The sequence below is a fragment of the Paralichthys olivaceus genome, chromosome 6 (genome assembly GCF_024713975.1).
Source record: "Paralichthys olivaceus isolate ysfri-2021 chromosome 6, ASM2471397v2, whole genome shotgun sequence".
Taxonomy (NCBI): domain Eukaryota; kingdom Metazoa; phylum Chordata; class Actinopteri; order Pleuronectiformes; family Paralichthyidae; genus Paralichthys; species Paralichthys olivaceus.
The window spans coordinates 959,252-1,197,606 of record NC_091098.1 but is presented as its reverse complement, the minus strand read 5'-3'; the positions used below and the strand labels follow the sequence as shown (position 1 = coordinate 1,197,606).

The 238,355-nt window shown below is 40.4% G+C and overlaps 6 protein-coding genes, 3 long non-coding RNA genes and 1 pseudogene across 10 annotated transcripts; 4 read left to right on the top strand and 6 right to left on the bottom strand.

The window, feature by feature from the left end:
* Positions 1 to 1,140: 1,140 nt before the first annotated feature.
* Positions 1,141 to 2,215, top strand: LOC138410454 (uncharacterized). The gene is made up of 3 exons (XR_011243163.1): positions 1,141 to 1,240; positions 1,541 to 1,633; positions 2,077 to 2,215. It is a non-coding gene; the product is annotated as an uncharacterized lncRNA (long non-coding RNA).
* Positions 2,216 to 15,983: 13,768 nt separating this feature from the next.
* nppa (natriuretic peptide A) lies at positions 15,984 to 18,129 on the bottom strand. Its single transcript, XM_069527401.1, has 3 exons — positions 17,954 to 18,129; positions 16,381 to 16,684; positions 15,984 to 16,137 (listed from the first exon to the last, which is right to left on the bottom strand). The coding sequence occupies exons 1-3, from the start codon at positions 18,059 to 18,061 to the stop codon at positions 16,133 to 16,135; spliced, it is 417 nt and encodes a 138-aa protein (XP_069383502.1). The 5' UTR covers positions 18,062 to 18,129; the 3' UTR covers positions 15,984 to 16,132.
* A 12,611-nt stretch (positions 18,130 to 30,740) lies between these two features.
* LOC138410453 (uncharacterized) lies at positions 30,741 to 31,733 on the top strand (annotated as a pseudogene).
* A 7,449-nt stretch (positions 31,734 to 39,182) lies between these two features.
* nppb (natriuretic peptide B) lies at positions 39,183 to 40,657 on the bottom strand. Its single transcript, XM_020107813.2, has 3 exons — positions 40,473 to 40,657; positions 39,753 to 40,038; positions 39,183 to 39,481 (listed from the first exon to the last, which is right to left on the bottom strand). Exons 1-3 carry the CDS (start codon positions 40,575 to 40,577, stop codon positions 39,471 to 39,473), a joined length of 402 nt encoding a protein of 133 aa, XP_019963372.1. The 5' UTR covers positions 40,578 to 40,657; the 3' UTR covers positions 39,183 to 39,470.
* A 3,452-nt stretch (positions 40,658 to 44,109) lies between these two features.
* LOC138410552 (uncharacterized) lies at positions 44,110 to 46,531 on the bottom strand. Its single transcript, XM_069527174.1, has one exon. The coding sequence runs from the start codon at positions 46,529 to 46,531 to the stop codon at positions 45,623 to 45,625; it is 909 nt and encodes a 302-aa protein (XP_069383275.1). The 3' UTR covers positions 44,110 to 45,622.
* A 10,311-nt stretch (positions 46,532 to 56,842) lies between these two features.
* On the bottom strand, positions 56,843 to 58,151 carry nppal (natriuretic peptide A-like). Its single transcript, XM_020089021.2, has 3 exons — positions 58,017 to 58,151; positions 57,579 to 57,880; positions 56,843 to 57,101 (listed from the first exon to the last, which is right to left on the bottom strand). The coding sequence occupies exons 1-2, from the start codon at positions 58,110 to 58,112 to the stop codon at positions 57,581 to 57,583; spliced, it is 396 nt and encodes a 131-aa protein (XP_019944580.2). The 5' UTR covers positions 58,113 to 58,151; the 3' UTR covers positions 56,843 to 57,101; positions 57,579 to 57,580.
* Positions 58,152 to 84,997: 26,846 nt separating this feature from the next.
* On the bottom strand, positions 84,998 to 86,407 carry LOC138410481 (uncharacterized). Its single transcript, XR_011243189.1, has 3 exons — positions 86,267 to 86,407; positions 85,697 to 85,752; positions 84,998 to 85,515 (listed from the first exon to the last, which is right to left on the bottom strand). It is a non-coding gene; the product is annotated as an uncharacterized lncRNA (long non-coding RNA).
* Positions 86,408 to 86,765: 358 nt separating this feature from the next.
* On the top strand, positions 86,766 to 175,805 carry clcn6 (chloride channel 6). 2 transcript variants are annotated; one of them, XM_069526671.1, is made up of 24 exons: positions 86,766 to 86,922; positions 140,729 to 140,788; positions 140,928 to 140,993; positions 142,708 to 142,773; positions 142,865 to 142,931; positions 143,344 to 143,450; positions 144,277 to 144,403; positions 145,796 to 145,863; positions 146,659 to 146,717; positions 146,824 to 146,956; positions 148,964 to 149,077; positions 154,311 to 154,477; positions 157,706 to 157,817; positions 158,019 to 158,148; positions 162,316 to 162,469; positions 162,684 to 162,840; positions 164,174 to 164,280; positions 168,683 to 168,869; positions 170,746 to 170,906; positions 172,419 to 172,481; positions 172,591 to 172,747; positions 173,631 to 173,738; positions 173,884 to 174,009; positions 174,161 to 175,805. In XM_069526671.1, exons 1-24 carry the CDS (start codon positions 86,851 to 86,853, stop codon positions 174,239 to 174,241), a joined length of 2,649 nt encoding a protein of 882 aa, XP_069382772.1. In that variant the 5' UTR covers positions 86,766 to 86,850; the 3' UTR covers positions 174,242 to 175,805. The 2 variants fall into 2 exon arrangements, with proteins under 2 accessions (XP_069382772.1, XP_069382773.1); XM_069526672.1 differs by lacking the exon at positions 172,419 to 172,481 and having other exon boundaries at positions 86,767 to 86,922.
* Positions 175,806 to 191,256: 15,451 nt separating this feature from the next.
* Positions 191,257 to 193,182, top strand: LOC138410550 (uncharacterized). Its single transcript, XR_011243258.1, has 3 exons — positions 191,257 to 191,688; positions 192,050 to 192,203; positions 193,065 to 193,182. It is a non-coding gene; the product is annotated as an uncharacterized lncRNA (long non-coding RNA).
* Positions 193,183 to 207,344: 14,162 nt separating this feature from the next.
* On the bottom strand, positions 207,345 to 210,253 carry LOC138410551 (zinc finger BED domain-containing protein 4-like). Its single transcript, XM_069527163.1, has 3 exons — positions 209,200 to 210,253; positions 208,662 to 209,080; positions 207,345 to 208,342 (listed from the first exon to the last, which is right to left on the bottom strand). Exons 1-3 carry the CDS (start codon positions 210,251 to 210,253, stop codon positions 208,088 to 208,090), a joined length of 1,728 nt encoding a protein of 575 aa, XP_069383264.1. The 3' UTR covers positions 207,345 to 208,087.
* Positions 210,254 to 238,355: the final 28,102 nt, after the last annotated feature.

The following is a 238,355-nucleotide window of genomic DNA, read 5'->3' as shown; positions in this document are numbered from 1 at the left end:
GGGAGAGCCACAGAGGAGGGATCCCTCTCCCAGGACGGACAGACGTGCCATGGATGGCACATGTAGAGAACAACGCAACAGAAACATATTGTACTATTACAATGAAAAACAATGATTACAGTAGCAGTGGTGGTAATATGTAACAATGCTACAATAATAAACAAGTTAATATTAATCTCATGGAATTATGACTAAGTAATAACAAGAGTGGATGTCAGGCAGGGCCATGGCAGTAGTGGGAACCACGATCCAATACAGGGAGCAGCCATGATCCATGAGAACCTTCTGGATGAGAGAGCACAGAAACTCAAGGGAAGAAGTTTAGTTAGTAACAAGCATTAATGAGACATGTATGTTTAGAGATGGGGATGATAATAGAGGGGGGGGGGCAGTCTTATCCTATAGCAGCATAAGTAAGGGCTGACCTGAGCCAGCCCTAACTATAATGATGAACTGTATTTACATATACACACATATACTAATCGATATTTCAAAAAATCTATACATATTGTGGCATGACAAGGGGTCATGTAGTAGAGGGGTGCTATACATCCCCATACAGGATCGGCTGCAACATCACAAAATGGCCAACAATCCACATACTAAATCTCCCCAAAGGCCTCACCACTCACCCAAGTGTACACTGTAACGAATTGCTGTATATTTACGGTGGATTTTCAACAGTATCCTACTGTATTTTATAATAATTGTAAAATACTGTTAAATATTCATCCTTCACATGTAAATTAACAGTTAAATCAGTAATTTAACAATACCAGTAGATAACTGTAATTTAACAGCATAAAACAGTATTTGTAATGAATTGCTGTAAATTTACGGTGGATTACAACAGTATCTTACTGTATTTTAAAATAACTGTAAAATACTGTTAAATATTCATGCTTACATGTAAATTAACAGTTAATGCTCAGTTAAATGACAGTTACAGTTAAACTACAGTTACAATTTCAGTTAAACTGTAATTTAACAGCATATTACAGTATTTTCTGTCAAGCAGTGGAAACATCCCTTCTTAAGTCCAGTCATTATCCATCAGCATCTTACTGATGATTGCAGTCTTATGTTCCTATTTTCATGATAGCACTTCTTTACTGATCAAACTCCTCAAACTCCTCATTTTTGAGTGACAATATACTAACTGGCTATTCCCGAACTCGACTTTGGAGAGCACAGCTCCGTCATATCATTCGAGAAGTCCATGTGGAGTTCATCAGAGCAGGTAAAGTAAAGTAATCTCCTGAAATTGGTAGTGTACAGTGTTGCTTTGTCTGCATGAGTATTGAACTGTTGACATTTCAGATGTTTTATTAGGTCTGTATTAGTTCAGGTTGCCTGGCTAAGTGTAAGCTAGCTCTGTAGCTAGCTTGAGCTCAATTAGCTGTAGGTGTTGCTGACCTTCATAAAGTTTTTTTTATCATAAAATGTATGTCATTAAGATCTCAGAGATTGTTACGTTATTAAAGTTAATCACCAATTCTGTGAAGATATAACTAACTTGTGTTAACTTGTGCTTTTATAGAGCTGACTGTGCAAACACAAACAGGAAGGGACGGAGGATTTTCCAAAGGGAGTGAGTTAGGACCTACAGTCTCTCACCAAGTGGAGAAGTAAGGTGTGTCAGTGTGTTCCTGCCAGGAGCAACATTCAAAACATCACACACGTTTTATTATGTACTCCATTGTAGTAATGTCTGTCTTTCTCAATCAGTGAAATTGAAGAGGGAAAAAAATCCGCTTCCTTAACTTTGCTTAATCATTTCATCATATAGGCAAGTCTGCACATTTAAACTGCATGATATTGTCATATTAGCCAAGTATTGCTGTGTTATGCGAACATACAGTAGCCTACTTTGTTTTTCTTAAATGCCAGAAGTTATCATTTTTGTTGTCAAACAAAAATGATAACTTCTTTGTTGTCAAAGACAGACATTTAACTAAAGCAATATATATATATATATAGGACAAATATGTCTGATATTTTGCCTCTCTCTCTCTATCTGGTCTTTTCTGCAAGAAGTTGTGTTGGTAATTCTATTTTATTTTATTTTTTTTACAGGCACTTGTCATTGGTGACTGAGGAGACCAGCCAAACGCTGCAGTACTCACTCTTTCTTTCTCCCCCTTTTCTTTCTCCACTCCCACTGTTATAGTTCACATGCAAAAGATTTGTTTTCAAGCTAGACTGTTCAGTTACACTGTTCTAGATGGTACTTTAATGCAGTGTTACACTGTTCTAGATGGTACTTTAATGCAGTGTTACACTGTTCTAGATGGTACTTTAATGCACTGTTACACTGTTCTAGATGGTACTTTAATGCACTGTTACACTGTTCTAGATGGTACTTTAATGCACTGTTACACTGTTCTAGAGTGTAGGGCTGGGTATTTAAAAGGCCCTGCATACTTTGGTTTTAAATGGGTGAGGATTTATAATATGCAAAAATAGCAGATTTTATAACACACTGGCATCTACTGTAAAATGACTGTAGCTGATGTTCATAATTTATCATTGATTATGTAATTATTGTCAATTGGTGCACATTTCAGGTGTTCTTGTTGTTTGAGAGGGCTGTCAACCTTTATTTTGAAAGTATGACTTTTATTTTGACATGCTGTGTTCGCTGCGCTGCTCCGGAGAGTGAGAAGTAAACCTACGAAGGTGAAGAAGTGCTTTAGCTAATACAATAAAATTAAGAACCAGTCTAACGAGGTAACGAGGTAATTAATGTGTTTGTCTGTATTTTACTTTGCACGTGTTTCATTTTGGTTTTGTAATGCTATCGCTAACACTTTGTGTATATGTATGTTATAGTTTTCACGGTGGATTTGGAGGAAGCTTCAAATAAATCAGTCCCAAGAAAGCCACTTGTGTTGTCCGTGCCTTGAGGGAATTACAATTACCATAACCCACAGTTCTCCTACTGTCATGTACTGTAATCCAAAAAACGGTAATATACTGTTAAATAAATTACACTATATGCGCTGTAAAATTACTAAAACACAGTTATCCTACCATCATGTACTGTAATCCAAAAAAACGGTAATATACTGTTAAATAAATTACGGTAGATGTGCTGTAAAATAACCACCAAACACCCACCGTTATTCTACGGTCATATACTGTAATCCAAAATACGGTAATATACTGTTAAAATAAATAACGGTAGTTGCACTGTAAAATAACAGTAAAATACTGGCGTCCCTGCTGCCAGTATTTTACTGTTATTTCACAGTGAAATTCTTTACAGTGTAGGTGTTAACACCACCTAATCGAAGCAGTACTAGAGAGCTTCACAGAGGAGAGGGGCAAAGGGACAGAGAGCAGACGGCTGCAAGGAGCTAGGCAAACAGACTTTGAACGAACTAAATTCACGACATTTAGATGAAGAATGATTAAGAGGAAGAAGACCGTTGTCTGTTTACGGAAGAATAAAACTTCACCTTCTTTTGAACCTTAGATTTTTTTTCAGTTATATTACTCTGCCCTGCCCTAGCCTGCCCTAGTGAACTCTCATGACATTACAATATACAACATAAACAAATGGCTTCTATGGCTTTTATTTATATTTAGACATAAAAAACCTGGTGCATCACGCATTAGAAGCCTAAATAAATAAACATAAGGCCTGCACAGCGAACATATCAGTCTGCCACAGCAGTACTGATTGTTATATTTGCAATTGGCAAGCTTTGTAGGCTGTTTATTCAATCATTAGCAGCAAAATGATGATAGCACATAATTAGCATCCAGGGCGGAGTCCACAGAAGCTAATTAACAGACTCAATTTATAAAATAGAATGTGGAACAATCAATTATATTGGTAAATTTGTATTGTTTTTTAATGGTCAGATTGTAGGTTTGTCAAATTACACAAACGGTGTGTGAAAGAAAGCCATACTGGGGTAAATCATGCAAATGTGCATTTTCAGAAGCATTTGTTTTATGGATATTTTTGATATGAGGCGATAGACACACATGTCATATTTGGCAAAAAAAAGTTGATCCATTATTACCATGTGTACATGTGATGGCTAGTAGTGGTGCCCTGCTGTCGAAGCATGATCTATTGCCCTGACTGCACGTCAGAGTGGGTGATCAATTCACATGATTGTCAACAATTAAGTATTTCAAGAGAGGCATTTTAATTTTCATTGGAATGGAGGACAACATAGATATCACACATTGTGTCATTAAATCTTTTACTGTTAACTTAATGGCAAGGTTTAAGAGAAAGATAGATTCTTACAAATGAACATAAGGCATATAGTTTCTTTTAGTTCTGCTAAGCCCTGTTGGAGCATTAGAGGTAGCTTTGTCAATTTTAAGCATTTCACTCACTCCTTCATACATCACTTGTACAGGCACTTTCATTCTTACCAGGGTGGATACTCCTATCCAGAACTTTCGGGGAGTGTAATACAGTATGTCACCACCACACATCCAATAACTGTCTTCTAAAGCAGTCGATTGCACACCTAGGAATTGCATGCTGGGCACGGTCATAGTTATGTTACGGCATGTTTGATCTATTGGCCCTGGGTTTTCATACCACACAGGGATCATAAGAAACATAGGATTCACTTTTGCATATGGGAACCAAGACAACACCCAGGTTGATTTAAAATTAAAGGTACAGTGTGTAGAACTTTGTGATATCTAGTGTTGAAATTGCATTATGCAGCTGAACACCCCTCACCTCACCCTCTCCTTCCAAACATGAAAAAGAACCTGTGGTAGCTTTTAATTGTCATAAAAACTCAAGAGGTGTTTAGTTTGTCCAGTCTGGACTAATGTAAAAAACACGGCGGCCTCCGTAGAGAGGGTCCCCTCAATGTAAATATAAAGGGCCTTTTGTGGGGTAAAGAAAACTACAATTCATACAATTTAGATCAAATGAACTAGTGAAAACATCATGATAATTATTCTACATTAAATTTCTGCCAATAGTTCCCTTTCACCTAAATCTTACACACTGGACCTTTAAGGTTAAACTAAAAACATTCCTTTTTGATAAAGCCTATAGTTAGGGCTGGTTTAGGTGAGTCCTGCACCACCCCTTAGTTATGCTGCTATAGGTCTAGACTGCTGGGAACTTCCATCATCCATTGAGCACTTCTCCTCTTCTCTTTTCTCTCTTCTCCCACATCCATTTATTTATTTTAATACATGCAAATAACTATGATTCTTTTTCCTCCCATAGTCCCTCTCTGTCTTTCTCTCTCTCATTGCAGGTATCTCTGACTGCAGGATAACAACTGTTATTATTGTTAACAACAATACTTATTAGTAATCACCTCAACCAGTTGATATAATAAGAATACGATTTTAAGGTCTTGACCTTCTATGTAAAGTTCTTTGAGGTAATGTATATTATGATTTGGCACTATACAAATTGAAAAGAGCACACACTCATACCAAAATACAGACACGGAAATCATTTAAACAAAACACAATACGACCAGGGCCGTAACGTCCCCCCCCCCTCCTAAAAATCAAACATTTCCCCCAAAATGTTTGATAACTAGGAACAGGAATGTACATGGAAAGTGCATCGGCCAACACATTTTCTGTCCCTTTCTTATGTCAAATCTCTAAATTAAAATCTTGCAAAGACCACCTCATGAGTCTCGGGGGATATGATCCGTATATACAGCAATGGGCAGCGAACTTGAGCCAACATAAACTTCGAAATGCTGCAGCACAAGCAGCAGAGAGAGTGCTTCTTTTTCAATGGTGCTGTATTTCAGTTTTAGTAATTTCAGGTTTAGTGAACTTTTTGGAGAAGTAGCAAATTGTGTGATCAATACCAAAGTCATCCTCAGCGAAGCTCACATCTGGTCTGAGGCACAAGGAAATCTAGGATGGCATGGAGTGGCGCACCTGACCCTGACCCACCAGTTTTCCTAAATTGGTCACAGTGGCTCTGCTGAATTAATATTTTAAGTGAGGGAAGTTGCTTTAACTTAGCAAATATAACTCCTAGGGTTCTAAAGTGCTCGAGTATGCAACTATGTCATCAAAATATACTTCACAGTTGCTTACGTCAGCAAGAATGATGTGCATGAGGCACTGGAATGTGACAGGTGAGTTCCTGAGGCCAAGTGGCATGGCGGTGTACTTTAAAAAGTTATCGGGAGTGCCGAAAGCAGAAATCTCAGACACACCAGGAGTTAGAGGGACTTGCCTTCAACCCTTTATCAGATCAAGCTTGGTGAGGAATTTAGTGGAACCAACTCTGTCCACACAGTCCTCCATTCAGGGCAGAGGATATGAGTCACCCTGTTAACTTTCCAGTACAACATAAAAACAACATGTAATAAACCAAGACAATAAATAAAATATATACAATAAAGGTGACCAAAGTGCATGATTGCAGTGTCTGTAGTAATTTTAAGTCTCCCATCTCTGTAAGTGGGAGTGCTTGTGTGTGGCTGCAGGGGGGGAATGTGTGTGCGGCTGCAGGGGAAGGGGTGTATGTGAATGCCTGTTAAAAGTTCGCGAGCAGCCAAGAGGCAAGTCCAGCCCGCTTCAGCTTCCTGAGGAAGAAGAGCCTTTGTTGTGCCTTCTTCACCAGGCGGAAGGTGTTCATGGACCAGGAGAGATCGGATGTGATGTGGAAGCCCAGAAACTTGATGTTGTCCACACGCTCCACCGCTTCTCTGTCTATGAGGAGGGTGTGATCCGTCTTTCTTGACCTCCTGACCTCCTGTGTTGAGGGGAGGGGGGGACAATGTGGAGTCACCTATTCTCACCGCCTTGACAGCTTGTCTGGAATGACGGTGTTAAAAGCTGAGCTGAAGTCTACAAATAGCATCCTAACGTAGGGGTTGGGATGCTGCAGGTGGGTCATGGCTGTGTGCAAAGTGATGGAGACAGCATCCTCTGTTGAGCGGTTCCCTCTGTAGGCGAACTGAAGGCTGTCCAGGTCCGCAGGGATGAAGTCCCTGATGTGCCTCAGAAGAATCTGCTCGAAGCACTTCATGATCACCGAGGTCAGAGCAACAGGCCGGTAATCATTCAAGCAGGTGATGGACGTCTTCTTTGGTATCAGTATGATGATAGAGGACTTGAGGCACTCAGGAACCATAGCCAGCCGCAGGGACAGATTTAAAATGTCTAAGAACACTCATGCTAGTTGGTCAGCGCATGTTCTCAGAGTCTGGCCTAACACCTTATCTGGTCCTGTAGCTTTGCGGGTGTTGATCCTCCTCAGGGTGGACGTCACCTGGTACTGCTGGGGCTGGTGCTGAGGGGCTGGTGCTGCTCCTCCAGCCGGGGTAGATGTGCAGCCTCTCTGCTGCTTGACGTGTAAAAGCAGGCAAAGAAGCTGTTGGTGTCAGGCAGGGTGGGGTCGTGGCTGGCCAGCTGATTGCTGCACTTGTCCTCTCCACATATTCCAGGGGTTTTTGTTATTGAAGTGTTCTTCGATGCACTGTTTGTACTGGAGCTTGGCCTGCTTAATTCCTCTCCTCAGTTCTGATCGAGCCCTGCTATAAGATAGCCTATCTCCAGACCTGTAGGCAGCATCCCAGGCTTTCAGCAGGGACCATAATGTGCTGTCCTACCATGGTTTCTGGTTGGGAAACTCCTTGATGGTCTTAACAGGGAGGACAGCATCAGCCCAGAACTGAACGTAGGTCAGTACAGATGACGTATACTCCTCCAGGTCTGGCCCTTCCCTGAACACACTCCAGTCTGTGTGCTCAAAGCACCTGAAGTGCAGAGGAGGCCTCTTCAGTCCAAACCTGTACTGTCCTGATGGTTGGCTTTGTTCTGCAGGCCAGAGGCTTGTAGGCAGGAATCAGCTCCAGTGATCAGACATGCCCAGGTGTGGAGCTGCTGCAGCCTTGTAAGCTCCAGGGATGTTACAGTATACTTTATCCAAAGTGTTATTGTCTCCGGTGGGAATGTTTATGGACTTGTGGAATTTAGGAAACAGCGCCTTCAATTCGACGTGGTTAAAGTCTCCAGCCACAATCACAGCCGCCTCCGGGTTGGTGTTCATCTGCCCGCTGATCAGGCAACTCCTCTAATGCTAACTTAGAGGGGGGGGGGGTCATGGATTCTGGAATCCGTTGCAGTTCCGGTGGAATTAAGACCAATTTAGGGGATGTGTGCAGTCCAAACTGTACCCTAATGTTCCACAGTTCGAACCTACAGTACTGTATCAGTATCTCCAGTAGCGTGGTGAATGTAGACATAGGTAAAAACAAATAAACAAAAACGTAAACACAGGAGCTACGAGCTGCTGCGTCTGCACACGCATCTTTTTTTTTTGCCTTGGGATAACGAATGGTGGCACACATCAAGTTCAAAAGGTACTGATGTCCTGATTTTGTTTTAGGAAATGGACCGACACAATCAATGAGGATGTGTTTGAAAGGTTCTCCTAATACCAGGATAATTTGCAGCGGAGCAGGGCAAATAACCTAGTTCGGTTTACCACTAACCTGACAGATATGGTAAGAATGGCTTTCAAACCTGGCCACAACAAATACAGCAAAATGAGGTGTTGAGTCTCTGTTATTCCAAAATGTCCAGCAGAACTCTCATGTGCGAGGCTAAGAATTTGAGGGCAAATTTTCAGAGGAACCAATTCTTGTTGAAATGCATTCCAACCTAGATCACCAGAAGAGGGAGGGTACCAATTGCGCATTAACACACCATTATGAATGCTGTACACACAGGGAAACTCACTGCTCAAATTGGCACTCGATCAACCTCAAAATACAGGTTGGCTTCAGCAGGCAACACATTATCAATCACACATTTTTTAGATTTTCCTACCAATGATTCTGTTTTTTCAGGACCTTCTTCGGAACATATGTATGACTTAGAAAAATCAATCACATCACCAAATTTACACATTTGTGCATGCTTAACAGCACAGCTAAAGAACACAGAAGACGAGTTGACAGCAGTGAGAGCAAAAGCACTGAAAACTTGGAAAAAAGCAATACTGAAGAAGCAGGAGTGAACAACACGGCCAGAGCTGTAACATTTGGAGTGGTAAGCTAATGAGGCTATAAATGACTATGATAACATATGATAACATAGTCATTTATAGCCACATTAGCCTGCCACTACAACTGGCAGATAAGGAAGGCCTATAGCTCGTATCAGGCTGCAGTTATGATTGCAGTTGTACACTCTCACATGAAAGCACTATATATCAAGCATAAAAGTAATATAATCATGAAAGAAGCATGTAAACATGTGTGGAACAGTTTCTTTGAAAATCCTATATTTAGCATAGGAAATGTAACTAAGAATCGATCAAGTCTAATGGAGAAAGAAGTCATACCGATTGTACACTCAGTTCAAAGTCCTCCAATGACTAATTTATAATGGTATATGAAGTCATACTGATTAAAGGCTCAGATCTAAGGCCTCCGATGACTAGGATTTATAATGGTTTCTGATTCTGATTCTGTACAAGTTGAAATGATAACCAGTGATTTAATACACCACTAAAAAACAGTGATTTAATGCCAAAATTCACTAAAGGAAATATTACACCATTACATTTGGTACGAATCAGAAGTTTTGAATTTGAAAGGAGGTGTGGAAAGGCACCTCCTGATTGGTTGAACAGGCAACAGCAGAGACAGGAATGAGCATATAAGCAGAAGGTTTGAAGCACAGTCTTCAGTAGGGTTCTGTAGCCGGCTTGGGTGTATCGCTTGTAAAATAATAAATCTAATGCATTGAACTCTGACCATCTCCAGTGAATTCATTTGACCAAAGATTGACGACTCAAATAGCACTAGAGTATATGTGTTGGATAGCAGTCTAGTCTTAGTATCTGGCCCAGAATTAGACTTTTTTTCATCCACTGCCTGCCCTAAATTAATTAAATCCACAGCGCTGCTCCCCTTTATGTGAACAGTAAGAACATTCAAGGGGGGGCAAAAGAGGGAGCAGGGACTCATGAGACTCATGTTTCTCTTGGGATTGTTTAATGTATATTTGAAGCCATTTAACATAATCAGCAAGTATCTGTGATCACTTTTTCATGATTTTAAGAAATTAAATTTAACTTGAAGCTGTGCCTATGCAGTGTTGCATGGTTTTAATTTTTGAGTTTGCATGACACGATAGCTAGTTAGCCTTCCTAATTTAGTTTGAATGCTGCTGAAGCATAATTTCACCTCATGTCTGCTCTGTGTGTGTGGCTCAGCCCCACTCATGGCCATCATGATTGACCCGAAATTGGAAGCATTAGATTACAGCATGAGCAGAAGTCAAAAAAGCATTTGGATGCACTTCCCTATAAAAGCCCTGACAAAGCAGTATGCTTAATATTGTTGAGGGTTAAGGATGCTGGGGATGCTGCACCTTGTTAAGCATAATTACCAAATGGCGATTTATGAATATCAATCAATCAATCAAATGTATTTATATAGCACGGTATCACAACAAACAGTTGTCTCAGGGTGCTGCACCAAAGTCCAAGATCTTAAGAAACACAAAATCCAACTTCCGAGCAAGCATGAGCAGCAGCGGGGAGGAAAAACTCCCAGGTGGAAGAAACCTCCGGCAGAACAGGGCTCGGTGTGGACGGCCTCTGCCAGGACCAGTTGGGGTGATGGAGAAATAACAAGTAATATAGGGGAACAAAAGAAAATAAAGGGGGGGGGGTTGGGTCACAGTATCAGGTCATGGGCTTGAATCCATCCCGGGAATCTCCACATGGACGTTCGCATGGTCTTCCAAGGGTGCGGTGGTCCCCCCGGGCACTCCTGCCTCCCTCATGGTATGGACCAAGGCGGGGAGGAGAAGACCCAAGGAGTTAGAGATATGTAATAAGATATTACAAAATAAACCAGGCAGAGAGTGAAGAAGAGAGAAGAAGAGAGAAGGTGCTGGTTTCTTGTGCCTGATGGGTGATCCCCCAGCAGTGTAGGCCTATAGCAGCATAGCTATGGATGACTATGGTTCAGGGTTGAGCTAAAAGCTTTATTAAAAAGGAAAGTTTTAAGTCTAGTCTTAAATGTAGAGACCGTGTCTGCCTCCCTCACTGAGAGTGGGAGCTGGTTCCAAAGGAGAGGAGCTTGGTAACTAAAGGTTCTACCACCCATTCTACTCTTAGTAACTCTAGGCACAACAAAGAGTCCAGAGTTTAGGGAGCGAAGTGGTCTGTGGGGGCAGTAAGGGGTTACGAGCTCTTTAATATAGGATGGGGCCTGATTGTTGAGGGCCTTATAAGTTAGTAGGAGGATTTTGAAATCTATCCTCTGTTGAACAGGGAGCCAGTGAAGTGAAGCTAAGACAGGAGTAATGTGATCCCATCTTCTGGTTCCTGTCAGTACTCGTGCAGCAGCATTCTGCACTAGCTGAAGGGTTCTTAAGGATCTGCTGGGACATCCTGATAATAGGGAGTTGCAGTGGTCTAGCCTAGACGTAATAAAGGCATGAATCAGTTTTTCAGAATCCTGTCTTGACAGGAAGTGTCTGATTCTCTTTATATTATGCAGATGAAAGAAAGCTATTCTGGAGGTTTGACTAATTTGTTGGGTAAATGACAGATCTTCATCAATGATAACTCCTAGGTTCTTCACAGTGGAGTTCGGAACCAGACAGATGTCATCTAGGTTAATCGACTGGTTAGACAGAGTTTCTCTGAGATGCCTAGGATTATGACCTCAGTTTTGTTGGTGTTTAACAATAAGAAATTCTGGGTCATCCAGGCCTTGATGTCTTTAAGACAGTTTTTCTTTTTTACAGAATATCATTTGAAAACTTTTAAAAGTGCTGACTCTGTACTATGGTGCATTATAAATCCAGACTGATAGGCCTCCTGCAGGTCATTTCTCTGGAGGTGATCGAGCAGCTGATTTACAACGGCTCTTTTTAAAAGTTTACAAGTAAATGGGAGGTTTGATATATGTCTGTAATTGCCAAGATACCTGCATCTAAGCTAGGCTTCTTTAGCAGAGGCTTAATTACTGCTAGTTTAAAAGCCTGTGATACATAGCCAGTTAATAAAGAGCTATTGATAAGATTCAATACAGTGCTGCCGACTTCTAAGAAAGCCTCTTTGAAGAGCTGAGTAGGGATTGGGTGCAGCAAGCCGGTTGAAGTTTTAGAGGATGAGACTAAAGAAGATAGCTGTGAAAGGGTTATCTGGGAGAACTGATCTAACCATGAGTCTTGGTCTATACTTTTTTCATAGTTGACAGTTTGTGACTGAGTTTTTGGGGAGTAAAGGTGAATTTTCTCTCTGATAGTTTCAATTTTATCAGTGAAGAAGTGAATAAAATCATTGACGCATTAATTTGCTTCATCAACATGAATGTTAAAGTCACCCATGATGATGATTTTATCTGCACTAAGGACTACTTCTGACAGAAATTCTACAAATTCATTTAGAAACTCTGTATAAGCAGTGAGTTGGGCTATACAAATAAAATGTGATTGATTTATGATGAATGCATATTATTTAAAGCAGGATCAACAACAATATTCACCATGCAAGTTGGTGAGGTGAGACAACAAAGTTCCAATGTTGATGATGCTGACCAAGATAACGGTGGGATTAGTGCCTTTACTGAAATGACTGCCACATCAAGTCGGTCATCCACTGTCACTCACAGTGACACCCCTGTGACCTCTCAAGTTAACACTAGGCCTACATCATTGCCAAGCCAGATAAGCTCTCATACAGGCACAAGACCTAAAACCAAACAGACTTCTTTCCACAACACCTGTCATACCCCCATTCAGACAAGGGGAGATAGATAATGCGCTTGCTAAAATGATTGCCACTGACTTCCAGCGATTAAAAATTGTAGAAGAAAAATGATTCAGATGATAAAGTAATGCTCTCCACTCTACCTACTCTCTTCCATCAAGGAAGACGGTATCACATGAAACGTCATGTATCAGAGAGAAGCAGCATCACTGAAGGAAAGGGTGTTTAAAGTGTCTGCAGTTTGCTTAACCACAGATTGGTGGACACCAAGGAATAAAACATCCTTTATGTAACTTGCCACTTCTCTGAAGGTTACAAAATGTACTCCTACCTATAAAAAGAGAAAGACAAAAGCTTCTAGATGTGTTTTGCTGCTTAACTGACAATGCTGCTGATATTACGAAGGCTATACAGATAAGAATATGGACTCACCTTCCATGCCTGGTGCAAACAATCAATTTGACTGCCAGAGAAACCTATTCTGGATAAAGTGAAAGAAGCAGTAGAATTGAGCACACTAGGTGCAGAAAAACTGAAGGCCACTCAGATCCAAATGGTAATATTGCTGGCGAAGTGATGGCAGAGAGTCACAGCCAACTACCAGAGAAGTAAAACAACACAACAAGCATCAGATCTGGTGAACTCTGTATATGCAAACATGGCGGGTAGTTTGCACAGCAAACCCAGCCAGCAACCAGGTCAATAGGAAGGAGCAGGGTGGGTGTAGCTGGTGCAGTGTCAATAAGAAATCCCACTGCAAATGCTATCATGGAGGTGCGGTCTTACCTAGAGGAGCCCCTCTATTTCAAAATCTGCAGAACCTCTCAACTGGTGGTAAAGTCGGGCTGCCCTGTACCCCAGTCTGACGAAGCTCATGGCAGAAATGCTGTTCATTGTGGCAACGTCAGTTCATTCAGAGAGAATATTCTTTAAGACTGGATAAATCATATCCAAGAGGTGAAATCGCATTAAGCCCTCAAAAGTGAGGGAACTTGCTTTCTTAAATTCAAATTTGCTGTAGATGATGGAATAAAGTATGCTGTTTGAGTTGTAGTGTGTCATGGTCTGCTCTGTGGTTGCACCTCTGTTTTGTTGCTTGGTTCTAACGCAACTGCAGTGCATCTCCACTAGTTACCGCTCACAGTATAAGAACCCTGGTCATCTCTTCACTCATTGCCAGATTATTCCATCCGACTACGTGGTATTCTGATTGTACTTGTTATTACTGTTAGTCATGGTCTAAGTTGTGCATTTGGGTCCAAATCCTGATCTGCTCATAACAGTAGTGTAATAAACCTTAGATTTGAATCAAGTTGCTTAGTTTACACAAATACAGAAAACATCAGTAGGTGATGGATAAATAATTTGTAAATGAACTAGGTGTTGGATAAACGTGTGGATGACGTAGGATATTTGCTTTAAAATGTTGACTGAATAAAAGCATTAAGATGACATACTGTATGTTTGAAAGGTCTCATCAATACATATTACTTACTTGGCTTCTTCCCAGGAGTCCTTGTGCTTCCAGGATAACGGCTGCAGCCACATTGTGGATCATGGTGGTGGATCCTAGTGGTAGTGATCGTGGATTATGATTCCAATTAAATATATAGATATACAATAATCTTACTGACATATTACCATTATTTGCAATACTGCTATTGTTGCAATTGTCATTGTTGCTCCCTTTATCTTTATCTGTTTGTGTAAATTCTTTAAACATTGATACATTTATTTACCATGTCAAGCCCTATGAGGCTTATTGTGATAAATTATGATTTTTGAAAATGAGCTATGAATAGATGATACTTTTTTATTTCATTTGATTGATTGATTTTTGACAGTTACAGGCTCATTCCAGATAGTGTTTGCTTCACGTATATGCATGTTAATGCTACTTATCTACTTTAAAAGATCTCGCAAGCCAACCTTTCCACATTTGTCTGGACAGGGAACGTTGCTCTTGTTGATAAGTGGTGCATTGAGCAATTAGGTCAGTCTGGTCCACAGTGGAAACAAAAACCTGAGCCTTTCCTTATCAACAGGATCAGACCATGAACACCAGTTTCTGTAGCCACTCTAAACTCCCTGTTCTGCCTTGCTATTTGTGACAGACATAAAACATTGTGTGGAAATGGATTCAGGTCTGATCCACCAGGCATGAGGTGGGTTCTCATGCAAACTGCTGCCATCAGGATAGAATAGTGTGACAATGTAAACCCACACTGACATCTCCTTCTTGGTGCCTGTCAAATGCATTTAGACAACAGTAGTTAATCAGTGAATCAACCATATTTCCTGCATGACTCACTTCCTTTATCAACAATTTAATTTAATTTGACAGCAAATGGAAAGCAATGGTTGAAATCCATTTCCATCCATTTTCTATACCTGGTTATCCTGTTTAGGGTTCAGGCAGGGAAACTGTCCCAGCTTACTTTGAATCAGAGGTGGAGGGTGAAGTTGTTCACACTATGAAAATAAAAGATGACTGTAGTGACCCCATGGCTTTTTCTCTAATGTCACCTTTTTGGAGAGTGCAATTTCTAAAACATCATTGTGGTACTTTTTAATGACATGACACAAATTCATGTCGCAAGTCAGGGTAAATTGTAATAATTTAATTGTAATGTTAATTGTCATGATAATGCAAGTTGAATGTATTCTTACTCAGAATTACAAAGAGTATCATCTTCAAAGCAATTGAACAAGTGCTCGCCTGACTGGCCCATCTGGCCAGTCTGATATTCAGTCAATTACGTGTTAGCAGTGCATTTTAGGGAAGAAAATTATGATTTCAGTGGTATTGACTATAGCATGATGAGTAATTCAGAATGTGCTAAAAAAAATCTGTTATATATGGCAGCTATCAATGAAAACAACTTGTGAGAAAAGTCGAAAGATAAACAGCACATTGATTGGAGCTGACAGAAAGGCTTTGGTAAAAATAACCTATGGTAATTAGTTTCCACTCTTGTCAGCCATGAATATAAATGTGAGGCTGCAGTAGACACAGACACACCAACACTTGACATAGCCTGGTCTGATGATGGATTTTGGCAACAACAGCACTGATTCATGGACTCAATGTGCCTAATGTTAGCATTTTGCTTGTTTATTGATGATGATAAATCTTTTTGGGACATTTGGCCCCTTTATACCACAAAATCATGATTTCAATACCTGACTGATGATTGTTGATGACCGTTTGCATCACTTTAGGGCTTAATTAGTCTTAATTCTCTTTTTTTTAGAAAACTGCATGCTGTTGTGTGACAGTTTATTTATTGAGTTCATGTAACAGAAAAACACACAAACAACTGAATGGTCAATCATGTAAAATCATCAATTGTTTTGGCTGCATCTTCATTTGAAGATAGAAACATAATCCAACATGTATCCAGGGTAAATGGCAGTCTACCCTACAAAGACAAAAAGGAACAGCATTATAAATAATAAGTTGGCATTAACATTAGAGAGTTTATATAAAACTACAGCTAATCACCTCCAGTACCAGCTATTGTCATCCCAATCTCAGAAGGAGAAAATAACATTAAATAACTATATAGCATTATATAATTACATAATATCATCATAATATTATTATTAACATTTCCTTTATTTAAATTCTGATTCTCTTTTGCCATTATCAGCTGCAATTTTACCTTTTCCCCCATTGCATCCCAGACCACTGGCATTTCCTATTCGGTCCATTCGGGCTCCAAAGCAACTCGAGGCCCGTTTCCTCGTGGTCATCAGAAGGTCCTGCAGATGCCTCCTCTGACTTATGGGCTTGCTGTGGCCCTCTGCTGGTGTTTTTTCTGACAGAGATTGTTGTTCCTCCTCCTGGCTCCATTCTCGACTAACCTGGCTGTGTTCAGACTCTTGGTTTGTCTCTTCAAAATCACCTTCAGAATCCTCCTCCTGGGCTGCTTCAGCCAGTGCCTCCTCAAAGTGCTCCAGTAAAGACTGGTGTGGAGAGATGAAGAGAGGTCTACACTCAAAACCCAAACATTCAACCAATTGGTTGTAGACATAGAAAGCCTTCTTGTGAATCTGGTACTGCAGGGAAAACTGTGGGGAATTGTGTTTGTTGAAGGCTACTCTAGCAATAACAAATTAAACTATGCTAGTAAAGTTGGAAGCAAGCAAGTATAAAAGAGTCAAACTTGGCTGTTACCAAACCAAAAGATGAGTGATGAAGTGTCTGTTATTAAATAGGTAAAAACACAATGAATGTAAAATATATGAATGTGTGCAATGTATAAAATATGTGATGTAACTACACTTAAATCACACATTGTATGCTTTTCGAACCTTCATTTTAAGTAGCTTTTGAATTGCAGTTTAAAGATATGAATGTATTGCCATATACCTGGTTTTGCACAATAGCTAATATTGAGTAAACCACTAAACATGGGGTTTCAGTCGATTGCATTATTACAAATATTAATGGAATCTAAAAAGGGTTCTAGTTTTGGAAAAAATTGTGATATTCCAATTGCATATCGGCTCATTATTATGTTGTAATGAGCTGAGGTGGAAAAGTTTGTGTATTGTGAAAAGCAAAAGGATTTAAAAAAGTGCAAGGGAAAAGGGCTTTGTCGATGAACAAGGATGTGCATGAAGCATGTGACATTATGTGAGTTTATTTCTTTATTAATTGGCATTAAAAATAGGTTTTTAAGGAATTATTAGGTGCATAAATGAGACTATAACCATTTTCTAAATACATGAAAAAAAAGAAATTCCATATTTGCAGGAGTGAGTGATAAGTTTATGGTTAGAAAATCATTTAATCTCTGCCCATCTATAACAAAAGGACTGGGCTGTCAGATTTCATTAATGCATTTGAGGAGAAACTATTTGAATAACTCATAGTGTTTCACTACAGCAAGCTTTTCCCCCTTTTATTTGTGTGGACATGAACATTGTTTGTGACACAACATATACAACCTGAGCCAACAGCATGTACTTTACTACATTTTACACACTTTTTAAATGACTTTTCTGCTTTATAGTTTCCCAGGAGTGACAATTAAACAGTAAATGTAATGTTCATCTTTATCTGTAATTAGTATTATTATTATAATTAGTAAATTGATGGGCACACTACAACTACTATTAAATGCTACTCATCATTGACAATTGGATACAAAAACTTACTATAACAGAAATCTACCTGATCTTTCCAAGGACAGTGTTCAAACAAACAGAAGTGTTAATGTGATTTCTTACCTTTAGCTGAGCAAGGTCACTGGTTGAAGTCCTTCCCAGTATGTGGCAGCTAACCAATGTGTGCTGACACAGAAGAGCCAGCAGGCCCCATAGGGCAGCAGTCCTCATGTTAGCCTATTGCTACTACTGATACTACAGCCTGTACAGCAAGAATTTATATATGTACATAGAACACACATACACACACATGCACCATGCAACAGACAGCCAGTGTCAGTGTCATCATTTTGTAGACTGCTTCGAGAGCATTCTGACACCTCTACATGATAAGGCAGCGAGTCAGATGTCCCTTAAAGTGGTGCTTGGTGGTAAGTGATGTGTGCTTGTGTGTGTGTGTGTGTTTAAACTCATTTTTGTTACCTCTTTAGGACCTTTTCCAGTATAAACACTTATCTTGTCAGAACCAGTGGACCTTAGGAAGATCAAAGCTTGGTCCTACTGAGGCAAAACCTATTTTTGAAGTGCTGGTAAATGTCAGGGTTATGATGTGAATTGTGGTTAGGTGAAGGTAAGGGTTAGGCATGAATTTGTCATAGCTAAGGTTTTGGTTAGGCTGTCCACAATGGATGAACTCAATGTGAAGTCCTAATAAGGATGGCTGTGCAAACCTCTGTGTGTGTGTGTGTGTGTGTGTGTGTGTGTGTGTGAGATCGGCAAGTGATGGCATGACTTGAAGCTGTGAATGCAGACATGGCAGGAATGCATTATTCATCATGCAAATACTTGACACTGTCTACACTCCTGAGCCTGAAAAACACCATAGTAGGTTGAAACTGCTGGGGGACAGGAGTGTTTTATGGAAGCCTGGAGTGATCATAGACTCATAACAGTAAAAATATATCTTAAGGCCTTGGAAATCTTTATTATATAGATATATATATAAATATAGAGATACATACGCACACACACAATGGCCCTCATACAAGAATCATTCATAAAAACTACCCAAAAAAATCATTTTAACAGTGGAAGAAAACAGAATCCTCAGAGAGAGCCACATGATCCCTCTCCCAGGATGGACAAATTTGCAATAGATGCCATGTGCAATTGAGAACATCAGTAATATAATCATATTTAAAACATTGATCAGAAGAAACAGTTTGTAAGATAATGGAAAAAAGTGTCAATGTTTAAAGTATTTGTACATGAGAAAATGTCCGATAGAGATGAAGGGAGCAGCAATGACAAATTAATTGAGGAGTTTAAATCAATCATTCAAATTTATTTATATATCACGGTATCACAACAAACAGTTGTCTTAGGGTGCTGCACAAAAGTCCAAGATCTTAAGAAAGACAAAATCCAATTTGTTCCACACCGAGCAAGCATGAGCAACAGCGGGGAGGAAAAACTCCCAGGTGAAAGAAACCTCCATCAGAACTGGGCTCAGTGTGGACAGCCTCTGCCAGGACCGGTTGGGGTGAGTAGAAAAAAACAAATAATATAGGGGAACAAAAGGAAATAAAGGGGGGGTTGGAGTCACAGTCTAAGGTCATGGGCTTGAATCCAGCCCGGGAATGTCCACGTGGACGTTCACATGGTCTTCCAATGGTGCGTTGGTCCCCCCCCGGGCACTCCTGCCTCCCTCATGGTCCAACATGCACAGTAGGTGGACCCATGGTGCCAAAGGTGAGAGGTCCTCAGGTGAGAGTGCTGGTTTCTGGTGCCTGATGGGTGATCCCCCAGCAGTGTAGGCCTATAGAAGCATAGCTATGGATGACTATTGCTCAGGGTTGAGCTTTATCAAAAAGGAAGGTTTTAAGTCTAGCCTTAAATGTAGAGACCGTCTCTGCCTCACTCACTGGAAGTAGGAGCTGGTTCCAAAGGAGAGGAGCTTGGTGACTAAAAGTTCTACCACCCATTCTACTCTTAGTAACTCTAGGCACTACAAGGAGTCCAGAGTTTAGGGGGCGAAGTGGTCTGTTGGGGCAGTAAGGGGTTACGAGCTCTTTAATGTAGGATGGGGCCTGATTGTTGAGGGCCTTATAAGTCATTAGGAGGATTTGAAATCTATCCTCTGTTGAACAGGGAGCCAGTGAAGGGAAGCTAAGACAGGAGTAATGTGATCCCGTCTTCTGGTTCCTGTCAGTACTCGTGCAGCAGCGTTCTGCACTGGCTAAAGGGTTCTTGAGGATCTGCTGGGACATCCTGATAATAGGGAGTTGCAGTAGTCTACCCTAGATGAAATAAAGGCACGAATCAGTTTTCAGAACCCTGTTTTGACAGGAAGTGTCTGATTCTCTTTATATTATGCAGATGAAAGAAAGCTATTCTGGAGGTTTGACTAATTTGTTGGTTAAATTACAGATCTTCATCAATGATAACTCCTAGGTTCTTCACAGTGGAGTTTGGAACCAGGCAGATGTCATCTAGGTTCACCGACTGGTTAGACAGAGTTTCTTTGAGATGCCTAAGACCCAGGATTATGACCTCAGTTTTGTTTGTGTTTGACAAAAATAAATTCTGGGTCATCCAGGCCTTGATCTCCTTGAGACAGTTTTGAAATCAAATTAAATGGTTCAGTTCGTCTGGCTTCATAGATGAATATAATTGGGTGTCATCTGCATAGCAGTGAAAAAGAATGTTATGTTTTCTAAAAATATTTCCTAATGGTAACATGTATAAATTAAACAGTATTGGATAGAGAACTGAACCTTGTGGGACTCCATGATTAACTTTAGTGTATGATGACTATTCATCATTAACACTAACAAAGTGGAATCTATTTGATAAATAAAAACTAAACCAGCTTAATGCTGTCCCTCCAATCCCAACCTCTTGCTCTAATCTTTGAAGGAGAATGTTATGGTCAATGGTGTAATGTCTGTAGCTATGTAACTAACAGGCATAAGACCATGCGTGAGTTCTCAGTGTTTGGTTTATTTCCGAACTTCTCTTCAGTACAACACGATGTCATTCCTCCTCATGTGTAACACTTCTTCTTCTTCTTGGCATAGAACAATGCCCTCGGTTTATGACCCTGACCTCTTCAGGTCACTACCTGTCATTACATCTCCCCCCTAAAGATGTTACCCTGATCATCTCACATGAACTGTTATTGTCTAGTAAACATTAAACACTTCTGTATGTTAACAATATTCCTCATTGAAACATAACTGTATATAACTGTCGGACCTTAATGGTGTCTAATGAAAATGACCATTATCTGTTAATACTGTTACAAAAAATAAACATTCACTCCGACTTGTTTTTTCTCTAAACTAGTGCATTTCCTGTTAATGTAAATCAGAAATAATGAAAGTGCATTTTCTGCAACCGAAAAACATTCATCAATCAAACATTTCCCCTCTTTTTTTTTTCAAAACTCCCTCCCCCAAAGGCCATACTGCAAAGTCTTGACCCTGAGTTTTCTCCAAGACAGCCCTGCAGTCCCTATTCACAAGTTCAGTTTGACTGGGGGCTTGCTCACTCTGCCAGAACGAGTGACGATCACAGTCCCTTGTGGTCCCGTGGGAGTGTATTGTGTTTGTGTCCCCGCACCCTGTGTGTCCCCACTATCAGTGTCAGTGACCTCTGGAGTCACCTGGTCAGAACTTTCTTTGACAGGCGTAGACTGCAGATGGCGCCTGTTCCTTCTGTAGCGCTCACCTTGTGCTGTCTCAACGACATAGGACCTTGGAGTGGAGCTAGAGCTATGAACAACAGCAGGCGTTGTCCACTGTTTCTGTCCATCCAGTTTCATTAGCGTGGAGTCCCCCGGACTCAGGGGTGGTAGAATTTTAACTCCATTTCTGCGATTGTAAAAATAGGCCTGCCTCTTCTTGGCTGCAGCGTCAGCCTGCCTGATCTCATCCTCATCGGGCCAGCTAGGTCTCAGATTGTCCTGCAAGATGGGCAAGGTGGTCCTAATTTTCCTGCCCATCAGCAGTTCCGCTGGGCTGACTCCTGTCGATGAGGTGGGTGTGGCTCTGTAAGTCATTAGGGCTAGGAGGGGGTCTTTCTGTCTCAATATGGATTTAGCTATCTGAACTGCCCTCTCTGCCTGCCCGTTACTCCGGGGGTAGTGAGGGCTGGATGTGACATGGACAAAATCATAATCCTCACTAAATTCCCTCATCTCTGCTGAAGCTAGCTGGGGCCCATTATCACTCACTATCACTTCGGGGATACCGAAACGTGCAAATGTGTCTTTCAGCTTAGCTACAACCTGGTGGGTTGTAGTTGTAGGCAGATTCAAAATTTCAAGATATCTGGAGTAATAATCTGACACTACTAAGTAGTTGTGCTTCTTATACTCACACAGATCTATAGCAGTTTTCTGCCATGGCCTGGATGGGAGCTCACTAGGCATTAATGGCTCCTTTGTCTGAGTGTTTTTATTCTCCCTACAGAATGTACACTGCTGTACTGTTCTAGTTATTTCATCAGGTATTCCAGGCCACCGTACTGATTGGTAAGCTCTTTCCCTGCACTTCACTAGGCCTTGGTGACCATCGTGAATTCTTTTTAGCATTTCCTCTCTCATTTCAGTGGGAATGACGATGCGTTGACCTCTAGTGACTAAACCTTCTACCTCTGATAGCTCTCCTCTCACTTTGTAGAAGTCTTTAACTGCCTCCGGCACCTTGTTTTCAAACTCAGGCCACCCACTCCTAATGAAACCTATGGCTGTCTGGAGCTGGCTATCATTTGCAGTGTTCCGTCTTAGCTCTACCATTCTGTGTGGTGTGGCTGGGACCTGGTCCATAACAGCCTCAATGTGTGCTGCTACATCTTCGTTACAAACCCCATCCCCCTGACACTGCTCTGGGCCCCTAGACAGTGCATCTGCTACTGCTAATGTCTTACCAGGTGCATGCTCTGCGGTGGCTTTGAAACGCATGAGTCTCATCAGCAGCCTCTGGCACCTGATTGGGACACAGTCCAGATCTTTGCTGTTCATGAGGGGTACCAGTGGTTTGTGATCAGTCACCAGTCTAAAACTGTCCAGTCCATACAGGTACTTGTCGAACCGTTCACAGGCCCACACGCTGGCAAGGCACTCCTTCTCAATCTGTGCGTACCGTTTCTCCGCATCGCTTAATCGTCTGGAGCAGTAGGCCACAGGTTTCCAGCTCTCCCCATGCTGCTGGAGTAGGACACCCCCCAGCCCATAGCTGCTGGCGTCTGCTGACACGATGGTGGGCTTGTTGGCATCATAGAAGGTAAGTACCGGAGCTGTGGCTAATGCAGTCTTTAGATTTCTGAATGCTTCACACTGTGCGGGACCCCACGTCCACTCTGTGTCTCCCTTCAGTAACTCATACAGTGGATAGGCCACTGTTGATAGCTCTGGGATGAACTTGGCTAAATAATTCACCATGCCTAAGAACCGCTTGAGTTCTGTCACGTTCTGTGGTTGTGGGAAGTTCTCTATTCCCGTCACTTTGCTTGGGTCAACACTGACCCCTGTCTCATCGATTACGTGACCCAGGAAACGAACCTGTCGCTGTTTGAATTTGCACTTGGCTTTGTTGAGCTTGAGTCCAGCCGCCTCGATGACCTTTAACACCTCTGCTAAGCGTTGGTCGTGTTGCTCCTCAGTCTCACCATGGATCAAGACGTCGTCCATGAAGATCTCTGTTCCTTCAAGGCCGGCCAAAGTCTCTGCCATCTTCCTCTGAAAAATTTCAGGCGCTGATGTTATTCCGAAAGGGAGACGGCGGAAGGCATATCTCCCAAACGGAGTAATGAACATAGTGAGCATCCTGCTCTCTTCATGCAGAGGAATCTGATAGAATCCACTTGCTGCATCTAATGATGTGAACACTTTTGAACCAGCGAGCCTGGGCATTATCTCCTCCATTGAAGGTAGGACAAACCTCTCTCGCCTCACAGCTTTATTCAGTTTCCTGAGGTCGACGCAGAGACGGACCTCTCTCTTGTTTGGTTTGAGGACCGGCACCATGGCGGCGCACCATTCAGTTGGCTGTGTCACCTTTTCGATTATGTCGTCATCCTCCATGCACTGTAGTTCCCTCTTCACCAGCGGTACCAGTGGCGGGGGTATTCGTCTGGCTGTTGGCACTGCATACGGCTGGGCATCATCATGCAGGGCTATTCTGACTGGCTCTGTTTTCAATAGCCCGCTCGATCCAAACACACCGCTGACCTCGTCCATCCTCTTCACTAGGCCCATTTTCACTGCTTCCTCACGGCCTAATAAGCAGCTTGTTCCCTCCATCACATACACTTTGAAAGAAAACCTTTTCTCTCTGTAGCTGGTGGTGCCTTGGAACATGCCTGCACATTTGAGGTCGCCCCCTGGACTTACAAAACGTGTGTCTGGAGGCCCTAACTGTATTTTAGGACTCATCTTCTTGAATGTGTCTTGATCGATAATGGTAGCGTCAGCTCCTGTGTCGATCTTGAAAGCTACTATCACATTGTTTATGGTTAAGCTTACAGTCCATTTATTTTCTTCATTCGTACGGTCAACAGCACCAATGAAATATGTCTGTTCAGGCTGTTCACTTGTGACTTCCCTGACTGCTTTAGACTGACATTTACGTGCCCAGTGTCCATTTTTGTGACATTTATTGCACTTACTTTTGAATGCAAGGCAACGTTTTTCATCAGAATGTTGTGGCTTACCACATCTCCCACACTCCTCCTTTGTGTAGGCTCCCTGGCTGCTGTTCCCGCTTCTCCTGTTGTCATGGCCTTTCTTTCCATACTCTCCACCTTTCCATTTCACCGCGTTAATGTTGGCTAGCTGATGTTCCGGTCTGTTGGCTTGAAGACTGATGTGTTTAGTCACCACCTCTGCATGGTGCACACGTTCAATAACCTGCGCGAGAGTCAGGTCTGCTTTGAGCTGGAATTGGCGCGAAAGTTCTTTGTCTGCTATTCCTACTACAAGACGGTCCCTTATATGTTCATCTCTCTTAGCTCCGAATTGACGTTCCGCCATTGACATTGCGTCTGGGAATAAAGTATTCGTCAAACCTTGTCATGACCTCATCAAAGTCCTCCTTATGATCTTCATCCTCGAACTCGAATGAGCTGAATATCTTTTCAGCCTCACTTCCCATCGCGTAGATAAGTGCACTCACTTGTATCTCGCCATCTTCTAGGTTGAGCTTCGTGGCTAGCCGGTAGCGGCAAAATCTCCGTTTCCACTCTGGCCATTCTGTTGGACTCTCCAACTTGAATTCGTTCGGTGCTCTAAACTTTGCCATAATAACGTATTACCAACACACTGTCTGACTATATCTGACACCATGTAATGTCTGTAGCTATGTAACTAACAGGCATAAGACCACGCGTGAGTTCTCAGTGTTTGGTTTATTTCCGAACTTCTCTTCAGTACAACACGATGTCATTCCTCCTCATGTGTAACGCTTCTTCTTCTTCTTGGCATAGAACAATGCCCTCGGTTTATGACCCTGACCTCTTCAGGTCACTACCTGTCATTACAAATGGTGTCTGTGCTGACTACTGATTGTGGTAAAATTAAACGAATACGTTAGTTAAAAAGTGTGTGAAGTTTAAAGAAAAGTCAGTGTTCTGTTTTCTGTTTGAGCATGAAAAGCGCATCCGAGTGAGTACTCTTTATTCTTTTTAGTCTTCAGAAATAGCATCAGAGTGATCGCTCTCACCGCTCTATCCCAGTGCGCATCTTCTCTGTTCCTTCAGTTAGCTCCCTACTTTTTCAAGTTACGCTCAGAGAAAATTAACGGCAATAATTCATGGTGTTCCTGAAATGTTTTCTGCTACGCTTCTGCCTTGGAGACTATTTGTCTATAAGTAGTGTGTATAAGCAATCTTATGTTAACTTTCTGATTGAGCTGGTCATCAGCATTGCTCTGTTAGCAATTAGCACAATATTAGCATAGTAGCTAGCTCTTTTTGCTAATTCATTGTGACTGCAGTTTTTGACCGTTAGGCTGTGTTTTCATACAGAAAAGGACATTTATATTTTCTAGTGACAGTATGTGTATAGTACTTACCTGTAATGCAAATGGGGTCATGTTTTATATGAATTTAACTATGTTCTTTTCTTCTTTTCTCTGTAATGTTTCAGTTTTACAACACAAATCAAACCCAGTAAATAACAAGAAAAGTCAAGCCTTGTGTGTTTATTGGAAGATTTGGATGACATCTGGCTGTCTAGCTTTGCTAAAGATTTCGCGCTGCAAGGGCAGTACAGTAAAAAGACGAGCACAGCGGGCCCAAGCACCAGAAAACATTATTCAGCAAACATGGGTCTTAAAGAAGACACCACTATGCAACAAAATGAAGCTAGTGGAGAACAAGAAGATGTTGCAGAATCAACAACCATGAGGCAAACGCCTCCTCAAGCAGTTGATGCTAAGTCACAGTCATCTAAAGCATCCACTGGACTTCCTCAGCGATCATCATCAACAACCTCTTCAGCCATAAAAGCCTATGCTAAGGCAAAAGCTGCCCGGGCTCAACTAGCTTATGCTGAAAGAGAAGCTGACATGATGAAACAGAAAACAGAACACTGACTTTTCTTTAAACTTCACACACTTTTTAACTAACTTATTGGTTTAATTTTACCACAATCAGTAGTCAGCACACTCCCCGCTTGATATAATGACTTTATATCACTACAGATACAACAATCTTAAAAGGAAATGTGCTCTGACAACAACATACTTAGAGTCCTGTCACTAAGTCTCTGAAAGAAGGACTACAATCTCTGAGACGGGCCTTAGGAACACCTTGTCTGTCCCATCCTTCACAATCCGCACCTCCACCTTGCAGACCTTCTTGTCATTGCTTGACAAAGCCTTAACAACCAGTCCCATTGGCCATTCGTTTCTGTGGGCCTGGTTGTCTTTCAGTAGGACAACATCTCCTTCTTTGACATTCTGCTTGGCATTTGTCCACTTCCTGCGGCTCTGTAGAGTAGACAGGTACTCCCCTCTCCATCTCTTCCAAAATGTGTCAGCAAGACACTGAACTTGTTTCCACTGCTTTCTATACAACTGAGCCGTGTCAAAGTTTCCAGAAGGGGCTACAACAGCACTCATTTTTTGAGTAAGGAGCATCGCTGGAGTCAGTATTGCAGGATTGTCTGGGTCAGCGGACATGGACACAAGAGGTCATGCATTTATGATAGCCATCACCTCTGCCATGAAGTTGCTCAAGACTTCATGTGTGAGATGTTTTGGTCCTGTCTGAAGCAGCATTGCGTCTAGAATGCGTCTGGCGACTCCAATGAGCCTCTCCCAGGAGCCACCCATGTGGGAAGCATGATGAGGATTGAACACCCAAGAGCATCCCTTCTCCTGGAGATACGTCCTGACTGTCATGTCATCTGTGTTTATATCCAACTCCTTACAGGCACCCACAAAGTTTGTCCCTCTGTCTGACCGCAGAAGTTTTGCTGGACCACGAATAGAAAAAAGCCTCCTCAGAGCATTGATAAAACTGTCAGTTGACATGGTTTCGATAAGTTCAATATGCACAGCTCTAGTTGACATGCATGTAAAGAGTACGGCCCAGCGTTTGCTCTCCGCACTTCCAACTCTTGTCCGATGTGTCATTATAGACCATGGTCCAAAGACGTCAAGGCCAACGTTAGTAAACGGAGGTTCAGGAGTAAGTCTGTCTGCGGGAAGATCTGCCATTTTCTGATCCTCCAACTTTCCTCGCAGTTTGCGGCAAGTGACACATTTGTGAATGACAGAAGACATCAGACGCTTACTCCAAATTATCCAGTACCCAGCGGCTCGAATAGCTCCTTCTGTAATGTGTCGTCCTTGGTGAGCCACTTGTTCATGGAAGTATCTGACAAGTAGGCTTCTGACAGGTCAGCATTAGAAAGACGACCACCGATACGTAGCAGACCATCTTTATCCACAACTGGATTGAGCTTCTTAAGAGTGTTTTGCTTCATACATATCTGTCTACCTTCTTGAAGACATTTAAATTCCTCCTTGAAGGCTTGGTGTTGGACAGAATGAATGATCTTGACTCTGGCTTGTGAAAGCTCACTTATGGTGGGCGTTTCTTTGAAACATTTCCATCCTTTCTTTTCTCCACTGTCTTTCTTTTGAAGGATGCTGCAACATGAATGAGTCTGGCTACGGTTCGATAAAGTGTTTTCCAGCTCGAGCATCGCTCAAAGTGTTGTGGGCCCAGCTGGGACTCTAATGCTTTGGTTGCTAGAGTAGTAACCTCAGGACGAATCTCATCATCAGCTTCAGGATGCATGAGGGTGAAGAGATTGGATGCAGGAGTCTCTGCTGCTTTGTCACAATACAGGAAAGCTGGGCCCGAGAACCAGTTGCTGTGTTGAAGTTCAGCTGCTGATAAAAACCTGGTTGCATGATCCGCAGGGTTCAGGTCTGTCGGCACATAGTACCACTGGTCGGGGTATGTGGATCCTCTAATCCGAATTACCCGGTTGGAAACGTACATGTAGAACCTTCTTGTGGAGTTGTGTATATACCCAAGCACGATCCTACTGTCTGTGTAAAACTTCACAGTGTCCACCTCAATGTCGATCTCATCTCTGATCAGTTCATATAGTTCAACAGCCATCACAGCTGCACAGAGCTCCACACGTGGAATGGTGTTGGCAGGACAAGGGGCCAATTTTGACTTCCCCATGACAAATCCAACATGATACCTTCCCTCAGTGTCAATAGCTCTCTAGTAGGCCACAGCCCCTATAGCTACTGTAGAGGCATCTTTTCTTTGTGTTAGAGACAGTGAGACTAGAATGTAGCATCTCCGTATGTGCAGGTCTTCAAGAGCATTTAAAGAGTCCTTCCCTCACCCCACGAGCTGTATCCAAGGGCAGTACAGTGTCGAATGCAGCACTAGGAGAATATCATTTGAGACTTTTAAAAGTCCTGACTCTGTACTATGGTGCATTCTAAATCCAGACTGATAGGCCTCCTACAGGTCATTTCTCTGGAGGTGATCGAGCAGCTGATTTATATCGGCTCTTTCTAAAAGTTTAGAAGTAAAGGGGAGGTTTGATATATGTCTGTAATTTGCTAAGATACCTGCATCTAAACTAGGCTTCTTTAGCAGAGGCTTAATTACTGCTAGTTTAAAAGCCTGTGGTACATAGCCAGTTGATAAAGAGCTATTGATAAGATTCAATACAGTGCTGCCGACTTCTAAGAAAGCCTCTTTAAAGAGCTGAGTAGGGATGGGGTCCAGCAAGCAGGTTGAAATTTGAGAGGATGAGACTATTGAAAATAACTCTGAAAGGGTTATTTGGGAGAACTGATCTAACGTGAGTCTAGGTCTACACTTTTTTCATAGTTGACAGTTTTTGAGTGTTTGGGGAGTAAAGGTGAGTTTTCTCTCTGATGGTTTAAATTTTATCAGTGAAGAAGTGAATAAAATCATTGCTGCTCAATGAGAATGGGATTGTTGGTTCAAGAGAGCTGTGGCTCTTGGTCAGCCTGGCTACAGTGCTGAAGAGAAACCTGGGGTTATTCTTATTGTCCTCTATTAGTCTAGAGTAATATGAGGTTCTGGCACGTTGAAGAGCTTTTTTATACACTTCAAAGACACTCCTTCAGGAAGTAAAATTAACTTCAAAACGGGCAGAGTGCCACTTCCTCTCTAACCTCCGTGTTGCCTGTTTTAGGGTCCAAGTTTCAGAAGTAAACCACGGAGTGAGCTTCCTCTGTTATTGTCAGTAATGGTATGCAAGTAGTAAATAACCCAGTCTCCAAGAGATTGTGAGTGCACCTTGTAGGAAGATATCAATGGATATGGATGGAAAAATCCTCCATTTATACTCTACTCCCGGGCCAGTCGCGTACAGCTATTACAGCTGTCCACACTTTCAAGAAGAGGATCTGATTTATGTTCCCCTGTCACTCCTTCCTCCGGCCATAACAAACCTATATCAATGAAGAAGCACTGTGCCGCAGTCTCCAGAAAAGCTGGTGCAGCTGCTCAGGCTAGTGCTAGCATCCCAGCTAAGCAAGCTCGACTTCAACTGCAGGATGAACACCCGGTCCTCGCTGTGCTGATCAACATCCAGCTCTCCCTCAGCGAGACGGACGCCTGCCTCCACGTCTGGGGGAACCAAGACAACTCTCCATAAACTTCAGCACAGCATCTGTTTCTCAGTCTGTTTGTGCAAGATCTTATTGTCCTGTACCTTCTCCCCGATGGCAGGGGGACAAACAGACTGTGGCCTGGGTGGGTTGGGTCCTTGCTGATGTTGCTAGCCTTCTTATGTTAGCATATACCTTGTCCAGAGTCGGGAGCTTGGTTCCAACAATCCTCTGTGCTGTCTTGACTACTTGGGCCAAGTCTCTCCGGTTCTCTGCTGTGCAGCTGGTGTACCACACAGTGGCGCTTTGGTAGAGAATTGTCTCTATGGTGCTCCTGTAGAAGTTGACAAGGAGCTTGGGGGGGAATTGTGCTTTTTTGAGTTTCCTCAAAAAGAAGAGCCTCTGTTGAGCTTTTTTTCACCAGGTGGGAGGTGTTAAGGGCCATGTCAGATCCTCTGTAATGTGGATTCCCAGGAACTTGATGTCATTCATACACTGTACTTCCTCACCATTTATGTGAAGAGGGGGAGGTGTGGTCTTCCTGGTTCTCCTGAAATCCACGATTATCTCTTTGGTTTTTGAGGTGTTGAGGACCAGGTTATTGTCAGTGCGCCACTAAACCAGATGTTGTACTTCCTCTCTGTAGGGCAACCCCGTCATTGTCTGAGATTAGTCCTACTATAGTGGTGTCATCAGCAAACTTCACTATTGTGTTCAAGGAGTTAATGGGTGTCTCTCTTCCCTATTATATTTCTATTATTCTGAAAACGTTTCCATATTGACTCTCTATCTATCCACAATCACAACCTTAATCCCCTGCTGCGTGCCTGCCACTCTCACGCTAAACATTGGTGAAGCGTCATTTCTTTGCCGGTTAGCAAACTTAGCTCCTAGCTTTAGTGGCAGCCATGGCTTCCCCCTCTTCCTCTCCCTCTCCTGCCCTCTCTTGCTCGGTGTGTCTGATGATTAGCCACTCCTCTGCCTCCTAGTGGTAAAGATATGTGTATTAAATGTAGTTTATTCAGTAAGTTGGAGGTGAGGCTTAGTCAGCTAGAGGCATGGCTCCGCACCATTGTGGCACAACCTTTAGCGGCTAGTATTAGCTTGTCCTCAGTAGATGGTGCGAGCCCAGTAGCTTCAGCTTCCTCAGCTTCCTCAGCTTCCTCAGCGGTTCCCGAGCAGCCGGGAAGTCAGGGTGATTGGGTGACTATTCGAGGAAAGAAGCATACTGCTAAAGCAAAGCCCCCGGCACACCACCATCACATTCGTGTTTCCAATACATTTTTCCCTCTCAGCAACGCACCGGCTCAGGACACGACTCTGGTCATTGGAGACTCCGTAGTACGACGAGAAGTTTACGTCACCAGTTACCATAGTTAAGTGTATCCCCGGGGCCAGAGCTGGAGACATAGAGTCAAATCTTAAACTGCTGGCTAAACGTAACAGGAAATGTAATAAGATTATCATCCACGTCAGCAGTAATGACACCTTCCTGCATCAGTCGGATGTCACTAAAATTAATGTTAAATCGGTGTGTACATATGCCAGAACTATGTCCGACACCGTAATCTTCTCTGGCCCCCTGCCAAATATAAGTAGTGATGCCATGTTTAGTCGCATAATGTGGGCTATATAGAAAATTGGCCAAAATCCCTGGGAAAGCCTGGTCTTATGAGGAGAGATGGCATCCACCCCACGTTGGATGGAGCCTCTCTTATGGCTAGAAATATTATAACTTATTTAACTTGACAATTCAGAGTCGAGACCAGGCAGCAGAGTTGCAGTCCTACACACTTCTCTGCGCTTCTGGATCAGTCACCTACATCTATGATAAAGGCTGTGTCTGCCCCCAAAACTCATAATGTCCCCATTAGGGGGAGGATAGGAAGGAGAGGAGCAGTCCACATTAACCTAGTAAAAATCAAGACAACCCATGCCACACAATCTAAACATAGGAAAATTAAATGTGGCTTACTAAACGTCAGATCACTCAGGTCCAAATCTCTACTGATCAACGACCTGATTAGTGATCACAAATTTGATTTATTCTGTATAACAGAATCCTGGCTCCAACAGGACGAATTTGTGATCCTAAATGAAGCTACACCTCCAACCCCTGGTGATACACATATTCCCAGAAGTACAGGTAGAGGTGGAGGGGTAGCAGCAATATATAACTCTTACCTTACAATCACCCCTCGAGTTGAAGAACATTTTACATTGTTTGAAAACCTCACCCTTTATCTGTCACGATTTCCCCTTCCTATTAATGTTTTCACTATCAGTTTTCCATATACTAATCCCTGTGTCGTTTCAGAGTTCAGCCACTCCCCTCCTGCTCTGCACGTCCACACCGGCTCCACCCACATACGCACCTATCTCCAATCCGCTCATTAGTCACCTCCAGTATATCTGCCTGCCAGTTTCCTTTGTCCTCTGCCAGATCGTTAGTGTTTTCATGCCTTACCTTCCAGCGTTACCTTCCCTACCTATCGCCTGCCTGACCTCCGTGTTACCTACCTGCCTGTTCTCTGGACCCTTCTCTCGCCTACTCCCTGTCGGACATTGTTTGCTGTGGACTGATCACCTGGCTCCTGACCTCTGCTCTGTTACCTGGATTCCCCTTTCGCCTACTCCCTGCTGGTTCTGTTTGCCTCGGACTGTCTGCCTGGAAATTGACCTCTGCTTTGAAATAAACCCAGAACTTTGCCTAATCCTTGTCTGCTTCCGTGTCGTGCATTTGGGTCCACGCCTGCCACTTCTGCCATCCCCCTGACATTATCTTTCCCACCCAACCCTCAAACAACATAAACCTGTTTATTTAACCATCCTATATCACCCACCTGCTGCTTATACAGAGTTTCTAAATTAATTTGCAGAATTTCTGTCAGAATTAGTCCTTAGTGCAGATAAAATCATCATCATGGGTGACTTTAACATTCATGTTGATGAAGCAAATGATAGCCTTAGAGGTGCGTTTAACTCTCTGATAAATTAATTTGGTTTCAGTCAGCACGTAGATAAACCAACTCCTAACCACACCTTAGACCTTAAACTGACACATGGCATTGATGTTGAGAATCTAGTAGTGTGTGATTCCACCCTTTATTATCAGATCATTTCCTTCTCTCATTTGAATTTATGACTAGCAACTGTACTCAGGCGAGTCAAAAATTCTCCCATAGTCAGTTACTGTCCGATAACAAAATTGATAAATTCAAGGAGATAATCCCCTCTATTCTGCAGCCATGCGTAAAATGAAATGAGTGATAATCTTTTCAACCTCGCTCCTGCTGAACTCGATAACTTAGAGGATAGTACAACCTCAGGACTTCAAACTGTCCTTGATGGTATTGCTCCTCTGAAAAAGAAGTTAATTCATCAGAGGAGGTTCACTCCGTGGTTTACTTCTGAAACTCAGACCCTAAAACAGGCAACATGGAGGTTAGAGAGGAAGTTAATTTTACTTCCTGGAGAAGTAGCCTTGAAGTGTATAAAAAAACTCTTCAACGTGCCAGAACCTCATATTACTCTAGACTAATAGAGGACAATAAGAACAAACCCAGGTTTCTCTTCAGCACTGTAGCCAGGCTAGGATACAGGTATCTTAGCAAATTACAGACCTATATCAAACCTCCGCTTTACTTCAAAACTTTTAGAAAGAGCTGTTGTAAATCAGATTAGAGTAAGAGGTTGGGATTGGAGGGACAGCATTAAGCTGGTTTGGTTCTTATTTATCAAATAGATTCCACTTTGTTAGTGTTAATGATGAATAGTCATCATACACTAAAGTTAATCATGGAGTCCCACAAGGTTCGGTTCTTGGTCCAATACTCTTCAATTTATACATGTTACCATTAGGAAATATTATTAGAAAATATAACATTCTTTTTCACTGCTATGCAGATGACACCCAATTATATTTATCTATGAAGCCAGACGAACTGAACCATTTAATTCCATTTCAAAACTGTCTTAAAGACATCAAGGCCTGGATGACCCAGAATTTCTTATTGTTAAACACAGACAAAACTGAGGTCATAATCCTTGGTCCTAGGCATCTCAGAGAAACTCTGTCTAACCAGTCGGTGAACCTAGATGATATCAGCCTGGTTCCGAACTCCACTGTGAAGAACCTAGGAGTTATCATTGATGAAGATCTTTCATTTACCCAATAAATTAGTCAAACCTCCAGAATAGCTTTCTTTCATCTGCGTAATATAAAGAGAATCAGACACATCCTGTCAAAACAGGATTCTGAAAAACTGATTTGTGCCTTTATTACATCTAGGGTAGACTACTGCAACTCCCTATTATCAGGATGTCCCAGCTGATCCTTAAGAACCCTTCAGCCAGTGCAGAATGCTGCTGCACGAGTACTGACAGGAACCAGAAGACGGGATCACATTACTCCTGTCTTAGCTTCACTTCACGGGCTTCCTGTTCAACTGGAGGACAGATTTCAGAATCCTCTTACTGACTTATAAGGCCCTCAACAATCAGGCCCCATCCTACATTAAAGAACTCACAACCCCTTACTGCCCCCACAGACCACTTCACTCCCTAAACTCTGGACTCCTTGTAGTGCCTAGAGTTACTAAGAGTAGAATGGGTGGCAGAACTTTTAGTCACCCAGCTCTACTTTGGAACCAGCTCCCACTCTCAGTGAGGGAGGCAGACACGGACTCTACATTTAAGGCTAGACTTAATACCTTCCTTTTTGATAAAGCTTTTTGGCTCAACCCTGAACCTTAGTCATCCATAGCTATGCTGTTATAGGCCTATACTGCTGGGGGATCACCCATCAGGCACCACAAACCAGCACCTGCTCTCTTCTTCACTCTCTGCCTGGTGTATTTTGCTATATCTTATTACATATCTCTAATTCCTTGGGTCTTCTCCTCCCCTCCTTGGTCCGTACTGTGCGGCTCTCCGGAGCCCGTCCTGATGAGGGATGGATCTAGTGAGGTCGCTGGTCTGTCGTAGTGCTGACAGGGAGGGTCACGCAACCACTAGCACTCTCACCTGAGGACCTCTCACCTTTGGAGCCATGGGTCATACTACTACGCATGTTGGACCATGAGGGAGTCAGGAGGGCCCGTGTGTTTCTTAGGATCTTGGACTTTTGTGCAGCACCCTGAGACAATTGTTTGTTGTGATATCGTGCTATATAAATAAATTTGATTGATTGATTGATTGATACAGTCATGAGTGAACTGTACACCCATCAGTTCACTCATGCAGGACTGAGCACACAGCCCTGTGGTGCTCCTGTATTCAGGACGATCATGGAGGATGTGTGGTTGCCCATCCTAACGGTTTGTGGTCTATTTTTTGAGGAAGTCAATAATCCATGAGAAGAATGTGGTGGATAGTCTGAGGTTTTTGAGTTTGTTTACCAGTTTGTGGGGGACTATTGTGTTGAATGCGGAGCTGAAATCAACAATTATCATCCTGGCATATGTATTGAAGTGCTCCAGGTGGGTGAGGTATGTATTAAGTGCTATAGAGACAGCGTCCTCTGTAGATCTGCTCCTGCTCCCACCTGCCGCACTGAGCTGAAGGATGCAGCGACGTGGCTCTGATTTGGCGTCCGATTCCCCATCTCCGTGTAGCGCTGAAGTTGGTGGGGGGCACAGCTCCGGCAGCGCATACTCCAGTCTCCACAAATGGTCTGGTCTCCACACTGCCATCTGCTCTAAGGTTGGTGGTGAAGCTGAAGCGTCATGCTCCTGTTCTAACTCCAAGGTCGGCGGTGAAGCCAACACCTCCTGCTCCTGTTCCGCCTCCTGTTGCCGTTCCTTTCTGAAGACTGAAAATTAGTCTCTCAATGGGCATTTCACCAGGCACTGTCTTGCTGGTGTCTGACTTTCCTAGGTCCTGGCTAACCCATAAATGGGCAAAAAGGAGAAGCGCAAGTGGAGCTGAGGTCGCTGAGTGAAGAATGACAACTAAGTCATGCCCACAGAGGTCAATGTTACCTGATTAGTTCAGGCTAAGGAGCTAGGTTAAATGCTAGCTGCTGATGCTAAACAGGTAGCGCTGCGATGTTGTTGCTCCGGGATTGCTGCTGTCGTCAAAACAAACTTAATAAGAGGTAAGTTACCCTCCAGGGAACATCCAAAGAGTGGAGCCATCCACTCAAGCACAACTGTATTCCCATTTGTGCATTAAATGGTTAAATTGTAGACTAGAGTTATTGTTCCTGGCTGAATTGAACTTACTTGATTCTTGTTCTGGGTTTGTAACCTAATGGGTGAATGTACTGATTTTAAGTCGCTTTGAACAAATGTGTCAGCTAGATGAAATGTAATGACATGTTTTATTACATAATTATTAGTCTTAACACTATTGTTTACATTTTAGCTAGTCAGATCTGATACCTGATGGTGCTAAAGTGTTCCCGGTCTCTCTCATCTCTCTCTCTCCCCCTCCTCCCCCTCCCCACTATCATTCCCTCTTCTCTCCCCTCTTTTCCACCCATCTCTCCTCTCCTCCCCTTTTCTTTGTTCACCCCAACCGGTCGAGGCAGATGACCGCCCACATTGAGCCTGGTTCTGCTAGAGGTTTTTCCCTGTTAATGAGGGAGTTTTTCCTCCACAGCTGCCAAAGTGCTGCTCATTGTGGGAACTGTTGGGTTTCTCTATATTAATAGGATTTTAAGGTCTTGACCTTCTATGTAAAGTGCCTTGAGATAATGTGTATTATGATTTGGCGCTATAAAAATATATCTTATTTGAATTGAACTGAAACATTTCAGAATTTTATCTCAAATACAATTTATTATGTTTTGGAATGTATCATCATGTCACCTATTTAGGAAATACATCATACATCAGTTTCTCACTCAAGGAGCAATCTACATTTGTGAAAATAAATTATACTGATGAAGTACAAAATTATCAAAATCTTATCTTAATAACTGAATTGTTTACTGTAATAATAGTCAGCAGCCCTGCAGACTGCATGTCGTTATAGTGTCCTGTTACATCAGTCAAGTGATGTCACCTGCCAGGTAGCTCATCAAGATCATGACCTGACTTCAGTGTCTGAGATGTGAGTTCAAACAATGGTTGAAGCATAATAATTCAGTTTATGTCTATTCAAGCAAAATACATCATGAAAAGCTAATTTACCTCTTCCACCTCTCTTTTTCCTCCTATACTTCCTCAAATGCCTGGCCCCAACCCATTGCTCCTTATAGCAGCTATAATTGATATTATATCTCATACACAGTTGTTGAGTACACAAGTTCTAAACTCCATATACTCAAAGAACTCAAATTTACTCTACTGGATGTGTGTTGGCAGTGTTGTATATCATACACAACTAACTACAACAATAGTCAATAGACATTTAGTTATTTTGATGCCCTCTACATTGCTTTATTCAATTTAGTTTTTTGGATGTACAGTGGCGAAGACTTCTACGCCTAGTACAATCCTGGTAGGCCGCCAGGAAGTGTCCCTTGAGGGAGGAGTACTGTGATGATTCTATGTTTTTTATGTGTTCTCTCTCCCGCCCCCCTTTTGTTGTGGTGAAAACTAAGTTTCACTCGTGGTCCAAAAGTCCAAAAATTCAGTCGAATAAAAAGCAGGAGAAGTCAACTTTAAAGCAGCGGAGTTTTATTGTCGACAAGAAAACCAGAGAGCATTCAGTAGCGAGCCAGAGCCACACCAGAGAAAAACTCTGACAAACAGTGGTGTTGCTCCGCTTTATCTACCCTTAAGGGCCACGGCTGTTACTAATCTGACTGGTCTATCATTACATCTATCATTTATGGTCTGACATCGTGATCTAATCTTATTGGTTATTGGGGATGGTCTAACATTGCGACCTTCCCCCTGGAAAGTCTCCAAGCATCGGGGTTACTTTGGTACGTTGGACTTGAGTTTACACCTTGAAAGCCTCATATACACACATATACTAACATGGTATATGACAATGACGTAACCCCAGAGTTTTTATTCAGTTCATGGTTTGAGTTTCTAAGGACTTTCTCCACCTGGCCCACAAGTATAAAATCGATAAATCTGATGTGAGAACCCAGCAAAGGATCCTTTGCAGGACTCACTGCAAATGAGGGGTCGATGATGAAATAATGTGTTACATCCTACCTCTCCCTGCTGCATAACAACACGCCTGAATCCAGCAGAGAATTTGTTGCTGTTGTGAAGACGTCTAAGTGGAGTCTCTCCCGCTGCATTGTTGACTGAAAAAGTCTGCCTAATACTCTGCAGAACATGTCTGAGATTGGCTTAAGGGATAGTAAGAAATTGTATTCACTCATTGTCTACTCACCACTATGCCAATGCAGGGGTGGGTGTTTGAGTCGACAAAACACTTTGGAGTTTCAGGTATAAGCAGAAGTAGATGGTGACCACTTCTTCAAAAGTAAAAAACTACTGAAAAAAAATGCCTCCATCCTGCTAATGTGGTGTCATCAAAGTGTCCATAAGCCCCGACATTCAAATTTGATTGAAAACACCATAATTAACACCATGTTTTAGCATCCTCTAATATTCCTCCCATAGAGCTGCGTTTGCACATGGATCACAGTGGGCATCTCGGCTAAAAACATGGTGTTAATACACGTTTTTAGCACATACACATAATGGTGAGTAGTTAGGTAATGAGTGAATTTTCATTTTTGGGTGAACTATCCCTTTAAAACAGAGTAGTTGTGGTCGAGCAGGTCCCTACATACAGCAGATCATGTGTGGATGATCAATGAGCCACAGTTGTGTAAATGAGTTGGCAGGAGATGGTTGGGTGGGTCTGTCTGAGGTATGAAATTTAAAAAGCAGTGTAACAGTAATTACAATTATAACAATCCAGTCTTTAATTTCTTTGAAGATCAAAGACTGGATTGTTTTTTTATGTAATATTATGTAATGTGTAATGTAATATGCTCAAACTATTAAAACAGAAATCAATTCCCCAGGTACAGACCTTTCAGTTTTCTGTCCTGTAGACAGAAATTATGTTTGTTCACCTTCAGGAAGTGTATATGTGTACAGATGTGCAAAAATTAAGTAAAGACTGTTTATGTATACATGCACAACATGTGGAAATTGTACGGGCTCTCCTGTGCTGTGCCATCCTCTGTTGTGAAACAGGTTTCAACAACCTCTCAGCCCACTAGTTGGAGAGGGGGTCAACAACTTATATGTTTAACGTAACAACTCTCATGAACTCCTGCAGATACCACAACCTGGATGACTGAGAATCTTTACAGATATATTTTTATTTACTTATAGAGCAGGTAAATTAGATACAATCACAAATTGCCACTGGAGATCACTCCAGATAGATATTAAACAGGTCTGCTTTACTTTAAGAAGTGGAAATATATTAAAACATTCATAATACAGAGCAATCTTACAATCAATTCAAGTCAATATACCCCAAGCCACAAACAATGTCAATAAATATTAGTAAATAAATAGCAATCAGATAAAAATCTTTTGGTAGATGCATTGCAGTTCCAGAACGTAGATGGTAAGACTTCATCTTTACTTTGAACCTGCAAGAAAAAAAGATAAAGATTATTTTTGAAATATATATTTTAGTATTAATTTAATTAATGGCACAAATATGTGTGGACACTATACTACACCATATAATACTGAACACATTTAAAGACAATGCAAATTGAGCTATTCTGGTGCTTTCAGTGGAGGTGGATCATGACTGTTTTATTTTTTATTAGGTTAATCGATCCACAAAAGTTACACCAGTTTGGCCTGGAGCTGCAGGGTTGCTGTGCTTGTTAAAGTAGAGTTATTGTAACTTACTGTATCTGCCAACAGTGTTACACCCCAGAGAACTCATCGAGCCTATTCTGTCCATCCGTCGACCAAAGCAACCCGAGGATCTCCTTGATGAATCGTTGCGGAGGATCTTCAGGTTCTTAGCTGAGAAAAATTCCCTGATTGCTGCCTCATCCAGTCCAGTTTGGGGCTGCTGTCCATCTGCTCCCTTCTCTGTATACAGGCTATCCAGGCCATCTTGCTCTGCAGGGACTCTCTGGTCCACTTCTGTCTGCAGTGAAAATGACTCTTGTAGTCTGTGAAGTAGCAGCTGCAACACCAAGGCACAAGTTGGTTAAGATTTTAAGAATAAAGAAGCATTTGTAATATTTTCATACAGTTTAGACAACAAATATTCTGTCAGGTAAATGTCCCTGAAGTTAATATTTGTGGGTTATACAGTTGCAGCCGTAGTTATCATACAGTTATTAATTGCTTAGAGCACCAATTAAATTTCACATGGCACATAAAAAAGATCACCAAGCCACATTAAATCGCATGTGGTTGCAAAGACCTCATTGAAAGCTGCTGTCAAACAATAAAAGGAATCTTACTGTATTGCAATTTTTTTATCTCTTGAAGTTCGATATTTCACATGACATTATGATGTTGTCCCTTCTTTATTTCCTTAAATTCACATGGCAGAGCCCCAAAAACTCCAACTTTACAAAAGCAGGTTTCGTAATCACTCATTTGGAGACTCACGTTTAAGATGTCCATGTCAGTGTCAGTCAAACCGGTGCTAATGGGATACGTCCTGAGCAGCTGCAGGTTTAAAATGATGCAGAGTGAAATAAGAGACAAATGCATATTTCTCTGTCTGTTCTTCTTGATGGTATCAAATGATGGATGGATGGATGATCTTGGGATTGGTAGCTTTGGATGCTGGAACCCACAGCAACACCCTTATATACTTAAGCCTGACATACATAGGTATGCCAGGAATTGTACTGGCATTCCTGACACCTCATTCTGATAACAGGAGCTGTCGGAAATGGCTCCTTTTAAAGGGTTGTCTCTTAGATATAGAACATTCATATGACATGTCTGCTTCCATTTGGTACTTTGTTTCCCCCCCCCCCGGGGCAGTGTTGTCACTGAGCTATGGGAAGTAGTAAACTCATAAACACCATGACAGTGTTACTAAGAGTAGTGTACGTGATTGTGGCAGGGTATCCTGCTGGTTTGAAAGATCAGCCACTCTGCTAAAGGGTCCATGAGATTGTCACTACTCTCATACCAACTAGAGAAAACACTATGAAACATCACATGGATATTTCTGACTTATATAAATAATTTTTTATATTATCAATGTGTCAAATGCAGAATTACTTGTCAACAATTTTAATATCTTTTCAGATCAGTTTTGGTTTTACTGTGTTGTTGTTTTGATTTAGAGTCTTGTTTAGAGTGCGGCTCAGGCTGGTTTTCTGTCTGAACCTGACCTGGTGTTTTCCCCGATTACAGGCATGTGGTGTGTTAAACATTTAAGTGGATAACCCACCTAAATTGATCAAATGTTTGTCTGAACCCAGCCTGACTCAGGCTCAGATTGGGTATCCACTTTTCTTTCCTCAGATTTCTTTCAGTTAAAAGGCTGCGATAAACCACTGGTGTAATCCAGGGTATACACGGGTATACAGCATATTTTTCGCTTATTTTTCAGTAAGCATTGCGTATACCTACTTCTAAATCCCCCCTGATGCGCACCATTCAGTGGTATCTGGGAGCCAAATTACCGATTTTTTTCCTTGGATGGTGAAACCATGACCCACGCTACTCTGCCTCTAATGTTTGTTTTTTTTTTAACTCGCTTACTATCGCACCTTCGACTTACTATCATACATGCGAGATACAGTAAATCGTGCACGCGAGATACATATAGAATCTATATGTCATTCACGCCCCAACCTGCTGACAACTGGCCAATGGGGAAACCAGCCATGCCATCCCACCCCTACCATTGGTCCAAACGGCCATGTGCCCATCTGTAACACGTTCATTGATGTGGGAAAACACAGTGCTTCAGCAACAACAACACTTTACAGCTGAACACAACACAATCACAGATAACAGTGACAGAGTATATCACTGTTAATTAAATTTTCAATTCAATTCAATTTTATTTATATAGCGCCAATTCATAATTTACATTATCTCAAGGCACTTTACATTTAAAGGTCAAGACCTTAAAAAAATAGTAACATAGAGAAACCCAACAGTTCCCACAATGAGCAAGCACAGGCGACTGTGGAGAGGAAAAACTCCCTCAATAACAGGGAGAAACCTCTGGCAGAACCAGGCTCAATGTGGGCGGAGATCTGCCTCGACCGGTTGGGGTGAGGAAAGAAAAGTAAGGGGGGAGGAAAGGAGAGATGGGTGGAAAGCGGGGGAGAGAAGAGAGAGATGAGGTGGAGAGAGAGAGACCGGGAACAATTTGGCACCATCAGTATCAAGGCTGACTATAACAATAACTAAATAAATAATGATGACAATGGTGATGGTAGTCGTTGTTGTCCTGCAGTCCCGGTGCCGGAGTTATCTGAAACGAGATAGAGAGAAGAGCCAGAGGGACTATGGGAGGACAAAGTGACACTTTGACATGATGACATGTTAAAACTAATAAATAAATAAATAAACAGGTGTGGGGGGGCAGAGAGACAGAGAGACAGAGGGAAGTGAAGAAGTGCTCAGTGCATGATGGGAGTTCCCCCAGCAGTCTAGACCTATAGCAGCACAACTAAGGGATGGTTCAGGACTCAGCTGATCCAGAACTAACTATAGGCTTTGTCAAAGAGGAAGGTTTTTAGTTTTACTTTAAATGCTGGGACAGTGTCTGCCTCCTGAACCCAGAGTGGGAGCTGGTTCCATGGGAGAGGAGCCTGATAGCTAAATGTTCTACCTCCTGCTCTACTCTTACAGACTCTTGGAACCACTAGAGAGCCTGTGTTTTGGGAACGAAGTGATCTACTTGGATAATAAGGTGTTATCAGCTCTTTGATATATGAGGGGGCGTGATTGTTGAGGGCTTTAAAAGTGAGGAGCAGGATCTTGAATTCTATTCTAAATTTTACCGGGAGCCAATGTAAGGAAGCTAAGACAGGAGTGATATGATCTCTCCTTCTAGTTCCTGTCAGCACTCGTGCTGCAGCATTTTGGACCAACTGGAGACTTTTAACAGTCTTCATGGAGCATCCTGCTAATAGAGTTGCAGTAATCTAATCTAGAGGTTACAAACGCGTGGACTCGTTTTTCAGCATCCTGCTTAGACAGGATGTTTCTAATTTTGGTAATATTGCGCAGATGGAAGAAAGCCGTCCTAGACACTAGTTTAATATGGGGGTCAAATGACATGTCTTGGTCGAACAACACTCCAAGGTTCCTCACAGTGGAGCTGGAAGCCAGACTGACACCATCCAAAGTGACTATCTGGTCAGACAGTGTTTCTCTGAGATGTTTAGGGCCAATTACAACAACCTCAGTTTTGTCTGAGTTCAAAAGTAGAAAATTTTGGGTCATCCAGGCCTTGATATCTTTGAGACATTCCTGAAGTTGAACTAGGCGATTAGATTCATCATGCTTAATGGAAATATACAATTGGGTGTTGCTGCATAGCAGTGGAATTGTATGTGGTGCTATCTGATAATGTTGCCTAAGGGGAGCATATATAAGGTGAAGAGTATTGGTCCAAGGACAGAACCTTGTGGAACCCCATGATTAACTTGCATGTGCATGGAGGAGTCATTGTTAACATTAACAAATTGGAATCTATCTGATAAATATGATTTAAACCAGTGTAGTGCTGTTCCTTTAATTCCTATATGTTGTTCTAATCTCTGTAGCAGAATCTTATGATCTATTGTGTCAAAGGCTGCACTAAGGTCCAACAAGACGAGGACAGAGACAAGTCCATCATCTGATGCCATAAGAAGGTCATTAGTGACTTTCAATAGTGCTGTTTCTGTGCTGTGATAGGTTCTAAATCCTGACTAAAATTTTTCCAATAAACCGTTACTATCTAAGTAACCACACAGCTGGTTAGCAACGGCTTTTTCTAGGATTTTGGAAATGAAGGGCAGGTTGGATATGGGTCTATAGTTAGCTAAAACCTCTGGATCAAGCGTAGGCTTTTTAAGCAGAGGTTTAATAACGGCTACCTTAAAAGCCTGTGGTACGTAGACGGTTAGCAAAGACATATTAATCTGATTTAAAATGGAACTGTCAATTAGGGGGAGGACTTCTTTAAAAAGTCTAGTTGGAACAGAGTCCAGCTGACAAGTAGTTGGTTTAGATGATGAAACTAACGAGGTCAGTTCAGGAAGATCAATAGAGTAAAATTTGTTTAGACATAAATCTGGAGCTATGGTTCCAGGACCAGACAATGTATCAGTGTTATTCACTGGGAGGAGGTGGTGGATTTTATCCCTGATGGTTTTAATTTTATTAGTGAAGAAGCTCATGAAGTCATTGCTTCTCAGATCTAGAGGAATAGATGGGTCAGTAGAGGTGTGACTTTCTGTCAGCCTGGCTACAGTGCTGAAGAGGAACCTGGGGTTGTTCCTATTTTCTTCTATTAGTAATGAATAATAAGAGGTTTGGGCATTTCTAAGTGCTTTTTTGTAATTTATAAGGCTATTCTTCCAGGCTAGGTGGAAGTCTTGGCGATTGGTGGAACGCCACTTCCTTTCTAGCTTCCGCGATGTCTGTTTTAGAACGCGCATTTGGGAATTATACCACGGAGCTAATCTCCTCTGACTTACTTTCTTCTTTTTTAATGGGGCGACAGCTTCAAGTGCTGTTTTTAGTGAGGCTGCAGTACTATTTACAAAGTTATCAACTAGTGTGGGAGTAAGGTTTTGATAATCTTCTTGTATTGTACTGAGACATGGCTGAGAGGGAAGTGAGGAGGGGAGCAGTTCTTTGTGAACAGTTTTGTCGGATAAACATCGACTGTAATAGAATTTCCGTCCAGAATTGACGTAATTAACAATTCTGAATTCAAATGTAAGTAAAAAATGGTCAGACAGAAGAGGGTTCTGTTGGAATATTCTTATATTTTCTATGTCAACGCCATATGTCAGGACAAGATCAAGAGTGTGATTCAGGCAGTGGGTCGGTTGATTCACATGTTGAGTGAAACCAATCGAGTCTATTATTGATTTAAATGCTGAACTAAGGCTGTCATTGGCAACATCTACATGAATATTGAAATCACCGGCTATAATGATCTGATCTGTTTTAAGAACTAGTTCTGATAAAAATTCAGAGAATTCAGATAGGAATTCAGAGTAAGGGGCAGGTGGACAATATATGATGACTATATTAATTGGTTTATGTGACGTCAGGCTTGGGTGGATGAGGCTTGTTCTAAGATTTTCGAAAGAGTTATAACTCTCTTTTGGTCGGGGGTTGATAGATAGATCAGATTTAAAGATTGCTGCAACCCCTCCACCTCTGCCTGTGTTCCGAGGAATGTGAGTATTAGAGTGGGTTGGGGGCATCGCTTCATTTAAACCTACATATTCTCCGTCTTGTAGCCAAGTTTCGGTTAGGCATAATAAATCTATTTGATGATCAGTAATGAGATCATTTATAAGTAAAGATTTTGAATTTAGTGACCTGATATTTAATAAAGCGCATTTTATAGTTATGTTTTTAGCTGATGTTTTGGCTGTGTTAATTTTGACTAGGTTTGAATGTATCACCCCTCTCCTGTGTACTTTTGATTTAAAGAAATTAGGTGGTCGGGTGGCAGACACAGTTTCTATAGGACATTGTGATGGTGACTGTTTGAATAGAAGCGCAGAGAAGCGTGTAGGACTGCGACTCTGCCTCCTGGTCTCAACTCTGGATTGTCAGGGTGTGGACTTTCTAACAAACGTTGTCATGTTTCTAGATATGAGAGCTGCTCCATCCCAAGTGGGATGAATACAGTCTCTCCTAATCAGACCAGGTTTCCCCCAAAAAGTTCTCCAATTGTTAACGAAGCCGATGTTGTTATCTGGACACCACCATGACAGCCAGCGGTGAAAGGATGACGTGCGGCTAAACGTGTCATCACTGGAAACATTAGGCAGGGGTCCAGAGAAAATGACGGAGTCCGACATTGTCTTTGCATATGTACACACCGAATCAATATTGATTTTTGTGATCTCCGACTGACGTAGTCGGAGGTCATTACTGCCGACGTGAATAATAATCTTACTGTACTTACGCTTACCCTTAGCCAGCAGTTTTAAATAGGACTCTACGTCGCCCGCTCTGGCCCCGGGAATACATTTAACTGTGGTCACTGGTGTCGCTAACTTCACGTTCCTTAGAATAGAGTCGCCAATAACCAGAGTTTGTTGATCAGCGGGTGTGTCGCTGAGTGGGGAAAATGTATTAGACACGTGAACGGGTTGGTGGTGAACCTGGGGCTTCGGTTTAGGGCTACGCTTCTTGTTTCGCACAGTCACCCAGCCGACCTGTCTTCCCGGCTGCTCGGGAGCTGCTGGGGGGGCTGGAGAAGCTACAGCTATGTGGCTCGCACCGGCTACTGGGGACTGGCTCACTACATCGCTACACGATCTACTCTCCATGGTGCAGAGCCGCGACTCTAAAAGGCTCATCCTCGCCTCCATCCTGGCAAATAAGCTACATTTAACACATGTATCGTTATCGCTAAAGGAGGCAGAGGAGTGACTGAACATCAAGCACACTGAGCAGGAGAGAGCAGGGGAGTGAGAGGGAGAAGAAGGTTCAGAACAGCGTTGTAAATGCATTTTTCATTGTTAACTAAATAGTGTTGTTTTGTTACATATTGTTCTGTTGAATAATTTGAATGAAGATGTTCAATCATCATATGATATTCATATATATAATGAGTTATGCTAAAATTGTGTTTATTTAAATTTTATGACAGTGCACTTTTGAGTTTATCTGATTGGTTTTGATGTGTGGCAGAGAATGATTAGCATTTTTTTAAATCTAAGGTGAAATGTTTGTGTGACCAGTAATACCTACAAACTGCTCCTGATCAAGTCATGTTAATTTTATAATAGTGGCACACACTGGCCCATGCTATCTGTTGCAAATCAGCTATTCAAAGAGGCCGTTTACAAAATAAACTACTGACTTGCCAAGTGAGAGAATAGGTGTTATTCCTTAGTCCATCCACAGTGTAGATGGACTAAGGAATAAGGAATAGTTCAAAATGCATAGTTGTCTCTCACTAGTCTGTGGACCAGTATTGGTTTAGTAATTTCATAATCCTTCCTCCCTGAGATCAAGCAGCAGAAATTATGTGACAATGAGCAAATATTACTGATGGATTTTAGGGTAAACTAAATAGAGTAGTCTTACATGTCACTGTTTCTAAAACAGGTCATTTTTCTGGGCTGCGTTAAAAAAGGGCAAAAATTTAGAGTATATCCACTTCTCTAGGGACCACTACACCACTGCGATAAACCCATCTGATCAACTTGTTGGCACATCAGAGTTTTCCAGAAACTGGAACTCCATGTCAATTCCTGTCAGTTCCTGTTAGTTTTCTACGGAGCCCGTCTGGTGACATGGGTGGAAAAAAAAAAATTCTGTGGGAACGAGATCCTATTCCATGGCCACGACTTGCTTAATGCGTGGGAACGGGATGATTATTAGGTGGCCACAATTAATTAGACGCATGATGAAATCTATAACTTCCCCGAGGTCAGCATATTGTTTTACGTTCGAGCCTGTGCTTTTTGAGCAGCCGAATTAAGTGTCTCTTGCTCAGAATTACTCCGTGTCTAACCACAAGTGATATCAGGATATTGTTAGTAATGAGGAGATAGGGCACGATGTCTTCAGTACATTTATTTTCGTTCTTTTTACCACGAACAAACTTTGTGAACTGCCGCACACAGAGACGTATCTCAACGGTCCTTTCGCCCTCGGTTCCACACACACACACCGGCCCTGCCACACCCACCAATCAACAACATGCGTACTCAGCATTTTCAACATGCACTTCCCTGATTGGCCGAGAGACAGACAGCCAGGCCAGCTGGAAACAGGAATTCATCCCTAGATTAAAGTAAAACGAAATCAGATCAAACTTCCATGTCCATGTTTGCGGCTGAAGGTACTGATGCCAGAAAGTCAACAGTGGCCATGTCTTATTAATTCATGGCCACCTAATAATCATCTTGTTCCCACGCATTAAGCAAGTCGTGGCCACAGGATAGGATCTCGTTCCCGCGCGTTATTAATTCGTGGCCACGGAATTTTTTTTTTCCCACCCATGTCACCAGATGGGCTCCATAGCTTTCTGTGCTGCCTGCAGATTCCTGTGAACAGTCGTGAACCTGAACTTCCACAGCAATTTACAGAGTGGTTATTTTACATGCAGTGGTGGGTCCCCATGTCTGCATCCGTCAGCTCCCTGTGCTGCTCCACACTCATGTCCTGTGTGTGTCTGAAAACATAAACAAAGAAGAAACTAAGTTAAGGCTTTACTATAAGCACTATATGTTGTGTCTCGTCAACTATATTAATTTTATTCATGTTCATGTTTAGAGTTATGCCATGCCTTAGTTTAGTATGTTAAATTAAACTTCACTCATGTCTAGTCTCGTCGTGCACTTCCTGTTTTATTTTGTACTCACCTTTTCCCTCTCGTTTCAAACCCTGACTTCCTCCCTTTGTGTGATTTTCCCACCTTTGTGATCCTCTTCCCCGCCCCTGGTTGGTTTCACCTGTTTTCCCTTACCTCATGTACAAATAAAATGGTAAATTGTGGTATTTATATAGCGCTTTTCTAGTCTTGATTACCACTCAAAGCGCTTTACACTACAGTTTGCCATTCACTCATTCACACACACATTCATACATAAAGTGCATCTATGAGCAGCACTTTTTGTTGTTCTATGGGGCAATTTGTTTAAGTCTTTCGGGTGAGGGATCTTTGGTACTGGAACCACACAGAAGGTTTTCCATAGCAGTGGCACTTTTCCCAGCTTCAGGCTCATGTTGAAGATGTACTCCACAATCCTGCACAGCTGGTCTGCACAGGTCTTGAGGAGCCTGGAGCTGATCACATCTGGACCCGTAGCATTCTTCACCTTCATATTCCTCATCTCATTTCTCACCTGGAGAGATGAGAGGGACAGAGTGGAGCAGGGGGGCTGAGTTTCGGATGGGGGGGATGGAGTGTTGCAGACTCCAGTGGAGGGAGTCTGCAACATGAAAGCAGTGGAGAGGGAGGTAAAGGTGAGAATGGGGCTGGAAACGGGCGGGATGGAAGAGGTGGTGGTGGGCAGCAGAGATGAGTGGGCTGGGGGAGGGGTGGGTGTCTGGTCAAACCTGTTGAAGAATAGGTTCAGGTCGTTCACCCACGACTGATCCCCCGCAGCCTGGGAGTCTGGTTTCCTCTGCCCTGAGATTGTTTTAAGGCTTTTCCAGACTCCACTGATGTTTCTCTGCTTTGCTGTTGGAAAAACACCGTACAGTCTTGGTGGGTACAGTGTTATCAACACAGAAGTTTATGTAGTCCGTTATGCAGCCTGTTAAACTGTCGATGTCCTCCCCATGAGAAACAAACAGTTCTTCCCACACAGTTGAGTCAAAGCAGTCCCTCAGAGCCTCTTCAGACTCCTCAGTCCATGTCTTAACTGTGCGGGTTTCCACTGGTTGCCTGTTAACAAGGGGCTTGTAAACAGGCAGGAGATGCACCAGGTTGTGATCAGATCTTCCCAGGGAAGAGAGGGGGTATGAGTTGTATGCCTCCTTGCTGTTGGCATAGAATAAGTCCGTGTTTTATTGTCTCTGGTGTTGCAGGTGACGTATTGTTTGAATGTGGGCTGGGTGGAGGACAGAGAGGCATGATTGAAGTCTCCAGAGATGAGGAAGAGGGCCTGTGGGTGCCGTGTCTGCAGTGAGCTTGTGACTGAGTGGAGAACATCACAAGCTGATTTAAGCCATGTTTCTGTAAAAGCCAGAAGACAGGCACTTCTGTACTCGTCAAGGAACTTCACAGTTGCTTGAAGTGACTGAACATTGGCTAGGATGACAGTGGGAAGGGGTATCTGATGATGGCCTTGTCTTTTTAGCCTCTGGAGAACGCCACCATGTCCTCCCCTCTTCCTTGCACCCGTCGGCTTAGATGTCCAGTTGCGGTTCCTCAGGGAAGAGTCCGGACGGATGATCTCTGCAGGGAAAACTCTTGAGGCATCCACGGTGCCCCAGACGGAGTTGCCCATAAACAGGAGGAAATCATGGCTATACTGGTAGGCTCCTCCTGGTGCTCACAAAGCCCGCACAAAAAATGGCAAAAATAAATAGATAAAAGGAATAATATGGTGAACCATTGTTGCTTCCTTCCACGCAGATAGTATTAAAAACAGATTAGTGATGACGATAACAACAGGTTAAAACACATCACAAACCACACTGCACCACTCAACTGCTGCTGCATGTCGCCATTACCAGCGCCAACTAAGGCTGTTTGTCTGAGCCAGTTCAGACTAGTTCTATAGGCACAGTTTGAGACAGTTTTTAGGACACAGGAAACTTATTTACATACATTTCCTTTGAATATAGAGCATAATTCCTTGGACAGTCAAAAATTAATAGAAAGGTCATTAAGGTAATAAATAGAAAGGACATACAGGTTTCAGGTCACAAACAGTTCAGGTCATAAAAAGTTACTTTTCAAACACTAACACCTACTGGTTAGAATAAAAAAGTGCATGGAGTAGGGTAACTACAGAGAAACTGTCATGGAGATGCGATGCGGGGAGAGGGTAAGGGAGCAGGTGGACCAAAAAATGCAGAACCAAAAGTATTCAACCAAAAGTGTCCTTTAATTTCAGGCAGGGTGAAAGTAACAAAAGGAAATCTACAAGAACACAAACATGCGCTCAGGCAAAACAGGGGAGCAACACAGGAAAAGACTTGAAACACTGACACTTACGGGGAACATGGCAAGAGGTGACACAACACATGGACAAGGGCATCCAACAACGACGAACTGACAAATACAAATACATGGGGGAGCAAAACGATTTAAATACACACTGAACTGATGAGTAACTAGAGACAGGTGGCACAGGACAAACAGGTGAGCCTGACGAGGGCAGGAAGTCTAGGGGGGAAAACACACCAGGAGCAGGGACTACAAAATAAAAAAGGAAACAGTGGAACACTAATAGGAAGACGGGCTGGAGCACAGGGTGGAACATAGAAAGAGGAACAAAGAGATGAACACAGCGAGGAACACAGGAGAAGCACAGGGTGGAACACAGAGAGAACACAGGGTGGAACACAGAAGGGAACACGAGAGGAACACAGGGTGGAACACTTCTGGTTGGAGGACGACCACTCTACCCATCCGCCACAGGCGCCCATCAATCACTCCCCCGATATGATTACACAGATATGACGGGAGTGACAAGCAAATACATGTAACCCCCCCAGAGGCTACAGGTGGCTGCTGGGATGCCGGCGAGCACATGGCAACAAATAAATCAAAATCCAAACTGAACATTTCAAACCCAGCAAACCACCTGAAGGGGGAAAATGGAGAAACCTCAGAGAGAGCCACATGCGAGGGATCCCTCCTCCAGGACGGACAGGAGTGCGATATGACACACGTGTAACGCGGACAGCTCAGAGATAGTAGTTTGTCCCCCGGCAGCAGCATCTAGCTCATGCGGGGCCCGACGGGAGGAGCAAGCGTAAGTGTGAGGAGGTGGGGAGAAAGACCCACACAAGAACATGAGTTTCACAAAAGCGTCTGCACTTAAGGGGACAAAGGCGCTGAAGCATGCCTGTGACTGCACCAGCCGCAGAGATGCAGGGGTCTCCAAGATATGGCATGCAACAATGGAATTAGGCAGCAGAGAGTACATTTTAGAGCAGCAACTGCAACAATATTCCTTCTTGTGGTGTCTGACATAGCATAGTTAGCATGGATGATGGAGAGCTGCAGTTGTAGCTGTGCCACTTAGAGAGTGTGGGGAATAGTGTTCAGGTATCAGGCCGCAGCTCTGGCAGGGATGCGAAGCTTTGAGTAGATCTCGTCATGGGTTTCCAAACATTGTTGGTGAGCAAGGGTGTTTCCAGATGGATTGGAGAGCTACTATTATTTCATAGAGGAGAAAGAACAAAAGCAGTATTATTTTTAGCCATGATAATTCAGAAGTCTTGACAGTTATATCAATGTACTGTGAGTACTGTGCCATGCCTACTACCAGTGGGTGTTAGCTTATGTAAGTGAACACCAGCTTATGGACATTTCTTCAGTTGGGTACCTCAGTGTCATCACATTTTTCAGCCTCTAAATGACAAGACACCCTTTTCTAAGACAGGCACATCACAGACTGATCAGACTTGGGTGCATGTCCATAGCATCTTGGGGCCCAGTTGGGATCTTACCTCCTAAACCAGTGCCATTGGCTGCAGCGTTTTGCAGTGTGTGATGTTTCTTTTATGGTCTGGTGCAGGGCTTGTCCATGGATCCCCAGGTCTTTGATCAACCTGATGATGGATGTTGCAAGGAAACCCCTGCAGCCAAAGTCCTGTTTTAGCTGTAAAGCTGTTTCTTTAGTGTCCACTTCTGTCCTATTGTCAGTGATGGTGCAATTCTATTATAGTCTGTGTTTATCTGATAAAACTTTGAATACATTTAAAGAGCTGCTTCCTTCTAGACTTACCTCTCAGCCATGTGTCAGTACAATACAGGAAAGTTATCAAAACCTTACTCCCACACCAGATGATAACTTTGTTAATAGTACAGCAGCTTCAATAAAAACAACCCTTGACACTGTTGCCCCCTCTAAAAAAGAATGCAAATCAGAGGAGATCAGCTCCGTGGTGTAATTTTCAAACACGTGTTCTAAAACACGCGGAAACTAGAGAGGAAGTGGCGTTCCACCAATAAACATGACTGTCACCTAGCCTGGAAGGATAGCTTGATATATTACAAGAAACCACTAAGAAATGCCAGAACCTCTTATTATTTATTATTAATAGAAGAAAATAATAACAACCCCAGGTCCTCTTCAGCACTGTAGCCAGGCTGAAAGAAAGTCATACCTTTACTGACCCATCCATACCTTTAAACCTGAGAAGCAATGATTTCATGAGCTTCTTTACAAATGAAATTATAACCATCAGGGATAAAATCCACCACCTCCTCCCAATGAATAGCACATACATAGATACATTGTCTGGTCCTGAAACCATAGAACTAGATTTATGTTTGAACCAATTTTATTCTATCAATCTTCCTGAACTGACCTTATTAGTTTCATCATGTAAACCAACAACTTGTCAATTAGACTCTGTCCCAACTGGACCTTTTAAGTTTTCCCCCTGATTGACAGTTCCATATTAAATCAGATTAACGTCTTTGTTAACCGGCTATGTACCATAAGCTTTTAAGGTAGCTGTTATTAAACCTCTGCTTACAAAGCCCACTCCTGATCCAGAGGTTTTAGCTCATTATAGACCCATATCAAATGCCCTTCATTTCAAAAATCCTAGAAAAAGCAGTTGCTAACCAGCTGTGTGATTTCTTAGATAGTAACGGTTTGCTGGACAAATTCCAGTCAGGATTTAGAATCCATCACAGCACAGAAACAGCACTATTGAAAGTCACAAATTACCTTTTTAAGGCATCAAATGATGGACTTGTCTCTCTACTCATCCTGTTGGATCTTAGTGCATTATTCAACACCATAGATCATAGAATCTTGTTACAGAGACTAGAACAATATATAGGGATCAGAGGAACTGCAATAGACTGATTTAAATCATATTTATCAGATAGATTTCAATTTGTTAACGTCAACAATGACCCCTCCATGCACAAGTTAGTCATAGAGTTCCACAAGGTTCTGTCCTTGGACCGATACTCTTCACCTTATATATGCTCCCCTTAGGCAACATCATGAGAAAGCACCACATACACTACCATTGTTATGCAGATTCATGCTTCATTTCTATGAAGTATGATAGATCTAATCACTTAGTTACTATTCAGGAATGTCTCATCAAGGCCTGGATGACCCAAAACTTCAGAGGTCATTGTAATTAGCCGTAAACATCTCAGAGAAACACTGTCTGAAAAGATAGTTACCTTGGATGGTGTCAGTTTGGCCTCCAGCTCAACTGTGAGGAACCTTGGAGTTATGTTTGACCAGGACTTGTCATTTGACCAACATATAAAACAAGTCTCTAGGACAGCTTTCTTCCACCTGCGCAATATTAAGAAAATTAGAAACATTCTGTCTCAGAAGGATGCTGAAAAACTAGTCCACGCATTTGTTACCTCTAGAAGGAGAGACATATTACTCCTGTCTTAGCTTCTCTACAATGGCTCCCTGTAAAATTCAGAATAGATTTCAAAATCCTGCTCTTCACATTTAAAGCCCTCGACAATCAAGCCCCTTCATATATCAAAGACCTGATAACACCATATTATCCAAATAGATCACTTCGTTCACAAAACACAGGCTCTCTTGTGGTTCCAAGAGTCTGTAAGAGTAGAACAGGAGGTAGAGCATTCAGCTACCAGGCTCCTCTCCCGTGGAACCAGCTCCCACTCTGGGTTCGGGAGGCAGACACCATCTCAGCATTTAAAGTTGAACTTAAAACGTTCCTTTTTGATAAACCCTATATTAAGCACTGGATCAGGTAAGTCCTGAACCATCACTTAGTTATGCTGCTATAGGTCTAGACTGCTAGGGGAACTCCCGTCATGCACTGAGCACCTCTCCACTTCTCTCTGTCTCTCTGCACCCCCACATTCATTAATTTATTTATTTTAATACATGTCAATGACTATTTCACTTTGTCCTCCCATAGTCTCTCTTTCTCTTTTTCTCTCTCATTTCAGATATCTCTGACCCCAGAACCTCAGGACAACAACTTTACCATTATCACTATCATTAATTACAATATCTCACTAATTAATTATTATATGAATTGTGCATGTTATCAATAATAATTAATAGTCTTTACACTGTTGTTTACATTTTAACTAGTCAGATCTGATACCTGATGGCGCTCAAGTGTTCCTGGTCTTTCTCGCCCCCCTCTCCCCTACTTCCCCCTCCCCACTATCTCTCTCTTTTCTCTCCCCTCTTTTCCACCCATCTCTCCTCTTCTTCCCCTGTTTCCTTTGCTCACCCCAACCGGTCGAGGCAGATGACTGCCCACATTGAGCCTGGTTCTGCTATAGGTTTCTACCTGTTAATGAGAGAGTTTTTCCTCTCCACAGTCGCCAAAGTGCTTGCTCATTGTGGGAACTGTTGGATTTCTCTATATGTTGATTTTAAGGTCCTAACCTTCGATTGTCATCCATGAAGGCCCTGATTGGTGTTAATCTGACCCCCATCTTTTGTTGCTTACCACCTACTACCCATTTTTCACCTTCATGATGCTGCCATATGGTGGTAAAATCTGGTGTTCTGAAGCAGAATTGTAGATTTTTGTAGATCTCTTTCTCTACTCTTGGCTGATTGGTGCCAGATCATGCTAATGTGTTCTAAACATCCAGAGAACCATGGAATTCCAGGTTTTTGGACTGATGTATCCACCAAGCTTTTGGTATAATTTTCTTCACCAATGCCACTCATATTAATTTCCACAAGAAGTGTAGAACATCAGGAGCATTCTTATATACCCTATACGGGACACCATTCGGGCCTAGTGCTGCTACACGCTCCCACCTTACTGTTCTTCCTCCCCTTTATTCTTTGCTTTGCTCTCCTCTCCTCACAGGTGTTGCGGATCTGATCATTGTGGCTCTGCCCCAGTATTTAAATGAGGGAGCAGGGGCGGCTCACTCTCTTCCAGCAGCAGCAGCAGCAGTAGTAGCAGCTTATTTCTAGTTTAGGTTTACTTTCAGGTTTATTAATTTAGAGGAAGAGGCTCTGGGCTCCACAGCACCTGTGGCCTGGCCCAGACTTCCGCATCTTTTGATATTTTTTTAGTTTGATAAATTATAGATAGTTAGTTTCTTTTTTGTCATTTGTAAGTTGTCTTCTATTTTTAAACTTTTACTCGGTTGGCGTTCTTCTATTTGTGGCCATAATGGGGGCTGATGACGCTCTTGCCCACCTTCTCCACTTCTTTCCATTGCAGAGGTTTCACACCCGTTTTGTGTGCTGGCTGCTCAATGGGTGGGAAATCAGATGGAATAGCTATCCTGATGTCATCAGGGTTCCTCCCTTCTTTTGAGAGAGATTTCATGAACAAACAGTATATTCTAAATTGACTTTAACGTGTATTTCATTACAGAACGTATGATATTTTATGTTTTGTCTGGCCAACGTAATTTTATCGGTAAATATACATCCATTCCTGCCATTCAGGCCTTCAACACATTCCAAAAACAATTGGGATGGGGTGCAGTTTGGGGCTAGTAATAAGGTAGAATGATTTTTTTTCACTTTTATTATTTAACTGAATTGTATTTGTATTCTTCCACATCAGAGAGTATATTATCTCAAGGCACTTAAATGAGTAAGGTCAGAATTTACAAAATTACAGAAAAACTCTAAAGTTCCCACAACAAACAAGTTGGATGACTGGGGAGGGAAAAAACTCCTCTTTACCATTTAATAAATATCTAGCAGAACCAGACTCTGTTTTTTTTTTATTTGGTGAAAATAAAGAGACATTCCCTTGAGGGGCCACAGTAACCATGTATCCAAAGTAACAGTATGCATTTCCAGGTTAGTTATAACATGTTTATAATGGATCCAATCTTCACTGTTGCATCAGATATTTTTTTTATGATGCTCAAATCAGTGTCAGTTTTAAACTTCCATTTTCTAATACTCCAATCCAAATTATAGGCAAATGTTTTCGTTGATTGATTTTCACCACTTTTGTTTGTTTATTTAAATTGAAGCCAAAATGTGGCTGTGAAAGTGAAAATGAATTATACACTGTCATTTTTTCCACCCAAAATATCTCAGACTGAATATGCATCTATTGACAGCTGCTGATTATTATAAAAATTTAATAATAACAACTATATGTTTGAATTAAGGGATTTCCCAATCATATTTACCCTGTTCATTTGTTTTCCTCTGAAAAAAAACACTTTTAGTAGTGCCCTAAAAAGAAATTCAAAAAGACTCAGCTATTATGCAAAATTTATTTTACTAGAATAATATCAGGCAAATCTATTTTGTCCAACAAGAAAATAACAAAAATAAAATACATTTACAATAATACGTTCCATGGAGAGAAGAGGCTGGATTACTGCCCTTTAAAGAGTCAGTCACAGCAGTAGAGTAGCTCCGGTGATAGTTATGGGCATACAGATTTGCGGATGCTTGAACCCAGAGCGATCCACATCTGTTGACAGAACAAAAACATATTACTACACTAGAGGCAAAAGCAGTTTGTTACTTTTTAATGTCTAAAATTGGTATTTTTGACCCGCAGTCACACTGAAACCATAAGTGTAAAGGAGCTGTTGTATAATAAATATGTTATTTACGAATATACTGTTTTGTTTTAATTCCCCTGAAAAACACCACAGACAGAACATTCATGGTGGATTTGGACATTAAAAAACATTTGCTTAATATGTGAAGTTCAATACTGCTAAGGACTTTAAAATCCTAGGGTATTTTATTGCTATGGGCACATATGTGCTCCATTATGCTTACTCTGAAAATATGTGCTAAAATATTTTAATAAATCTATACAATCAAAAGTACAAAAATCTATATATGTGATTTTAGTTATGTAAGGTATTATTTTAACAAATAAACTAGGGTTTCATTCTTTCAAAGAATCATACAATTGCCTCGAGTTCCCCAAGCCTACTTTTAGCATCCCAGTCCGCTGAAAGAGCCGATCCTCTCTAACCGCACACCAAAACAGCTTCTTAGTCCTCCCTTTTTGTAGCGGCTCGATGAACGTTTGGAGGTCCTCATGAGGTCTTTAAAGAGATCAGCCAGGACACTTTGTTCAGCTGCAGGTGTCGAGGTGTAAGGCTTTGAGGACTCCCGAGGATGCTTCTCTGGAGCGCTTCCTCTGATCTCCGACTTGTTTCCATCTGTCTCCATCTCCTCAGAGTAGTAATACGGCACCGCGTTGAGCTTCTCTTCTAATAGCTGCTTCAAACTCTGGAACATTTAAACAAACAGTCTAAGTTATATTAACAAACAGTAATATACAGACAAGCCATTGCATATTTCATCTTCAGTGTCGTATGTTACACTCATCCACATCATTATCATCAGTCAAGGACAGGTCATTCACCTGTAGACCAAAAACGGATTTGGCTCCAGTGAAATTAATAAATAGAAGCAGAGACAAACAGTAAACGGAGACACTTGGGTTCATTTTCTTCTGCATGTTTTATCTTGCTATAGTTTTCAGATCAGCTCAGTCAGTCCTGCTCCACTGACTCTGCTGTGGTGAGCAGGGGCTGCATTTATAGGTTCCACGACCTGATTCCGTCACAGGGTCTGAGAAAATTAATGAGGCATGATTAATGCTTCACCACGTGGGAGTACAGGCTAGCCTGACTGTTGAAAATTGGGACCGGAAGTGTTCACAGGTTAATACTTCTCTGAAGCTGTCAGGCGACATGACTGATGTGCTTGACATTTTGCTTGGTAGCCTGTAATTATCACAGGCTACTTTCAGCACTCAGGTCTCTTTGCAAGATTTACAAAGATTTTTTTCAGAGGGGAATATAAGTAAAAAAATAATATTTATTCTTCTTTTTGCTTCATAAACTAAGTGAAACTAAGCACCAAACTGTCATTAAACATTTACAAGCTTGTCACTAGACAGAATCTTGATATTCAACAATTCTACAACCCACATTATATTCAATAACAAGGTTTTTAAAACAAAATTACATCTACAATGAACAGTTAAATGAAAGTCACACACTTACTTATTGTATACATTGAAAATTAAGATTTATTTGAAAATGTATGTGTGTGTGTTTCTGCACATGCACAAATCTATGTGCTTGTCTTGTATTAGTATGCTTTCCCATCATGTCCTATCCCGTACTCCTCCCACAATTCAATCGCCCTGCTACCATCCAGACAGTACAAAGGACAAATGATGAGCCATTAGCCCTTAACCCTGCAAAACTGACAGCACAGTGTGTACATGGATGACAGCTTCTACCATCTTATCAATTGGAGGGTTCTTATGTGAAATTAGCTCAGACCTCAGGGGCAGCACTGAAGATTGCACAGGTTTGCTGAGGAAAGGATCACAGCCTTCCTACTGTCATCTATTGTTATATTTCAAAGAGACAGATGTACTGCTGATGATGAGTGGTGGGAAGTATTTAGATCCATTACAATTCCCTTTAAAGTCAAATATGGTCCATTGTGTGTGTGTGTAAGTCACATAATTAATGAACAAAATATTTATTTGTTGGACATTTCAGCCTGGTTTGATATGACATATACTTTTAAAAAAATAAAAATAAACATCAAATGTTGCTCAAATATCTTTGCCTGACTTACTTGCTGATGTTTTGTCTGCAGTGTAGGTCTAGAAGCTGAACTATGCAGTATGCTGATTTTCATGGCTGACATTTATAAACCTCTTAACTGTCATTGAGATGATGAACGTTGAATCCACCCTCACAATAGTTCCCCTCCATTAAAGGCCTTAATTAGAGCATAAGAGCCCCATCATGTCAATGATGGAGCTGGCTGAACTGAGACAAAGAACTCTGAAATGAGAGGCACACTTACCGAGCAGCACTGTTTGTCAGACAACAAAGCAGAGGGTCCAGATGCCTGTTCTTCAAGAGGAACTTCCTGATAAATTGACTGCTAGTTTGATTGAACTATAACCCATTTTTCTACATATATGCATTAACAGAAGGCATTAATTATCTGGTGTGTTGATAATTAAATGAGATTGGTCATGATCTGATCTCAGCTCAGTGTGACCAGTCCCTAATGATTACAGTAATTTAATCATCAGCCACTGGATATATGATTTTTGAACACTATATCTTTATGTTTTTGATTGTTTGATGTTGATGATTTGTGATGGTACAGAATGCCTCATTAAGAGATCTATGTCAGACATGTTAAACTCAAGGCCCAGCTAGATGCACACGGAGCGAGCCATCCTCTCCACTCACTAACCAAGTATTTGATTATATTAAATGATTTTTACAGCGTCCAGAGATCCCAGTGCCTGCCACATTAAGTTCACCATGTCTCTCAAGCTTATCTATCTCTCTTTTTACTTCTGTCTTTCTCTCTCCATCTCAGTTTTTGTCCAGAGAGCCATGTTGCACAATGCCAGGCTAGATGCACACAGAGCGAGTGCCCCTCCTCACCTGTCGAGTATTTGATGATTGTAAATTATTTTTCCAGTCTTCCAGAGATCCCAGTGCCTGCCTCATCAAGTCCACCCACATGCTTTTCTCTGTGATGAAGATGAAAAAAACCAAACACACAGGAGTCGTCTCACTGATGTAATAATAATAATAATAATAATAATAATGCATTGTATTTCAAAGGTGCCTTTCTGTCACTCAAGGACACCGTACATAGTTAAAAGCAAAAAAGCGAAACATTAAAATAAGAAACATTAAAAGAGAGTCATTAAAAGTATACATCCTTAAAACATTAAAACCAGTTAAAATTTCACAGTGGCATGAGGTTGGTTTAGACGGAGAAGGCAATTTTAAACAGATGGGTTTTTAGTGATGACTTAAATTGTGAGAGTGAGTTTTGAATGACGGGTGGTAGAGAATTCCAGAGCTGGGGAGTAGAGTGGCTGAAAGCTCTGCTCCCCTTGGTGGTGAGACGGGCAGAGGGGACAGACAGGTGAATAGAAGGAGATGATCTGAGGGACAGAGAGGGAGTGACAACATGAAGGAGATTGGAAATGTTGGAGCAAGATTATGGATGGCCTTGAAGGTAAGCAGAAGGATTTTGTAGTTGATGCGTGATTTGACAGGGAGCTGTTGTAGGACAGGAGTGATGTGGTGGATGGAGGGGGTTCTGGTGATGATGCGGACAGCTGAATTCTGGACCAGTTGGAGCTTGTGGAGGGATTTGTGAGTGAGACCGAGAAGGAGAGAGTTGCAATAATCCAGGCAGGATGTGACGAGACTGTGAACGAGGATGGCAGTGGTATGGGAAGTGAGGGAGGGGCGGAGGTGAATTATGTTGCGCAGGTGGAAGTAGGCAGACCGGGTGATGTTATTGATGCAGGATTGAAAAGAGAGAGTGCTATCGAGGATGACACCTAGACTCTTAACCTGTGGGAAGGGGCAAATGGAGCAATTGTCAATGTTGAGAGAGAAACTCTCGGTTTTGGATAATGTGGTTTTGGTGCCAATGAGGAGAACCTCAGTTTTGTTACTGTTTAATTTAAGAAGATTAGAGGTGAACCAATATATATTTCTGCCAAGCAGTCAGTAAGGGAGGTGGGTGGGAGGTTGGAGGTGGGTTTGCTGGTGAGGTAGAGCTGGTGTCATCCACGTAGCAGTGGAAATTGATGTTGTATTTATGAAAGATATTACCGAGGGGAAAAAGATAAATGATGAAGAGGAGGGGCCACAGGACAGAGCCCTGGGGCACACCTGAGGTTAGAGAGACAGGTTGGGATATGAAAGTTTTAAGTCGGATGAACTGAGTGTGGCAGGAGAGGTATGATTTAAACCACTTGAGGGGTGATGCCAATGGAGGAGAGTCTATTGAGGAGGGTAGTGTGACAGATGTTATCAAATGCTGCACTCAGGTCAGGGAGGATGAGGATAGAAGGTAGTCCAGAATCAGCTGCCATGAGGGTGTCATTGGTGATTTTTGTGAGGACCGTTTCTGTGCTGTGGAGTGGGCGGAAACCAGACTGGAACTGTTCATACAGGTTATTGTCAGATAAATGAGAATGGAGTTGTGTGGCTACTGTTTACTCAAGGATTCTGGAAATGAAGGGGATATTAGAAATTGGGCGAAGGTTATTGAAATTGGTGGGATCAGCACCAGGCTTTTTCAGAGTTGGGGTTATTGCAGCGGTTTTGAAAGATATAAGAACAGTTCCAGTGGTGAGAGAGGAGTGGATGATGGCAGTGATGATAGGGACCAGGGAAGGGAGGCAGGCTTTCCCCAAGACTGTGGGGAGAGGGTCCAGCTGACAGGTGGATGGCTTGGACTTACGGATGAGATCAGAGATTTCTGAGGTGGTGAGGAGCTGGAAGGAGGAAAAAGAGTGCGTTGGAGGAGAGAGATCAGAAGTGATGTTGGGGGTGGGTTGTGAGCTAAGATCCTGGTGGATCTTCTGGATTTTATCAGTAACGAAAGACATGAGGGAGTTGCAGAAATCAGTAGAGTAGAGGTAAGATGGGAAAGAGTCCAGGGCTTGGGTGATATTTTTGAGTGATTTTGAGTTGCCTTCATTAGAACAGATGATGTCTGTGTAATAGTTAGATTTGGTGTGGTTGATGCATTCCTTGTAGTGAGGTATGTGGTTTTTGTACGTCTTTGTGGATTGTTAGTCCAGTTTTCCAGAGCAGCTGCTCAAGTTGCCGTCCTTTGGCTTTCAAGAGCCGAAGTTGGGGTCTGAACCAGGGGGCAGAACGGGAGAAAGAAACAGACCTGGTTTTTAGTGGGGCAAGGGAGTTGAGTATATTGTGAAGTCCAGTGTTATAATGTGAGACCAGCTCATCAAGGCTGGTTAGATTGTGAGTGTTCATGGGGGAGAGAGTACTGGAGGAGAGAGATTCTAGGTTGATGTCCTTGATATTGCGAAAAGAAATGAGACGGGGAATTTTAGTGATGGAGAGAGGGAGTCTGACATTGAATGAGAGGAAGAAATTATCAGTAATAGGGAGTTCATCTGCTGTGTGGTCAGAAGGGGAGATACTTGAGCAGCAAATTAAGTCCAGGATGTGACCCTTGGAATGAGTGGGAACATCATTCTACTGCTGAAATCCAAAACTCTCAAGGCAGGATGTGAAGTCTTTGGTAAGAGGGTTATTGATATTGTCCATATGAATGTTAAAATCTCCCAGCACCCAGTTTTTGTGGAGTGAAATTGAAGAAAATGTGTTGCCCTCCATTCCTTGACAACAATGAAGTAATTATTTAGAGAAGCTGATTCAGATAGTTTTCAAGACAAAATACAGCTTTTCGATGCTCCCCCAGATTGATAACTATGGATTGACAGCAGGGGCAGAAGGTGCAGCCCCCCACCCTACTGAGGGACCTTATGGCTGGACTGTAGAATTAGCAATTCGTATATGTCCCTGACTGGGTGGCACTGATTTAGGGTTTGGTCAGTGTAACTTAATTTTGTTACCAAGCGACCAAATAACAGTTACTGTAACATAAACTGATGTATTTTTAAAGCCAGGCAGCAAAGTGGAGCAAATGGAGAAATGCGTGCATTAAAATGCAAATGTGAATGCTAATGCATCCTGGGCCACATTGAAGGACCACCTACTCAGCTGATCTCTGAACCAATGCAGTTTCATAATGAACCCAGAGTATTTTTACACTCTCATTGTCCAAACATTGATTTGTTTAAGGTTAACTCCAATCTGACTTGTCCACTGGAATGGCCTTTCATACTATGACGTGAGTCAATATTCAGACTTCAGTTATGTCAATATGTTGTTTAGGGTTAGTATGAGAGAAGGGTAACACAAAGTTAAATGTAATGTTTTATTAATAGTAATCATTGGAGACAGACATGTCATTACACATTGCCAACATGTTACTGGCAACACAAAGGATGGCTTCATTCGTGGCTATATATTTTCTGACAGTGTAAAGTGTGTGGTTTAAGCAAGGAAGGTGTCACCTGATAAATGATGTGACAGAGAGACAGTCAATGAGTCAGTCATTTATGCTCAATTGTGGCAGACAGATTAGTTTATAGACAACTTACTGCAGGAAGAATCCTGAGCTGTGCAACAAAAAAGCACTTTGCATCTGTATTGTATTTGTATTTATTGCACTTTTGTCAAGGTTGTGGTTTTTTTTGGTCACGTTTTGGTGTATTTTGTCACGGTTGTATATTTTCTGTGTTCCTCTCGTGTTCCCTCCTGTGTTCCTCTCAATTTCCCTTCTGCCTTCCTCTGTGCTCCCCCCTGTGATTCTCCTGTGTTGTTCTCTGTGTCCCTCTCCTGTGTTCCCCTCCTTGTCCCTCGCTATGTTTCACCCTGTGCCTCTCCAGTGTTCATCCCTGTCTTGGTTATTGTATTTGTGTTCTCGTTGATACGTTTGTTCAGTGTTTCCTGTTTTATTTTGTAGTCCTTGCTCCTTGTGTGTTTTCACCCTTTGACTTCCTGCCCTCATCAGGTTCACCTGTTTGTCTTGTGCCACCTGTCCCCAGTTACTAATTAGTTCAAGTGTGTATTTAAGTCTTTGTGTTCCCCCCATGTGGTTGTTGGTTCGTCGTTTCTGGTCAGGTACTGTTCGTCATCTCGATTCTGGTCATGTTCTGTTCATGTGTCCCGTCAGCTCTCGTCACGTTTCCCCGTAAGTTTGTTTCCTGTCCTTCCTGTGTTCCACTCCTGTTTTTGAGTGCGACTTTTGTTTCTTGAAGATTTCTTTTGTTACGTTTACCCCTTTTAAATAAAATACACTTTTTGTTAAACCATATTAAGTTTCTGCGTTTTGGTCCTTCCCTTCCCTTTTTTCCTACCACGTCCGTTCCCTCCCCACGCACCCCCAAAACTTGACAACTTTATTGCAAAATATGTCAACGATACACATAAATAACAGCACTTCGCATTTTAATAACTGTATTAGCAGTTTATTCGTAGGATTTGCACAGAACATTTTGCACATTTTTCTAGCAAGTCATTATTTATCGTTGTGTGTTTGAGAAATAGTTTGACCAGTGATTGAACTGACGTCTTGTGGCTGCGGCATGTATTCGGCTTTGTCTGAAAGAGGAAGGAGTTAGATTAAGAAGCCGACAACGTCAGTTATAACAGAGAGTCATAATTGATGAACCAAAGTTAAATGTGTGTGCATCTGTGTAAATTTGTGCTGTATATATATTGTTATGGTTTCGATTAAGTGAAATAGTTGTTTGTTGAAGTGTGCATAAAAACTCACTGTTCTTTCCTCTGTCCACTCCAGGGTGTCCCATCTAAAACAGTCCCCCGAGAAACGAACCACAGATAAACATTCCGGGGGGGACCAAGTGGAAGGATAGCATGGGGTGCTCTATAGTTGGTGTATATTTATATTTATTGTATTTGAAGGTGGGGATATAGTTTTTGGGATGACTTAACTGCAGTAGTGTGTATTCATTGTAAATATAAAGTTAACATTCATTTATAATGTGTCCACTACGTTAGCAAGGATCTTAGAATGAAAGAACACCTGTTAATGGTAAATCCCAATTAGGTTAACCAGTGACGCAGTATTTAAGGTGCCAGTTGTCCATTATGTTGGGCTGCTAGGATCACCTTTTGAAGGCTGTCTCTAACGACCTCAGGCATGAAAACTGGTGGACTCAAATGCACGACTCAGACAAGACGTGGATATAACAAAAAGAGGTTTTATTCCCAGTCACAAAAGATGCATAACAAAAATCTCTCACGAAGAGGATAAGAAAGTAGCAAAAGCAAAACGCTAACAAAACTAAGATAAACAAGAATACTAAACATGAAAGAAGCTAAATCCTGGCTTGACTAAATCTCATACATGGGGACAGAACAAGACGAACTGGCACAGGACAAAGGGAGAGGAGGACTATTTGTAATGGGTGTGGTTTGGACCCAATAGCAGCACAAAGACAGGCGGGTATCGTTGGTAACAAACTTTATTGTCAGAGCCACAGAATTGCAGGATGCCACAGAGGAGACGAGAGTGACACTCTCTATGCAGAGCTGAATCAGGTAATCACCGGATAGCCACGGGAGCAGACAGGCAGAATCCTGAAAGGGACAGGCGAGGATCGTGGTCGGGGACAGAAGGCTGAGTTGATTACCAGGAGATTGGTCAGGCAGGATGGTCGGAGATAAGCAGGGTCGAAACCGGGAGATCAGGCAGAGAAACTCTGGAGAGTCTGGTGCAAGCATCGAGAACAATCTTAAAAAACTGGGGCTTAAATGCAGCCAGAGCAGAGAGCACAGGTGAGTGGAATTGGCTTGATGAGAGGGGTGTGTCTGATTGGCAGATTGAAGCAGGCTGGTGCAGAGTGGTGAGGCAGTGATGAAGTGTGACACTATTTATACAAGAGGAAGTAGGAAACAGGTGAAACCAATCAGGGGCGGTGAAGATGATCACGAAGGCGGGAAATCGCACAAAGGGAGGAAGTCAGGGTCTGAAATGAGAGGGAGAAGGTCAGTACCAAAATAAAACAGGAAGTGCACGACGAGACTAGACATGACTGAAGTTTAACTTAACACCTAGTGCTCCCAAACACACAAGACTAGACATGAACTAACACAAACATGGTTTACTTAAAACATGAACATGAATAAACTTAACATAACTGACGAGACATAACACTGTCATTTTGTCCTTGCTGCTAAACAAAGGAATATAACATCATGCTTATGGGTGTACCTGAATGGTTCTTGCTCATTATGACTGCATCACCCAGCCACTAAGTTTCATTCTAACAGGGAGGTAGGATATTGGTCTGTAGTTGTCTAAAACCTTGGGGTACAGGGTTGTTTTTTTGAGGGGGGTTTGATAACAGCTAGCTTAAAGGACTGTGGTACATGTCCTGATGATAATGATTGATTGATTATATTCAGTAAAGTAATATTAATTAGTGGTGAAATTACTTTAAGTAATTTTGGAGGAATGGGATCTAAACCAATTGACGTTGTGGGTTTAGAAAATTAGATTATTGTGGTCAGGTGATCAAGGGTGATCAGAGAGCTCTGCATCATGGAGAGTAAATCTTTAGCTGATGTAGTCCCCGGTAGCTGGTGCGAGCCAAGTAGCTGTAACAACCGGAAACTGTCACTCATGTACTGATAGAATGTATCAAATATAATGAATTCCATGTTGAATTCATATCAGGACTAAAAGACAAAAAGCTTAATATCATGTTAAAAAATGTATGTAAAGTATACATCTGCTCATCAACTATTTAAGAGAAACAGGAATAAAGGAAATAATTGAATTTTAGGTTTTTGTTTTGTACTACCAATCTACTGCTCCACGCTCCAGTCCAGAAGGTGGTGGTAATGCCAACCGCCAACAAACAGCACAAGAAGAAGGTTAGCTGTAGGGTAATGGCGGCTTTTCACTCATCTCGAGTGGAGGGGTGGGACCAAGCGGCAGCAACTTGGGCTGAGGGATGAGACCAATGCGGAAGTGCAAAAAACTGCAGTTCACTGGGTGGCCACTTGAGGCTGACTCCAAGAGTTTAAACTCGCTCGTTTAGATAATATAGAGCAGGGGTATTCAACTAAAATTTAAAGAGGTCCAGTTGGAGAAAATTTCCTCAAGTGAAGGTCCAGAACATCATAATATATATATATATATATTGAAGTAGCCTCATAGTTGTATCAACATCTGCATCTGACTGTAAAAATATTTATTGTCACTTAACATTGTAGTATACATGTGTACATTGAACTACACATATAATAATAATTATTATAATAATGTTTTTCTCTTTTTGGGTTAAAGGACTGCAATTAAAAATAAAATAGAGAAAACAAATAAAATAGCATTTGAAAAATTGTGCATCTTAAAATAAAGTGATTAATTTTGGAAAAATAAAATAAAGTGTACCTGCTTGAGTTTCCCTTTTTCTTTGTTAACTGTCTCAATGCATTTTTACAATAAATTTAATACAAATATTTTTTTCAATTTTTGAATAGAATTCAAGATACTGCTCCTCACATTGGGGGCTACCTGGTGCCTGTGAGCACTGTGTTGGTGACCCCTGATCTAGAGCAAAAAAAGTAATGTGAAGGTGCTCATTGGTGAGCCTGGGACAATATTTAGTTTTAATTATGTTCATTGTAGAGAAAGCTGCCTCACAGCTGTATGTGGACCCAAACATGGTCAAGTTGAACAGGGCTACTTTCCTCAAACCTGGGAAAGCTGTCTCAGAGACCATTTGGAGCCAGAAAGTTGGCAGGGTCAGTTCTGCTAAACTGCTCTTTCAGGGCCATATCTGCTTGCAGATCAATCAATTGCAGCTGGAGAGGCCCAGCATTTACCCAAATTAAGTGCTGTGTGACTTCTTTTGAGAACATGGTGAGCTGCTGTCCAAAGTGAAGCTGTCAAAACGTTTGCTGAAATTTACAATTAGCTGATCAAAAAAGTCAACAAAGTGAGACACATCTCTCTGTCCCTGAACCTGTCCCTGCACTACTGGGAAGTGTGCACAGTCTCCCTGCAGGTCTTCCTTGAACACCTCAAGTTTCCTCTGGAAGGAGCAGACAGCTGTCATCAGTTCACAGACTGAATTGTCCTTGCCCTGTAGCTTTAGATTCAGTTAATTCAGATGTGATGTGATATCAACCACATTATCCATCTTTTTCTCATCTTTTAAAAAGAGAGAAAACTGTGTTGCCTTCTGACTTCTCAGCTCTGCTAAGAAAGTTGCTACTTCCTTTCTGATGGACCAAAAGCGCTCCAACACCCTGCCTTTGCTGAGCCATCTCACATTGTTGTGAAATAAAAGATCATCAGCGTTTGCCTCAACTTCTCTCAGGAATTCCCTGAGCAAGCGATGCTGATAGGAAGAGGAGCATTTTAATCACTGTGTTCATCACCTCAGCGTGCTCATCAGACAGGGTGGAGCACAGGACAGATGGATGAATTATGCAGTGATAAGAGATGAGGTCGGGATTGTCCTCTTTCATCCTTGCTACAGCTCCTTTCTCTCTTCCTATCATGGCAGGGGCTCCATCTGTGGTTATTGAAACTACTTGTTATGGCTCTATTCCTCGCTTTGTTAACATCTCCTTAATTGCCATGTAGATGTCCTCTCCTCTTGTGCTAGTCTGAAGGGGCGTAACACCTAAAAGGTCTTCAAAGAACACATTCTTGTCTTTGCTGAAGAACCTTAAATAAACTAATAGCTGAGCATTGTCAGACACATCAGTGGACTCATCTACAGCTAAGCCTACACATGATGCCTTATGGATAGTTTCATCCAGCTGGGTTAACACATCCTGGGCTAAGATTTCTGCTTTCTTTGTGGTTGATGATGACGACATAGGGATTTTTTCTAATTTTGTCACAGGGCTCTTCTTTTTGTTTTCCCTCAAGTAAGGTCTCTGCTACTGCACTCATGCACTCCTTGACAACCCCTCCATCAGTAAAGGGCTTTTTGTGTTGACCCAAAATCCAAGCAACTCTGAGGGAACATTCATTAGCACGTTGTTGGAAAGTGAATGAATGGGTCAGGATCCTGGTTGATTGCTCATATTGGGATCTGAGAATGTTTATTTTCTGTGACCTCAGTTCAAGCTTTAGTGGATATGTTTGATGAAAAACTTTGTGTTTTGTCTCATAGTGGTGTTTCACATTGGCACTTTTAATGAGCGCCACGGTCTCTGAACATATGAGACACACTGGTTTTGTGCTCCCAGTGGGAAGAATGAAGATGATGTATTTTATTTACGTGTCAGTATGAGCAGGTATCATTGTCTCTGTACCTGGCTGGTTAGCCTAGCTTCGCTAACCTCCGGGCAAGATACCAGCAGTAACGGCGATGCTAACAGGAGCGACGAGAGTTATTAAACTGACATGAAGCGGTCCACACGGCAGAGAGAGAAGCGTTAAGAGTTTATGGTGATAAATCTTTTTTTTTTTTTACAACTTTATTTATCATTTTTCCATATCGAAAACATTGACATCATTAATTAAGCATTTCTTACAAAAGTTATGAACCCAACCCCCACCCCATCCAGGTGACATCCCCACAAACACATCCAGAAAAACACTAATGTATCAAACAGGCAAACAAAGCACCAAAAGAAGAAAACAAATATAAACAAATACAAAAAACACCAACATTCTGGACCTCTAACATGAAAAAAGAAGAAGGTGCCAACAGTAACAATATGGGCATTGAGAGGCTAGGACGGCAGTCACTGAGAAGGAAAGAAGGAAAAATAAATATATAATAAATAAAAACAAGGAGTTCTTGATATGAGTTATGAACTGTGACCAGGTTCTGTCATATTTATCCTCCAACCCGTGTACTGTATACCTATTTTTTTCCAAAGCCAATCCCAACATTATCTCTCTAATCCAATGAACATAGGCAGGAGGAATCTTCCCCTTCCAATTCAGCAGTATCAGACGACGGGCATGCAACGATGCATAGGCAATTGCATTTTTGTGGAGACGGGACAACTTTAGCTCATCCCTAACTACACCGAAGATAGCTATCAAAGGGTCAGGCTGCAGTGTTTTGCCAGATATTGCTGAGAGAAATTGGAAAACTGAAGACCAGAAGCCATACAATGATGGACATGACCAAAACATGTGTCCCAAAGAAACAGGAGAATATTGACATCTAGGACAGTTTGGTGAAACATTAGGGTATAATTTAGACAGTCTGTCATTATAATAAAGCAACCTGTAGACAACCTTAAACTGAATCTAGCCATGTCTGATACAGAAAGAAGAGGTGTATGCGCTGTATGGTATTTTTCCAGGTATCTTCTGGTATCATTTCTCCAACCTCTCCTTCCCCTGCTGCCTTGATTTTGTCCCACGTATAAGGGCAGCTATCCAGAATTAATGCATATATTTTTGATATTGCTCTTTTATTGAGTGGATTTACATTAAGGACTGAATACAGTAAATCTTTAACTGGTGGAGATGGATACCCTGGGAAAAATTTAGAGGCAAAACTTCGAGCCTGAAGATATCTGAAATAATGAGACTTTGGTAAATTATGATCTTCAAATAGAAATTTAAAAGATGCAAAGCCATCATCGGTGAAGAGATCTTGATAGTAGACCAAGCCACATGGCAAATGCCTGATCTATTTGAGATGGTGCAAAAAGATAATTAAACATTATTGGGGAGAAGCTACATATACTGTACTTGTCAAATTAAAATGTTTTCTGAACTGACGCCAGATCTTAATCGAATTTTGGACCACCAAATTTGAGTTCAGTTCAGGCACTTTGATATTTAGTGGGAGAGGGGCAGTAAGGATTGAAATCGGGGAAACTGGGAGTGTAGCTCTCAGTTCCATATCAGCCCAGACCGGACTCTGCGAACATGGTGATCCAATATGTCAGCTTGACAATATTAGCTGCCCAATAGTAAAATAAAAAGTTTGGTAAAAGCCAAACCACCATCAGATTTCACTCTTTCCAGGCTTGCCTTCTTTATACGTGCAGGTTTTTAATTCCATATGAACAAAGAGATAAAGCAATCCAGCTGAGCAAAATAGGATTTTGGGAGAAAAATGGGAATCATTTGGAATAAATAAAGAAACCTGGGCATTACAGTCATCTTCACTACATTTATCCGTCCTGCCAGTGAGAGTGGAAGTTTTGACCACCTATCCAAATCGATTTTGGTACGGTCTAAAATCGACCTATAGTTATACTGAAAAATAGTTTTAATTGAACCTGCTATTTCTATTCCCAAATAAGTAAATTTGTCATTTTCAATTTTAAAAGGCAAATTTTCGTAAGTGATCTGTTTTTCCAGATTATTCAATGGAAATAACAAAGATTTTGACAAATTAACTTTATAACCTTATATGCTACTACATTTTTGCAGCCAATGGAGAAAGTAGGGCATGCTCTCAGTTGGATCTGATATTTGCAAAAGCAGATCATCAGCATAAAGCAAAGTTTTATGGTTTGTATCACCCCTGGATATACTCTTTATCCTGTCATCTGATCTAATAGCAATCGCGAGTGGTTCGATCGCAATGTCAAACAGGAAGGGCAACAGACAGCAACCCGTTCTTATACCTCTGTGAAGTGAAAAATATTCCGAGATCAGGCCATTTGTCCTGACTGCAGCCATAGGTGTTGAATATAGGAGTTTGATCCACTTACAAAAAGTGGTTCCCATTCCAAATTTTTCTAAAGCTGCGAAGACATAGGTCCATTTGATTCTTTCAAATTCTATCAGCGTCAAGACTTGTATAACTTCAGGTTGTACTGTTGAATGGAATGAAGCCTGAGAGAGATATACTTAACACCTTTCGTCAAAAAGTGACAGTTTTACGACTTTGAACTTTTACCTAGTGAGGTCACGAGAAGGGGGGGGGGGGGGGGGGGGGTGAGAAGAGGGGGGTGAGAAGAGGGGGAGGAGGGGGGTTTAGGAAGTGGGGGGTCATTAAAAAAAAATAGATAAAGTGAGGGGGAATAAAAACCAGATACGGGGTGAGATCAGAGAGCGCGCTTTGCTGCACGAGAACTCAATATGTAAACATCCAAAGAATAACAACAGGCGTGATTGTATGGCTCTTCTCTCTCTCTCTCACAGACAGAGGCCCAAATGATGCAGAAAAATAAAAAACTAAATGGGTAAAACAGGAACAAGGATCCAAGTTGACTTTCTATGGCTTTGACTGTCTCAGATTTGATCAAGCTTGTCAGGGTGTGTTATCACAGATCAAAAATGTTATGACTTTTTATTTTAAGGCTGGAGGTTCCCTATCTATCTATCTATCTATCACAAACTGAACTAAATTCTCAAACACTTCCTGTGTGCTCAAAAGTCCTGTTCGTTTAATAGAGTCTAGAGCTCTAACTACTACCACAAACTAAATCCTCCAGGCTGCTCGTTTACCAGCCAGCTCACAGTATGTAATGTGTAAATCAGACAGTGTTAGAGTTTAAAAAAAAAAAAATATTTACACTATGTAGCTAGGCATGCAGTTCCAGTCTTTATGGTATCAAAGCTTATCATATCCTAGACCTGACACTGTTTGATGCACAGAGCTACAGTATCTTCTCATGTGAGTGACGTTGCTGCAAACTAGTACTTTTCCAAAGCTGTCCGTGATAATGTGGGGTGCAGTGTCATACTGTGCACTTCGAGTATTCTCAAAATAAATCCACTCAATTTACCAAAAAAATCTGATGAGCCATCAAATGCACTCATCAAACAGAATCAGAACAAGAGATTGATGTATACACAATGTATTTGTATCAGACAAACTGAAAGGACATTTTGTTACTTTCTAAATATTAAACTCTAAAACATTACACAGCCTTTTATCACTATACTTTGCTCTTGATTTCATATTGTTTCAAATAATTGTATATTTTATTTTCAGATATGTTGAACTGTTTTCTATTATTATTATTAACAACATTTTTTTTTTGTGCTAATTAAACTCATGGATCTTGTGAAAGATCATGCTGATTACAGATAGCCCCCTTCTGATGTATGTAGCAAAGGGCCAGGAGTGATTAGGCAGCCAACTAGTGTGGGAAAAGCGGTGACTCACAGGTTATGCAACTGAAAATCACCTGAAGTAGTGGTTTGAATATGATTATATATCTTATCTAAATGAATGGGACCTTTAGTCTGAGTTATTCTTTGACCCTAAATAATAATAAACCAAGGGCATGGGAGTGCCTAATCAATGATTAACTTATTTTAATTTTACTTTTACTTTAAAATTGATCCTTGAACACAACTTTTGTTCCAGGTGAAGACTCAGGTACAGTTTAAGCTAATTAATTGATTTTTATAAGGACATAGATTTTTGTCTGTGAGCACTGGATGTGTGCTAATTGTTATCTCGGGTTTTCAATGAAACCTTATTAAACAATTGGACAAATGAAGTCTTATATTTATGTAACCCAGATCTCCTGGGCCTGAGTTCGTAAACACAAAAAAAAAAATGAATATGATCTCAGAAGAATATTTGAAACGAATCTTATCTTTTGTTTAAATTCCTCTAATTAATATTAAAGACCACCACAACTGTATTTTAAAAGTCAAAACCTTCACAGGTGTTTATTTACAATAGGAAATAAATGAAAAGGCTGTGAATTCCTCTCAGGAAGTAAAATATTTACAAAACAAAATAAAGGCACAAAATAAAATACAGGGTCTCTTTAAATTGTTTAAACTGTTCCTTTGACTTCTCAATTTACCCTTTAATTCACTGGTTAAATAAAATCTTTACCTTTCACAGGTCTCTGAATAAAAACAAACACAATTCCTATCAACTGTAAATTAACTCACAAACATCACATGTGGGCCCACTTCAGAAATGATCAACTTGAAACTTAGTTGCAGGCCTGTAGTGATGCTCGGGTGCGGTGAGGCCTGAAAACTGAGTGGCCACTTCACTCAATCAAGAGCATAAAATAAAAGCATGTGCATTGTCATATCAGTTCGATACTCACAGGTCCAAAACGAGGAGCAATGGGGCAACGACAGTCACAGAAAGGGGTGATGGCAGTCACAATCCCAACACAGGCAGCACACACAGTGGCGTAAATCCAGGGAAGAATAAAACAGCAGGGTCCATCCACCAGCAACCATCTCAGTTTCTCTCTCTCTTCACAGACGTCCGTCTCCTTTAATTACATGAACTCTTTTGAGCCATAATATCATCAGGCTAAATCGTACTGACTTAACGTTAGCCCGTTTTAGCATTGAAAACAACAGTGCTAAAGCTAAGATATACAGACACATTTCAACCTTTAGAATTGGCTCTCCTACAACTGAACCAGAACCCCTCCCCTCCCACTCCTCCCTCCCCTCCCACTCCTCCCCCTCCTGCATTCTGGAAGGTCCCAGCAGCTGCTTTGGTAAATTTCACTGTTGACTTAATAACATACTTTCAGTAAAAATGGAAATGTGCCTTGATTTGTTCATGTAAGTGCATTTAGCAATTAAAAATTCAGAAAGTTAGCAAACACATGCACATGCAGAATATAAATGTCCATTAGAAATGTAAAATAACGTGGGATCTGTCACATGTGTAATGTCACATTTAAAGTAAATGGCGGTAAGTTGTCCTGATCATGGGAAGCTATGGTGGAGGGGTAGAGCGGTTACCAGAAGGGTAGCAGTTCAATCCCCAGTTTGCCTCATCTGCATGCTGAAGTGTCCTTGAATAGAAAAAAAAAGTTCTGCTAATAGACGCACTGTATGAATGTGTGTGAACGACAATGAATGGCAAACTGTAGTGTAAAGCGCTCTGAGTGGTCATCAAGATTAGAAAAGCTCTATATGAATACAAACCATTTACCATCACTTGTCATCCTCTCCCTGTCAGAGGCCGGAGAGAAGTGAGGAAAGGCATGGGCACAATAAAGATAGGCATGCTGCAGATCATTGCAACCAACCTCCACCACCATGGTAGTCAATAATTACCATCTCTCCTGAAGTACTGTGGTTTCATTTCTGTCCGGGTGTATTTGTCAACCTAAATGAGCTGAAACCAACACCAAGGTTACTGGCAGCATTGCTTGCACACAGCAACACAGCCATTCACCCAATCAAGTTTACCTGGGTTTTAGTCAAGGTATATATGCTTCAGTGGGATACAGCTGACAGGCCTAATGGTCAATTCCTTTTGAATTGACCAATTGACCTTAGGAACAAATCATTTAACCAGTACTTCACATACTGCGAAGTAACACTATGAACTGAAAAACATTAGATGCACAAGTTACCATGTAAAATAAACACTATATAACAAGAAAACAATGGTAGCCTTGTCATAGCACCACATTACACCGCTTACACATATATAAAGTTTTACCTTAAACAGACCATTAGTTTTAGCCATTCATTTTCAACAATATTTTATAGTATTAAACAGTATAGTAGATTACATACAAATCATTTAAAAAAACAGTAATACAAAATCTGTCTGCAGGCGGAGCATTAATCATTAATCATTGAGGAATGATAAAAGAAATGTAAATGTTTTCTTTCCAGTCACTGTGACCTTTGGCCACTGAAATCTAACATATTCATCTTTGAATCAAAGTGGATCAAATAAATTAACTCTTGAGTCCAACTAAATGTGAAATGATTCCCTCAAGGTGTTCCGGAGATACTGTGTCATGTTCACAAAATAATTTGCTTGTGAGGCTACAGTGACATTGACCGTTGACCACCAAAATCTAATCAGGTCACATTTAAGTCCAAGTGAATGATCTGTGCCAAATTTGTAGAAATTCTCTCAAGACGTTCTCGACATATATGACAAGAATGGGAAAAAAATACCTAAAACATATGGACATTGGCTGTCAGGACAGGAAAATAGAAATCTGAAGCTGTGAGATGGTCATTATTTATGAATCATCAAATGGCATTAAAATGACATTAATTATCCCTTCTATGTAGTCTTATGTTTTGCTTTATATGTGGGTTTTAAGATGGGAGATGTTTGTACATAAATTTGCAGAGATAATAGTGTAACTTAAAAGATTACATGAGCTAGTCCATTCATGTGATAGATAATAAACTCTACAGAAACTCAGTCAATTCTCTTGAGTTTCAGTTCGTCTTCAACTCGGCTGAGGTAATCAGGATCTGGGTATCCATTGCTGCAAAGACAATGACAGAAAATAAATGACTTTATATGGACAGTTTCCTATCAATGAAAATCTGTACGCATGATTGGTGGTCATTAGCCCTGTAGCATGCTGCCAGCAAAAACACAAGACTTGTGTACAGATGATTACATTTAGGTCACATGAATAAGTTTCTCTTTTCACAAATACACAGATTATATACATTTTATTATATACATATTTTATATGTGATTTGCGGCTGTGGCTGCAGGGGGGTAGAGAGGTGGACCTCTAACCAGTAGGTCGGTGGTTCTATCTGCATGCCATACTGTCCTTGGGCAAGATACTGAACCCAGAATTACACACTCATAGAAAAAGTGCTGCCCATAGATGCAGTGTATGAATGTGTGAATGGGTGAATGGCAATAAATTGTACTGTAAAGCTCTTTGAGTGGTCATCAAGACTAGAAAAGCTCTATATAAATACAGACCAATTACCATTTCTGTCACAGCCCTCTTACTTAGGCTCCGGCCATAATGAACTGATTACAGGGAAGGCCGTTTTGTTCTTGTGAATGTGTCTGAGCAGAGAATCTCCTGCTACGTTGTTTATATGTGGAAAACAAACTGGGGAATGTCTTTGCACATTCAAAGTGACAGTCTTGTGAAAACACCTCCTACTTTTCACCATCGCTGTTGGTCGTTCGTAGTATTATAAGCAACCAAGTGCGGAGTAGACAATCTACTTCCTGTTCACACTGACCTGGTGTCATGATAAACGTTTATGTACCAGTCAGATACAGGCTACTTAACTGTTGTTAAATGTTTAAGATAAAAGTACTTGTTTGACCTATTATTCTATCATTTTATTCATCTACAATATGTCATTAGACCATTTATACTGAAGTAGCTGAGTAAGCAGCAAGTGAAGCTACAGTAAAATACATTATAAACTGTTTTATAAACAGAAATGTTAGATATATTGTGGGAGCTTGTTTCTCTTTGATTTGTGGTGAGTTACTGGATCATTTAAGCTTCTGAGAACTTCAGATGGAAAAAAAAAGCTTTAAACGACGAGAATTATTTTTCAGAAACAAAAAATGTTCAAAACCACTCGTAAAGTCTTTAACAACGTGTTTAACAGCTTGTTATATTATGTATTGTTTGAAATCTTCATTTTAAAGTAAGCTGTCAAATAAATGCAATGCAGTATAACATACAATATTTCTCTCTGAAATGAACAAGAGTAGAATTTTGAAGTAGTGTTAAGTGCTTTTATGTTGTGAAATAAAAAAGAAATATTGATATTTACAGTATTTGTATTTGTGAGTATTTTATGTGTAGTGTAAACTGTCCAGCCTGCAGAAGAGGAGTTATGTACATCTTGGGGAGCATATTCTTCTCTTAAGTGGAGAACAAAATATGCTTATTTAGTGTATAAGTATGTTTATTACTACACTAACAAACAACTAAGGCCAAAATATTGAAATCTACATTTTCTCTGTCTATTGCTACAATTTGAAGTAAAGAGGTGAGATCTTGAATCTGTCAATGAGTAGCGTGTCTCACACTGCTGAGCTGCGCTGATCACTCAGGCAGTGGACACTCCAAAATATGTTAACATGGGTGCCAAAATTATTCATAATGATCACAATATTGACTGAAATAATCATGATCATGTGACTGTATTATTCCTGCCAGTGTTAGTGGAGCGACCCACGGTGAAGATGAGTCTCTAATCAAAGGCACGTATCAACAGCTTCAGGATCCTCCTGCCCTCTGAGGAGTCTAGGAGATAGGCCATGCACGATACACCTTCATATGTCTGACCAGGATTAGGATGCTCCGCATGCAGACAGACAGTAGATGTTTCTCCACCTAATTATGTTCTTCCAAGATGTCCATTATTATGTGGCTAAGAGTGACTCTGAGTCCACATTTTTATGGTTAATCGTTTATTTATTAGAAATATTAATTGAAAATAAGAAATTTCCAGCAACATACTGATGCTGATAAATCACTATAATAAGCATAGATAATGTCTGAGTACAAAAAGGAAAGAAAGAGGAGAATTAAATAAGAGTGTAAAAGACAAAACACAGATATTCAATTTTTTTCAAAAAATAATAATATCAGACAGACAGCTAATTAGCCTTATAAATTGTATCGGTATATTTCCACCAACAGATGATTGATTTCTTTTCCAGTGGGATGATTTAAGAGAACTCATAATTCATGAGAAGAACAGGGTGAGAATAAAGAATGTTTATGTAGAGTACTGCTGGTTAATGCTACACCACCGACAACTGGGAATGATCTTCACCACAAAACCTCAACACACGGGGGGCCAACTTGGTGAGGACACTTTTTATGGATGTAGATCACACACCTGTGCCACAGATTTGGATTGCTCGATTATGGCAAAAAACATGATCATGATTATTTCAGTCAATATTGTGATCATTATGAATAATTTTGGCACCCATGTTAACATATTTTGGAGTGTCCACTGCCTGAGTGATCAGCGCAGCTCAGCAGTGTGAGACACGCTACTCATTGACAGATTCAAGATCTCACCTCTTTACTTCAAATTGTAGCAATAGACAGAGAAAATGTAGATTTCAATATTTTGGCCTTAGTTGTTTGTTAGTGTAGTAATAAACATACTTATACACTAAATAAGCATATTTTGTTCTCCACTTAAGAGAAGAATATGCTCCCCAAGATGTACATAACTCCTCTTCTGCAGGCTGGACAGTTTACACTACACATAAAATACTCACAAATACAAATACTGTAAATATCAATATTTCTTTTTTATTTCACAACATAAAAGCACTTAACACTACTTCAAAATTCTACTCTTGTTCATTTCAGAGAGAAATATTGTATGTTATACTGCATTGCATTTATTTGACAGCTTACTTTAAAATGAAGATTTCAAACAATACATAATATAACAAGCTGTTAAACACGTTGTTAAAGACTTTACGAGTGGTTTTGAACATTTTTTGTTTCTGAAAAATAATTCTCGTCGTTTAAAGCTTTTTTTTTCCATCTGAAGTTCTCAGAAGCTTAAATGATCCAGTAACTCACCACAAATCAAAGAGAAACAAGCTCCCACAATATATCTAACATTTCTGTTTATAAAACAGTTTATAATGTATTTTACTGTAGCTTCACTTGCTGCTTACTCAGCTACTTCAGTATAAATGGTCTAATGACATATTGTAGATGAATAAAATGATAGAATAATAGGTCAAACAAGTACTTTTATCTTAAACATTTAACAACAGTTAAGTAGCCTGTATCTGACTGGTACATAAACGTTTATCATGACACCAGGTCAGTGTGAACAGGAAGTAGATTGTCTACTCCGCACTTGGTTGCTTATAATACTACGAACGACCAACAGCGATGGTGAAAAGTAGGAGGTGTTTTCACAAGACTGTCACTTTGAATGTGCAAAGACATTCCCCAGTTTGTTTTCCACATATAAACAACGTAGCAGGAGATTCTCTGCTCAGACACATTCACAAGAACAAAACGGCCTTCCCTGTAATCAGTTCATTATGGCCGGAGCCTAAGTAAGAGGGCTGTGACAGAAATGGTAATTGGTCTGTATTTATATAGAGCTTTTCTAGTCTTGATGACCACTCAAAGAGCTTTACAGTACAATTTATTGCCATTCACCCATTCACACATTCATACACTGCATCTATGGGCAGCACTTTTTCTATGAGTGTGTAATTCTGGGTTCAGTATCTTGCCCAAGGACAGTATGGCATGCAGATAGAACCACCGACCTACTGGTTAGAGGTCCACCTCTCTACCCCCCTGCAGCCACAGCCGCAAATCACATATAAAATATGTATATAATAAAATGTATATAATCTGTGTATTTGTGAAAAGAGAAACTTATTCATGTGACCTAAATGTAATCATCTGTACACAAGTCTTGTGTTTTTGCTGGCAGCATGCTACAGGGCTAATGACCACCAATCATGCGTACAGATTTTCATTGATAGGAAACTGTCCATATAAAGTCATTTATTTTCTGTCATTGTCTTTGCAGCAATGGATACCCAGATCCTGATTACCTCAGCCGAGTTGAAGACGAACTGAAACTCAAGAGAATTGACTGAGTTTCTGTAGAGTTTATTATCTATCACATGAATGGACTAGCTCATGTAATCTTTTAAGTTACACTATTATCTCTGCAAATTTATGTACAAACATCTCCCATCTTAAAACCCACATATAAAGCAAAACATAAGACTACATAGAAGGGATAATTAATGTCATTTTAATGCCATTTGATGATTCATAAATAATGACCATCTCACAGCTTCAGATTTCTATTTTCCTGTCCTGACAGCCAATGTCCATATGTTTTAGGTATTTTTTTCCCATTCTTGTCATATATGTCGAGAACGTCTTGAGAGAATTTCTACAAATTTGGCACAGATCATTCACTTGGACTTAAATGTGACCTGATTAGATTTTGGTGGTCAACGGTCAATGTCACTGTAGCCTCACAAGCAAATTATTTTGTGAACATGACACAGTATCTCCGGAACACCTTGAGGGAATCATTTCACATTTAGTTGGACTCAAGAGTTAATTTATTTGATCCACTTTGATTCAAAGATGAATATGTTAGATTTCAGTGGCCAAAGGTCACAGTGACTGGAAAGAAAACATTTACATTTCTTTTATCATTCCTCAATGATTAATGATTAATGCTCCGCCTGCAGACAGATTTTGTATTACTGTTTTTTTAAATGATTTGTATGTAATCTACTATACTGTTTAATACTATAAAATATTGTTGAAAATGAATGGCTAAAACTAATGGTCTGTTTAAGGTAAAACTTTATATATGTGTAAGCGGTGTAATGTGGTGCTATGACAAGGCTACCATTGTTTTCTTGTTATATAGTGTTTATTTTACATGGTAACTTGTGCATCTAATGTTTTTCAGTTCATAGTGTTACTTCGCAGTATGTGAAGTACTGGTTAAATGATTTGTTCCTAAGGTCAATTGGTCAATTCAAAAGGAATTGACCATTAGGCCTGTCAGCTGTATCCCACTGAAGCATATATACCTTGACTAAAACCCAGGTAAACTTGATTGGGTGAATGGCTGTGTTGCTGTGTGCAAGCAATGCTGCCAGTAACCTTGGTGTTGGTTTCAGCTCATTTAGGTTGACAAATACACCCGGACAGAAATGAAACCACAGTACTTCAGGAGAGATGGTAATTATTGACTACCATGGTGGTGGAGGTTGGTTGCAATGATCTGCAGCATGCCTATCTTTATTGTGCCCATGCCTTTCCTCACTTCTCTCCGGCCTCTGACAGGGAGAGGATGACAAGTGATGGTAAATGGTTTGTATTCATATAGAGCTTTTCTAATCTTGATGACCACTCAGAGCGCTTTACACTACAGTTTGCCATTCATTGTCGTTCACACACATTCATACAGTGCGTCTATTAGCAGAACTTTTTTTTTCTATTCAAGGACACTTCAGCATGCAGATGAGGCAAACTGGGGATTGAACTGCTACCCTTCTGGTAACCGCTCTACCCCTCCACCATAGCTTCCCATGATCAGGACAACTTACCGCCATTTACTTTAAATGTGACATTACACATGTGACAGATCCCACGTTATTTTACATTTCTAATGGACATTTATATTCTGCATGTGCATGTGTTTGCTAACTTTCTGAATTTTTAATTGCTAAATGCACTTACATGAACAAATCAAGGCACATTTCCATTTTTACTGAAAGTATGTTATTAAGTCAACAGTGAAATTTACCAAAGCAGCTGCTGGGACCTTCCAGAATGCAGGAGGGGGAGGAGTGGGAGGGGAGGGAGGAGTGGGAGGGGAGGGGTTCTGGTTCAGTTGTAGGAGAGCCAATTCTAAAGGTTGAAATGTGTCTGTATATCTTAGCTTTAGCACTGTTGTTTTCAATGCTAAAACGGGCTAACGTTAAGTCAGTACGATTTAGCCTGATGATATTATGGCTCAAAAGAGTTCATGTAATTAAAGGAGACGGACGTCTGTGAAGAGAGAGAGAAACTGAGATGGTTGCTGGTGGATGGACCCTGCTGTTTTATTCTTCCCTGGATTTACGCCACTGTGTGTGCTGCCTGTGTTGGGATTGTGACTGCCATCACCCCTTTCTGTGACTGTCGTTGCCCCATTGCTCCTCGTTTTGGACCTGTGAGTATCGAACTGATATGACAATGCACATGCTTTTATTTTATGCTCTTGATTGAGTGAAGTGGCCACTCAGTTTTCAGGCCTCACCGCACCCGAGCATCACTACAGGCCTGCAACTAAGTTTCAAGTTGATCATTTCTGAAGTGGGCCCACATGTGATGTTTGTGAGTTAATTTACAGTTGATAGGAATTGTGTTTGTTTTTATTCAGAGACCTGTGAAAGGTAAAGATTTTATTTAACCAGTGAATTAAAGGGTAAATTGAGAAGTCAAAGGAACAGTTTAAACAATTTAAAGAGACCCTGTATTTTATTTTGTGCCTTTATTTTGTTTTGTAAATATTTTACTTCCTGAGAGGAATTCACAGCCTTTTCATTTATTTCCTATTGTAAATAAACACCTGTGAAGGTTTTGACTTTTAAAATACAGTTGTGGTGGTCTTTAATATTAATTTGAGGAATTTAAACAAAAGATAAGATTCGTTTCAAATATTCTTCTGAGATCATATTCATTTTTTTTTTTGTGTTTACGAACTCAGGCCCAGGAGATCTGGGTTACATAAATATAAGACTTCATTTGTCCAATTGTTTAATAAGGTTTCATTGAAAACCCGAGATAACAATTAGCACACATCCAGTGCTCACAGACAAAAATCTATGTCCTTATAAAAATCAATTAATTAGCTTAAACTGTACCTGAGTCTTCACCTGGAACAAAAGTTGTGTTCAAGGATCAATTTTAAAGTAAAAGTAAAATTAAAATAAGTTAATCATTGATTAGGCACTCCCATGCCCTTGGTTTATTATTATTTAGGGTCAAAGAATAACTCAGACTAAAGGTCCCATTCATTTAGATAACATATATAATCATATTCAAACCACTACTTCAGGTGATTTTCAGTTGCATAACCTGTGAGTCACCGCTTTTCCCACACTAGTTGGCTGCCTAATCACTCCTGGCCCTTTGCTACATACATCAGAAGGGGGCTATCTGTAATCAGCATGATCTTTCACAAGATCCATGAGTTTAATTAGCACAAAAAAAAAATGTTGTTAATAATAATAATAGAAAACAGTTCAACATATCTGAAAATAAAATATACAATTATTTGAAACAATATGAAATCAAGAGCAAAGTATAGTGATAAAAGGCTGTGTAATGTTTTAGAGTTTAATATTTAGAAAGTAACAAAATGTCCTTTCAGTTTGTCTGATACAAATACATTGTGTATACATCAATCTCTTGTTCTGATTCTGTTTGATGAGTGCATTTGATGGCTCATCAGATTTTTTTGGTAAATTGAGTGGATTTATTTTGAGAATACTCGAAGTGCACAGTATGACACTGCACCCCACATTATCACGGACAGCTTTGGAAAAGTACTAGTTTGCAGCAACGTCACTCACATGAGAAGATACTGTAGCTCTGTGCATCAAACAGTGTCAGGTCTAGGATATGATAAGCTTTGATACCATAAAGACTGGAACTGCATGCCTAGCTACATAGTGTAAATATTTTTTTTTTTTTAAACTCTAACACTGTCTGATTTACACATTACATACTGTGAGCTGGCTGGTAAACGAGCAGCCTGGAGGATTTAGTTTGTGGTAGTAGTTAGAGCTCTAGACTCTATTAAACGAACAGGACTTTTGAGCACACAGGAAGTGTTTGAGAATTTAGTTCAGTTTGTGATAGATAGATAGATAGATTGATAGATAGATAGGGAACCTCCAGCCTTAAAATAAAAAGTCATAACATTTTTGATCTGTGATAACACACCCTGACAAGCTTGACCAAATCTGAGACAGTCAAAGCCATAGAAAGTCAACTTGGATCCTTGTTCCTGTTTTACCCATTTAGTTTTTTATTTTTCTGCATCATTTGGGCCTCTGTCTGTGAGAGAGAGAGAGAGAAGAGCCATACAATCACGCCTGTTGTTATTCTTTGGATGTTTACATACTGAGTTCTCGTGCAGCAAAGCGCGCTCTCTGATCTCACCCCGTATCTGGTTTTTATTCCCCCTCACTTTATCTTTTTTTTATTTTTTTTTATGCTCAGCTGCGCCCCTCGATAAATCTTTTAAACTGAAGGTGACTGTGTGTTTAGTGAATGAGCTCCACCAAGTTAGATATCTAACGTTATTTTAAGTTGTTCAGCTCGCCAACCTATTTGGCTTGACTACGTTACTGTGAGTAACTTCAGTAATAATGTTTTATGAGATTATTGTTTCAGAAATAACGTTAGTGCAGCTGCTGCAGTGTGAAACTTGTTGAGCTGGACTTTATTTATTACCACATTCATTAATATTACCACAAACCTAGATTATCATACTGCAGGAACAGATTTATTGTGACGGAATGAAACGTGAACTTGTGACTCAGATATCCTGCACCCATGGATGTCCAACATAAGGAGACAGAACTAGACTCCAACAAGACTGAACACTGAGTCATCACTTCAGCACTGACTTCAGGTATAGAGTATAGACCTGTTTTCACAACTTACTAACAATTAAAGCAAAATATTGCACGAAATGCATGATGCATTACATTAAATATGCAATACTTTTAATGTGGAAGAACTCCATACTGCACATTCATTGTCTTGGTAGTACACTGTTTAATCCAAAACCATATTCAAATACATAGTTGAATATCCACAGAATATAAGGACACAGACTTTGTTTGAAAGTAGCATTTATCTCTGCAATAATGCCATACTTTTATGTTTCCTGTCATTTTATTAGGGATGGACGAACCTGAAGGACACAGCTGTGCTGACCGTGTTCTGTCTCTTATGGCAAAAAAGAAAAGAAAACACTGTTTTTATCTAAAGTTTATCAAATCAGAAAGTAAAAGATGAACATTGTTGTGATAACAGTGTTAATTTTACCAACGATAATGGATATAGAAATTGACTCAATATTATCCATGACACTTTGCAATGACTGCCAACTGTAGGCAGTTGCAGGTCATCTTTAGTTGAGGGAGGAACACATGAAGTGTTGTGCAGATGAAGCTTGTGCAGGTCGTCCTCATGTTGACCAGCCTGAAGCTGCCGATATCCACCATGTTGCTGCTGCCACAGTGGATTCTGAGGACATCAGGTGTTGCGGTGCTTCAAGGAATGAAAAAAGTCAGGTTAAACGATATTTTAGGCTGAAATCATTGCCACATCTGTAGATATTAAGGAACAGAGGAGAAACATGATTATTTACAGATATTGTACAATACAATAATTACAATACTTTTGAAACATGTAATATCAGCTGTGTTAAGCAACCAAGACTGGTACTTACAGTTTATTCTTTGTTCAGCAAGTGGAAGCACCACAGATTTCAGCCAAACTGATGTACTAAAAGAAATAAACATTGTACAAATATATAAAATGTCTTTCTACCACATCTGTAATATTCAAGGGTGATAATCTCTCACAGTGCTGTTGATAACAGTCCACTTCAAGTCCCTCAACTTCTCGCAGTGTTAAAACAGATACATATATAATAAATATGAGCACTGTTTACAACAGTGGTGTGTGGAGATTATAATCACATCTGCACTGAGTCTAATTCACTGTGAATTCCATAACAGGCTAAAAAAAAGAGGCTGTAATAGTAATGGCGGTTATACAAGTCTGTATCACATGCAGCTTATCAATATTAACTTATTAAAATTGCAATCAAATGACAAAACACAACTCTTCACTAAAGCTAGTTAACTTGCTTCAAACTTCATTAGACGTGTTAAATAAACGGCGAATTACCACAATAACATCAAAAACCACTTGAGGAATGTAAGTATATGTAGTATGATTATAATAATAAATAAATCAATAGGTTTTGTTGTTGTAAAGTTTCAGGGTAACTTACCTCTGTTCGGTTCGATGTTACGACCGCGACCATCCCGGAGCAACAACACCGCAACGCTAGCCGGTTAGCAGTCGCGGGTAGCATTTAGCCTAGCTCCTTAGTCTGAGCTAACCAGGTAACGATAAGCTCTGTGGGCGTGGCTCAGTTGTCATTCTTCACTCAGCCCACCAAGCATCCACTCGCGCGCCTCCTCTTTGCCCATTTATGGGTTAGCCAGGAACTAGGAGGAGTCAGGGCCCGGCAAGATGGCGCTGGGTGAAACGCCCACTGCGAGCCTCATTTTCACTCTTCAGAAACCAACGGGTGACGTCACGGACACTACCTCCATCTTTATATACAGTCTATGGGTGGGACGGACGAGGAGAGGTTGCGTTCAAATGTCATGGGAAATATGTCATTTTTAAAACATGACTTCAATGTTGTTGAATTGAATTATATTTTACACTCTAAGATTGGACTGATCAACAATTTGGATACATTTTCTTTAAAACTTGATGTACGACCTACCAATCTATACATTCCGTTTCTTCTAGAGGCTCTGATTATGACTTCATGCCCTGAACGCACCATGCACAACAACCAAGATGGCGTGTTGTGGAAACAGCGTTTTCCAATGTTGCTGCAGAGGAGGAGATACACGGACATCAGAAGAACTGGTAAGGAAACGTGTCGAAAATGATGGTTACTTTAAAATTATCCCTAAGAATATCTGCTGTGTTCTCCTCAGGTCCACATATTCTGTATTACATGCTCCACCCTGCTACTCAATGTGCTCTGTAATCTTGTAGCTGCAAACAGCAATTGTCATAAGTCCATTCACAAACTAATCAGAAATAAACCCTTCTTTCACCAACTTCCCCGCAGAACTACATTTTTCAATGTTTCGTTAACAAATAACTTAATAGACCAAACACCAATTGCAAACGGAGAAAATTGGAGATTAATTTATCTTCGAATAAGCTGCCACCCTCCTGAACACATCACTCCGATAATCATGTTGCTTATAATGTTGCTCATCAGTTTTTCAGCATATCGGAACAAATTCCTAGTGCTCAAAATCATCCTATCCATGAAGAGTGTGGTCGTCAAATCGTACGTATATATATATTTAGACAAAATAATCTGTTACCATTAAATGAAGAGGAAAATTAAAAAACAATTGTGTTGAAAAGTGCCATAAACTTGCCTTATCCATTACACATAAGTGTCATGTCACCAAAGCCTGGAACATTATTTTTGTAAAAAGCATTACAATTGGGTTAACATTTTTAGTCAATATCTGACTGTCAAATCACAGAAACCGAAATGTCATTTTTTTAAACCACATTTATTTTCAGTTTTCATCAGCGATCATAAATAATACCCTATTTGGAAAAAAAAATGCTAATTTCTCATGTCAAGTAAAATTAAGTAATTGCAAGTCCATCTTAAAGCAAGTGTTAAAAAGAAAATTTTGAAAAAAGTTTTGACAATTCTCAATGGTTTTTTGGTTAAAGGTCGGGGTCCAGACAAGAAGGTTTCTGGGTCTGGATGTAGACAGTCACCACTCCCCCTCTGCATGCACTTAAACATGAATGTCATATAAAGGCAGAGGGATTCATTTGACAACACATTACTGTCCGATTCAATGCTTTTTGTCACGTATATTCTAAAATATTAATTTGTAATATGATTGACATGCATATTATACCTTGAGTGAATTATATTAATTAATAACTTTAATTGATTAAAGCTACCTCAGGGCACCACCCTTCAAAGGAATGGAAAAGATAGCCAATTTATTGATTAAGTCTCATGAAATTACTTAGTCTTAGTCTAATAATAATGCCCAGTTTTTTTACCCGTCCATGAAAAAGGGGTAAAGGTCCTTTTTGATGTGCTGTTCAAAGTCCAGTGAAGTGGTCTTGTTGATTTGTTGTCCCCTGCTGTGCATCTGCTGGTCAGACCTTGTGTAGTGGCCAATTGCTTGTGCTGAAGTTCGGCAAGCTCTCAAGGTCGCTGCCTTTGGAAGGTTTTAGCAGTCTCCTTCAGGCAGGCATGCTTGAAGTTGGAGAGCTTGGGTAGGGAGGAAGTTTCCCTGGCTGGGTGGGCAGGAGAGGTACCTACTCCTCCGAGAGAGGTCAGTAGGAAAGGGATAGAGGAGAGGAGAGGGAAAGCTCGCCTTTTATTAGCCTCATGACCTCATGGGTCATGGGGCACACAGTGACCAATAGTGGTTGAGAGTTGTGTCCAAGAGCAGTTTTAACACCTATGTGTGAAGATGAAGCACCCTGGGAGACTGAGTTCTGGAAGCTCTCCTTTGTTTCCAGAACAAAGGAGACATTTGATCAGGCTTTTGGCTACACATATAGGCCCAACTATGGTTCACAAATACTATGTCCCGACACATCAATCATATACGTTGTCTTCACAGCTATCATTCAGTTCAGTATCTTGCTAAAGGACACTTCTGCACATGGAATGGGGGAGACAGGGATCAAACGACCAACTTTCTGGTGTGTGAGCGATCCCCTTTTACTCCTGAGCTACAAAAGGCTCCCGATAGCACATAGGCACTGTATGATCTTGTTGTGCTAAGTATGTACTTAATTCTAACAATAATTTCAGTTGCAACCACAATGGAAAGTTCACCTGCAGCAATCAGGATGAAATATAAAAACCTCAAGTGAGGTTTATTACAGTTTGCATCATTACAGTTTTTCTCAACAATTACACACACAGTTAATGAAACTTGATCCACTTGATCTTCATCATCACCTTCTTTGCACAACTAATTTTTTTCATCTGACATAATTTTTTAAACCCTCTTTCAAAATAAATTTCTTGCAAGTATCAATCTCTAATCTCTGTTAAGGTCCTCTGCCTATAAAAAGAATGCAACTCTTTGTACAATGTACAAAAGCTTAATAATTGACTGAAATATATACAGTATATTAATATGATCACAAGTGTTGGTGTTTGAGAGATATATTTAATTTTGCTGCATGTGTTTAACATTTTGTGTAGCATTTATCTTACAGATATTTTGGACAGTGTAATCTGTCATATTGAGTACAGATGTGGTATGTTGTCTAAATTTACAAAAGCCTGATTCATTTTGTTTCGAATAATTACAGTATAAGTGAGTTGGATGAACACTAGGTTCAACAGAGCTATGACTCTCTGTCAGTCTGGCTACAGTGCTGAAGAGAAACCTGGGGTTGTTTTTATTTCCCTCTATTATTACAGAGCAGTTTGAAGCTCTGGCATTATATATTTCGAGACTTTCCAGGCTAAGTGAATTTTAGCATACTTGTTGCAGCGCCACTTCCATTCTAGTTTTTTGAAGCTTTTTGAGCTAATTTCCTATGCTTTACAAGGTTCTTTTTTTAAAGCACTACGGAGTCTAGTGTTACTCGTGGTAAGTCTGCAGTGCTATTAACAAGATGATTGAGCTCAGTGGGACAAAAGTTTTTCAAAGACACCTCTGTTATATTGAGGCATGGTATTGAGTTAAATTTCAATGGAATTATTTCCATTGACTTTAGCTACAGTACAGAGATTTTAATTTGTATAATTAGTTAATCATTTAAGGATCTTTATTCTGTAGTATTTCTATACAAACGTCATATAGATTAAAACTCTTGTTAATGGTCTTGGTGGCTGTCCTGCTTTTGATTCTGGAGTAGGGAGATAAAGTCCTCGGGCCTTGAACCTTATTTTCTCTCCATTATTCCCACGATCCTGATACTGTTCTTTCTCTAACATAGCTCACAGCTCTTTACAGTGTGATGAAATCTCCGTTCGTGAGTCACATTTTGTGTGCAAGCCACCTAACTGAAATGATACTTGGGAAGAAGGAACTGACATAACAGCCTTATTTCCACCAACGCTGACCAAAAAAATCAATTGCAGGAGTTAACAGCAAGAGAAAAAAATCCTTGTTTACTTTTGGTTAATGACCAGCTCTGAAGGAGCAAGATGTTAATAATCTACTACAAGTGATATGTAAATGTATATATCTTATAGTTTTCTAGTCACCACTGGGTATGGCTGGTCATTCAAAATTGGTTTACAAAGGAGCTTTGTAGATGAACTGAATTTTAAAGATTGTAACTATATAAGAATGGATATGTCCTGTCCACATTGTTTTTAGCTGCGACTAGTGTGTGTGTGTCGCTGTGAGAGGTTGAAAGAGAGAGGCAAGCCAGAAGGGGTTGAGCGAATTGCCTCTGCTCAAGGAAATAAGATTTTACCTTTTTGTAAAAAAACAACAAAAAAATATTTTTGAACTTAGTATGTGAGGGCCACAAATAAATCAATATATGGGCACTGAGGAGTCACGTGATGCAGGCAGTGAAGATGGCGGCTTAGTCGAGAAGCTCTGCAGTCAAGGCAGCTTATTCATTTAAACTGAGGGCTACACAGTGTGTTATTTTTATGTCGAAGTGAGGCTCTGGATGAGGGCAGCCGGCCTCCTACACTGTGGGAGGCACTTATTTTATACAAAGATAAGGATCCATTAGACTGCAGAAGCTATAGACCGATTAACTTGATCGGCTGCGACAGTAAAATTCTTGCTAAGTATTGCCATCCTGTTTCCCCCATCGTTGACTGATTTGATCCAGGTTAATATTGAGCCCCTCCTAGAAGAATTTAAGACTGATATAGAACTGCTATTCCTTTCCCTCTGGGGCAAGGTCAATGTGATAAAAATTAATTGCACCCCCAAATTTAATTACCTATTACAGGCACTCCCGATGAATGTTCCCTCCAAAGATTTCAAGCAGTTCGATAGGCTATGCAACAAATTCCTATGGAATGATAAATGACCCAGGTTAAATCTGAAAAAGTTGCAGAGGCCAGTAGATCAAGGTGGACTGGGGGCCCCAAATTTGCTGTTTTATCATTATGCTTTTAGCCCTTAGACACATGGTGCACTGGGCACTACCTCCTGAGAGAGCCCCCCCATGGTTTGGTCTTGAGAGTCCTTAGTATAACCCACTCCATCTGATGCATTACACCACCACTACACTCACCTCCACACTGCAGCCTCCATATGGCTCAATCCTAAACTTTGCATAGAGAAATCACCATTTCTCTGGAGGTCATGGGTAGACAGGGGAATCTTGGTCCTTGGTGACCTGTATGAGGGGGGTACATCCTTTAATGATCTGAAGGCACAATTTCATCTACCCCAGCATTAGTTCTAGAAGTATTAGCAACTCGGACACCTACTGCTCCATACCTTTCGATCTTTCTCAACACCTCCCCCCACTGCAAGCTTCCTTACAGAAATAATGGAAGTTTTTGGTAAGGGTCACAAGCCTCAGTGTATTATTCAATGCTTCTAAAATGCTCGGACAAGGGCACATCTGCCATTAAATTGACTTGGGAGGCAGACCTCAATGTATCATTCACAGAGAGGGAATGGTGCAGGATCTTACTAAACTTGAAAAAGATGTCCAGAGAACTCAAAACGAGACTTATCCAATTCAAGATTCTGATTAGAGTCTACTGGACCCCAGGATGCTGGAGATGCCAGAACGGGGAGGGTACATTGATTCATATGTTGTGGAGCTGCCATAAAATCCAAGACTTCTGGTCTGAGATTCACAAGAATGTGATACAAATCATAGGGTGTGATGTAGGGCTGCACGATTATGGCCAAAATGATAATCACGATTATTAATGACGATTATTCATCATGTTAGGGAAAACATCTATATTTTTATTGCACTACTTTTAAACAAACAATATGTGAACAGTTTTCAGTGCAAAAGGAAACTTTAAATAAGAACTAGAAAATCTCTCCTGCCGAGACATTTTGAATGGGTGCCTTGTGCTCGTCGATGCCGGCGTTGCTTCGAACACAGAGACGCATATTATCCAGGTTTATGTGAAATCCAATTTCAGAGAGACATTACGTTTTGGTGGGAGAGAGAGAGAGAGAGAGATGGTGAGAGCGAAAGACATTTCTAAAAGCTGCTTGATTTCATGAACATGCATGATCCAGGTCGGTGAGAGACTTGACCAATTTCGGAGAGACAGAGAGAAACCATGTTGTAAGGTCTTATCACCATCCATGGCATTTAAATTTTAAAATTCAGCCTCCTTCAGTCTTCCTGTGAACATCCTGTAACTATTTGGGGGTATTATTTTGAAAATCTAGCATCTTTCAGGCTTCCTGAGAACATTTTGTAAATAATTGGGGTTTTTATTTTGAAAATCCAGACTCCTTCGGGCTTCCTGGTAAGGTCTTGTCATCATCCAGGACTTTTATTTTGAAATACCAGCATCTTTTAGGCTTCCTGGAAACATTCAGTAACTATTTGGGCGTTTTATTTTGAAAATCCAGCATCTTTCAGGCTTCCTGGAAACATTCTGTAACTATTTGGGCATTTTATTTTGAAAATCCACTCTCTTTCCGACTCCCTGGGAACATCCTGTAACCATCTGGGGGTTTTATTTTGAAAATCCATCATCTTTCAGGCTTGCTTGGAACATTCTGTAACTATTTGGGAGTTTTATTTTGAAAATCCAGCATCTCTTAGGCTTCCTGGGAACATTCTGTAATTATTTGGGGTTTTTATTTTGAAAATCCAGCATCTTTCAGGCTTCTTGGGAACATTCTGTTACTATTTGGGAGTTTTATTTTGAAAGTCCACTCTTTTTCCGGCTCCCTGGGACCATCCTGTAACCATCTGGGGGGTTTATTTTGAAAGTCCAGCTTTTTTTAGGCTTCTTAGAAACATTCCTTAACAATCTGGGGATTTAATTTTGAAATTCTAGCTTTTTTTACTCTTCCTGGGAACATTCTGTAACTATTTGGGAGTTTTATTTTGAAAGTCCACTCTTTTTCCGGCTCCCTGGGAACATCCTGTAACCATCTGGTGGTTTTATTTCGAAAATCCAGTGTCTTTCAGGCTTCCTGGAAACATTCTGTAACTATTTGGGGGTTTTATTTTGAAAATCCAGCATCTTTTAGGCTTCTTCTGAACATTCTGTAACTATTTGGGAGTTTTATTTTGAAAGTCCACTCTTTTTCCGGCTCCCTGGGACCATCCTGTAACCATCTGGGGGGTTTATTTTGAAAGTCCAGCTTTTTTTAGGCTTCTTAGAAACATTCCTTAAAAATCTGGGGATTTAATTTTGAAATTCTAGCTTTTTTTACTCTTCCTAGGAACATCCTGTAACTATTTGGGAGTTTTATTTTGAAAATCCACTATTTTTCCAGCTCCCTGGGAACATCCTGTAACCATCTGGGGGTTTTATTTTGAAAAACCAGGCTCATTACATGTTTCCTAGTAACATTCTATTACTATGGGGGGGGCTTATTTTCAAAATAAAGGCTCTGTACAGACTTCCTGGTAACATTCTATTACAATGGGGGGGGCTATTTTCAAAATAAAGGCTCATTACATGTTTCCTGGTAATATCCAGTTACTATTGGGGGGATGGGGGGGCTTATTTATACACTCAAACATAAGCTCTGTACATGTTTCATTGTAATATGGGGGGGTGGGGGGGGCTTATTTTCAAAATAAAGGCTTTGTACAGTCTTCCTTGTGACATTCTATTACAATGGGGGAGGGTTGTTTATTTTTATATTCAAAATAAAGGCTCATTACATGTTTGCTGGTAACATTCTATTATAATGGGGGGGGGGCTTATTTTCAAAATAAAGGCCCATTACATGTTCCTGGTAATATCCAGTTACTATGGGGGTGTGGGGGGGCTTATTTTTACTTTTATTTATATGCTCCAAAATTTAGCAAAAACCACCACCCTCACCCGGATTCGAACCCAGACTCACGTCACATGATCCAAGTGCCTTAACCACTGGGCCAAAGCGGATGGTGGCAAAAACTTTGAATCTAGTAAATTTATAGAGGAGACTTGACCTCTGACAGTCTATGGGGTTGCTATGGTTACTCACTGATTAGATGAGGAACACCTGCTGCGCGCACACTTTGGAGACAAAAACTGGTTTCAGACCAACCCTCAAACAAAAGCTTCTAACTCAAAATCTATAAGTCGTATCTGAGAAATGAACACATTGTGAGAATCACAAGACTTTCGCCGACGTCCACATATGTTTTTATTTCATAAGAGTTAAGAAATGAGACCGTAAGAGCGATTTAGAAATTTAGTTTTCTCATCAGGAATCTTTTTTGGTGATCTCCATTGAAGTCAATGAAAACGGTAGAGGGCGCTGCTCTAGCGCCACTCTTCAAACAAAAGCTTGTAACTCAAAAACTATAAGTCCTATCTAAGAAATGAAAACATTTTGAGAATCCCAAGACTTCCACAAACGTACAGATATGTTTTGGCGAGAAAGGGTTCAGAAATGAGACCGTGGGAGCGAGTTAGAAATTTTTCTTCGTATTTCTCCTTTTCTGACTTTTTTCCAAAAATTTACATGGGAGTCAATGGAGAGGTGAGACCGGAAAAGATTTCTCGGTAAATTGACTCAGCCTAAACTACTGAACCGACAGATGTCAGAGTGGCATGTGTGCGTAGGAAACAATCTCTATTTTCACCTGATGTGAAAATCATGTCTGTCGGACTCCGTTTGTGGCTAGGAGAAGTGTTTAAAGACAAAAAAAGTGGCTGAAAAACGCCCGTTTTGGCCGATTCTCTCTTTAGGGCGAGAGACCTTGAGTCCCATTCGTCGGTTTTGGCCGCGTTTTCGCGATTTTTGAGCGAATTATTGGACGAAATTCTTAGAAAAGTCATAGCACAGGATTCGACGTATTTCCGCATGTATTTTTATAGGTCTCGAGTATGTGCGACGAAATCTGTGGGAGGAGTAGCGGGACGAAAATTTACGGAAGAAGAACTAAGAAAAATAAACGCAAAATGTTCGAGGAATAATAATATAAGTGCCAATGCATTGCATGGGGCTTCGCCCCATGCAATGCATTGCCAGCTGGGGGCTCCGCCCCCAGCTGGCAAGGCACCCATAACTAGAAAATCTCTCCTGCCGAGACATTTTGAATGGGTGCCTTGTGCTCGTCGATGCCGGCGTTTGCTTCGAACACAGAGACATTTCCTTTAAGACGAAGGACAGAGACCCTGAGAGTTGACCAATTTCAGAGACAGAAAGAGAGAGAGAGAGACTGTAATAGTTCGAGAGGAAGGAGAGAGACCCTGGGAGAGAGAGTGAGACAGTGATACAGTGAGAGAGCGAAAGACATGTATAAAAGCTGCATTTTGATCACATGATCCAGAGTCGTGACTGACAGACTTTACCAATTTCAGAGACACAGAGAAACCATGTTATAAGGTCTAATCACCATCCATGGGATTTTATTAAAAAAATTCAGCCTCCTTCAGGCTTCCTGAGAACATCCTGTAACTATTTGGGGGTTTTATTTCGAAAATCTAGCATCTTTTAGGCTTCCTCGAAATATTCTGTAACTATTTGGACATTTTATTTTGAAGGTCCAGCATTTTTTAGACTTCCTAGGGACATCCTGTAACTATTTGGGGGTTTTATTTTGAAAATCCAGTGTCTTTTAGGCTTCCTCGGAATATTCTGTAACTATTTGGGGGGTTTATTTTGAAAATCCAGCGTCTTTCAGGCTTCCTGGGAACATTCTGTAACTATTTGGGAGTTTTATTTTGAAAGTCCACTCTTTTTTCCGGCTCCCTGGGAACATCCTGTAACCATCTGGGGGTTTTATTTTGAAAATCCAGTGTCTTTCAGGCTTCCTGGAAACATTCTGTAACTATTTTGGGCTTTTATTTTGAAAATCCAGCATCTTTCAGGCTTCCCGGGAACATTCTGTAACTATTTGGGAGTTTTATTTTGAAAGTCCACTCTTTTTCCGGCTCCCTGGGAACATCCTGTAACCATCTGGGGGTTTTATTTTGAAAATCCAGCATGTTTTAGGCTTCCTCAAAATATTCTGTAACTATTTGGGGGTTGTATTTTGAAAATCTAGCTTTTTTTTACGCTTCCTAGGAACATCCTGTAACTATTTGGGATTTTTATTTTGAAAAACCAGGCTCATTACATGTTTCCAAGTAACATTCTATTACTATGGGGGGGCTTATTTTCAAAATAAAGGCTTTGTACAGACTTCCTGGTAACATCCAGTTACTATTGGGGGGCTTATTTTCAAAATAAAGGCTCTGTACAGACTTCCTGGTAATATCCAGTTACTATGGGGGGGCTTATTTTCAAAATAAAGGCTCATTAGATGTTTCCTGGTAACATTCTATTACAATGGGGGGGGCTATTTTCAAAATAAAGGCTCATTACATGTTTCCTAGTAATATCCAGTTACTATGGGGGGGGATGGGGGGGCTTATTTATACACTCAAACATAGGCTCTGTACATGTTTCCTTGTAATATGGGGGGGTGGGGGGGCTTATTTTCAAAATAAAGGCTTTGTACAGTCTTCCTTGTGAAATTCTATTACAATGGGGGAGGGTTGTTTATTTTTATATTCAAAATAAAGGCTCATTACATGTTTGCTGGTAACATTCTATTATAATGGGGGGGGGGGGGGGGGCTTATTTTCAAAATAAAGGCCCATTACATGTTCCTGGTAACATCCAGTTACTATGGGGGGGTGGGGGGGCTTATTTTTACTTTTATTTAAATGCTCCAAAATTTAGCAAAAACCACCACCCTCACCCGGATTCGAACCCAGACTCACGTCACATGATCCGAGTGCCTTAACCACTGGGCCAAAGCGGATGGTGGCAAAAACTTTGAATCTAGTAAATTTATAGAGGAGACTTGACCTCTGACAGTCTATGGGGTTGCTATGGTTACTCACTGATTAGATGAGGAACACCTGCTGCGCGCACACTTTGGAGACAAAAACTGGTTTCAGACCAACCCTCAAACAAAAGCTTCTAACTCAAAATCTATAAGTCGTATCTGAGAAATGAACACATTGTGAGAATCCCAAGACTTTGGCCGACGTCCACATATGTTTTTATTTCATAAGAGTTAAGAAATGAGACCGTAAGAGCGATTTAGAAATTTAGTTTTCTCATCAGGAATCTTTTTTGGTGATCTCCATTGAAGTCAATGAAAACGTTAGAGGGCGCTGCTCTAGCGCCACTCTTCAAACAAATGCTTGTAACTCAAAAACTATAGGTCCTATCTAAGAAATGAAAACATTGTGAGAATCCCAAGACTTCCACGAACGTACAGATATGTTTTGGCGAGAAAGGGTTCAGAAATGAGACCGTGGGAGCGAGTTAGAAATTTTTCTTCGTATTTCTCCTTTTCTGACTTTTTTCCAAAAATTAACATGGGAGTCAATGGAGAGGTGAGACCGGAAAAGATTTCTCGGTAAATTGACTCAGCCTAAACTACTGGACCGAGAGATGTCAGAGAGGCATGTGTGCGTAGGAAACAAACTCTACTTTCACCAGATGTAAAAATCATGTCTGTCGGACTCCGTTTGTGGCTAGGAGAAGTGTTTAAACAGAGAAAAAGTGGCTGAAAAACGCCCGTTTTTGCCGATTCTCTCTTTAGGGCGAGAGACCTTGAGTCCCATTCGTCGGTTTTGGCCGCGTTTCCGCGATTTTTGAGCGAATTATTGGACGAAATTCTTAGAAAAGTCATAGCACAGGATTCGACGTATTTCCGCATGTATTTTTATAGGTCTCGAGTATGTGCGACGAAATCTGTGGGAGGAGTAGCGGGACGAAAATTTACGGAAGAAGAACTAAGAAAAACTAGAAAATCTCTCCTGCCGAGACATTTTGAATGGGTGCCTTGTGCTCGTCGATGCCGGCGTTGCTTCGAACACAGAGACATTTCCTTTAAGACGAAGGACAGAGAGACTCATATTATCCAGGTTTTCATGAAATCCGATTTCAGAGAGACATTACGTTTAAGAGAGAGAGAGAGAGAGACGGTGAGAGTGAAAGACATTGCCAAAAGCTGCTTGATTTTATAATCATGCATGATCAGATCCATGACAGAGAGACTTGACCAATTTCAGAGACAGAGAGAAACCATGTTATAAGGTCTAATCACCATCCATGGGATGTCATTTTAAAAATTTAGCCTCCATCAGGCTTCCTGGGACCATCCCGTAACTATCTGGGGTTTTTGGTTTGAAAATCCAGACTCCTTCGGGCTTCCTGATAAGGTCTTGTCATCATCCAGGACTTTTATTTTGAAAAACCAGCACCTTCCTGGCTTCCTGGATAAATTCTGTAACTATTTGGGGATTTTATTTTGAAAATCCAGCGTCTTTCAGGCTTCCTGGGAACATTCTGTTACTATTTGGGAGTTTTATTTTGAAAGTCCACTCTTTTTCAGGCTTCCTGGAAACATTCTATAGCTATTTGGGGGTTTTATTTTGAAAATCCAGCATCTCACAGGCGTCCTGGGAACATTCTGTTACTATTTGGGGGTTTTATTTTGAAAATCCACTCTTTTTCCGGCTCCCTGGGAGCATTCTATAACTATTTGGGCATTTTATTTTGAAAGTCCAGCTTTTTTTAGGCGTCTTAGAAGCATTCCTTAACAATCTGGGGATTTTATTTTGAAATTCTAGCTTTTTTTACTCTTCCTAGGAACATCCTGTAACTATTTGGGAGTTTTATTTTGAAAATCTACTATTTTTCCAGCTCCCTGGGAACATCCTGTAACCATCTGGGGGTTTTATTTTGAAAAACCAGGCTCTGTACAGCTTTCCTGGTAGCATTCTATTACTATGGGGGGGCTTATTTCAAAATAAAGGCTCTTTACAGACTTCCTGGTAACATTCTATTACAATGGGGGGGGCTATTTTCAAAATAAAGGCTCATTACATGTGTCCTGGTAATATCCAGTTACTATGGGGGGGGGGAATAGGGGGGTTATTTATACACTCAAACATAGGCTCTGTACATGTTTCCTTGTAATATGGGGGGGTGGGGGGGCTTATTTTCAAAATAAAGGCTTTGTAAAGTCTTCCTTGTGACATTCTATTACAATGGGGGAGGGTTGTTTATTTTTATATTCAAAATAAAGGCTCATTACAAGTTTGCTGGTAACATTCTATTATAATGGGGGGGGGGGGCTTATTTTCAAAATAAAGGCCCATTACATGTTCCTGGTAATATCCAGTTACTATGGGGGGGTGGGGGGGCTTATTTTTACTTTTATTCATATGCTCCAAAAATTAGCAAAAACCACCACCCTCACCCGGATTCGAACCCAGACTTACGTCACATGATCCGAGTGCCTTAACCACTGGGCCAAAGCGGATGGCGGCAAAAACTTTGAATCTAGTAAATTTATAGAGGAGACTTGACCTCTGACAGTCTATGGGGTTGCTATGGTTACTCACTGATTAGATGAGGAACACCTGCTGCGCGCACACTTTGGAGACAAAAACTGGTTTCAGACCACCCCTCAAACAAAAGCTTCTAACTCAAAATCTATAAGTCGTATCTGAGAAATAAACACATTGTGAGAATCACAAGACTTTGGCCGACGTCCACATATGTTTATATTTCATAAGAGTTAAGAAATGAGACCGTAAGAGCAATTTAGAAATTTAGTTTTCTCATCAGGAATCTTTTTTGGTGATCTCCATTGAAGTCCATTCAAAAGTTAGAGGGCGCTGCTCTAGCGCCACTCTTCAAACAAATGCTTGTAACTCAAAAACTATAGGTCCTATCTAAGAAATGAAAACATTTTGAGAATCCCAAGACTTCCACGAACGTACAGATATGTTTTGGCGAGAAAGGGTTCAGAAATGAGACCGTGGGAGCGAGTTAGAAATATTTTCCCGTATTTCTCCTTTTCGGACTTTTTTCCAAAAATTAACATGGGAGTCAATGGAGAGGTGAGACCGGAAAAGATTTCTCGGTAAATTGACTCAGCCTAAACTACTGGACCGAGAGATGTCAGAGTGGCATGTGTGCGTAGGAAACAAACTCTACTTTCACCAGATGTAAAAATCATGTCTGTCGGACTCCGTTTGTGGCTAGGAGAAGTGTTTAAAGACAAAAAAAGTGGCTGAAAAACGCCTGTTTTTGGAAACTCGCTCTTTTGATAAAGCGAGCTTGAGTCCCATTCATCGATTTCGGCCACGTTTTCGCGATTTTTGAGCGAATTATTGGACGAAATTCTTAGAAAAGTCATAGCACACGATTCGACGTAATTCCGCATCGTATTTTATAGGTCTCGAGTATGTGTGACGAAATCTGTGGGAGGAGTAGCGGGACAAAGTTTTAGGAAGAAGAAATAAGAAAAATAAACGCAGAAAGTCTCGAGGAATAATAATATAAGTGCCAATGCATTGCATGGGGCTTTGCCCCATGCAATGCATTGCCAGCTGGGGGCAGAGCCCCCAGCTGGCAAGGCACCCATAACTAGAAAATCTCTCCTGCCGAGACATTTTGAATGGGTGCCTTGTGCTCGTCCATGCCGGCGTTGCTTCGAACACAGAGACGCATATTATCCAGGTTTACGTGAAATCCAATTTCAGAGAGACATTACGTTTTGGTGGGAAAGAGAGAGAGAGAGAGATGGTGAGAGCGAAAGACATTTCCAAAAGCTGCTTGATTTTATGAACATGCATGATCCAGGTCGGTGAGACACTTGACCAATTTCGGAGAGACAGAGAGAAACCATGTTTTAAGGTCTTATCACCATCCTTGGCATTTAAATTTTAAAATTCAGCCTCCTTCAGTCTTCCTGTGAACATCCTGTAACTATTTGGGGGTATTATTTTGAAAATCTAGCATCTTTCAGGCTTCGTGGGAACATTTTGTAAATAATTGGGGTTTTTATTTTGAAAATCCAGACTCCTTCGGGCTTCCTGGTAAGGTCTTGTCATCATCCAGGACTTTTATTTTGAAATACCAGCATCTTTTAGGCTTCCTGGAAACATTCAGTAACTATTTGGGCGTTTTATTTTGAAAATCCAGCATCTTTCAGGCTTCCTGGAAACATTCTGTAACTATTTGGGCATTTTATTTTGAAAATCAAGCATCTCTTAGGCTTTCTGGGAACATTCTGTAATTATTTGGGGGTTTTATTTTGAAGGTACAGCATCTTTTAGACTTCCTGGGAATATTTTGTAACTATTTGGGGTTTATATTGTGAAAATCCAGCATCTCACAGGCGTCCTGGGAACATTCTGTTACTATTCGGGGGTTTTATTTTGAAAATCCACTCTTTTTCCGGCTCCCTGGGAGCATTCTATAACTATTTGGGCATTTTATTTTGAAAGTCCAGCTTTTTTTAGGCGTCTTAGAAGCATTCCTTAACAATCTGGGGATTTTATTTTGAAATTCTAGCTTTTTTTACTCTTCCTAGGAACATCCTGTAACTATTTGGGAGTTTTATTTTGAAAATCTACTATTTTTCCAGCTCCCTGGGAACATCCTGTAACCATCTGGGGGTTTTATTTTGAAAAACCAGGCTCTGTACAGCTTTCCTGGTAGCATTCTATTACTATGGGGGGGCTTATTTCAAAATAAAGGCTATGTACAGACTTCCTGGTAACATTCTATTACAATGGGGGGGGGGCTATTTTCAAAATAAAGGCTCATTACATGTTTCCTGGTAATATCCAGTTACTATGGGGGGGGTTTGGGGGCTTATTTATACACTCAAACATAGGCTCTGTACATGTTTCCTTGTAATATGGGGGGGTGGGGGGGCTTATTTTCAAAATAAAGGCTTTGTACAGTCTTCCTTGTGACATTCTATTACAATGGGGGAGGGTTGTTTATTTTTATATTCAAAATAAAGGCTCTGTATAGACTTCCTAGTAACATTCTATTATAATGGGGGGGGGGGCTTATTTTCAAAATAAAGGCCCATTACATGTTCCTGGTAATATCCAGTTACTATGGGGGGGGGTGGGGGGGCTTATTTTTACTTTTATTTATATGCTCCAAAAATTAGCAAAAACCACCACCCTCACCCGGATTCGAACCCAGACTTACGTCACATGATCCGAGTGCCTTAACCACTGGGCCAAAGCGGATGGTGGCAAAAACTTTGAATCTAGTAAATTTATAGAGGAGACTTGACCTCTGACAGTCTATGGGGTTGCTATGGTTACTCACTGATTAGATGAGGAACACCTGCTGCGCGCACACTTTGGAGCCAAAAACTGGTTTCAGACCAACCCTCAAACAAAAGCTTCTAACTCAAAATCTATAAGTCGTATCTGAGAAATGAACACATTGTGAGAATCACAAGACTTTGGCCGACGTCCACATATGTTTATATTTCATAAGAGTTAAGAAATGAGACCGTAAGAGCGATTTAGAAATTTAGTTTTCTCATCAGGAATCTTTTTTGGTGATCTCCATTGAAGTCCATTCAAAAGGTAGAGGGTGCTGCTCTAGCACCACTCTCCAAACAAATGCTTGTAACTCAAAAACTATAGGTCCTATCTAAGAAATGAAAACATTTTGAGAATCCCAAGACTTCCACGAACGTACAGATATGTTTTGGCGGGAGAGAGTTCAGAAATGAGGCCGTGGGAGCGAGTTAGAAATTTTTTTCTGTATTTCTCCTTTCTGACTTTTTTTCCCAAAATTAACATGGGAGTCAATGGAGAGGTGAGACCGGAAAAGATTTCTCGGTAAATTGACTCAGCCTAAACTACTGGACCGAGAGATGTCAGAGTGGCATGTGTGCGTAGGAAACAAACTCTACTTTCACCAGATGTAAAAATCATGTCTGTCGGACTCCGTTTGTGGCTAGGAGAAGTGTTTAAAGACAAAAAAAGTGGCTGAAAAACGCCCGTTTTTGCCGATTCTCTCTTTAGGGCGAGAGACCTTGAGTCCCATTCGTCGGTTTTGGCCGCGTTTTCGTGATTTTTGAGCGAATTATTGGACGAAATTCTTAGAAAAGTCATAGCACAGGATTCGACGTATTTCCGCATGTTTTTTTATAGGTCTCGAGTATGTGCGACGAAATCTGTGGGAGGAGTAGCGGGACGAAAATTTACGGAAGAAGAAATAAGAATAATAAACCTGGAATGTTCGAGGAATAATAATATAAGTGCCAATGCATTGCATGGGGCTTCGCCCCATGCAATGCATTGCCAGCTGGGGGCTCCGCCCCCAGCTGGCAAGGCACCCATAACTAGAAAATCTCTCCTGCCGAGACATTTTGAATGGGTGCCTTGTGCTCGTCGATGCCGGCGTTGCTTCGAACACAGAGACATTTCCTTTAAGACGAAGGACAGAGACCCTGAGAGGGACAGACATGTATAAAAGCTGCATTTTGATCACACGATCCAGGTTGGCAACGGAGAGACTGTACCAATTTCAAAGAGAGAGAGAAACCATGTTGTAAGGTTGTAAGGTCTTATCACCATCCATGGCATTTAATCTTAAAAATCCAGCCACTTTCAGGCTTCCTGGCAACATTCTGTAACTATTTGTGGATTTTTATTTTGAAAGTCCAGACTTTTTTAGGCTTCTTAGGAACATCCCTTAACCATCTGGGGATTTTATTTTGAAAATCCAGCATCTCTTAGGCTTCCTGGGAACATTCTGTAACTATTTGTGGATTTTATTTTGAAAATCCAGACTCCTTCAAGCATCCTGACAACATCCCGCAACTATCTGGGGTTTTTATTTTGAAAATCCAGCATCTCTTAGGCTTCCTGGAAACATTCTGTAACTATTTGGGGGTTTTATTTTGAAAGTCCAGTGTCTTCCAGGCTTCCTGGAAACATTCTGTAACCATCTGGGGTTTTTATTTTGAAAATCCAGTGTCTTTCAGGCTTCCTGGGAACATTCTGTATCTATTTGGGAGTTTTATTTTGAAAGTCCACTCTTTTTCCGGCTCCCTGGGAGCATCCTGTAACCATCTGGGGGTTTTATTTTGAAAATCCAGTGTCTTTCAGGCTTCCTGGAAACATTCTGTAACTATTTGGGAGTTTTATTTTGAAAGTCCACTCTTTTTCCGGCTCCCTCGGAACATCCTGTAACTATTTGGGAGTTTTATTTTGAAAGTCCACTCTTTTTCCGGCTCCCTGGGACCATCCTGTAACCATCAAGGGGTTTTACAGAGAGACATTTCCTTTAAGACTTAGGACAGAGACCCTGAGAGTTGACCAATTTCAGAGAGAGAGAGAGACTGTAACAGTTCGAGAGGAAGGAGAGAGACCCTGGGAGAGAGAGTGAGACAGTGAGAGAGAAAGACATGTATAAAAGCTGCATTTTGATCACCTGATCCAGAGTGGTGACTGAGAGACTTTATCAATTTCAGAGACAGAGAGAAACCATGTTATAAGGTCTAATCACCATCCATGGGATTTCATTTTAAAAATTCAGCCCCCTTCAGGCTTCCTGGGAACATTTTGTAACTATATGGGGGTTTTATTTTGAAAATCCAGTGTCTTTTAGGCTTCCTCGGAATATTCTGTAACTATTTGGGCATTTTATTTTGAAGGTACAGCATCTTTTATACTTCCTGGGAATATTTTGTAACTATTTTGGGGTTTTATTTTGAAAATCCAGCATCTCTCAGGCGTCCTGGGAACATTCTGTAACTATTTGGGAGTTTTATTTTGAAAGCCCACTCTTTTTCCGGCTCCCTCGGAACATCCTGTAACTATTTGGGCATTTTATTTTGAAAGTCCAGCTTTTTTTAGGGTTCTCAGAAACATTCCTTAACAATCTGGGGATTTTATTTTGAAATTCTAGCTTTTTTTACTCTTCCTAGGAACATCCTGTAACTATTTGGGAGTTTTATTTTGAAAATCCACTATTTTTCCAGCTCCCTGGGAACATCCTGTAACCATCTGGGGGTTTTATTTTGAAAATCCAGTGTCTTTTAGGCTTCCTCGGAATATTCTGTAACTATTTGGGGGTTTTATTTTGAAAATCCAGTGTCTTTCAGGCTTCCTGGAAACATTCCTTAACTATTTGGGGGTTTTATTTTGAAAATCCAGCGTCTTTCAGGCTTCCTGGGAACATTCTGTAACTATTTGGGAGTTTTATTTTGAAAAACCAGGCTCTGTACAGCTTTCCTGGTAGCATTCTATTACTATGGGGGGGCTTATTTCAAAATAAAGGCTATGTACAGACTTCCTGGTAACATTCTATTACAATGGGGGGGGGCTATTTTCAAAATAAAGGCTCATTACATGTTTCCTGGTAATATCCAGTTACTATGGGGGGGGTGTGGGGGCTTGTTTATACGCTTAAACATAGGCTCTGTACATGTTTCCTTGTAATATGGGGGGGTGGGGGGGCTTATTTTCAAAATAAAGGCTTTGTACAGACTTCCTGATAACATTCTATTACAATGGGGGAGGGTTGTTTATTTTTATATTCAAAATAAAGGCTCTGTATAGACTTCCTAGTAACATTCTGTTATAATGGGGGGGAGGCTTATTTTCAAAATAAAGGCCCATTACATGTTCCTGGTAATATCTAGTTACTATGGGGGGGGTGGGGGGGCTTATTTTTACTTTTATTTAAATGTTAAAAAATTTAGCAAAAACCACCACCCTCACCCGGATTCGAACCCAGACTTACGTCACATGATCCGAGTGCCTTAACCACTGGGCCAAAGCGGATGGTGGCAAAAACTTTGAATCTAGTAAATTTATAGAGGAGACTTGACCTCTGACAGTCTATGGGGTTGCTATGGTTACTCACTGATTAGATGAGGAACACCTGCTGCGCGCACACTTTGGAGACAAAAACTGGTTTCAGACCAACCCTCAAACAAAAGCTTCTAACTCAAAATCTATAAGTCGTATCTGAAAAATAAACACATTGTGAGAATCACAAGACTTTGGCCGACGTCCACATATGTTTATATTTCATAAGAGTTAAGAAATGAGACCGTAAGAGCGATTTAGAAATTTAGTTTTCTCATCAGGAATCTTTTTTAGAGATCTCCATTGAAGTCCATTCAAAAGTTAGAGTGTGCTGCTCTAGCGCCACTCTTCAAACAAATGCTTGTAACTCAAAAACTATAGGTCCTATCTAAGAAATGAAAACATTTTGAGAATCCCAAGACTTCCACGAACGTACAGATATGTTTTGGCGGGAGAGAGTTCAGAAATGAGACCGTGGGAGCGAGTTAGAAATTTTTCTTCGTATTTCTCCTTTTCTGACTTTTTTTCCCAAAATTAACATGGGAGTCAATGGAGAGGTGAGACCGGAAAAGATTTTTCAAAAAAATGTTCAAGCCTAAACTACTGAACCGACAGATGTCAGAGTGACATGTGTGCGTAGGAAACAATCTCTATTTTCACCTGATGTGAAAATCATGTCTGTCGGACTCTGTTTGTGGCTAGGAGAAGTGTTTAAAGACAAAAAAAGTGGCTGAAAAACGCCCGTTTTTGGCCACTCGCTCTTTTGAGAAAGCGAGCTTGAGTCCCATTCATCGATTTTGGCCACGTTTTCGCGATTTTTGAGCGAACTACTGGACGAAATTCTTAGAAAAGTCATAGCACAGGATTCGACGTAATTCCGCATCGTATTTTATAGGTCTCGAGTATGTGCGATGAAATCTGCGGGAGGAGTAGCGGGACGAAATTTTGGGAAGAAGAAATAAGAATAACTAGAAAATCTCTCCTGCCGAGACATTTTGAATGGGTGCCTTGTGCTCGTCGATGCCGGCGTTTGCTTCGAACACAAAGACATTTCCTTTAAGACGAAGGACAGAGAGACATTTCCTTTAAGACGAAGGACAGAGACCCTGAGAGTTGACCAATTTCAGAGACAGAAAGAGAGAGAGAGAGACTGTAATAGTTCGAGAGGAAGGAGAGAGACCCTGGGAGAGAGAGTGAGACAGTGATACAGTGAGAGAGCGAAAGACATGTATAAAAGCTGCATTTTGATCACATGATCCAGAGTGGTGACTGACAGACTTTACCAATTTCAGAGACAGAGAGAAACCATGTTATAAGGTCTAATCACCATCCATGGGATTTCATTAAAAAAATTCAGCCTCCTTCAGCCTTCCTGAGAACATCCTGTAACTATTTGGGGGTTTTATTTTGAAAATCTAGCATCTTTTAGGCTTCCTCGAAATATTCTGTAACTATTTGGACATTTTATTTTGAAGGTCCAGCGTTTTTTAGACTTCCTAGGGACATCCTGTAACTATTTGGGGGTTTTATTTTGAAAATCCAGTGTCTTTTAGGCTTCCTCGGAATATTCTGTAACTATTTGGGGGTTTTATTTTTAAAATCCAGTGTCTTTCAGGCTTCCTGGAAACATTCCTTAACTATTTGGGGGGTTTATTTTGAAAATCCAGCGTCTTTCAGGCTTCCTGGGAACATTCTGTAACTATTTGGGAGTTTTATTTTGAAAGTCCACTCTTTTTTCCGGCTCCCTGGGAACATCCTGTAACCATCTGGGGGTTTTATTTTGAAAATCCAGTGTCTTTCAGGCTTCCTGGAAACATTCTGTAACTATTTTGGGCTTTTATTTTGAAAATCCAGCATCTTTCAGGCTTCCCGGGAACATTCTGTAACTATTTGGGAGTTTTATTTTGAAAGTCCACTCTTTTTCCGGCTCCCTGGGAACATCCTGTAACCATCTGGGGGTTTTATTTTGAAAATCCAGCGTCTTTCAGGCTTCCTGGAAACATTCTGTAACTATTTGGGGGTTTTATTTTGAAAATCTAGGTTTTTTTTACGCTTCCTAGGAACATCCTGTAACTATTGGGGAGTTTTATTTTGAAAGTCCACTCTTTTTCCGGCTCCCTGGGAACATCCTGTAACTATTTGGGCATTTTATTTTGAAAGTCCAGCTTTTTTTAGGCTTCTTAGAAACATTCCTTAACAATCTGGGGATTTTATTTTGAAATTCTAGCTTTTTTTTACTCTTTCTAGGAACATCCTGTAACTATTTGGGAGTTTTATTTTGAAAATACACTATTTTTCCAGCTCCCTGGGAACATCCTGTAACCATCTGGGGGTTTTATTTTGAAAAACCAGGCTCTGTACAGCTTTCCTGGTAGCATTCTATTACTATGGGGGGGCTTATTTCAAAATAAAGGCTCTGTACAGACTTCCTGGTAACATTCTATTACAATGGGGGGGGGCTATTTTCAAAATAAAGGCTCATTACCTGTTTTCTGGTAATATCCAGTTACTATGGGGGGGGATGGGGGGGCTTATTTATACACTCAAACATAGGCTCTGTTCATGTTTCCTTGTAATATGGGGGGTGGGGGGGCTTATTTTCAAAATAAAGGCTTTGTACAGACTTCCTGATAACATTCTATTACAATGGGGGAGGGTTGTTTATTTTTATATTCAAAATAAAGGCTTTGTACAGACTTCCTGGTAACATCCAGTTACTATTGGGGGGCTTATTTTCAAAATAAAGGCTCTGTACAGACTTCCTGGTAATATCCAGTTACTATTGGGGGGGCTTATTTTCAAAATAAAGGCTCATTAGATGTTTTCTGGTAATATCCAGTTACTATGGAGGGGGATGGGGGGGCTTATTTATACGCTTAAACATAAGCTCTGTACATGTTTCCTTGTAATATGGGGGGGCTTATTTTCAAAATAAAGGCTCTGTACAGACTTCCTGGTAACATCCAGTTACTATTGGGGGGGCTTATTTTCAAAATAAAGGCTCTGTAAAGACTTCCTGGTAACATCCAGTTACTATTGGGGGGGCTTATTTTCAAAATAAAGGCTCATTATATGTTTCCTGGTAACATTCTATTACAATGGGGGGGGGGGCTTATTTTCAAAATAAAGGCTCATTACATGTTCTTGGTAATATCCAGTTACTATGGGGGGGGTGGGGGGGCTTATTTATACGCTTAAACATAGGCTCTGGACATGTTTCCTTGTAATATGGGGGGGTGGGGGGGGGTTTATTTTCAAAATAAAGGCTTTGTACAGACTTCCTGATAACATTCTATTACAATGGGGGAGGGTTGTTTATTTTTATATTCAAAATAAAGGCTCTGTATAGACTTCCTAGTAACATTCTATTATAACGGGGGGGGGGGCTTATTTTCAAAATAAAGGCCCATTACATGTTCCTGGTAATATCCAGTTACTATGGGGGGGGTTATTTTTACTTTTATTTATATGCTCCAAAAATTAGCAAAAACCACCACCCTCACCCGGATTCGAACCCAGACTTACGTCACATGATCCAAGTGCCTTAACCACTGGGCCAAAGCGGATGGTGGCAAAAACTTTGAATCTAGTAAATTTATAGAGGAGACTTGACCTCTGACAGTCTATGGGGTTGCTATGGTTACTTACTGATTAGATGAGGAACACCTGCTGCGCGCACACTTTGGAGACAAAAACTGGTTTCAGACCAACCCTCAAACAAAAGCTTCTAACTCAAAATCTATAAGTCGTATCTGAGAAATGAACACATTGTGAGAATCACAAGACTTTGGCCGACGTCCACATATGTTTATATTTCATAAGAGTTAATAAATGAGACCGTAAGAGCGATTTAGAAATTTAGTTTTCTCATCAGGAATCTTTTTTGGTGATCTCCATTGAAGTCCATTCAAAAGTTAGAGGGTGCTGCTCTAGCGCCACTCTTCAAACAAATGCTTGTAACTCAAAAACTATAGGTCCTATCTAAGAAATGAAAACATTGTGAGAATCCCAAGACTTCTCCGAACGTACAGATATGTTTTGGCGGGAGAGAGTTCAGAAATGAGACCGTGGGAGCGAGTTAGAAATTTTTCTTCGTATTTCTCCTTTTCAGACTTTTTTTCCCAAACTTAACATGGGAGTCAATGGAGAGGTGAGACCGGAAAAGATTTCTCGGTAAATTGACTCAGCCTAAACTACTGGACCGAGAGATGTCAGAGTGGCATGTGTGCTTAGGAAACAAACTCTACTTTCACCAGATGTAAAAATCATGTCTGTCGGACTCCGTTTGTGGCTAGGAGAAGTGTTTAAAGACAAAAAAAGTGGCTGAAAAACGCCCGTTTTTGGCCTCTCGCTCTTTTGGGTGATCGGCATTGACTCCCATTCGTCGATTTTGGCCGCGTTTTCGCGATTTTTGAGCGAACTACTGGACGAAATTCTTAGAAAAGTCATAGCACACCATTCGACGTAATTCCGCATGTTTATTTATGGGTCTCGAGTATGTGCGACAAAATCTGCGGGAGGAGTAGCGGGACGAAAAGTTTGGAAGAAAAGGTAAGAATAACTAGAAAATCTCTCCTGCCGAGACATTTTGAATGGGTGCCTTGCGCTCGTCGCTCCTCCGCACAGAGAGACACATATTATCCAGGTTTACATGAAATCCAATTTCAGAGAGACATTACGTTTAAGAGAGAGCGAGAGAGAGAGAGAGACGGTGAGAGCGAAAGACATTTCCAAAAGCTGCTTGATTTTATAAACATGCATGATCCAGGTCGGTGACAGAGAGAATTGACCAATTTCATAGAGACAGAGAGAAACTATGTTGTAAGGTCTTATCACCATCTATGGCAATTAATCTCAAAAATTCAGCCTCTTTCAGGCTTCCTGGGAACATCCTGTTACTATTTGTGGATTTTATTTTGAAAATCCAGAATCCTTCGGGCTTCCTGGTTAGGTCTTGTCATCATCCAGGACTTTTATTTTGAAATACCAGCATCTTTTAGGCTTCCTGGAAACATTCAGGAACTATTTGGGCGTTTTATTTTGAAAATCCAGCATCTTTCAGGCTTCCTGGAAACATTCTGTAACTATTTGGGAGTTTTATTTTGAAAGTCCACTCTTTTTCCGGCTCCCTGGGAACATCCTGTAACTATTTGGGCATTTTATTTTGAAATTCAAGCTTTTTTTAGGCTTCTTAGAAACATTCCTTAACAATCTGGGGATTTTATTTTGAAATTCTAGCTTTTTTTTACTCTTCCTAGGAACATCCTGTAACTATTTGGGAGTTTTATTTTGAAAATCCACTATTTTTCCAGCTCCCTGGGAACATCCTGTAACCATCTGGGTGTTTTATTTTGAAAAACCAGGCTCTGTACAGCTTTCCTGGTAGCATTCTATTACTACGGAGGGGCTTATTTCAAAATAAAGGCTCTGTACAGACTTCCTGGTAACATTCTATTACAATGGGGGGGGGCTATTTTCAAAATAAAGGCTCATTACATGTTTTCAGGTAATATCCAGTTACTATGGGGGGGGGATGGGGGGGCTTATTTATACGCTTAAACATAGGCTCTGTACATGTTTCCTTGTAATATGGGGGGTGGGGGGGCTTATTTTCAAAATAAAGGCTTTGTACAGTCTTCCTTGTGACATTCTATTACAATGGGGGAGGGTTGTTTATTTTTATATTCAAAATAAAGACTCTGTATAGACTTCCTAGTAACATTCTATTATAATGGGGGGGGGGGGGGTTATCTTCAAAATAAAGGCCCATTACATGTTCCTGGTAATATCCAGTTACTATGGGGGGGATGGGGGGGCTTATTTATACACTCAAACATAGGCTCTGTACATGTTTCCTTGTAATATGGGGGGTGGGGGGGCTTATTTTCAAAATAAAGGCTTTGTACAGTCTTCCTTGTGACATTCTATTACAATGGGGGAGGGTTGTTTATTTTTATATTCAAAATAAAGGCTCATTACATGTTTGCTGGTAACATTCTATTATAATGGGGGGGGGGCTTATTTTCAAAATAAAGGCCCATTACATGTTCCTGGTAACATCCAGTTACTATGGGGGGGGTGGGGGGGCTTATTTTTACTTTTATTCATATGCTCCAAAATTTAGCAAAAACCACCACCCTCACCCGGATTCGAACCCAGACTTACGTCACATGATCCGAGTGCCTTAACCACTGGGCCAAAGCGGATGGTGGCAAAAACTTTGAATCTAGTAAATTTATAGAGGAGACTTGACCTCTGACAGTCTATGGGGTTGCTATGGTTACTCACTGATTAGATGAGGAACACCTGCTGCGCGCACACTTTGGAGCCAAAAACTGGTTTCAGACCAACCCTCAAACAAAAGCTTCTAACTCAAAATCTATAAGTCGTATCTGAGAAATGAACACATTGTGAGAATCACAAGACTTTGGCCGACGTCCACATATGTTTATATTTCATAAGAGTTAAGAAATGAGACCGTAAGAGCGATTTAGAAATTTAGTTTTCTCATCAGGAATCTTTTTTGGCCCTTGCCATTGAAGTCCATTCAAAAGTTAGAGGGTGCTGCTCTAGCGCCACTCTTCAAACAAATGCTTGTAACTCAAAAACTATAGGTCCTATCTAAGAAATGAAAACATTGGGAGAATCCCAAGACTTCCACGAACGTACAGATATGTTTTGGCGGGAGAGAGTTCAGAAATGAGACCGTGGGAGCGAGTTAGAAATTTTTCTTCGTATTTCTCCTTTTCAGACTTTTTTTCCCAAAATTAACATGGGAGTCAATGGAGAGGTGAGACCGGAAAAGATTTCTCGGTAAATTGACTCAGCCTAAACTACTGGACCGAGAGATGTCAGAGTGGCATGTGTGCGTAGGAAACAAACTCTACTTTCACCAGATGTAAAAATCATGTCTGTCGGACTCCGTTTGTGGCTAGGAGAAGTGTTTAAAGACCAAAAAAGTGGCTGAAAAACGCCCGTTTTCAGCCATTTTTCCCCCACTCGCTCTAATTGGGCGAGAGACCTTGACTGCTCGCTCTAAATGGGCGAGAGACCTTGACTCCCATGCATTTGGTTTTCGGTATTTTTGCGATTTACGAACGAACCGTTTGACGAATGTCTTAGAAAAGTCATAGCACACCGATCGAGAAAAATGCGCACGGTTTGATGTACTTTGTGTGAATGTGCGTCAAACTTTGTGGGAGGAGTAGCGGGACGAAAATTTACGGAAGCGGAAGAATAATAAGCCCGAGCAATAATAATATAAGTGCCAATGCATTGCATGGGGCTTCGCCCCATGCAATGCATTGCCAGCTGGGGGCGGAGCCCCCAGCTGGCAAGGCACCCATAATAAAAATAAGTTGGAATGTTCGAGCAATAATAATATAAGTGCCAATGCATTGCATGGGGCTTCGCCCCATGCAATGCATTGCCAGCTGGGGGCGGAGCCCCCAGCTGGCAAGGCACCCATAATAAACGCAAAATGTTCGAGGAATAATAATATAAGTGCCAATGCATTGCCAGCTGGGGGCTGGGCCCCCAGCTGGCAAGGCACCCATAACTAGAAAATCTCTCCTGCCGAGACATTTTGAATGGGTGCCTTGCGCTCGTCGATGCCGGCGTTGCTTTGAACACAGAGACATTTCCTTTAAGACGAAGGACAGAGAGACACATATTATCCAGGTTTTCATGAAATCCAATTTCAGAGAGACATTACGTTTAAGAGAGAGAGAGAGACGGTGAGAGTGAAAGACATTTCCAAAAGCTGCTTTATTTTACAATCATGCATGATCAGATCCATGACAGAGAGACTTGACCAATTTCAGAGACAGAGAGAAACCATGTAATAAGGTCTAATCACCATCCATGGGATGTCATTTTAAAATGTTTGCCTCCTTCAGGCTTCCTGGGACCATCCCGTAACTATCTGGGGTTTTTGGTTTGAAAATCCAGACTCCCTCGGGCTTCCTGATAAGGTCTTGTCATCATCCAGGACTTTTATTTTGAAAAACCAGCACCTTCCTGGCTTCCTGGATACATTCTGTAACTATTTGGGGATTTTATTTTGAAAATCCAGCATCTTTCAGGCTTCCTGGGAACATTCTGTTACTATTTGGGAGTTTTATTTTGAAAGTCCACTCTTTTTCAGGCTTCCTGGAAACATTCTATAACTATTTGGGGGTTTTATTTTGAAAATCCAGTGTCTTTCAGGATTTCTGGGAACATTCTGTAACTATTTGGGAGTTTTATTTTGAAAGTCCACTCTTTTTCCGGCTCCCTGGGAACATCCTGTAACCATCCGGGGGTTTTATTTTGAAAGTCCAATCTTTTTCCGGCTCCCTGGGAACATCCTGTAACCATCTGGGGGTTTTATTTTGAAAATCCAGCATCATTCAGGCTTCCTGGGAACATTCTGTAACAATTCGGGAGTTTTATTTTGAAAGTTCACTCTTTTTCTGGCTCCCTGGGAACATCCTGTAACCATCTGGGGGTTTTATTTTGAAAATCCAGCATCTTTTAGGCTTCCTCAGAATATTCTGTAACTATTTGGGGGTTGTATTTTGAAAATCTAGCTTTTTTTTACGCTTCCTAGGAACATCCTGTAACTATTTGGGAGTTTTATTTTGAAAATCCACTCTTTTTCCGTCTCACTGGGAACATCCTGTAACCATCTTGGGGTTTTATTTTGAAAAACCAGGCTCATTTCATGTTTCCTAGTAACATTCTATTACTATGGGGGGGCTTATTTTCAAAATAAAGGCTTTGTACAGACTTCCTGGTAACATCCAGTTACTATTGGGGGGGCTTATTTTCAAAATAAAGGCTCTGTATAGACTTCCTGGTAATATCCAGTTACTATTGGGGGGGCTTATTTTCAAAATAAAGGCTCATTAGATGTTTCCTGGTAAAATTCTATTACAATGGGGGGAGGCTTATTTTCAAAATAAAGGCTCATTACATGTTTGCTGGTAACATTCTATTACTATGGGGGAGTGTTGTTTATTTTTATATTCAAAATAAAGGCTCTGTATAGATTTCCTAGTAACATTCTATTACAATGGGCGGGGGGCTATTTCAAAATAAAGGCCCATTACATGTTCCTGGTAATATCCAGTTACTATGGGGGGGATGGGGGGGCTTATTTATACGCTTAAACATAGGCTCTGTACATGTTTCCTTGTAATATGGGGGGTGGGGGGGCTTATTTTCAAAATAAAGGCTCTGTACAGACGTCCTGGTAACATTCTATTACAAGGGGGGGGCTATTTTCAAAATAAAGGCTCATTACATGTTTCCTGGTAATATCCAGTTACTATGGGGGGGGATGGGGGGGCTCATTTATACACTCAAACATAAGCTCTGTACATGTTTCCTTGTAATATGGGGGGGTGGGGGGGGCTTATTTTCAAAATAAAGGCTTTGTACAGTCTTCCTTGTGACATTCTATTACAATGGGGGAGGGTTGTTTATTTTTATATTCAAAATAAAGACTCTGTATAGACTTCCTAGTAACATTCTGTTATAATGGGGGGGGGCTTATTTTCAAAATAAAGGCCCCTTACATGTTCCTGGTAATATCCAGTTACTATGGGGGGGGTGGGGGGGCTTATTTTTACCTTTATTCATATGCTCCAAAATTTAGCAAAAACCACCACCCTCACCCGGATTCGAACCCAGACTTACGTCACATGATCCGAGTGCCTTAACCACTGGGCCAAAGCGGATGGTGGCAAAAACTTTGAATCTAGTAAATTTATAGAGGAGACTTGACCTCTGACAGTCTATGGGGTTGCTATGGTTACTCACTGATTAGATGAGGAACACCTGCTGCGCGCACACTTTGGAGACAAAAACTGGTTTCAGACCAACCCTCAAACAAAAGCTTCTAACTCAAAATCTATAAGTCGTATCTGAGAAATGAACACATTGTGAGAATCACAAGACTTTGGCCGACGTCCACATATGTTTATATTTAACAAGAGTTAAGAAATGAGACCGTAAAAGCGATTTAGAAATTAAGTTTTCTCATCAGGAATCTTTTTTGGTGATCTCCATTGAAGTCCATTCAAAAGTTAGAGGGTGCTGCTCTAGCGCCACTCTTCAAACAAATGCTTGTAACTCAAAAACTATAAGTCCTATCTGAGAAATGAAAACATTTTGAGAATCCCAAGACTTCCACGAACGTACAGATATGTTTTGGTGCGAGAGGGTTCCGAAATGAGACCGTGGGAGCGAGTTAGAAATTTTTTTCTGTATTTCTCCTTTCTCTGACTTTTTTCCAGAAATTAACATGGGAGTCAATGGAGAGGTGAGACCGGAAAAGATTTTTCAAAAAAATGTTCAAGCCTAAACTACTGAACCGACAGATGTCAGAGTGACATGTGTGCGTAGGAAACAATCTCTATTTTCACCTGATGTGAAAATCATGTATGTCGGACTCCGTTTGTGGCTAGGAGAAGTGTTTAAAGACAAAAAAAGTGGCTGAAAAACGCCCATTTTTGGAAACTCGCTCTTTAGGACGAGAGACCTTGAGTCCCATTCGTCGGTTTTGGCCGCGTTTCCGCGATTTTTGAGCGAATTATTGGACGAAATTCTTAGAAAAGTCATAGCACACGATTCGACGTATTTCCGCATGTATTTTTATAGGTCTCGAGTATGTGCGATGAAATCTGTGGGAGGAGTAGCGGGACGAAAATTTACGGAAGAAGAACTAAGAACTAGAAAATCTCTCCTGCCGAGACATTTTGAATGGGTGCCTTGTGCTCGTCGATGCCGGCGTTGCTTCGAACACAGAGACATTTCCTTTAAGACGAAGGACAGAGACCCTGAGAGTTGACCAATTTCAGAGAGAGAGAGACTGTAATAGTTCGAGAGGAAGGAGAGAGACCCTGGGAGAGAGAGTGAGACAGTGAGAGATAAAGACATGTATAAAAGCTGCATTTTGATCACATGATCCAGAGTGGTGACTGAGAGACTTTACCAATTTCAGAGACAGAGAGAAACCATGTTATAAGGTCTGATCACCATCCATGGCATTTAATCTTAAAAATTCAGCCACTTTCAGGCTTCCTGGGAACATTCTGTAACTATTTGTGGATTTTATTTCGAAAATCCAGACTCCTTCAAGCATCCTGACAACATCCCGCAACTATCTGGGGTTTTTATTTTGAAAGTCCAGACTTTTTTGGGCTTCTTAGGAACATCCCTTGACCATCTGGGGATTTTATTTTGAAAATCTAGCATCTTTTAGGCTTCCTCGGAATATTCTGTAACTATTTGGACATTTTATTTTGAACGTCCAGCGTTTTTTAGACTTCCTAGGGACATCCTGTAACTATTTGGGGGTTTTATTTTGAAAATCCAGTGTCTTTTAGGCTTCCTCGGAATATTCTGTAACTATTTGGGCGTTTTATTTTGAAGGTACAGCATCTTTTAGACTTCCTGGGAATATTTAGTAACTATTTGGGGTTTTTATTTTGAAAATCCAGCATCTCACAGGCGTCCTGGGAACATTCTGTTACTATTCGGGGGTTTTATTTTGAAAATCCACTCTTTTTCCGGCTCCCTGGGAGCATTCTATAACTATTTGGGCATTTTATTTTGAAAGTCCAGCTTTTTTTAGGCCTCTTAGAAGCATTCCTTAACAATCTGGGGATTTTATATTGAAATTCTAGCTTTTTTTACTCTTCCTAGGAACATCCTGTAACTATTTGGGAGTTTTATTTTGAAAATCTACTATTTTTCCAGCTCCCTGGGAACATCCTGTAACCATCTGGGGGGTTTATTTTGAAAAACCAGGCTCTGTACAGCTTTCCTGGTAGCATTCTATTACTATGGGGGGGCTTATTTCAAAATAAAGGCTCTGTACAGACTTCCTGGTAACATTCTATTACAATGGGGGAGGATTGTTTACTTTTATATTCAAAATAAAGGCTCATTACATGTTTGCTGGTAACATTCTATTATAATGGGGGGGGGGCTTATTTTCAAAATAAAGGCCCATTACATGTTCCTGGTAATATCCAGTTACTATGGGGGGGGTGGGGGGGCTTATTTTTACTTTTATTTATATGCTCCAAAATTTAGCAAAAACCGCCACCCTCACCCGGATTCGAACCCAGACTTACGTCACATGATCCGAGTGCCTTAACCACTGGGCCAAAGCGGATGGTGGCAAAAACTTTGAATCTAGTAAATTTATAGAGGAGACTTGACCTCTGACAGTCTATGGGGTTGCTATGGTTACTCACTGATTAGATGAGGAACACCTGCTGCGCGCACACTTTGGAGCCAAAAACTGGTTTCAGACCAACCCTCAAACAAAAGCTTCTAACTCAAAATCTATAAGTCGTATCTGAGAAATGAACACATTGTGAGAATCACAAGACTTTGGCCGACGTCCACATATGTTTATATTTAATAAGAGTTAAGAAATGAAACCGTAAGAGCGATTTAGAAATTTAGTTTTCTCATCAGGAATCTTTTTTGGTGATCTCCATTGAAGTCCATTCAAAAGTTAGAGGGTGCTGCTCTAGCGCCACTCTTCAAACAAATGCTTGTAACTCAAAAACTATAGGTCCTATCTAAGAAATGAAAACATTGTGAGAATCCCAAGACTTCCACGAACGTACAGATATGTTTTGGCGGGAGAGAGTTCAGAAATGAGACCGTGGGAGCGAGTTAGAAATTTTTCTTCGTATTTCTCCTTTTCGGACTTTTTTCCAAAAATTAACATGGGAGTCAATGGAGAGGTGAGACCGGAAAAGATTTCTCGGTAAATTGACTCAGCCTAAACTACTGGACCGAGAGATGTCAGAGTGGCATGTGTGCGTAGGAAACAAACTCTACTTTCACCAGATGTAAAAATCATGTCTGTCGGACTCCGTTTGTGGCTAGGAGAAGTGTTTAAACAGAGAAAAAGTGGCTGAAAAACGCCCGTTTTGGCCGATTCTCTCTTTAGGGCGAGAGACCTTGAGTCCCATTCATCGATTTCGGCCACGTTTTCGCGATTTTTGAGCGAATTATTGGACGAAATTCTTAGAAAAGTCATAGCACACGATTCGACGTAATTCCGCATGTTTTTTTATAGGTCTCGAGTATGTGCGACGAAATCTGTGGGAGGAGTAGCAGGACAAAAAAACGGCGGAAGAAGAACGAAGAATAACTAGAAAATCTCTCCTGCCGAGACATTTTGAATGGGTGCCTTGTGCTCGTCGATGCCGGCGTTGCTTCGAACACAGAGACATTTCCTTTAAGACGAAGGACAGAGAGACTCATATTATCCAGGTTTTCATGAAATCCGATTTCAGAGAGACATTACGTTTAAGAGAGAGAGAGAGAGAGACGGTGAGAGTGAAAGACATTGCCAAAAGCTGCTTGATTTTATAATCATGCATGATCAGATCCATGACAGAGAGACTTGACCAATTTCAGAGACAGAGAGAAACCATGTTATAAGGTCTAATCACCATCCATGGGATGTCATTTTAAAAATTTAGCCTCCATCAGGCTTCCTGGGACCATCCCGTAACTATCTGGGGTTTTTGGTTTGAAAATCCAGACTCCTTCGGGCTTCCTGATAAGGTCTTGTCATCATCCAGGACTTTTATTTTGAAAAACCAGCACCTTCCTGGCTTCCTGGATAAATTCTGTAACTATTTGGGGATTTTATTTTGAAAATCCAGCGTCTTTCAGGCTTCCTGGGAACATTCTGTTACTATTTGGGAGTTTTATTTTGAAAGTCCACTCTTTTTCAGGCTTCCTGGAAACATTCTATAGCTATTTGGGGGTTTTATTTTGAAAATCCAGCATCTCACAGGCGTCCTGGGAACATTCTGTTACTATTTGGGGGTTTTATTTTGAAAATCCACTCTTTTTCCGGCTCCCTGGGAGCATTCTATAACTATTTGGGCATTTTATTTTGAAAGTCCAGCTTTTTTTAGGCGTCTTAGAAGCATTCCTTAACAATCTGGGGATTTTATTTTGAAATTCTAGCTTTTTTTACTCTTCCTAGGAACATCCTGTAACTATTTGGGAGTTTTATTTTGAAAATCTACTATTTTTCCAGCTCCCTGGGAACATCCTGTAACCATCTGGGGGTTTTATTTTGAAAAACCAGGCTCTGTACAGCTTTCCTGGTAGCATTCTATTACTATGGGGGGGCTTATTTCAAAATAAAGGCTCTTTACAGACTTCCTGGTAACATTCTATTACAATGGGGGGGGCTATTTTCAAAATAAAGGCTCATTACATGTGTCCTGGTAATATCCAGTTACTATGGGGGGGGGGAATAGGGGGGTTATTTATACACTCAAACATAGGCTCTGTACATGTTTCCTTGTAATATGGGGGGGTGGGGGGGCTTATTTTCAAAATAAAGGCTTTGTAAAGTCTTCCTTGTGACATTCTATTACAATGGGGGAGGGTTGTTTATTTTTATATTCAAAATAAAGGCTCATTACAAGTTTGCTGGTAACATTCTATTATAATGGGGGGGGGGGGCTTATTTTCAAAATAAAGGCCCATTACATGTTCCTGGTAATATCCAGTTACTATGGGGGGGTGGGGGGGCTTATTTTTACTTTTATTCATATGCTCCAAAAATTAGCAAAAACCACCACCCTCACCCGGATTCGAACCCAGACTTACGTCACATGATCCGAGTGCCTTAACCACTGGGCCAAAGCGGATGGCGGCAAAAACTTTGAATCTAGTAAATTTATAGAGGAGACTTGACCTCTGACAGTCTATGGGGTTGCTATGGTTACTCACTGATTAGATGAGGAACACCTGCTGCGCGCACACTTTGGAGACAAAAACTGGTTTCAGACCACCCCTCAAACAAAAGCTTCTAACTCAAAATCTATAAGTCGTATCTGAGAAATAAACACATTGTGAGAATCACAAGACTTTGGCCGACGTCCACATATGTTTATATTTCATAAGAGTTAAGAAATGAGACCGTAAGAGCAATTTAGAAATTTAGTTTTCTCATCAGGAATCTTTTTTGGTGATCTCCATTGAAGTCCATTCAAAAGTTAGAGGGCGCTGCTCTAGCGCCACTCTTCAAACAAATGCTTGTAACTCAAAAACTATAGGTCCTATCTAAGAAATGAAAACATTTTGAGAATCCCAAGACTTCCACGAACGTACAGATATGTTTTGGCGAGAAAGGGTTCAGAAATGAGACCGTGGGAGCGAGTTAGAAATATTTTCCCGTATTTCTCCTTTTCGGACTTTTTTCCAAAAATTAACATGGGAGTCAATGGAGAGGTGAGACCGGAAAAGATTTCTCGGTAAATTGACTCAGCCTAAACTACTGGACCGAGAGATGTCAGAGTGGCATGTGTGCGTAGGAAACAAACTCTACTTTCACCAGATGTAAAAATCATGTCTGTCGGACTCCGTTTGTGGCTAGGAGAAGTGTTTAAAGACAAAAAAAGTGGCTGAAAAACGCCTGTTTTTGGAAACTCGCTCTTTTGATAAAGCGAGCTTGAGTCCCATTCATCGATTTCGGCCACGTTTTCGCGATTTTTGAGCGAATTATTGGACGAAATTCTTAGAAAAGTCATAGCACACGATTCGACGTAATTCCGCATCGTATTTTATAGGTCTCGAGTATGTGTGACGAAATCTGTGGGAGGAGTAGCGGGACAAAGTTTTAGGAAGAAGAAATAAGAAAAACTAGAAAATCTCTCCTGCCGAGACATTTTGAATGGGTGCCTTGCGCTCGTCGATGCCGGCGTTGCTTCGAACACAGAGACATTTCCTTTAAGACGAAGGACAGAGACCCTGAGAGTCGACCAATTTCAGAGAGAGAGAGAGACTGTAACAGTTCGAGAGGAAGGAGAGAGACCCTGGGAGAGAGAGTGAGACAGTGAGAGATAAAGACATGTATAAAAGCTGCATTTTGATCACATGATCCAGAGTGGTGACTGAGAGACTTTACCAATTTCAGAGACAGAGAGAAACCATGTTATAAGGTCTGATCACCATCCATGGCATTTAATCTTAAAAATTCAGCCACTTTCAGGCTTCCTGGGAACATTCTGTAACTATTTGTGGATTTTATTTCGAAAATCCAGACTCCTTCAAGCATCCTGACAACATCCCGCAACTATCTGGGGTTTTTATTTTGAATGTCCAGACTTTTTTGGGCTTCTTAGGAACATCCCTTGACCATCTGGGGATTTTATTTTGAAAATCTAGCATCTTTTAGGCTTCCTCTGAATATTCTGTAACTATTTGGACATTTTATTTTGAAGGTCCAGCGTTTTTTAGACTTCCTAGGGACATCCTGTAACTATTTGGGGGTTTTATTTTGAAAATCCAGTGTCTTTTAGGCTTCCTCGGAATATTCTGTAACTATTTGGGCGTTTTATTTTGAAGGTACAGCATCTTTTAGACTTCCTGGGAATATTTTGTAACTATTTGGGGTTTTTATTTTGAAAATCCAGCATCTCACAGGCGTCCTGGGAACATTCTGTTACTATTTGGGGGTTTTATTTTGAAAATCCACTCTTTTTCCGGCTCCCTGGGAGCATTCTGTAATTATTTGGGCATTTTATTTTGAAAGTCTAGCTTTTTTTAGGCTTCTTAGAAACATTCCTTAACAATCTGGGGATTGTATTTTGAAATTCTAGCTTGTTTTACTCTTCCTAGGAACATCCTGTAACTATTTGGGAGTTTTATTTTGAAAATCTACTATTTTTCCAGCTCCCTGGGGACATCCTGTAACCATCTGGGGGTTTTATTTTGAAAAACCAGGCTCTGTACAGCTTTCCTGGTAGCATTCTATTACTATGGGGGGGCTTATTTTCAAAATAAAGGCTCTGTACAGACTTCCTGGTAACATCCAGTTACTGTTGGGGGGGCTTATTTTCAAAATAAAGGATTGGTACATGTTCCTGGTAATATCCAGTTACTATGGGGGGGGATGGGGGGGCTTATTTATACACTCAAACATAAGCTCTGTACATGTTTCTTTGTAATATGGGGGGTGGGGGGGCTTATTTTCAAAATAAAGGCTTTGTACAGACTTCCTGATAACATTCTATTACAATGGGGGAGGGTTGTTTATTTTTATATTCAAAATAAAGGTTCTGTATAGACTTCCTAGTAACATTCTGTTATAATGGGGGGGGGGCTTATTTTCAAAATAAAGGCCCATTACATGTTCCTGGTAATATCCAGTTACTATGGGGGGGGTGGGGGGGCTTATTTTTACTTTTATTTAAATGCTCCAAAAATTAGCAAAAACCACCACCCTCACCCGGATTCGAACCCAGACTTACGTCACATGATCCGAGTGCCTTAACCACTGGGCCAAAGCGGATGGTGGCAAAAACTTTGAATCTAGTAAATTTATAGAGGAGACTTGACCTCTGACAGTCTATGGGGTTGCTATGGTTACTCACTGATTAGATGAGGAACACCTGCTGCGCGCACACTTTGGAGACAAAAACTGGTTTCAGACCAACCCTCAAACAAAAGCTTCTAACTCAAAATCTATAAGTCGTATCTGAGAAATGAACACATTGTGAGAATCACAAGACTTTGGCCGACGTCCACATATGTTTTTATTTCATAAGAGTTAAGAAATGAGACCGTAAGAGCGATTTCGAAATTTAGTTTTCTCATCAGGAATCTTTTTTGGAGATCTCCATTGAAGTCAATGAAAACGGTAGAGGGCGCTGCTCTAGCGCCACTCTTCAAACAAATGCTTGTAACTCAAAAACTATAGGACCTATCTAAGAAATGAAAACATTGTGAGAATCCCAAGACTTCCACGAACGTACAGATATGTTTTGGCGAGAAAGGGTTCAGAAATGAGACCGTGGGAGCGAGTTAGAAATTTTTCTTCGTATTTCTCCTTTTCTGACTTTTTCCCAAAAATTAACATGGGAGTCAATGGAGAGGTGAGACCGGAAAAGATTTCTCGGTAAATTGACTCAGCCTAAACTACTGAACCGAGAGATGTCAGAGTGGCATGTGTGCGTAGGAAACAAACTCTACTTTCACCAGATGTAAAAATCATGTCTGTCGGACTCCGTTTGTGGCTAGGAGAAGTGTTTAAAGACAAAAAAAGCGGCTGAAAAACGCCCGTTTTTGGAAACTCGCTCTTTTGATAAAGCGAGCTTGAGTCCCATTCATCGATTTCGGCCACGTTTTCGCGATTTTTGAGCGAATTATTGGACGAAATTCTTAGAAAAGTCATAGCACACGATTCGACGTAAATCCGCATCGTATTTTATAGGTCTCGAGTATGTGCGACGAAATCTGTGGGAGGAGTAGCGGGACAAAGTTTTAGGAAGAAGAAATAAGAAAAATAAACGCAGAAAGTCTCGAGGAATAATAATATAAGTGCCAATGCATTGCATGGGGCTTCGCCCCATGCAATGCATTGCCAGCTGGGGGCGGAGCCCCCAGCTGGCAAGGCACCCATAATAAACGCAGAAAGTCTCGAGGAATAATAATATAAGTGCCAATGCATTGCATGGGGCTTTGCCCCATGCAATGCATTGCCAGCTGGGGGCAGAGCCCCCAGCTGGCAAGGCACCCATAACTAGAAAATCTCTCCTGCCGAGACATTTTGAATGGGTGCCTTGTGCTCGTCGATGCCGGCGTTGCTTCGAACACAGAGACGCATATTATCCAGGTTTACATGAGAGACGGTGAGAGCGAAAGACATTTCCAAATGTTGCTTGGTTTTATAATCATGCATGAATCCAGGTCAGTGACAGAGAGACTGTACCAATTTCAGAGACAGAGAGAAACCATGTTATAAGGTCTGATCACCATCCATGGCATTTAATCTTAAAAATTCAGCCACTTTCAGGCTTCCTGGGAACATTCTGTAACTATTTGTGGATTTTATTTTGAAAATCCAGACTCCTTCAAGCATCCTGACAACATCCCGCAACTATCTGGGGTTTTTATTTTGAAAATCCAGCATCTCTTAGGCTTCCTGGAAACATTCTGTAACTATTTGGGGGTTTTATTTTGAAAGTCCAGTGTCTTCCAGGCTTCCTGGAAACATTCTGTAACCATCTGGGGTTTTTATTTTGAAAATCCAGTGTCTTTCAGGCTTCCTGGGAACATTCTGTATCTATTTGGGAGTTTTATTTTGAAAGTCCACTCTTTTTCCGGCTCCCTGGGAGCATCCTGTAACCATCTGGGGGTTTTATTTTGAAAATCCAGTGTCTTTCAGGCTTCCTGGAAACATTCTGTAACTATTTGGGAGTTTTATTTTGAAAGTCCACTCTTTTTCCGGCTCCCTCGGAACATCCTGTAACTATTTGGGAGTTTTATTTTGAAAGTCCACTCTTTTTCCGGCTCCCTGGGACCATCCTGTAACCATCAAGGGGTTTTATTTTGAAAGTCCAGCTTTTTTTAGGCTTCTTAGAAACATTCCTTAACAATCTGGGGATTTTATTTGGAAATTCTAGCTTTTTTTACTCTTCCTAGGAACATCCTGTAACTATTTGAGAGTTTTATTTTGAAAATCCACTATTTTTCCAGCTCCCTGGGAACATCCTGTAACCATCTGGGGGTTTTATTTTGAAAAACCAGGCTCATTACATGTTTCCTAGTAACATTCTATTACTATGGGGGGGCTTATTTTCAAAATAAAGGCTCATTACATGTTTTCTGGTAATATCCAGTTACTATGGGGGGGGGGATGGGGGGGCTTATTTATACACTCAAACATAGGCTCTGTACATGTTTCCTTGTAATATGGGGGGTGGGGGGGCTTATTTTCAAAATAAAGGCTTTGTACAGACTTCCTGATAACATTCTATTACAATGGGTGGGGCTATTTTCAAAATAAAGGCTCATTACATGTTTCCTGGTAATATCCAGTTACTATGGGGGGGATGGGGGGGCTTATTTATACACTCAAACATAGGCTCTGTACATGTTTCCTTGTAATATGGGGGGTGGGGGGGCTTATTTTCAAAATAAAGGCTTTGTACAGTCTTCCTTGTGACATTCTATTACAATGGGGGAGGGTTGTTTATTTTTATATTCAAAATATAGGCTCTGTGTAGACTTCCTAGTAACATTCTGTTATAATGGGGGGGGGGCTTATTTTCAAAATAAAGGCCCCTTACATGTTCCTGGTAACATCCAGTTACTATGGGGGGGGTGGGGGGGCTTATTTTTACTTTTATTTATATGCTCCAAAATTTAGCAAAAACCACCACCCTCACCCGGATTCGAACCCAGACTCACGTCACATGATCCGAGTGCCTTAACCACTGGGCCAAAGCGGATGGTGGCAAAAACTTTGAATCTAGTAAATTTATAGAGGAGACTTGACCTCTGACAGTCTATGGGGTTGCTATGGTTACTCACTGATTAGATGAGGAACACCTGCTGCGCGCACACTTTGGAGACAAAAACTGGTTTCACACCAACCCTCAAACAAAAGCTTCTAACTCAAAATCTATAAGTCGTATCTGAGAAATGAACACATTGTGAGAATCCCAAGACTTTGGCCGACGTCCACATATGTTTATATTTAATAAGAGTTAAGAAATGAGACCGTAAGAGCGATTTAGAAATTTAGTTTTCTCATCAGGAATCTTTTTTGGTGATCTCCATTGAAGTCAATGAAAACGGTAGAGGGTGCTGCTCTAGCGCCACTCTTCAAACAAAAGCTTGCAACTCAAAAACTATAGGTCCTATCTAAGAAATGAAAACATTGTGAGAATCCCAAGACTTCCACGAACGTACAGATATGTTTTGGTGCGAGAGAGTTCAGAAATGAGACCGTGGGAGCGAGTTAGAAATTTTTCTTCGTATTTCTCCTTTTCTGACTTTTTTCCAGAAATTAACATGGGAGTCAATGGAGAGGTGAGACCGGAAAAGATTTTTCAAAAAAATGTTCAAGCCTAAACTACTGAACCGACAGATGTCAGAGTGGCATGTGTGCGTAGGAAACAAACTCTACTTTCACCAGATGTAAAAATCATGTCTGTCGGACTCCGTTTGTGGCTAGGAGAAGTGTTTAAAGACAAAAAAAGTGGCTGAAAAACGCCCGTTTTTGGCCACTCGCTCTTTTGAGAAAGCGAGCTTTAGTCCCATTCGTCGATTTTGGCCACGTTTTCGCGATTTTTGAGCGAACTACTGGACGAAATTCTTAGAAAAGTCATAGCACAGCATTCGACGTAATTCCGCATCGTATTTTATAGGTCTCGAGTATGTGCGATGAAATCTGTGGGAGGAGTAGCGGGACGAAATTTTGGGAAGAAGAAATAAGAATAATAAACCCGAGGAATAATAATATAAGTGCCAATGCATTGCATGGGGCTTCGCCCCATGCAATGCATTGCCAGCTGGGGGCGGAGCCCCCAGCTGGCAAGGCACCCATAATAAACCCGAGGAATAATAATATAAGTGCCAATGCATTGCATGGGGCTTCGCCCCATGCAATGCATTGCCAGCTGGGGGCGGAGCCCCCAGCTGGCAAGGCACCCATAACTAGAAAATCTCTCCTGCCGAGACATTTTGAATGGGTGCCTTGCGCTCGTCGCCGATGCTCGCGTACAGAGAGACATTTCCTTGAAGACGAAGGACAGAGACCCTGAGAGTTGACCAATTTCAGAGAGAGAGAGAGAGAGAGAGAGACTGTAACAGTTCGAGAGGAAGGAGAGAGACCCTGGGAGAGAGAGTGAGACAGTGAGAGAGAAAGACATGTATAAAAGCTGCATTTTGATCACATGATCCAGAGTGGTGACTGAGAGACTTTACCAATTTCAGAGACAGAGAGAAACCATGTTATAAGGTCTAATCACCATCCATGGGATTTCATTTTAAAAATTCAGCCACTTTCAGGCTTCCTGGGAACATCCTGTAACTATTTGTGGATTTTATTTTGAAAATCCAGACTCCTTCAAGCATCCTCACAACATCCCGCAACTATCTGGGGTTTTTATTTGGAAAGTCCAGACTTTTTTTGGCTTCTTAGGAACATCCCTTAACCATCTGGGGATTTTATTTTGAAAATCCAGCATATCTTAGGCTTCCTGGGAACATTCTGTAACTATTTGGGAGTTTTATTTTGAAAATCCAGTGTCTTTCAGGCTTCCTGGAAACATTCTGTAACTATTTGGGGTTTTTATTTTGAAAATCCAGCGTCTTTCAGGCTTCCTGGGAACATTCTGTAACTATTTGGGAGTTTTATTTTGAAAGTCCACTCTTTTTCCGGCTCCCTGGGAACATCCTGTAACTATTTGGGCATTTTATTTTGAAAGTCCAGCTTTTTTTAGGCTTCTTAGAAACATTCCTTAACAATCTGGGGATTTTATTTTGAAATTCTAGCTTTTTTTACTCTTCCTAGGAACATCCTGTAACTATTTGGGAGTTTTATTTTGAAAATCTACTATTTTTCCAGCTCCCTGGCAACATCCTGTAACCATCTGGGGGTTTTATTTTGAAAAACCAGGCTCTGTACAGCTTTCCTGTTAGCATTCTATTACTATGGGGGGGCTTATTTTCAAAATAAAGGCTCATTACATGTTTCCTGGTAACATCCAGTTACTATTGGGGGGGCTTATTTTCAAAATAAAGGCTTTGTACAGACTTCCTGATAACATTCTATTACAATGGGGGAGGGTTGTTTATTTTTATATTCAAAATAAAGGCTTTGTACAGACTTCCTGGTAACATCCAGTTACTATTGGGGGGCTTATTTTCAAAATAAAGGCTCTGTACAGACTTCCTGGTAATATCCAGTTACTATTGGGGGGGCTTATTTTCAAAATAAAGGCTCATTAGATGTTTCTGGTAATATCCAGTTACTATGGGGGGGCTTATTTATACGCTTAAACATAAGCTCTCTACATGTTTCCTTGTAATATGGGGGGATGGGGGGGCTTATTTTCAAAATAAAGGCTTTGTACAGACTTCCTGATAACATTCTATTACAATGGGGGAGGGTTGTTTATTTTTATATTCAAAATAAAGGCTCATTACATGTTTACTGGTAACATTCTATTATAATGGGGGGGGGTTATTTTCAAAATAAAGGCCCATTACATGTTCCTGGTAACATCTAGTTACTATGGGGGGGTGGGGGGGCTTATTTTTACTTTTATTTATATGCTCCAAAAATTAGCAAAAACCACCACCCTCACCCGGATTCGAACCCAGACTTACGTCACATGATCCGAGTGCCTTAACCACTGGGCCAAAGCGGATGGTGGCAAAAACTTTGAATCTAGTAAATTTATAGAGGAGACTTGACCTCTGACAGTCTATGGGGTTGCTATGGTTACTCACTGATTAGATGAGGAACACCTGCTGCGCGCACACTTTGGAGACAAAAACTGGTTTCAGACCAACCCTCAAACAAAAGCTTCTAACTCAAAATCTATAAGTCGTATCTGAGAAATGAACACATTGTGAGAATCACAAGACTTTGGCCGACGTCCACATATGTTTATATTTCATAAGAGTTAAGAAATGAGACCGTAAGAGCGATTTAGAAATTTAGTTTTCTCATCAGAAATCATTTTTGGTGATCTCCATTGAAGTCAATGAAAACGGTAGAGGGCGCTGCTCTAGCGCCACTCTTCAAACAAATGCTTGTAACTCAAAAACTATAGGTCCTATCTAAGAAATGAAAACATTTTGAGAATCCCAAGACTTCCACGAACGTACAGATATGTTTTGGCGAGAAAGGGTTCAGAAATGAGACCGTGGGAGCGAGTTAGAAATTTTTCTTCGTATTTCTCCTTTTCTGACTTTTTTCCAAAAATTAACATTGGAGTCAATGGAGAGGTGAGACCGGAAAAGATTTCTCGGTAAATTGACTCAGCCTAAACTACTGGACCGAGAGATGTCAGAGTGGCATGTGTGCGTAGGAAACAAACTCTACTTTCACCAGATGTAAAAATCATGTCTGTCGGACTCCGTTTGTGGCTAGGAGAAGTGTTTAAAGACAAAAAAAGTGGCTGAAAAACGCCCGTTTTGGCCGATTCTCTCTTTAGGGCGAGAGACCTTGAGTCCCATTCGTCGATTTTGGCCGCGTTTTCGCGATTTTTGAGCGAATTATTGGACGAAATTCTTAGAAAAGTCATAGCACACGATTCGACGTAATTCCGCATGTATTTTTATAGGTCTCGAGTATGTGCGATGAAATCTGTGGGAGGAGTAGCGGGACAAAAAAAACATTTATTATTTTTGAAAATAAGCTCCCCCCCATGATAATAGAATGTTACTAGGAAGTCTATACAGAGTCTTTATTTTGAATATAAAAATAAACAACCCTCCCCCATTGCAATAGAATGTTATCAGGAAGTCTGTACAAAGCCTTTATTTTGAAAATAAGCCCCCCCATCCCCCCATATTACAAGGAAACATGTACAGAGCCTATGTTTGAGTGTATAAATAAGCCCCCCCACCCCCCCAATAGTAACTGGATATTACCAGCAAACATGTAATGAGCCTTTATTTTGAATATAAAAATAAACAACCCTCGCCCATTTTAATAGAATGTTGTATGTCTGTATAAAGCCTTTATTTTGAAAATAAGCCCCCCCATCCCCCCATATTACAAGGAAACATGTACAGAGCTTATGTTTGATGGTACAAATAAGCCCCCCCATCCCCCCCCATAGTAACTGGTTATTACCAGGAAACATGTAATGAGCCTTTATTTTGAAAATAGCCCCACCCATTGTAATAGAATGTTACCAGGAAGTCTGTGCAGAGCCTATATTTTGAATATAAAAATAAACAACCCTCCCCCATTGTAATAGAATGTTATCAGGAAGTCTGTAATGGGCCTTTATTTTGAAATAAGCCCCCCCATAGTAATAGAATGCTACCAGGAAAGCTGTACAGAGCCTGGTTTTTCAAAATAAAACCCCCAGATCGTTAAAGGATGTTCCAAGGGAGCTGGAAAAATAGTGGATTTTCAAAATAAAACTCCCAAATAGTTACAGGATGTTCCTAGGAAGAGTAAAAAAAAGCTAGAATTTCAAAATAAAATCCCCAGATTGTTAAGGAATGTTTCTAAGAAGCCTAAAAAAAGCTGGACTTTCAAAATAAAATGCCCAAATAGTTACAGGATGTTCCCAGGGAGCCGGAAAAAGAGTGGACTTTCAAAATAAAACTCCCAAATAGTTACAGAATGTTCAGAGGAAGGCCCATTACATGTTCCTGGTAATATCTAGTTACTATGGGGGGGGTGGGGGGGCTTATTTTTACTTTTATTTATATGCTCCAAAAATTAGCAAAAACCACCACCCTCACCCGGATTCGAACCCAGACTTACGTCACATGATCCGAGTGCCTTAACCACTGGGCCAAAGCGGATGGTGGCAAAAACTTTGAATCTAGTAAATTTATAGAGGAGACTTGACCTCTGACAGTCTATGGGGTTGCTATGGTTACTCACTGATTAGATGAGGAACACCTGCTGCGCGCACACTTTGGAGACAAAAACTGGTTTCAGACCAACCCTCAAACAAAAGCTTCTAACTCAAAATCTATAAGTCGTATCTGAGAAATGAACACATTGTGAGAATCACAAGACTTTGGCCGACGTCCACATATGTTTATATTTCATAAGAGTTAAGAAATGAGACCGTAAGAGCGATTTAGAAATTTAGTTTTCTCATCAGGAATCTTTTTTGGAGATCTCCATTGAAGTCCATTCAAAAGTTAGAGTGTGCTGCTCTAGCGCCACTCTTCAAACAAATGCTTGTAACTCAAAAACTATAGGTCCTATCTAAGAAATGAAAACATTTTGAGAATCCCAAGACTTCCACGAACGTACAAATATGTTTTGGCGGGAGAGAGTTCAGAAATGAGACCGTGGGAGCGAGTTAGAAATTTTTCTTCGTATTTCTCCTTTTCTGACTTTTTTTCCCAAAATTAACATGGGAGTCAATGGAGAGGTGAGACCGGAAAAGATTTTTCAAAAAAATGTTCAAGCCTAAACTACTGAACCGACAGATGTCAGAGTGGCATGTGTGCGTAGGAAACAATCTCTATTTTCACCTGATGTGAAAATCATGTCTGTCGGACTCCGTTTGTGGCTAGGAGAAGTGTTTAAAGACAAAAAAAGTGGCTGAAAAACGCCCGTTTTTGGCCACTCGCTCTTTTGAGAAAGCGAGCTTTAGTCCCATTCGTCGATTTTGGCCACGTTTTCGCGATTTTTGAGCGAACTACTGGACGAAATTCTTAGAAAAGTCATAGCACAGGATTCGACGTAATTCCGCATCGTATTTTATAGGTCTCGAGTATGTGCGATGAAATCTGCGGGAGGAGTAGCGGGACGAAATTTTGGGAAGAAGAAATAACCATAATAAGCCCGAGCAATAATAATATAAGTGCCAATGCATTGCATGGGGCTTCGCCCCATGCAATGCATTGCCAGCTGGGGGCGGAGCCCCCAGCTGGCAAGGCACCCATAATAAACCCGAGGAATAATAATATAAGTGCCAATGCATTGCATGGGGCTTCGCCCCATGCAATGCATACCTTTGTATGAATTGGAGTCTAAAAGTGGCAGTCCGGCTGGCCAGGTGGACAAGGCCCTGTCCCCCCTCCTCTCTGTCTAAAAACAGCATCCCCTGTGGCACCCAGTGCAGACCACCCCAGAGGAAGTCAACCACCTTCCTCTGAATTTCTGCGAGTAAGCCCTTGTAGCCAGCTCCCATGATAAAAACCTTCCCAGTTCGCCCCATGCAATGCATTGGCTCCGCCCCCAGCTGGCAATGCACCCATAATAATAAACCCGAGGAATAATAATATAAGTGCCAATGCATTGCATGGGGCAAAGCCTGCCCCCAGCTGGCAAGGCACCCATAATAAATAATACAATTTTACCAAGGGCTAACTGAATAAATATGCTATAAAAGAGAGAGAGAGAGAGAGAGAGATTTTTACAAAAACACTTTATTTACATATTTTCATTTGTACAGGTTTTTAAAATAAAGTGCTCATGTAATTAGAATAATTTAAAAATACATCAAACAGTTAAAAAGTGTGGAAAAGACAGCTCATCATCACTTACGGTGCAGATTATGTTTTTAAAACACCAGCGTTTTTTAAAAGACTCGAGATCAGAGATATGTTTATAAAAATTGAACTCGAGTCTGAGTCTTGCTCGGAGGTTTGTCACCCACACTGCCATTGCTTCCTGCCCTTCCTTGTTCTCCACCCAGTGTTTACGGCTGATATAAATTGCCAGTTTGGCTTCACCTCATAGGAAGTTTAGGAGCTGCCACTTCTCTTTATTAAATTTCTTGTAGCCAGCTCCCATGATAAAAACCTTCTCAGTGAAAATTACGTTAAAAAGACTAAAAACCGTGGTTAAACGAGAGAAGAGACTTGTGAGTCTCTTGCACTCTGTAAAAACGTGATAGACAGTCTCACGCAGATCGCAAAATGGGCACTTGTTAAGAACAGTGGGATTAATAAAAGCGTTGGAAGCAATGGCACCGTGTAAAATTCTCCACTGGAGGTCGCCGGTCCTTTTTTTTAGGGGAGGTTTATATAAAATCCTCCACTGTGGGCTGGGTCCATTTTCACCCCACCTCTGTGTCCACACAGTGGGGGGCCTGTTGCTCAGTCCGGACTGGTGGATGCTCTTTACACAGTTCCTGTAGAGGGTTTTTTTGTCACCTCTGTGTATGGTTAGTTTTTGTTCATTTACTACAGTGAGTAGGGGGCCGGTCTTCTCCCCCAGCCCTGGGCTCAGGATGATATCAGGGTAGGGGTCTGCAGCATCAGGTTTGATTTCTTTGCTTTGGTGGCCCCTCAGGAGGCTCTTCTACGGAGAGCCTCTGGGTCCAGAGTTCCAGGATCCTCTGGGCCACCCAGAGAGACTGCAGCCCCAGCAGAGAGCCCAGGGCCTGGGTGTTGGTCAGTTTCGGCCCCACTGCATCCATCAGCTGCTGTAGGGTCAGGGTTCCAGACCGGGTCAGCGCCGCCATCAGCGCAATGTGTTGTTTTGTCAATGACGTCCAGTCTGGCTCCATTGACGAGGGGTTCTCTCAACAACCAGTGCAGAGAGTTGGCTTCTGGGCACCTTTTATGGTTAAAAAGGGCCCATGACTTAAAAACACCTTTATAAAAAGGAGGTAACATAGTAAAAATTTAGGATCAGTTAAAAACAGAGCATCATCCAACCCCAGCTTATTGGCACGCCTCAGGATGCTGCTGGCCACATCTCTCCACACCAGATCTGCCGGACCTGTGAGGTACCTTTGTATGAATTGGAGTCTAAAAGTGGCAGTCCGGCTGGCCAGGTGGACAAGGCCCTGTCCCCCCTCCTCTCTGTCTAAAAACAGCATCCCCTGTGGCACCCAGTGCAGACCACCCCAGAGGAAGTCAACCACCTTCCTCTGAATTTCTGCGAGTAAGCCCGGGGGGGGGGGGGGGGTCTACACAGGTTAGTCGGTGCCACAGCTGGGATGCTACTAAGTTGTTTAAAACCAGAACTCTACCTCTAAGAGACATCTGGGGGAGCAGCCATTTCCAATTGTTGAGTTTGTTTTGAATTTTTTCTGTGACGGTCTCCCAGTTCTTCTTCATTATGTGGTCTGCTCCTAAAAACAAGATATTTAAAACCTAGATATTTTAAACCTCCTTTCTTCCACTCCAGGTTTTGGGGGAGAACCGGGAGACCGCTGCGCCACTCACCGACAGCGAGGGCTTCGCTTTTTTTCCAGTTGACCCTCGCTGCCGATGCCGAGCTAAAATCCTTGATAATGTCTGCTAAAATGTCAACCTCCATTTGGTTCTTAATAAAAACTATAAGATCGTCTGCGTAGGCAGATAAAATCATGTTTCTACTAAAACCAGGATAAAACAACCCTTGAAGGTTGGAACGTATTTTGTGGAGGAGAGGTTCCAGGGAGAGAGCGTAGAGCATCCCTGACAGAGCACAGCCCTGCCTGACACCTCTACACACTCTAAAAGGAGCACTCAGACTGCCGTTGACCTTCAGCACACTCTCAACATCACTGTACAGCACCTTGATCTTAGCTATGAAGCCAGCGCTGAACCCAAACTTCTCCATCACTTTCCACAGGAAGCTGTGTTCAACACGGTTAAAAGCCTTTTCTTGGTCTATGGAAATGAAACCAGTGTTTGCACCTAATGAACTAGAGACATCCAAAACATCTCGAATCAGGTGGACATTGTCCACCATGGACCTGCCGGGGACGCAGTAGGTCTGGTCCCGATGGATGACCTGCTCCATAGCCTTTCCCAGCCTGGAGTCCAATACTTTGGACAGGAGTTTGTAATCCACACAGAGCAGTGACACAGGGCGCCAGTTTCTGATGTCCTGCAGGTTCCCCTTTTTGGGCAGTAGTGTGAGGACTGCCCTCCTGCAGGACACTGGCATGGAACCAGAGGCCAGACACTCATTAAAAACCTCTGAGACATCCTTTGCGAGGATGTCCCAGTAGGCCTTATAAAATTCTACTGTGAGGCCATCAATGCCAGGAGCTCGCCGTGCCTGCATGCCCTGCAGGGCGGTCAGTAGCTCCTGCATCTGGAGGGGGCCCTCGAGCTGTGCGTTGGTCTCTGCAGAGACCTGGGGTAGTCCCCCGCAGAAACCTTCCAGGAGCGCCGGCTCCTCCTTGTACTCAGGGAGTATAAAAGTTGATAAAAGCTTACAGCCCGCCCTCGTATCTGGCTTGGTTCCGTCAGTTCTTGCCCCGTGTCAGACAGCAGTGCGTGGATTACTTTCCCCTGCCCGTTCTTTTTCTCCAGGCTGAAGAAATAGCTAGAGGGAGCATCCATCTCTGTGATGTTCTGGAACCGGGACCTGACCAAGGCGCCCTGTACTTTACTGTCCAGCAGGTCGGCTAAACTCACTTAAATGTTCTAGTTCCACTATGTCGGTCTCTAGATCCTTCATAGATCTGGTGCTATCTCGTGTGACGTTTAGTGTGTGCTGTTGACACAATAGTCTTATTTGTGTCTTACCATGATCCCACCACTGCCTAAGATTGTTAAACTGGCCCTTCCTCTGTCTAAAAACACCTCAGAAATAAATAAAGACCTCTCTAAAACTCCTATCAAATGTTAAAACAGAATTAAAATGCCAATAAGCACTTTTGGGTAAAATGTTCCTGATAAAAACATGAGATAAAATGAGAGAATGATCAGTAAAACCAGCAGGCATAATAACACAACTCTTAAAAATGTTAAAATTATGTTTAAAACAATAAATACGGTCTAGTCTGGCTAAGGAGACCCTGCTCTCTCTGAAGTGGGTGTACTGTCTGGAGTCTGGGTGCATCCTCCTCCACACATCCACCAGGCCGTGAGAGCGGACCAGCTGCTTCAAGGCGTGTTGAGAGGCTGCATGAGGCTCTGTGTGGTTCTAATCTAAAATCGCATCTTCAGTGCAGTTAAAACCCCCCCCCCAAGAATAAAAAATCCTCCGTAGAGCAACCATTTAAAACGTCATTTACTTTGACTAAAAACTGCTTCCTCTCTGCACCAGATGTTGGAGCATAAATGTTGATAAAAACAGCAGCAAAATGGTCGAACTGAGCTTTGACTAAAAGAAGCCTCCCCTCGATAAAATGTTGGACCTCCAGTGCCTTGGGTTTAAAAGCCCGTGAGAAGAGGAAGCCCACTCCTCCACTGAGGGAGGTGTTGTGACTTAAAATGGCTTCCCCTTCCCACTCCCTCCTCCAGTCAGACTCATTATTAAAATCACTATGTGTTTCTTGTAAAAAGAAGACATCTATTTTCTTCATTTTCGCTGATTCATAAATAAAATGTCTTTTCTTTTGGTCTCTTGCACCGTTTACGTTTAAAACACCTATTTTAAAAACATCCATAGTGGTAGAGATGTTAAAAACTATAATAGAAAATAATAAGTTAATTAAAACACACATTGCTGCCTTTTCCATCACTGCTCAGTTGTTTTTTTGCTTTGAGCACAAGTTTCTTTAATCTAAAAACCTGATCTGTGAGGCCAGACTCTTCCCTCTGGCTCATGTGGAGTCTAGCCGAGGAAATAAAAAGACCTAAGTCTGGGAAGTGTTCTTCCACCTTCACCCCGTGTTGGTTTTTGGTTTGATGTAGGAAATGTTTTAATTTTTCTCCAGTGAACATTTTCTTTTTTTGACTGCTGTTAAAACTTGGGACATCGCTGCTGTCAGACACACACTCATTCTCACTTTCATCACTGTTTATCTGATTTTCCTCCACTTTGCTGTTTTTTTGCTTCGTTGGTTGCATCTCTGGTTGATCGCCTGCGTTTTATTGTTTGCTTTGGTTTTACTGCTTTTTCTGTCTCTTCCTCCATCTCAGCCTCCTCCACCTGTTCACTCCATGACACACTACTCTCTCCAGTTTTATTTCCTTTATTTACATTGATTTCTCCACCCTTCCCTTGCTGCTCACTCTTTTCTTCACCCCCTTTCCTTTCCTCCTCACCTGTCTTCTCCTCCACCTGTTTCATACACACCCCACTCCCACCACTTTCTTCTTTCCCTTCACCTCCCACCTCCCTTTCCTCTACCTCACCCAAAACACCCTCCTCACCCAAAATACCCTCCACCCTCATACCCTGTGCATTAACAGAACTCACCCTGTGTGTCGGGTCGGCCACAGCGGCGGGTCTCCGCGGAGAGGTCCGTGGAGCGGTGAGCGGCCGCTCGGCCTGGGCCGCCGGGCAGAAGGTCCGCCGCCGCGGGACTGGCGCCCCAGGCGGGAGCTCCAGCGTCCGCAGCCGCCCCCGGGCCGGGCGGAGCCAAGTCACTCCGTCTCGGACAGGCTCTCACCGTGTGTCCCTCCTCTCCACAACCGAAGCACTTCATCACCGATGAAGTGGCGAAAATCACGTAGTCGTAATCATCTACTTTAACGTGGAAGATAAGGTTGAGCTCCTCGCTCCGGTTGTTAAGTATCATATACAGTTGTCTCCGGTGAGACACCACGTGTTTCAGTAATGGAGACTTACATCCAGACAACATCTTGCGGATCGGGGACGCCACCTTCCCGTGTCTGGACAGCTCTCTGCTGAGGAACTCATCGGTTATGAAGGGGGGGACGTTGGACAGGACTACCTTGGTGGCGGGTTGGGACAGAGGTAGCACCTGTACGAAGACGCCGTTCACGGTAATTCCTGTCTCGATGACCAAGTTCACCTTCTCCACTCGGTCCAGGAAAACAACCACGGCACTGTTCATTCGAGCGGCCGACGCGACGCCGCTGTGGCCGACCTTCTCCCCCACAGCGAGGCCGATGTCCTCCACGCTGCAGGGGAAGGTGGCAGAGATCTTAACACCGTGTTTGCGGGTGAGATGTTTAAAACTCCCGTTAGACATGGCGCCTGCCACACTACCGGCAAGACGCCGGTGAGGGGAAACACACAAATACACCAAACATTAAACTACAAACTACTGTGAGATAACGTGATTATTAAACTATGTGAGACATATAACATTAAATAGTGAGAAAATGAGGCAAATGAAACGATTTAACGCTCAGACACCACCACCAGCTCTCAGCTCCAAACACACTCACTCCGCCATGACACAGAGAGAGAGAGAGAGAGAGAGAGAGAGAGAGAGAGAGACCTTCATGCATTCCTCGTATTTGTGTTCATGAGGTTTTTTCTGATTGATGATGAACGGATTAGGAGGGTTACCCTGCGGGGCAGACACAACTCCGCTGCACTCTTTACATCTGACTTCTTCTTGTTTAACGTCACTTGCCCTGAATCCGAAACAAATCCAGACAATGGATGTTGATCCCTGTGGAGGTGAAGGGGCAGAGAGAGCCCCTTCACCTGCACCACAGAGGATCAATCAGCACAGGTGAGAGCTGTTAGCTGATTGATCCTCAGACTTTAAAAGGAGGCAGCAGAGCTGCCTCGGGAGGAAAGAACGCTCTGAAACACACACTGGAGAAGGACACTGGGAGAGAGACTTGAGGAAGCCAGAGGTCCAGCAGATAGTGCTGGACCGTTTAAGTTAATGTTTTGTGTAAGTTTCAGTTTGACCTTAATAAAAAGATGTTGCTAAACCAGAAATGGTTGGACTGGTTTGTCTCTGGCTGTCGTGAGGGGAACCCCGTGGCATGGTCGAATGCCACACTGGCACCTGAACAGGGACTTCACACAGCCAGAGACATGGAGTGGGCCAAGACGATGGAGATCCTGAGGCAGACGCAGAGGCAGACGGAGGTGCTCCTGAGGCAGACGGAGAGGATGAGGCTTGAGCGTCTCACCTGCGACACCGAGCTGGAGAGGGCGGGAGCGCTGGTCCCCGATCGGCGGTGAAGCCGATGGGTCCGGCTCCAGGGTCAGCGGGGAAGCTGACGCCTCCGGTTCCAGCGCTGAGGTCGGCGGGGAAGCCGAGACCTCCGGTTCCGGTGCCTAGGTCGGCGGTGAAGCCGACACCTCCCGGGCCGACTCCTCTTCCTGCTCCCGTGTCCGCGGAGGAGTTGAAGCCTCCGGTCCCGGTGCCTAGGTCGGCGGGGAAGCCGACACCTCCGGGTCCTGCTCCTCTTCCTGCGCCCAGGTCGGCGGGGAAGCCGAGACCTCCGGTTCCGGTGCCTCGGTCGGCGGGGAAGCTGACACCGGCGGACCCGGCTTCGATGGGTGGGTCTCCCGGACGGCAGCGCACCACTGTTCCGGGGTCCAAGGTGCCTGTGCGGCGGCGCCCACCTTCCAGGCCGCCTGAGAGATGCCGCGTCCCGCGACGCCCACCTGCTCGACCCCCGGAGCGCCTCAGTCAGTGGGCTGGGTTCCTCCCCTGGCCGGATGGGAGGGGGGGGAGTAGTTCAGGCCGGATAGCTCCCGGACCTGAATTTGACGGTGGGGGTATGTGGAGGTGAAGGGGCGGAGAGAGCACCTTCACCTGCACCACAGAGGATCAATCAGCACAGGTGAGAGCTGTTAGCTGATTGATCCTCAGACTTTAAAAGGAGGCAGCAGAGCTGCCTCGGGAGGAACGCACTAGAGACTCAAAGGAAGAACACTCGGGGAAAGAACGCTCTGAAACACACACTGGAGAAGGACACTGGGAGAGAGACTTGAGGAAGCCAGAGGTCCAGCAGATAGTGCTGGACCGTTTAAGTTAATGTTTTGTGTAAGTTTCAGTTTGACCTTAATAAAAAGATGTTGCTAAACCAGAAATGGTTGGACTGGTTTGTCTCTGGCTGTCGTTAGGGGAACCCCGTGGCATGGTCGAATGCCACAATCCCTTTGGAGGCACTAGCTCCTCACCATGATGCTCCTCATCTCTGATTGCTGCTGTACCTTCTTCTCACATGACTTGCTCTCAACAGTCCACCGAGTGACCTGAAGCTTCTGCCGCAGGGTGCACTCGCTTGTTAATTATTTAGGCAGCTTAATGAAGCCTTAACCATGCGTCCTGGTGGTTGGCTGACTCCTGGTTGAGAAAGTGCTTGATTAGATATGCAGCAGGGCCTGCATTTTAAATGGCAATATTGCAGACAATAGTGTGATGTGCCTTTCTATCAGAGGCTGTATGTTGTGGGGGACCCATCTCTGCTTGAGGACCTCTCATCCTATGATGCAGAATGGGTATAGACTGCACTGATGCTGGGGCGTAAGCTTATTATTTTAGAATGGAAGACACCCTCGTCCCCCTCTGTCAATCTTTGGCACAATCACTTAGGTAGATTAGCTGCACTGGAAGGCCTGTCATACAGACTCATAAACGGAGTGGAAAGGTTCAATTTGAAATGGGAGCATTAGCATTTGCATTTATAATACTAAAAGAATGTCGCCACATACACCATCACCCAAGACCAATGTTGATACAATGCCACAATTTGCTTATTGGGTAAACAATTGTCAGAGTGGTACTGTACCAGAACTCAGAAAACCTGCTTTATTGATTTCCAATACATTGTGCTAGATGACACTGTGATAATACTGTATTTTTGTATTTTACTATTTTCCCACAGACAATCCTTGGAGAATTTCGAGATGAAGAAGATGAGATTCTACCAAGGAAAGACTATGAGGTGAAAAACATGTCAAAAGCCATCCTTAAGGGAAATATTTTCAGATATTTTTAATCTGTTCATATTGTCCCTGGTACAAAGGGGGAATGGATCCATTACCAAGGTGATGGTTTCACAGTATTTGTTTATGCTTTCACAGAGCTTGGATTATGATCGATGCCTTAATGAGTCCTATGTGGAGGTTCTGGAGGGGATGGACAACATGGTAAGACAAGTTTTATTCTGTCGAGTAACTGTGGATAACATCCATGGAGAATGCACATGTAATTTGTTTTTGCATTTTTCCCTCATAATTTTACATATATAACACTGATGAAGGGCTATTGATGAAAATATTCCGTATCATATGTTACGAACAACTGGGTTAGCAAACACATAGCAAAATATTTTTGGCCCAGATTAGGCCCATATATCCCACATTTGGCTCACATAGTACTGCATTGAATGATGGCAATGGGACAGTCTGCTCCTGATTGCCTGATCTGGGCTACAAGTAAGCCAGAGCAACACATGTCAACGAAAGGTGGCCCGAAAATGTTTTGTGCTATTAAAGGGGAAGTTTTTTTTCAACCTGGTCCTTATTTCCAGCATATGGTATGTAGATCTACTCACCCATAAAGGTTTGGAGTAACTTGGAGTGCTTCGGACGCTTTTAGATCCACACGCGATCGGCGTATATCCATACAACGCAAGGGTTCGGGGCTTACACAATACAGCCTCTAAATAACGCATTATCTGCCACGAAACTCTTTATTTACTATGAATTGCCAGCACTAGTCCCCTGTGAGTCTCGCCAGCCTCGGAGCTAGCGTTAGCTTGGCGAACCGAGAGCGAGTTGTCTTCCTGTTTAATCAACAAATCGGTTCACTAAGCTAACACTAGCTCAGAGGCTGCTCGTTAGCCCGCTGAAGTTAGCTAGCACCAGGACACAGCTGCTTTAAAATAATACTGTACAGCACCTGATAATTATTCTGCCATGCAAAACTAGCAGCAGCAAACTCTGTGTAAACAAAAACAGCTGATCGTCAGCTGAGCTGCGGCTGCGCGCCTCTGTGACGTCACCCCAGTGAAAGCCCAGGATGTAAACAAAGCAACTCGCTAAGCTAACGCTAGCTCCGAGGCTGGCGAGACTCACAGGGGACTAGTGCCGGAGATTCATAGTAAATAAAGAGTTTCGCGGCAGATAATGCGTTATTTAGAGGCTGTATTGTGTGTGCCCCAGTCACTTGCGTTGTACGTATATATGCCGATTGCGTGTGGATCTAAAAGCGTCCGAAGGACTCCAAGTTTCACCAAACTTTTATAGGTGAGTAGATCTACATACCATATGTTGGAAATAAAGACAAGGTTGAGAAAAAAAACGAATTTCTCCTTTAAGAAAATACATGCAAATAGACAAAACACATGCAAGTGGAGATAATATTTTCATCAATTTCATATGTGCATTGTAAAACGCGCTGCAATACTGATAACACACAAAATGTGACCAAATACTCTTGCCACACATCACAGGGCCACCTTTCAAATATTCCTTAAAGGGATTGTGCACTGAAAAATGAAAATTCACTCATCATCTACTCACCACTATAATGGTTGAGTCTACAAAACATACAATGTCTCTTTAAAATATCCCTTTAATTGCAACCAGAGACACATACAATTTCAGTTCCATCGGTTTCTTATATGATCAAATCAGAATGTCAAATTTTATAACTGTGAAATTAATTGTTATCATTTGACAAAGAATGAGACTTTTATGAAGGGATTTTGGAACTTCTTTTCACACAAGTGAGAGCTCACACTTAGTATGTATGTATTTTTTTAAACCCACAATTTTCATTGTGGGCATTATTTGCATGGTTTTAATTCTCAGTTTTAAATATTTTATGTCAATTACAATTTTTTCTATCCATCAATAGAAAGCAAAAAAGTATGAAGCAGTACGATGGATGATGGTGTTCACTATTGGAGTCACAGTGGGTCTGGTAGGTGTACTACCTATAATTTTGTGTTTTATTATTTTTTTTAGTCCAACATGTTGCAAATGAGTGAAAATTACTGCCATGTCGCTTTCAGGTGGGCCTATTTGTGGATTTCTTTGTTCGTCTCTTCACTAAAATCAAATTTACCCTGGTTGGTGATTGTATCCTTCAACACAGAAACATTAATAGACTAAGCTGCTGGATGTCAGATGTGTATTTATGTTACAGAATGCAGGTTACTGCTGCTGTACTGCTCTCTCTTGCTCCATGTGTCTTTTGTTCATTTACTCCTTTGCCTTCAGAAATTACTTTATTCACTGTGATGGAGAGGTGGCTTACTGATTTGGAACCTTGGCTATTCACCAGGGAATCCAAAGCATTTGCAGGTTGAACCAGTGTAGCTCCTTTAGCTCCCAAGATATCAGGGCAGCATGGTGACTGTACATGACAAGACGTATAGCCCTGAGCAACATTTTCACCAACAATCAGTTGACGTATCATACATATTGTTCCCACTCAGTGACATACACATTTAGAAACCAACTTAGTTAAACCTTAACTGAGCACATCCAGCTATAGAGAAGTGTAGTGACAAAGGCTGTCTTCCTCTGTCTCTGGTGGAACTCCTGGCATTTAACTTGACCTTTGTCTTCATTGCTAGTGTGCTCATCCTCATTGAGGTAAGAAATCCCAAATTATTATTATTTTTTTTTTTTTACCAATCCATTATATATGTAACTTGAAGCTGTTGATTCAGGTTTCTACAACTTAAACTATAGTATGTGCAGTTTATTGTAAAGACTCATCAAGTTTTTAAGCCTTGAGAGTTTTTGTGGTCTGTTGTTTCACTTGGCCTCATACAAGAACATTTTTGTGTCCTTGTCTTGAATTTCTATTACATTTGTTGACAAGGTGGGTTGGTACAAACATAACCAAGAAAAGCAAACACTTTTAACTTCAGAGATATGTGTCTGACCAGTTTAAAAATGACTAATCCCACCGTATTTGAGCAAACGTACATAAGGATAGCAGATTGTCTGCTGGTTAACCAGAATGAGCCAGTGATGAGCTAATTAACCAATTAGCAAGCTATTGCTATGTGCAGGGACATCTAGATAGATAAGATTAGATTAATGAATTTAGAAAATATTATGATTTGAAATGCAGAGTTGAAAATAATTATGAGGTGTCATTTATGAAAATTTATTACATTTATTAAATTTTTTAATTACTTGAAAAAATAAAAATCAAGACACATTTTTTAGACTAATTTCACGTGATTTCTACGGCAGGTCTGCACCACTCGTGAATTGTGTTTGTTCCTGAAATATGAAATATTTATGATAAAAAAATGAATAACCCAAATAAATAAATTAAACCTCTTGTGCACATTATTTAGGACCAACTGTGTTTTTAGGAATTGTTCAGAGAAACTGTGTTTGTGATACTAGAGAACACACTGACTAAGAATGCTAACATGCTATGTTTTGGTGCCCCATCATGCAGCCAGTAGCTACTGGTTCTGGGATACCAGAAATTAAAAGTTACTTGAATGGCGTGAAAATTCCTGGAATTGTCCGGCTGCGAACTTTTCTGTGCAAGGCAACTGGAGTTCTGTTCAGTGTGGCTGGAGGTAAAGTATGAATGCATGATTCTCCGGCAAATACAAACTTATTTTACACTGAATTTTCAGATCACATGGCAAAGGGAGAAAATGCCCCACTATTACAATATTTATCAAGATAAAGTGAAAATATATTCATAAATTGCAAGCTCATCAAAGATGAGCAGTGTTTTTTGGTCATTTAATTGATATATTAAAGTTCCTGAAACTTTAACATCAACATTCTTTCAACATGTTTTTATATAGTTTTTGTGCTGTATTTACATACTTTTTTGCACACTTTAATTGATGTGATTTTTACACAGTGTCATTCTCCTAGTAGGTTAACTATACTCAGCTCAGGACCTTGATAACCTTTGACATCATACTGAATTTCAATCCTTTGCCATGGCATTTTAAAGAATTGTAACTAGATTACAGAAATTCAGATCTTTATCTCACTCTGAGAACATCTACAGACAAATTTTGAATGACAGCCATATCCCTACCCACTGGTGACTAGAAAATTATAATATATATACACATTTACATATCACTTGTAGTAGATTATTCACATCCTGCTCAAATTTAGTCAGTAAACTGTTAAGACCTGGCTGGAATGTTGTGAAGCTTTTTTATCAAACGGTGCAGTTCCCATACTGCTGCTAATTTTCATACACATCATCAACAGTTAAACTGTAGCTCAACCCTGCTGCATCATCAGATATTTCTAAATATTTATCATGTTTGCTGAGACAAGGCTTAAAATTCTACAGGCTAAATTTCAGTCTTGTTCATAGCACTCCCTACTGTGAGCAGAAAATGTTTATTTGTTACTTTGATATTTTCTCTTTGCTGGTTCAGCAAACCGTGACCTCAGATGTGGTTAGAATTGTTATAAGAGTTTGATTTTGCTCCAGAGTGAAGAGTTAGATTTTTCAACAAACCCGACCTGATTTCCTCAAAAACTAACTTTATTTGGGTGAGCCAACCCTATTCCACACACATAAGAAGGAATCAAATGGGTAATCTGATGGGGTCATGGGGCCTGAGTATGCTAGATGCCACACTAGCACTGCCAGAATTGGTAGCTCTTACTGTAGATGTTACTTTGCCTTATGAGATTTTGTAGGCAATCAGACCAAGACTTAAGAAATAAGAGTTTTTTACAATTTTGTGTGAAATGTCTTTGAAATTATTGGGTCAAATCTTTAAAAAAGTCCTCTAGAAATGTGGCTACATTTCTGTCAGCATAACCACATTGCTAAATTGATTTTTAAGCTTTGGAGTTTTTGTTTAGTTTCAGCTTAAGATATTGTGACTCATCAAACAAGGCCATCATTTATGTCCTGTACTGGTGATGACTGAGGGTCAATGAAGTGGTGGGTGAACAGTGCCTCTGAATCATCTATGTCTACTCAGGTCTGTTTGTGGGGAAAGAGGGTCCAATGATACACAGTGGAGCCATTGTTGGAGCTGGCCTTCCCCAGGTAAACTGCACAACATCTTGAACACAACATCAACAGTGGAAAAAAAACATAAACATCCTAAAACCTCAGCTGAAGCTAATATATGGCATTAGCAGTCTTCTGCATTTACAGCCTTTTGAGTATAGAACCCTAACTGTTTTTTTTACCGTTTCATTATTTCAGCTCTGCACAGAAAACTAAAAGGAAGGAATTAGTTTTTAACTAAGTTACTGCTGGATCCTCATATTGGCTTCACTCTTTGTTGTATCATTGTTGTCACCATACAACTTGCACTGTGTTGTCTGAAAGTAGTCCAGAGTTTCGATAAAAAAGGAAAAAATGTATTAAATATTTTATCTCCCCACACTCTAGTCTCTTAATTTGATTTGATACAATAATTTAACTTAGTGGAGCGGATTTTCCTGTAACCAGAAGGTAGGTGGTTTGAGTGTCCTTTGGCAAGATAATGAACCTCATACTGCCTTAGATGGCTGTGCTGTTATCATAGAGAAAGTGCTGCCCATAGATGCACTCTATGAATGTGTGTGTGAAAGGCAAAAATACCATACTGTAAGGCACTTTGAGTGGTCATCTAGACCAGAAAAGCTCTCTATATAGGCTATTTACTATTTACCAACTCAACTGAACCTGACTCAACTCAGATTGACTAAAATTAGTTTTGCATCATTTAGAATTTAATCAGATTTTACTGGTTACAGTTTGATTAAGTTGCAAAAACCACAGTTGATAAGGTCCAGGCACTAATGCATTTAAAAATGGTTCAAGTGTGCTAATCAGATCTTTTCTCCCTTTCAGTTTCAGAGCATCACCTTCAAAAGGATCAAATTTGATTTTCCCTATTTCCGTAGCGACAGGTATGGCAATGGTAGAGTCTTATTAAAAAAAATACTGCACACTGTTCAGGACTTCCCTGGAGGTCAAAATGTGGTACAAATATTGTATTTTCTTTTATTTGTTCAGGGACAAGCGTGACTTTGTGTCAGCGGGTGCCGCTGCTGGAGTTGCTGCTGCTTTTGGTGCGCCTATAGGTGGTACCCTTTTCAGTTTGGAAGAGGGCTCTTCTTTTTGGAACCAGGGCCTCACTTGGAAAGTGGTATGTAACAGTTCTCACTGAACACAGATTTAAACATTTTGCTGATTCTATAGTTTTCGGCCATGCTGGCTTAAGGGATGGCTGGATTGGTCCACAAGACTGAAATATCTCAACAAATAGGTGGATTGGCACAAGATTTTGCATAGAAATGTGTGGTTCTCAAGTAATGTATCCTTGGTGTTCCCCTGAAGATTGACAGTGTTGGTTCAGCGTGACATACTAAATAAGGTGTATGTTGTCTCTATTCTTATTTGTTGCAAATTAATGGATTACTAAACTGTCATTTTCTGACTTCATTAACATGATGATTAAATTCCTACCATATGAACATTTTTTTTCGATCTATAAAAGCTTTAGGTCATGTCTAGAGATACTTGAAAATGCATCCTTGATGTCATTTTCTGACTTAATGAATAACTTAACACGTCATGAAATTATTTGAAGGTCCGGTGTGATTTAGGTGAAAGGGATCTATTGGCAGAAATTTAATATTAAATAATCCTAGTGATGTTTTCACTAGTGTTTCATCTAAATTGTACAAAGAATGTGCCTTTTATGTTTAAATATGTTATATTTATATCAGGGTCCTCTACGGAGGCCGCCATGTGTTTTTACAGTAGCCCAGACTCGACAAACTAAACACCTTTTGAATTTTTTTGATAACTGAAGGCTACTATCTTTCATGTTTGGAGGGGAAAGGTGAGGTAAGGGGCATTCGGCTGCAATATGCAACTTCACCACTAAATGTCACTAAATTGTACACACTGAACCTTTAAGTGTGGTGGGAGCACTAAATGGATGAATTTGCTTTGCACAACAACACCACCTGGATTGGCACCCCAGGATCAACTGTTTTAAGTTCCTTATCTGGACACCAATCAATTGCACAAGTTCTTATCATCAATTTATTAACAATAAATATTTTATTGAAATAACTCAAAATAATAGAAGGGTTTGGAACTGAAAAGGATAAACAGGTTAATGGACAAAAATATACCAGCTGCCGGCAGGATTTTTTTTTTTTAACTACATTAATCTAAAATTACCTTTTTAAAACTATAAAAGTCAGCACAACTTAAATGAAGGAAAAGAAAATGGGGGATGGGAGCTTTGGTCACATGTGGAGAGGCAGTCTAACCAATGGGGTGCCCAGGGGATGTCGTCTTGAAGGCAGCATATGCTGCTCCAAAACCTTGATGTACTTTTCGGCATTAATGGTGCCATCACAGAAGTGTAAATTACCTATGCCAAGGACACTGACACAACACCATTCCATGCCAGACCCTAGCTTTTGGACTTATTGCTGGTAACAGTTTGAATGATCCTTTTCATCTTTAGTTCAGAGAACACGGCGTCCATCTTCCAAAAATGACATCAAATACTGACTTGTCTGACCACAATACACGTTTCCACCGTCTTATGCTCCGTCCCAGATGCCTTTGAGTCCAGAGATGTTGACTGCGCTACTTAACACGGTTAATATAAGGCTTCCTTTTGGCAAAGTAAACACTGCCAAAAAGGAATAAAACCAATATTAACATAAATAAAACAAAACAGCAACTCACCAGTGTGGTACCTTAGCATGTGTCACTCACAGCCAGGACAACAGGGCACATGCAGGCTGTGATGGAGGCAGTACATTTAGAGCGCATGCCACAGAATATGACTTTGGCAGGTTAGAGTAGTCACTTCAGACACATACTGTACCTGTATTACCAGCAACCACCAGGCAGAACAAGAGCAGAGAGACAGAGGCTCACAGGTGCCTTATATAGCCTGGCTCTGATTGGAGGTTTGGCTGGAGGAAGAGTCAAAGCTGGTGCTCGTTCGACATTACTGCACAATATGTTGGACACACAAAAACTGGTAGATTTCTGGAAATTTTTAAACAAAACTTTTTGGGAAGGCCAAGAAGTCATTAGAGGACATTTATAACATAACAGTCACATGCAAGTAGTAGCATGAAGTACTAACCATTGAGTATATTAAACCATTTTCCTTTCACAGCTCTTCTGCTCTATGTCGGCCACTTTCACCCTCAACTTCTTCCGTTCAGGGATTGATTTCAACAAGTGGGGTTGTCTCCAGCTCCCTGGTCTTCTCAACTTCGGAGAGTTCAAGGTAAAGAATCACTCACTGAATTCTTCTCAACATTTCATGTCACTACTCATTTCATAACTATATGTCTAACTGTATGTTTTGTATTCACGTTCTAAAATTCATTATAGAAAAAAATATTAATCACTAATTAAATGTGTATTGGATACAGAATGTCACATTTTTTAATGGAGCAAAAGGCCATAAACAACCAAACTGTAGACACCTTTTTGTTCAGAAATATCGGAATATATTGTAACTGCCTTAAAAAATCACAATAACTTTCTTAAACTTTTCTAGCTCTGATAATGTCAACCTTTTCCTCCTTCTCCTCGACAGTCAGTTTTCAACAAATCAACCTCACCCTTCTTTTTTAACATCTTACATCTTCCCTCAGTATTACTGATCCTGCCCTCTCCTGCCTGAAGTCAGATCTCACAGCAGACAGTAAATCAGTGTCAAAAATAGCTCCTTTGTGCCAACGTGTTCCCATGTGTTCAGTACTTTATCCATTACATTACTGCTCATTCTCTACATGCTCTGCCTTGGTAACATTATCTTTTATTTCCACCTCCACTATTACACAGTGATGTACAGCTGTTTGGGCTCTTCTCCATTAAATACATTGTTATAGCAACTTCAGCTGCTTTCAGACAAGCACTGAACTGCAGAAAGTGCGCGTCCATTTCTTCCAAAAATGACATCAAATTCTGACTTCTGACCAAAATACACGTTTCCACTGTGTTATGGTCCATCCCTGATGCCTTTGAGTCCAGAGAAATTGACTGCACTTACTTAACACAGTTGGCACAGTAAAGTTTTAACTGGAATTTGTGGATGTAGCTACGTATTGTAGTGCTTGACATATGTTTGCCAAAGTAATCCTGAGCCCATGCGGTTATATTGCTTATGGCTAGCAAAGTTATCTAATGCAGTGGCAACTTTGGTTAAATTCCTAAACAAACAATGGCTTCACATACAACCCCAAATCAGAAAAAGTTGGGACTGTTACATTTAAAATTAAAACCGAGAACAGTGATTTATAAATGATCTTTGCAAGCACATCATTTGATGTTTGACCACCTCATGAAATGTATTGAATTTTCAAAATAAACACTTCAATTTTGATTCTTGCAACATATTTCAAAAAAAGTTGGGACAGTAAAGCATTTACCACTTTGTAATGTTGCCATTCCTTTTCACAAAATGTTTTAAAGGTGATAAAGCGTTTCAGGTGTCATTTTGCCCCATTCTTTCTGCAAACAAGTCTCAAGGTGTGCAACAGTATAGGATCTCTATTGTCGCATTTGAGTTTCAAAATGTGCCACACATTCTCTATTGTGGCCATGTCGGGACTGCATGTCCAGCACCTGCACCCTCTTCTTCCGCAGCCATGCCTTTCATAATGTGTGCAGAATGGGGTTTTGCATTGTATTGTTGAAATATGCTTGGATGTCTCTGGAAAAGATGTTGTCTTGAAGGCAGCATATGCCGCTCCAAAATCTCTATGTACTTTTCGGCATAAATGTGCCATCACGGAGGTGTAAGTTACCTTTGCACTGACATAACACCATACCATGACAGACCCTGGCTTTTGGACATGTTGCCGGTCTGGATGGTCCTTTTCATCGTTAGTCCAGAGCACATGACGTCCATTTCTTCCAAAAATGACATCAAATACTGACTTGTCTGACCAAAATATACATTTCCACTGTGTTATGGTCCATCCCTGATGCCTTTGAGTTCAGAGAAGTTGACTGCGCTACTTAACACAGTTAATATAAGGTTTCCCCTTTGGCACAGTAAGGTAAAACAGTCCTCTGTTGCCATCACCAGAGTGATGAGAGTGCACATGCGCGAAGTCGTTTGCTGCCTGTTACGAGTGGTCCTGATACCCAACCACTTTTTCGAGACTTAACTTTCTTTTTAATTTCTTTCTTCGAGTGTGGGGATCACTTATACTTCACATCAAATCATCATGTAGTTTGCTAGAGTTTCGGTGTTTTTGTTAGCTTCTACACAACTCTACACCTGCACAGCGGTGCAGAACTCCATGCTGCCAGCATTGTTTACATCAGGGATCAGTTGATCGACCTGAAGCCGACGCCTTCGGTGACCACAGACTACAATATTCTGTCTGAAATCTTGAGACGGAAACACAGGGGATGCAGAGGAAGTAAAAAACTACGGAGGAAAAGGGAGGCTGTGAAACAATGGAGACTTATCGAGAAGAGTTATAAGCCGAGTCTTCCCTCCGTTGTCATGGGAAACGTGAGATGGCTGGGGAATAAGACGGACGAGCTGACTGCACTGGCCCAAAGTCAGAAGGAGTATCGTGAGTGTAGTGCAATGTGCTTTACGGAGACATGGCTGCACCAGGATGTTCCCGACGACAATACCACCATCAAGGGCTTCCACGCAGTGTGTGCGGACAGATACAGTGTCCAGAGCAGTAAGCGCAAAGGAGGGGGGCTTGCCGTTCTTGTAAACAGCCAGTTGTGTAACCCATCGCACATCACCGTAAAGGAGCGCATCTGCAGCCCGGATGCTGAACTTTTTGCTGTTGGACAACATCCATATTATCTGCCAAGGGAGTTTTCTCACGTTATCATGGTGGCTGTTTATGTTCCTCCCTCTTCAAACCCGAACACTGCCTGTGAAACAATTAAATCTGCAATAGCCCGGATCAGACTCATCAGCCAAGTGCATTCAATGCTATCTCGGGTGACTTCAACCATGTCAACCTGGACTCTATACTTCCCACTTTCACCCAATTTGTGAGCTGTCCCACCAGAGAGGGAAGAACAACAGACCTGATTTATGCTAATGTTAAATAGGCATACAGCTCTTCCCCCCACCGGGCAGCTCAGATCACAACCTTGTTCATCTTACCCCTGCTATGTGCCTATTGTCAAGAGACTGCCAGCAACAACAAAGACAGTCAGGAGATGGACAGATGAGGACAATCAGACACTGCAGGGCTGCTTCCAGGTGACAGACTGGTAGGCACTTTGTGAGCCCCATGGAGATGACATCGACGGGCTGACAGAGTGCATCACCGGTTATATCAACTTCTGTGTGGACACCATTGTCCCAACCAGGAACATCAGTTGTTACCCCAACAACAAGCCGTGGGTAACTAAGGAAATAAAAGCCAGCCTGAATGAAAAAAAGAGTGCCTTCAGAGCTGGCAACAGAGAGGAGGTGAGAGAAATTCAGCGGAAGCTGAGATCGGAGATCAAAGAGGCAAAGGAGAAGTACAGGAGGAAGTTGGAGCGCAGGCTCCAACAGAACAACATGCGAGAGGTCTGGAGTGGCATGAGGACCAACTCTCTACACCACAGACTTCAGCTACTGCACAGAGACCTGCCACCTTCAGAAGTTTTCTGATGACTCTGCAGTAGTAGGATGTATCACTGATGGTAATGAGAGTGAGTACCGGACTGTGGTGGACTTTGTCACATGGAGCTGTAAAAACCACCTACAGCTCAACGTGTCAAAGACAAAGGAACTGGTGGTGGACTTTAGGAGGTGGAAGGGGAGAGTGACCCTGTTACCATCCAAGGGGCCTGCGTGGACATGGTGGAGAACTACAAGTACTTGGGGGTGTACTTAGATAATAAACTGGACTGGTCAAAAAATGTGGATATGATTTACAAAAGAGTCCAGAGCCTGCTCTATTTTCAGAGACGGCTCAGGTCCTTCGACATAGACAGGACAATGCTGCGGATGTTATATGAGTCTGTTGTGTCCAGTGCCATCATGTTTGTTTGTCTTGTCTGCTGGGCAAGAAAAAGGATATTAATATACTCAACAAGCTAATCAGGAAAGCCAGCCTGTGGCTGTCAAAATTGTAAAATGACAACCTGTTTTTTTTATTGCTATGTTTATACCTGCTTTTGGTCTTTCACCTCTTTCTCAGGGGCTCTGTCACGTTTGAATTTCCCTACGGGGATAAATAAAGTACTTCTGATTCTGATATTTCAAATCTTTTTCAAATCTTTTAATCATTGTACCTCATTACTAGCCCAAAATTTTCCCCGTCCAAACTTTTTTTGGAATGTGTTGCAGGAATGGATGTATATTTACAAAAAAAGTTGAACAGACTATGTGCACAATGTCTGCAATGAACTACAAGTCAAATTAAATTTAGAAATCACTGCTGTATTTTTTAATTTACATTTTCCATACCATCCCATCCTTTTCTGAGTCGGGGTTGTAGAAAAATCTAACCAAATAATATTCCACTCTGAACATTGATGCAATATAAACCTGAGTGTTTTCCACTTTTTAGAAGATAACAATATTATCTAACAATATTTATTTTTACAACTCCCTTTTTCCCTTTAATTAAAATTGTAATATTATACATATAATAATAACCGGAGGGTGGCCGGTTCAAATCCAGCATGGACGGAAGTTCGAGAGATGCTAGTTCACCTCCTGGGCACTGCCGAGGTGCCCTTGAGCAAGGCACCGAATCCCCCAATTGCTCCCCGGGCGCCTTCATGGCTGCCCACTGTTCTGTGTGTGGTCACTGTGTGGATTGTGTTCCGTGTCTTCCGTGTGTGCTCCGTTCACACGGATGGGTTAAATACAGAGGTCAAATTTCCCCATGTTTGCTTGTTGCATGCTGTGTGTGGGACCAAAAATAGGAATCTTAATCTTAATATAATCGTGGACCAGTATGATGTTGTGGCTATGGATGTTGCCACCAGGATCTCCCAACAGCAGCCAGAGACAAACCACTCAGGTTTTAACATGAGGACAGCAAACATAAATTGTCCTTCTGATGCGTTTCTCTACCTTGTGACAGCTCTCCTGCTGCCTTTCAATCCATGGAGTGTAATTAGCCAACTAACCTAAGCTGTGCCAATAAACCCTTCCTGGTTGGCGAAAGCAGTGGCGAAAGCTGTACCTATCTGGAGGCAGAACAGGAGGCAGCAGTTGAAGGCTGCAATCCTGATTTAAGTCACCGGCATTATGCATCTCCTGAACATGCACACCAAGTATCATTACCATCCGATACCATTCATTGCATACATTGTAATGTTGAAACGTGTGTGATTGGTCCTACTCTGTCTTTTAACAGAACTTAAGCAACTGAAGTAACTATTCAGCTTATGCAATTAGGAAATTGGCTTGTTGTTGCTCAAGACATTAATCTCTTCATTCTTTTGAGTGCAACTTAGTTAGATCCCACAAAATGTTATTCACTGTTAACCGCATCACCATTGTAAAATCCCTTGCTCATCAGTGTCCAGATGGAGATGAGAATTGCCACCTGTGGACAGCTGTGGACCTGGCCTTCTTTGTCCTGATGGGGGTGGTAGGTGGCTTGCTGGGGGCACTCTTCAACTGCATGAACAAGTGCATTTCGAAGTATCGCATCAGACATATCCACCCGAAGGCCAAGTTTATCAGGTGATTGTAACATCACATGTTCACAGAAGAAGCAGTCCATCTTGAAATAGTACATTACATTGTTCAATCAAAAATTGTAACTGTTTTAATAACAGTTGTGCTTTGGAAAGCAAATATTTTTGTCATTTAAATATTTCATTTTTTTAACATTAACTGAATACCGAAATACAACAAGATTACAGATAGTAATGATTTTGACAGTTGAACAGAAATTGAACAAAAAACAAGATAACAGTTAACAACAGCTAGAACTTCCCCAGCACCCCATTAATTATCTCATATATATACCCCATAAACATATACAGTACCAGTCAAACATTTGGACACACCTTCTCATTCAGCGGTTTTTTCTTTATTTTTATTTTAGTCTACATTGCAGATTAATATCTTAAGAAGGCAAGAAATTCCACAAATTAACTCTTGACAAGGCACACCTGTTAATTGAAAACCATTCCAGGTGACTACCTCATGAAGCTGATTGAAAGAATGCCAAAGAGTGTGCAAAGCTGTCATCAAAGCAAAAGATGGCTACTTTGAAGAATCTAAAATATAAAACATATTCTTGTTTGTTTGACAGTTTTTTGTTTACCACATAATTTGATATGTGTTCCTTCATAGTTTTGATGTATTCAATATTAAACTACATTGTAGACAAAAAAAAAAAAAAAAAAAACTTTAATTCACATATTAGTACACCCAAATCCTTTCCACCTAGTACACTCAATCCTAAGATATTGCTCCTGCAATAATGCGATTTTGCCATGCCTGGCCAGTTTTGCTTTTAATGTTTTTTTACCTTGGCAATAATTTTTTTCAGAGGTAGCCATCTCTGTCATGAGTTTAAGCCATTCTGTGAGCTTGGGTGTATGTGGGCTCTTCCATTTTTGTAGAATAAGCCTGGCTGACAAAATAAAACCTTATAATGTCTACCTGAGCCCTGCTTGTGGCATAAGTGATTTGTTCCCTAGTAGAAATAGGATTCTAGTAAGAATAGTTTGAGCCACGCTCCTACAGACTCAGACTTTCACACAATCTTGTTTGCATGTTTTACATCTTCCTATGAAATATTAAGGAGTGGAAGGAATGAGATGCATTTTGAAACATCCTTTTTCTTCTCTTTTTGTCGAAAACATAACTTATGTTGTACACTTAAGCTGTAAATACTTATACTGCAAAAAATCCCTTTCTCAGTTCTTTAAGGTCCACAAAATGACCTAAATGAGCTATCTCTATTGAGATCATTCATAATATGTAGCTCTTTTACCAGCCCACTGAAAATGCTTTAGAAATAGGTTACCTTTTTCTCCTTATTTTGCTGTGGTGTTTTTTTGTGATAACAGATATGTTACACCAGTGTCACTTCTTTCTTTACCCATCCAGAGTTAGATTTATAATTTGCATACTAGCTCATTCATTTTAAAACAAGAAGTATTTTTTTCATTCCATTTCCTTAATTAGATGATTATACTGTTTAATGATTTCCTCAGAGATGTTTTTTAGTATAATAATGGAGATGTTATTTAATTGTTAATTTAATGATATAAAATGTCCCCCCTAAGGTAAGATTTCTGAATTTCAATTTGTTTTAATTTGCCTTAATTGTATTTATTAATGGAGCCATAAAATTAGATACTATGTTTTCTTAATCTGAGCAGAGTGTAATGCCTAAATACTTAATTCCCTCTGGGATCCATTTAAAACTGGAATTTACCAAATATTGATAGATTCCAGATGACTTGTTGCATCCTCTTGATATTGGTATATACTTTCAGATTTTTGCTTATTTATTTTATGGCCTGATATTTTTGAAAAAGATTCAATTGTAGATTGAACATTAGAAATTTACATCGTGGAGTCCTTTATCAATAATAAAATATCATAAGCAGACACAAACATTTTATCTTCTTCTCCCCTGACCATTTAAAACTAGTTTCTGCCTTCATTGCAATAGCCAGGGTTCCAGGAATAGTGTGAAGATTAGGGCTGAGAAGGTCTCCCTGTTTGGTCCATTGCAATACGTTAAAGAAGGGCTATATGATCCCATTTGTTATTTGTATATTTCAGCTCTTTGATCTGAATGAATTATGTTCACTCATTTAATTAAAACTTCACCAAACAAATATTCTTAGGCCATTCTGCAAGAAAGCCGACCCCACCTGATGAAATGTCTAATGAGCATCCAAAGAGAAGTCAGCTATTGAAGTGTTTTCACTACCATTGCCATTAGATGACCTTCTGGTATAGCATTACTAGTCTCCTATTGATGTAATTGCCTGGCCAATAATTTCCCAGATTCTTCTCAACAAATAACTGAAAGATACAGTGTATATAATTTAGTGACATCTAGTGGTGAAGTTGCATGTTGTAGCCGAATATCCCTCATCTCATCCTCTCCTTCCAAACATGAAAGAGAAACTGTGGTAGCCTTCAGTTGCAATAAAAAGGTGAAGGTGTTTAGTTTGTCCAGTCTGGGCTACTGTAAAAACATGACGGCCTCCCTAGAGAGGATCCGCTCCTGATGTAAATATAAAGGGCCCATTCTTGAGTAAAGAAAACATTTCTCTCAAAAGATCCATTTCACCTAAATCTCACACACTGAATCTTGTAGATTTCAGGTCACAGATCCGAGTGTCCTGAAACAAGAGATATGTTCAACCTCCATCTGTTTTTATTTATCCTGTCTGGCTCTAGTACTAACCCTAGTTGCACTGCTGCATGGTCAGTCAGTTAAATGCAATATATATCTAATTATGCAATCTGAGAACTCCACCAGATCCCTGCAAAAATAATCTATCCTGGAGTGAAATTTGGGACTATGGTAATAGAATGTGTATTCCCTCTCTTTTGTATTAACAAAGCTCCAAATATCCATCAAACCAAGGTCCTTCATAAGTAATTTGTTAAGCATCTTATGTGCTAAAATAACAACTCAGTCTTTTTTTAAATTTGGCCATCTGATCAACCACGTGAGTTTCTTGTACAAAAGACATACAGTAAGCATTTTCTTCATTTTATGGGATTTTTTTAGCCCATTTTCATTATAGGCCACTATTCTTGCACATCTAGCCCTAGCTTAACAGATGATTTGCACTCATACTGAGGTGATAACTGGCATAAGAGTGGATGCCGTGAACAGAAAAAAAATTAATAAAGAGATGCTGAATGTGATGCTAATTTGCTTTTAAGAATGTAATTACATATATTGATATATTCTCTCCATTTTTCCAGAGTTCTAGAGAGTCTGCTGGTTGCCATGGTGACCACTGTGGTGATATTTGCAGCTTCCATACTGTTAGGTGAATGTCGTGACCTGCCCCCCCCCACATCTCATAACATCACAGTAAGTATCAATACAGTTTTTTCTTCTCCACTGAATTAGTCAATTAGTATTTTGAGTGCAGTGTACATTTGACAGAATTTTGAAATACCAAGGCATAACTGAGGCCAGAAAACGAACTATACAGTCTTCTCACCAGACTCCTCACTTTCAGCGTCATGTATTTAAATACTCATATTTGTTTTTTGTTTTTTTCTGTTTTAGCTGTCTGGCAGTGAGGACATCAATTCAACCATCCGTCAGTTCTTCTGTACCAATAAGACCTACAATGACATGGCCACTTTGTTCTTCAATCCACAGGAAGCTGCCATCCACCAGCTCCTCCACCAAGATGGTGAGAGCTACAACAAAACACAATAGCTCTTTTAGCTTAACCACATTATTCTGAAATTACCCCTTGGTACAACCCAGGAGAGGTCTAGGGATACAGGAAGTAACACAAGTGCCAGATTTAAACAGGCAATCACAGCCATTTTATTGTTGAGACCGAGTGAACGATTCAGTAAAAGAAACCCGGTGAGGAGAAACAAGGGGAATAGGGCTGGGGTTGGCGTCAAATCATCAAATTCAAAAAAACAAAATCAACCTTCCTAGCCCTAAACGAATAGTCAAAAACAATAGGAATAAAATATTAATTAACAAAACACATCGGTGCGCCCATTAAGTAGGGGCGGCTTGGGCTGATGAGATGAAACGGTTTTCCTCTATAATTAGAAGGTCGGCGGTTCGATCCCAATCTTCCACCTCTGCATGCAGAAGTGTCCTTGGGCTAGATACTGAACTACAAATTGCCCCTCATAGAAAAAGGTGCACTGAAGATGCACTGTATAAATGTGTGGGTGAATGGGTGAAAAAAACTACTTTAAAGAGCTTTCAGTGGTCATCAAGACTAGAAAAGCGTTATATAAATTTACCATTTAACAACAAAAATCTATGTGCATGTATGTAGTTGAATGTGAATGAATGTGAATGAAACATACAATATTGAGTTAAGCCTACATCCCACTATCTGAGGACACAATTGCCTCAAAACTAGTTAACAACAAAATACTCAAATAGGTAACAATCACAATTTAACATGATACACAACCACTGGTTAACAATCACGAGTTACCATAATAAACAAGAGGCTCATAGGCAGACTGCTCACACAAAATCACCCCTGGCTTGCCAAATGCTGACATTGTAATACTATTGTAATTATATCATTGTCTGACCCTCTCTTATGCTTAAAGGTCTAGTGTGTGATTCAGGTGAAAGAGATCTATTAGCAGAAATTTAATGTAGAATAATCCTCATGATGTTTTCACTAGTTTGTTTCATCTAAATTGCATGAATTGTAGTTTTCTTTACACCAGAAAAGGCCCTTTATATTTAAATACTTTATATTTACATTGAGGGGGTCCTCTCTACGGAGGCTGCCATGTTTTTTACATTTGTCCAGACTGGAAAAACTAAACACCTTTTGAGTTTTTATGACAACTGAAGGCTACCACAGTTTCTTCTTCATGTGTAAAAGGGGAGGGTGAGGTTAGGGGTATTAGCTGCAACATGAAATTTCAATACTAGATATCACAAAATTCTACGCACTGTACCTTTAATAGATAGATTGTACTCCTGAACCAACAAAGCCCAGCATATTCATCTTTGCGTATGATTATGGCTAAAACTGAGGAGTTGCGGTTGACTGTTTCTACACTGATATGTTAATGATAATTTAAATTGGAGATCAGTAAATCTGTACATCAGAACTCAAGTCACTTCATTTTCACATCAACTAATTTTCATCAAGCAGGATACACACTATAATACAGGTTAATACATTGTAGAGTATAAAGAGAATGAACAGTATGAACTCCTTTTAAAGTAAGAAGTTCTTAATTCTAAATGAGTTGTTAGTGCAAGCCCTGCCAGCGGGAGCTCATAATTTAGTAGAGTTGCTAAGAAGCCAGTACCTCCTGAGTACCTTCCAGTGAAGGTTTTCTGTGCATGTCCAACTGATAGGAGATCCCTATGCCAGACGCACAACACTCTGAAAAGATATCTCATTCCCACTGGTCTGGGAATGGCAAATAGAACTTGACCTTCAAATCGGTATTAATGGCACCCCATAAGAGCATGTCCCTGCGTCCATCAGGTTCAGCTTCAATTCAGGTTCAGTCCTCATGATTCAGCTACAATGTCTGGAGTCAGTTTTGAACATTTCAGGTAAATCCTATGATATTTGAACCAGAAGGACTACTTCATGTTTCCAGTAGGTGGCGCAATGTCCCTGGATGAATATTGTTCGTTGGATCTTTTCAGGCCAGTGATTTCACAACCACTTGCTGTTTGTTGGTGTTCCATCAAAGGTCACGTCATCGCCATTAAACGTAAGGGCTTAAGTGTCACAACATGGCGTCACCAATGTCTCAAGGCTTCCTTGGCCAATTTTGAGGTGGATAAAATGAAAAAGCTAGGTGTAGAATGTCAAAGTATAAAACATGGCACTACCTGTCACAGTTGTGACTATTATACTATAGTATATTGGCATAAAGTTTTGTTCAGAGTGGGACTCTTATCACACATATAAAGTTTGATTGGATTGCAGGGATTGTAGCAAAAACATGGAAGTTACAGCTACTTTAAGTTGCAGGGTGAGACATCGTCGCCAAGCCACAAGTTTTCATTGTATTTCCTGTTACAGCTAGGGGGCACTATGCCTGTTAATAATTATTATATGGATCTCTTCTTGGTGTGAACTCTGTTGTACATGTGTGTACAATGTACATCGATGTTATAAGTAGTTCCTGTTTACTCGCGAATCATCGAAATTCATCGTCACGCCATGGCCACACCCCCTGATGAAAACTCATTCAAAATGATAGCTAACATAAATAAGTCGACATAAACCAGATTTGAAGTCAGGAAATCTGTTGCAGTAGGATTTTTATAGCATGTGTGAAAACGCCAAAAATCATGCCAAATTTGCATTTTCAATCCAAAATGACCAACATCCTTTTGGGTGAGGCAAATTTTATGTGTAACTAGAAATGATACATGTGTGCCAAATTTCATTTCTCTAGGCGAAAGTTAATAAATATAAAAGACCTAATAGAATATGAGACGCCTTTTGTGATATATACAGTAGTATTCCTGTAACGGATTTAAGATTTCTTACCAACCAATTGATGGGCGCAGACTTGTTAACACTTCTAGGACACTCTACTTCCCCCTGCTTCCAATCTAAAACTTCTATTGTGGATGCTTACTCCTAAAGTCACATTCTTGTGACTTCAGCTTTTGTCCAGGAGATGTCATCAGGTGGCTTTAAACCTTCGTTGAGCGTTTCTGCGCTAAACTACAGCATCCTCTTGTTGGAGGGTCAGCAGTGATAGCCAGTCACTGCTCATCTTCTCTAAGTTTTCAGTTTAACTACTCCCTCTTGTTCCAGAGCCAAAGTGGCTCTCTGCTGCTTCCCCCAACCTGCAAACAGTTCCCCTCCTCTCCTTCCAAGCCACTCCAGAACTGTGAGTGGGTTCCACTCAGACTGCGCAAGAAAATATCTGGAGTCGACCAACAGAGTAGCCAGGCCTTCCCCTTGGTACTTGGCAGCTTTCCCTCCCAGGCCTCATCACAGCCATCTTTCCAAAGGACCATCAGTTCCATCAGGATGATTTTCTTCCTCCTGAGGATGAGGTCTGGCCTCACGGATGTTTGGACAACCTGGGGGAAGTGTGGTTTCTTCCATCCGCATCTCCCCTGAGATTGGGCTGGCATAATTTAATAATTTGTTTGCTTGGTAACTTTGATCAGATTTTACAAAAAGTACTTAAACCCACCAATGCAGACCCCAAATTAAATACACTTGGTATGTTTTTAATATTTTTTTTTCAGTTTTTTGTCTTTATTGTATCTTTCTTTTGAATTCTATGCAAAGTGTCTTTGAGTCCTAAATCAAAATCATAAGACAAATACAATGTAGTATTATTAAAGGTTTCCAGCAAAAGTGGATTGTTTTTTAATATTTGTTTTTACAAGAATACAAAAAAATGTGTCCTCTGAGTGGCAATACTTCTTCATTCCAGATGCAGATGTCTCTTTTTAAGTGCTGTGACAGGCTGGCCAGACCAGGACTAGCTGGTGAAGATACTACCTTCAGTAGTAGTACAGAAGAAATACCTAGACGCAAAGCATAAATTAACGTAAACATTGCTTTTCACTGGAGACAGCTCTTGGCAAGTAATGAAATTTGTTGCTGAACTTGCTGTTTCTACAAGATCAGTAAATAAAAAGCTGTTAATGCTGGTTATGTATTAAAATTTACAGTTACTACTTACTTATTTTGTGTGCCACATAACTTAGGTGTTCATGGTATTATTGGAAATCCCATCCTATGGACTATTTAAGTGCTCTCTTTCTCTCTCTTTGAGTGCAGGTTTTAAAATGTCAGTAAAATTGCTCTGTTTCAGGTGGTATATATATTTTTGCTGACTGGTTATTGCCTTCCTTATTGCCACAGGTACCTTCAGCCCTGTGACTCTGTCAGTGTTCTTCGTGCTGTACTTCTTGTTGGCCTGTTGGACCTATGGTGTGTCTGTACCCAGTGGTCTCTTTGTACCCTCACTGCTCTGTGGGGCGGCTTTTGGACGTCTGGTTGCCAACATCCTCAAAGTGTAAGAACAATGTGCTCCTCGTGTTGTAATGACTGCATGCCTGCTCCCCATCCCCAATATCTATAAACCATCAAAAGTAACAAAAACAAGTAGAATTATGTGGCTTTGAGGGCACTTTACCCTCCACCCCACTCACCTTACGCATTACATCAAACTTAGCTTTTCCACCTAATGGACTGATCCTGGTTCTTATTGTGTGTTTGTGCTGTGGTAGGAAACTAGGAATGGACATCTATTCAGGGACCTTTGCTCTCATCGGAGCCGCTGCCTTTCTCGGAGGCGTGGTCAGAATGACCATCAGTCTGACTGTCATCCTCATTGAATCCACCAATGAAATCACATACGGGCTGCCTATCATGATCACTCTAATGGTACTGTCATGCTTTGTATTTTAGCATTTCCTGCAATTAGCCACTCGAGACTGTCTGTGGAGATTCTTCATCCATGTCAAAGTATATCCAAGTTCTAATAAACAGGTCAACTGGACTTGGTTGAGTTTCTTTAAGCAGTTCACCTCTAATCAAAGATGCTTTTTCAGTTCACTCCTGACCTGAAGAGCTGGCTCTCCACAGCTGTGCCATGCATTGAGAGGGGTTCACAGTGTTGTTCCATTGATCCTACCGAAACAACGTTGTGATCCCTTATCTTGCTGGACTATCTGAAAAAGTCCATAAGGGATTTTCAACAAACACCACATCCCAGTACATTCCAAGCCCACCAACACACTGAGACAGAAACTGGTCCATCCCAAAAACAAAACACCCAGACATGAGCAGAGCAATGTAGTATATGCAGTTGAATGTAGTGAGGAATGCACAGATCTCTACATTGGTGAAACCAAACATTTCCACATTTTGGCCAAGGAAGACAGATGGTTTGAAAGAGAAGTGAAGGAAGCCATCTTTGTCAAACTAGAGAAATCTTCTCTAAACAGAGGAGGAGGAGGTTTAAGACCCTACCCATTTGACATATACAACACAGTCTTGACTTCCATCCCCTGGAAGTTTCACTACAATTTACACCTTAGGACACGTGAGTCACAGGGTCAACAACCTGCAAATGACTCCCAACAAAACCAACAGCAAATTACTCCTAACAACCCTCTAAATGAAATACTTGGGACTCATAGCAGCCAGTTAGTACTGAAGAAGCAGCTTGGGTGAGAGTTGACCTGTTTTTTAGCTCTTGGTTACAGCCACTCTACTGTTAATCAATACAGTTTCAAGCACCTACAACAGTCGAGAGAAAAGAGAAATATCCATCATTAATTTTAAAATGTATGTTTTATGAATTGAATTGAGGTACATCCCTTTGATGGTGTCAGATGACATCAACCAAGGTCGTACTCCAGCTTGACACTGAAGTAGTCTATAGATAAATTGAGGAATCTGTCTGTGTTTTGATATTCTCAATAAATGTTAAGTCGATTGATTTCCTACTTTGGCAAGTGTTTAGTGAAGAACCCAAGGAAGTGCATTATCCCCTGAATTGTCAAGTTGTCCAGATAACTGACAGATTACTCCATTTATAAACAAAAGAAGAATACTTGACTATAAAATGCTGTGTTTAACACATTCAAGTATTTCCTGTTGGGTTCATGTGGTAAATGATGTTGTAAATGGTAAATGGTTGTATTTATATAGCGCTTTTCTAGTCTTGATGACCACTCAAAGTGCTTTACACTACGGTTGTGTTTATAAACAGGTTGCCAAATGGACTGGAGATTTCTTCAACAAGGGCATCTATGATATCCACATTCAACTAAGAGGAGTGCCACTGCTGGAGTGGGAGACTGAGGTTGAGATGGACAAGTAAGAGTTATCATCTAATATGCAAGGCTACGGTTTGGGTTTTTCTTGGGCACACAGATATTTTGTCATTTATCCTTTGCTTATAAGGTGTTGTGATTATACTACATTAAACGTGGCACCATTAACTCGTGTGCTTTTGGGCATTCAATAAATTTGGCTATCAGAAAAAAAATTTAATATTAATATTAAATAATACTTTTAATTGATAAAAGATAAATCGGGGCACCACCCTTCAAATGAAGGGAAAATATAGCCAATTTTTTGAATCAGTCTAATGAAATTACTGACTACAAATTTGGAACTCTTATAATTAAATAAATAACTATAACCAAAATTACCACATCAATAGGTAGCAAAGTTGAGGGATATGGAGTTCTTGACAGTGTAGAGGTCTGCAAAATTCACACTTATGCAACATAAATAAAGATGTGTTTTAAAGAGAAACATTTATTATGAAAATAATAAAACAATAAACACACAAACTAACAAAAGATGTACTTACTATATATAGATGTGCAGTGAAGTGGTCTTGTTGGTTTGTGGCTCCTTTTGTGCATCTGTTGGTCAGACCTTGTGTCATGGCCAGTTGAAGCCAGCTGAACTTCTTAGGTAGGCTCTGGTGTCGCTGCCTTTTGAAGGTTTTAGCAGTCTTCTCCAGACAGGCCTGCTTGAAGTTGAGGAGCTTGTGTAGGGAGGAAGTCTCCCTGGCTGAGCAGGAGCAGTACCTACTCCTCCAGGAGCAGTCAGTAGGAAAACAAAGAAGAGGAGATAGAGGAGAGAGGAAACTCGGCTTTTATTGGCCTTATGAACTCATGGGTCATGGGGCACACAGTGACCAATAGTGGTTGAAAGTTGTCTCCAGGAGCCATTTTACCATCAATATGTGAAGATGACGCACCCTGGGGGACTGAGTTCTGGAAGCTCTCCTTTGTCTTCAGAGCAAAGGAGACATGTGGTCAGGCTTTTGACTACACATCTAGGCCCAACAATGGTTCACAGATACCAGGCCCCAACAATGGTGTATTAGTGTCATCTGAGGGCAGGAGATTGTAGATTTTATTTCCAATAGTTACAATTGTATAATTAAAGAAGGTCATAAAGATATTGCTATTCAGGGATGGAGGAAGGTGTGACTCTCTGTCAGCCTGGCTACAGTGCTGAAGAGAAACCACGGGTTGCTTTTATTTATTCTATTAATGTGGATTAGTAGGCAGCTTTTGTTTTGTGGAGGGCCTTCTTATATGGTGGTGGCGCGTGTAGACATAGCGGCCCGGTACCCCCCTTTCGAGCAGTTACACATTAAGAAGGACTTTTATCCGAACTGAATTTATCAGCCTGAGACAACACAGGACCAGCTTGATCCCCCCAGAAGGGTTTGACTCGTTCTCGGGGCAGATACGGATGGAAAGGCGCTGCGAAAGATGCCGGAAGTGAGGCAAACGAGCCGGCATCAGAACTAGGCTAACCGCATAAACCAGCGGTTCCAAGCATTTTTCTCGCCAACGTTCGCTCCTTGGTTAACAAGATGGATGAGATTAAACTACGGGATGTTAACAACCGGATAGACAGCTGTGTCATGGTGAAAACAGAGACCTGGCTGCATCAAAACATCCCGGACCTAGCCGTGGAGCTAGCAGGTCGTACAATCTTCCGGGCGGACCGCACATCAGATTCCGGTAAGAGGAGAGGAGGGGGTGTGTCTATATTAACAACAGTTGGTGCGGACGCTGCCATCATTGAGAAACACTGCTGTCCAGACCTGGAGTTTCTGTTGTTGAAGTGCAGACCTTTTTACTTGCCCAGGGAGATAACCCAAGAGTTTGTAGCTGCTGTGTATATCCACCCAAGAGCTAAGGCTAACGTAGCCATGAGCAGGCTGCATGACAGGGTCACCAGGCAACAGATCAAACACCCAGAGGGCTTTTTCATCGTTGCTGGAGACTTTAACCACACCAATCTAAAGACTGTGCTCCCGGGATTTTACAAGAATGTTGACATTCCCGCAAGGAAGGGCAGAACACTAGACCAGGTCTACACCAACATCTCTGGAGCCTACAGAGCCCGTCCCTCTTCTCACCTCGGACACTCAGACCATCTTTCCCTGTTCCTGACACCAGCTTACAAGTCCCTCATCTGCAGGTCTAAGCCACAGTACAAGGTAGTGCAGTGCTGGACTGAGGAGGCCACACTGTCCTTGAAGGACTGTTTTGAGGACACCACATGGGAGCTCTTTGAGGACCCAGACATTGAGCTCCACACCTCCTCTGTACTGTCATACATCAGTTTCTGCATGGACAATGTAACATCAAGGAAACAGGTGAAAATATTCCCCAACCAGAAACCCTGGTTTAACGCCAATATCAGAGCACTACTCCAAGCCAGGGATTCAGCACTGAGGTCAAAGGACAGGGAAGCCTACAGGAAGGCTAGAGCGGACCTGAACAGAGGCACCAAGGCTGCTAAAACAAAGTATAGAGAGCAGATAGAGGCCAACTTCAGGGAGAACAACCCCCGCTCCATGTGGAAAGGCATCCAGAATATTACGGACTACAAACAATGGCACAACACTACCTCCCCCACCGACACTTCTCTCCCAGACCAGCTTAACACCTTTTTCTCCCGCTTTGAAGAGGACAGCAGACAGGCAGAGGACACACAGCTGACAACATCAGAGCAAGACCAGCCCCCCACCATCCAACAACACCAGGTACTGCGAGTCCTACGTGGCATCGACACCAGGAAAGCACCAGGACCGGATGGAGTACCAGGGAGGGTGCTGCTCATCAGCTTGCTGTATTCACTAACATCTTTAACCATTCACTGCAGCAAGCCACAGTTCCCACCTGCCTGAAAACTGCCACCATAATCCCTGTGCCCAAATCCTCTGCCATCCCAGGATTGAATGATTACCGGCCTGTGCCCCTTACACCGGTAATCATGAAATGTATGGAGAGACTGGTATTACAGCATGTCAAGGCCCACATCCCACCTGGCTTTGACCAACATCAGTTTGCCTACAGGTCCAACAGATTCACAGATGAAGCCATCTCCATCGCCCTCCACACCACTCTTAGCCACATTGAAAGCCACAACACATATGTCAGGATGCTGTTTGTTGACTTCAGCTCGGCATTTAACTCCATCAGCCCCAGCCGACTCATCAACAAACTGCAGACACTACAACTTGGAACTTCCCTCTGTCTGTGGATCAAGGACTTCCTGACTAACAGACCCCAGCATGTCAGAATGGGCACCTCCACCATCGTCCTCAATACTGGTGTTCCTCAGGGCTGTGTGCTGAGTCCAGTCTTGTACACACTGTACACCTATGACTGCGTCAACACTCATGGCTCCAACACTCATCAAATTTGCAGACGATACAACCGTCGTGGGGCTGATTAACAACAATGATGAGGCACCATACAGAGAGGAGGTCCAAGCACTGGTGCACCTGGTGCAGTGACAACCACCTCAACCTCAACACCAAGAAGACAAAAAAAAGGGAGGAAGTGGAACGGATCAATAGCTTCAAGTTTCTTGGCCTGCACATCTCAGAGGACCTGGGCTGGACTGTAAAAACCACCCACATCATAAAAAGCCCAATCTTCTTTTGGAGAACACTGAGGAGGAACAAACTCCCCCGACCTCTGCTGAAAAACTTCTACCACTGCACAATAAAGAGTATCCTCACATATGGATTTACAGTCTGGTACGCCAGCTGCACTGCATCTGAAAAGAAACAACTGCAGCGGTCATCAAGACGGCTCAGAGGATAATCGGCTCACCCCTTCCACACCTAGAGGAGATCTACTCCAGCTGTCTCCTCCGACGGGCCACAAAGATCTGGGATGACCCCGCCCACCCAGGATTTAGCTACAGCACTATCAATTAGACATCTAGAAAAGGGGGTTTTAATTAATGGCATGTAATCTGATAATAGGCAATTGAAGGTTATTAAAATATCGTCTGATAGAATCGGATTATGTGGAGCGACACCACAGGAGCAGTATTGAAGCATTTTAAGAAGTGTTTTCACTGTACTAACATTTCTGTATCGGTACCAGTACCAACATGTATTTCGATACTTTTCTGTACTATTCCAAATAAAAAGAGACCTCAAAAAATGTCATTATTTACTTTATTTTAATAGAGAGATTGTTATCCATATTTATGCATTTGTTGATCATACACATAATTCCGATATTGTATAATGTGCAAATTACTGCGGTACACAAAATGATTAAACAGAATAGCAGTCTGTCAGTACTTATTTCTTACTCTTGGAGTTCTAACCCTTTTATGCATTTGATTGTAGATATCAACTATCACACAACATTGGTGAATTCTATCACTGCTTATCTTTTGTCTTCATGTTATCTTTGTGCAACATCATTTTTCCAAGACTGACAGCGAGTGATATCATGGAGCCCAACTTGACTTATGTGTACCCCCACACCCGAGTCCAGTCTCTTGTCAGCATACTGCGTACCACTATCTACCATGCCTTCCCAGTAGTCACTGAAAACCGGCAGAATGAGCGGGAATTTGTGAAGGGCAACATCCTGGTCAGCAACAACATTCGCTTCAAGGTATGTACCACTCAACAATTAAGCTCTAAGGACCTGATCTACTAAGATCCCAAATAAAGAGTGCTAAATTGCATGTGCATTATAACATATTGCATGTTTGGTTTGTGGGCCTTTTGCGGTTTGTATTTTAAAAATAATTGCTCAAATGATAACAGGTGCAAACATGGTAGAGGCAGTAGTATTTAAATTAGTGTATTGCATGTGTTGCTGGTTTGCCGCTAGGGAGCATTACAGAGAGCAGAGTGACTGCAAGTGCATAGGATCATTGGAAGAGGCAAACAACCGTGTTGAGCTACAGCAAAAAATATTAATATAACTCAAAGAAACACGATATAGGAGAGTACCTGCGAGAAAGTAAATGCTGTGGGTAAAACAAAAACTGATGAAATAAAGAGAAGATGGTAGACAGGAAGAAGAAAAGAAGAAAAAAAGAAAAATTGGCTCATAATAAAACCTCTGCAAATAAAACAGGTGGGGGGCCAGTGGAAGAGATGCCTCTGACCAATATTGTGCAGGAGGTGAGAGCTGTGTGTGCTGGTCAGCGCTGTATCTGGTGTGACAATGGCCATCAGTGCAATGGCAAGAGAGCAGAAAAAAAACATTCTCTCTGTCTTCTCTCATGCCATCTCGTCCTCACCACAATAACTGCAGTCATCTGTGTCGATTAGCACTTACCTTTCAAACTTACTAAATATAGACACAGTCACAACCACCGCAATTTTTTTCAGGTGTGCTAAATTAAAGTATTTGCATCTACTCCTCCCAATATTTTGCACACTCGGGTAGAAACAGCCCATATTGCATATTCATTAAGGCGAACGTACTAAATGAACAGCGCGTGTTATATACTGCACGCAATCCTGTGCACTGTTAGTAGATCAGCTGGCATTTTTTTTGCAGGTGAAATCATACAGAGTTGGAAAGAGAAATGGGGTTCAGTATCTACATTTCAGGTTCAGAAACACATCTTTAATGATGGTGCCAACAATGTACAATGTGCTAGTAAGGCATAAAAATAAATTATGTCTATCAAGATTTATGCCGATGCGCTTTTCTTGTCTGGTAGTTGTCCGATGAAGCCATTAGTCAATTAGACATTGCACTTTTATGATATTGTAGTGTTGGAACAGACCAACTGAAGGCAGGATGGCAGTTTATAAGTAACTGTTCTAATAAGATGAATCAAACAGTACACACAAAGTTCAGCCACATATTAACAACATTAACTGTGCTGCCTTCAAAAAATCCCAGATCTCGCCAAAACTCCCTTCAACTCCACCAAACAGCAGCATATACACTGACTGCCTTAACATGTACTCTCCTGATTGGCTAAGAGACAGGAGATTGTTTGTGCAACTGGACAGGGGTCACCAAAATATTAATTAAATTATTTACATATATATTTTTTGGGCATGAAAATATGTTGAGTTCCAAGGGGAAACACTGAAAACATTAAAATACATGAGATGTCCAAATGAACAAAGGGAAAATAAAATATCAGTTTGTACCTGCTAATTGGTTCATATATTATCTATTGCTAAACTAATGCTGAGTTACATGCTATTTGTGACGTCACAAAATTTGTTTTAGCCATTACAGAATAATTCAGAATTTTACAAAATTTAACACAAATGTCTAATTGATAAAGCAATGAAGTGATGGTGACCATACGGTAAAAGGTCAAGTTCACTGATATTTAAATGTTCTGTAGAGACACAATTATTCAACACGATGACTCAAGAAGCAAAAGTTGCTGCAACTTTATAAGATTACCGTGGATGTTTCTTGCTGCTGAAAAGTGTGTATAGGTGTTAGAAGATACGTGTGCACCACCACAGCAAGCTTTTATATCAGTGTTAACTTCTGTCACATGCAGAAATCCAGTGTCATGTCCCGTGCGGGGGAACAGCGGCGACGCTGTCAGTCAATGAAGTCATACCCATCCAGCGAGCTGAGGAATGTTTGTGATGAACAGAATGCTGTGGTAGAGCCTGCAGAAGAGGGAGAGGACCTGCTGCAGCAGATGTTAGAGAGGAGGTAGGACACAAACATAGGTACACCAGTACACAGTTCCATCCATACACATAGAGTTTAACTTAAAACCAGACTTGATTAAAATAATGAAAAGGGATATTTTATAGATTATTAATCTGTTGATATAACATGTAAGGTTTAAAGTATTTAATGGAAGACAAAGCAAACAAAGAAATGTACTGTATTTCTTGTTTATGTATGCATTTCCTGAGTAGCTAAAAGCTCTACCTCCCATTCTATGGGGTGCTGTTTGTAAAGCAGCTCACGATGAAAATAACAGCAACATTTTGTCACATTTAGCTTCAAACCATGTTTAAAAAACTGGTGTGAATTTTTGAGAGTCAATTTTTTGCACATTTACAACAATATTTGTCAACTTAGAGATATTTTAAATATTTAAATCCAAATGTTAAATGTTACACTTAAATGTTCAATGTTAAATCTAAATGCCAAATCTAAATCTAAATGTTAAATTTAAATCTAAATCTAAATGTGCAATCTAAATGTTAAATCTGAATCTAAATCTAAATGTAAAATCTAAACCTAAATGTTAAATCTAAATCAAAATGTTAAATCTGAATCTAAATCTAAATGTTAAATCTAAATGTTAAATCTAAATCTAAATGTTAAATCTAAACCTAAATGTTAAATCTAAATCAAAATGTTAAATCTGAATCTAAATCTAAATGTTAAATTTAAATGTTAAATCTAAATCTAAATGTTAAATCTGAATCTAAATCTAAATGTTAAATCTAAATGTTTTGGGTGAAACTAAATATTTAACTAATATGCAAATTCAAATGCCGGTAACAGGAAGTTCCAAAATAAAAGCTCGAGGAGGTCAGAGTGTGTTTATAGTGGCAAATAACTAATAAAACCCATCCTATCCGGGGAAATGGACTCCTGGACATGGAATATTGTGATAATAACTACATAAAATAACAAACACGTTTGGAGAAACTTTATTTGAAGAGTACTTTGAGTTTTTAGTGTCACTTTTATGAAGAATGCAGAACTTATGACCTGTAGTCACTATAGCCAGCCACAAGCTTTTATTTTGTTTCTCCCTGTTACATGCATTTGAATTTGCATATTAGTTAAATATTTAGTTTCACCCAAAACATTTAGATTTAACATTTAGATTTAGATTTAGATTTAACATTTATATTTAGATTCAGATTTAACATTTAGATTTAGATTTAGATTCAGATTTAACATTTAGATTTAATATTTAGATTTAGATTTAACATTTAGATTTAGATTCAGATTCAACATTTAGATTTAGATTTAACATTTAGATTGCACATTTAGATTTAGATTTAAATTTAACATTTAGATTTAGCATTTAGATTTAACATTTAAGTGTAACATTTAACATTTGGATTTAAATATTTAAAATATCTCTAAGTTGACAAATATTGTTGTAAATGTGCAAAAAAGTGACTCAAAAATTCACACCAGTTTTTTAAACATGGTTTGAAGCTAAATGTGACAAAATGTTGCTGTTATTTTCAGCGTGAGCTGCTTTACAAACGGCACCCCATACCATTCTACTCTTACACACTCCAGGAACCAAAAGTGAGTCTGTATTTAGATAGAAGTGATCTATTGGGATAACATGGTTCTATAAGCTCTTGATTATATATGAAACATCTCTAATTATTGTACTGTTTCTGTTCACATACAGGCATGCTCCCTACCCCAACTTGTACCCAGATCAGTCTCCCAGTGAGGAATGGACCATGGAGGAGCGCTTCAGACCACTCACCTTCCACGGCCTCATACTGCGCTCGCAGCTAGTCAACCTGCTAATCAGAGGGGTTTGCTATGCTGAGAACCAATCCGTTAGTCAACCACACACTACATTGAATTACACTAATTTTGTGGAGACTTGAGCTGCTGTTGTGCTTGATGTTTTGGTCATTCTGCACGCCAGCTGACAAAGACACAACAGCTTCCCTTTTATACTCACGCTTAAGCAGCACTGTCTCGCAGCAGTCCTGCTCATAAATGCTAATTATTGCCACTGACAAATTGACAAAACAACTCCACCAGAAAAAAGGTGAAGAAGATGAAAAGGAAACACAGTTTTGCTCCCAGGAGCTCTGCTTCAGAGTTTGTTCCAAAGTTTCCTGCAGAATGCCTTGCCTTTACCAAAAGTTAATGAGGGAGCATACACGTATCGCAAAAGAAGGCAATAAACTGCTATAAATGATGTTTCATGTGCCATGCATTCACACTCTGCATGTCAATAAATTTATCCAATCAGATGAAGCCTTCCACCCTAAATAAAACTTTTCACGGCCCAGACATGTATGAAAAGACTCAAAATCAACATTGTAAGTATACTTAGTGGAGCTGTGCATGGCTCCCTCAGTGTCTGCCCCTGAGTTGGTGGCACTGCAGCTGTGCACCTCGGGTGTGGAGCTGTCTGTGCTCTCTGAGTCTGTAGCCAGGGACTGCTTATGTTTATTTATCACAAGTCATATTGACATTGCAATATTTATCAAGGTTATCACATATTTTCCTAATATTGTGCAGCCCTACCCCCAATCATACTAGTATGTAATATGTAGTGAGATAGATCTTTTTGATTGTCTGTATGTTTGGGCTCATCGCCCTGCCACAAAAAATATCTGGAAATGTTCATTAATGATAGCTGTGAATCTAGACATCCTGAAACTCTTACACATCCAGTTGAATGTCTCTTCATACCCATCATTACAGAGTGCCACTCAGCCCAGGTTGTCCTATTCAGAATTGACTGAAGATTACCCACGTTACCCTGACATCCATGATTTGGACCTAACCCTGCTCAACCCCCGCATGATAGTGGTAAGATTGATTTAAATGCTGAGTCACAAAAGTACTTTTGTGGATGAAAAAAATAGAGACATTTTAAATGCAACATTTTCAATATTCAAAAGTTATTCTGAGTTGATAAGGCTGAAAAAACCCCAGATGTTTCCTGTGTTTCCAGGATGTCGCCCCCTACATGAACCCTTGTCCATACACAGTGTCACCCAACACCCGCATCTCCCAGGTATTCAACCTGTTCAGGACCATGGGCCTGCGACACTTACCAGTGGTCAATGCTGTTGGAGAAGTAAGTAGTCATTGAACAGAGGTTTTAGAGTTGCTCCATTATGAATCTAATTCAGTGCGTCATGGGGTTTACACTTCACAAATCTTTAAGTTTCACATGCGCTTGCAGATAATGCTATGTCTGACAAAACTGTTGTTTTGATCTCTTTCAGATTGTTGGAATTATCACAAGACATAATCTAACCCACGAGTTCCTTGTGGCCAAACTGCGACAGCACTATATCACTTTTTAACCCGACTCAGATTATCCTACTGTTCTTTCCAAACTCTATTGAGACTGGTTCTCAGCTTTTGTCTCTGTCCATTCTTTAAAACATTTAGACAATCCCAAACATGTGCAAGGATTTACACCCAGTTTACCATCATACACACATTATTTATAGTGCAGTGGAGAACACTGTTCTAAAGGTACAGTGTGTAGAATTTAGTGATATCGAGTGTTTAAGTTGTGTGTTGCAACTGAACACCCCTCACCTCACCCTACCCTTCCAAACATGAAAAAGAACCTGTGGTAGCTTCAGTTGTCATAAAAACTCAGGTGTTTAGTTTCAGTCTGGACTAATATAAAAAACATGGTGGCCTCCTCAGAGAGGACCCCCTCAACTTAAATATAAAGTATTTTTATATAAATTGCCTTTTTTAGGGTAAAGAAAACTACAATTCATACAATTTAGATGAAACAAACTAGTGAAAACATCATGAGGATTATTCTACATTAAAGTTCTGCCAATAGATCCCTTTCACCTAAATCTTACACACTGGACCTTTAAGACTTACCTTTTTATATTTGAGGCATTGTCAGTCTTCAAAGAGCCTAGTCTCACATACACCAGCTTCAGTAATGGGACTGGGCCCAAACATTTTTGAATCATATTCCCATAATCTTCACCCTAAAATAACAGCCACTATGATAGAAGAACAGAGGTGATGCACTAAACTATAAAAGTAGGACCTGAGAATAATATATCATTGAATATAGGTTTCCAGATAAAACAAGAAAAATGTTCAGTGATTTAGATCTGGTGTTGAGCAAACTGACACCTATACAACAAACTACAAAAATGTAATACTATACCTACCTTACGTAATACCTTACTATCCTAAGAATTTTACTTTTGACCTTTTGATGATATTTTGTCAGTTTTGCACTTTTATTTTTGATTGTTGTTTGTAACTTTACTTTTGATTAAGTAACTGGAATATATGCACTAAAAGCAGGCCAACATTGTCTCACAGCCTGCAACTAAACTAAACTTGAGTAACTCATTACATTGTAAGTAGGACATTCAGTAACATATTTAACTACTTCAACATTTATAAATACAGTACAATTGTTTTGCATTCATGAAATATAGTACTATTTTTACTGTCATTCAGTAAATGTTATGTTTAACTGTGCCAGGACTAAGAAGAGGACTGTCAGTACTGTATTTGACCGTTTTAGATTATGATTTTGGTTTGGTATGAAATGGGCAATTTAAAGGACAGGATTTCTGGAGGATAAACTGCAAAATACTAAAACTCTGCTACTAATTTCAGCAATGTTGTATCTTTCTGGTCCATAATTCTAGTATATAATGTTATTGTTGTTCTTAAAGGAACTAAAATATAACTTATGACAAAGAAAGTAAAAGTAAACAGAGTTGTACTTTGTTTTGATGGTCCACTGTATTTCAGTTTGATTGATTATTGCAAAAATGAGGGCACATATCTACATCAAACATCCTGTCTTTGTTTCTTATCTCTGCTTTATATTTTATTCAAGAGAGTATATTTTATAAAATTTTATTTTTATGATTTGCTGCCTGTGCTGTAAATGATTCAGTGTCACAGAGTTGCATTGTTACTTTCATGGTCTAAGCATAGAATTAGAAATATCTTTATGTTACCCATTTTAACTACTTCATAGGTCTGGGAGGTGTTGTGCCAAACATAAGATAAAGTCACACAAAGGATATTTGCCGAATACTCATAGAACTCACATGGAGATATAGACAGTTCAAATTTAGATAACTGTAACACCACAGAAAGTCTGCAGCAATTAGAGAGAATTCGGTCCTGTGCCTTTATTATTGTTAATGTAAAGGTCCTTTTTTTTATCAATCAGTGTCTGTGTGTACTTTCTATAAACAAGATTTAGATGGATGTAGAGGATATACATACTAATTCTGATCTAATTAAAGCATTGAATGTGTTCCTTAGAGCTACAACGATTATTCGAATGATGTGTAGATTTATCGAAAAATAATCAACTACCTGGAAAATTATTCAATTCAAAGAGAATGTTTATATAGCTCCTATCACAGTAGATATTATCTCAAGGCACTTAATACAGTAAGGTTGGAATTACAAATTAAAATTATAGAGAAACCCAAAAGTTCCCACAACGTGCAGCACTGACGTCTGTGGTGAGAAAAACTCCCTTATAAACTGGAAGAAACCTCTGGCAGAACGAGACTTTATGTTTAGGTAAGTGGGGAAAAATAGGATCTCATCTCAGAACAGAAATAAACTCGGTTTTCAGAAAAAAAGAAAAGCTGTCTCTGTAAAAGTATGGAACACATGAAAAATTTAATATTTAAACACCGATGTGGAAAACCTAAAGGTGGGTGATTCTTTTTTTGACTAAATATTCTCCTCTTCAACATGTTTGAAAAAAGTGTTTAAGAAGTGTTATCAGTAGCATGTTTCTTCGAGCGTGTGTATCAGTGAGACCATGATACTATGGCTCCCCTCCACAATAATGATCAGAGGTGGCAAAAGTACTCATGTACTTACTAAGTAGAAGTACAGATACATGTGTACAAAAATACTCTGGTAAAAGTAGAAGTACTCATTCAACTCCTTTACTCAAGTAAAAGTAAGAAAGTGCAGGCTCTGAAATGTACTTTCAAAGTAAAAGTAAAAATAAATTTTTGCTGTTAATGAAACACAATACATCCTTTGATAATTTTGTTAAACTAAAAAAGTTCTGACAGAATAATCAAGATAGAACTGACCAGAGGTACTGCATGAGCATCTGGATAACTGTTGACAACTTTGGTACTCTGAATACTATAGGTTGTTTTCTTTTTCCACTGCAGCACAGCCAAACTGTAATCAGTAATAGTTATGACCAGTATGCCATATTGGATGTTTACACTCATAATAACAAAAGACCAATGTTATTTTCTACCTTTTTATTTTTTTCTGTACTGAAAACTTACTGAACCGTGACCCCAAAACACACATGTAATGGGATCAAGCATTACACACAAAAGGCAATGAATGCATCCAAAGTGGATTTTGACTTTAAAGTCAACAATATTTTTAGTTTAACATGTTACAGATTAATCAGGTTCTCCTGTTCTGCTCTGTTGTTCACAATAAAACAAATCAACTGCTTCTGTGACATATCTCTACAACAGATGTAACCATGGCATGAATGTGAACCCATGGAACTCATTACACTGTTATCGCACTGTGAAATTATGTCAGCCGAATATAAACACAAGTGTAACAGGTACATACTGAACCATGAAAAACTTTTAACAGAATGTGTATCTTTTACTATAAATCGAAAAACTAGCAGTTTGATGCCTTACTTTACAGCAATATGCAAACCCAGATTTCCATTTCAGAAAAAGAACTTGAAACATTATGATCATGGAAACTTCAAGTCCAATCAAGTCTTTTTTTTTTTTGTGCAATTCACTCACCTCTACAAGACTACCAAAATCTTTTATTCAGCCTCAGCAGAAGCTGGTTCTCAAAGTTCTTTGAATCAAGGCCCTTTTGGGTCTGAAAATCAGCCCTGCAGTGCTAAAAAGCCTCTCGCATGCTGCTGAGGCAGGAAGGGGTGTGTTGAGTTTCAGTGATAAGTTGCAGACTGCTGGGAAAGACTTCAGGACATCCATGGTATCATCTGGGCATGCCAGGTAGGAATCTAGCTGCTTGGAGTTTTCTTGTACATTTCCCTGCTTGATGGGGGAAAGATGTCATCCTCCTCTGAAGAATGGAAGCTTCTCCTCCCGTGTGTGTGTGTGTGTGTGTGTGTGTCAGCCGGCGCTGTCCCAGCACGCTACTGCTGATAAAAGGGGGGGGGGGGGGTCATTAGCAAACACAGTACACCTATACACAATCAGACTCTCTCCCTGGCACCAATCACTGAGCCACCTGCCCACTCTCTCCCTCCTGCCACCGACACTAACCACCCCCCACTACCACACAAATGTTTCATTACATACCAAGTTTTAGGGTGTAGTCATCATTTGTCCAGCATGTCCTGAATCTGGGGATGAGTGTGGCCGCAGCAATCAGCTCTGGATCAGCAAGCATCTGCCCAAATCACCTTTCAAGTCCAGCTTGAAGAGCATCCACTAAAGGCACACAGAACTTGGAAGAAAGTCGAAGGTTCCGTAGCTTAGTCTTGAGAAGTGTTAATGTGGGCACCAGCCATCCCATCTGCACGCTGGCCTCTCCCTGAAGAAGATCAACTGCCTTTTCAAATGGGCTCATTGTCTTGACATATTCTGCGAGAAAAGCAATCTCAGCAGGAGTGAACCTATCAGGAAACAAAATTTAAAACACATCTATGGTTACAAAAAATCAAAAATTTAACACATGACTTTTGCATAATGCACACATGTAATGGAATTAATATTAACTAATTAATAATAATAATAATAATAACAGTGTGAAAGTGTAAGCTACTCACATTGGAATTTTTAGTACACTACACACAGCTGTAACGGCTCGTTCTCCTTGTTCTCTCATGATCCTCACAATCCTCTCCACAGCCAGTAAAATAGATTTCCACCATGTCTCATTTGGCCTCAAGAGCTGGAGTTTTCATTTTTCTTCAATTATCTCAGCAGCTGTAGTGGATCTTCCACTTTTGTTCCATAGACTCCAGCACTTTGAAAATGCTGAACAAGAGATTCGCTTGTAGACGGAGTTGGAATTTGCCCCTGAAACATCAACTGTTGACACCAGGTTCAGAAGGTGGCAGGCACACCGATGGTGCTTTGGCAGTTGGTATTCCAGGCCATCATCTTCTTTCAACAAGGTTCCTGCTTCGACAAACTCAAGATGGTTAATGTTTTCCTCCTCTTCCTCTCCTTCACTGTTCTCTCTTTCTGCCGTTTCACTCGGCCTTGGCTCCGCAGGTGGAATCTGGTTATTATTTTCATCTGGCTCTCCGTACACTCGAAAAGCTTTGATAAAATTAGAGCCATTATCAGTGGTTGTACACACAATCTTGTCACGGATGTTGTACTCTGTGTGGATGTCATTCAGGGCACCAGCAAGTGCAGAAAATGTGTGTGACCCTTTGAGCTGTTTACATGCTAATGCAGCAGAGCATCTGTCCATTGTTTCAGGCTCTATCCAGTGTGCTGTGACTCTGAGGAAACTCCGTCTGTGTGCAGTCCAGCAATCAGAAGTGGTAGCAATGAATTCAACCTCACTCATAGCAGCCTTCAGATTCTTCTTCATTTCCAGTGTTACTTTCTCAACTTTGTTTTTCATGGTACCTCGGGACATTACAACCACATCCGTTTGCAGGTGATGCACTAGAGTTTTAAAACCCTGCTGTTGGACAATACTGAGAGGGTGCAGACCTTGAATGACAAAGTTCAGGATGGCTTCATCCACACTTTTCTGTGACACTCTTTTGGTTTCCCACAGCTTAAGCTGCTTGGATGGGCCTTCATCTGAGGTGGACTTCCTCTTTAAAGTAGGTGCAGTGAGATTTTTGTATCACACCTCTGGCTACGACCGGTGAGCTGAAGCAGGAACGTTTAACAAGAGGAAAATGACTGAAGGAAAGTGTGAAAGACATTCACAGATTCAGACTTTTCGGATCAACAACAACTTTATTACAGTTTCCCTTTTTCCAAATTAACAACTGAGACGATCCCTCATGCGATTAGTTTATCATTAATACCACGGCCATTTTGTACTCTACTTCAACTCTTCTTTAGCCATCTTTCACACTTTACTGCGGTCAAGTGAGCCGCCTTTCGTTTTCGCGTGGTCAAGCCAGCCGCACCAACATTTTAAATGCATCCATAATATCATGAAAGTCTGCGCTACTACTTCAACACCGAGCAAGCTAACTTCCGGTTTTCAAAATAAGACGCTGGTAATTCAAAGGCAATCGAGCTGATTAAAACTGAATAAGAATGAACATCGTTTGCCTAACTTTGATGTGGTATAAAACCTGTTTCTTCTATAAGTAGTTCATGAAACCTATATTGCTGGACTAAATACATCATGAACTACTACCATGTGTACTATCAAGTACCTTTACTGTATACTTGGAGAGTAATAAGTCCCTTAAACTGAACAAGAATGAACATCGTTTGTCTAACTTTGATGCGGTATAAAACCTGTTTCTTCTATAAGTAGTTCATGAAACCTATACTGCCGGACTAAGTACATCATGGACTACTACCATGAGTATTATCAAGTACTTTTACTGTATACTTTGAGAGTAATCCATTGACAAAGTCCCTTAAACTGAACAAGAATGAACATTGTTTGTCTAACTTTGATGTGGTATAAAACCTGTTTCTTCCATAAGTAGTTCATGAAACCTATACTGCCGGACTAAGTACATCATGGAATACTACTATGAGTACTATCAGGTACTTTTACTGTATACTTTGAGAGTAATCCATAGACAAACCCCTGTGTGCCTGCCTTTTGATTAAAAATACAAAGCTTCACAGTTTGGGCACCTGACCAGCCAGAGTTCTGCAATTTTGCACACTGCCTCTCCTCTCACACCAGAAGGCTCCCTTTGTGATAAAAGCTCTGGGTGTTGCAGGTCAAAAGATCAAATTTTTCCACCTGCCTCAGTTCGAGCCCCAAACCTTCCAGGGGCCCCAAATTTTCACTAGAGGTTCCCCCGGGGACCCAAGCAGCGCAACTACGTACTAGTCGCCGTAGCTGGAAGTTGTTTTTCTTCATCTCAGGATTTGAAATACCTGAAAAAGGGAATATTTGAGTGAACGATAAATGGACACAAACTTTTCTCAGATCATGTGTATTATGACTCATTATCAGGGAAACCACGTACTGTAAATACAAATGCCACAATGTGTACAATTACTGCTGAATATCTACAGAACTGAAATATTACATACATCAATAGACTATTACAGAATCTATTTTGGATGCTGGCGTACACAGTCTGGCCTTAGTTTTCTGTTAGAAAAACTGCAGCTACTCCAGAGGGTTTGTTATCTTTCTTTAATGGTTCCACACATGAACAAGATTCAGGATGTGTTGAGTTGTGGTTTCCTGAAGTATAGAAATAAGTAAACAATAAATGTATTATATGTCACAGAATTGAAGTAATATGACCGTGAGCTAAACACACATATCGCACTACACAAAGAATGCAGTGAGATAACAACTGAGGTCAAATAATACTCTCTAATGGCCACACAGGGGCGCTTCAGACCATTACAATTTGACACACAGCAACTGTTATAAATGTAAATATCGTCAGATATAAAACCCATCCATGGTATGTAACACTCAATCAGAACAGAATCATATGTTTAGCACACATATATGAAGGAAACAGACATAATACTAGCCCGCAGCAACATATGTCACATAAAAGAAAAGACTGTGTGCGTGAGCACGCATCAGAAAATAGCGGCTGGTCCGGATCCACCATGCACGTTAGCAAAATATAATAAACAACCGATGCAACGTACTTTGTACTCATGCACAACCGACACAGAACGACGACGTATACAGCCACGACCCGGCTCTGCTTAACACTCTCACAACTGAAGAGGATGTGCGCAGCACGCTACAGGTAACTTAGCTGCCTTCTGGACTGTTCTGTCATCCTTCGACCTTCCGGTGACGTTCAGTGATGTGACGGCGACGTCCCAAACACGGCAGAGCAGGGAAGTTTGCAAAGCTATACTGAAATATTACTATAGACAATGTACATCCAGACAGACATTTAACATGTCTTATCTGTCACTTAGCACTTGCATTCATCAAACAACTTTGGATACCAGTAATAAAGTAAACATAAGCATGTAAGATAAACAAATACAGCATTTCACAAAATATTCTTTAACTCGGCTTACTTCTAATATACTGATAATATATTGCAACTCAGAATTTAGAACAGTACACTCACTCAGTAACGCAAATATTTCAGCAAATATAAATATAGAATAGCCTGCTTGCAACAACACTAGTCACATAGTTTTTCCACAGCCACGATGTACTATTCCACAGATGACACACAGTTTGCATTGCAGGAGATTAATGTGGCTAATGCAAGCTTAATCGTCGTCATGTAATTAACAACATTACTTCACGCTACACGAACATACTGTATTGCAAATAGTTTCCTGAGCACATATACACATTCACCTAATACACTGGTAAATATTAAACATTATTCTGAGGAACTCATACCTGAAAAAGGGAGTATTTGAGTGAACGATACATGGACACAAACTTTTTTCAGATTATGTGTATTATGACTGAAGGGAGGAAGCGTAGTGTCTCTTAACGTTACTCAAAAGTTCTATTTTCCCTCTGCTGGATCCCTCAGGTAACTACTCCTGCTCTTACTGCTGCTGGTTTGAGAATAACTTGTTGAACATAAAACGTAATAATACACAAAAATACTGTTCTCTAACTACTGCAACTGACAGTAAACATTATAACCATAACATGAATATGCTCAAGTATTAGAATATGAGAAATGAAATATTACTCTGCTACTTCAGCTAACTTGCTGGTAAAGCACAATATTATATAATTTATGAGAGGGGAATATAAAAGTTAGGGTAAATCCCATTACAAATGCCTAGAATATGCTGGCCCTTCATTTCAGCCAAAATAGCTTCAAACTATTTGAAAGTTACACCTTCTGATCACATAGGCCCCCCGATCAACATTCTACCCTGTCATACCCATATGTCCTCTGTACTGTTATCAAAATGGAACCTCGGAAATGGGCTTAACTGATACCAAAGGTCACCTGGGCCCCTGTGTGGTTTGGGTGAAAATCGGTAATGCAGGCTCAAAGAGCCCCTCATGACCAGTGGGTCAAATTTGGGGCTCTTGGGAAGGCCCTGAAAGGGATTGTAATTTTCCCAAAAAGCTCCAGAACCAAGAGGCTCCAAACCCAGTCACACTACCCAATTTGGAAGCACCTTGTGAGGAATGCCTGCTGGACAATTGGTGGCACTTTTCCCCTATGTAAAATGCCTACAAGTTTCTGAGTCTTGTCTTTTTGGCCCCTGTTTAGGCCCTTGACCAACTAGAGAGCTCAAATCCAAGTTGAAGTTAATGTTTTTACCAAGTTTGATGAAATTCCCATCTTTAGATATCATTTTCAGGAAAAATAGTAACATACTTTGTGAGAACACTGTGACATTTGGCTACCAAAATGAAATCCAAATTCATGTGAATGTTTGTGCTAAATGTGAAAGAATTCCCTGAAGGCATTTTGGATATATCGCATTTACAAGGCAAGAAGTGTGCTTTGTGAGGTCCTAGTGACCTTGCCATTTGATCTTTGACAACTGAATTCTATTCAAGTCATCATTGAGGCTAGGTGAATGTTTGTGCCACATGTAATGATATTTCCTTTGTATTCAAAACAATGCAAAGTCAAGTGAGCTTGACCTTTCGACCTTTGACTAACATGACGTAGTTGTTCATGAGATATCGCATTCACATGAATGGGACAGACAGATAGATGGACAAGCTGAAAACATAATGCCTCTGGCCACACTGAATGTGAAAATGGTAAAGAAATAAATATAGCAATACATGATAAATAATTAGTTCCATGTTCTTTTAATTTACATGGATGATTTCTTGACAAAACAAGCCAACTCTATAAATGTGAACTGAGTGTCAGAAATTAACACGACATTCATAGCATCTGCAAACAATTTTTCCCCACAAATTTCTGAAACATCCTGAGAATCTACATTGTAGTATATTGTAAAATATCATGTGTTTCAATACTCACATTATTGATGGAACCTCAGTGATGTCTACTGTCCCTGGCTCAGACACTCTCTCAAGCATCTACAGTACATGTCAAGACAGGTAATGGTAGGATTAAAATAACATTAGATATCTACAATTCAGTTGAACTATTATAGTTTCAGATATTAACCATTTAATTCCGAGTTCAGTTAGCCGAGCAGGGTGCTAAGATGAAACAGGGAACATATGCAGAGCCCCCAGTGAGCGTAGCAGGCAAGGTACTTTTGTTTAAGATGAATTACCACAACCGTGTTTGGACTCGGTGCTGTGGTGGCAATTTCTGTGAAACAAGCACAAAGTCAAACACTTCTTTCTGTAAGTTTAATTCAGCATCTGCAGATGGACTCATTAGTACACATCACCTGATTGACATGCACAAATGAGCAAAGAACATAGGAGAATCTGTGTTCTTATAACTCACAGCCCCCTCCCACTAAGCATGCAAAGGTATTTATTACCCTCCTGTAGTCTCACTCAGTGGAGGAGACATCCTGTCCTTTTGTTTACATGTTCTGTGGATGACCCCGCTGTGAGATCCCAGTTGTTTGATCCCAATCAGAGATACAAAAAGATACCATAAAGTTGTGGTTTCTCTAGGCTATAAAACTCAAGTCTCTTAAGCCACCATCGTAAACCTTAAAGTTGATTAAATGTGATGCTCTCCCAAAAATTTTTTTAATGGTTTGTGAATGTAGGGATAGTTTGAATGGATTTTTCATGTGAATGTTCAATTTGCACTGCTCAGTTTTGCACAATCCTCACCTTATTCACCTCATTCGCCTTGTTTTTGCCTTACTTAAAAACCTTGGTTGTAATCTCCTGTATAAGTTCCATGTTTAAAAACTAAATAATAATAATAAGAATTAAAAATATATATATAAATATAAAAAAATATACAAATAAAAATAATTAATTTCTATGAAAAAAAAATTTAATTTTAAAATTTTTTAAAAAGGGGATGAAAACGATGACAAACATAGGACTAATGCTCAAGGCCGTAAGCCAAAGAATGGAACCAACAGGTTCTGTTCATGACTGTGGCCAGAACAAACCTGGAGCAGATTCTCCCCTTTAAACAAATAAAACAAAAATAGTTATGAAACAAGATGGAATAAATAAACATATTATTTTATATATGTGTGTGTGTGTATATATGTACATATATAGTTGTATGTGTGTATACATGTACGCATACATTATTATTTTTTATTATTATTATCATTATCATTATCATTATCATTATTATTATTATTACTATTACTATTCATATTATGTATCCAATTTAATTTAAATCAATTGAAACAATACCTAAAAAAGTTAGACATTTAAACAAATTACTTTCCTCACCTCTCTTCCCTCATGAAAGTGAGGGAGTAGGGGGAGGCAGAGTTCACAGCCCGAACAGGCGGGGGAGGGCTTAGCCCGGACAGGCTTCTCTCCCTGACTCTGCTACCCTTATTATATGAATGGTATAAAAAAATATGAAAAGGAGGATTCCAAACCAAATCACTTTTATGATTTTTTTTTTTTAAATATACGAATTAATTAATAAGGAGATATTTTAAATTTTATTCCTTATTCTATTTTACAACTCAAACTAGATTATAAACAATATTTTACATACAACAACAAGTTTTAAACTTGATAAAAATAACGTTTTCCTCTGATTGGCTCCACTACTCCCAAAGGATCATGGGAGTTGATTAAATAATGAATTTTTCTCCATTCATTTCCCTTATATCAACCACCAATCCTAAAAAAAAGTTGGAATCATAAACAAATTACTATCCCAATAAGGATTTCCCTAAAATTAAAAAAAATATTAAAATATATACATACACAGAAATTTCAATTACTTATGAATTTTTTACAACTTTAAAATAATTTTTTCTCCTTAAAATACACATCCCACTCTCAAACAATGAGAATTAAACTTTACAAATATATTTTATCCACTAATTAACCAAAAAATGGTAAATACACTAAGATTCTCAGACGTTTTGTTTTAACCACGATAAATAGGAACACGTGTGAGCAAGACTTCCCCCCAAAATACATTACAAAACACAATAGAATGAAATACAACAATAAAATGAAATACTTGTACTACTTAATGGTGAGTATACTGATGACATGATGCTTTTGTGATTGTTAACAACAGTATGTAACAATAATACTATATAATGATAATATTTATAATAATATATTAGAAATATGTGTTGTGCTTCTGCTGCTGCTTCATTGGAAAAAAAAACATTCAGCCACTCGGCCCTGTCCAAGATGAAACACTAAAGCACTTGACTTCGGCTAACAATAGTCTTTGGCTTCCAGGGACTGCATTTCCATTGGATTTGCACTCAAAATCACTGCTTTTTAATGCTTTGTGAGTGTGGGAATCATGGGGATTGTGACTTGATCAGGTGGGTGCAATGGTTTTTTTCGTCCACCAGATAAGAGTCATTGACCACTGATCACAACAGTTTTTTCAAGCTTCAACATCTTGAATCAACTTTATCAGTCTTCAAGTCAAGTCAACTTGTCACTTATCAATAATGCCATGTGTGCAGGACATACAGAGAATTGAAATAGTGTTTCCCTCTTATCCCCGGTGCAAACAACATTCAACATGAAATATCAAATATCAAAAATACAAGTCATTCAAAGATAGAAACAGGCAGTGGCAAATCTAGATGATATCAAGAGTATAAATATTGCAGATATGGTGGTATGAACAGAATGAACGGTATGAATAGAAACAGAATTATCAGTGGAATATCAATAGAAATATGGAAATATGAACAGAATTACAGTAGAAATAGAAATGGGATGCTCTCCAAAAAAAATCCACCACCACCACGACTACAAATGACCTGAAACGTGCTCCTAACACTATTCTGGAGGAACGATTCGTGTGATTGTTAACAACAGTATGTAATAATGTAATAATAGTAACACACTTTGAATCTGTCTGTGTGTATGTAATAATAATAACACTATATAATGATCACATTTATAATAATATGGTAGTAATATGTGTCTGTTGTGCTGCTGGGAACGTGGGTTTCATCTTTCTACGAGCTTCCTATCAAAAGTGGTTCACTTTGGATCTCTCTGTGCAAAGCCGCTACAGTCTGCACCACATGTGATGCTCGGTCTCAGGGAGGGCCGTGCCCGCCCTCCGGTGGCCGCTCAGGGACCCGCACCAGGCACACTTTGGATCTGTCTGTGCAAATCCGCTACAGTCTGCAGCACATGCGATGCTCGGGCTCAGGGAGGGCCGTGCCTGCCCTCCGGTGGCCGCTCAGAGACCCACACCCGAGCTTTTTTTTTTTAAATCAAGCCTCTCAAGCCCTTTAAGGCCTTATCTGTAACGTAGTTACACTAACTCTTAGTTTGTTTTTGTTTTTGATGTTTGGTTCCATGTCACGTCACTAACTCTCCTGTCATTTCAGGGCCTGCCTTTCTTCCCTGCCTTGCAATCATCTCATTTCCCTCACTTGGTTTTCCCCGCCCACCTCCTCACCTGCAGTCCATTTGCTCATTAGTTCCTCAGTATAAATACCAGTCATTTTCACTCACTCCCTGCCAGATTGTCTAGTGTGTTCTTGCCTAGCTATCCCGCGTTGTACTCTGTTTTCTTGCCTGCCTGTTCCTGACCTGACTGCTACCCCGCTTGGATTTTGGATTCCCTTCTTGCCTGCCCCTTCGGATTTGTTTGCTGTACGGACTGATATCCTGGTTTTGACCTCTGCCTGTCTTTTCTCTGCCTGTCGGTGAATAAACCACGTTGCCCAAACTAAGACTGTCTGTCGGCGTGCTTTTGGGTTCTCCCTTGCCAGCACCAGTGTGCGTGACACTTATCTCTGATAACTCATGGAGGCTTCGGGCAGGGGATCTGAAAAATGAGTATGCTTGTAAGGGGGACGGTGTCTGACCGCTGTGCCGAGTTTCAGACCCGTACGACCTCCGCAAAGGTCAGACACACCCCTCTTTTTGTTCTATAAAGCCTCTCAGGCCCTTTAAGGCCTTATCTCTGATAACTCATCGAGGCTTTGGGCCGGGGATCTGAAATCTCCGTATGCTTGTCAGGGGACAGGGTCTGACCGCTGTGCCAAGTTTCGGACCCGTGCGACCTCCGCAAAGGTCAGACACACCCCTCTTTTTGTTCTATAAAGCCTCTCAGGCCCTTTAAGGCCCTTATCTCTGATAACTCATGGAGGCTTTGGGCAGGGGATCTGAAAAATGAGTATGCTTGTCAGGGGACGGGGTCTGACCGCTGTGTCAAGTTTCAGACCCGTGCGACCTCTGCAAAGGTCAGACACACCCCTCTTTTTGTTCTATACAGCCTCTCAGGCCCTTTAAGGCCTTATCTCTGATAACTCATCGAGGCTTTGGACCGGGGATCTGAAATCTCCATATGCTTGTCAGGGGGCGGGGTCTGACCGCTGTGCCGAGTTTCAGACCCGTGCGACCTCCGCAAAGGTCAAAGGTCACATGATGGATGGCTTATCTCAGTGTTTGTGCCGTCTTCGTACCCCCTCTCGCCCCTATACCCTGACCCCCTAACCCTTATGACCTGAAACGTGCTCCTAACACTATTCTGGAGGAGCGATTTGGGCCTCCACACTGTTTCACTCCTGACCGTCCCATTCGCTTATCACGGGGAGTCGTTTTTCGCCCATATCTCCACAACCGTAGGTCGTAGCTGCCGGCCACTGCCACCAACGGAAAGAGCACCCCTGAAAATGGGGGGGGTAGCCAAAGTCCAGAGTCTCTGGCACCCCGGGAAATAGCGTGTCCACGGAGCCGGACGCGGACACGCTTGGCTATTATCCCCTTACCTAACCCTAACCCCTAACCCTAACCCACACACACTCATTTATTTATTTTAATAAATATCAATAACTATGTTATTGACGTGTCTTTTTTCTCCCATGTCCCTCTCTCTCTCTCTCTCTCTCATTGCAGGCATCTCTGACTCCAGAACTGAAGGAGAACAACTATTATTATTATCATCATTATTATTATTATTATTATTAACAACAATACTTAATTAATTATTATATTAATTGTTGCTGCTATCATTAATAATCAGTAACTTCTTTACACTGTTATTGTTTAAATTTTAACTAGTCAGAGCTGATACCTGATGTTGCTCAAGTGTTCCGGTCTCTCTCGCCTCCCCCTCACCACATTTTCTCTGCTCACCCCAACCAGTAGAGGCAGACGACCGTCCACACTGAGCCTGGTTCTGCTAGAGGTTTCTCCCTGTAAGTGAGGTAGTTTTTACTCAGTTGCCAAAGTGCTTGCTCATGGTGGGAACTGTTAGGTTTCTCTATATTAAGCAAGATTTGAAGGTCTTGACCTTCTATGTAAAGTTCCTTGAGATAATATATATTATCATTTGGCGCTATACAAATAAAATTGAATTGAATTGAATAGGTGATGGGATAATAATAACAATAATTAATTCAGTAGTAGTATCACAATATATTCAGTAAACTGTACAAAAATAATATGTTTTTTCTTCTTTCATGAACATATTTTCCATTTCATATTATGCACACACATTAACAACACATTCATAGCATCTGCAAACAATACTATATAACAACACTCAAGCATACTATCTATATAACAGATCATAACTGTTTGTTCTCAAGTGGGTTGTTTTATACATTTTTAATAACATTATACGGATCACATTATAGCGTGACATGTTTCTGGTTGATATGGTGAAATGTCTTCAAGCAGAGGACAGGAGGAAATTATTGCAGTAAAGTGTGAAAGATGGCTAAAGAAGAGTTGAAGAAGAGTACAAAATGGCCGTGGTATTAATTATTAAACTAATTGCATGAGGGATCATCTCAGTTGTTAATTTGGAAAAAGGGAAATTGTAATAAAGTTATTACATTACCTGAAAGGTTTCACAATGTAATTTGATAATGTGCTATTGATCAAAAAAGTCTGAATCTGTGAATGTCTTTCACACTTTCTTTCAGTCATTTTCCTCTTGTTAACCATTCCTGCTTCAGCTCACCGTCGTAGCCAGAGGTGTGTTCCATCTAGGGCCAAAGGTGATGTTGCTCACTTCGGGGTTAACCCCCTTCACTTTCACCAGCAACTGGAAAACAACACACGGGAGCTCCGCTTGATCTTGAGACGCTGCAGCCTTTATTATTATTATTATTTTATGTGGAGGACTTACCAAATGGTTCACCAAATTGTTTATCTGAAAGGGCAACCTTAAGGTTTACGATGGTGGCTTAAGAGACTTGAGTTTTATGGCTTCTCATGGTATCTCTGATTGGGGTCAAATAACTGGGGTCTCACAGAGGGGTCATCCACAGAACATGTAAACAAAAGGACAGGATGTCTCCTCCACTGAGTGAAACTACAGGAGGGTAATAAATACCTTTGCATGCTTAGTGGGAGGGGGCTGTGAGTTATAAGAACACAGATTCTCCTATGTTCTTTGCTCATTTGTGTATGTCATTCAGGTGATGTGTACTAATGAGTCCATCTGCAGATGCTGAATTAAACTTTCAGAAAGAAGTGTTTGACTTTGTGCTTGTTTCACAGAAATTGCCACCACAACCTGTTCCTCTGCTCCTGCTGCCTTCACCGTCTCTCATCCTTCCAGTGCTCGCTCTCTCTTGCTCACTCTCTCCCATTCCATATGGCGTGTATATGTGTGGCATACACATATTTTCCTCATTTCATCAAATCAACTCGTCACGCTATAATGTGATCCGTATAACGTTATTAAAGTTTCCCTTTTTCCAAATTAACAACTGAGACGATCCCTCATGCAATTAGTTTATCATTAATACCATTGCCATTTTGTACGCTGCTTCAACTCTTCTTTAGCCATCTTTCACACGTTACTGCAGTAATTTACTCCTGTCCTCTGCTTGAAGACAATTCCTCATCTCATCATATCAACCAGAAACATGTCACGCTATAATGTGATCCGTATAACGTTATTTAAAATGTATAAAACAACCCACTTGAGAACAAACACAGTTAAGATCTGTTGTTATATAGAAAGTATGCTTGAGTGTTGTTATATTTGCAGATGCTATGAATGTGACACTCAGCCCACATTTATAGGTTGGTGTGTGCATAATATGAAGTGGAAAATATGTTCATGAAAGAAAAAAAAACCCATATTATTATTTTTGTACAGTTTACTGAATATATTGCGATACTACTGCTCAATTTATTACTATTATTATCCCATCACCTATTCAATTTGTAACCCATGTCAAGATATGATATAAATAAGAATAAATAGTTTAAAAGCTGCGTAAATAAGTTTAAAATGAGTGATCCATTTTATGTAAGTTAATTCATCAAAGTTAATTAGAAATATTCATACAACAATAATTGAATGTCTATTTAAGATTAAAAGTATGCTGACAGAAATTTCATGCCTGCCCCTTTAAGGGACTAGTGACACTACACGCAATGCCTGCGTGATGCTGCAGCAGAGACCTGAGGGAGAGAACAGAGGAGAAAACGGAGAAAAACGAGCTGCGATAAATAAGCAGAAAAAGAGTGAAAAAAGTTGATTTAGCAGTTGAAAAATATAAATTACCTGGTCGGGAACTGACGGGGATTTTATGAGAACTAAGTCACACCGGTTTTGGTGAGTTTTGTGGTTATCTTCTTGCAATTCTGCTGCGTTGTACCTTTTTAGCGGAAAGCTAATGCTAAAAGCGTAGCTATTCACAAGGAAATGCTCCGTCATAACCTGTTTATCAGTAAATTTTTTGGTTTTATGAAGACTGTGAATGTTACAAAAGTGTCTGTAAGCTGTATAAATGAAAGGTATGCGCTGTAGTTTGTGTGGGAGACGGAGCCGTGAGTTGAAAGAGACCGCTCCGCTGCCATTTTGAGACGAAAAAACACCGTAGCAGTAACGTTACAACTCAGAAACTGTGAAACATTTAATTGTGTGATTTGAGGATTTAAAAAGAGATTATTTGTGTTTATGACATGTTACACAGGTCAGGTTTTTTGCTCGGTTTGAAGCTGGGTCGGAGCAAGGACTGTGCACACACAGACGGGATTCAAGATGGCGAGCCAGACCCAGACCTTCACCTTCAACTCATCTACTCCTTCGCGCCAGTGAGGAAATCTTCGGCGTATGGTGACTCAGTGGTAGGAGTATCAGGAACTAGTTTGAACTGAACTGATTGATTTGTTATTTTTTTCGGACTAAATTGAACTGAGGAGAAAAAAGACTGGTCTAACTTAACTTAGATTAGCTACGAAAGGAAAAAGTGAAATACTCTTTTCAATTATACTTGCCTTAGTATTAGGAACCTGCAGGGTATTTGTTTTGTTTTGTGTACTGTATTTTATATGTGTGTTTTGCATTCAGTAAATTGCCGGCCTTTTGTACTTAGAGCAACGGTCTCTGGTGTGATTAGTCTTGCTTCCCACTCCTTAGAACCTAGAACTGGTCCAGTGGCGCAGTAAGTGGTGTGATACCGGTGCTACAAATTCAATTAAATTTTATTTGTATAGCACCAAATGATAATATACATTATCTCAAGGAGCTTTACATAGAAGGTCAAGACATTAAAATATTGTTTAATATAGAGAAACCTAACAGTTCCCACAATGAGCAAGCACTTTGGTGACTGTGAAGAGTAAAAACTCCCTCACTTACAGGGAGAAACCTCTAGCAGAACCAGGTTCAATGTGGACGGTCATCTGCCTCTACTGGTTGGGGTGAGCAGAGAAAAATGGGGAGAGAAGAGAAACAGTGGGGAGGGGGAGGCGAGAGACCGGAACACTTGAGCAACATCAGGTAGCAGCTCTGACTAGGTAAAATGTAAACGATAACAGTGTAAAGAAGTTATTGATTATTAATGATAGCAGCAACAATGCGGCGGTTCAGGACTCACCTGATCCAGCCAGGCTTTATCAAAAAGGAATGTTTTAAGTTTAACCTTAAATGCACAGAAGGTGTCTGCCTGGTAGCTGAATGCTCTACCTCATGTTCTACTCTTACAGACTCTTGAAACCACAAGAGAGACTGTGTTTTGGGAACGAAAACACCTACTGTAGATGCTTGAGAGAGAGTCTGAGCCAGGGACAGTAAATATGGTTGAGGTTCCATCAATAAGGTGAGTAATAAAAAATGTGATACCTTACTGTGATGTAAACTGTGTTCTGAGAATGTTTTGTAAATCTGTGGGGATTTATGTAGGTAACATTCATTTGACAACCTTTACCATTTCTATTGGGGAGCCAATTTCACGGCTATGCTCAGTATCAAATTCTAAATCCACATTAAAAAATTGGGGAGTAAAAACATATGAAAAGATGAGGAGGGCAGTTGATTTTCATGTGATTTTTACTATGTTGTAGACTGGTTTGTTTTAAATGTCCCCATGCAAAATGGAATGTGCATAACTTGTAGGTACTACAGTACCAGTATAGTGCCTGGAAAAGATAATATTGGATACATGCATGATGCCTCGAGCTGCAACTGACAAGTAACACAGAAAGTGAGGGTAAACAAATGCACGTAAGAGGCATTGTCATCATCCACAGGGTCTTCTCCTGTGTCTTTTCACTCTGTAATGTGTATACTGATGACTGCCGCAGCTGGCATGACAACAGATTACTTTTCAAACTTGCTGATGACTCTGTGACAGTCAGTCTCCTCCATGCGGATGAGAACAGCCATGGTCCCATTGTGGATTGTGAATCTGTATTGCTGTGACTGCATTTTTACTACTAAATGTGACAAAAACCAAGGACATGAGTTTTAGGCATCAGCCCTCAAACTCTGAGTACTATCATCAAGGGGCAGGTGATATACTTTGTAAAGAACTACAAGTACCTTGGGATGAACATTAACTATGATCTCTCTGATGACTATGTCCCTGATGATGGCTGTTTGTATTACGGATAGCATGTGGCTGATCCCTTATTCAGTAGAACATGTAGTAACATGTCCATGTTCCATGCTGTTTATTTAAAAATAATTGTCTTGTTGTACAATGCTCAATGATATAGATATCCATTCCAGATTTCTGCAACATACCTTGGAATTGTATCCATAATTAATTATGAAAATAAATCCAGTTTATGATTTGTGATATATGACAATTTGATTCTGACCGATCATAATTCAAGGTCAGCTTTAATTTGCCTCAATTCAAGATACCTTAAATGAAGTTTAAAGTTAGAATGTCATTGTGGAAAACTAGAATTGTGATTAATGAAGCATTGTGTTAGTTCATGCAGGACACGGAGTCATGTGCTCAGCTATACCGATAGGTTTATGGGTGCTTGTCAGTCACCCACCAATCACAGCCCATTCTCTCACCAAAGCGGTCCCTTTAAATACAACCTCATCCTCACTGATCCCTGCTAAGCTATAACACTTTTAGCACTGTAATGGAAATTTTACATTTGTGTGTGTATAAATGCATAAACAGACATGTATGTGGAGGACTGACCAAATGGTTGACCAAATTGTTCATCTAAAAGGGCAACTTTAAGGTTTACGGTGATGGCTTAAGAAACTTGAGTTTTATGGCCTTGAGAAACCACAACTTTATGGTATCTCGTATCTCTGATTGGGATCAAACAACTGGGATCTCACAGGGGGGGGGAGTCATCCACAGAACATGTAAACAAAAGGACAGGATGTCTCCTCCACTGAGTGAAAATACAGAAGGGTAATATATACCTTTACATGCTTAGTGGGAGGGGGCTGTGAGTTATAAGAACACAGATTCTCCTATGTTCTTTGCTTATTTGTGCATGTCATTCAGGTGATGTGTACCAATGAGTCCATCTGCAGATGCTGAATTAAACTTAAAGAAAGAAGTGTTTGACTTTGTGCTTGTTTCACAGAAACTGCCACCACAGCACCGAGTCCAAACACGGTTGTGGTAAATCATCTTAAACAAAGGTACCTTGCCTGCTACGCCCACTGGGGGCTCTGCATATGTTCCCTGTTTTATCTCAGCACGCTGCTTGGCTAACCAGGGAACATCCAAAGAATGGAGCCTTCAGCACCAATCATAACTGTGTCCCCATTTGCAACAAATGGGTAAATCATGACAAAGAGTTCCTGACTGAACTCGGAATAAAATGAATTTCTGAAACTATAATAGTTCAACTGAATTGTAGATATCTAATGTTATTTTAATTCTACCATTACCTGTCTTGACATGTACCGTAGATGCTTGAGAGAGTGTCTGAGCCAGGGACAGTAGACATCACTGAGGTTCCATCAATAATGTGAGTATTGAAACGCATGATATTTAGCAATATACTGTGAAGTAGATTCTCAGAAAGTTACAGAAATTTGTGGGGAAAAATTGTTTGCAGATGCTATGAATGTCGTGTTAATTTCTGACACTCAGTTCACATTTATAGAGTTGGCTTGTTTTGTCAAGAAATCATCCATGTAAATTAAAAGAACAGGGAACAAATTATTTATCATGTATTGCTATATTTATTTCTTTACCATTTTCACTTTCAGTGTGGCCAGAGGTATTATGTTTTCAGCTTGTCCATCCATCTGTCTGTCCCATTCATGTGAAAGCGATATCTCATGAACAACTACATTATGTTAGTCAAAGGTCGAAAGGTCAAGCTCACTTGACTTTGCATTGTTTTGACTACAAAGGAAATATCATTACATGTGGCACAAACATTCACTTGGACTCAATGATGACTTGAATAGAATTCAGTTGTCAAAGATCAAATGGCAAGGTCACTAGGACCTCACAAAGCACACTTCTTGCCTTGTAAATGCGATATATCTGAAATGCCTTGAGGGAATTCTTTCACATTTGGCACCAACATTCGCATGACATTGGATTTAATTTTGGTGGCCAAATGTCACAGTGTTCTCACAAAGTATGTTAATATTTTTCCTGAAAATGATATCTAAAGATCAGCTCATGGGAATCTCGTCAAACTTGGTAAAAACAGTAACTTCAACTCAAAGATGAACGATTTTATTCCCTTCGAAGTTAAAGGTCAGAGTAACCTCAAGTCACTGTAAATGTGATATGTTAGGACTGTCAGTAGGGAATTTCATTATATCTGGTAACTTGGAGTCACTGCTTGAGTGAATTTCTTATCAATGTTACATGAGTTGTCTCTTGGATTTTAGCCCTCTACCTGGTCAGGGGCCTAAACAGGGGCCAAAAAGACACGACTCAGAAACTTGTAGGCATTTTACATCTAGGAAAAGTGCCACCAATTGTCCAGCAGGCATGCCTCACAAGGTGCTTCCAACTTGGGTAGTGTGACTGGGTTTGCAGCCTCTTGGTTCTGGAGCTTTTGAGAAAATTAGGATCCCTTTCGGGGCCTTCCCAAGGGCCTAGGAGCCCCATATTTGACCCACTGGTCACGAGAGGCTCTTTGAGCCTGCATTACCCATTTTCACCAAAACCGCAGAGGGGCCCAGGTGACCTTTGTGACCTTTGGTATCAATTAAGCCAATTTTTGAAGTTCCATTTTGACAGCAGTACCTCAAAGTAATGGTTAATATTTACCAGTGTGTTAGGTGAATATGTATATGTGCTCAGGAAACTATTTGTAATACGGTCTGTTCGTGTAGCGTGAAGTAATATTGATAATTACATGACGACGATTAAGTTAACATAAGGCACATTAATCTCCTGCAATGCTAACTGTGCGCCGCCTGTGGAATAGTAGTACACCGTGGCTGTGGAAAAACTATGTGACTAGTGTTGTTGCAAGCAGGCTATTTTAAATTTATTTTTTCAGAAATATTTGCGTTACTGAGTGAGTGTACTGTTCTAAATTGTGAGTTGCAATATATTATCAGTATATTAGAAGTAAGCCGAGTTAAAGAATATTTTGTGAAATGCTGTATTTGTTTATCTTACATGCTTATGTTTACTTTATTACTGGTATCCAAAGTTGTTTGATGAATGCAAGTGCTAGGTGACAGATAAGACATGTTAAATGTCTGTCTGGATGTACATTGTCTATAGTAATATTTCAGTATAGTCTATTGACGTATGTAATATTTCAGTTCGGTAGATATTCAGCAGTAATTGTACACATTGTGGCATTTGTATTTACAGTAGGTGGTTACCCTGATAATGAGTCATAATACACATGATCTGAGAAAGGTTTGTGTCTATTTATCGTTCACTCAAATACTCCCTTTTTCAGGTATTTTACACTATAAAAACAACTTCCGGCTACGGCGACCCGAATGTAGTTGTGCTTCCTGGGTCCCCGGGGGAACCTCTACTGAAAACTTGGGGCCCCTGGGTGGTTTTGGCTCGAACTGAGGTAGGAGGTAGGTGGAAAAAATTAGATCTCTTGACCTGCAACACCCAGAGCTTTAATAACACATATGGAGCCTTCTGGGGTGAGAGAAGATCCAGTGTGCAAAATGTCAGAGCTCTAGCTGGTCAGGGGTCCAAACTGCGAATCTTTGATATCATCTAGATTTGCCACTGCCTGTTTATATCTTTGAATGACTTCTATTTTTGATATTTTATATTTCAAGTTGAATGCTGTTTGCACCGGGGATAAGAGGGAAACACTATTTCAATTCTCTATATGTTCTGCACATATGTCATTATTGATCATAAAGTTGACTTGACTTGAACACTGATAAAGTTGATTCAAGATGTTGAATCTTGGAAAAACTGTTGTGATCCGTGTTCAATGACCTCCATCTAGTGGACGGAAAAAACCATTGCTCCCACCTAATCAAGTCACAATCCCCATTATTCCTACACTCACAAACCATTAAAAATCAGTGATTTTGAGTGCAAATCCAATGGAAATGCAGTCAGTGGAAACCAAAGACTATTGTTAGCAGAAGTCAAGTGTTTTAGTGTTTCATCTTGGACACTGCCTTTGTTATTTGTCTGTAGCCATGTCCAAACTATTCCATAAAGGGCTGAGTGGCTGAATGTTTTCTTGCCAATTCAAGATTCAACAATTTTTACTGTCCAATACACACGAGAACACACATTCCCCTGTGAATTGAAATTCTTGTGCTGTCCTTTCTGGAAAACCAGCTGACCAAAATTGACATTCAAATACAATATTGACATCAAATACAATAAGAATATGAAACATGTTTAAGAGTAAGGTGAAAACAAGGGTAATGAGGTGAATAGGGTGAGGATTTTGCAAAACTGAGCAGTGCAAATGTATGCAATGTAAATGTAAACTGTAAAAGTGGAAATAGTTTAATAATGGAGGCAGCTCTCCTGTGAACCCTGCCTGCGGTGGTAAATGTGAGTGAGTTCTTGAAGATTTTTTCTGCTGTCTTCACCACTCTCTGCAGGCGTTTGCGGTCCATAGTAAATGTGCTGTCGTACCACACGGTGATGCAGCTGGTCAATATGCTCTCAATGATGCAGCTGTAGAAGTTGCTGAGGATCTTAGGAGTCATCCCAAACTTCCTCAGCCTCCTCAAGAAGTACAGCCGCTGTTGAGCCTTCATGACTAGCTGTGTGGCGTTTAATGTCCAGGTGAGGTCGTCACTGAAGTGGACCCCGAGGTATTTAAAGCTGAAATGATTGAAGCAGCAGCAGCACAACAGACACATATTACTACTATACTGTTATTACTTTGGCTACCCCCACCCCATTTTCAGGGGTGCTCTTTCTGTTGGTGGCAGTGCCTGGCAGCTATGACCTTCGGTCCCTGAGATATTCAGGGAAAAACACTCCCTATTATAAGCGAATGGGATGGTCAGTAGTGAAAGTTTCACCAAGTGTGGAGGCCCAAATCGTTCCTCCAGAATAGTGTTAGGAGCACGTTTCAGGTTATTTGTAGTCGTGGTGGTGGTGGTTTGTAGTGCTAGATTTTTTTGGGAGAGCATCACATTTATATTAGTACTGTAATTCTGTACATACTGCCATATTTATATTCCACTGATAATTCTGTTTATATTTATACCATTCATTCTGTTCATCCCGCCATATCTGCCATATTTATACTCTTGATATGGTCTAGATTTGCCACTGCCTGTTTATATCTTTGAATGACTTCTATTTTTGATATTTTATATTTCATGTTGAATGCTGTTTGCACCGGGAATAAGAGGGAAAAGCTATTTCAATTCTCTGTATGTCCTGCACATATGGCATTATTGATCATAAAGTTGACTTGACTTGAACACTGATAAAGTTGATTCAAGATGTTGAATCTTGGAAAAACTGTTGTGATCCGTGGTCAATGACCTCCATCTAGTGGACGGAAAAAACCATTGCACCCACCTAATCAAGTCACAATCCCCATTATTCCTACACTCACAAACCATTAAAAATCAATGATTTTGAGTGCAAATCCAATGGAAATGCAGTCAGTGGAAACCAAAGACTATCGTTAGCAGAAGTCAAGTGTTTTAGTGTTTCATCTTGGACACTGCCTTTGTTATTTGTCTGTAGCCATGTCCAAACTATTCCATAAAGGGCTGAGTGGCTGAATGTTTTCTTGCCAATTCAAGATTCAACAATTTTTACTGTCCAATACACACGAGAACACACGTTCCCCTGTGAATTGAAATTCTTGTGCTGTCCTTTCTGGAAAACCAGCCGACCAAAATTGACATTCAAATACAATATTGACATCAAATACAATAAGAATATGAAACGTGTTTAAGAGTAAGGTGAAAAAAAGGGTAATGAGGTGAATAGGGTGAGGATTTTGCAAAACTGAGCAGTGCAAATGTATGCAATGTAAATGTAAACTGCAAGTGGAGATAGTTTAATAATGGAGGCAGCTCTCCTGTGAACCCTGCCTGCGGTGGTAAATGTGAACGAGTTCTTGATGATTTTTTCTGCTGTCTTCACCACTCTCTGCAGGCGTTTGCGGTCCATAGTAAATGTGCTGTCGTACCACACGGTGATGCAGCTGGTCAATATGCTCTCAATGATGCAGCTGTAGAAGTTGCTGAGGATCTTAGGAGTCATCCCAAACTTCCTCAGCCTCCTCAGGAAGTACAGCCGCTGTTGAGCCTTCATGACTAGCTGTGTGGCGTTTAATGTCCAGGTGAGGTCGTCACTGAAGTGGACCTCGAGGTATTTAAAGCTGAAATGATTGAAGCAGCATCAGCAGCAGCAGCACAACTGACACATATTACTACTATCTCACCAGTTACAGTTAAAGCTGTAAAGTTACCCAGATTAACTTCATTATTTTCATTTAGTCAATCCAAACAGTAAAGTGGACAGAATGCATTTTGTTGATTCTACAAATTTTAGCAGGGAGATAACACAATTTCTATGCCAAGATAGAAACAATAAGTTTTCACAACTAATATTCAGCAATGAGATGGTCATGATCACCCATGGGCATCATGTAAGAAAACCAAAATACAAATACAAAGTAGAAAAGATAAACCATAGTCTTTTACAAATTTGGGTAAATAACCAAGAATTAAGAATAGCCTTGTCCATGCCTACAATATGAAGAGCCACAGTGAAGGTAGAGGTAATGAGGTAGGATAGTAATCAAAGGAAATATCGTGTTTCAGGGCCATTCTGCACCCATCAATTAAACCTCAAATGAAACCATTTGTTACATTCACAGACTGACATTTCTACAGATAATTACATCTTGATGCCATACAATATAATATGGTTTACGGCAAACAAAAGAGAAGTACTTAAATGTCTCAGAGAAACATTGTCTGAACCATAGACTGTATATAAAGAGGTCTGAACCCAGTTATCTTGCATGGCTTAAGCCTGGCCCCCAGCTTTACTGTGGGGAACCTTGGAGTTACATGAAAACAAGCCTCTGGGACAGCCTTCTTCCACCTACAAAATATGAAAATGAGAAAGATCTCATCTCAAAGAATGCTGAAAAAGTAGTCCATGCATTTGTTACCTGTCGACCGCTTGGGGAATTCTGTGAAAGAATAAAAATGTTGTGGCTTGTTCAGATGTGTTTTACTCACTGCAGAGTGGGGAGAGACATCACACAAGGCGGTACAATTCTTTCTAATGGACAACATTCAGAGTTTAGGTTTTTGTATCATCACTTAAATGGATAGTTCAACGCAAAAAGAAAATTCACTCATTATCTACTCATCTCTTTGCCGATGGAGGGGTCTCTGTGAAAATAAATGTGAATACAACTCCAGGAACTCCTGGACAGGCTAATTTATTATACAATTATGCTCCAATCATTCACTAAGTCATGTGATAAACACCTTCACCACCCCTGCTGATGTGGCATATCTGTATGCATTGGGGGTTCAAGTAAATTGAATTCACACTGTGATGTGAGAGCTTGTGAATGGTTTGTATTTATATAGCACCTTTCTAGTCTTGATGATCACTCAAAGCACTTTACAATACAGTTTGCTATTCACCCATTCACACACATATTCATACAGTTTTTTTTTTCAATGAAGGGCAATTTGGGGTTCAGCATCTTGCCTAGGTATACTTGCTTGTGTGTCTTGTGTTGCAAGATCCTGCTTTGGCTGGAGCTGGGGGCCATCAGTGAAGTAGAGGTAGCTGGCCACTGCCTCATATAATAATAGCCATGCTCATATTAATTTGATCTTGTTTTGGTCTGGAATTCAGTTCCTGTCAGCCTTATCAGTTGAATTTCTTTTTTGTTTTAGTTCTTTGAAAATTACTTTTTGTTAGAAAAATCTGATCCATCATGTGTCTTCCCTTATTTAGTGCCAGATGACTCTGATGCGCCAAACCAAGTTATAAATTGCCTGTGAAAATAAAACTGAAAATCTTGTAATGTTCAAGGACAAAAGATTATCGGCAAAGTTGGAGCAGCAAAACAAATCAAAAATAAAGAACCTGGGTGTTACTCAGGACTAGATTTTAATCCACACATAAACAATGTCACAAAGATTGCCTTTTATCATTTAAGAAACATTGCAAGAGTAAGACTGTACCTCACTTTGGAAACTGCCAAAAAGTTGATTCATGCTTTTATACTTTCTCGCCTGGACTACTGTAATGCACTATATTCAGGATTACCGAAAAAATCAATCGATCGCCTACAGCTTTTGCAAAATTCAGCAGCCATGGTTTTAATGAGAAATAGGAAAATATTCCATATTACTCTTATTTTAGTGTCTTTACACTGGATTCTAGCATCACTGAGGATTGATTTTAAAATTATTTTGCTTGTTTTTAATTCTCTTAATGGTACAGCACCGTCATACATCTCTGACTGTTTATCGGAATATGTTACGAATCATTCCCTCAGGTCGTCTACAGCGGGCTTGCTCAATGTCCCCAAAACAAACTATAAAAGGTTTGGGGAAGCAGCTTTCTCTTGCTTCTCTTTCCTATGCTATGCTATCCAAAGGTTTGGAACAAACTCCCACCACACATCAGACATGCTTCTTCTGTTGATAGTTTTAAGAAACAACTCAAGACTTGTTGCTATGATAATACATTTTAGCTGCATTTTATGTATAAATACATTTATTATTATTATTGTTATGGTCTCAGCCAGCCAGGCCATAACAACAGGTAATCAGGAAAGCTGTCTCAAAAGCCATCCTCCTGGGAAAGTAGATACAGTAAACACAAAGATCGATGTCATGAAGAAAAGCAGGAACTTGAAAGGTGCATAAAAATATCAAAAGAAATAGAGAAAACAACAATTTTCTTCTACAACTCCCAACATGCACTGAACTGTGCCTGTGGCCCCATATTTTTCTCATATTACTTCATGTAACTAAAGTCCATTGTTTGTGCTTCCATCTATCTATCTCTCTCCCTCTCTCTCCAAATTTCACTACTAATACTACCACCATATTATGATGATGATGATAAACTGTTATTATTAATAATATAATTGCATCTCAATGTATCACTATTCATTATATTTATATTTTTATGACAACAACAGTCTCTCTCTCTCTCTCTTCTCTCCCCTCTTATCCACTCATCTCTCCTCTCCTCCATTATTCTCCTCTAGTCAAGGCAGATGGGCGCCCACACTGATTCCAGAAACTTGTTGTAGTCACTCACTCATAGTAAACTCACTTGAATACTATAATAATAATAATAATATTGATACTACTAATACTACTAATACACTTTATTCATATAGCACTTACGGAAGTGCTTTGACTGAAAAGCAAGCAAAGTAAATACAAACTTGAACAAATAAAAGCAGTAATATGACAATCAAATATTAATTTGGTCCAATTTTGAGTGAAAATGGCAGAGCAGATGTTTTGGTTGCAAACCTAACAATGCTCTACTTGGCTCTACTATTGCTCTACTACTTACTTGTATGCAAGTAGAGCTATATTTTATCCTGCACATTGAGGCCTCCATCATGAAATACAATGCACAACAAAAGACATAAAACAGTTTGTATTTTGTTACATGTGTCAAACATTACATACAGTACAAAATACTATGAATATACACATTTCACTTAATAGTAACATGCCATCGCCCAAAGATATCAGTAATCATATCTTCAGTTTTAGAGCATGCCATTACTTCTGACTATACGTGTTGGGAGCTCTGTGCGGTAAACACATTTCCCGTTAGTCTGCATGAAGGTGACTGTCATCTTATGCTCAGTGACCTGGAAGTAAGCCACGCCTCCTATTGTGTGATTGACAGGACTGGAGTAGAGCTGCCAGGACTGAGGAACACTGTCCTTGTGAGTGGTGTCAGGATCGCTGACCACCCCACTCCCACTGACTACATATGAGCTCCCATCATCCTCTCTGATGAACTGTTAAAAATACAGAGACAGACAGCATTAAAGGCATCAATGTTGTGCTCAATTAGACCAAGATACAGCGACAAAATTCATTAAAGGTTCAGTGTGTAAGATTTAGGTGAAAGGGAGCAGAAAGTGAATACAAAGCAATCCTAGTGATGTTTTCACTAGTGTGTTTTATCTAAATTGTACGATTGTTGTTTTCTTAGAATGAGCCATCTATATTTAAATACTTTATATTTACATGGGGAGCAGGTCCTCTCTACAGAGGCCACCATGTTTTTACAGTAGTAAAAACTGGACAAACTAAACGCCTCTTGAGTTTTTATGACAAGTGAAGGCTGCCACAGGTTCTCTTTCATGTTTGGAAGAGGAGGGTAAGATGAGGGGTATTCAGCTGCAACATGAAGCTGCACAGTATAAGTAGGAAGTATAATTCAGGAAGACTTTCTCATAAACCGTTCCTGGCAGAGGCCGTCCACACAGAGCCCAGTTCTGCCGGAGGTTTCTTACACCTGGGAGTTTTTCCTCCCCGCTGTTGCTCATGCTTGCTCGGTGTGGAACAAGTTGGATTTTGTGTTTCTTCTTGGACTTGGACTTGGACTTTTGTGCAGCACCCTTAGACAACTGCTTGTTGTGATACCGTGCTATATAAATTTGAAATTTGAAATATTCAATTACTCACAAATCTATCTCTCTATATATATTTCTTCTTATTAATCAGCTGATTGTGGGCATTTTGAATGGCCATTCAGATATTGCCACAATCTCATCCAGCCAGTCGTGCGGTTGTGATTAAATTTGAAATCCTTTCTCCTCTCTCCGGCAGTCAGCTGTCATTAGTGATCCGCTGTAACTCCCCTTCAACCCAATCTCCTCCGGTTTAATCCGAAGCCATGGTCCAGTCCAGCAGAGTCATTCATAATTATTTCTCCATCAACCCCTCTGATGCCGATGACATCACATAGGGGTCAAAATGCCAAAAGTCTTAATTGCATAGAAATAAAAAAAATATTCAACTGTCAAGTTAAAGTCTCTCCTGATTTAACTGTTCTCATATCAACCACTTGTTTCCAATCTTATTTCATTGTAGGGCTTTATGCAGCACATTGATTCCCTCTTACACTGACACACACATATTGACAATCAACACATCTGTATGCTTAGACTGCAACACTCACATTGCACAGTAGATTCCGCTTGCTCCAACGTGTTTTACAGAGACACAGATAACTTCATAATGTTGAGGTAATTATAAAATTAAATATAAAACCATATCATACAAGTGGTAGATGAAGTTACCAGATATTCCATCACAGTGTATCATTCTATGTTATTGTTTCCATCTTTTCAATCCCCCCTCCCTTTCTGCTTCTGTTGTGCAGTGACTTTAGTTTTTTTACGGTCATTTTGTGCCATACAGACTTGCATAGTGAAGATAAGGCTTACAGTGTACCATTCTTAAGGCTGTCTTTACTCAGTAGCCATCACATTGTGCAATCATTTACTTCATTGAGATAAGTTGAAGCCAATTGTTGGACTGTAAGTTATACTACTTCAGGAAAAACAAATGCTCATCTTCCTGGAACAATATGTCAACACTGTGCTCATATAAAATAAATAAGATTTCATCTTTATGACTAATTATATTGACCGGTAATATCCGTTGAAACAAAGTATCATTTAACCCAATAACTATCTGGATGGTTTCTAATTTTTGGAAATGTATAAAACCTGTGATTGTGTAATGTGGGCACATGCCAGTCTTGGTGCCAGAAAATGATGCAAACTAGCTTTGAACTATCAACAAGTACAGTCTTTGTAGCACCCACTAGTGAATGCCACCTCCTGTACAGAGAGGGGCAATCTTGCACATGCTCTTCTCAAACACAGTGTGATAAGTGGGATATGAAAAAGAATAAATAACTGTCAAAGAGACAGACAGACAAATAACAACACACTGAGATACACTTCCTTGATGTGTATCATTTACACATGATATTTTTTATGATTGAGCGTGCACTCACTTACATACCTGCAGATTGTGGTCATGGCCAGACAAGTACACAGTGACTCTGTATTTCTTCAGCAGGGGCCTCAGTCTGTTGACCAGACAGGATGTTGGTCCGTGATGGCCGATGGACCAGACAGGATAATGACCAGCCACCACAACATAGGCTGATCTGACACATGTCATACATACTGGCACTTCAGTTAAAAGGCAACAACAGAACAAAATGTAACTGTATCACATCTTAGAGAACAACCACAGTTCTGTCTCATTTGCTTCTGTTTCTGTATGTTAATTGAAAGTGGCATGATGATGCAGAAATCGTTTGTATTTAGTGCCGTGCAAAAATATTATAATTAATAACATGCATAATACAATCATGCACATAGCAATGACTCCAAACATATAGCCTTATAAAGATTTATCAAGAACTATCTTCACAGATAAGAGAAACAAGTAGCTCTTCACATCATCGAGTTATTTTTTGACAGCATGACGTAACAGAGGAATGTTTTTTGAGCAATGTTGCAGACCATGAAACACATTTTAATATAAGGTAAAGACAATGTGAGTACATCATTGGATTTATTGAAAGGAAAGAGTTAATCTAAATCCCCCATTGAAAGGTAATCCACCCCAAAACCTAAATACTGTTCTATTTGCAATAACTTTAAGTCTTTTACATCCCTGTGGAGGAATGTTTGAACCATTGCCATTGCAGGACTTTTTAAAATCCAGCACATAGGTTTTTGAGCATGAACTGTACATTCATGCTGTACTCTAAAGTCTTGCCACAGCATCAAAACCGGGTTCAAGTTGAGAGCTAACATTTGGTGTTTGTCCTGATGCCTATGTAATTACGTGCTCAGGACATTATGTGTTGCTCTACAAATTGTTTGGAGTGTCCAGGCAGTTGTTATTGGCAGTTTGCTACCGCATGGTGTGAGTTTGGTTGCTTTGCAGCTTGTTTTTTCGAATTTAACTGTTGCTTGTGGGTATCGTTGTGTTATTGGGAAGTTGTGGTCTCCCTGTTGTTAAAAAAAATCCACTGTGTGTGTGTATGTGTGTGCAGAGGTGATAAAAGCACACACATTCTTTACTCAAGTAGAGGTACAGATACTTGTATTAAAAATAACTTGAGCTGAAGTTTAACCACTGTTTCGGCTTCTTTAATCAAGTAAAAGTATAAAAGTACAGGTTCTGAAATGTACTTTGACTTCTTTAACTGAACTACTCTTACTTCAAATAAAGTAAAAAACAATTCACTTAAACGGAGGGTTAAAGCAAAGATTTTTGAGCATGAAAAACTGTCCACAAGAAAATGAGTACAATGTATTGAATGAAGTATTTTCTTAAAAGGTCTAGTGTATAAGACTTAGGAGAAAGTGATCTATTGGCAAGAATTGAATATAAAATAATCCACCAGTGGGCAATCGTCAAAATTGTACAGATTGAACAGAATGGGCCCTGCTAGATGTAAATACTTTATATTTACATCAGGAGCGCGTCCAAACTGGACAAACTAAAGCTTTTGAGTTTTTATGTCAGCTGAAGTTCACCACAGGTTCTACTTCCCACCTCTGAGAGTGTTTATGTACATATGATATTCATTAGCGATATTCACTGCCACTAGATGTCGCACTAGCAGCAGTATCTCAAACCATAGCAAATGTGGAGGTAATCCTGTAATTCTCCATTTACTTTATTTAAATCTAGGGATGCACCGATATGAAAATTTTGGCCGATACCGATATCCGATATGAATTTTTCTGCTATGGCCGATAACCGATATTTACCGATATCGATATGTGGGTTTTTTTAATGTTTCTGAGATGATAAAATTTTGTACATTTTGTAAATCATGCAAACTGAATTTTTGAATGTCTTCCTTTATTTTCAGAATGTATTTTACTTCCAAATAACAAGGTTACAGGCTACCATAAAACATAAGTAACCAACTTTTACCACTTAACAAACATGCCAGTATTCATGGCAACGTGTTTTCAGCTCTGTGCACTAGACAGGCTAAATCAAAAATATCAAAAACATGTTCTGACTGAGTGCACATTTTTTCAACTTGCACTGAAATTTTCAAGTAAATGTCCAAACACTGAAACAATGTTTCTACCAAGCAAACATAAAAAAAAACCAAGTCAATTTCAAGACCCATCTATAAAAATGTTCATCAAAATATGAGAACTGTGACATAACTGTCTTTGTACATTTTCCAACTTAAAGCAGCCACAATGTACTAAAAGTAAATGTCCCAAACACTGAAACTGTTTCCACCTAACACTGTACAGTAAGTTATAGTCAAGGCCTACTACATCAGCAAAGGCAGGTTTTTTTTGACAAAGAGAAGCATTTCTGCTTTCTCACACTGGATTCTGTTTCTCTTTTCATCAACAATATGTGATGCAGCAGAGAAGAGACGTTCGCTGTCCACACTTGTACATGGAGCCGAAAGGAACTTGCATGCTGCTTTGGCCAGGGCAGGAAAGCGAGACATGTTGCTTTTCCAATACTGCAGTGGGCTCTCATTTCTGGGGATGAGGGGCTCACTCAGATAGCCATGCACCTACAGGAATGTAGACAAGTGTATAACTATGCATGTCTGATAAATTACCAGCAGTACTCTAGACATTACAACATTGTCCTCCTCTCCTTAAGAGCTTTGATGAACTTTGCTCTGAGGAGATGACCAGTGCTAAAGGTCAACCTCAAGGGGGCAGAGAAGCATTACTAAATATTTTTTATACAATTAGCATTTTCATTTAAGTAAATCTATTATTTTAGTAGCTCTATAGAATTCACAGCACATTAATTTAAAAAAAAAAAATCACTACACAAAGGACTTCGTTATTTTTTATAAAAGACTGGGTCTGATAATATTATACCTGCACACTTGTGTGGCTTGTCAGGCCTGCCTGCTGTTCCATGGTCAAGTTTTCCTCCAGAATTTCATCATGCATGTCAAGCAGCGACTTTCCACCCTCGTCACTTGTTCTTATCTTCTTCTCTTGCGGTTCCTCTGTGTCCGGTGTCTCCGTAGCGCTGTCGCTGTGCGTCATTTTGTCCACTTGCTTCTGGAGCATATTTGCCGCCGCTTGCTTGGTGACTGTGTCAAAATAACGGTCTTTGTACCGGGGGTCAAGGATCGTTGCCAAGTAGTAAAGCGGCTCAGAGAAAGCGCTTCCAAATCGCGCGTTCACAGCTTCCAGTAGAGTGTGCTTTGCTGTGCGGACCCCACTGTCTGTGTCAGCTGCCTTGCTCAGCAAACGAGGCCCCACTGATGTGCACTTAAACACGCAGGCAGCTCATGATCTGCTCCATACACACCAAGTGCGCGCTTCTGATCCCGTAGACTTTTCATCATATAAAAAGTACTGTTCCATCTGGTCGCCACATCTTGTTGTAGCATCATGGTTTTCATACCTAACTCTTGCTGTATGTCTCTCAGCCGAGAAGTAGCGAGTTGAGAATGGCGAAAATGTCCGACTATTTTCCTCCCGATCGCCACACAGTCAGAAATGCTCCGCTGGCTTAACACTCCATCATGCACTGCTAGCTGCAGCGTGTGAGCCATGCAGCCCAGGCTTTTAACGCCACACTCCTCCATTGCCTTCTGCATATTCCGCGCATTGTCGCGGAGCACAACATGCACATTGTCTTTTTTAATTTTCCACTTAGCAAACATGCAGTCAAATGCGCTAGCGATGGCGACTCCCGTGTGCGATCCTGCAAACTCTTGCGCATGTAAAACAGCTCTCTTCATTTCAAAGTTGTCATTAATCCACTGAGCAGTAAGGCTCAACATACTCATCTGACTTACGTCCGAGCTCCATATATCTGTAGTGAAGCTAATGTCAGTCACATTGTCCAACAATTTGTGGATATGCGTGGCCACGACTTCATACAAAGCAGGGAGGGAGACGTCGGAAAAGTAGCGCCGACTTGGTAGGGTGTAGCGGGGTTCAATATGCTCTATCAACTGCCGAAATCCTCGGTCCTCCACGATGGAAAATGGTTGGTCGTCAAGAGCAATCATTTCCATTACCTTGTCGGTTATTGTCCTTGCTTTTGCGCTGTCCTTGGCAAATTTCTTGGTCTGGTCGAGTACCTGCTGTATTGGACTCCCAGCTGCAGCTGATTTCGTTTTTGCCTGCTGGCTAATGTTAGCAGCATTTTTTTCCTTCAGTTGTTTGTGTAGCTCTGGGTGGCGGTTTTTCAAATGGCATATTAAATTTGTGGTGTTGAATGACTTGACGTGGCATCCTCCTCGCATTACCTCGACTTTGCAGGTGTTGCATACTGCTTTTCGAGTGTCTTCGTTTGACACAGTGAAAAACGCCCACACCGCTGACATTTTTTCTCCTCTTCCGTTTAACATCCCACAATCCTGTGCCGCCTTTGCGTCACTGACGCGCCCAAACAAATACACATGGCCGTGGCCAAATCCCCCTCCCCCGGATATACATCGGTTGTGCATATCGGCCCAATTTCACTCATCGGACCGATGCCGATAGGTTAAAAAATGACGAACATCGGCCGATACCGATATTAATGCCGATATATCGTGCATCCCTTTTTAAATCTCAATAGGTATATGTTTATATCAGTGATGTAAGTGTGGATATTTCAGTGGATAAGATGCATGGTGCTAAAAAGGGAACCTTTTTATTAAGAGCACCTGCTAAAATGCAAAAATTAGACTTTTTTTCTTTTAATTTTTTCTTTGCCCAAACAACACCTAGCATAATATAAGGAGATTCACTTGGGGGTTGGGGGTTTACAGATAGCAAATGGCTGATCCCTTATTCAGTAGAACATGTACTTGTACAATGTAACTTGTACAATGCTCAATTATATAGATATCCATTTCAGATTTCTGCGACATACTTTGTAATTTTATCCATAATTAATTATGAAAATAAATCCAGTTTATGATTTGTGATATATGACAATTTGATTCTGACTGATCATAATTCAAGGTCAGCTTTAATTTGCCTCAATTCAAGATACTTTAAATTAAGTTTAAAGTGAGAATGTCATCGTAGAAATCCTGAACTTGAATTGTGACTAATGAAGCATTGTGTTAGTTCATGCAGAACACAGAGTCATGTGCTCAGCTACCGATAGGTTCATGGGTGCTCGTCAGTCACCCACCAATCACAGCCCATTCTCTCACCAAAGCGGTCTCTTTAAATACGACCTCATCCTCCCGCAAGTTAGCTGAAGTAGCAGAGTAACATTAAATTTCTCATATTCTAATACTAGAGCATATTCATGTTATGGATGTAATGTTTACTGTCAGTTGCAGCACTTAGAGAACAGTTCAAAAAGTTATTCTAACACCAGCAGCAGTAAGAGCATGTGTAGTTACCCTAACCAGACATTTGAACCCAAAAGGCCCCAAATTTGACCTGCAACACCCAGAGCTTTTTTTTTTTTTAATTATCTTTTTTAGTGATTCCACATATCAATATTCCATCAATATTTTACATAATGTGTATAATTTTACAACACTATAAAACATTCCTATACTTCCACTGCAGAGCAGAGACATAATTGGACATGAATTCTCAAGTAAAGTTACAGTAGAGTAAATGTGAAGTAAAATGAACCGCTTTTTCACTCTTGTCCTTATTTTCACACCTCTCCTGCATTGTTCCTTGTCTCCTGATTGGGGTAAACAACTCGTTTCCCAAATATAAAACTTCAAATGAAAGTGGAATTTGCACTTTCAGAATTGTTTCCATACTCTTCTTTAACTCTTGCCAAAAAGGTATAATACAAGGGCATCCCCAAAAGATATGAAAATGGTTGGCCTTATTTTCCCCACACAGTCTCCAACGTCGTGTGTCTTGAGATTTCTGTTGTGTTGGTGTAATAAAGTATCTTACAATGTTCTTCCAACCATATTCTCTCCATGAGAGTGAGCTGGTTGTTTTCCACTGTCCTTCATTTACTTCCATTCCTCCTCTGATAATTGCCACCCAGCCTCTTTTCCCCACTTTTCTTTTATATATGTCATATTGTTACCCTTTAATCTTTCCACTTCTTTATATAGTTTTATGATTAGTTTCTTTCCCTGGTCTAAATCATATGCTGAGATAAAGAACTTAATGATTCCTGACTCAGGCTCATCTGAATTAAACTTTTTTATAGTTTTCTCCATATAATGCCGCATCTGTAGATATTTGTATAAATCTTGATTGTTTAATCCATACTGATTTTTTAGATCCTGAAAACTTTTGATGGTCTTCTTTTTAAAAAGTTCCCAAAATATTTTTGGTCCCGCGTCCCATCTACTGAATCTACTATCTGCTGTGTTTGGTGTGAAGTCTGAATCATATGCGATTCATCTCAATACCTTACTCTGTTCAATCACTTTATTCTTTGATATAATCTCAAGAAATTCCCTCAAGCAGTCCAAGTTACCAGATATAATGAAATTCCCTACTGACAGTCCTAACATATCACATTCACAGTGATGTTACTCTGACCTTTAACTTCAAAGGGAATACAATCCTTCATCTTTGAATTGAAGTTAATATTTTTACCAAGTTTGACGACATTCCCATGAGCTGATCTTTAGATATCAATTTAAGGAAAAATATTTACATACTTTGTGAGAACACTGTGACATTTGGCTACCAAAATGAAACCCAAATTCATGTGAATGTGAAAGGCATTTCGGATATATCACATTTATTAGGCAAGTAGTGTGCTTTGTGAGGTCCTAGTGACCTTGCCATTTGATCTTTGACAACTGAATTCTATTCAAGTCATCATTGAGTCCAAATGAATGTTTGTGCCACATGTGATAATATCCTGGACAATCCTGATAAATTGTATTCAAAACAATGCAAAGTCATGTGAGCTTGACCTTTTGACCTTTGACTAACATAACGTAGTTGTTCATGAGATATCGCATTCATATGAATGGCAAAACAGATGGATGGACAACCTGAAAACATAATGCCTCTGGCCATACTGAATGTGAAAATGGTAAAGAAATAAATATAGCAATACATGATAAATAATTTGTTCCATGTTCTTTTATTTTACATGGATGATTTCTTGACAAAACAAGCCAACTCTATAAATGTGAACTGAGTGTCAGAAATTAACATGACATTCATAGCATCTGCAAACAATTTTTCCCAACAAATTTCTGTAACTTTCTGAGAATCTACATCACAGTATATTGTAAAATATCATGTGTTTCAATACTCACCTTATTGATGGAACCTCAGTGATGTCTACTGTCCCTGGCTCAGACACTCTCTCAAACATCTACAGTACATGTCAAGACAGGTAATGGTAGCATTAAAATAACATTAGATATCTACAATTCAGTTGAACTATTATAGTTTGGTATATATTACCCTTCTGTAGTTTCACTCAGTGGAGGAGACGTCCTGTCCTTTTGTTTACATGTTCTGTGGATGACCCCCCCCCCCCCCCTCCCCCTGCGAGATCCCAGTTGTTTGATCCCAATCAGAGATACAACGAGATACCATAAAGTTGTGGTTTCTGGAGGCCATAAAACTCAAGTCTCTTAAACCACCATCGTAAACCTTAAAGTTGCCCTTTTAGATTAACAATTTGGTCAACCATTTGGTCAGTCCTCCACATACAGTACATGTCTGCTCATGCAATTATACATACACAAATGCAAAATTTCCATTACAGTGCTAAAAGTGTTATAGCTGAGCAGGGATCAGTGAGGATGAGGTCGTATTTAAACGGACCGCTTTGGTGAGAGAATGGGCTGTGATTGGTGAGTGACTGACGAGCACCCATAAACCTATCAGTAGCTGAGCACATGACTCCGTGTCCTGCATGAACTAACACAATGCTTCATTAGTCACTATTCAAGTTCAGGATTTCGACAATGACATTCTCACTTTAAACTTAATTTAGGTATCTCAAATGGAGGCAAATTAAAGCTGACCTTGAAATATGATCAGTCACAATCAAATTGTCATATATCACAAATCATAAACTGGATTTATTTACATAATTAATTATGGATAAAATTACAAAGTATGTTGCAGAAATCTGGAATGTATATCTATATCATTGAGCATTGTACAAGATGACAAGTAAATTATTTTTAAATAAACAGCATGGAACATGGACATGTTACTACATGTTCTACTGAATAAGGGATCAGCCACTTGCTATCCGTAATGCAAACAGTCATCATCAGGGACATAGTCATCAGAGAGATCATAGTTAATAATCATCCCAAGGTACTTGTTCCGTAGTTCTTTACAAAGTCTACCACCTGCCCCTTGATGATAGTACTCTGAGAGTTTGAGGGCTGATGCCTAAAACTCATGTCCTTGGTTTTGTCACATTTAGTACTAAAAATGCACAGTCACACCAATACAGATTCACAATCCACAATGGGACCATGGCTGTTCTCATCCACATGGAGGAGACTTACTGTCACAGAGTCATCAGCAAATTTGAAAAGTAATCTGTTGTCATGCCAGCTGCGGCAGTCATCAGTATACACATTACAGAGTGAAACGATCAGGAGAAGACCCTGTGAATGATGACAATGTCTCTTAGGTGCATTTGTTTACCCTCACTTTCTGTGTTAGTTGTCAGTTGCAGCTTGAGGTATCATGCATGTATCCAAAATTATCTTTTCCAGGCACTATACTGGTACTGTATTCACTACAAGTTACGCACATTCCATTTTGCCTGGGGACATTTAAAACAAACCAGTCTACAACACAGTTAACATCACATGAAAATCAACCGCCCTCCTCATCTTTTCATATTTTTTTATTCCTCAATTTTTTGATGTGGATTTAGAATTTGATACTGAGCATAGCCATTTCTATTGGCTCCCCAATAGAAATGGTACAAGTTGTCAAACTTATGTTACCTACATAGATCCCCACAGATTTCAAAAACATTCTCAGAACACAGTTTACATCACAGTATATTATAAGGTATCACATTTTTAATTACTCACCTTATTGATGGAACCTCAACCATATTTACTGTCCCTGGCTCAGACTCCCTCTCAAGCATCTACAGTAGGTGTTTTCGGTCCCAAAACACAGGCTCTCTTGTGGTTCCAAGAGTCTGTAAGAATAGAAGAGGAGAGAGAGATATACTTAACACCTTTCGTCAAAAAGTGACAGTTTTACGACTTTGAACTTTTACCTAGTGAGGTCACGAGAAGGGGGGGGGGAGAGAGAAGAGGAGGAGAAGGGGGGTTTAGGAAGTGGGGGGTCATAAAAAAAATAATATATATATATATACAAAAGTGAGGGGGATTAAAAACCAGATACGGGGTGAGGTCAGAGAGCGCACTTAGCTGCAGGAGAACTCAGTATGTAAACATCCAAAGAATAACAACAGGTGTGATTGTATGGCTCCTCTCTCTCACAGACAGAGGCCCAAATGATGCAGAAAAATAAAAAACTAAATGGGTAAAACAGGAACAAGGGTCCAAGTTGACTTTCTATGGCTTTGACTGTCTCAGATTTGGTCAAGCTTGTCAGGGTGTGTTATCACAGATCAAAAATGTTATGACTTTTTATTTTAAGGCTGGAGGTTCCCTATCTATCTATCTATCTATCTATCTATCTATCACAAACTGAACTAAATTCTCAAACACTTCCTGTGTGCTCAAAAGTCCTGTTCGTTTAATAGAGTCTAGAGCTCTAACTACTACCACAAACTAAATCCTCCAGGCTGCTCATTTACCAGCCAGCTCACAGTATGTAATGTGTAAATCAGACAGTGTTAAAGTTTAAAAAAAAATAAAAATATTTACACTATGTAGCTAGGCTTGCAGTTCCAGTCTTTATGGTATCAAAGCTTATCATATCCTAGACCTGACACTGTTTGATGCACAGAGCTACAGTATCTTCTCATGTGAGTGACGTTGCTGCAAACTAGTACTTTTCCAAAGCTGTCCGTGATAATGTGGGGTGCAGTGTCATACTGTGCACTTCGAGTATTCTCAAAATAAATCCACTCAATTTACCAAAAATCTGATGAGCCATCAAATGCACTCATCAAACAGAATCAGAACAAGAGATTGATGTATACACAATGTATTTGTATCAGACAAACTGAAAGGACATTTTGTTACTTTCTAAATATTAAACTGTAAAACATTACACAGCCTTTTATCACTATACTTTGCTCTTAATTTCATATTGTTTCAAATAATTGTATATTTTATTTTCAGATATGTTGAACTGTTTTCTATTATTATTATTAACAACATTTTTTTTTTGTGCTAATTAAACTCATGGATCTTGTGAAAGATCATGCTGATTACAGATAACCCCCTTCTGATGTATGTAGCAAAGGGCCAGGAGTGATTAGGCAGCCAACTAGTGTGGGAAAAGCGGTGACTCACAGGTTATGCAACTGAAAATCACCTGAAGTAGTGGTTTGAATATGATTATATATGTTATCTAAATGAATGGGACCTTTAGTCTGAGTTATTCTTTGACCCTAAATAATAATAAACCAAGGGTATGGAAGTGCCTAATCAATGATTAACTTATTTTAATTTTACTTTTACTTTAAAATTGATCCTTGAACACAACTTTTGTTCCAGGTGAAGACTCAGGTACAGTTTAAGCTAATTCATTGATTTTTATAAGGACATAGATTTTTGTCTGTGAGCACTGGATGTGTGCTAATTGTTATCTTGGGTTTCAATGAAACCTTATTAAACAATTGGACAAATGAAGTCTTATATTTATGTAACCCAGATCTCCTAGGCCTGAGTTCGTAAACACAAAAAAAAAATGAATATGATCTCAGAAGAATATTTGAAACGAATCTTATCTTTTGTTTAAATTCCTCAAATTAATATTAAAGACCACCACAACTGTATTTTAAAAGTCAAAACCTTCACAGGTGTTTATTTACAATAGGAAATAAATGAAAAGGCTGTGAATTCCTCTCAGGAAGTAAAATATTTACAAAACAAAATAAATGCACAAAATAAAATACAGGGTCTCTTTAAATTGTTTAAACTGTTCCTTTGACTTCTCAATTTACCCTTTAATTCACTGGTTAAATAAAATCTTTACCTTTCACAGGTCTCTGAATAAAAACAAACACAATTCCTATCAACTGTAAATTAACTCACAAACATCACATGTGGGCCCACTTCAGAAATGATCAACTTGAAACTTAGTTGCAGGCCTGTAGTGATGCTCGGGTGCGGTGAGGCCTGAAAACTGAGTGGCCACTTCACTCAATCAAGAGCATAAAATAAAAGCACGTGCATTGTCAATATTTCTTTTTTATTTCACAACATAAAAGCACTTAACACTACTTCAAAATTGTACTCTTGTTCATTTCAGAGAGAAATATTGTATGTTATACTGCATTGCATTTATTTGACAGCTTACTTTAAAATGAAGATTTCAAACAATACAACAAGCTGTTAAACACGTTGTTAAAGACTTTACGAGTGGTTTTGAACATTTTTTGTTTCTGAAAAATAATTCTCGTCGTTTAAAGCTTTTTTTTTTTTTTTTTTTCCATCTGAAGTTCTCAGAAGCTTAAATGATCCAGTAACTCACCACAAATCAAAGAGAAACAAGCTCCCACAATATATCTAACATTTCTGTTTATAAAACAGTTTATAATGTATTTTACTGTAGCTTCACTTGCTGCTTACTCAGCTACTTCAGTATAAATGGTCTAATGACATAATGTAGATGAATAAAATGATAGAATAATAGGTCAAACAAGTACTTTTATCTTAAACATTTAACAACAGTTAAGTAGCCTGTATCTGACTGGTACAAAAACGTTTATCATGACACCAGGCCAGTGTGAACAGGAAGTAGATTGTCTACTCCGCACTTGGTTGCTTATAATACTACGAACGACCAACAGCGATGGAGAAAAGTAGGAGGTGTTTTCACAAGACTGTCACTTAGAATGTGCAAAGACATTCCCCAGTTTGTTTTCCACATATAAACAACGTAGCAGGAGATTCTCTGCTCAGACACATTCACAAGAACAAAACGGCCTTCCCTGTAATCAGTTCATTATGGCCGGAGCCTAAGTAAGAGGGCTGTGACAGAAATGGTAATTGGTCTGTATTTATATAGAGCTTTTCTAGTCTTGATGACCACTCAAAGAGCTTTACAGTACAATTTATTGCCATTCACCCATTCACACATTCATACACTGCATCTAGGGGCAGCACTTTTTCTATGAGTGTGTAATTCTGGGTTCAGTATCTTGCCCAAGGACAGTATGGCATGCAGATAGAACCACCGACCTACTGGTTAGAGGTCCACCTCTCTACCCCTGCAGCCACAGCCGCAAATCACATATAAAATATGTATATAATAAAATGTATATAATCTGTGTATTTGTGAAAAGAGAAACTTATTCATGTGACCTAAATGTAATCATCTGTACACAAGTCTTGTGTTTTTGCTGGCAGCATGCTACAGGGCTAATGACCACCAATCATGCGTACAGATTTTCATTGATAGGAAACTGTCCATATAAAGTCATTTATTTTCTGTCATTGTCTTTGCAGCAATGGATACCCAGATCCTGATTACCTCAGCCGAGTTGAAGACGAACTGAAACTCAAGGGAATTGACTGAGTTTCTGTAGAGTTTGTTATCTATCACATGAATGGACTAGCTCATGTAATCTTTTAAGTTACACTATTATCTCTGCAAATTTATGTACAAACATCTCCCATCTTAAAACCCACATATAAAGCAAAACATAAGACTACATAGAAGGGATAATTAATGTCATTTTAATGCCATTTGATGATTCATAAATAATGACCATCTCACAGCTTCAGATTTCTATTTTCCTGTCCTGACAGCCAATGTCAATATGTTTTAGGTATTTTTTTCCCATTCTTGTCATATATGTCGAGAACGTCTTGAGAGAATTTCTACAAATTTGGCACAGATCATTCACTTGGACTTAAGTGTGACCTGATTAGATTTTGGTGGTCAACGGTCAATGTCACTGTAGCCTCACAAGCAAATTATTTTGTGAACATGACACAGTATCTCCGGAACACCTTGAGGGAATCATTTCACATTTAGTTGGACTCAAGAGTTAATTTATTTGATCCACTTTGATTCAAAGATGAATATGTTAGATTTCAGTGGTCAAAGGTCACAGTGACTGGAAAGAAAACATTTACATTTCTTTTGTCATTCCTTTATCATTCCTTAATGATTAATGATTAATGCTCCGCCTGCAGACAGATTTTGTATTACTGTTTTTTTTAATGATTTGTATGTAATCTACTATACTGTTTAATACTATAAAATATTGTTGAAAATTAATGGCTAAAACTAATGGTCTGTTTAAGGTAAAACTTTATATATGTGTAAGCGGTGTAATGTGGTGCTATGACAAGGCTACCATTGTTTTCTTGTTATATAGTGTTTATTTTACATGGTAACTTGTGCATCTAATGTTTTTCAGTTCATAGTGTTACTTCGCAGTATGTGAAGTACTGGTTAAATGATTTGTTCCTAAGGTCAATTGGTCAATTCAAAAGGAATTGACCATTAGGCCTGTCAGCTGTATCCCACTGAAGCATATATACCTTGACTAAAACCCAGGTAAACTTGATTGGGTGAATGGCTGTGTTGCTGTGTGCAAGCAGTGCTGCCAGTAACCTTGGTGTTGGTTTCAGCTCATTTAGGTTGACAAATACACCCGGACAGAAATGAAACCACAGTACTTCAGGAGAGATGGTAATTATTGACTACCATGGTAGGTGGAGGTTGGTTGCAATGATCTGCAGCTATCTTTATTGTGCCCATGCCTTTCCTCACTTCTCTCCGGCCTCTGACAGGGAGAGGATGACAAGTGATGGTAAATGGTTTGTATTCATATAGAGCTTTTCATGTCTTGATGACCACTCAGAGCGCTTTACACTACAGTTTGCCATTCATTGTCGTTCACACACATTCATACAGTGCGTCTATTAGCAGAACTTTTTTTTTCTATTCAAGGACACTTCAGCATGCAGATGAGGCAAACTGGGGATTAGAAGGGAGGGGTTCTGGTTCAGTTGTAGGAGAGCCAATTCTAAAGGTTGAAATGTGTCTGTATATCTTAGCTTTAGCACTGTTGTTTTCAATGCTAAAACGGGCTAACGTTAAGTCAGTACGATTTAGCGTGATGATATTATGGCTCAATAGAGTTCATGTAATTAAAGGAGGCGGACGTCTGTGAAGAGAGAGAGAAACTGAGATGGTTGCTGGTGGATGGACCCTGCTGTTTTATTCTTCCCTGGATTTTCGCCACTGTGTGTGCTGCCTGTGTTCGGATTGTGACTGCCATCACCCCTTTCTGTGACTGTCGTTGCCCCATTGCTCCTCGTTTTGGACCTGTGAGTATCGAACTGATATGACAATGCACGTGCTTTTATTTTATGCTCTTGATTGAGTGAAGTGGCCACTCAGTTTTCAGGCCTCACCGCACCCGAGCATCACTACAGGCCTGCAACTAAGTTTCAAGTTGATCATTTCTTAAGTGGGCCCACATGTGATGTTTGTGAGTTAATTTACAGTTGATAGGAATTGTGTTTGTTTTTATTCAGAGACCTGTGAAAGGTAAAGATTTTATTTAACCAGTGAATTAAAGGGTAAATTGAGAAGTCAAAGGAACAGTTTAAACAATTTAAAGAGACCCTGTATTTTATTTTGTGCATTTATTTTGTTTTGTAAATATTTTACTTCCTGAGAGGAATTCACAGCCTTTTCATTTATTTCCTATTGTAAATAAACACCTGTGAAGGTTTTGACTTTTAAAATACAGTTGTGGTGGTCTTTAATATTAATTAGAGGAATTTAAACAAAAGATAAGATTCGTTTCAAATATTCTTCTGAGATCATATTCATTTTTTTTTGTGTTTACGAACTCAGGCCTAGGAGATCTGGGTTACATAAATATAAGACTTCATTTGTCCAATTGTTTAATAAGGTTTCATTGAAACCCAAGATAACAATTAGCCCACATCCAGTGCTCACAGACAAAAATCTATGTCCTTATAAAAATCAATGAATTAGCTTAAACTGTACCTGAGTCTTCACCTGGAACAAAAGTTGTGTTCAAGGATCAATTTTAAAGTAAAAGTAAAATTAAAATAAGTTAATCATTGATTAGGCACTTCCATACCCTTGGTTTATTATTATTTAGGGTCAAAGAATAACTCAGACTAAAGGTCCCATTCATTTAGATAACATATATAATCATATTCAAACCACTACTTCAGGTGATTTTCAGTTGCATAACCTGTGAGTCACCGCTTTTCCCACACTAGTTGGCTGCCTAATCACTCCTGGCCCTTTGCTACATACATCAGAAGGGGGTTATCTGTAATCAGCATGATCTTTCACAAGATCCATGAGTTTAATTAGCACAAAAAAAAAATGTTGTTAATAATAATAATAGAAAACAGTTCAACATATCTGAAAATAAAATATACAATTATTTGAAACAATATGAAATTAAGAGCAAAGTATAGTGATAAAAGGCTGTGTAATGTTTTACAGTTTAATATTTAGAAAGTAACAAAATGTCCTTTCAGTTTGTCTGATACAAATACATTGTGTATACATCAATCTCTTGTTCTGATTCTGTTTGATGAGTGCATTTGATGGCTCATCAGATTTTTGGTAAATTGAGTGGATTTATTTTGAGAATACTCGAAGTGCACAGTATGACACTGCACCCCACATTATCACGGACAGCTTTGGAAAAGTACTAGTTTGCAGCAACGTCACTCACATGAGAAGATACTGTAGCTCTGTGCATCAAACAGTGTCAGGTCTAGGATATGATAAGCTTTGATACCATAAAGACTGGAACTGCAAGCCTAGCTACATAGTGTAAATATTTATTTATTTTTTTAAACTCTAACACTGTCTGATTTACACATTACATACTGTGAGCTGGCTGGTAAACGAGCAGCCTGGAGGATTTAGTTTGTGGTAGTAGTTAGAGCTCTAGACTCTATTAAACGAACAGGACTTTTGAGCACACAGGAAGTGTTTGAGAATTTAGTTCAGTTTGTGATAGATAGATAGATAGATAGATAGGGAACCTCCAGCCTTAAAATAAAAAGTCATAACATTTTTGATCTGTGATAACACACCCTGACAAGCTTGACCAAATCTGAGACAGTCAAAGCCATAGAAAGTCAACTTGGACCCTTGTTCCTGTTTTACCCATTTAGTTTTTTATTTTTCTGCATCATTTGGGCCTCTGTCTGTGAGAGAGAGGAGCCATACAATCACACCTGTTGTTATTCTTTGGATGTTTACATACTGAGTTCTCCTGCAGCTAAGTGCGCTCTCTGACCTCACCCCGTATCTGGTTTTTAATCCCCCTCACTTTTGTATATATATATATTTTATTATTTTTTTATGACCCCCCACTTCCTAAACCCCCCTCCTCCTCCTCTCCCCCCCCCCCCCCCCTTCTCGTGACCTCACTAGGTAAAAGTTCAAAGTCGTAAAACTGTCACTTTTTGACGAAAGGTGTTAAGTATATCTCTCTCTGAGGAGGTAGAGCATTCAGCTACCAGGCAGACAACTTCTGTGCATTTACAGTTAAACTTAAAACATTCCTTTTTGATAAAGCCTGGCTGGATCAGGTGAGTCCTGAACCATCCCTTAAGCTGCTATAGGTCTCTATAGCATAGAAACTCCCATCATCCACAGAGCACTTCTCTCTGTCTCTCTGCCCCCCCCCCCCCCCTCCCTGTAAGTGAGGGAGTTTTACTCTTCACAGTCACCAAAGTCTGCTCATTGTGGGAACTGTTAGGTTTCTTTATATTAAACAAGATTTGAAGGTCTTGACCTTCTATGTAAAGTTCCTTGAGATAATGTATATTATGATTTGGCGCTATACAAATAAACACTCTCGGACATGGAATATCGTGAATCGTCTCCATAAAAGTGACACTAAAAACTCAAAGTACTCTTCAAATAAAGTTTCTCCAAACGTGTTTGTTATTTTATGTAGTTATTAACACGATATTCCATGTCCAAGAGTCCATTTCCCCAGATAAGATGGGTTTTATTCGTTATTTACCACTATAAACACACTCTGACCTCTTCGAGCTTTTATTTTGGGACTTCCTGTTACCGGCATTTGAATTTGCATATTAGTTAAATATTTAGTTTCACCCGAAACATTTAGATTTAACATTTAGATTTAACATTTAGATTTAACATTTAGATTTAACATTTAGATTTAACATTTAGATTTAGATTCAGATTTAACATTTAGATTTAACACAACACAAAGTCAGAAGGAGTATCGTGAGTGTAGTTTAATATGCTTTACGGAGACATGGCTGCACCAGGATGTTCCCGACGAAAACACCACCATCAAGGGCTTCCATACTGTGCGCGTGGACAGAGACAGCATTCAGAGCGGTAAGTGCAAAGGAGGGGGTCTTTGCAGGCGACTGAAAGACCGCGTCTCTAAATGCAGGTGTCACATGAAAGGTCCCGCTGATCACCTTGATCTGACCCGAAACACACAGACACGTGAGAGAGAGAGAGAGAGATAAGTTTCATTTCTGATGAAAGTGTGTGTCGTGGAGGCGTGGTCTTCCCCTGTGTAGGAGAGGTGTATAGGCTGGTAAGATCTTTTTTGTTTTTTAATTTTTAATAACGTTATATGGATTACATTATAGCGTAACGAGTTGATATGATGCGGAGCTCCCGTGTGTTGTTTTCCAATTGGTGGAAGTGAAGGGGGTTAACCCCGCAGTAAGCAACATCACCTTCGGCCCTGGATGGAACACACCTCTGGCTACGACCGGTGAGCTGAAGCAGGAACGATTAACAAGAGGAAAGTGACTGACGGAAAATGTGAAAGACATTCACAGATTCAGACTTTTCGGATCAATAGCAGACTCGCAAGGGGATTCGTATCAAGTTACATTGTGAAACCTTTCAGGTAATGCAATAACTTTATTACAGTTTCCCTTTTTCCAAATGAACAACTGAGACGATCCCTCATGTGATTAGTTTATCATTAATACCACGGTCATTTTATACTCCACTTCAACTCTTCTTTACCCATCTTTCACACTTTACTGCAGTAATTTCTTCCTGTCCTAAACCAGAAATATGTCACGCTATAATGTGATCCGTATAATGTTATTAAAAATGTATAAAACACCCCACACTTGAGAACCAACACAGTTTAGATCTGTTGTTATATAGATAGTATGCTTGAATGTTGTTATATAGTATTGTTTGCAGATGCTATGAATGTGTTGTTAATTTTATGACACTCAGCCCACAGTTATAGGTTGGTGTGTGCGTAATATGAAATGGAAAATATGTTCATGAAAGAAAAAAAAACATATTGGTTTTGTACAGTTTACTGAATATATTGCAATACTACTGCTCAATTAATTATTGTTATTATTATCCCATCACCTATTCAATTCAATTCAATTTTATTTGTATAGCGCCAAATCATAATATACATTATCTCAAGACCTTCAAATCTTGTTTAATATAAAGAAACATAACAGTTCCCACAATGAGCAGACTTTGGTGACTGTGAAGAGTAAAAACTCCCTCACTTACAGGGAGAAACCTCTAGCAGAACCAGGCTCAATGTGGACGATCATCTGCCTGGATCATCTGGTATCAGCTCTTAATAGTTAAAATGTAAACAATAACACTGTAAAGAAGTTATTGATTATCAATGATAGCAGCAACAATTAATATAATAATTAATTAAGTATTGTTGTTAACAATAATAATAATAATAATAGTTGTTCTCCTTCAGTTCTGGAGTCAGAGGTATCTGCAATGAGAGAGAGAAAGAGAGAGAGGGACTATGGGAGAAAAGAGACACGTCAATAACATAGTTTTTGACATTTACTCAAAAAAATAAATGAGTGTGGGGTGGGGGGAGGCAGAGAGACAGAGAGAAGTGGAGAAGTGCTCTGTGGATGATGGGAGTTTCCCCTGCAGTCTAGACCTATAGCAGCTTAAGGGATGGTTCAGGACTCACCTGATCCAGCAAGGCTTTATCAAAAAGGAATGTTTTAAGTTTAACCGTAAATGCACAGAAGTTGTCTGCCTGGTAGCTGAATGCTCTACCTCCTGTTCTACTCTTACAGACTCTTGGAACCACAAGAGAGCCTGTGTTTTGGGAATGAAAACACCTACTGTAGATGCTTGAGAGAGAGTCTGAGCCAGGGACAGTAAATATGGTTGAGGTTCCATCAATAAGGTGAGTAATAAAAAATGTGATACCTTACAATATACTGTGATGTTAACTGTGTTCTGAGAATGTTTTTGAAATCTGTGGGGATTTATGTAGATAACATTTATTTGACAACTTGTACCATTTCTATTTGGGGGGGCAATTTCACGGCTATGCTCAGTATTAAATTCTAAATCCACATTAAAAAATGGAGGAGTAAAAAAAATATGAAAAGATGAGGAGGGAGGTTGATTTTCATGTGATTTTTATTGTGTTGTAGACTGGTTTGTTTTAAATGTCCCCCAGGCAAAATGGGACATGCGTAACTTGTAGTGACTACAGTATCAGTATAGTGCCTGGAAAAGATAATTTTGGATACATGCCTCGAGCTGCAACTGACAACTGACACAGAAAGTAATGCATGTAAGACATATTGTCATCATCCACAGGGTCTCCTCCTGTGTCCTTTCACCTCCCCTCTATAATGTGTATACTGATGACTGCCGCAGCTGGCATGACAACAGATTACTTTTCAAATTTGCTGATGACTCTGTGACAGTCAGTCTCCTCCATGCAGATGAGAACAACCATGGTCCCATTGTGGATTGTGAATCTGTATTGGTGTGACTGTGCATTTTTACTACTAAATGTGACAAAAACCAAGGACATAAGTTTTAGGCATCAGTCCTCAAACTCTTAGAATACTATCATCAAGGGACATGTGGTAGAATTTGTAGAGAACTACAAGTACCTTGGGATGATTATTAACTATGATCTCTCTGATGTTCCTGATGAAGGCTGTTTGTATTACAGATAGCAAGTGGCTGATCCCTTATTCAGTAGAACATGTACTTGTACAATGTAACTTGTACAATGCTCAATGATATAGATATCCATTTCAAATTTCTGCAACATACTTTGTAATTGTATCCATAATTAATTATGAAAATAAATCCAGTTTATGATTTGTGATATATGACAATTTGATTCTGACTGATCATAATTCAAGGTCAGCTTTAATTTGCCTCAATTCAAGATACTTTAAATTAAGTTTAAAGTGAGAATGTCATCGTAGAAATCCTGAACTTGAATTGTGACTAATGAAGCATTGTGTTAGTTCATGCAGAACACAGAGTCATATGCTCAGCTACCGATAGGTTTATGGGTGCTCGTTAGTCACGAACCAATCACAGCCCATTCTCTCACCAAAGTGGCCTCTTTAAATACGACCTCATCCTCACTGATCCCTGCTCAGCTCGAACACTTTTAGCACTGTAATGGAAATGTTACATTTGTGTATGTATAATTGCATGAGCAAAGATATATGTGGAGGACTGACCAAATGGTTGACCAAATTGTTAATCGAAAAGGGCAACTTTAAGGTTTACGATGGTGGCTTACTGACTGACTCCCAGCAGACCTCAGTTTACACACTGTCTCCTTCCATTAGACAGACAATCCCCATTCCCGCAGCTTGTCAATATTATTCAAAGGTTTATTGTAAAGTTGTTTAATGTTGTCAATAGATATTTAAGGACCCGTGACTTGCCAATTAATTTACATGAAATACTAAGATGACCACATCCTCTCTTAGAGGATGCAGGCTTATGCTCCTGGTAAATATGCCATAAGTAACAAGTTTGCAAAACAGGAAGTGCTGGATGACGCCCAGCCTCACAGGCCTTTGTCTTTGACATTTCCTCAATAGAATAACAGAAGAAATTTGAATATCCTTCTATCTTTCAACAACATAAAAAGAGAGGATGGCACAGTGTTAAATAAACATCTGCCCCCAGCTGGTAAATTTAAAGAGAACAATTAATCCTGATGACTTTGTGAGAATTATGGTGTTAGGTATCGATCTTCACATTTTATCGGAGGTGATCATTTTTGTCAGTGAATAATTACTTAAGAAAGAGTAATTGTTTTCTTATTGTCTTGAACTCTCCCTCAGCTCTCTCTCTCTTTCCAATTCATGTCCATCACTGTGGTGTAAAGGCAATTTCATTATTAACTGAACATAATAACAAATCCATGTTGCTGTTTAAACTCTGCAATAAATCTGCAGAAAGAGCATGGCCAGTGTAGTTCATTATGAAACCTTTCACTGAACTTCTCATCTCGGGACAGTAGCTCAGGTTGTCACTGCATATTTACACATTACACTGTGTTACTCAGAGGTGGCAAAGGTACTCACATTCTTTACTAAAGTAGAAATACAGATACTTGAGTAAAAAAAGACTCTGGTAAAAGTAAAAGTACTGATACAACTCCTTAACTCAAGTACAGGCTCTGAAATGTTCTCAAGTATATGAGTAAAAAGTAAAAATGAATTTTTAACTTCAATGATACACAATGCTTTTTCTAGGATATAGGATAGTTTTCCTCTTTTGGTATCAACCTACACAGAACTGGTACTGAGAAAAAAAATCACTGGACACACATCTAGTTTTGCTGCCAAATTTCAGACAGAATAATAAAGACTACAGGGAATAAATGGATGTGGAATGTGTTCGGGTTGATTAAGTCCCTGCCCTTTGTACACACCACCTGTCACTACCATAGATTGGATGGTTTAGTGAGGTCCTCTCTGTGTTGATGTGTTTTCTTATGTCGTGTTGTCATCCGTGGAGGTTGAAACAAGTAACGAGCCAGTTTTGAGAATTTAAGGAGTAGATACCTGAAAAATCTACTTAAGTACAGTAATGAAATATTTGTACTTTGTTACTTCCCACCTCTGGTTTTACTCATTTGATAAACTGATAGATGGATGAGACACATTGGCTGTGAAAGGATATTCACTCTAAAGACCATTTGGAGAAACTTTCTAAAGCATTATTCAGATTCAGAAAATAAAAGTAGTCTGCAATTGGTTGATTATAGTAACAGGGACTTAAGGGATGTAAAGTGTCCCAGAAAGAGTTGTTGTTGGATTTGTCTGTACTGTATATTGTGATAAATACCTCTATTGTGTTGAGGGGAAGCAGAACCCTCAGAACCCAAACACACTTTGGCCCAATGGGCTGCAGTTGAAAAGGACTGCTGAAGATTATACACTGAAAATAAAAGGAAAATAAATCTCAGGTGGATCCAACAGTGTTTGACACCCAGATATACTGTATGGCTGCACCTCCCCCTTACCACTTTTTACACTTTGCACTTTTCCGTGTTGCATCTTCATTATAGCCCCTTGATAACATACCTCAAAATTTGAATAGAAGAAGAAAAAGAAGAATTACTTTTATTGTCATGAATACACTCTGTCACATTGTGAATTTCATTTTATTTTCATTTTATTTTATTTTATTTTATTTTATTTATTTATTTATTTTTTCTTACACAACTTATAGGTCCATTGTCTGTCTGTATATGTTGTTTCCATTGTTGTTGTTTGTTTGCACTATTTGTTGTTTGTTATAAGTTGTGTGTTATATATTACTTGCACATTTGGAGTATGGGGAAACGCAATTTGAATCCTCTGTGACCTGTTGCATTGTTTGGTTGACAATAAAGTTCACTGAGACTAAGACTAAAGAAGCAATGGACCACAGAGCCAAGTGAATGCTTGATTGCTGCACTGAAGTCAGTACTATAAAGGTAAGATTTTTGGGGGGGAGAAATTGAAATAGAATTACATAATTCACCAGGGTCTGGGAGCATTAAGCTTTTCTCTGGTATTTAAATTTAATCTCACCCATCAACACAGATCACTAAACTCTGCTGTTGTTGCTTTTCTTGACATGTGTGCGTGTGCAGGTATGTGTGCATGTGTTCCTGAAGCTTTATCCTGTCATCATTTAGTCATTTGGATTCAGTCCTTCCCTTCGGAGTGTTCCTTGGTATTCAAGCCACGGTGAACTGTAATACAGCCAGGCCCCTCACTGCCAGGGGTGGGGGGGCTTGTGGGACTAGAAGGATAATGGGGCAGGGGGAGGAGCTCTGGCAAAGTGCCACATGTGCCAACTCCATGGGAAGAAAAACTGCCGTCTACATTAAACAACCACTGTCTCTGCTTTGAAATTTGCTACAAATCATTGACAGTCCTTCCTAATCATCTCACAAAGCTATAGTGTTGTACATGCATTCCAACCTTCCTGCTGCTAGTTTCACTTGATTTAATCTGCATGTGAAACTGAATTTGCAGAGATTTTATTACAGTTACATTGTTGAACAGGTTACCGTGTGTGGTGAAGTAATGTAGTAGTAAGACTGATTTGAAAAGGCTGGCCACCCTGTACATATGAGAGCAAAGACAAACAACAGAGGGCTTCCCTTTCAGTAACGTGGAATATTAACTGTGGTTAACACAGTATAAACCTCTCTATTAACATACCACAGTCCAAACTCACTCTCAGTGTCTCTGTATGTCTGGAAGCATAACTCTAAACCACTCAGTCTATGAATAGACCTCCAGATCACCCACTTGAGCTCTTAGTGGAAGTCCTGACTAATGTCCTCTGCAGAGACATGATGATGCCATCGACCTGGTCAGAGCTTGTAAGCTTCTAGAATATTTAGGTTCTCTCACGCTGTAGTAAGGGTTGTATGGTCAACATACCATCGGGAAGCATGTCATCCATTCCATTCCCACTATGACGACACTGAACCTACTATACCTCTCGGTTTGAGTCACATTACCAACATCTTTGTGTCGGTTGAACATTGACCAACCAAATTAAAATTTTTATAAATCTGTTATGAAACATATTCACCACCTGTTACATCTTTTTAAAACTTCTTGTGGTAATTAAAATAATAAGCAAATATATAAATATTGAGCCAAATGAAAAACTCATTTTGAGATAAATAAGTCTAATGAATTATTTTGCATACAATAAATACTGGGGGGAAACTATTGTGTTGTTTATCACAAACCACCTTTTTTTTTAAAAACCTGGATTTGTTTTTTTAAACAGTGGAATATAATAGCATCTGATATGTTCCTGGTCGAACTCAAGTGTAATAGTTTCGTCAACTTGGAAAATACATATGATTGAATTATTAACACTTGGAAACTAAATTCAATCACAAGATTGAATCATGTTATTGAACATTACACCGCAACAGTGTCACTAAAAATAACAAGTCAACCATTACAAGGTTGCAATATGTAAGTTTTTGCATGTGCCTGATTATTTGATCTCTTTTGTCTGTGAGGGTTGTAGAGCAGCGTGGAATGAATGTTGAACTGTTGAATACTGAAGAAGAGTTCAGGTGTTGGTAGCAGAAATATTCACAGAAACCACTGCGACTCAGGTGGACTATTGTTTAACGTTGACCTATAAACTGTCTCTCACCTTCACAGAACAAGAAAACTTGTTATATCAGGCCTTTTGTGTTGAGGTAATAGAAGCCATTGATTTGGAGCATGCATTGTAATTTGAGGACTTTGTTGCAACAATGGTTTTTCTGAAATCAGCCTCAGTTACTTACTTGGAATTTGTTACAGATGTTCCATGTTTCTTTCTTTCACTTGATTTCAAAGAATCTGCCAGGTGAAGTGAGAGAATGAATGAATGAATAGAGCTGATTTCATAGCTGTGATTGGTTGGTGTCCAATAATTATATGCTGACTGACCAAAACGTCGAAATAATAATAACAACAACAATAACAACAACAATAATAATAATAATAACAACAATAATATGAATAACAATAATAACTAATAATACATCAGTAAGGTTGATTACGTGGCAGATGACCTCAGCAGGACAGCATGCTGTATAGTAATTTGCAATACTGTGGCTGTGTCAGTCTGGTGACGCCACGGCCGGACGCTCCATATTTGGCTATGCCCCGCTTGTTGCTAAAACCACTGGTTTCCAGCAAGAGAGTCAGACGATCGACAGACTGCACAGGGTACTCGCTCAGTAGCAGCACAGACACAGAACAGAACCTTTAGGAATACATCAGAGGAGATGATGTCAGTCACAGCAGCTCTCGTCTCTACACTCTTCTTTCTCTCCACACGCTCCGCCTCAGGTGAGTCCACGCTGCTCGCCCTTCATTCCACGCGTTCTCTCAAATGACCTTAAAGTCAAATTGTAGTAGCGCGACATATGATATGTACATACAATATCAAATACTATGATTCTCTGTGTGGAGCAGTTTGTTTTGTAGTATTGTGAGTGTGAAAATGTAAATGTATAGCAAATGTAAAGTTGGATTCACATGAACAGATCTACATGAACAGGTCACTGGAGGAGCAGCATACAGTCATTCGTTTAGTGTTTATGTTTAGATTTCCGGCACACATAGAAATACTCTTTACAGTTTTCATGTCTTATAGAGTTTTCAGTACAAGTCACTACACACTTTGCAGGATTAATATTTGAAAAAAAATGTTTGAACACCAGTGGACACTCGTGCTTTATAGGCTGTAAATCACATTTAAGAATTTAAGATTACCTGTAACAATTTAATGTTGAGGTATTTGTTAGTACCTAAAACATTATGTAACATGAGGGGGGGGGGGACTGCTGTTTCTTCTCAGTATTTGCTCATACTGCGAAGAAACAGCAATGACTTACCACAGTGTATAGCTGTTGTTAATAAGAAATGACTGATCTGACTTAAACAACTCAGGTAAGGTAAGGTAACAGACTGCTGATATAAAAACAGCCCTTCTCTTATGTTCTTTGGGCGCCACACTTTCTACTGCTGCTTTGTAGTCATAAAAACCACACATTTGTGGTTGTGACAGAACAGTCAGTCCAATAAAATATAGGACCAAGGATATTTTACACTGACAATCGCAACGTGCTCTATTCACAACATTAACATTATCTTATCTCACTGACAAAGTGCTGTATCTGAACTTGTGGCTTTTTTAATTATTTCTGGTCCACAGTGCCTCATTTGTGCAAAGCTTTTTTCTCTCTAATGAATGTGTGTAGTCCTACATATTGTGACGGGCCTCAATTAAGGTGTTAAGTGTTTATTACTTAAAAGTGTAGTTTAGTGTTAAATAGTGTTCAGTGTGTAGAATTTTTTGATATCTAGTGTTGAAATTGCATTTTGCAACTGATTACCCCTCACCTCACGCTCTCCTTCCAAACATGAAAAAGAAACTGAAGCAGCCTTTAATTGTCATGAAAACTCAAAAGGTGTTTAGTTTGTTCAGTCTGGACTAATGTAAAAAACATAGTGGCCTCTGTAGAGAGGGTCCCCTCGAAGTATTTAAATTTAAAGGGCCTTTTCTGGGGTAAGGAAACTACAATTCATACAATTTAGATGAAATAAACTAGTGAAAACATTATGAGAATTATTCTACATTAAGTAATAGTTCCCTTTCACTTAAATCTTACACACTGGGCCTTTAATAGTTTAAAACTTATGGCACTAAGGCCCTATCACTGTGTGACAGTCCCCTGTACAGCTCACCTATGGAAATTACTTGTATAAGTTAATAAAGTATATAAAACACCTTTGGTGTATTGTTTTCTTTCATAATGACAGGAGTCAACATTTGTGTGTCACTATAACCTTCATTTAAATCATGTTAGTATAGTATCTTACACAAATTGTCTCATTTTCCAGGCTCCTATCCCCAAGCACAAAATTGGAAATCAACCAACTTTAAAACCATTTTGTCCTGGGAACCAAAACCATCAGCCACTTACAGCTACACTGTGGAGTACTCTACGTAAGTACCTGCATCCGAACCCTCACCCTTTAACTCTTTTAACAAATGGCATTTAATTCCCAGAAACGTTCATCTTGTCAGTGTGTCCACGGAAAGCAAATGCCCTCACACTTTCCCGCTATGTGACCTTGCAGGAATGAGTCTTTCCATTATTGATTCAGTAAAAGCTTTTACTGGAATGTATATTTTAGGCCAGAGCTCTTTAAATAGTAAGATAACTAAAAGACAATTGACCTTTGTGATTCAATAAGGGAAAAATGAAAGAGGCAAGAGCAATGTCAACAATCAAATAGAATTAACAAATGCCAACAGCTGCAAACAGCTCTTTCAGCTCATTGTTCCACAGTATATTCACATCAATGTTATTTTGCACAGATAATAAATTATTTATTTCTGACTATATGCGTTATAAATGATACCCAGACTAGACAGACTTAAGACCTAATTTATTGCTCATCTGGTGTCTATTATAGACTAAATAAGACTATTTTCATCCATCATTCATGTCCATATGAAACTTGTCAAATTTTACAGGGTTTCAGGGAACAATCAGAGGACTCCTCACTGTATCCAGACCACAGAAACAGTGTGTGATCTGTCCAGCTCTCTGACTGACCTGAACGCCTACTACACAGCTGACGTCCTGTCCGAAACCCCGAGGGGGGCCACCACTGACCTCATTGAGTCCCCTCACACCAGCACACCACGGTTCTGCCCCTACAAAGACAGTACGTTCTTCTGCTACACTCGTGAAGACTTTTTTCTAATTGACAAAATGTGTTGGAAATAACAGCTGTTAAATTGTCCCAGAGCCCGTCAGGGCTCCGGTCCTTCCCAATGACCTCTTGTTGCAGCTCAGCTCTGTCTTTCTCAAGCTGCTTTCTGACATGCACCGAACTCAGCAGTTCCTCAGTATATTTGCCAGAGGAGGTGCATGTGTGAATGCAAATGTCCAAGTGAGACGCTCCCCAGTTTTTGCAGACTTTCTCCTCCTGGCCTCCTAGTATAATGTCCGTAGAATTTCAGGAGAATTCTACGGAAGTGTATTGCATTCACTTGAAAAAAAAAAAAAACAGTTTTTTCTGAGTAATTTATTTTTTGGTTTGTTTTTTTGAATATTTTTTTCTGTTTTTCTGACAATTTTTTTTTTTCTGTTTTTCGCAGTAATTCTTATCTGTTTTTCGGAGTAGTTTTTTTTCTGAATTTCTGAATTATCGAGATACTTCGAACTCCCTCGGAACCTCCAACCTGCAAGTGACTCCCATGGACCTATGGTGACTCCTGCCCGCACATACATGCCCCATCTCAGCAGATCTGAATGGGCTTTCCTTCTGAGCAACCGCAAAGTCCTCAGGTGCCTGCGTAGATTCGACAAACTAATGATAATACCATCTATATGACTTAAAGACAGGACTATCTCCCAGTGTCTTAAACCCAGATCAAAGTAAAACTTGATTAAACTAAACAAGCAGGTCATGTTTGTTTCCATTACATCTAGCTCTCAATAAAGGAATGAAAGCGTCTATTGTTTCAAATGCTCTCTAAACGCAGAAAAAAAAAATAGTCCGAAAAACAGAAGAAAAATTACTCCAAAAAATGGAAAAAAAAAGTCAGAAAAACTGAAAAAAATATTGATTTAGACATGCATTGTAAACAGAGTTTTTTTTTTTTTCAAGTGAATGCAATGCGCTTCCGTTCAATGTGAAAGCACTGTGAGAGAGAGTGTTTGTGTGTGTGTTGCTGTTGTGAACATGTCTGTGCAGAGAACCTCCTGTTGTTTTGTGCATGTTTGAAAGTCAGACTATGGGTAAACTCTGTAGCCAATACTGCTCACTTTACCTGTCATATCTAAAAATGGCTTCAGCGTTGTCAATGCTCACAATTTTTTGGCCTCTAACATAATTAAAATGGTAACTTCCATGAGAGATTGTTGAGTTTTATCAGCAGAGTGGTGCTGCTGACGATGCGTAGGAAGGAGTCTGACGACTTCTCTCATTTAAGGACATTTATTTAGGAACAATGAAATGTAGCCATCTGCCAGTTGGGTTGAGCGCGGACTGACTGGAATATGAAAAGTCACGCATAAAAATGTCCATGTACGGGAAGTCCATTAGGTCACATACAATACATGAACATTCATCACATTAATTATTGTGTGTGCTCTTGCGCCCTCTTGTGTCGCTAAGAGTAAACAACATTTACAGTCATGTAACCTGAGAACATAAGAAATAGGCTTACATTTTAACACCCCCACTTGTACTCAGGTTGGTAACACAAAAACACCAAAACAAGATTGAACAAATGTGTACCTTTGGCTTACACATATTAGTCACCAAAAAGAAGACCTGCAAACTTTCCCAGTTTGAACTTGCTGACAGGCTTCATCATCACATCAGCGACCATTTCATCAGTAGCACAGTACATTAAATTCACCTTACCCTCATTCACAGTAGACCTAATAAAGTGATACCTAATGTCTATGTGTTTACAACGCTTTCTATTCACAGGATTTCTGGCAAGAGCAATCGTCCCCTGATTGTCTTCGTGTATTACCGTTTGTGTGTATTGGTAACCATCCATATTCTCCAGTAATTGTTCTAGGTAAAGGCATTCCTGAACAGTAGAAGCAAGTGCTCTACTTCTACTCTGCTTCGCATGTGGAAAGTGCAACAGTAGGTTGCTTCTTTGTCTTCCATGAAACAAGTGCACTGTTTTCACTAAGACTAACACAGTATCCTGTGGTACTGCGGCGATCACTGGTATCAGCCGCCCAGTCTGCATCACTGTAGGCTTTCATACCAAGATTCTCAGTGCTTCTCCTAAAGGTTAAACCTTTGTCTGCTGTACCTTTAAGGTATCGCAGGACATGCTTCACAGTAACCCATTGCTCCTCTGTAGGCTCATCTAGGTACTGTGACAGCCTGCTCACCACAAAACTCAGATCAGGCCTAGTGCAGGTCGTCAGGTATATCAGACTGCCCACGGCCTCTCTGTACATCCTGATATCTGTCATTTTAACTGCATCATTACTGTATTCGAGCTTTTGCTCACAAGGAGTATCTCTCACCCTGCATTCTGACATGTTGAAACGCTGTAGAATTTTGTGAGTGTACTTCTCTTGTGACATCTTAATGCATTCATCAGAAAAATCAAAATCAATACCAAGAAAATGTTTGAGTTGCCCCAAATCTTTCATCTTGAATTGCTTTGCAAGCATCCCTTTTACCTTTTTCAGTTTTCCTTCATCGCTTGCAGCGATGATCAAGTCATCTACCCACACAATTAAGATCACTTTCCCTTCTTTAGACTCTTGAGAATAAACACAGTGGTCAGCTTGGTTTTGTGTGAAACCATTTTCAGTTAAGCAATCATGTAAAACCCTGTTCCAGTTTCTTCCAGACTGTTTGAGACCATAAAGCGATTTCTCTAGCCTATAGACTACACCCTCTTTTTCTTCATAGCCCTCTGGTGGATTGATGTAGATTTCGTGGTCTATGGGGGCGTGTAAGAACGCGGTTTTCACGTCCATTTGGTGGACCAGTAAATTTTCCTGCACTGCCTTCTGTAGCAAAATTCTAACACTGGTTAGATCTGCTGTAGGTGAAAACGTTTCCCCATAGTCTACACCCATTTTCTGGCTGTAGCCCTTGGCGACAAATCAAGCTTTGTACTGGTCATTCCCATCTACACCAGACTTGATTGCGTAAACCCACCTACCCCCCACTGGTTTCTTGCCCACGGGTAGTGTTGTCGGGGTAAAGGTTTTATTCTCATTTAGAGACTGGATTTCCTCATTCATTGCTTTTCTCCATTCTTTTGAATTGTCTGACTGCATTGCTTCACCATAAGTTTGTGGAATGCCACAAACTGCTCTGCAGCAGTAGTCTACTGTGACATGCATCCCGTCACTATCACTGTCTTCTGTCACAAATTCGCCTAGGTAATTTGGTGCCCTCCTTTCTCTTGTTGGATACCGCCTACTCTCAGTAGACTCATTTGCTGCCCTTGGACTATCGCAATCTGGACTTTCACCGGGTTCATTTTGCTCTAGAGACTTTTCTGCACTTCTGTTGACCCCCTGCGTCCCCCTAGTCCTGACTCTGTGCCCCACACTGTCATCAATTAGATCTGGCTCATCTGTCTGTGTTTGTTTTTCTGAAGCTGTTTTGCTCACAAATTTCACCAGCCTGTGATTTGCACTTTGTTTGTATTTGAGTGATACACTAAATACGCTGGGCTATTTTTGTCGTACCCCACAAAACGCCCCTGATCACACCTTGAGTCAAGCTTCCCCTTTTCCTGCTTATAAGTGTAGCAAACAGACCCAAATCGTTGCATTCTGGACACATTGGGCTTTTTGTTTGTCAACATCTCGTAAGGAGTCAGCCCTGTGCGCTTGTTCAAGCATCTGTTGCGTACCATTGCGGCTGTTTGTACTGCGTAGTGCCAAAGGTGTTTTGGTAACTCACTTTCAATTAGCATGCACCTGCCCATCTCGAAAAGAGTACGCCACCCACGTTCTGCTGTTCCATTTTGGTGCGGTGAGTACGGAGCTGTCGTCTCATGCCTAATTTTGCTTTTCCTCAGCAGCGCCTGGAAATCACCACCTGTGAACTCAGTTCCATTATCAGATCGCATACACTTCACCTTCCCATAACGGGATACATCTGCAAGGAATTTTTCAGTTGCCTGCACTGCATCACTCTTTTTCTTTAGAAAGTAAACAAACACTGTATTTGAATAATCATCAGTAAAAGACTGTGCATATTTGTACCCATCTAATGACTCAGTGGCTATTGGACCTGCAAGGTCTGTGTGTATCATTTCTAAAGGAGCCTTTGCTCTGGCATCGGGATTCCTATTTCTAGTTTGTGTAAACTTCCCTTGAATACACACTTCACACTCTTGCTCAGGCTTACTCATTTACCCCTTGATCTGCATACCATCAACAACATCATGTAACCTAAGCACATCATCATAATTACAGTGGCCTAGTATCTCATGCCATGCTTGGATGTCGTGGGTTGCATTACACTTATCATCAGTGGACTCAATCTCAGTGTGCAGGTAGTACAACCTGCCAAACACATGAATGTCAAACCTGGTACCATATCTGGTTATCAAGACATCATTGCTTTCTTTGAAGACGACTGTAGACCCATTCGTGGTTGCTGCCTTCACCAAGAAAATGTTCTGCGGGTACGACGGCACATACAGAGCGTCCAACAGTTTCGCATTGCACCGCCGTCCACTGCTGTCGCTGAGGGTAACCACTGCCGTGCCTCTCCGCTGAGCGACGCCGCTGCATCTGGTCCCATCAGCCAACTCGACGCTGTGAGTCTCCGGCCTGAAGGTGCTGTCGAAACTTGTGAACAAGGCGATGTCGTTGATGACGTGGGATGTGGCCCCGGTGTCCACCATCAGGCCCCTCTCCTGGATGGTGCGCGCCGGCTGCCGCTGGTCACTGGCCCGTCCGTCCACCATCTTGAACGCGAAGTCCTCCTTTACCTCAGCATTCTCCGACACTTTGCTCACGCCGTCCCTTCGGTCTCTGTCTTTGTCTTTTCGTCTGCATGTCGCGTCCCTGTGTGTGTCATTTTTGCAAACACTACACCACGTCTTCTGTCGACACGCTCTCGCTCTGTGCCCCTTGGTCCCGCACTTGAAGCACACCATCTCCCTGTCGTCTTTGCC

What these genes read in the sequence shown, in the direction of transcription:
- nppb (XM_020107813.2), bottom strand. Translation starts at nt 40,577, where the DNA reads ATGCATTTGTCTCTTATTTCACTCTGCATCATTTTAAACCTGCAGCTG. An exon ending in CTGACATGGACATCTTAAAC is followed by an intron (nt 40,039 to 40,472) that starts GTGAGTCTCCAA and finishes TTGGTGTTGCAG; the next exon opens with CTGCTACTTCACAGACTACA.
- LOC138410551 (XM_069527163.1), bottom strand. Translation starts at nt 210,253, where the DNA reads ATGCACAACCGATGTATATCCGGGGGAGGGGGATTTGGCCACGGCCAT. An exon ending in AGACATACAGCAAGAGTTAG is followed by an intron (nt 209,081 to 209,199) that starts GTATGAAAACCA and finishes GCAGATCATGAG; the next exon opens with CTGCCTGCGTGTTTAAGTGC. An exon ending in CAAGCCACACAAGTGTGCAG is followed by an intron (nt 208,343 to 208,661) that starts GTATAATATTAT and finishes ACATTCCTGTAG; the next exon opens with GTGCATGGCTATCTGAGTGA.
- clcn6 (XM_069526671.1), top strand. Translation starts at nt 86,851, where the DNA reads ATGGCGTGTTGTGGAAACAGCGTTTTCCAATGTTGCTGCAGAGGAGGA. An exon ending in TTGGAGCTGGCCTTCCCCAG is followed by an intron (nt 145,864 to 146,658) that starts GTAAACTGCACA and finishes TCTCCCTTTCAG; the next exon opens with TTTCAGAGCATCACCTTCAA. An exon ending in TCAACTTCGGAGAGTTCAAG is followed by an intron (nt 149,078 to 154,310) that starts GTAAAGAATCAC and finishes CTTGCTCATCAG; the next exon opens with TGTCCAGATGGAGATGAGAA.
- nppal (XM_020089021.2), bottom strand. Translation starts at nt 58,112, where the DNA reads ATGCAGAAGAAAATGAACCCAAGTGTCTCCGTTTACTGTTTGTCTCTG. An exon ending in AATCCGTTTTTGGTCTACAG is followed by an intron (nt 57,881 to 58,016) that starts GTGAATGACCTG and finishes TAAATGTTCCAG; the next exon opens with AGTTTGAAGCAGCTATTAGA.
- nppa (XM_069527401.1), bottom strand. Translation starts at nt 18,061, where the DNA reads ATGAGGACTGCTGCCCTATGGGGCCTGCTGGCTCTTCTGTGTCAGCAC. An exon ending in GTGACCTTGCTCAGCTAAAG is followed by an intron (nt 16,685 to 17,953) that starts GTAAGAAATCAC and finishes TCTCCACACCAG; the next exon opens with TCTTTACTGGAGCACTTTGA.
- LOC138410552 (XM_069527174.1), bottom strand. Translation starts at nt 46,531, where the DNA reads ATGCATTTACAACGCTGTTCTGAACCTTCTTCTCCCTCTCACTCCCCT.